This window comes from Euleptes europaea, chromosome 5 (genome assembly GCF_029931775.1).
Source record: "Euleptes europaea isolate rEulEur1 chromosome 5, rEulEur1.hap1, whole genome shotgun sequence".
NCBI lineage: Eukaryota > Metazoa > Chordata > Lepidosauria > Squamata > Sphaerodactylidae > Euleptes > Euleptes europaea.
Genome location: NC_079316.1, coordinates 24,734,107 through 25,022,464, shown reverse-complemented (window position 1 = coordinate 25,022,464; position 288,358 = coordinate 24,734,107). Strand labels below are relative to the sequence as shown.

Here is a 288,358-nt window from a genome sequence, read left to right as displayed (position 1 = left end):
GGAAGAATCAAACCAGCTTACAATTGCCTTCCCTTCCCCTCCCCACAACAGACACCCTGTGAGGTAGGTTGGGCTGAGAGTGTGTGACTAGCCCAAGGTCACCCAGCTGGCTTCATGTGTAGGTTGGGGACCCCTGCTATAACATCACTCCTTCTAACAGTAAACGTGACCCCATGCTGATTTGTAGGGCAGTGGAACAGGACTAGGGCTGTTGATTCGGTAAAAACCAAACCAAACCAGAAAAATACAGAATAAATGCAAATTCGGTAAATTTCTGGTTCGGGTTTACCAAGTCCACAAAATCCGAAAGGTTGGCAAAGCTGAATTTGCCATCCCCAAATATCTGGTTTCCGCGGCTCCTGCGGGGGCATTTTTACAGGCAGAGGTACCAAATTTTCAGGGTAGCTAGAAGGGGCTCTCCTTGCAAGAACCCCCAAGTTTGGTAAAGATTGGGTCAGGGGTCCGGAGTTATGGGGTCTGGAAGGGGTCGCCCCCATCCTCTATTCAAATGCATTGGCAAACTCTTTAATATGATCTTACCAATGTATCTGAATGGAGAAGCTGGGCTTTAAACGGTGGGTGGGAAAGTTCACCCGGTGCCTTCATAGAGATACAACGTGATACACTTTGGCTCTATGGAGGTGTGGGGTGAATTTACCCACCGTTTAAAGCCCAGCTTCTCCATTCAGATACATTGCAAACACCACATTAAAGAGTCTGAACAGCCACTTTGCCAATACATTTGAATGGAGGAGGATGGGGTGACCCCTTCCAGACCCCATAACTCTGGACCCCCTGACCCAATCTTTACCAGACTTGGGGGTTCTTGCAAGGAGAGTCCTTTCTAGCTACCCTGAAAATTTGGGACCTCTACCTGCAAAAATGCCCCCCGCAGGAGCAGCAAAATGCATTTAATGTGTTTAAATGGCTGAATTATTCGGGAATCCCGAATTTAAAGCCGAATTCCCACCTATACTGGTATAGGGGAATTCGGCATTCTAGTTTTCCCAAATTAAAAAAGGCCATTTAAACCCTAAACCGAATTAAACCAATTTTTTTTTGTTTTCAACAGGACCACCAATGGAGAAGGTAAAGACTTTGCAAACTCTCCACATTTGTAGAAAATATTAGGGTTTTAAAAACATTTGTAATATTTCCTTTCCCCACCCTTAATGAACTGATGAGGACTGAACATAATCCTACTCTTCAGAAGACATTAAATGTTTAACGTAGTCATTTTAGAGGAGAAAAGGAAATTGGCCTGCTCAAGCTCCTAGCTGCTTACAGTATCCTGGAAAATATAAAGCATGGCACCCCCCACCCTACTTTCACTGCCTTCTATACAGCATAGGAGAGGTAAAATTATCTTCCATCTCTTATCATATTACCTAATTTTGAAGCTTATTTGTTTCTAAATGTAGTTATTTAATACATTTTTATTGCAACACTCCTCCAAGGAGCTCAGGGCACCACAAGTGGTTCTCTTCCCTCCTCCATTTTATCCTCACACCAACCTGTGAGGTAAGTTAGGCTGAGAGCAAGTGTCTGGCCCAAGGTCACCCAGTGAGCTTCGTGGAAATTGGAGATTTGAACTTGGGTCATTCTAGTCCTACATAGAGATGTAAAATTTCTGGAATTTTGAAGCTGTGGGAAAAAATGTTTTCCCTGTTTTTTGTTTGTTTGTTTTTTGCCACTGAGGGAAAAATGGATATTTGGGGGGAAATTGAAAAATATGCAATACGGGGGCAGGCCAATCCTGTGGGCAGTTCTACGGCGGCCAGGAGCAGCGCAGCCATGCCGCCTCATCCAAGGCTTCCTGGCCACTGCAGAGGGAAAAAGAGACTCGAAAAACTAAAAAAAATAAAAAAGGTGGAAATCTCCCATTGCTAACAACGGGGCTGTGCCACCGAAAAAGGTGGTGCAGCCCTGCTGCCGCTCAAGGGGGCTTTCCGACGCGAAAGGGCTGTGGTAGCTGCCTAAAGGCAGCTCCACCTTTGGGAACGCCCCCCCCCCCCCACGCCGGCTTTCCCTTCCAGGAAAGCCCTGCTGGCATGGCTGCGCTGGCGGCAGGTGAACACCACGTTTGCCCCTGTGTGAGCATAGGTGCCACCTTATTCCGTGATAAGGTGGTACCTACACTGGCATGGGGTCATGCCGGCTCCAGAGGAGTTTCAGGCCCCCTTTAGGAATGGGCTTATAGTGTCCTATCAAAGCTAAACTAATTTTACTGCTTCAACAACATAAAATACAACATCTATAACTTAGCATATAAAATTGCAATGGTTGACATATTTATGGAATTTAAAAGTTGTAAATGCCTTAGTTTTGAACTAGCAAGTTTGAAAATATGCCCAGTACCTAGGCACATGTACCTTCATTTTTGCTATCTGGTTAGAGCTAAGTTTTGAACGAAACTTTCTGTTTTCCTCTGAGGCTTTCTGCCTTACCTCCTTGTGATGTTTTGTCTTCTTCCTGCAAGGAAGGCCAATAAGCACCTTTTTACCCAACCTGTGGGTGTATATGTCACAGTGGTTTAAGCGAGTGATGAAAATATCAACCACGAGTCACGTCAAAAGGACAGCAGAAGGTATGCAGCAGTTGAAAAGCAACGAGAGAACTGCATGCTCCCCTCATGAAGATTAGGTATCCTTGTCGATGCAGAAATGCATCTTGGATATATCTTACAGCAAACCCACCTTGTGTTTAAGAGGATTTCACTCATTCTAAAAGAGAAAATATTTCATAGGAGTTTAAAAATTTCCAATTTTTCCATTTGAAAAATTATTTTTAAAGCCATGAAAAAACCAGGGGGGAAAGTTTTGGTTTTTTTTTAATTCTTTGCCTAGTTTCCCTGTTTTGTGACTGAACTAGGTGGGAGTACATGGGCCAAAACCTTTTTTTCCGATGTCTCTCATGTCACCACTTCAAGACCTTCAGGCTCAGGTCCTGGCAACCGGGCCCAGTAATGTAGCTTAGATCTGCATATGAGATGCTTTGGGCCCAAATTGCACAAGAGACTGGGAGTTTAGGGTTGCCAGGTCCCCATCTGCCAGGGATGGGATAGAGGTGCCAGATACTAGTTGACAAACTAGAGATTTGGGAATGGAGCCTGGGATGGACAGGGACCTCAGTGGAGTACAATGCCATAGAGTCCACCCTCCAAAGCATCCCTTTTCTCCAGGGAAACTGATCTCTGGAGTCTGGAGATGAGCTGTAATTCCGGGGGATCCCCAGGTCCCACCTGGAAGCTGGCATCCCTATATATGAATGAACTCCCATGTAGTTGCCTTTGCAAAAGCAGATGCACAGCAACCAGATTCAGATTGGTATCATGACACTGCAGAAGTTAATTAATCCACACACACACGGCACCATTTCCTGAAGTGTCTTTGTGTACTGGCTATTTGCTGCAGTTGGATAAGCATGCATGTCCTGATTAGTAGGGTTGCCAACCTCCGGGTACTCGCTGGAGATCTCCTGCTATTACAATTGATCTCCAGCTGATATATATAAGTTCGCCTGGGGAAAATGGCCGCTTTGGCAATTGGACTCTATGACATTGAAGCCCCTTCCCAAACCCTGCCTTTCTCAGGCTCTGCACCAAAAAACCTCCCACTGGTGGCCAAGAGGGACCTGTTAACCCTACTGATCAGGATGACATGTATGTTTGTCCCGACAGGGCAAATTGCAGCTCCATAAGAGTTGTTTCAGGACAGGAATGTGACCTGAACTAGGACTTAAATGTTTCTCCCCATGTGCTGCAGTCTCAATCTGAATTGGGAGCCTGCAATTGCCTTTTAAAAGAAAAAGAAAAAAACCAGTGTTGGATCTCATTCATGGTACTCTTAGAGATTTACGTAGCTTGGCCCTTTTAAAAATTACCACTTAAACTTGGTTGTGCGGTCTTTTTATATTCTTTGGCTTGTTGATGACTTTGATTAGTACTTCGGGCACTCACCAAAGGGCAGAATAGGGTTTTACCTGGTAAAATAAACTAATAAACACCTTGTAGAAGGCTTTTTCTAAATACAGCCAATACAGCTTTCCACTTTTGTGCCACTGGTTTTGAACATGGCATAAACGATAGTAAGGTATTGCTTTGGTAACAAGCTGCTGTAGCACAGATAAGATTATTCTTTTTCTGGCAAAGCATGCTTGGACAGAGAAATATTGATACCAAATCTCTTTGTTGTATACATTTAATTTGCGCAGTAGAAGCAAGAACAACTAAAAGACAAAACTTCCGTAAAATAATGGTTAGTGTAAATGCTCTGCCCCTTTCAAGTTTGCCTTTGTTTTGGAAGTCTCTTTCAAAGTTAGAAGTCCTCAGTGTGGATTTATGGGTGTTCTTTTTATCTTTCAGAGAAATAACCCATATCTTCGTGGTGATGAATTGAACATGTTTTTCTGGAAATCCTCCAGCCTTACAACAGTACTCCGCTTAGTGATGAATGTGGGTGAAATGTTTCCCCAGAACTCCATAATAATTTGCTGGTACTCCTTGCATCCTTCCCACTTCTTCTGCTTCTTTCTTTTTATCCTTAGACAGCAAACTCCTTGATCTGCAAACTCCAGCTCTGCATGGGGCACTGTTTCTCATCATGTTCCCACTCACAAAAGCTCATACCCTACCAGAAAATATTTTTGTTAGTCTTTAAGGTGCTACTGGACTCTTGCCCTTTTCTACTACAATAAAAAACTGAAATAGTTATGGATCATTGACAACGGTGGCGGCGGAAAGTGCTGTCAAGTCACAGCTGACTTATGGTGACCCCCTTGGGGTTTTCAAGGCAAGAGATGTTCAGAGGAGGTTTGCCATTGCCTGCCTCCACGTGGGCTGAGAGAGTTCTGAGATAACTGTGACTGGCCCAAGGTCATCCAGCAGGCTTCGTGTGGAGGAGTGGGGAATCGAACCTGGTTTTCCACATCAGAGTCTGACGCTTTTAACTACTATGCCATGCTGGCTAGCTCCTGAAAAATGGCGAGCTGCTTTGCGCTGAACCCACTGCAATTTTCCAGTCTGTCTTAGAAGACATGACCGCTTGATGCGTTTTCCAGTAGTCCAGATTAGTGGTTACCAAAGTGCACAAGACATGGTCATATGTTTAACTCCCAGAAAGTGGCTTAGTATGCTGGCCCACCAGGGCGGGGTGCTGCTGAAGCAGCGCGGTGCTATGAAGAGGCCTGCAGCGGGTGGAGCAACAGGCTGGGGTTTCTGAAGCCGAGGCTTCTACAGCTGGCAGCTGTACTAATTGGGAATGGGTGTAGTAGACAAAGTCCAGTAACAGACCAAAGGTAAGTCAGGGTGAAAGGCAATACGTCAGAGCAAGAGGCAGAGTAGAGGTTGGCTGGTCCAAGGTCAGGCAGGGAGTCCAGAAGAATTCAAGGTTGAGAAAACAGTCCGAGTCGGTACACCGTCAGCCAGAGTGGGTTGTCGCAGGTTCGCCATGCGTTGCTTCCACAGCTTCTGCTTACTCAGCCCTCCTAAATACTTGCCGCTGTCTGGAGGATGCAGACTTCTGCAAAGACTCAATCACTATCTCCATTGCCGTCCCGGTTCCTTCTTTGTTGCTCCAGCCTGGCCGAACGCCGGCGTTGTTCTGCCAGGACCCGGCCCATTTTCCGACGAGTTCCAGGAGACATCTGTTCCTCGTGGTCTCTCAGTTCCCTTGACAGCTTCCTCGATGTTCCCGGGTCTGCCGGCGTCTGGTTTTCCTTAGGCTGCTCTTTAGCCGGTGACTTTAAGGTTTGTCTTGGCAATACATCCTCATCAGCTGTTTTCTCTGTCAGTGTGGGTAGGGAAGGAGGACTCTGCCCCTGGATCTGGTCTTCGTCAGAGTCTGAATCGGTTGTCAGGCAGCCTCTGACACTTAGGCTGCAATAATATTGAATACAATTTGAATATTTAATAAAAATTGTCTTACTTCTGAGTAGGCTTGCTTAGATTTCTCTTCTAGTGAGTCAGCTGGAAAAATGCCGTAGAAACTCTGAACCAATGTTTGACTGCTGTTGTGAACAACTTAAGAGGTGACTTTTATGAGGAAAGTTCTTTGTACACTGATGGTCTTGCTGCCTTAAACAGGCATGTTTGATTGCGTTATTCTAACACAGGGGTCCCCAGTCTTTGTGAGCTTGTGGGCACCTTTGGAAATCTGATACAGGGTGGTGAGTGCCACCATAAAATAGCTGCCGCAGGAGGCAGAGCCAACCGCTCAGAGGAAGCCTAAGTGCATAGGAGAAGGGAGGCTGATTTTAAAAATACACTAGGAAAGAGGAGAGAGAGAGAGCATTAGACCAACACTTTAGTGGCAGCTGGCACTGACACAATGGGGGTTAACGCATTATGTATTAAGAGTTTGAAAATGTTATAAAAAAAATACTGGTCGCACTTTCTATGTATTCCCACCGATGTATTAAGAGTTTGAAACTGTTATAAAAAATACTGTTCACACTTTGTTTGGCCCCTTTAGCTGTGAAGACGTCTTCCAACCATTTTTTAGCCGGGGCATCCAAAAACCCTTTTAAAGCGATGTTTTTAATAACATTTTCAAACTCTTAATACATTGCTGGGAATACATAATGCGGTAACCTGCCCAGCCAAGTGGGTTTCCAGTGGCCAATCAGAAGCCCCACCTGGCCTCACCCAGTTTCTAAAAAAAACCCTTGGTGGTCACCAGGAAAATTGTTGGCAGACGTCATGGCGCCCACAGGCACCACGCTGGAGACCCCTGCTCTAACAGAACAAGGTCTGTGACAACCCTGTTCACACTAATGAAACTTTCTTATTGAGCATGTAAACTCTTAGGAGGCAGACTAGGCACATAAATATTTGATTTGGGTCTCAGGTCACTTGTACCAGCCTACCACGCAGCCTACCTCAAAGTTTCAGTGGTATGTGAACTGCTTTGCTCTTAACACCACAATTTAAATGTAAAATTCATTATGTTAATTCAGTGCCCTTAAGCAAGAGGCCTCTATTTTTCAGAGCCAAAAAGGTACCAGAGTAACACCCTACAGTTGTTTTCTTTCAAGGAAAACATTTTACTAATGTCTGTTGACCTTGAAAAAACTCCACCACCTACACATGCCTAGTTTGCTTGGACCAATAGACCCCAATTTTTCATCACTGTTGGTATTGCAAGCTTTTAACTTCCCTAATCACTAAATAAATATTCTGCATGATTTTCAGTGTTTAAAACTTGCTCCCTCCCTTTTTTGTATGTAATTGCAATAATTTTAATAAGCCACCAGATGGCTCTCTTTTGAAAGCCTATAATTGCATACCCGTGCTTCGTAGGACTTTCCTTACTTTCCCAATGCCTATAGTTTTCATGTCAAATGAAAATGAAAGCAGGTGTTGATGCTCTATTTAAGGAAAGCATGCTTGCCTTTCTCCCACCCCAGTTTAAGAAAGGGGTGGGGCTGTCTGGAACATTCAACTTTGAATGGATTTAAAGCTAAATAAATAATATGTATATATGAATCTTAACTGCTGTATCTTATGAAAATATGGCACAATTCAATAAGTCGATCCTATTGCAATACTTCTAAGTTTTGTAGGGCTGTCTTATATATTAACTTTGTTATATATTGATTAGCTTCCTAAAATTAATAAAGTAGATACAATCAAATGAAGCAGAATAAAAAGAGCAACATGCAAGATGTGATAAGGACAACACAACACAAAGTAGTTAGTAAAAACTTTTAAAGCATTAAAATGAGGGCACAAACTTTACAAAACAATCACCTAAATGTCTAGGCATACAAAAGTAATCGTCTGATGCCCAAATGTTCGGACTAGGCGTCAGGCAGTCTGGCTGCAGGGAAGGCATTCTTCAACAAAGGCACCAACACAGAAAAGGCCCTGGCTAGTTGCCATGCATCTTCAGAAGTGGAGCCACATGCAACAACGCTAATACGGATTTCAACCAATGGACAGATTCATATGGAAATAGGCAGTCCTTTGGATAATCTTGTCCCAACCATTCAGAGGTTTAAAGATTTGAACCAGCTCTTTGAATTGTGGCCAAAAACAAACTGCAATTCTGTAAGAATTAGCAGGATATTCTGGGAGGCAATAGGTTGGTGTCAAGAGCAAGGGCTGTGTGGTCCATTAAAAGCAAGAAGATAGCTGTGTATGTAGGATATAGGCAAACCATTCCTGCTACAGGGTTCTGTCTGAATAGTATATGGGGCAGCCTCTAGTCAATAGCCTCAGGAGCAGGAGTTGACAAACAGGATTGTCGTCAGCCTGTGATTATGTAGAAATGCCTTTGGTATAAACTTGCATGTAGGTAGTATTCATGCAGCTGTCCATAATGGCAGCAGTACTTCTTCAAGCTGCAGCTACCACAGGAATTGTGATGCAAACTCATAAGAACAACATCTGCAGGCAACCCTGACCAGGCCACAAGCCTTCTGGTATCCCTCCATGATCTCAGAGTAGGCTTGCCAGCTCCAAGTTGGGAACTCACTGGAGATTTTGGGGTGGAACCTGGGGAAGGCAGAGTTTGGGGAGGGAAGGGACTTTAATGGGGTACAACTCCATAGAGTCCACCTTCCAAAGTGGCCATTTTCTTCAGGGGAACTGATCTCTGTCACCTGGAGATCAGTGTAAAAGCAGATCTCCAGCCACCACCTGGAGACTGGCAACCCTATCCCAGAGGCAAGTGTGTGGCAGTTGCAACATGGGTGAGAGCCCTCAAATCCTACTTGGTATGTGAAACTTCACAAGTTAAAACCAGGTAGGACCATCATGTGCATTTATCTTAAAGGAAAGGCTGAAATTCTAAGCCACCTAAGATTTGAACCAAATTACATGTTGTGTAAGCACATGATGTGCGCATGTAATGCAAGCAAATAATCACAATCCAGTCCGAAGAGGGTAAAGGGTATGTTTATTTACAATTGAAGTTTTATCATGCCATTCTACTAAAATAGCTTTGGAGGTGATGTACAGCAAATAGAAATACTTTTTAAAGTACAGTATGCAAAAAATTAAGGTCTAAAAACAGCAAAACCGGGAGGTAGCAGCACAATAGCAGTCCATCATTAAAATAGCAGTAAATATACTAATAAAATAATGAATTACTAATTGATGGAAGCAGCGGAATCCGGAACTGGAGGACTAACAGTGACTTCAAGATTTGTTCAAGGTATACTTGGAAACAAGCTGGTAAAAGCAGAATACTCAGACTTCTTACTGTCGTTCAAATTACATTCCCAAATCCTCACAGTCCCATTCTCTCATCTAGAAACTTTTTGCAGAGGTTTATATTCATTAAAATATTTTTGCAGTGATCAAACCATGGCTTGGCACTGCATTAATTCCTTTTGGAATGAGCTTTGTCCTCTCTCCTATTTCCTCATGTACATTTAGGGTTGCCAACCTCCAGGTGATGGCTGGAGATCTGGGATTACAACTGATCTCCAGGCAATAGAGAAAACAGCCACTTTGGAAGGTGGACTCTATGGCGTTATACCCGGCTGAGGTGCCTTCCCTCCCCAAACCCCGCCCTCTCCAAGCTCCACCCCTCCAAATCTCCAAGTATTTCCCAACCCAGAGCTGGCAACCCTATGTACATTGCAGGCCTCACCCTTACATGACATTTGCCGTTAGCAGAACCATAGTTTATTGGTTTGAGTCGAATAGCAAACTACAGTTTGCCACACACTAGGAGGGGGGGTGGCTGACCTGGATGGCCCAGGCTAGCCTGATCTCGTCAGATCTCAGAAGCTAAGCAGGGTCAGCCCTGGTTAGTATTTGGATGGGAGACCACCAAGGAAGTCAAGGGTTACTAAACAGAGGAAGGCACTGGCAAACCACCTCTGTTAGTCTCTTGCCTTGAAAACCCCATAAGGGGTCGCCATAAGTCGGCTGCGACTTGACGGCACTTTACACATACACACAGGAGGTGGGAATTGCAGTGTGCAAACCCCTTTTGGCCCTCCTTTCAGGATTGCACTGTTAGGCCATTTATGCAGGGTCGATTTTGACGCTCGCTCAAAGCTGCTTTTTTTAACCCGCCCTTTAAAATGACTATTCACGGTCCTGATGCAAGAGGACAAAGTCAAACAAATTCCACCCCCCACTTGTCTTCTCCTTCGTTTGCATAGCAATTAGCAATGATCGTTTGCATAGCTAAGCCACGGCTGTGATTTTTCATGGTTCCTTCAGTAAATGCTTTGATGCAGGGGCGGAACACATACAAAAGGTCGCGTTAAAGGGGCTCTTAAGAAATGCAAAGCAGGTATGTGCCGGCTTCGCAGTGATGGATGGAATGACAGTTCAGCATGAAGAAATCAAAAAATATGCGGGGCACTTCAGCCTGGAACGCACTGCTAATTACCAAGCATAAACGGCCTCAGTCACTGCTTTGACATAATAAAACATTGTACATATAATCCAGATTTTACAATTTCACACAGCATTGCATCATGCGTACGTCCCTTCCATGTGAGGAGACGTTCCAGTAGTAGCATTACTGGATTTTAGTTTCCGTGAACGAGAAAGCATTGGAAATGTACAGTCTTGGAAACATTTGCTTTATTTATAAGCATGCGACAGAGCAGGTGGGAGGCAAACAGGCACTCCTGCAGCAAGCAGCAGATTTCTGCAGCTTCTATAGACTGTGACCTTAGTTTCAGCTAACTCAAGCTATAAATGTTTAGACCCCTTTCACTGCATCTCATTGCATGCAATCCTATGCTGCCCCATTGAACATAGTAGAACTTATGTCTGAATAGTGATGCATAGGAAGGTATTGTTGGTTTTGTTTCTCACCTCCCCAAACACACGCAAACACTCCTCAGAGCCCTACTTTGAGACTCTACCCCTGCAGATGAATTGCTCATGCAGGAAACATTCACAGCCATTAAAAGTATATAATGATATTCCCATTCACAGTCATCAGGCAGCACAAAATAGTTATAATCCAGTTTTATGAATATGTGATCAAAGAACAGTTACTGATAAATGAAAGCAAATGTGGGTTTTTTTATGGGAGTTAAATTTTAATCTCATTAAATTGCTTTCACCAGAAGTCACCTCTTTTGAATTTTCAGAAAGGGTTCAATTGCTCCTAATTGAGCTTTGAAAGAAAAACCACCCAAAGTTAAGCCGTGTTTAATTGCTTTGTTCACTTGGGGATTTAGGCCTCAGTTTGGGGGGGAAAATTATGCGCATGTAGTCCCACAGGAGAGGACCCAGCAGAGGGTGAAATCAACAGACCTGCATATACAGAATGTTTTTTTATGAATATATGTGTTAATAGAGAACCTAATGTGAATTAAGAGGCAAACTGTAGCTTTTTATGGCTTAATGCACATGTTTCTGTAAATCATTTTTTCTTCCGAGTTTTTTCCTAATTCTGTTGTGACTCAGCTCCACTCATCCAACATGCTGGCTTTAATTGTGGTAAGATTTGACGCCACTAAGGGGTGTGGATGAGAACCCCTCATTCCTAGATGTCCGCTGGCTGGAGAAAAAAAAAATCCCCTTCCCTTTTGAAAGAGGCTTAATGGGATTTTAAGTTCAGCAGCTCATTTCCACACATTTAGTCTCTATTAAAAGGGATGGAACATTGACTTCCAGACCAGCTGGCAACCTTGATGAGAAAGGATTGGGCCGTACCCTCTTTCCTCAAAGTTAAAGACACCCCCCCATTTCCCCTTCAGCAGAGATAACACAATAGGAGCTGTAGAAGTAGTAGAAGAGTTGGTTTTTATATGCTGACTTTCTCTGCCACTTAAGGAAGACTCAAACCGGCTTACAATCACCTTCCCTTCCTCTCCCCACAACAGACACCCTGTGAGGTAGGTGGGGCTGAGAGAGTGTGACTAGTCCAAGGTCACCCAGCTGGCTTCGTGTTTAGGAGTGGGAAAACAAATCCAGTTCACCAGCTTAGCCTCCACCGCTCATGTGGAGGAGTGGGGAATCACACCTGGTTCTCCAGATCAGAGTCCACCTCTCCGAACCACCACTCTTAACCACTACACCATGCTGGTAGAATAGGAGACAGGCTTGCGTAGTGTTCCCATTTCTGCTGCAGCTGCCAATACAACACAGCGGCAACTGAGCTTCCACATTATAGGTTTCCCCTTAGTTTTTCTGCCCAATCCACTAGCAGTGGCCATTCCCCCCTTCCCCTCACTCCACCTGGGCTTTTTCAGTTTCTTAAAAACTGCCAGTGAATATTATTATAACAATCGGTGTATTGGGTTCTCTGAGTTTACAGCTTTCATGGCTTTTAAAAGTCTCTTGCCTCTTTTGTTGCAGAGACGTGCCTTTCCACTTATATCTCTGCAATGAAAGGGGTTAGAGACTCACTTTAGAAAATGAAAGCTGGAAATTCAGAGAACCAGATAATGAGAGACCATATATGAATCCTGGTCTCCCAGTTCAAACCACATTCTAACTACTACACCACAGTGCCCTTTAAACTGTGGCTTCCAGCCTTGATCAATACCAAACCCTAGTTAGAATAAACCATAAAAAAAGATCGCCAGCAGCCTACTGTAGGGCAAAGCAAGCTGTAAGCCTTGTGCATGAATAGTTTTGAGTAAACTCCGGTATCTTCGATCCTGTTTGGAATAATATATGTTGAAAGTACACTCTAGTTACTTAAGGAGTCTGATTTGATCTGTATTGCCACTGCTAAGGAATTAACAAATAATGAAAATGTTTTGCTGCTTCCTTTGCATACAAAAATATTCATTCTTCTGCACCACTGAAGCAGAATATGATTTTGTGTTGGCACTGAAAGGAGTCACATGGGATCTCAGTACTTGCATATTCATCTTCCTTCTTTTGAAAACAAGTGTATTTAATAGCATCTTTCTCATTGTTTGTAAAAATAGTTCCTCTCTGTGGTTGCACTGGGTGCCAAAATAGGCCTAGAAAGAGGGCAGAACTAGGTCCTAATCCTAGGGTGGCCAGGTCCCTCTTCACCACCAGCGGGAGGTTTTTGGGGTGGAGCCTGAGGAGGGCGGGGTTTGGGGAGGGACTTCAATGCCATAGAGTCAAATTGCCAAAGCAGACATTTTCTCCAGGGTTGCCAACTTCCAGGTAGTAGCTGGAGATCTGCTGTTACAACTGATCTCCAGTTGATAGAGATCAGTTCCCCTGGAGAAAATGGCCCCTTTGGCAATTGGACTCTATGGCATTGAAGTCCCTCCCCTCCCCAAACCCCGTCCTCCTGAGGCTCTGCCCCAAAAACCTCCCGCCGGTGGCGAAGAGAGACCTGGCAACCCTAGGGAATGCATTCTTGCAATTTAAAGGACTGTGGGAAGCTGAAGTCAGTCTCTGATAACATGCGCCTTCAGGCAGCATCCTCCAACTGCCTGCTGGTGAAGCAACAGAGTTTTGCTTTTGGCGTCAAAGATAACTCTTGCCTGTGCTGGAGACAGGGCAAAGGATGCTCTCTTTGGTCATTTCTAGTTTCCCCCCAAGCTTCCTGCTGACCCAGCTGCTTCAACTACTGCAGCTATTTCATTAACCCCGTGTAGCTATTGACAATTGGAAGACAGGCAGCTATGCTGTTGACTGCCAGCTGTAATCTCCTCTCAAGTCCTTCTTCTTCCTGGAAGCAGGAAGATGGCTTTGGTGCCAGGTTTGTGAAGGCCCTGGGTGCAGGAGTATATCCAGGCTTCATTTCCCCTTTGGTATGGCTCCTTCCTCCTCTAAGAACACCCTTCCCTTTGGCCTCTCCCGTTTATCACTGCCTTTTCATCTTCAACCACTTCCTTTTTCATTTTGGTTTGCTTACTCTGGTAAAGAGAAATCATACCAAGTTGTGCTTTTTTAGTTACTTTTATTACTCTGGTAAAGAGAAATCATACCAAGTTGTGCTTTCTTAGTTGCTTTTATTATTATTTTGTATGAAACCATAGAGAAGAAAATATTCTTTCTCTGTTTTTATTTGGTACTATATTCAATAGAATTGGCATCATTTCTGTAAAAGCAAGAAAAATATTTTTCTGGAGGAACTTTTCATCTCAAGGTCTGTGGAAAAGTATCTTTATTCTTGTAACTGAAAGTGAGGAGGCCGATCCACATCTATCCAAAGTGTTTAAGAAATTGAACAATCCCAATATACTAAACAGGTCCGTTTGGAACAATCAGGTGGAAAGAAGGAAACTTAATTTTATCTCTCAACACTGGAGCATAAATTAACTAATACAAGAAAAACTTATTTTTAACACTGAGAAATGAATCACTCAGTTTTTTAAACCAAGAGTTACATCTTTGATGGCCAAGTATATTTTTTGCATGTGTGTACCTATAATGATCAAGATGTGTACCATGAGAAAGCACCTCTAATGTATTGGTTGCGGCAACTGCAACAATACTGCTTTGACAGCATCTACTCCAACATGTAGGACTCCAAGATGTCCAAGGCCTTTTATGCAGGGACGTCCCTGCATAAAAGGCCTGAGACTTTCAAGGTCTGAGAGCTTTCGGGGTCAGTTTTGGCAAATGCTGTAAGGCCACTTCCCAGCATTTTGTGGCTCCAGAAAAATAAATGAACAAATGTGATGTGATATTACAAAGAATCCTTTGCTCAGCTAGAACTGTCTGCAGCATGTACAAACACAAGACTCCAATGGTGGAGAGAATAAAGCACAAATAATGCCTGGGGATTTTTTTTCTAAAACAATGTCGTGCACTCCTTGGGCACCAATATCGCAGTATTGGCCACAAATATTAGACACCACCAATCCATTCTTTTCTGTCGCCCTGCCTAACACAATGTTTGCAAGACTTCTTTTCTGTTGTATCTGTGTCATGGAGGAATGCCAAAAAAAAAAAAGTCTCCTTGTTGCCCGCTGATTTGCTGTTAACAAAAAGAGGAGGAATATTTGCCATTAGAGTGGGCATCTTGGGGAGAGCTTAGCATCCATCACCATAAAGTAATAAAGTAATAAAGTTGCCATCTTCCACTTCATTGTGATGTGAAGTTTGCAATGTGTGTGGGGGGGAGCCAATTATCTCACAGCAGGGGCAGGCCTTGACATCTGCCCCACCTTTCCCACTGCTGTCACCAGCTTCTGTTGAGCCAGCTACTGTAGTCTCATTGCTACCTGAGTGCAATGTGCTGGGATAGTGGGTGGCCACATTTTGATAGCCCATCAGACTGTAGTGTTTGGACATTGGTGAAACAAGATTGCTGGCAATGTGGAAATGTTCCATTAAAATCAACGTACCAGCTTTTAAACGCATGTTTGGAAACCAGGACTCTGACTTGAATAGTTTGTGAAAGAGATTATGCTATGATTATGTCAGTCTGTGTCCGGAAACAGACCCATGTCTGGATTCAAACCGCCACCCCCACGGAGTTGAAATACTTACCTTGCCTGCTGCTTCAGGAGAAAAGGAGATCCACCAAGGCAGCAATTAAAGCCATTTATGCTTGGTAATTAGCAGCGTGTTCCAGGCTGAAGGGCCCCGCATATTTTTTTGAGTGTTTCACTCTGAACCGTCATTCAGAAAGCGACTGCGAAGCCGGCGCACACCTGTTTTGCATTTCTTAAGAGCCCCTTTAATGCAACCTTTTGTGTTTGCTCCGCCCCTGCCTTGAAGAATCCCCTCAAGGAAGCATGCAAAATCACAGCAGTGTGTTAGCTATGCAAACGGAGGTTGCTAATGGCTATGGGAACGAAGGAACCAAGGAGCAGGCGAGTGGGTGGGTGTGGAATTTCTCCTTTTGCAATCAACGCTAGGGCAGGCCCAAACTATGAACCTAAAAAGGGAGTGCCGCCTCATCCAGTCAAGACTGAGACCCATTCACCAGGATCAGTCATGTTACCACTCAACAGCATCTCCATCGGGTCTGGATTAAGCTTCAGTGTGTTTGCCCCTCATTCAACCTGTCATTAGTTCCAGACCCTGTATAGTGGCTGCTATTTGAATTAAGCACTTTTAACGGAGTTGATTGTGGTAGATTATGTAATTAATGCATTTTTAAAGCACTAACCTTTATTGACATATCTAACTATACAGACAATCCATGCAGGTTTTATTGAATATTAGAAATGAACTTTTAACAAATGTATCTGGATTCCTGGCCAAAGAATGTTTTCTACCTTTATATGGGGTGGTAGGAAATCTGCACCATTTTCCCCCAAAGTTTGATTCTTTCTGTGGGAAGAGAGGGTTTGAAACTTCCAGATTTAGTTTGGTACTGACAGGCATTTTTTTTACAGCACAGTTTGGTGAAATACATTACTGCCTTGGTTTACTGCTTCCTTTAATGGGGGTGGCACATGCATTGGCGGGATATGCCTAGGTCGCCCCAGCTCAGGTCAGGGAAATGTTGGAGGGGGTAGATTTAAGACTTCTCCTGGGCCATCGTCCAAATCCGAATTGGACCCGTGTATGCCTGGGACAAGGTGCCAATGAATGTTTGATCATGAGGAACTGAGGAGGACCTGGGAAAAATGTAATGTGTAGTTAGGCCCCACCCCCAAGACAGCTACTTTAAAGCTGTTTGATTGGTATGTAACTCTAGCTAAACTAAAGAACATTTATGGTTCTAATACAGATGTGAGTTCAATATGCCTTTCAAATAAGGATATGCTCATCCCAACATTACAGGAATATAATATGATACATAGATTTGCCAGTAATTTTGGAGGGATTATACCAATAACAGCTTCTTCCGCATGGGAAACATTTGCAGTGACAGCAGGGGGTTCACACAGCAGTTTTCTCCACAATTTCCTTGCTTTAGCCCTCCATGCCTCCCATTTCCACCCTCCACTGAAGGACTTCTAAAAAAAATCAGAACTTGCAATAACAAAAGATTGTGGAAGGGCTGTAGCTCAGAAGTAGAGCTGACTTTGATGGACCAAGAGTCTGATTCAGTCTAAGGCAGCCTCATGTGTGCACAAGTTACTAGTTCCTAGATTTTGTCTGAACAAAAAGTAAGCCTCTAGAACTTTTCCATACAGAGTTACAAGGGGAAGATTTCAGCCTGCACCTTCCTCCTTATAACTCCACAGAGAAAAGGGCTGAGCAAAATAAAATAGTGCTGATGTTTGGGGAGGAGCTGTGGCTCAGTGGTGTACCTTCCCATTCATATTGTGTCCAAAGGGTCTTTGACATCATTCCAAAAACCAGGTTTGGAAAAGATAGCATCAAAGCAGAAAACACAGGAGCAGGATGAATAGAGCATGATGTTGTATAGATGTTGTATACCATTGCTATGGTAAGGAATGCTATGGTATGGTGGATCAAAATGGCTGGGAGGGAACAGCCTATGATAGAAACAAACATCCCATTTTACCAGAAGTGCCATTGCTGAGGCTATCGGTGATGAAGAAATAGTTAAGTACTCCTCCATTTTGCCTTGGTCCACACTCCCCAAGTTACATTTTGTAGTGTATTTTCAACTTGATCTGGGAGCGACATTATGGTTGAACAGCAGGATAAATATATAATAAAAATAACAATTTTATGTTTTACATAAAGCTCTTTCTGATTTAATGAAAAAGTCTAAACAAAATTGAGCTTTGACAAATATTATACAGGTTCTGTGATTATATGCAGACATACTAATATTGCACATTTTGGCATCATGTTGCTCTTTAGGCAGATCTGCTGGCATACATTTTCAGTCCAAATATAAGGCTAAATTAATTTCCGTGGATTTTATGCATACATTTACAGGAAACAGGACTACATCCAAACTATATCCAGGCAGTTGCTTATGAATTATGCTGTAAAGTTTTCTTTGGATGCTACAGTTACCCTTTTGAATATAAAATGGATCCCGGATGTATCTTAATTTAAGAACACAGGTGAATCTGTTCATAATGCAGCTTAGTAGGTATTCAAGTTCCAAATGCCCACAGTTCTATTGCATTTTTCAAATGCAGCAAAATAATATTTCTGAAGAGCAACACAAAGGAGTGGAACAGTATCTGGCCTGCTATAAATACATTCTATTTTACAACAAATCCTGAAAAGTCAGATGTTAAGTTTAAAGACCCTCCCCCATATACCTTGTTTAGAGAGAAATAAATTAATCTGGTCTGAAAATCTTAAAAGCTTCTTGCTTAGATTTCACATAGGATTTTGCAAACGATGTTAGTTTCTGGAGAGCTTCGGACACGCCATCCCCTGTTAGAGCACAGCAAGGCTGTACATACCAATTTCGGTCATGACAGTGCTTCTTCATGTTGAATCTCCTAGTGATTTCCTCAGCGTCCAAAGCTCCAGGGAGATCCTGTTTGTTTGCTAGGACAATCAGAGGCACGTTCTTTACTCTGTCGTTCTTCAAGATAAGCTCCAGCTCTTTCTTCGACTCGTCCAAGCGTTGTCTGTCGGTGCTGTCCACAATGTAGACCAGGCAGTCCGCATTTTCCAAGTAGTTGCTCCAAGCGGTCCTCATTTTGTGCTGTCCTCCAACATCCCAAACTGTCAAGGCGAGATTCTCTCCTGTTTCTATCATCTCTACGTTGAAACCAACTGTTGGAAAAGTTAGGAAGACGTCGTTGAACTTCATCTTGTACAAAAGCGTGGATTTCCCTGCTGAATCGAGTCCAAGCATTAGGATCTGGGCTTGTTTGGCTTTAGAGCTTGCGAGCCCCATCCTTACCACACACTTTGGTAGTTTTCTTCTTCTGCTTTTTTAAATATATATATTTTATTAAGCAGATTTTGTTTTTCTTGATCTTTCACATGAAAAATGGCAAGTAAAGGAGAAAGAAATGGAAGATCAGGCTTAGTGCGATGCAACAGGAATAAGAGCATGTATATGTTTGTTCTGTGACCTTATCAGGGCGGCAGTATGCAAACAGAGTGTTATTAAAATATAACCTTCATCACTGCCTACCTGCAGGGTGGAGCTGACTTGAATAATGTTTAGTTACCGCAGCCAAAGGTTGCTTTATGGTGCTGATCAATGCCAAGACTGAGCCTACTCTTGTACTCTAGAAGCTCCTTGTCTTTCTTAATTCATGAGATGCAGGTGGGTGTATTTTTGCAGCATGAGATGTTATACTACCATTAATTCCTAGGATTAGATTGCAGTGCTCCAACATTCCTAATAGGGATGTTAATATATATATATATATTCATCATGGGTTCCTGTTGTTCTGGACATGCTTTCGACAGCCATGCCTATTGGCTATGAGATAACCATATTCTCTAAGAAAACTGCGAGAAATTCGGATCGATAGTCAAGTTGTCATGGATCAAGAAGCTGCCAGGAAAGAAGGTGTTGCAGCTCGCAGCAGCTGTCCCGAGTGTTTCACTCTGAGAAGTTAGACCTCTCACATCTCTTAAAGCAAGCATGCAGGCAGAGACTGCGTTCAGGCACTGAACAACATGGGTGATGTCCTACAACACCCAGTTTCTAAACAATTAAGGACTAATAAACCTGACAGACTTTGGCCTTCTGTTGCAAACTTATTATTATCTAAAATAGTAAGCAGGACATCACCAGGAGCGTGTGAAGTGGCAACCCTTAAGGGTTTCCTGGTTCCTATGGGCTCAAACTTCTGTCTATAAAATGCAAATTGCAGGCTCATGCAGCCTTGGTTTGCTTTGGGGCCCTGAAAGGAGGACAGAGATGTTTAACCCTTCAGCTTCCAAAGTTTCAGTATTCATATCTGGGCTTTCAGGTTTAGTATTACTATTTCAGAGAAGAAAAGATACACTTTTCCATTTAAAATGTTAATAACAAAGCAGGGATCCTGGTTTTGAAGTGAAACCAAGTGAAGGTTGAAGGGTTAAATGCATAAGAAAAGAGCAGCAATCCTGGGTAAGACCAATGGTCCACCAAGTCCAATATCTTGTTCCCAACAGTGGCTAGTCAGATACTATAAGGATACCATCGGGAAGCCCACAAGCAGGGTCTACAGACTGGGTCAGACCTTACCTGACTTCCTCAGCATTTGCCAATCAGAGGCAGCATTCTACTTGAGAATCCGGACTCCTTTATCATGGCTAATAGTCAACATAGGCCTATCCAACATAAATCTGTCCAACTCTCCTATTAAATCTCTCTAAGCCTGTGGCCATCACCACATCTCATGGCAATGAGTTATACAAGACCGTTAACTGTTCAGTGAAGTTTCATAGCGTGGACTTGAGTTGAAATATTATGGAAGACAGAGAAAAATTTATTCACTTGCTCTGTGTGTGTGTGTGTGTAAAGTGCCATCAAGTCGCAGCCAACTTATGGCGACCCCTTATGGGGTTTTCATGGCAAGAGACTAACAGAGGTGGTTTGCCAGTGCCTTCCTCTGCATAGCAATCCTGGTATTTATTCCTTGGTGGTCTCCCATCCAAATACTAACCAGGGCTGACCCTGCTTAGCTTCCGAGATCTGACGAGATCGGGCTGTACCATGCTGCCTTCCCTTCTCACTTACTCTATACCATGCATAATTTTGTAGACTTCTATCATGTCACCAAAACGAAAATGCTCCACATGCTTTAGTGCCTTATAGGGAAGGCAATCCAACCCTGTGATAATGTTGACTTTCTCCAACTCTTTAATTCCTTTTTGAGATGCAGCAGCCAGAACTGGTTATAGTAACTCAAATGTGACCACACCAGGGACTTCTATAAGGGCATTACTATACTGGTAGGGTTTTTTTTCTCAGCCTTTTCCTGATAATCTCTAGCATGGAATTTTCTTTTTATTTGAAATCACCATGGTACACCAAGTCAACATTTTCAGTAAGCTGCCCACAATCTTGTTCTATGATCTCCAGATGAGTCCCCGTTAACACATACCTCAACACATAGGTTTTTTCCTCCCAACCATTAATAAGTTTGTATCAGATTTTATCTGCCAATCTGTTGCCCATTCACCCAGTTGGTAAAGGAACTTTTGAAGCTCCACACAGTTCCTATATGTTTTCATCATCATTTCCTTTCATGGCCCCAAAGCAAACTGAGGCTGCACTAGCCTGCACTTTGTATTTTATGGTCAGAACGAGATCTGTAATCTTTATCTCATCTGTTTGAACTCTTAGAAAGTTTGGGCAGTACAAATGCACATAAGTAAGCAGTGAGCCTGCTATGAAACTGCAAAAGTATTATCTTCTCTCCTGGGCTGAGTTCTGGGAAATTGATTCTGCAAGGATACTATAGAATTTGGTCTCATTGGTAAGGTCTCATTGGCAGGAACCTGTGACATCACAAATTGTCTTCCCCTTCCTGGAAATATATTCAAGTATTTTTGATTTATTGTGCTTTTCAGTTATGCATGAGCTCATGGTGTACGTTTAAGAGATGTACGTATAGCGCTTTAAAAATAAAAAGGCAGACAATTAACCTGTAGTATGGAGGGAAGGATTATTATTGTTTCATTAAGGGATAAGCATATCTGTCATTTACATACTGATTGAGGGAGGATGCTGGACTCATTGTGCTGGGATGAAATGCTCTAAGAGTTTTATTTTTAAAATGTATATCTGTTTCCACACATAACTAGGCAGTTTGTATTCTAATCTGCTGGTTCCTCAGTAAAAGACTGGCTCATTTCCTAGGTAAACTAGCTATAAAAGGGAATGAAAGAAATTAATGAGGATAGTTCTATCATGGTTATTATCTGTCAGGGGCACATTGGCCTTGAAGGCCACCAGGAAAAGGTCTCAATGGGCCAATGGCCCAGGGTCCACTCCCCTCTGGGACCACCAAAGCCCCAGGCAAGGGTTGGCCACCATGCCAGGCAGGCAGCAGCTACCACTGCAAGCCAGTGGCCCTTGCCCTGATCTAGTTGGAGGAGTCGTCATGTGGCCCCACAAAACCCTATGCCAGTCAGGGATGGAGGTGCACTACCCCACTGAGCTGCACAGGGCTGGCAGGGCAGGCTCTTCCTCCCTCCTTCCTTTGGGGGGCAGGGATGAAGCTAGAGTTGCCAACCTCCAGGTGATGGCTAGAGCTCTCCTGCTATTACAGCTCATCTCCAGGCAACAGAGATCCGTCCACTTGGAGAAAATGGCTGCTTTGGATGGTGAACTCTATGGCAGTATACCCCATTGGAAACCCCCCAAACCCCACCCTCCTCAGGCTCCACCCTTCAAATCTCCAGGTATTTCCCAGCTCAGAGTTGGCTACCCTAGATGGGATTCTTTTTCTGGGCTACCTTTTTCTCCCATTCCACCAAATTAGCTATGATGGCTAAATGGAATCTTTAGAGGTAGGAACCCCTTCCATACCAGTTGTTGAGAATTGTGGGGTATTTATTTATTGCATTTATAGCACACCTTTCTTTAAAAGACTCAAAACAAATAGTAAAATATTTAATGATCCTAAATAGCAATAAAATACCTATGAAATAAAAAAAAATAGGAACAACAAGCTAATTTACAAAAAGGCCTACTGAAAAAAATGTGTCTTATATGGTTTAAGGAATGACAGAAGCAATGGGGGCTTTCCTAACTTGCTATGGAAAGTTATTCCACCAGGAGGGGAACTCCAACCAAAAAAGACCTATTGAGACAGATTATATTTGTCAGATGATCAGTGATTCTGCTGCACAATGTAACAGAAGAGAGGCAGTCCTGTAGATATGCAAATCCCTGGCCATGAAGGGGTTTATAGATAATAACCAAAACCTTGAATTGATCCCATAAAAGCAACTGCAGCTGCCTCAACACGAAACCAAACAGTCTTTTGTAACTTCTCCTTTTGGCCGGCGCATAAGTTTTGTTTTGTCACAGACCAGCAGCTGACAAGAGATAATATTAGAATTGTACAGAAGGTAAATGATTTTAAAAGCTATGAAATGTAAAATTGGGTTTTTAGCAAAATATACACATAAGCTTTCATTGGATACTAGCCTGGAATAAGTTGTAATACATGGTAACGAGTGTTATGAGCTAAGCACCAGGAATCTGCAGACAAGAGAGTTTGTTCAACCTTCTCAAAACCTCCCAGAGGTTAAATAAATAAATTTTAAAAGGCCCATCCATGGAGACTATTAGAACTGGCAATCTTATGTCTGTTTGCAGGACCCCCATGCAAGATTTCAAGCTTTACTGAACTGGGGTCAGCAGAGTGGTGGTGGCTAAAATCAGGAAGAGGCTTGCCAGTTACACAACAAAGCAAAATCTCTTCAGATGCCACTGACCACTGACTCCAGACTCAGAGCAGAGAATTCAGCAAGGTCCCAGCATTGTATCAATACCAGATCAAGGAGTTGAGCACAGAGAGTGTCATTACACCAAGCAATGGAAAGGGCAGAGAAGGGTACCCATCAATAAACACAGCTGTTTGATTTTGGTGCTCCAACCGTGCATAGCAAGAGAGTCCACTACTACTGCACATGATCCTCTGGATATACATAGTCTAATTTGTGGAAATGGAGCAATGTTCATATATTCCATCTGTGTGCAGCTTTAGTACACGTGATGGGACACCAGAGTTTTAAGGTAACATAAGTTTGCACATACCAAAACCGTATGTGCATAGAAAATACATGTTGTCCCATGCACACATATAAAGAAAGGATCATGCATATTGTGCAGTCTTATTTTGGGTGGCTGAAGCACCAATATCGAACATCTTAAGAAGTGTTACATTTGGGAATGAAAGTGCTGTTTTAGGGGAAGGGCTGTGGCTCAATGGTAGAACATCTGCTTGGCATGCAGAAGGTCCCAGGTTCAATCTCTGGCATCTCCAGTTAACAAGACTAGGCAAGTAGGTGATGTCAAAGACCTCTGCCTGAGATCCTGGAGAGCCGCTGCTGGTCTGAGTAGACAATACTGACTTTGATGGACCAAGGGTCTGATTCAGTATAAGGCAGCTTCATGTGTTTGTTGTTCAAGTGCTCTTTTAGTATATGCCTGGGGGTTTAAATGCCTTAATCCCCTGCTGATGTTAATACTTAATACGTGTCAAATAGTAATGTGAATGGAAGGAGACACAGTGTTAAGTAAGTATACATTAAAACAAAATCTGTTATACAAAAGTGCTCTGTGCACCAACAAAATGGAACAAGTGGGAAATCTAATGAAGATGAATGTCCTTAGATGATGGTATGATTTATTACCCTTGAGGTTCAGGGTGGGTAGCAATATTTCTTCATCTCAGCAGGCTGTGACGTATGCCTCCGTTAAGGAACTTGAGACTGAAACTGTGGTTTGTTTTAAGGCTGCCTGGTAAATCAGCTGTAATCTGGGACCCTGTTGGTCCTGGGACCAAGTTCCGCATTCTGTTTCATAAACTACATTTGCTTTCTTTATGACCTGTTGCCTGCAATCTCTACCACTTACGATCCTTTCCAATAAACCTCCGGCATCAGGCGACCTTACAAAATCATCAGTCCAAAATGGTTCCCCAATAGGGTTGTCAACTTTGGGTTGGGAAATCCTGGAGATCTGGGGGTGAAGCCTGTGGAGGGCATGGTTTGGGGAGGGGAGAGACCTCAGCAGGTATAAAGGCATAGAGGTAACTTTCCAAGCAGTCATTTTCCCTAGGGGAACTGATATCTGTTATTTGGAGATCAGTTGTCATTCTGGGAAATCTCCAGGCCCCACCTGGAGGTAACAAAAATTCACTGATACTGTAAATAGAAGTACTTGCAAAATAACAGTAACAGGCTCACACAAAGTATAAAAAATGCAGTGTAATGGTGAAATACAAAACAAGTGCAAAAAATACTAGTGACAATGATACACAACAATACACAATGACAATATACAAACATCACTATTGATCAAAAGAAACAAGACAGGTCAAAATCAGTATTAAGACCATTAGGTACAAGAGTACTGAAAAGATATATGAAGCGCATTTCGTGCTGCAATAATATCTTCTGGACATCATTAGCATTGTGTGTTTGGTCTTTATACACCCATAGGACAAAGAATCTAAGTTCATTCTCTCCATACTTTTTTTTCAAGAAAATGACTTACGAGAGGAGCTTCCAAATTATGGGCACGTATACGAGATCTGTGTTCCCTGATACGGAGATGTATTTGCCGCATCGTGCTACCTATGTAAAGTTTCAAACAGCCGCAAGTAATGGCATAAATAATTCAGCTTGTAGCACAGTTCGAAAAATGCAGAAGTTTAAAACGAAAGTTAGAGGAGATGGAACTAAATTCTTTAACAGGGAGACTAAGAGTACAAATGGAGCAGGAACCACATTTGTGGTGTCCAATAGTAGATAGTCTCTGAGATGGTTGTAAATTGTCAGAGGACTAAAGGATCCCTGAGGGAACTTGTTCTCCTTAGTCCAATGGATTTAGAAGACAGTAATTCTGTTTAGTATTGCATTCTCCACTATTTAAAAATCAGGTATGGGGAATTCAGAGCACACTGTGTAAACATAATTAGCTGATTGTATTTATGTAATATTTTCAATGGATTTAGAAGGGTGTAACTCTGCTGAGCCCTGACCTGGATAGCCCAGGCCAGTCCAGTCTCATCAGATTTCAGAAGCTAAGCAGTGTCAACCCTGGTCAGTATTTGGATGGGAGACCACTCGGGTTGCCAACTTCCAGGTGCTAGCTGGAGATCTCCTGCTATTACAACTGATCTCCAGCTGATAGAGATCAGTTCCCCTGTAGAAAATGGCCGCTTTGGCAATTGGAATCTATGGCATTGAAGCCCCTCCCCTCCTCCAACCCCACCTTCCTCAGGCTTCACCCTAAAAACCTCCCGCCAGTTGCAAAGAGGGACCTGGTAACCCTAGAGACCACCAAGGACTACCAGAGTCTCTATGCAGAGGCAGGCAATCCACCTCTGAACGTCTCTTGCCTTGAAAACCTACTGGGGTCACCATGAATCAGTTGCGATTTGACAGCACTTTCCACACACATCTCTGCTTAGGACTGCACTATGAAAGAGCTCAACTCCTTTTAAAGTCAATAGATACTAAGAATATCTGTCTACGGGCCAATGTGGATGTTCTCTGAGGAGTTTTTCCCCTTTCTGTATTGTGCCCCATTATATAATCACTCAACTCATGATGTTCTGCCTCCCCCCCCATGTTTCCTATTTAGAGTGCTAAAGAGGGAACAATTAAAGGCATAATACCCTGCTTTGTATGATCTACACAATGAGAAGCACCACACAAAAGAAAAAAGTGAGTTATAGAACATCTAAATGGGCTGAAAATGATGACTGAAGAGCTGTAATTAAAAAAAAAAAAACCTGGTATATTTGGTCCATACAGTTTTACTGTGCATTACCAGATTAGATTCCCCACTCCTCCACATGAAGCCTGTTAGGTGACCTTGGGCCAGTCACAGTTCTCTCAGAACTCTTTCAACCTCACTTACCTCACTAGGTGCCTGTTGTAAGGAGAGGAAGGGATTGTGAGTGGCAGCCACTTTGAGACTCCTTACGGTAGAGGAAAGCAGGGTATAAAAACCAACTCTCCTCCTCCTCCTCCTCCTCCTCCTAATAACCCGATTGCACTATTTTAAATGCGGAAGTACATTAATTTAATTGTGCCTTGGTATTCAGTTCCAGCTAAACTCGTTCCTTCCTTAATACTGGAAGCAGTCCAGCTCCATTCAAATAGCTGGAGCTTTGCCATAGCCTTTAACGAAGTGAATCAGGCACCTATGATTTTTACAGTCAGTTAATCTGAATGGTATCAGTCTGTACTGGAAGCCTGTTTTAAAAGTGTTATGTTCTTCCAAGGGCTTAGTTCTGAATCATCTGCCCTTCCTCCTGGCTCATTGCCAAGAGATTTCGACATCAACCCTGGCTCTGGAAATAGTTTATCTTGCTTTCACACAAAAGCCCTGATCGTTGTTGTGTGGAGGCTTCAGTCAGCGGGACTTCCTTCTGAGCAAACAGGGATAAGATCGGGCTGTTTCAAGGAGGCATGGCGATTCAGAATGGAAGCATGTTACTTGGGAGGAGGGGAGCATCAATGAAGTGTCATTAAAAGTTGTCGCTTGTGGTTTGCTGTAGAATTTTGTTCCCTCGGCAACAGGCTCTTTGTGGCAAAACCAGAGGGTGTACAGAAGAGGAGGAGTGAATTCCACAATCTGCTCAGGTCCAAACAGTCGAACAGGGCAAGAAGAAAGCCGGATGACTCAGATTGCTTATCAGCAGAACAAACAGTATACCTGACCTGCTAAAAAAGAGTCTCAGGTCTTAACATTTTGGCTTCTTTGTTAATTACAAAACGTCCCTGGGAAGCTGTGAGTTTTAAATAGAAGGGGTTTTTGTGTGTGTGTGTGTATGTGGGGGGCTTGGTTTAAAGCCCTTTCGCCTCAGGCTGTTTCCCTGCTCATAATCTCTCCAAACTTCCACCCTACCTGGAAGCAAAATATACAAGATTAAAATAATCAACCAATGGGGTTGCCAGCTACAGGTTGGGAAATACCTGGAGATTTTTGGGGTGGAGCCTGACAAGGGCAGGATTTGGGGAGGGGAGAGACTTCATTGCCATAGAGTCCAATTACCAAAGCGGCCATTTTCTCCAGGGGAACTGATCGGCTGGAGATCAGGTGTAATAGCAGGAGATCTCCAGCTAGTACCTGGAGGTTGGCATCCCTATCAACCAACAATGCAATTGTATGCAATGTTATTCCAGTCTAAACAAATGGAGTAACTCTACATGTTCAAATGGCTGCTAAATGGGGGGAGGGCTACCAAATCCAGCAATTGGAACTATCAACACCATATATACACCATAGCAAGGACCATAAATGCTGCTGGATTTGACAGTTCCTGTCTCTGCTGGGGAAGGAAGGAATTCAGGTTCCACCTCTCCTTCAACAGGAGATCAGAGAGGTGACTACACTAACCATCTGTTGCAGTTGGGGAAATCCTTGAACGCAACACACCTTAGCATGCAAGTATATCACTGACCATGGAACCCATCAATGCCTTAATGTGAATATTTGGTAATATCTGTTACCCAAAATGGGTGTCAGGTTTTTTTTTTAATGGAAAATATCAGTCAGAGATGCATTTCTAGTTAACGTTTTTCAGCCAGGAGTACCAAAAACCATTTTTGCCATCAAGTCACAGCTGAATTGTGGTGACTCTGGAGGGTTTTCAAGGCAAGAGACATTCAGTGGTGGTTTGCCACTGCCTGCCTTTGCATCGTGACCCTAGACTTCCTTGGTGTTCTCCCATTCAAATACTAACCAGGGCTGACCCTGCTTAGCTTCCTGAGATCTGATGAGATCAGGCTAGTTTGAGCTATCCAGGTCAGGGCAGGAAGGACAACGGAAGGTCAAAAACTCCTGTGGAAGTCACTTAGGGTTGCCAGGTCCCTCTTCACCACTGGTGGGAGGTTTTGTGGGAAGAGCCTGAGGAGGGTGGGGTTTGGGGAGGGGAGGGACTTCAATGTCATGGAGTCCAATTGCCAAAGTGGCCATTTTCTCCAGGGGAACGGATCTCTATCAGCAGGAGATCAGTTGTAATAGCAGGAGATCTCGAGCTAGTACCTGGAGGTTAGGAAAACAGAAGCAGCAGAAAAATGCAGAAATTGTTGTGCTGTTGTAGAAAAGTAGTGATATTTAGTATTCATATCAAACTACATGTATGTAACATAAAACATATGATACATCAAATAAAGCACAGAATTAATCCTTAGTATATACACTGATATACATAAGTGAGTTCATATAAGAACAAGTGCTAATTGCACTGAATGCAATAATATAAAACATTTTATATGTTTTATAGGTCATATATATGTTTTATAGGTCATATATAAAACATTTGCCAACAAAAAATGCTACTCAGTGTCTTGTGGTTCCAAGGTTCATAGGGTGTGGTTTCTTGTTACAGAGGTCCGGTTATCACTCTGTTTTGGCTAATGAGCCTTCTTCAGGGACCACTATATGCATAATAATAAATAAACAATAAAAATAATAAGCATAATAAGCATGTAGGCATAAATTATGAAGAAGTTTGCTTATATAGGAAATAAGACATTTCTATATCATTATTATACTTACACGCTAGCTGTTAATAACCTGCTTACGCGTTGGCCACAGATCAATGTCTCCTTTACATTTTTAAACAGTATATTCACAAGCCTAATTGCTAATAGATTACACCTGAGCAACTCCCTTAAAGGTGCAGTAAGATGTCATAAATAACAAGCCAAGTCCAGTGTTGTATTAAGTCCATTAGGATACAGCGTATTAAAGAGGTGGATGTACTTAGATTCTTGACGTCGCAATAACAAATCAACATCAGTTTTTTCATTTCCTTGCTTCACAAACCGCCACAGTACAAAAAAGGACAAATCTTCATCAATGTGGTTGATGTCCAAGAAGTGTTGCATGAGAGGCGCTTCCAGCACGTGGGTCCTAATTCTCGAGCGATGCTCACTGATACGGTATTTTACTTGTCTATTCGTCTTACCAACGTACCAATATTGGCATGCACATTTTATAACATAAATAAGGTACTTAGAGTCACAATTATTGAAACTGTTGATAACAAAGTTACGACCTGTTACAGGGTTAGTAATTTCTCGAACTGGTAACATAAATTTACAGCTTTGACATGATCCACATTTAAAATTCCCTTTAGGTAGGGTGGAAATTATATTGGATTGTGTGACATTTCGTACCAATGCATCCCTGAATGAACGGGTGCGTTTATATGCAATACGGGGTTTTTTGGAGCAACCCGGTAGATGTTGAACTAAATGCCAATGCATATAAACAATTGGGATGTTCCTAATAAGAGGAGACATGGATGTATACTGAAGAACACAAGTAAGTTGTGTCGATGGTAATGTAGATGTAGATTTCTGTGTTAATAATTCAGTTCTAGATTGTAGAGTCTTTTTTAAGGACATCTGAATTATTTTCCTAGCATAGCCTCTATGTGCTAAGTCCTTTTTGCACCGTTGAGCTGCTTGTATAAAGTCTGGCTCATAGGTGGCATTATGCTTAAGCCTAAGTAGCTGGCTATAAGGAAGGTTGTTCCTCAAATGTAGTGGATGGAAAGAATTGTAATGTAGGAGAGTGTTGCAATCCATGCTCTTTCTATAAGGGCGGACCCCAAGGCTACCGCATTCCTTCTTATATATGGTAACATCCAAAAAAGGAATCTCAAAAGGATTCGATTCCCCAGTCAATTTAATATTAGGATCCCTTTGGAGACCAAGCCCTATGAGGAATGGCTGAGGGAGCTGGAATTGTTTAGTCTGGAGAAGAGGAGGTTGAGGAGGGACATGATTGCTCTCTTTAAGTATTTGAAGGGCTGTCACTTAGAGGAGGGCAGGGAGCTGTTCCTGTTGGCAGCAGAGGATAGGACTCCCAATACTGGGTTTAAATTGCTGTGAAGAAATGTGAAGGTGTGAAGAAATGCCCCACACTCTGGAACTTTAGTTAAAGTTTACTATAAATGGGCCTGTATTTTACCCATTCTCAAATGTTACTAAGTGCTTTTTCCTGGTTAACAGGACTTGAAGAGAAAAAGAGGGTGGGTCTGACTCATCTCCCAGCAAAAGAGCCTTCCAGCTCTTTAAAAAGGTAAAGGTAGTCCCCTGTGCAAGCACCGGGTCATTACTGACCCATGGGATTACTGACCCATGGGATTATGTCACATCTCAACATTTACTAGACAATGTTTATGGGGTGGTTTGCCATTGCCTTCCCCAGTTGTTTACACATTACCCCCAGCAAACTGGGTACTCATTTTACTGACCTTGGAAGGATGGAAGGCTGAGTCAACCTTGAGCCGGCTACCTGAAACTGACTTCTATTGGGCTCAAACTCTGGTCGTGAGCAGAGGCAGCTTACCACTGCGCCACGGGGAGTAAACCACAGGTCCTAACTAAATACATCATTTAACACGTGATCGCCACATGGACTTACAGTCAGACTGCTGAGCAAAAACCAACATGGCTTCTGCGGAGGTAGGTCCTGTCTCACTAACTTTTTAGAGTTTTTTGAAAGAGTCAGTAAGGATGTGGACAGGAATGAGAGGGTGAAGCATATTAAACAAATAAAGAAATGTTTAAAATAAAACATGAACACAGAGTCGTACAAACAGGGAGGAGGGACAATGAGATCTAATGAGGGAATGGCAACTGGAATCAGGTATGGTTGGTAGGCACATGACCCAGCAATCCTTGCAAAAGCTATGTAAATCTGGGTCCAGAAAATGCTTGAATGGGACACTGCAACCTTTCAAAAACCATAATCAATAAAGTTGTGTTTTGTTAGAGAGAGGGAATCTTTGGAAGGCCTGGAGCTGGGATCGCTGTTTCACACACTTTAAACAATAAAGAGGTATATTTACAAATACTTGCACACTTCCTGAGAAATCACACATAACATGGATGATCAAGATGCAAAGAACTAGATAGGGACCAAAATGTTGTTATGCTACACTGTTTGTTTTGATACAGATTACAACACATTTAGAATGAGAAGAGCACATCTAACCCTGGTTACTCAGAAGTAAGCCCCATTGCCTTCAGAAAGACTGATTCCCAAATAATTGTATTGGACTTCAGCCAAAGGATAAATGATGGGTACTCATTTTACTGACCTTGGAAGGATGGAAGGCTGAGTCAACCTTGAGCCGGCTACCTGAAACTGACTTCTATTGGGCTCGAACTCAGGTCATGAGCAGAGCTTGGACTGCAGTACTGCAGCTTACCACCGTGCGCCACGGGGCTCCACCTCTTTAGGTATGCAAATAAATAATTATTCTGATGAAGACTACTTCAAAATGGAGCAAGAGCCGCAACCCATCAGAAGACGTCTATCTGCTGTGAAGACAATTCACAGATGTAATTGCCAAGGATTTTCCTTTGAGAGAGATCACAGAATGGAGAAGAGAAAGGTTACAGAGTGGAGTAGGACTTTTGACTCCTTGCCAGGAAGTTTTCTGTGAACTGTTTATCTCAGAGAAGGAGTATAGTATGAAACAGGATTTTGAATTTCTTGTAATAGGGTTGCCAGCTCCGGGTTGGGAAATACCTGGAAGAGAAGGAGAAGAGTTGGTTTTTATACGCTGACTTTCTCTACCACTTAAGAAAGAATCTAACCGGCTTACAATCACCTTCCCTTCCCCTCCCCACAACAGACACCCTGTGAGGTAGGTGGGGCTGAGAGAATATGACTAGCCCAAGGTCACCCAGCTGGCTTCATGTGTAGAAGTGGGGAAACAAATCCAGTTCACCAGATTAGCCTCCGCCACTCATGTGGAAGAGTGTGGAATCTATTTTACGTATAGATTAAAGAGCATTGAGGATAAATGGATCCTTGGGTACCCTATACTGCAAGTCCCAACGAGCTGATTCTGACTATCTGACTCACAATAATGGGTTTAAATTGTGGGTGGAAAGGTACCGACTGGATATTAGGAATTTTTTTTTACAGTAAGAGTTGTTTGACAGTGGAATCAGCTACCTAGGTGGTGAGCTCCCCCTCACTGGCAGTCTTTAAGCAGAGGTTGGACAAGCACTTGTCAGGGATGCTCTAGGCTGATCCTGCATTGGGCAGGGGGTTGGACTAGATGGCCTGTATGGCCCCTTCCAACTCTATGATTCAATGATTCCTATGGCAATCCTTTGCTTCCTGCCAGCAAGAAATGAGTGAAACCAACAGAGCTAGCTAACCTTTCTACCCCAAACATTGATTGCCGTTGATCCACCATAATATTTATTTCATTTATACCCCACCTTTCTCCCCAGTGGGAACCAAAAGTGACTTACTTTTTTCTCCTGTCCTTGTGAATGGACCATAGTCATCCAGCAAGCTACCATGGCAAAGTGGGAGTTTGAACGTGGGTCTCCCAGATCCTGGTCCAGCATTCTAGCCACTATATCGCATTGGCCCTTGATGAGCTGTACCAGATGCTGCTGATATGTCTAGCAACATCAGCAGCAATGGATTGCTCTTACCCAACTGTAGCCAGAGATCACCTATCAAAACTAATAGCTCTGTTCTGAAACCTGGCTTGACGCCAGCTTAAAGGTAGATGCCTCATCCAGAAATACCTGCAGTTGTTCTGCCACAACTGCTCAGTGTCGTACATGATTAAAGATACAGGAAGTAAATGATTTAAAAAGTGCAAATTCCACCAACATGTGGATCCTCTGTTGTGATTCCACATGCTCATGATGTTGGAAGAGCGACACCTGGATTTCAGACCAAGGCTTCCGTGTGGACCCACTCAAGGTCTTTCTTCTTTCCTTCTAAAAAGTGGTGTCAGTGTTTTTCACGGTGAAACCTCTGTGCCGTTAAGACTAGCCAAAATATCATTAATAGCGAACAAGAATTTGAGTCCCCCAGAACCCTATCAGGCTGGATGGTCAGTACAAAAAACAAGAAAAAGATTAAGAGGAGAAATAGAACATCCACCTTGATAAACATCTAGTCTGATTGAAAGGCTTGGTTGCTGTTTTGTTATACTTTTGGTTGTTCCCAGTAAAAAGGGTATTTACGCTACTGTTGTTTCTGGCTTTTTTCTGTGCCTTTAAAAGCATCATAATAAACAGAACTTATCATCATCCCTGTTGGTAAACTGTGCCTGTTGAATTTTTGATGCTTACACAGCCGTTACACAGGAATAAGAAACAAAAGCTAGCTACCCCATCGGAAAGATGGAAGTTGTTCTTTAGATTTACTTTTGTTTAACTTCTCCCTTAGAGACAAAACAAAGCATTTAGTTTCCCTGTTTCAATCAGATATCGGTTTCACACCATTGGGTAAGAGCCCAAAACTTTGGGTTGGGAACTTTGGAGGCAACTTGACTACATTTACCTTTATTTGGGGGTATTTTGAGCTGCAGTGGAAGGAGGAGGCAAGAAAGTATTGCTCCATGGGTTGAAACCCTTTCATGTATGGACATGCTCTGTGGCAGGGGTCCTCAAACTACGGCCCGCGGGCCGGGGCCGGTCCCCGGAGGGCTTTTGTCTGGCCCGGGGACCGAGAAAGCCAGTCCCCCCTTGCCCTCCTCCCCAGAGCTTTTCTGGGCTTCCTGGCCGCTTGCACCCAGCCGGAAGCCTCTCTCCCGCCCCAGTCGCCCCCTTCCCTGCTCCCTCTCCAATCTAAAACCCCCTTTCCTGGGAGCACAAGGCGTCTTGCCACCTCATGCGCCGCCCAGTCGCCCCCTTCGCCCTTTCCCTCCCAGGCCCCAAACCCCCTTTCCTGGGCCTGGTCGCCCCTTCTCTTCCGCAGCACGCCCCACCGGGAGACTTCTCCCATTGCCTAGCTTTGTGGCCTGGCTGGGCCTGGCCTCCTCGAGCTCCATGCAGCTGTGCCTGGTCCTTCGGGCCCTCCACGATTCAGCCCAACATGGCCCTGGCATTCCTGTTTTGGCCGCAGTCGGCAGCGTTCTCACGGCTTGGGGCTCTCTCTCCTCCTGGAGGTATCCTTGTGGCCTGGAGGTAATTGTAGGGGCCACTGGGGGGGGGGGGTGGGCATATCTCCAGGGAGAAGAAGAAAAAGACTTGTGGCCATTTATGCACTGGAGGTTTTGCCTTGGATTTGCCGCTCTCCAGATGCACATTTTCCCCATCCGAATTCTCAGAACTCAAAAGTAAGCTCCCCCCAGCCCCGGGCAGAGTTTGGAGAATTCGGATGGGAAAAATGTGCATCTGGAGAGCGGCAAATCCAAGGCAAAACCTCCCGTGCATAAATGGCCTTGGTTTTTACATGCCGACTTTCTCTACCACTAAAGGGAGACTCAAATTACCATACAATCCCCTTCCCATACCCTCCCACAACAGACGCCCTGTGAGGCAGGTGGGGCAGCTGAGAGAGCTCTAACAGAGCTGTGACTTGCCCAAGGTCAGCCAGCTGGCTTCGTGTGTAGGGGTGGGGAAACCAACCCGGTTCACCAGATTAGCCTCCGCTTCTCACGTGGAGGAGTGGGGAATCAAACCCGGTTCTCTAGATCAGAGTCCCCGCTCCAAACCGCCACTCTTAACCACTACATTTGTAAGGCGCAGGCACTTGCCGCGGACTCCAGCCTCTTTATTCCCCATTAACTCGCCTCTGTGCATGCGTGCGGAGAGGGCAAGGGAGGCCGGGGCAGGGGCGAGGCCGTGTCTGCCGAGGGAAGGCCGAGCCCCAGTCACAGAGCGAAGGGGGAAGGTCCGGGCTCGGGAGGAGGATGCTTTTCAGGAGAGCCCCCTCGCACCGCCTCCTCCCCCCCCCCCCGCACACACGGGGAATTTGTTCATATTTTTTTCAAACTATAGTCGGGCCCCCAACAGTGTTTGAGGGACAGTGAACTAACTGGCCCCCTGTTTAAAAAGTTTGAGGACCCCTGCTCTGTGGGATCCAAGCCTTGATGTAGTATTTTCAACATGATAACACAATAATTTCAGATAATGGCAACAAGGATGAAGACATATTTTATGAGAAATACATTCCTGAACAAATTTTCAGAGGACTCATGCCCCCAGTGACAGAATTTTTTAAAGCTGGCTGTAGATACATTTAAACATGTACAATGCCTCTGCAAAATTTCAACAAAGTATGACTACAATCCAATACCTATTTGTTGCGCTGGCATGGAATGCCCCAATAAATGTGTATTTACCTGCATCTTGATAATATCCATGTATTGTGTAATGTTCTACACCTGCATTTCTAACATATTTTACCAATAATAATCGAGTAGGTGACCATATTTGCAGCCTGTATTAGCCATTTTCTAAATATAGGACTATACTATAATGGGACTCCTGTTATCTAAGGTATGAAACAGTGCTACATTATGCTACAGTGCTTCATTATCCTACATAATAATATATCTAACTGTGAACTTGGCCTGAGAATGAGGGTAAAGAAATCCTCACAATGGGGCCATATACCTATAAGAGAGACGTCTTTATAAACCAAAAGAAATCCCCAGGTTTTTTTGAATACACTTAAAATAAAATAGAAGGGGTGAACTACAGTTTTAAAATTAGTGATGCAGTAGTTTGATTTTGAAAATCAAGGTGAGTTATGGGAGAAAGGCCGGCCGGCCGGCCAAGAAGAAAGATGTGAGGGAGCAAAGCTGGAGCGGAAGGACAGAGGGAGACAGGAAAGAAAGAAAATGAAGCAAAAGGACTGGTGGGAGAGAAGGAATCAGGAAAAGGGGAGAAGATGAGGGAGCTGCAAAGGAGAGGGAAGGAAGGAAAGCAGAGACAGAATGGGGAAGAGGACCAGCGGAGGAGAAAAGATTCCCCCTAAGAGTGTTTGCAGTTCCTCTGCTTGTCCTTATCTAAATTTATATCACGGTAGAATTAAAAGAATACATCATTTTCCCTCCCTGTACCGTCAAAAAGAAAATACCTATCTTACTTTATGTTGATGACATGGTAATTTTGTCTCATTTGTAAAATGGGTTATAGCACCTTAAGTACCTATTGCTCTAAGAACATCTTAAGAATTGATTGTGCAAAAAAACTAAAGCTGTCCTTTAAAGGAATTTAAATGCAGTTGTCAAGTAAAGCAGATTGTCCTGTCAAGACTGAATAGGAACAGTCTTTTTGCTATTAGCTGTTGGAATAAACATTTTGAGTCAGCCAGGCTAAAAGCTTATCAGTCATTTTCAAGTATTGCAGAATTATGCAGGTTCCATTGAACCTACTATGGAACTTTAATATCGAATTTATCCCCCCAGTTATTATATGAATGTGAAATCTGTGGCTGTTACGGTGTTTCAGGAATGGAAGAATAGACCACTAAAAACCATTTTGGGTATATCGGAATCACTCCAGCCTACATATTAAGGGTTGAAATGGGGATTCAACCTACTGTAATGAAGAGTATTGGAATCCTCAACAGAAAAGGTTGCTGAAGATCTGCTTTACTTGATAACTTAATTTAAATCCCTCTAAATACACACTGTTTATTGAGAAAGCTGGCCAAATGATGTATAACTAAGAGGGCTTCCCTAGGCATATTTTCTAGGAACAAAGCCAGGCCTTTTAAATAAAGGATTTTGTCTCTATTATGTGGCTATTTTTCCTCAGCATAATTTGTCCTTGATTTCTAAACAATTTAATGGCATGCCATGGTAAAACATAAACATGCGTGTGACTCTTACCTTGTTCCTCTTTGTAAATTTCCTCTAGAAAAAAAGTTTTTCCATGGTTAAGAACTTTGTGGAATGGATGTCGTCATGTGTTTTAGATGGGCGTTGGAGTGATCTTTACACTTTTTTTTACTGTATTTTGTAGACTACAGAAACGAAAGGCATTGTGCGTTAGACATTATCTTATTTCTTATTTCGGAGGATCCAGCACTTAGTTATGGGTTGTATGTGTATGGGTCAAGGCTGTCTTGTCCTGTTTGAAAGAGTGAAGCTTCACAAAAGAGTAGAAGAAACAGAAGAACAACTTAATTAAAATATCTCTGTTGCCCCACACAATTTTTGGTCATCAGCCTTCTTCTGCTGGATCAGGAAGCCAGCTGTTTGGATCATAACTCTTGCTCTTGAAGAGGCCACGCTCCGGATAGTTTCAGAGGGTAGCCATGTTGGGCTGCAGTAGAACAGCTAGACTTGAGTCCAGAAGCACCTTAGAGACCAATAAGATAACCCCGGTATGAGCTTTTGAGAGTCAAAGCTCACTTTGTCAGATACTCCACATCGAGGGCTAATCCTGTCAACGTTATTGGCTCAATGGCTATACCTACAAAAAGAGGATGATCTGTCAACTGGAGCCGTATGAAAAGTATCTAATTTTAGCCTCATCCCCTGGCCATCTGTACAATGGAAGTAATCATGTTAGACAGTTTATTTCATAGGATCATAGAATCACAGAGTTGGAATGGACTGCCAGGGCCATCTAGTCCAACCCCCTACACAATGCAGGAAATTCACAACTACCTCCCCCCCACCAGTGACCCATACTCCATGCCCAGAATATGGCAAAAAAAACAAAAAACAAAAAACAGATCCTCCAGGATCCCTGGCCAATCTGGCCTGGAGGAAAATTGCTTCCTGAACCCAAAGTGACGATTAGCATTTCCCTGGGCATGTAAGGAAGGGCCACAAGAGCCAAACATTGATGCAACCTTCCTTCCCTCCCTCTCATGAACTGCCTGTGTTCAGAGAATCAGCATTGCTGACAGATGGCCATCTAGCCTCTGCTTAAAAACCTCCAAAGAAGGAAAGCCCCCCACCTCCCGAGGAAGACTGTTCCAGTGAGGAACCGCTCTGTCAGAAAGTTCTTCCTAATGTTTAGTTGGAAACTGTTTTGATTTAATTTCAACCCACTGGTTCTGGTCCAGCCTTCTGGGAGAAAACAACTCCGCAACGTCCTCTATATGACAACCCTTCAAGTACTTGAAGATGGTTATCATATCATCTCTCTGTCATCTCCTCTTCAGGCTAGACATACCCAGCTCCTTCAACCTTTCCTCATAGGACTTGGTCTCCAGACCCCTCACCATCTTTGTTGCCCTTCTCTGGACACGTTCCAGCTTGTCTACATCCTTCTTAAATTGTGGTGCCCAAAACTGAACACGATACTCTAGGTGAGGTCTAACCAGAGCAGAGTAAAGTGATACCATCACGTCTGTGATCTGGACACTATAGTTCTGTTGATACAGCCCAAAATCGCATTTGCCTTTTTAGCTTTTATTTCTCCCCTCCTAGCTCAGGACATTTTTGTTTTAACATTTTAATTTATTTTTAAATCATACTTTCTCCACACAAGAGCTGAGTTGGGAAAAAAAGGCCATCTGCCTTTGTTTTTACATTTTTTTTTCTTGCAGAATGGGAGGAAGGAGGAAATACACCCTCCCACTTCTTCACCGCAGCTTAAAGGCTTGGGTATTTTGACTCCCAGGAGGAGAGAGCAAAGTGTCGCGGGTAACTAGAACAGCTTGTTTACAGTCAAAGCAGTTGTCACTTGATCCCTCTCTTCCGTTCATGATTTCCCCTGTGTTTTATTTTGTGCTTTGCAGAGGAGGGGTTTACTGAGGTACCAAACAGGGGGAAAAAGTACCGAAGGGAGGCTAGTTTGCAGTCGATCACCTTTCATGCCGGAGCAGGTGGAATGAAAGAGACCTAGTGAAGGAGGCCGAAGAGCCCTTGGATGGGTATGTAAAAGACACAGAAGGGTTTTCAGTGGGGTGGGTCATAGGAAAAACAAGGAGTACAGGATGCGGGGAGACAGGGGAGGTGTGCTAACCCCCCTTGATCACTGAAAGCTTATCCTCTACACCTGCCTGTGTGCCTTATGCCGACAGTTTAGCGTCGATCTTGTTCTTTGTATTCTGCTTGATTTTTATGCCCCATGACTTCCTGCCCCGGTATCCTTTCTGAGATTGCTAAAGGCAAAGGATAATATCAGGCACAAATTGGGAGCATCCCAGCATTTGGGCTTATGTCTGGAACCAGAGGGCTGTTTTTAAACTGTTGACATGACAGTTTAAACGTGGATGGCTGGAACAGACCAAGGATGCCATCTTGTTTTATAATAAAAGGCTCCTGGAAATGATAGAAAGCACAAACCATAAGTCTTTTGGAATGTTGAAAAGGAATTTGTTTTGGTATCAACTTTGGTAGTTGCAAAACTGATCGACAGAGTAGATTGAGCCTTTCCCCCTTCACGGCCATTTCCCAGCGCAGAAGCTGATGCTAACTAGAGAGGCGTCCCAGAGGTATAGCTTTTCTCCCTTGTTGCAGCTAAAACAACGAAGAGGCTTGCGGCACCTGTAATAGATTTATTGTGGCATTGAAGCTTTCATAAACCAGAGTCTGCTTTGGCAGGTGTATATGCACAGAGTAACACAAAAGGGTGGAAAGGAAAAGTCTTAAAATCTAGACAATCTAGCAGTCAAAGACACATGGGTGTTTTGCAGAGTAATGTCTAAATGATAAGAGTGGGTGGAAGGAATCATTCCAAACTGCTGATGAGTTTGAAGAAGAAGAGTTGGTTTTTATATGCTGACTTTCTGTACCACTTAAGGAAGAATCAAACTGGCTTACAATCACCTTCCCTCCCCCTCCCAGCAGACACCCTGTGAGGTAGGTGGGGCTGAGAGAGCTGTGACTAGCCCAAGGTCACCCAGCTGGCCTCATGTGTAGGAGTGGGGAAACCAACCTGGTTCACCAGATTATCCTCCACCACTCATGTGGAGGAGTGGGGAATCAAACCCGGTTCTCCAGATTAGAGTCCGCTGCTCCAAACCACTCTTAACCACTACACCACACTGGTGTAAGAGGAACAGTGGACACTCTTTAGAGTAGTTTAAGGAGGGGCAACCTTTTTCTGTAGTAAACCAATCGCTCCCAGTCTGAGTCACCTCCTGATTTTTTAAATTTTTATTTTGCTAAGCCTGTAACTTCCAGGGAAAGTAGGGGTAGGGGTTATTATCATTTATCCTTTGGCTGAAGTCCAATACAATTATTTGGGAATCAGTCCTTCTGAAGGCAATGGGGCTTACTTCTGAGTAACCAGGGTTAGATGTGCTGTTCTCATTCTAAATGTGTTGTAATCTGTATCAAAACAAACAGTGTAGCATAACAACATTTTGGTCCCTATCTAGTTCTTTGCATCTTGATCATCCATGTTATGTGTGATTTCTCAGGAAGTGTGCAAGTATTTGTAAATATACCTCTTTATTGTTTAAAGTGTGTGAAACAGCGATCCCAGCTCCAGGCCTTCCAAAGATTCCCTCTCTCTAACAAAACACAACTTCATTGATTATTTTTTTTGAAAGGTTGCGGTGTCCCATTCAAGCATTTTCTGGACCCAGATTTACATAGCTTTTGCAAGGATTGCTGGGTCATGTGCCTGCCAACCATACCTGATTCCAGTTGCCATTCCCTCATTAGATCTCATTGTCCCTCCTCCCTGTTTGTACGACTCTGTGTTCATGTTTTATTTTAAACATTTCTTTATTTGTTTAATATGCTTCACCCTCTCATTCCTGTCCACATCCTTACTGACGCTTTCAAAAAATTCTAAAAAGTTAGTGAGACAGGACCTACCTCCGCAGAAGCCATGTTGGTTTTTGCTCAGCAGTCTGACTGTAAGTCCATGTGGCGATCACGTGTTAAATGATGTATTTAGTTAGGACCTGTGGTTTACTCCCCGTGGCGCAGTGGTAAGCTGCAGTACTGCAGTCCAAGCTCTGCTCACGACCTGAGTTCGATCCCAACGGAAGTTGGTTTCAGGTAGCGGGCTCAAGGTTGACTCAGCCTTCCAACCTTCTGAGGTCGGTGAAATGAGTACCCAGCTTGCTGGGGGTAAAGGGAAGATGACTGGGGAAGGCACTGGCAAACCACCCTGTAAACAAAAGTCTGCCTAGAAAACGTTGGGATGTGACATCACCCCATGGGTCAGGAATTACCTGGTGCTTGCACAGGGGACCTTTACCTTTTTAAAGTATGAATAGGATTACAATCGTCATATGTGTTAGTTGAAGCAGTTCTGTTTATGTTCTAATACTACTGACTGTACCTGACAAAACACATTTCTTGTTTTAAAACTAAAAACAAGTTCCTGCTGTGCTTGGAAGCGTTCTGCATCAATGAGAATCGTGCACCGTTCCTGAAGATGTTATCAGGAAAGGCCGAAATTGTTGATATGAGTATTTGCCACTTTTCAGGCTCATGTACGGAGAGAAGACTGAATCTTATCCCCAAAGAGCTTGGAATCTAACTTTTAACAGTGGGGCATTCGACAGAAGAAGAGAGGAGAAAATCAAGTGTCTCAAGGTGTGAATGTGAACGAAAGCATGAATGCATCCTTGGCCTTTGTTCCGGCAGGTATGAGAACTAAAAGGAGAGACCAAAGACCCATTCCTTTGTCATCCTTGCAATGATCCCACCTCTCACTTTCATGTCATTGCCTCTCACAGAAGGGATACCCCTCTATTTTGTCACGCCTAACCCCAAGTCTTTACTGCTTCAGTTTCTTACTTGGAAGGGGGTATCTCATCTACTTCTCCAGTCTTGCATTTCTCTCTTCCAATCACCTCCTCTCCATCTTTGTACCCATGTTGGCTTGACTTACAGCACCATCACTCTCAAGGACCTTTTGATTTAACATACAGAGGGGAAAGAGCTGAAAGTTTTTTGTTTGTTTTTTAAAATCTTGCTTTGAATTCTATTAATCATGGTGCAGTTGGAATATTCCCAGCACTTCCAGATAACTTTCATATCATGTCTGGAGTGTAGCAGTTGGTCTCATTTGCAGACAGGTGAAGACAGTGGATGGAATTCTCAAACCTAGATAGCCTTCCTTGCTTCTTACCAGTCATTCTGAAATCTTCTGTAAGGTGACACAGTGGCTGTTACCGCACCAAGTAATCACAATGTTTAAAGAAACATCTTATCTTTTTGTGTTTGCACCCAAAACCTTCCGTTTGGACTTGGAAATGATTTCAGAGCGTCAAATGTTGGTGCTTTCAACAAACGCTAATATGACGATGTGTTTCTTTACCCCATTTCCAAGACAACTTCCCCCGAGGTGCAGACAGGATTGAGACGGCATTCATTTCTCCGCCCATCTCACTCCCATTTCCCCTCCCCTTCCCTCCCTTGCCTCTCCTTCCATCAGCCATTTCCCAGCGATTCCCAGTACTTTTGTAATCCAATAAGGCTAATGATGTAACAAAATACCAAAGTAAAGAAATAGTGTTAGAGTTTGAATAACCCTCCCTGTTGATTTGCATGTTGATTTATGAATTTGTGTGTGTGTGTGTGGGGGGGGGGAGGCTAGAAAGGGAAGGGGGAGACAAATCACACTCACTGCCTTGTCCTGACTCTGTGGGGGTGGGGGGAGGGATCCCTGTAAGGCTCAGGGGAGCTTTTAAAAAAAATTACCATCTCCCCCCCCCAAAGACACACACACACAAGCCCGCTTTGCCGACACCGCTCATCCCCCTCCTTCTTTCTTCTCCTTCCTCTCAGTCCTCTCTCAGCCGTCAGCGCTGAGTTCGGGCACATGCAATGAACAAGGAATAATTGTGGATGGAGGCAGCGGTCCACCCAGGCATAGTGGCCCGGTTAGAAGAGAGTAGGGCTCAGTATGGCCGCTCTCACAGGGCCAGGAGGGGGCTGCTGCTCTTGGGAAAGGGGGGTGATAACAGCATTGGATCACCCACGGTCTCTCTTCTCTCCCCCCCCCCTTGCTTTGCCAGCCACTGCAGGGCTCTCTCCAGTTATGCCTTTTTTCCTTGCCACCCTGTATTTCTGAGGGGAAAACCCCCCACGAACATGCATCTTAGGCTTCAGGATGAGAAGCGTGCTTTCCTTTGCACAGGAAAATGGTTTTGGCTATCCCCCCCCCCTCCCGGTGTCGTTCCTGCCGGATTGTGACTCTGGGCCATTCTTGCTGGCCAGGGATGAAATGGAGGAAAAATGCAGCTGTTGCTCTCTCTCACTGCTGCAATTACTCTAAACGGAGCATCTCCCCCGCCCCGCTTTTCAAATTTTCTCCCCTCCCCAAGTGAGTGTTTTTAAATTCTTCCTTAGTGGATGGGTGAAATTTGAAGGAATAGTATTGTGCACTGCCAATCCTGATTTCTCTCCCCCCCTTTCTCTTTTAGCTTAAACGCAGGTAACAGAGAGAAGCAACCTTCCTACATGAAAATCCTGGTGGGTTGAGTAATATAATATTAACATGCCGTATCCTTAACGGACATCCTGTCCCAGAAAGGTGCCCTGAATCAGAGATCTGTAGATGTTTCAGCCATAATTTGTTTTTTAAAAAAAATCATTTTTGAAGGCATTTATGTAGATGCCATTGCCACATGCTGATGAATATGTAGTGTGCCTCTTCTGTGGACTGAGAACCTTTACCTTCTGAGTTTAAATTTTGTACTACTGACTCCTAATGTTCCCAGTAGACAATAGCAATAGCTAAAAACAAGACCAGTGTTGGGGATTGCAGAGAATCGTAGGAGTGAAATCAATTTAGAAATCCCATTCCATCCTCAAAAATCTCACCCTCCAGGATTCCCTAAATACTCAGGAGATTGAACAGGCTGATTTCTTGTCCTCTCTTCTCCCCCCGCCCCATAATTGCTGCTGAGGTGCTCTTAACATCCCATCCCTTCTGGAGCATATTCAGATTGGCTTTTGAAGGCTTACTTTCCCCCGTTCAGTTCATTTACAATTTTTATTTATTTAGTTATTCACTTCATGTATATCCCGCCTTTCTCACAATGGGGACCTAAGGCAGTTTACATCATTCTCCTCTCGTCCATTTTATCCTCATAACCATCTGTGTGACTGGCCCAAGGTCCCCCAGCAAGCTTGTATAGCAGATCGGGGATTCAAACCTGGGTCCCTCAAATCCTCACCTGACACTCTAACCACTATAGCATATGAGGTCATATTTTTCTGCATAACCCTAAATAGGTACAGCATCTTCCTCTGACATGTATGTGTGCGTGGCCCCACTGAATGGCTTTAATCATCCACACAGAATCCTGCAAATACAGATATTTGAACTTTGTATGGTTCAACTGTGCACAATTTCGAATACCGTTCCCGGATTTTTTTGCCTCCGTAAATTGAGGCACCTAAATTCTAGTTTGCCATAATTTCAACAGAGGGCAGCAAATTCCCTCTTCAGGAAACTGTAGTTTCTTTTAGGCATCTCTGACAGAGGTAAGATGTGAGCAGTGCTCGAAAGACAGCGCTTCTGAATATTTCATGTTCTTTGAAAAGTAACAAAGGAGCTCTGAAATGTTACAGGACACCAGGCCGTACAAGCATTACACTAGAATAGTTGTATAAGGTGGACTTGTTCCTGTGTCTCATTTGTATCATGCCTTACAATGTAACAATTCCTTGCTGAGTTAATTATTCAGTTTGATTTGAGACATTCCTCAGATAGTAAGATAAGAGACTTTAGGGCCTGATTTGGGGTTTAGTAAGATTATAAGAACCCTATGTTTGGGCTCATTCTGGATCAGTTTTCCTATGAAATTTAATTTCTAAGAAATGTAATTTTGTTATTACCCTTGAAGTGTTTCCGGGCATAAGTAAACAAGATGCTATCCCTGAGTTCACCCTATGGACACTCCTTCATTTTGTGCTGCTGGGGAAAGCCTCCTAAAAGCGTCACAGGGGCCCAATTCTGACCCAGCACATTCCTGGGGGTATGTGTTGGCAAATACACCCCCTGGCACCATTTCAAGTCAGGAAAAAGGTGCAGGAGCCTCCTTTCCCCCATGCCACGGTGGTCCCAATCAGAATTAGGCTCCTGCAGTGCTCTTAAATGGTTTTCCCTGGTGCTACAAAATGGAGGCATGTCCCCATGGCAAACCCAGGAACAAAACCTCGTGTAGTTGTGCCCTTAGTCTCTGAAGCTGAACAAAAAGATTAATTGTTAATTCCAGCATTGACTGAGGGCCGAACTAGACGAGCTGTTCGCATGTTTGCCCCAGGTGTGCGCCTTCCTTTTCTAGCACCAGGGAAAGCCATATATGGAAGGCCAATTCAGGTCGGCACCACCATGGCACAAGGGGAGGAGTGGTTCCTGCCATTTCCCCTTCCACCCTGCAATGGGTTTCAGACCCAAAGCAGCACAGAAGGGGCATATTTATTGACATGCCCTATAGGTGCTATTTCTGGTGGGGGAAAGGGCACGGGAGTCGGCAGCAGCCCTTTGCCCCCTGTGCCGTTGTGGTCTCTTGCCGGACTAGGACTGGGAAGACTGAGTTTGTAGCCCTACTCATCCATGGAAACTCATTGATTTACCTTGGGATAGCCTAACCTACCTCAAAATGTTATATATATTTATAGGGAATTGAGTCCTGGTCTAGGCAGCTTTCAAATATGAACAATACCTTAAAATTATAGAGTATCTCTGTCTCTGTCTCTGTCTCTGTCTCTGTCTCTGTCTCTATCTCTGCCTGCCTGCCTATCTATCTATCTATCTATCTATCTATCTATCTATCTATCTGTCTGTCTGTCTGTCTGTCTGTCTGTCTGTCTGTCTGTCTGTCTGTCTGTCTGTCTGTCTGCCTGCCTGCCTGCCTGCCTGCCTCTCTCTCTCTCTCTCTCTCTCTCTCTCTCTCTCTCTCTCTCTCTCTCTCTCTCTCTATCTATCTATCTATCTAATCTATCTATCTATCTATCTATCTATCTATCTATCTATCTCTAAACAAGCCATTCAATACAAGGTTTTTGTAAGGATGAAAGGGGGAATGGGAGAACAGCATATATTATGCATGAAGCTGCCTAGCATCAAACCATTAGTCTGTCTAGGTCAGTATTGCCTACTTAGATTGTCAAGGGCTTTCCAGGGTCTCAGGTGGAACTCTTTCATCACCCAGTATCTGATCCTTTTTAAACTAAATGCTTAGGAGGTGATCTACCACTGAGCCACTGCCACCCTGAGGATGGGGAAAATGCTGGATATACTAAGTATTACAAAGGTTGTTTATACATGGGTACTTTCACTCATGTTCACCCCCCCCCCCCGTCTCGGTTGTTCCTTGGAGTTATGCATGAGTTTTCCGTCCATTAGAGATGACCTTGCTGCCAGCCCTCACAAATCCTGGGACTTCCCGTTCCTCTGTTAACCCAATTCTTCCATCTCTCCTCAGCTCAGCCTGCTTGAAATCCCCATGCATAAAGCAAAGTGTGGGACACAGAAACTTGGTTTCTCTCACAGCAAGCGGTGTGTCAAGGGGTGCGGATTCAAATAATTCCTGTATCCTCGGAGTTCTTTCTGAGAAGAACAAAGGCTTTTAAAAACGAGGCTCGTCCCCCCCACCCCCCCGTTCCTTTCAAATAACTCAATTTTTTGTTTTTGTTCTTAAAATTCTTTTTTATGTGGCAATTGGGTTTTGGGGGGGACTTTTCGCTCACTACAGCCAATTACAAAGAAGCATTTCAAGGGACGGGGATTCAACTACTTCCTGATGTGAGCTAGGAGACTGCTGGTGCATAGATTCCCGACAGGAAAGTGGTTCCAGCGAGCAACAGACCTCAGGTAAAACTCCCATGCATAAATGACCAAAAACCCTGGGTTGGATAAACCAGGTTTGCTGCTGGTGGAAAAAGAGGGGATCCTATTGTCAGGTTCTGTTGCCATCAGGTCTGAGTCCAGGGCTGTCTCACCCTCCAACCCCAGGGTTGCTTTTAGTTGGGCAAGTGCCCCAGGACAGAGCAAGAGGAGGGGGTTCCTCTTCACCCAGTTTCCCTACGATACCCTGCCATTTGCCTATTCCTACCTGCCTTGGGCCCTGACTTGGATGGTCCAGGCTGGCCTGATAGGGTTGGCCCTGGTTAGTATTTGGATGGGAGACCACCAAGGAATACCAGGGTCTCTGTCTATGCAGAGGAAGGCAATGGCAAACCACCTCTGTTGGTCTCTTGCCTTGAAAACCCTACTGGGTCACTATAAATTGGCTGCAACTTGACAGCACTTTACACACATACACACCACAGTTGCCTTGGAATGGGACTGACTCTTCTTCCTTGGCTGCTCCTGGACATGCCCTTCAAATGCTTCCCTAAGGGAGGGCCAATCCTGGGCTCAGCCAATCCTCCCTTCCCAATCCAACCCTGAGGAGTGACAAGCCCCGGCCCAATGGATACTTGCCTTGGAGTGGTGCGCTCAATCGCCCTTCCCCCTGTACTTCTTTAAATAGCTGTGGTCCCCCTCTCCCCTAAGAAGATCAGTACTGCCGAGCATTCTGCTGAGAACTGGCTGTGCTCCTTCAAGCTGGCTGACTCCTGAGTAGACTCTGCCAAGGCCACTCCTAGCTGCAACCTGACAGGCAACTTCCCCAGCTGTGGGGCTTGCTGGCCCAGTGTGCCTTTGGCAGGGCTTGCTGTCCTCTGAGGTAAGTGCGGGGCGAAGGCATCGCCTCGGATACCTATCTGACCAGCAAAAAAAGGCTAAGCTGGAAATCATGGGAACTACACAGACAAAATCCATGTGGGAGCGGGGTTTTTGTAAGGTGGGGAACTGGGTGAGATCAAGGTAGAAAGCTGGCTGGATCCAGCCCACTGTTACTTAGATCGGTATTATTATTTCCCAAATTTCTGATTGAGGCTTAGAGGGGATGGCATGCTAAACCACCTAGTTGGAGACCTGCTGCCAGTCAGAGTAGACAATAGTGTAACTTTGGTAGAGAAATGGTCTGACCCAGTATAAGGCAGGTTCATACATGAAGATCTAAGGGTAGAATACATTCCTGAATTTACATGAAATCTTTTGTGTATATTGTATATACTAAGCGAAGTAATAAGAGTTCCCTCTAGTGGCAAAACTCCCCCCCCAACATCTCCTTATTTTGTGCGTGTAAAGATCTCAGAAGCTAAGCAGGGTCAGCCCTGGTTAGTATTTGGATGGGAGACCACCAAGGAAGTCCAGGGTTGCTGTGCAGAGGAAAGCACTGGCAAACCACCTCTGTTAGTCTCTTGCCATGAAAACCCCAAAAGGGGTCGCCATAAGTTGGCTGCGACTTGACGGCACTTTACACACACATTTGAAAGAAGACCCAACCACAAGTGTAATAATTCACTCATACTTGGGGGAACAATTCCCAGTTCCTTCCCACATGCTATTATGATCTTATCTGGGGGTCACTGAGTGTGGTTCTGAGCTTCTCTGGCTCTGCTCTCTATAGTGCACCACTTATTTTTCTTATTGGAAATTAATTCGTTTTATGAACTGCTTACTGCTGATGTTTTAATTATTATAGATTATTATGTATAGGTTTATTGCTGATGAAATTGTTGTTTTATGTTGTTAGCCGACCTGGGCCTAGCTTTGGCCGGGGATAGAGGGCAGGTTAGAAATTAAAGAATAACTAAATAAATAAATGTTGATGGATAGGTAAAATAGGGTTAACATCAGATCTAATCCAGGATAGTAAGTGGTGAGTCACAATAAGCGCAATAAGGTACAGCAACCAAGCAGATTAACATCTTTAAAGGATAGTTCATGCTAAAATATCTGTACCTCTGGTAAATGAGACCCCAAACCTTTCATTAAACCCTGGGGGTGGGCGATATTGCATTGAGCTTCATAATGAATGCTAATTTCAAACTTCTGTGTTGGATTCTCCCTTTGAACTTCTTTTGAAGGAGAGCAGTGACTTTTAGACTAGCAACAGAATGCCCTAGATGTACCAGACTGAAATATTAATACACTGGTTTTTGAATACTGTGAGTGTTAATATCAGATCTGTGTTTATTAATTAAAATAGCTGTGGTCCTTCATTATGGTTTTTCATTAACCCAATAGATAAGAGTGTGAAGTTTCAGTGTGGACAGCATTATTGACTTGGTAACACACACATGAGGCTGCCTTATACTGAATCAGACCCTTGGTCCATCAAAGTCAGTATTGTCTACTCAGGTCAGCAGCGGCTCTCCAGGGTCTCAGGCAGGGGTCTTTCACATCACCCACTTCCCTAGTCCCTTTAACTGGAGATGCCGGGGATTGAACCTGGGACCTTCTGCATGCCAAGCTCATGCTCTACAAACTGAGCTACAGCCCCTCCCCACCTTCCACACCAACACAGGAAATCTTCAGAGTTGAGTCTGTTATCACCAGCAGATTAATTCATCCCAGCATGTAGACAACATGTGCACCAGTGTATGGGCACAAATGTTGTACATATCCTCAGTATGTAAACATTGACATGTGACACAGGCCTTTGAATATATATCTTTACCCTTGTTTGCCTTTCCAGTCCCTCCACCCTATATTGGGTCTTGTGTCTCGGGACTACACATACATATATGATAATGCCCCAAGAGCAGTGCTTATGTCCCTGTCCATATCAGGCAGCAGAATATAGTGTACATTTTTTCCTTTTCCTTCTAGGCTGTATGCTCAACTCAACATGTTAGTTCCTTTTATGATGATTTCCCCTGTTCACTCTGCTGATTGCTATCTTTTAAACCTTCTGATGACTGATAAGAGGACTACAGAATGAGTAGTAAATTTTATTTCATTGGCACTAAAACTCCTTGATAAAGTCTTGAAGCTATCTTGACAGACTGGATCTTGTAGCGTGTGATTTTTAATTTTTATAGTAGATATATATGTAAGGTTATTTTAAAATTTAACTGAACCTTTCATTAGAGAGCCAGTGTGGTGTAGTGGTTAAGAGCAGTGGACTCTAATCTGGAGAACTGGGTTTGATTCCCCACTCCTCCTCATGAGCGGTGGACTCTAATCTGGTGAACCAGGTTGGTTTCCCTACTCCTACACATGAAGCCTACTGGGTGACCTTGGGCTAGTCATTGTTCTTTCTGAACTCTGTCAGCCCTCCTACCTCTCAAGGTGTCTGTTGTGGGGAGAGGAAGGGAAAGTGGTTGTAAGCCGGTTTGAGACTCCTTAAAGGTAGAGAAAATAGGGGTATAAAACTCTTCTTCGTTATGTGAATGTTCTGTGGTTTTGATTTGGGCTTGTATGTTATTGTTTACTCAGCCTTTGTGTTGAGTGAACAAGTTGGGAAAGACAAGTCAGACTGAAAATAAAGAAAGAATATACAAGTGATATTCTACAAGCTATGGGAGTGGACACGCAGGTGGAAACAGTGCATTGCTGTGCCTCACCACATGTAGATCTGCACACTGCAAAAAAGCGTGAACCAGCTTAAGCTGGTTCACACTTTTTTGCAGTGTGCAGATCTACACATGGTGAGGCACAGCAATGCGCTGTTTCCACCTGCGTGTCCACTCCCATAGTGGATCAGATGCAATATTTGCAATTACCTTGTGACATGAAACTGATTTTTTTGATTACAAGATTCCCTCCCCCACTTGCAAAATATATGGCCTTCGAGAAAGCTTACAAAATCCACAGAACATTACAACAAACAAAGACAGAACCAGAGCGAGCGAGCGAGAGAATTATTGCTAATGCTCTTCCTTCAGTCTAACCCAGTGGGCCAATTCCTGATGCTGGTGCTTCTTTGGAGATGACCCGCTGGTGGAAATGTACCACTTTTGTGGCAGATAAATGTTGAGTGGGGTGGGACTTCATTCTTACTGCTGCTGTCACACTGCCACAGAATCAAACTGCTCTTTCTTTGGTGGGAGCCAAGGACAGGTGAGATGTCTTCTCCCCAACTCTCAAGGATCTTCTTATCACCGTTGCTGTCTGGCTGATGTACTGTTTTCAGACAATGCAAACAAACGGATAGTAGCTATTGTGATAATCATGTCTTTAAGTAATCTCTTTCACAGAGATTTGGGTATTCTAAATTTGAAAGCTTGTATTTTACATATCAAATTTCAAATTTCAAAACTTTTATTGGCATGCCATCAAGCAGTCGATCAAATAAAACCAACCCTCTAAACATCATTTAACCTCCGCCTCTTTAACAATTTCATCAAAAAATTTAGCCACAGATTCAGTAGTCTCAGAATCTCAGGAGGATAACAACAATTTGATCCTACTATCATCAGCTTGATCTGTATTTTACATATGCTAACTTGGTTGATTTTTCTTTTCCAGCAAAGAATTTCTGGCTTAGCCCTGCTCTCTTTCCCATTAATTCTTTTGACACTTTTGCTGCCAGCATCATCTTCTCATTGTGGTTGTTTTGAAGACTGTTATGTCCGTGATACACTTGAAAAGGATTTTTTGGAGTGTGTCTCTTATCTCTGCCATATTAATGATATGGTATATGGCAATTCCCTCCCGCACTGTAATAGAATATATAAACTGGATATATTTCTATGAGTATGAACCTGTTTATAAGCAGAAATTTGTCTTCACGCTACGTGAGAGAATAAAATGTGAAGACAGCAACCCATTTTTGGTTATTTTGGTGACTTCAAGACCGGCAGATGTGAAGGCAAGACAAGCCATTAGGATAACGTGGGGCTTTGAGAAATCATGGTGGGGCAACCAGGTTCAGACAATGTTCTTACTGGGTCAAGGAGAAAAAGATGACAGTTCCACCTTATCAATAGAAGATGAAAGCATTCTCTATGGAGACATAATCCGTCAAGACTTCCTTGACACGTATGACAACCTTACCTTAAAAACGATAATGGCCTTCAGATGGGTGGCTGAGTTTTGTTCCAACACTCAGTATGTTATGAAAACTGATTCTGATGTCTTCATCCACACCGGCAACTTAGTGAAATTCCTTCTAAAGCAAAATGCTTCAGAAAACTTCATTACTGGATACCCCTTAATTAATAATCCCCCTCACAGAGGACTTTTCAAGAAAGTATATATTTCTTATGATGAATATCCATTTAATGTCTATCCTCTATACTGTAGTGGATTGGGTTATATCCTTAATTCCAGGCTGGCTTGCAGGGTTTATGAAATGATGCATCATGTCAAACCCATTAAGTTTGAAGATGTCTATGTTGGGATTTGTTTAAATATTCTCGGCGAGAGCGTCTATATTCCAGAAGATGCAGAACTCTTCTTTTTATATAGAATTAACTTTGATATCTGTAAATACAAGCACTTGATTGCAGTACATGGCATCTCTTCACATGAAATGATTAGGTATTGGCAAGAAATAATGAAAGAGACTTCAGTTCCTTGCCACTAATGCCCTCTCAAGTTTTAAAGCTCCGTTCAGTTCATCGAGACTGAACCCTGGTGTAATGGCTCTAAGGCTGGGCTGCTTTATCCTCTTCTGGCCTCTTTAATTTATACTGTAGGAATTCTATGGACATTTATGAAGATTTTAAAGGTATTTGAAAAGGGATATTTTGCAACTCTGTCTCCATGGTGACACCAGAAGTTCACTGTGACCTATTTTTTTACAAATGTATCAGTACTTATGTTGTATGCATCAACCTGGACATTTCTCGTTTTGCAGATTTTGTATTGCACAAATATATGTGACATGAAATTAATATATGTATCTATTATACTGCTTTCAGCACTATTAAAAACCCATCTGTCTCAAGCTTTCCTAGGATACACCTGGCCACCATGTTCCTTTTCCCAAGAGAGTCAAGGAACCCTTCCTATTAGTAGCACATGGTCTCTGTACAGGATTCTTTTTAAATGGACTGCTTCTCTTGTAATGTGAACTACAGGGAAAGAACATAACCAATGAATGGAATTTCTGTGTCAAATGATGATGTATATAATCCACTGGTCTATAAGAAAGCATGCACATTTTTAAACATAATAGATTGCTCTGTGTACAGCATGATCAATTACAAATATGAACTGGAAGACAACTTGATCAAAAGTGGTAAAGTGCCCTTGAGGAGAGCCTCTACTGTGGTCAGGTTTAGATTAGTTATTACGTCTGCATTGAATGGACTACCTTGAGCAGAGCTTCATTCACACAATGAATCTTTCCCTCTTCACATTGCAGCCCACTGAAAAGTTCACTGCAGCTCCCCTAAAGCTCAGGGGGTCCTTAGGAATGGCATGGGGGTAATGATGAAGGGAGAACTAGCAGAATTTACTTCCCCTATTACAAGTGGACATGTTCATGGAGTGGACATGTTCACGGAGGATAGATCTAACCATGGCTACTAGTCATAATGAATACTAGTCATGATGCATACCTATTCTCTCTAGTATCAGAGGAACAGGTCTATTATATTAGGTGCTGTGGAACACAGGAAGGATAATCCTGCTGCAGTCTTGCTTGTGGGCTTCCTAGAGGCACCTGGTTGGCCACTGTGTGAACAGACTGCTGGACTCGATGGGCCTTGGTCTGATCCAGCGTAGCTTTTCTTATGTTCTTAAGTAGAAGTGGCTGGTCTCTCACAAGAGGGAGTTTGGAGGCAACCCAATCAAACTGAAAATTAGTCACAATGCTTATTAGAGTGCCCTTTGTTTATATCATTTTATCTATTTAAAAAAATATTGATATTGATAATGGTCAAATTTGTAAAAGATAGATTCCCTGTGTACTATGGTAAATACTCCAAGTAGCTTCCTTGGCTCGGTTATGGTCAAAGCCAAAGAGGATTTCATTATATCAAATGTTACAAATTCTCCCCCAATACTGTATAGCTTAACTTGTTGACTGCTTAGAGTACCGTCATACATATAGGTTTTGTTCATATGTATCGGTCTGGCCAAAATTAAATGAAACTGAACAGAAATGCCGCTTTACAAAAAAAAAGGAAACCCGCAATTATTTATTTAAATATGCTCATTTTAAAGCTTTTATTTTTTTTAACCCATACAACCAAGTTTGTTTTTGTTTTTTTACTCAGTAGTTTACACTTCCTGTAGACGTTAATACAGAATCTGCAGTTGCATGAAACATATATTTTTCACCCAGCTTTAAAAAAAAGAAAGGAAAAAAAACCCAAGTTCATAACAATCTATCTCTAATGCACACACTGAAGATACCATAGTTACATACAGCAAAAAGTGACCAAGCACCGCCACTTTGGGGTTAAACTACTGCTAATGTTATAATATTTACATTAAACTTGACCCATGTTTCAAATTGTCTCTTAGAGACAGATGTAGAATTAGGTACAAAAGAAAACCTCTACAAGTCCCAAGAACAATGAGGCTTCACCAGTTCTTTCACTTGCTGTGCAGTATGGATAAAGCAGTGGACTTTGGTAGATTTAAGTTCCTAGATGTGACTTCAAGGTGTAACTGCAGATGACACAATCGGTTCACTTTTAAATTAGTAAGAGTTGCTTTCAGAACCCTTTCTGAAGTCCACAGGGTGCATGTCCATAGCTTAAGATGTTGGCAGGTGTTAACCCAACGTAAGATATATACCAAGCAAGGCACATGATTTCTGGCTTGGCTTCCAGGTTTTCCTTTGTTGATGCCTTGCTTGGAAAACAGATGTGCATGTTCCACTTCGTGTCTTTACACAGATTTTAAAGCACACCTGGGTGTGCTTGTGTTTTTTTTTTTAACAATTCTGGAAGATGAGCCAAGAGGAAAATGTCTTGGTGGCTCTTTCATATGCTTTCCCCCAATATTGTAGCCTGCATTAGAAAGGCTGGAGGTTCCTCTTGATAGGCTTTTGCTACCATGGCACAAATGGCTCTTCCCTTTCACTACAGCATCATAAAAACTTCAGAATTGTGTTCTGATAAGGTGTTGGTTAACGGTGTCTTACTGGGGGGGGGGGTGCAGAAGCACAGGCTGTTTCTAAAATGTAAGGGATCGTTCTCAGGTCCTACTGCACAGTGATAAATTTTCACTTCACAGTGCTGCAAGATATATTATATTTACATGAAGTTCCCAGACTCTCTCTCTCATCAAGGCATTGACCAAACCAAGAACGGCTGAGCTCCAGCAAGGTTGTGTTACCCATGAACCTTCAAACCACACCCTTCTGGTTTAGCACAGTATCTCTGAGATTCCAGCTGTATATTTAGCCAATACAATCTACGTCTCGGTTCTCCACAAACATGTTTCTATTTCAGTAGATTGGCCAGGGACTTTATCTGCAATCTCAGATATTTTTGTTAGTTAACACTGCTGGATTTTTTGAAGTGGTAAAGCAAAGGGTGATTAACTGTTCCAGCTGCGCATAACAGCCGTAATTCTCACCATAAACCTACAAAAAACTTTCCTTTAGTTTGCTTGGAATCTCATTTATTTCTATAGCAGTGGCCACTCTTACTGCAGAAGGAGTTGAGTGGCACCTAATAATGCTTTTAAGTGGGGTTCAACAGAGAGGGGAAATGCCTCTTCTAAGGCAATTATTTCAGGTGTTTATAGCTGGAAAACAAGAAAAGTGAAACAGCTCCCCCAGAATGCCAGTTTCCCTAGGCATCACACTCTTTGTTACATCCTGGGAAATGAAATGTTGGGCCAATAGCCGTCTGTTTAGTCAAACTGTCCTTAGTTAAAACATTTCTTTAGTGAATATAGCAACTAGTATAAACACTAGGACTGTCCCCAGTCAGCTAATTGTACAAGTTTTAATCATTACTTGATTATTTAATCTGCATGAATTTGGATGATTAATAGTGCTGAAGAAAATAGGATTTCCCCCCTTTGCATTCAGATGATGTATGCCTATGTTGTAGCAGGTAAATTTTTAATTGAGCAATCTAACCCATTTGCCAGCTAAACTTTGCATTGTAGTGCTAATAAACCCGCTTGGTTGGATCCTGCCAATAATTTCTGTTAATGGAAGTGACTGGAATTCCTCTGCCTCCCTCTTCCCACTGAAGCCAACGGACTGCTAGGGACAGTAAGATGGGCAAATTGGAAATCTGCAGTAGTAGACTTTTCACTAGTAGAAATGATGGCAGGAGCCAACCCAATATCTTGATTCTTTTTCTTTTGTTGCCTTCCTATGTTTTTGACCTAGGGGTTTTGTTCATTCACGGCATTCTCGTGATGAAAGATATCTTAAAATACAGAAATAGACTTCCTATGTTTGACTTAACTGGAAAGCCAATGATAATACAGGAGTTGTAACATCATATCCGTGATGGGCGAATATGGGCCATTTTAACGGATTTAAAAAATAATTATAGGACTTTTATTTTTAAACGAAGGAAATCTTTTCAAGATCTCTTTTTTGCACACTTATTAAAAATGCAGCAGTATAATGGCTTTTCATTAGAAGTAACCACATTGTCACAAAGCAATGAGAGAAAGATTTCGTGTTCCCTGATGCGTGCTCACGGATTTGTCACAATCTGGCTGATTCTAATAAAAAGGTATTATGCTGTTTCTGGGGGGAGTGCAACTTTTGACCTGAACCAGCCTTGCTATCTAAAATATCTGTCTTTTCAAAAGAATACAACTGCCTTTCAAAGGGCAAATCCATCTTGCGAGAAGATCATTAATGTTACCAGAGTGAATCAGTATTGAAAAATTGTCAAGTGCAAAAAACATGCCACGGAATGACAATGTAGCACTTTGATCTGTTCATTGCCGGACATAGGATATGTTTTGCATTCCAAAGGTATAATCTAGACCAAGTTAAGATCATTCACAAAACTGATTAAAAACCCATATGCACCCGCCCTCAGTCATGTATTCACCCAAGACTGCATGCAGGACACACATGGTAAAACAGTAAATTACACTGGAACATGCAACTGATATGATAAAAGAGAATAAAAATGTACTTCAATCTTCCAGTATGTTCTCTCCATGTGATTCAGGTGCTCATGCGTCCCAAAACCCACAAGATGGAGGTATTCATGTACTGATTACAACCAACAGTGAGAACTAATCCTTACTTTAAACTTATAAAGTGTGATTCTGTCAAAACGTAACTCATTTATTTTGATAGAAGAAATCTGAGCCCACAGTAACTTTCCCACTGAAATCAGTGGGGTTTAAAATGTTTTACTGTGGCTGGGTTATGGCGACATTGTAGATTATAATGAAACACATCTACAATTCTGTGGATTGTTCCCTAATTGTTACACAAGCAACGTTATGAACATTATGCTAACTGCTTTGGCAGCTTTCGTTGAGTATAAACGATCACAATAAATTGGTTCTTGTAGGTTATCCGGGCTGTGTGACCGTGGTCTTGGTATTTTCTTTCCTGACATTTCACCAGCAGCTGTGGCAGGCATCTTCAGAGGAGTAACACTGAAGGACAGTGTTTAACACTGAAAGACACTGTGTCTCACACTGTCTAACACTGAAAGTGTCTAACACTGAAAGTGTCTAACACTGTCCATCAGTGTTACTCCTCTGAAGATGCCTGCCACAGCTGCTGGCGAAACATCAGGAAAGAAAATACCAAGACCACGGTCACACAGCCCGGATAACCTACAAGAACCAATGAACTCTGACCGTGAAAGCCTTCGACAATCACAATAAATGTTCATGGGGAATGACATTCGCTTCATGGAAAGCATCATATACAATGCTCTGCACAAGGACATGCACATTCAACAAGCTTTGATACAGGAAATTGCAAACATTTGCAGCCAATGACCTAGACTGCTCAAAAACTGTATGTAACGTGATGCAATCCCTGTACGCATTAGGTGCATTTTCTTCAGAAAGCGCGTGCAACATTTTAGATTGAGCTCTGTGCAATGCACTGTATATGTTCACGATTGTAGGAAAATCACCGAATGCATGTATTATTTCCACGTAAACTGCAATTGGCCATGAATTCTTCCATTCTTTAATACAGTTTGAAAGCAAAATTGTAAAGTATACTAGCATTCATACAGATTTCCAATGTGTCCATCACCCAGTTGCCCTTATTTTTTAAAAGTAGCTGAAATTAATTTGTAAATTAATTTGTTATCCATATCATAGTTGCATTTTCTCCCCCTTCAAACATAAAGCTTAATCATGGTTGTTTTTCTGACCTATGTTTCAGCAGATGTCTGAATCGTTCACTATGGCCACAGCTCTTGGTATAAAGCAAGATGTGAAGCCACAATATGAACTGGTTTGCAAACTGTGACCTGTTAATCACAAGGGTAGACTTGGGAGGCTGAGTTGGCCCTGGAAAAAGCCATCTCCAGACCTCCCCGCTCCCCACAAGGAAAGGTAGGTAGGAAGAGTGCATGCTTGCCTCATGCAAAGAGCCACTGGCTTCCACTGCCTGCCTTGCTCAAATCGTTGGCTGTTGCATGCCTTGTGTGAAGTGTGGGCTACCAGCCTTGCACAGGGCCAGGGTGGCCATTTCTACCCTGGTTAATAATTTGCCCCAGGTAAACCATGGTTCAGGTGTTTACTTCTTCAGCCTATCTGCATGCAAGATGACAAGCACATCTCACTAGTATCCCCTGTCTTTCAGCAGGACTGTGAATGCTACACTACAGTGTCACAGTACGTTCGTCATATGAACCAGGGCTAAGGCAACAAGCCATGGTTAAGTGTTATGTCTGCATCAACCCAGAATGGAATTAGATACTGAGAGAGAAAAACAAGTGTAAGACACAACAGTATATTTCTCATAAGTGTTTTTCAATATGTGTTGCATAGGCTGCAGTAATAAAGCTGGATTTCTGGACCATAATGAGGCAGTACTCTTTTTGAACTTAGCATCAAAAGGAAGTTGCCGTTTGGCTAAGAATCTGATTTTCCTAACATCCTAAATTTGAGACTGTGACAAGAAACAGTTTTCAAGTATTTCTCTGCATATGATATGAATTCGTTTCAAATCCCCCAAAGAAGGTTTTGCGAGACGTGTTTGTATAGAAATATTATACGTTTCTCAAGTCAAACTATTATTTCTGCAATACCCTTACGCTGATATGCTCTGTTCTCTTGTTATATTTTTATTTCTTAGTGTTGGAGCCGATAGTACAAGCTGAAAACTGTAAACGAGTCTATAAATATGCATGTGAAGCTAGTAATTCCTAATGAACTCATATGCAGTATGAGACTGCTTTTCTTTTTGACTAGGTGGCTGGCCAAATGAGGCCCTTTATAACAGTTGACTGAATATAAACTGTATTCTATAATTGTTTGAGGCCTATTGCCTGTTACTAAAGGTTTTTTCCCCTCCTTAGATATTAAACACTACTTTTAATAGTATACAAATCAACACACTCGCTGGTTCTATTTTTGCATGATTCCTTGATCATTCTTTTCCGTGGTGTCAAATTCTCCGTTTTCATTTGCTCATTTCATCCTATGCTGTAAAATACTATCTTGTGGTCTAAAAAAAGAAATTATGCATAATAGCTTGGGTAAAGGTTTAACATTCTTTGAATTTAATCCTCCTGAGAATGAAGTGCATCTGCGTAAAGTATTTTTGCGGGCTTCTACTTCCTGATGCAAACCATCATGCCTCCCTGAAAAGCTGCTCCTGAGAATCATGGGACCCCCCTCCCCTTGCACTCTGGCATTAATTTCTACAGATGGGGGAGGGCAAGGAAGAAGAAATTTGCTGATTCCCCTCTTTTGCTGCAACGTCACATGCTGACACCCCTCAGGTGTGATATTTCTGAGAGTACGGTTGACTGTACTAGGAAGGATAAAGCAGACCTTGCTCCCTTTAACTTACTGAAGAAGTGAGCTGTGGCTCACGAAAGCTCATACCCTACCAGAAAATATTTTTGTTAGTCTTTAAGGTGCTACTGGACTCTTGCCCTTTTTAACTTACTGTTGAGGATGAGGATGGGGAAATAATTTTTTCAGTTGTTCTTGACTTTATCTAATACTTTGTATGGTTATTAAAGCTTATAACAATGAGCTAATTTTCTCACATTAATTCTTTAGTCATGGTTCTCAAGAACAATCGGTAGCATCTGTTCTGGAATTGGCCTTCACCCTTGCCCGAACCACCCTGAACTGCAACATGTCACCAATTTTACAAAAAAAAAAAAATCTTGCATATTATTTTCACCGTTACTACATCTGTGTATCTAGAGTTGTCCTCCTTTCTTTTCAGAATGATGGTTGTGGTGCCACTGGTGAGTTCCACCTTAGTCAAGTTATGCCCAACCAGTCAAAAACCAGTATTATCTAAGTGCCTCTTGATAAGAGACCCTATAAACTACTGTGACAAGAGTTTAGTGCTCCCACTTCAAACAATTCCGGAATTGCTTGCAGTTCTGGATCACAGGTCATACAGGCAAACGGTGCAGGTAAATACTCTTGTGCCTATGTCTAGGGATTTTGCAAGGGCCAGGGACCATCCATAACATATTTCAGGCAACAAAGGCACTGGTAATAAACACATGACAAAAAAGGATTGGCCATAGGTGGAAAAGAAAGAGAGGCAAATTGTGATACATGGGAAGGTTGAAAGGCTAAAAGTGAAATTCTTTATGGGTGGTCCCTTGCATCATTTGCCTATCAACATTTTCCACACTTGATCTTAGCCGATAGACTGAGAAGCAATATCAATCAACATTTATTTTACCATCCCCGCCCTCAAAAAAACAACAACCCAATAGCCTGTAATTTTGCTCCTGTACAGAATGAGAATTAGCCCAGGATTAAATGAGGTTATCATAAACAACTCTCACTACTTTACAGGTACTTAATACTGCTCCCAGTTTTTGATCCTACTCCCAAGAAAATTTAAGACTGACCTTGCAATGACCTCTGCTGGACCTTAATGCTTATATCCTTTATGTACGCTAACAAGAAATCCAATCCTTTCTCTGGCACCACAATGGCTACAGACAGTGTTTTCCGTTCAAATCAATGAGCAATCGTGGCTGTTAAAAATTATACGTGGGCCAGCAAGAGCTTTAAAACTCTTCCCAATCAAGCTCCGAATCTGTTTCGACTACTGGTGATCAGAATGGGGGTTGGCACCATGAACATGTGGATGGCACCTGACTAGGGCTCTAAAACAGAGTACCAATCCCTTTTGAATCACAACATTTAGAGCTGCTCCCTCTGGTTTGGATCCCATCTAAATTCCACACAAGGAAGCGCAGGTTCCCTGCCTCCCCTCTTCTACTGCAGTCCAAGTGTCCCACCCCAATGCCACTCCTGGGAGATGGTGGACCCCTACGAGTAGCATGGGGGGGAATTGGAGGGCTGCTGAGGAAGGGGAGGAGTCACAGAAAATCACCTCCCCCTTGTGCTCGGGGATCCAACCCACAATCTTCTACACCTATCCAACCTATTTCTTACAGTACTTAGCTCCTACGTTTGTACAGTAACCACACAATAAATTGCGGAATGGGTATGGCACTGACTGCGAAGCACTGCCTATGCAGCAGTTGGAGATTATATCCCCTACTAGCAGTTAGGCTTACCAGGTCCCGCCTCTCCTCCGGTGGGAGGTTTTTTGGGCAGTGGTGAGGTATGATTGTGCGAGTGCGCGGCTGCGCTGATGCGATTGCATCACTTCTGGTTTACACCTGGAAGTGCCGCATCACAAGGGGCCTTTACCACTCAAACTGGGAGTATGAGTGGTAAACGGCCCCTTGCGATGCGGCACTTCCAGGTGTTAAACACATTGCAAGGGGCCATTTACTACTCAAACTCCCAGTCTGAGTTGTAAAAGGCCCCTTGAGATGCATTTACAGCCCGAAGTGCTGCATCGCAAAGGGCCTTTTACCACTCAAACTGGGAGTTTAGTAAACGGCCCCTCGTGATGCGGTGCCTCCAGGTGTAAACCGGAAGTGACATGGCGCCATGGGTAGCCCACTGACCTTCAGCTGGTTGGCGGGCAGCCAGGTGGATTGGCGGGGGTTCACCCGCCACCACCTGGCACTTGGCAACCCTATTAGCAGTATACTACAGGGTTGAAAGGACAGTCCTGAAATTCTTACACAACACATCTTCTCACCCTGCTGTGAAACCACTGAAGAGGTTTGGAAACCTAAAACAGAAGCATTTAATTTTTGTTTTCAATTTAGTATTTCTTTCCTGTTGCGCTATTTTCATTGCCAGAAGAGACGGATCTTTTAATTAAATCTTTCAATTAAAAAAATCTATTTGGTATTAATATGAGGGTAGCAAATACGGACACTTGAAGGGACTTTGCACGTATACCCTACCTGAATGCCTGAATTTGGACATTACAAGTTTGTTTTGAAAACACATGCAATATAACTGGGAAGAGGTCACAGATGAGGGCAAGGAACAGAAATCAGAAGGCTGGGAAAACAGCTAATACACTTCAGTTAGCGAAATCTTCCTCTGTGCTATTTTCAAGTCTATCCTCTGATTCTGGGAAATTACAATACACTTTCCTTGCTGCCCCTGAGCACAGAACTATATACAATGAAAAGGGAAATGTAGTAGTGTGTCCCAAAGCATTAACCTAGAACACCTCCCCTCTCCTCATAGCAAATTAATTAAATTCATTAGTCATGGCCAATGACTAATGCTGAGCCCCATGAGTGCAGGGTCTTCTCTTCGGTGAGACGGGAAATGTTTTGTTAACAGGATGGATTGCGTGCCTTCAGGTTCCCCTCTTCATAGACTGGGAAGCTCCTGCACGTGTTGGGCTCTGAGTAACAATCTGTAGACTGTCATTCAAACCTCATGTGCCTATGGACTTCTGTTTCTCTCCACTTCCCCAAGGGAAGTGCTGAAGATGGACAGAGATTGCACCCGCACCACATTCTCCTGCCCACAGAAATATCCCGTCCGGATCTGTACACATGTCAGAGCTGCTGGCATAAAAGATCCATGTCTTTTAGGGTGCCCACTAGCTGCCACTAGTATTTTAGATGCTTAAGAGGACACCCGCAGGACAGATCCTTGGGGAAGGAAGGCCTTGACCACTGGCCCACTGCACTGTGTTTTGTGCAGTAGCCTAAAATTACCCAGAGGAGCAAATTTAACAAGCCCAAGTACTTCTCATGGTGCTCCACCGGAACATCCTGTCCATTCCTTTGACAATCTCATCAAATGGTGTGGGGTGGGAGATTATGCAGCCATAATCCTGAATTATGAATACTGAAATCTGAAAAATGTCAATTTTCTACAATGCAGCATACATTATGAATAGGCTCCTAAATATAATTCAATTTAACTGTATTTCCCACCCACCCCCATCTCTAATGGAAGCCTTGGATTGATGGCAACATGAACTACCTAGGCTGTCACAACCATTTTCCCCAAATCTTTTGAACAAAGCTTCTATGATACAGAAACACTGTTTTTTTTAAAGAAACCCAAAATAATTAGGCAGCTATTTTTCATTTCAGCTTGCTTACAACATCCTTGTCCCTGCCCCCCTTATTTGATCCTATGTCACTAATTGAAAACAAAATCTAAATCTTATCCACTTTTTGCCAAAAAGTGTTGACTTTCCTCATTGCTGCACACGTGGGTCCTGAGGACCATCTCTGATAATTACCGAGCAGTTACAGCCCTGCCCTGACAACCGGCACTTCTTGAAGTGAGAGTTAATGCTGTATGTGCAATTTCCTGACAAGCAAAGACCCCAGAAAGCCATCTGTGGGTTGGAGTTAGAAAGGCGCAAGGCATCATTAAAGGCATGCGTACAGACAGTAGGAACACACAGCTATGGAGAAGCTCAATAGAACATCCCTAATTATGTTTCAGAAAGGGTATGTTTAACTATGAAAAGAGGAAAGGAGGATTGCCTGTTTTGTGCCCAAAGGCTGCTCTTTTCCATTCGTCTAGGAAAAAGACAGATCAACAATTGCAAAGCCTTCTGCCGCCTGCCTTCCTATGTCTGCAGATCAGAAAAAGCAACAGCAACAACATAGCAGTTGCACTACAGAATGGAGATCGTGACACTGCTGAAAAGCCAATGTCGGGTCCATCGCTTGCTGACAAGTGACAGGTCCTTCCTGCCTTGCCGCTGTGATGCTCGTCCAAAGTGTGGATTTAAGATCTTAGGCGGAGACTAAGAGACAGCAAGTACTTGAAAGAGGAGAAATTGCAGGTATTCAAAGCAGGAGTCTGCAGCCTTTACAATGGAAGAATGCGCTAAGCTTACATCCTTACAGAACTGCAAGAAAGAAAATGGTGGCGGGAAGGAAGATTTGCTTCTTGAACATTGCTTCTCAATGGGTTTGCTGCATTGCTGTTTATCAAAAGAGTGATTTTCCTCATTCCATTTATTTTTTTGGGGGGAGGAGGTACAGTCTTAATGTGAATATATTTGCTACAGCTGTCTACTGTCTTGAAGTGTAAAGGTTTGTTGAAGACGTTCACCAAGAGAGAGGCAGGGAGAGACATGAGACATTTACTGGTCTTCTGTTTTACTACTCTTGAACTTTACCACCATGACAGTTATGTTGTCAGGGCATCCTCTGTAGAACGACTGGAGGACTATACTCTTGGCTCCGAAGTGGGGTTCATCCAAGCGTTCCTTGATGAACCGAACAGCCTCCTCATTGCTGAAAGCATCCCACAGCCCATCAGATGCCAGGATCATGAACTCTGGCTGGAGCTTGTCCAGATCAAAGGTCAGGATGTCAGGGTCAGGGATGACAACGTTCAGATTTTTCAGCGGATAATCTCCTAGGGAGCGGGACATGGCCAGGATCCCCTGAACACGCCAGGAACCATTGAAACTGATGAAGCCACCTGGAGAGGAAACAAACAAAATGTTGATGTTCTATTAAACGGTTTCTATACAAACTAGTTTTCTGATGATCCTGTGTGGTAGGTTGATAAAACTGCTCTTTGGTTTTCTTCATATACTTCCTTCCCCCCCAGACACTCTCAGCCACACACATTATGAACATAAGAAAAGCCCTGCTGGATCAGACCAAGGCCCATCAAGTCCAGCAGTCTGTTCACACAGTGGCCAACCAGGTGCCTCTAGGAAGCCCCCAAACAAGACGACTGCAGCATCACCATCCTGCCTGTGTTCCACAGCACCTAAGATAATAGGCATGCTCCTCTGATCATGGAGAGAATAGGTATGCATCATGACTATTATCCATTTTAACTAGTAGCCATGAATACCCCTTTCCTCTATGAACATGTCCACTCCTTTCTTAAAGCCTTCCAAGTTGGCAGCCATCACCACATTTTGGGGCAGGGAGTTCCGCAATTTAACTATGCGTTGTGTGAAAAAATACTTCCTTTTATCTGTTTTGAATCTCTCACCCTCCAGCTTCAGCAGATGACCCCGTGTTCTAGTATTATGGGAGAGGGAGAAAAACGTCTCCCTGTCCACTCTCTTCAAACCATGCATAATTTTATAGACCTCTATCATGTCTCCCTTCAGCCGGCTTTTTTCCAAGCTCAACAGCCCTAAGCGTTTTAACAGCTCCTCATAGGACATTCTGCATCTCATGTACTCAGGAAGTTAATGCACCAGAATGTCTGTTGAGGAGCTACAGGAAAGGAAAAACGTCACAAGGACACCATTTAGGAAAGGGGAAACTGAGAAGGAACTCCTCCTCTTTGGAGAACTATCCCATTGCAATCTGTACTTGATGGCACTCTAGTTTTATAAACTGACCTCCCCCCCACCCCAAGAAGTCTCACATATCGCAAGAGAGCCCAGCCTGAATTGTACCACATTGTCAGGCTGGAATTGCAACTTGATATGGGGATAACGCTCAAAATGGTACCTCGAAACCACATGCTCCCTTTTTTCCTCAGCAACATGTAGGAATGCTTACTTGACTTATAGCATAATCATGTTGTGCGTTTTCCCCTCCCTTGGCTCCATTTCATTGGCTGCCACTGAGAAACACACAGCAAATATTCCTACATGTTACCTGGGAACAAGAGAGATACCTTGACACACGGAGGCTATTTTCAGCAGGGTCCCAAAGTTGCAGGCGATGTAGAGTTCCATCCTAAATGTGCAATCCTCTGCACATTTCCATAGAAATATGTTCTGCTAAACTCAGCGTGACTTATTCTGAAGTAAATATGCATAGAAACAGACTCTCAAAACCTGTGCTGCAGGCAGAAAAAAGAGAGCATACTGGCAGGGCTGTCTTAACAGCATTATAGTCCCCACCCCCAGGCAAAGCAGTGCATTGGGGGCCCTACCTACACAACCACCCACAGGAATAAAAATGTAAATGGTCGATAAAATTAAAGATATATTTATTGGTGCTTCCATAATGATGAAGAAGAAGAGTTGGTTTTTATATGCCAACTTTCTCTACCACTTAAGGGAGACTCAAACTGGCTTACAAATCACCTTCCCTTCCCCTCCCCACAACAGACACCTTGTGAGGCAGGTGCCGCTGAGAGAGTGTGAATAGCCCAAGGTCACCCAGCTGGCTTCGTGCGTAGGAGTGGGGAAACAAATCCAGTTCACCAGATTAGCCTCCGCCGCTCATGTGGAGGTGTGGCGAAACAAACCTGGTTCTCCAGATCAGAGTCCACAGCTCCAAACCACCGCTCTTAACCACTACACCACGCTGGCTCCTTTCTTACATTACACTTCAGTATTTATTCTTAATCCAAACCCAAATTAACGTTAATATTGTTCATGCTAAATATGCATTTTCCAATAACAAATATTTGTCGTTTAGGATAGTATTTATTTGTTCGTTGACAGCAAGTCGCAACATACATAGATTAGCATGGGGCCCCTGTGCTCATAGGGCCCCGGGCAACTGCCCAGCATGCCCATGTGTTAAGACAGCCCTGAATATTGGGTAGTGAAAGGGACTTATGAAGCCACAGTCAATAGATTGTGAAGACCATCCCCTTACAGCTTTCTTCTAAAAAAAATAAATTCACTGGAAAACACATTTCATGTTATGAATCGTGAAATCCAAGCTATGCATGAACTAATGGAAATATCCAAACATGGTATGGAGTAGGACTGAATCAGTACGCCTGCCAATGCTACTCAAACGGTTGAGACACGGATTCCTAAAGGCAAGGCAAGTACATCCTTGTTTTTTTCCCCTCTCAGCTTGGCAAACAGATATGACAAACTGCTGAACAGGGAGAAAAACCCAGGCTTCTCTCAACAGTCTAACACACAGAAAACTATACTTCCCCCACTCCCTGCTCGGGCCATCTGCCCTCAAGTTCTCATCCAGACCTCCCATCTCCCCTCGGTGCCATTCAGAGACAGGTTCACGCTCATTTACAAAGATTTATGAAGGAGGTGGGACATCAGACACTCTTCTAAAGACAAAAATCTCACTCCAGGGCATACAAAAAAAAAGAAAGAAAGAGAGAAAACACACACACAAAGGAAGTTTATTCTCCTTTCCATCAAAAAGCCTTGGCTGAGCTGCAACGCTAATGACCCAGAAAAGTCTTGTGAAAATAACCACTCTGTGCTTTGAGTTTAGAGGAGAAAATGCAAGGGAAGGTGGGTGGTGGGTGGTGGAAGAGCCGGTGCAGCAAGAATCCTCTCCCTCAAAGCGATAACGACAGCACCTGAGGGAGGGCTAGCAAACTGCGGTCACATTAAAACCCATGAGCAAAAACTCCATCAGATTCCGTGAATCCCATCCAGCACAGCGTCTGTAGATCTGCGGGGTGTGGGGCGAGTGTGTGTGGGAGGTAAGGGATGCGCAGCGTTTTCAAAACAACCGGAACCCTGCCAAGGAGCAGTTTGGCAGGGAAAGGAAACAGAAAGCGCTGAACAGGCCCCGCTCCCCATCTCAAACAGCCATTTAACATGTTATACGTGCCAGACTCTGCTGTTGGCTCGAGCAGGGGAACAAGTAGGTATTTACACGTGCAGTTCCCCAGCCAGCATGTGGAAGGCTGAATTTATGCATGTTCATAAGCACATGGAGTTGTGGCCTGGTTCTCGAGATCTAAGTCGTTGAGATTGCAGGGACCCTGCAATATAAGGTGTTCAGCTAAAGGCTGCAAGCATTTTTAGCCTGTTCTGTTGGCTGACCGCTAACTAGTGAAAAGGCTGCCTTTAAAGAGAGGGCGTTTATTGAGTTGAACAAGGGCTGAAAGTCTGCCTCTTCACTCCGCCCTTTGCTAACTAACACACAAAAAGGTCTTCAGCTCACTTCTTCCTCCATGGTCAATATCAAAGAGGTTTTACCGGAAACTGATCCTGATCCTGCTTATGTCTTGGATCGCTCTCGAGACTGAAAGAATTATATTGTCGAAGGCTTTCCTGCCCTGAAAAACCTCCAGACAAAGACAACATTCAACAATAGCCATACAGATTAGTTTTGGATTACACACATTAACAGATCACTTCAGGATACAATGGTTCCATATTAACATACCATATCCTCATTAGCACATTATCTTGATACTTACAGGACAATACTTTTGCAGGACAATACTCAGCTCAAACCCAACCCCTTTCTGACTATATATTACTCTTTCTACACCCTTGACACTGAGAGACACTGTCCTTCAGTGTTACTACTCTGAAGATGCCTGCCACAGTTGCTGGCGAAACGTCAGGAAAGAAAATTCCAAGACCACGGTTACACAGCCCGGATAACCTACAAGAACCAATGAAAGAATTATAGTTATGTAGAACTCGGATAGTATTTCTTCTGTTAGCACTGAAGAGGAGATACTGGCTCCTTATATAAGGGACTCATTGCCTATCAGGCCTCCCTTTTGAGTGGGTGGTCATGAAGTCATGGGCAAGAGATCATTTACGATATAGATGAACACCTGCAACCCTGTGCATCGCAGTCTAGCCAAAAGCAAATAGCACTAGTTCTTATCTCTGTCTTTGGGCTTTGTGAGCGTGGATGTAAGCCTTAATTGGCTCTATTCATTCAGTTTCCAAAGACGGTTTCTATAACCTAGACAAACAGTGCAATCTTAAGGAGAGCTACTCCAGTCTAAACTTATTCATTTCAATGGGCTAGACCCATTCATTTCAATAGACTGGAGTAACTCTGCATAGGATTGCACTGAGAGAGTCTCAGCATTCAGTATTGTGTTTGAACAATGCATTCTTTCTTCAAAGTATAGATAGATATCTGCAGGAAGACAGGTAAAGAAATGTTTCACCAGGACTTGATAGAGCATAGTGGCTCAGAGAATGAGTTCTGATCTGGGAGGCACCTGGTTAAATTCATGTCCGCTGTGGATTCATTCCTTCATTCCTTCATTCATAAAAGGTTTGTGACACCTGTCCAGGAACTTGCCCCAGGTGACATACAAAATAAAAACAATAAAAACAAAACAGTCCAAGATAATTTATTTATTTAGAAACATAGTCAAGCCACTCTGCTTTAGCTTCAGCCCTCTTATCTGCCATGCGGGGATAAAAATTCTAGCCTACTCTACAGGTCTGTTGGATTACAACAAGACTCCCCTTGTGAAGTGATTTGAACACTGAGATCACTTAATAAATGCTGATCATATTAGCTTTTATAAGTGCATTTGGTTGAAATTCTATGAAAAATTGGAACTGCAATAGGCAAGAGTAAATGTTCAAGCTCAGCAACCACCTGCAGAATTTTTTTTTAAAAGGGTGATATTCATGAGATCTTTTTTTCATCTTCTTCAGAAAGGAGAGGGCTGATGGAACTGACTCGTGAGATCTGCTTATCGAAGCTTCCACAGCCAGCATTTATGCATAGAAAGTGACTTTTCACTGCCTCCGTAACGAAAATACTGAAATCTTTACATAGCACATGTGGTGTCGCCTGGGGATGGATAAGTGTTTTCTTAAAACTTTTTCTCATGGGTTTTTCTTTTCCTTTGAAAAAGCGCTTTAAAATTCTCATTACAAAACCAAACGCGGTGTGTTCCAAGCTGCGCTGAAAGAGGAAGGTTTGGAGCGCTTCCTTTTCTAAAAAAGAAAAATTATTGGCATTGCAACTATTCGTTGTTAGAAGGGCGCAAGTCGACAGGATCGAACAATGATTCAGTCAGGAACCTGCACGCACCTTGTGGCTCTTCAACTCATATATTTACTCTCCACTTGGAACTTGCGCATGGTGTGGCAAATGAGTAATTTGCACATGTTAATGTATACAGATCCTCCGCGGAAAAATCATCTCTAAATGTGAGCAGGTCTAAAAAGACAATCACAGAGCTTGGCGACTTGGAAAGATAAAGGAGCCACTAGAAAAACCAAAGGGTTGGAGCAACTTCTAAAGCAATGGCAACTTTTTAAGTTTACGGGGATAAAAAGATGCCTAAAAGAGCCCCGTGGTGCAGAGTGGTAAGCTGCAGTACTGCAGTCAAAAGCTCTGCTCACAACCTGAGTTTGATCCCAACGGAAGTCAGTTTCAGGTAGCCGGCTCAAAGTTCACTCAGCCTTCCATCCTTCTGAAGTCAGTAAAATGAGTACCCAGCTTTCTGGGGGTCAAGTGTAGATGACGGGGAAAGGCACTGGCAAACCACCCCGTAAACATAGTCTGCCTAGTACACATCGGGATGTGACGTCACCCCATGGGTCAGGAATGACCCGGTGCTTGAACAGGGGACTACTTTTACCTTTTTAAAAGGGGACATGATAAAGCAGGGGTATGCAACCATTTTCAGCTCGAGTGCCAAGAACCCCACGCTGTTTACCTGTGAAAGTGTAGTTATGCAGGAAAACAAATGGGAAGGGGGAGAGAAATGAGGGTCGTACTTGGTGAGTGAGTGGGAGAAAGCTGAGCTCCAGCTGGGTGGCCAACGGCTCAGGGGCTTATCTCGGTCTCTTGGGTGGAGAACCGGCCTGGCGTGCTAAGCAAAATGGTCTGGCAATGGTCCAGTAGGACTGGCTACCCCTGTGCTAGAGGTTTTGCAAATGATAAATGGCATGGAAAGAGCAGATGGAGAAATTTTTATCCTCTCATAATACTGGGTCATCCAATGAAGTGGATTGGCAGTAGGCTCACGTCTGACACAAGGAAGCTCTTTTTAACGTAACATGGAATTGACGTATGGAATTTATTACCACGCAATATGGTAACAGCCTCCAGTCTAGGTGGCTTTCTAGAAAATTGAACACATGAACACATATGAAGGTGTCTTATACTGAATCACTCCATCAGTGCATCAAGATCCGTACTGTCTACTCAGACTGGCAGCGGCGTTCCAGGGTTTCAGGTGGAGAGCTTCCTCACCAGCTATTGCCTGGTCTTTTTAACTTGGAGATGCTGGTGATTGAACCCAGCACCTTCTGTATACAAAGAAGAGGCTCTTCCACTGAGCCACTGTCCCTCCCTGAGTTTCTTTATCAATGACTATTAGCCATGATCAGTATATTATGAACACAGTATTGTCTACTCTGACAAGTAACAGCTGTCCAGGAATCAAAGAACGGACTTTCTTAACAAATGCTACCTGAACTCCTTTTTGCTGGAAATACTACAGACTGAACCTGGGACTTTTAGCATGTAATACACATGCTGTACTATCACGCTAGGTCTTATGATAACTAAATGGAACATCCACATATCACAATGGTATCCCTTTGAATATCAAATGCTGGAGACAAAGAAGGCCTTCTTCTGATGATTGTTATGTGGATACTCAGTTTAGAATCTGATCTGATACGGCAAGACAATTCATAGAATCATAGAATTGGAAGGGACTACCAGGAATATCTAGTCCAACCCCGTGCACAATGCAGGAAATTCACAACTACCTCCCCCCCACACCCCCAGTGACCCCTGCTCCATGCCCAGAAGATGGCCAAGATGCCCTCCCTCTCATCATCTGCTTAAGGTCGTAGAATCAGCATTACTGATAGATGGCCGTCTAACCTCTTCTTAAAAACCTGCAGGGAAGAAGAGCTTACCACCTCCCGAGGAAGCCTGTTCCACTGAGGAACTGCTCTGTTAGAAAATTCTTCCTAATGTCTAGACGGAAACTCTTTTGATTTAATTTCAACTTGTTGGTTCTGGTCCGACCTTCTGGGGCAACAGAAAACAACTCGGCACCCTCCTCTATATGGAACCCTTCAGGTACTTGAAGATGGTTATCGTATCACCTCTTACTCTTCTCCTCTTCAGGCTAAACATACCCAGCGCCTTCAACCTTTCCTTATCTTGTTATTAGAACCTCTAATAATAAGGTATCTTGTTATGGTCTTTCCAGTGGTGGAATGGTTCACTGAGGCCTGGGGAAACTATACCACAGCAATAATATACCTCAAGAATGTCAATATGTAGGCGTGTAGACAACCACATGTTTAGAAGACTCAAGGGCATTGATTTCTGCTGATTCCTCTCTCCCACTGCTGACCCCCACTGTTCCCAAAGGTGCCCTGACAGCCCCCCTCAATATTTTAGGGGAATCAGTGGACTACAGCGGGAGGAAGGAATATGTGCAATTTACTGCCTTAAGAAAAACCCCTTAAAGTCTTTGAAACTGTGTGGTTGGATATAGGCCACTAGCGTTACTGCTGGGTAGGCTCAAAGGGTTGTTTAAAAAGGTAAAGGTCCCCTGTGCAAGCACCAAGTCATTCCTGACCCATGGGGTGACGTCATATCCCGACATTTACTAGGCAGACTTTGTTTACGGGGTGGTTTGCCACTGCCTTCCCCAGTCATCTTCCCTTTACCCCCAGCAAGCTGGGTATTCATTTTACCGACCTCGGAAGGATGGAAGGCTGAGTCAACCTCGAGCCGGCTACCTGAAACCAACTTCCGTAGGGATCAAACTCAGGTTGTGAGCAGAGTTTGGACTGCAGTACCGCAGCTTTACCACTCTGCTCCATGGGGCTTGTTTACATGCTTGTTATACCCGAAATAGCATCTTGCTTCACGGGATTGGTTCAAGGCACCATGTGGCCCCAAACAGATGGCCCCACACGCTTCAAGAGCAGCATCCTTTGGATCCTTTGCAACATCTCAGAAGATGCTGGGGAGTGACACCCAGAAAGATGCAAATGCATGCTTAAAAATGTGTGTGCCAGCTGCTGGCTAGCATGCTCTGTTATCCTTTTCAGCTAGCCAATACAGATAAATCAGAGATAACAGATGTGAAGTACTTGGAAAATGACCCCACCCCTGCCAAAGCAACTAGAACACTTCCAATATAATTAAAAAAAACAAAACCCCGAGGCCAATATACCATTTAGAGACAAAATCACATAAAGCTGCATTCCCAGCCAGCGGGGGTGCTTTCTGCTGATTATTTAGTGAGAATTTTAAGAAGATTCATCTCTTTTAATGAGGCCTCCACTTCTGGATTACAATAATCAGGTTCAAATGTTAATTGCTAATAGGTGCTATGCTGTTAAAATACTATTTTACTCTCTAAGGGGGGGGGAGGAAGTCTACATTTCCCCCCCACTCCTTGATAAATAGAGCATTACTGTCTTATTTGACTAGCTCATTATTACAGGATATAAAGTAGCTTCAGCAAGCAGAGGTGTCAAGTTTGTTCTGAATCGAAGCTTCATTCTTTTCTATAAAGTTACCAGGCGTCTATGAGTTTAAACGAGGGACCTGGCAACCCTAAGGGCAACCCTTCTCTTTCATGCTGATTTCCCAACCTTTTTGAGGGGAGGGGTCATGGCTCAGTGGTAGAACAAATGCTTGGCATGCAGAGGTTCAGGTAGTAGGTGATGTGGAAGACCTCTGCCTGAGATACTGGAGAGATGCTGCAACTACATGGGTTCATGGGTTCAACCTGCCACAGAGCTGCTACTTGCCCAGCAGGGAGAAAGGTAGTTACCAGAACATGACTTGCATGTTTTACACCAGGGGTCCCCAACCTTTTTGAGCCTACGGGTACCTTTGGAATTCTGATACAAGGCTGTGTGTCCAATCACAATATGGCTGTCACAGAAGGCGGAGCCAACCACAAAATGTTAGGGTGCAAGGTTTTATATATATAACTCTAATAATATCTAATAATGAGAGCCAGTGTGGTATAGTGCTTAAGAGCAGTGGTTTGGAGCGGTGGACTCTGATCTGGAGAACTGGGTTTAATTCCCCACTCCTCCACATGAGGTACCATGGGGTACACAGCAGTTCCTGTGGTGGGGGTCAATGAGATCAGGAACATGGTACCCCAGAGCCTTAGTCCTGATCTGAATATCACCCCCATCCCCTTCCCACAACTTTAGACTTTTAAAAAATGTGGGAGATCCTAATAATGGATTTCCTGGGCTGCATCTAGTTTGTTCTGTAAATTCCTGAACCATTCTGATGCACTAGTCAACTCTGCTCACTCGACAGATTCTGTGGCCTTTTTTCTAATTAGCAATTAATGAAAAGAAACAAAATCTGGTGGCATAAGATGAACTGCATTGGCTGGAAGTCACAATCATCTCAGGACTGCAACAACGTAACATATTTGGACCTTCTCATTGATTATTTAATTTATTTATTTATGTTATTTATAGTCCACCTTTCTGAGACTCAAGGCAGATTACATAAAGAAAGTCAGTACAATCAATGTGATGGAGGAGATACCAAACAATGTAATAGGACTAGGATAGCAGAAACCTGAAACAAGGCATACTAAATATGCATACTGAGCAATGCAAGAAATGGTATTACATAAGCAGAAATATAATGAGAGAGAGCAAGATAAAACATACAGAAACAGATAGAATATATTAGTAGTACAACCCACAGTTCTGCTTCCTCTACTGAAATGTATTCCTTAATCATTCTCTTATGGCGCTTTCACACATGTTGAATAATGCACTTTCAGTCCACTTTCAATGCACTTTAACAATCGTTTGCAAATGGATTTTGCCATTTCACACAGTAAAAACCAGCTGCAAAGTGTGTTGAAAGTGCATTATTCGGCATGTGTGAAAGTGCCCTTTTAATGCAGCCCTATTCCTCTATAAAAGAGCCTCATGGCGCAGAGTGGTAGGCTGCAGTACTGCAGTCCTAGCTCTGCTCACGACCTGAGTTCGATCCTGACGGAAGTTGGTTTCAGGTAGCCGGCTCAAGGTTGACTCAGCCTTCCATCCTTCCGAGGTCAGTCAAATGAGGACCCAGCTTTCTGGGGGTAAAGGGAAGATGACTGGGGAAGCCACTGGCAAACCACCCCGTAAGAACAAAGTCTGCCTAGTAAACGTTGGGATGTGATGTCACCCCATGGGTCAGGAATGACCCGGTGCTTGCACAGGGGACCTTTACCTTTTATTCCTCTATAAAGATGCCATCCTGAACTGTTCTGTTTTAGCCAACAGTGTGAGAACCTTTCTGACCTCCTCAGGCAATGGCCTGATGGTGGGGGGCCACTACAGAGAATGCACATGTATGGGCAGTTGCAGATCTTGCCCATTTGCAGGGTGGCACCTGTAGAAGGCCCTGTTCAGATGAGGGAAGTTGCTGTGGTGGGACATAGGAGGAGAGGCACTCCTGCAGATATGAGGCTCAAAGACCAAGAAGGGCTTTGTATGTGATAGCCAGTTCCTTGAATTGAACCCGGTAACTAATAATCAGCCAATGGACTGATTTCAGAATGAACACATGAATCAGATCCTTAGTCCATCAAAGTCAGTATTGTCTACTCAGACCAGCAGCGGCTCTCCAAGGACTCAGGCAGAGGTCTTTCACATCATCTACTTGCCTTTAACTGGAGATGCTGGGGATTGAACCTGGGAACCTCTGCATGCCAAGCAGGCCATTTATGCATGAGAGGTTTTCCCTTGGATTTGTCGCTCTCTAGATGCACATTTTCCCCATCCAAATTCTCAAAACTCTGCATGGGGACTTATTGTTGAGTTTTTAGAATTTGGATGGGGAAAACGTGCATCTAGAGAGCAGCAAATCCAAGGCAAAACCCCCCGTGCACAAATGGCCGCAGATACTCTACCACTGAGTCACAGCCCCTCCCCAAATGGATGTAGTATGCAGGCATCACCTAGTTCCTGATACCTGAGCTGCAGCATTCCACAGTAACTGGAGTTTGTGAATTGATTTCTAGGGGAGACCTATATAGAGTGCATTACAGTAGTCTAGTCTTGCTGTTACTGTGGCAAGGATCCAGGTGGTCAGATTAGTTGAGTCATGAATTATCTAAGAAGGGCTCAAAATGGTCTGCCACGGTGGACCAATATGGTCCTTTACCAGCAAAAACTGCTATTAATGTAAACAGGTATTGTACTGATAGCAGGCATTACAGCTCTTGTCATTTAAACCTAAGCCTCAGTAGGGGGCTCTAGACTCTCTCATAGGCCCAGGCTATGGAAGTGACATCTGTACGGTGAGTTCTCTAAACCCACCCTGTACCCATAATGTCAATAATCACATATTTTGGCATTTAGAGCCACAGCATAGTATTGCTTCCCTGTCAGCAGCCACCAATATGGAGAATGGAAGCTAATTGTGTTATAGTTTCAATTCATATAGTGAGTGATGCTTGACATGACAGCTGGTGGGTGGGAATCACCCCTGGGGAATGCTGATCTCCATGGCAAACATACCCAGGCCAAATTAAAAGTTAATAATAAAGGACTGGAAGTGTGGAAAGGAATGGAATATAGTGTTGCTAGTTGTATATTAACAGGCTCTATAGAAGGCAAGGATTACAGTATTTTATTTAAATAGCTCGGATTAATTTTTCGGCACTTGGAAGAGTTTCTCTGTCCTTCAGATTAGTGGCTCAACCAGTTTTCTCTCATTTATTTTCTTTGTTTCTCTGGAGCCTTAATAGTCCTTGGGTCAAAAAAGATAAGACACCAGGATATCCATAATTGGCTGTCCTCAGCATTTTAAAAAAGGACGCCTTCCATGAAGATAGTTCCAGAGGGTAGCCATGCTGGCCTGCAGTAGAACAGTCAGGTTTCAGTCCAGTAGTGCCTTAAAGACCAACAGGAGTTTCTGTTCTCTAAGGTGATACGGGACTCATCTTTAACTGTTAAAAAAGGACATTTCACATCTGATTCAGGTCAGGGCTACCCAGGGAGAGGAGAGGAGGTTGAAGCCTGTTACTGCTGCGTAATTTCACCTATCACATGCAAACACACATGAAGCTGCCTTATATAGAATTGGTCCATCAAGGGACCTGTTGCCTCCTCTGATTGGCAGATTGATAGAAGCTCTCCAGGCTCTCAGGCAGAGGTCTTTCACAACACCTACTACCTGATCCTTTCAACTAATGGTAACATGCATTGACCTTGAGGTCTTCTGTGTGCCAAACAGATGCTCTACCACTTAGCCTTGGACTCTCTCATAGGCCCAGACTACCACTCAGCCATGGTCCCTCCCCTATCAAATCTGCACCCTCCAATGTTCCTATCGGTTTTAGAAGAACAAGAAGAGTTGGTTTTTATATGCCTATTTTCTCTACCTTTTCAAGGAGAATCAAACCGGCTCACAATCTCCTTCCCTTCCTCTCCCCACAACAGACACCTTGTGAGGTAGGTGAGGCTGAGAGAGTTTGAAGAGAACTGTGACCAGCCCAAGGTCACCCAGCTGGCTTCATGTGGAGGAGTGGGGAAATGAACCCAGTTCTCCAGATTAGAGTCCACCACTCTTAACCACTACACCACGCTGGTTCTCAAAAAAAAAAAAAAAAAAAAAAAAAAAAAAAAAGGGGCATCTCTTTTTTCTTTCCAAGATTAAAAGTGGCCACAGGGGTGATTGTGGTGGTCCTGATAGGGATGGAAGGCTTAACCTTCCCCCTTCCCAGGGCCGGATTTAGGGTTGATGAGGCCCTAAGCTATTGAAGGTAATGGGGCCCTTTATATGTCCAGCTGTCCTTTGTCAACAACAAATTATCACTGTTTTTTGTGTTGAATATATGCTATATGGTAATTTATGGACCTAACAGGTATCTAAAGCCATTTGCACATAACAAAATATGTATTTTATCAAAGTAATTGTTGAACTGAAATACAATTAAGAAGAAGTATATTAATATTTTTTTCCTTTAAATTTTTTTTGGGGGCCCAAGAGAGTGGGGCCCTAAGCTATAGCTTGTTTAGCTTATACATAAATCTGGCACTGCCCCTTCCCAGTCTGAACTGGGACTGCCCGTTTCTGAAATGTACTTGTGCAAGAATCTGGGAAATCCTGCTTTCTGTCTTGTCGGGTTTCATTCTTAGTAACATTAAATCCCTCTAGTCTCTCCCTTTCCTTGAGGTTCTCTGTTTACGTTCTGAGTTCTCAAAGATATAGAATGGCCTCCCTAAGGAGAGACTCAAGGCGATTATGTAACCAAAAAGGCAAACAAAACCCAAGACTACTGCATTATTCAATCAGAGTACCCAAGGAAGCAAACATCAAACTTTATAAGCTTACCAGCTCTTTTAATCCTCTTCCTCTCCTTAAGCTGATAGGGTTTGTGATCATGCGACAAAGGGATAGCATTTCCGTCCTTATCACATAAGACGCCCCTCGAATCCCCGACGTTGGCCACTGTGAGCTCCTTATCAGACAGTAATGCAATCAAACATGTTGTACCTGAAAAGGGGAATGGGGGGGGGGGCACAAGACAATGAATTGAAAATCGCTACTGCTCACACAACACTCTTCCTCCCGCCTTTGTTATCTTTGTCCAGCAGCTACTGGGAACAGCCATTGTGTTTGTATCAGAATGAAACATCTAGTGTTCTGATGACAGCATGTTCAAATGGCTCTGATCAAATCTGGCAGTCAATTTTCCCTCCCCGCAATATTTTTAGTCTATCAGATTTTAGGCAGGTATTACAGGGGTCAATCCTCCAGCACAGCATTTCTCACCCACCTTGTCATTTTAGGTATTAATTTTAATGCGTATTCTGGAAAAAACAACCTTAAAAAAAAGCATATACAGATTATCCATCTTTTCTGGAGTGTGTTAATTACATAAGTAATGAAGAAAATGCTTGATAAAACACACATGCACACACATAGACACACACACACAAAATATGCAGCAGGACACTAGAAAATGGGCTGCAAATTGCAAGAGGCAGAGGGAAATGCATTTCCAGAGATAACCTGACAGCTGTCTTCCCCCTTTGGGCAAGAAGACTAATAAAAGAGAAAATTCCTATTGACATATCGGCCTGTTCATAGGCCTGTGAGTGACAGCTACTTCCATTACAAGATGTAGTGGGGGGGGGGGGGAAACTAAACTACATCTGGGGCAGCTGCCACCTACAGCTTTACGGGGAAGTATGGACAGGCAGCTTCTGTGCATCAGAATACCCTGAGTTCTGTCATTCAGTGAAGCAGGTTGTATATTCTCTGTACATGTTCACCTGCCTTATGCTCACTCAGACCATTGGTCCATCAAGCCCAGTGCTGTCCATTCTAATTGGCAGCAGTTCTCCAAGGCCTCTCCGGCAGAACTCTACTCCCAGTCGTTTGAGATGCCATGCCCCCATACTCTGCTTAAGGTGTATGGTGATTGCTAAAGTTGGTGGATGGGAAGGACGGCAGCACGGTATAGCCTGATCTCGTCAGATCTCAGAAGCTAAGCAGGGTTGGTATTTGGAAGGGAGACCACCAAGGAGGATTCTGCAGAGGAAGGCAATGGCAAGCCACATTTGTTTCTCGTTTGCCTTGAAAGCCCCTTGCTAGGGTCGCCATAAGCCGGCTACGCCTTGACGGCACTTTACACACACACAAAGTTGGTGCTGGTGCAGGGGAAAACCTCTTGCTGCTTTGTGGTTCAAAAAACAAACAAACCAAAATGGGAATGTAGTTCTTAGAAGGAGGTACTGGTGTCCACAACTACTGACTTGGCTGCCACCAGTGAGCAACAGCATTGAGGTTCAGGGCAGGATTTGCATGCAGTGTACGGGCAAAAGATGGCCAATGTATGGGCCCCAAGAGCGGGGACAGGCAAACCCCACTGAATCTGACAAGCGAGCTCAGTCACATGTTGTAGAAGACAACGAAAGCATCCAAACAATCTTTCAGACCCGGGATAGAAAATCTAACTGAACAAGAGAGGATCTATGCATGGTTATGCTTTTCATGTGCACTTTACTCTTGGGCAATGGTTTTCATACTTTTGACTTTCAGGGAACTTTGGCAAGGACACTCCTGAACACCTGCCACAGGACATTTTGACATGCGCTTTGTAACACAGGCTTGCTGCGCAGGGTGCCTCTGGTGCTTCACAGTTATCTCTGTCTACTGAAGGCACGCTGTAGAATGCACCTAACACTTTACCATAGCATTGGGCGAACTGTTGCTGAAGACAGCTTTCTGCCATTACTGATTTTCTCACTGAAGAACCCTTGCGGACTTTTCAAAGAACTCACCACACTTCCGGGAACCTTTGTTCTAGAGCAGGGGTATCAAACTCAATTGTTATGAGGGACGGATATGACATAAAAGTCACTTGGTCAGGCCGGGAGGGGTGGCTGCCTTGGCTGGCTCATGGGCCGGATAAGAGCTCTCAAGGGTCTGGATATGGCCGGCGGGCAATATGTTTCACACCCCTGTTCTAGAGGGACCAAGGATGGCACCAGTACTATTGTTGGCACACCTTCCGGTGGATACATTGGTCGCCAGCCCTTCAGCTTTGAGTTTTGTGATATGATTCCCTTCTGCAACATGGGAACAACGCCACTGCATTGCCACAGTGTTATGTCCCATTCTAATTTATTTGTTGGTGTATCAGATCCTAGGACTAGGCTATGAAGGCTAAGATAAATCCTTAAAGAGAGGGATTTGAATTTACTGAGTTGGCGAGAAAACTCATAATTTATTTTGAGCCTTTTTATTTTTGAGTGACAGGACTCACAAACTTGGCTAAAATCTCCCTTCTTTAAAATTGATTTAAAGAGCTAGCCAAATGAAAGACCAACAACAAAAGTTCCAGGAACAAAAAAGATAATATAGAATGTAATTGGTTTACAGTAGAAGTCATCTTACAGTCCTTGCCCAAAACAACCTTTAATATCAAAGGAAGCTAGCTTACAAAAGGTGTGTTAATAAATATACAATGAATTGGCAGAACATTTGTCACATTCTGATAAATGATACAGAAAAGCACACAAAAAAAGACACTATAAGCTCTTGGTGACATACGATACGGAAGATGAACAAGTGAAGTCATGCCAGATCAAATGGATGGAAAATCTGAATGAAATTATAACAATCGATGAATGGGAACAACTATTTCGCAGAAATCTCAAGTTCACTCTATGCCAAGGGATTCATGAAAACTGGTTGAAAATGTTACATAGATGGTACCTGACGCCGAGTGATATTCAAAACATGAATAGCTCGACATCTGGTCTATGTTGGAAATGTTGCAAAGCCAGGGGCACTTTTTATCATTGCTGGTGGACTTGTAAATCAGTCCAGAAATTCTGGAAGAAAATACACAAGAACATAGAAGGCATTCTCGGTTACAAAATTATATATGACCCTAAACTATACCTACTGAATAAAACTCCAGACAGCATCGACAAGGACCAACAAGACATGTTAAAATACTTAGTTACAGCTGCAAGGATAGTTCTAGCATCGCTATGGAAAACTAATAGAATACACAAATCGAGACTTGGATTGATAAAGCATACGAATATATCACAATGGCACAATTAACTGAAACACTACAGAAAGAAACTCAAAAACAAAATAGAGATAAATGGAAATCCTTCTACGAATATATTAAAACCAAAAATTGATAACAAAACTTTATAAGACACAGCAGATTCATAATGGAGATCGAATATAACCTATCAACAAGTTAATGTATTATTACAACCTATCAGGGGGCGGTATTAGATATGCCAACGTTGTATAACATTAATACACGTATTTATCTCTCTTTCTATATATATATCTTTTCTTTTCTTTTAATTTTATTCCCCTGCCCCTTTTTCCTCCTGTATCCCATTTTCTATTAAAAACCAATAAAAATATTTATTAAAAAAAAAACACAATTGTTTGTGCTTTCCCCCTTTTCCCTCAGTAATATATCAAAACCACCCAAATTGTATCTATACTGAAACGAATCCTGATTGTGTGTAGTTTCAACTAGGCCTCATTTCCAAAATGATCACCTTCTGAGGATTTATTTTACAAGGGAGTAACAGAAGCAAGGAAACAAGTCCTTCAAAAAGTGGCACCGAAACATTTCCAGGGAACACAACTTGACATTTAACTTGACTTATTTGAGGACTGCTGAAAATTAATTTATTTTCACATCACTGCAATTCATGTTCCAGTTATCATTTTAATGGTAAATAAAATTAATTTCATGGTTGCTTTCGTTTCCTTTTATGTGGGCCAGAGGAGTGCAAGGTGAATTTTCACCTCAGTTAGTTAATTTACATCTGATTATTCATAAGACTGAGACATCTGTCTTTGCATATAATGGAGATTCAGAAAGGGGAAGAATGATCAACTAGGCAGGAGATTGGCTATGAAAATTGCTTGTTTATGTATGCATGAAAAGAAAGGAAACATAAAGGCTGAAATACACAACATTTTGTGTACCAAGCCTAAAAATTGTTATACCCATTCCAGTGCGGAAACAATATCATTGCAATGATAGTAGAACTGCAGTGTTTATGTAGCACCGTTATAGTGATGGATTTTAGGATTAAGCTGTTAAGGTCAAGATAGCCATTCCAAGGGAGCAACTGTCATCTACTGGATACCATGCCTAGGTGGACTACACTGCACTGCACTTTAATTAAAGTGTAACCAGGAGACATTCCAAAAATTAATTCCAGAACTAATTCTGGTATCAGTGCATATGTGGATTGATAGAACATTACAAAAAAGCAACTTCGATGTGATTGCACCAAGATCCTTTGTGTACAGTGGTTTACTGATATGCAGAGGTACTCTTGGCCATTGGTAAAAGACTACACCGAAAGAACCTTGTTACAACTAAAATGGCATCCAGAATGCTCTTCTGCAGTATTTTATCACTGTTTCAATGCACACTGGTTATGTAAAGAGGATCAAAGATGCACACAATCTACAGGAACTGAACGCTGTGAGAAACTGAACATATGCAGAGCTCTGTAAAAGGAAAGTTAGAAAGGGGGGAATGGAAAAATTGAGAGTTTGTTATTTTGTGGCTCCAGTTCAGAAATAACACTAAGTAATTTGGAACTCCAAAATCCAGACAATAAGAATTTCATAAGCATTCCTAACATGTCTACTATGTTTGCTATTGGGGAAGTATGCACTTTTTTCTTTCTTTCTAATCATGTGTATGAAAAGGGGGAAGGGAGGTATCTGCAGGATGGTAATTTTCAGTGTGATTTATGGAAGTCCATTTTCCATCTTCAGCTGCAGGGTTGATTGACAGCAGCGCTAGCACAAAGCCCTTGACCCTACGTGGAAGGCTGCTGTCGGGAGGAAACCCATTTCACTTTGTTTTCTTTTCCTCTATTGTTATTTCATTCGCTTAACCTTGTATACTATGACTTAGCTCTGTGCACTTCTCAGTTGCCTCCAGTTTTAATGTAATTGAGCAGCGGAAAATTCCTAACACAAAGGGTCCAAAATTGAGAACACATGTTGTGCATTAGCCCCCAGCCTGCTGTGCAGTTTGAAAGGAAAAAGAAGTCACTAGGAAATTTAAAAGCTCAGTTGAAGCGAAAGTGTAGCTTTCCCTACATGACCAAGAGCCTGAAAATAATAAAATTTAAAATGAAACACGGCAATGTTGTAGGTTAAGCAGGTGTCTTTTGAATTTGCATGGGTTTACAGAACCACTTATGCCCCCTCCCTTCCCTGATCATGCTGCACCACTCACTTCATATTCATCAGGCTTTATACAAGAAGTTTCAGTTCCGGTCCTATTGCTTTCAGATGAATATATGTAATAGGTATCAGTGCTGCCTCTGATTCTATCCCTCCTGTAGGGTTGTGAGATGAGCCACTGCCAAGTAGTGGGCGGCTAGAGTAGAATCTCGTAGAACACTACTGGAAATTACAAGGAAGGTATCGATCTGCAAACCGTGACTTGGATGGCCCAACCAAGCCTGATCTCGTCAGATGTCAGAAGCTAAGTAGGGTTGGCCCCGGTTAGTACTTGGATGGGAGGCCACCAGGGAAATCCAGGGTTGCTACGCAGAGGCAGGCAATGGCAAACCATCCCTGAACATTTCTTGCCTTGAAAACTCTACGGGTGCGCCCACCATAACTCGGCTGTGACTTGATGGCATTTTATACACATACACTTTACACACACCTACCCTCATAAAAAAATTGAGAAATTAGAAAATTACATAAAACAGATATTTTTAGGAGGGCATTTGAGGATCATTAAGGGCTGTGAAACAATAAAGTTCTTTTTAAATCTGCTTCTTTTTATTGTGTAAGATGTAATTTTTTTATTCTTTTGATTGTGCTTTCTACCTACACATTTTTTGCTAGCAAAGTCCCCATTTAGTGTACAAATGTCATAATAAATAAATACATAATAAATATTAAATATAATTCGGTCACCATTGGCTTGAGTATCAACAGCTGGATGATCTGTGGCCCTGTACACAGTTACATAATGTGAAGTTCTTTTCTGGTAAAAACAAACAAACAAACCTCAAAGCAACTAGCACGAGTGTGTTACATGTCCTATGTAATTTCTGCTACCAAATGGAGTCCTTAAGTTTACAGAAAGTACACTGATGTGCTTCCTCTACCCCTTCCCCTCTAGGAAAAAATCCCACTAAATTCACCTCACTTAGACCCTAAAAACTGTACTTCATCGTTATGGCAACGAATGCTCCATAAATTACGATGATCAAGAAAAAAGCGTTGGTCCCCAATTATGAGAAACACTTTGCCAGTTTGGGCGCTATTTTCTATACTGCTGCTCTGAACTGTCTTTAATTAACAAGAGTGTAAGATGAGGAAAAGAAAGAGGTGGTGGTGGTATATTACTCAGTGGAAACAAGAAGCAAAAAGAAGAAAACCAAAGCTGTACTACATAATGTGACCACTGCGGGGCAGTTCCATGGTGCACGATATCTACAACCTATTTTTTTTTAAAAAACTTTTCTTTTATATATAATGGGATGTTAAAGAACCATCTGGATGGATCTATCGTTCATCAGTTGGTCTAATCTCTTTTAAAAATAATCCATACTAGCGGCTATCAGTAGTAGCGAATTCCATAATTAGCGGCCACAAGAAGATGCCTTTAAAAGAGGATTAGACAGATTCATGGAAGACAGGCCCATCAGTGGCTACTAACCATGATGACTAAAGAGGAACCTCTATATTCACTGGTAGCAGACCTCTGAATATCAGTGCTGAGAGACAACATCAAGGGAAGGCCTTGCCCTCTATGCTCCTGGTTGGCCACTGTGTGAACAGACTGCTGAACTTGATGGGGCCTTGGTCTGATCCAGCAGGGCTTTTCTTATGTTCTCCTGTGGCTCTCCAGGGCAATGGTTGGCTACTGTGGGAAACAGGAGATTGGACTACATGGACTAGATGGTCTGATTCAGCAGGGTACCTCATGTTCTTATGACCCTAGCCATGTCTGTAGCTGAGATCCTGAGTTGACACAAAGAGAAGGCAAAGAGAAGCGGTAAGTCCATTACCGCTGCTGCCCGTTGCGGCCTGTGGGCGGTGGTTCCGCTCCGGAATGGTGCTGGGATGTTCTGTGGTGTTTGGAGCCACCTTGCCCGGGCAACCACATGGCCGGATGGTGGTTTTCCGGCCTCCCCGTTCCCTTTGGTTCTGCCTATAGCAGGCTCGGGGGCAGGCTGCCGCCCTTGCTGGCCAGCGAAGGCTGATGATGAGGGCACGCCTGCGTGGCCCACCTCCAAGGCCGATTTAAGACCTCGCTGCCCAGCAACCCAGCCTTGCTATTTCAGGATCTCAGTCTGTAGCTGAGATCCTGAGCTGACACAATTACTCACGCCAACCTCAGCATCTAAAGGTATGGCAAGGAGAAGGCTGATACTGCACAGGCTCCTCCCTTAATAATTTTTGTTAAAAGATTCAGCCTCTTACATATTGAGATGTGTTTGAATGCGAGATTTGCTTTGGTATATGCTGTATGGATAACTGACATATGAATAGCAAAGCAGAATTTATGTTGTATGATTATCATGACTGCCATTCACCAGGGACAGTCTCTACCATCCGGTACCTGTTTCTGAAAACAATCACTGTCACCATTCTTTTTCCCTTTGGAGAATGTCAAGATTTTTAGTGGGAATTGCTGGACTGTCATTCCTCAGGGTTCAACTCCCTTCTCAGGACCCTTAGAGGTTTGCCTTTCCCGCCTGTCAGAGGTCACCTCACTCTCCCCGCATGTTTTGCCTGTGTTTTGGACGCTGTTTTAGCCAGAATCTGGAAAATGCGGGCAAAATGTGCGGGGAGAGTGAGGCAGCCTCTGACTGGTGGAAAAGGCATGCATAATCAAAAGGAAGCCCTGAAGCAGTTGGCGGGGGTGACCACGGGAAACGTCCCTGCATAAAAAGCTGTTAAATCATGCATAATCACTAGGGCCACTGCAAGTACATGAACGCTAAGGTGCCACACAGAACAGAACTTGCCATGCTATACAGTGCAACTGCTCCAATATATTTTGAACTGCTTATGACCACTGTGTTTTCCCAGTATATCTTGGACCAACACAACAAACACCCTCCTGGCTTTTAAATCAACAGAAGACAGTTGACTGCAGAGCAAACGAACCTAGCATCCTTCAGAGTCAAACGTTCAGCAACATGTAACAATGTGTGGTTGGGAGAATCGGGGTGTTAGAAGCTGTGGTAAGAACATAAGAACATAAGAAAAGCCCTGCTGGATCAGACCAAGGCCCATCAGGTCCAGTAGTCTGCTCACACAGTGGCCAACCAGGTGCCCCCAGGAAGCCTCCAAACAAGACGACTGCAGCAGCACCATCCTGCCTGTGTTCCACAGCACCCAAGATAATAGGCATGCTCCTCTGATCCTGGAAAGAATAGGGAAGCATCATGACCAGTATCCATTTTAAAGGGTAAAGGGTATACAAAAGGATTATACGGTTCTGTATGTTTTATCTCTATTGATAGACTGTTTATTGAATGTTGTGAGCCTCCCCGAGCCCTGTGACCCAGGGGAGGAGAGGGGTATAAGTCTAAAATAAATAAATAACATTGTCAACATGTGGAGGAGACTTGAAATTATCTGACTAGATTGGCAAATAGCTCTAAACAGCACTGATTGGCACAGTGAGTCCACTGATCTTGCCATATATTCAATGACATGCACATAGAAAGAGCATTCAGGAGAGATTGCTGGAAGGTTGACATGCTCTTGTAAATCATGGCCATCAATAGATTCAATTCCTGTATGGCCATCAATTGATTCAGAAGCCTGGTGCAAGCTCATTTAGAACGTCTTTCTGTTGAGATTTTTGTTTTTTACACGTGAGTTGAGGGCAGCAGGAAAAGAGGAAGACCCAACAAGAGATGGATTGACTCAATAAAGGAAGCCACAGCCTTCAATTTGCAAGATCTGAGCAAGGCTGTCAAAGATAGGACATTTTGGAGGACTTTCATTCATAGGGTCACCATGAGTCGGAAGCGACTTGACGGCACTTAACACACACACACACCAAAGGAGTAAGTGCCGAAAACAGCTTGGCCGTAACCTGCTTTTAAATCAGTTTTCACCCAGATATAACTCAATGATGTACTACATAGCCCCAGCAGAATAGGATTATTCCATATGGACAAAGAGGAATTTAGGACTTGTGTAGCACCTTATGCTTTCAAGGCATTTATGCTTCGGTAAATTAACTTCATATCATTTGCTGAAGTTCCTGCTAGCAGTTTCTCATTGCGTTCTGGGGAACTACCTAAGTGTAAGAACAGCATAGTATCTTCTTGTTGTGTGTTGGTATATTTCCAAAGAATAAAATGTACCATGTGCATGGTAGATGGGAGCCCACTGAGTCCAGCTTGCCAGCAGGGAGTTGTTGGAATCCAACTCTCTGGCACGAGATGTAAAAGCTGTGAGAACTGACTCTAGTTCTTGGAGAGTGCCAGCTGAAAACTGCGATCTATCACAGTCACATTTTTTTTCTTGGGGCTGCAACCCAGCGTGACACTGTGTAACTACTAATACTAAAGTTGCACCTGTTGGCAGTGTAGATTGTGCTGTTCAGGTGTACATCTGATGAGCAGCCAACCCACAGGTAGTCAGCTGTGCACATTTAGCCCCAGGTTTATAATATGATTATTTTTTTCTGCAGCTTAGCCATTTCCCCCCACCCATGATAACCAACAGACACACATGCATTTACATGAATTAGTGTTTGGAGTGTCAGCTCTCTCTCTCTGTATCCTCTATGAGAGAGGTGGCACACGTAAGTCCTTGCCAGCGCAACCTGTTCCCCCCCCTTTCGTTTGAGCTGGCATAGCCTGTACCTAATCTTTCTTTAGCAGTTTTGTTTACGTAGATTGCTTTCCTTTTTATTGTTTCATGATTGCACAAAGAAGTTCCCGACTGTGTTTGCCAGCAGGCCTCTTCCTCCCCTCCCCCCCATTCCCATCCCTGATTTGGTTTATGGGGATTCTGCCTGGCTTGTAATAATCTTTTTGCCTCAGTATACTCCATATCGTTCAGGTAAGCATCTGTTTTTTCTCTCTAAAGCTGCCTCTTCAGCTAGTTTTTGCATACTGCTCAAACTTGATCGCTCCAGTCTTCTGGAGCTCTTTTTGTCTCCAAATCTATTTTAAAAAATTAAAACTGTACTTTGCTTTACCTGTCATTATACATGGTCCACAGCCAAAGCAAGGATAGAATCCAGATCTTTGGAAAAAAGCCCACAGAATCGTTATTTTGAAGGGATCGAAACAGTCCCACTGTCTGCACAAGGCAGCTGTATTTGTTCATAGCTCCTACTCCTCCACCCTCAGTGTATACACCCTAGTCCACAGTGTACAGAGAAAGGGTGTAGGTGCCCCCTACTGAAGAGCGCATGTCAAATATTAGGTTTGCTGTCTGTCTTTTACTGGTACACCAACCTTCGGGCTGGGGAGAGCGGGGTAGAAATGTAATAAATAAATTTCTGAAGAGTGTGCCTCGGATTTGCTTATTTTTCTTTGCAGCAAATTTTGTCAAATTTGTCAAATTAGTGGAGGATATGTTTATCAGAGATTATTAACTGCAGTAGCTCAGTGGAATCTCTGGGACGGTTTCACTCTGAATACCAGGTGTGGGGGGGTGCGGGGAGAAGAGAAAAGGTGGACTTTTGATGCCATGCGGGTTTCCCAGAAGAATCACTGTGAGCTACCAAATGTCGGATTATGTTACAGACCTTTAGACTGATCCAGAAAAATGGTTTGTATATTCTTTTGTTATCCCATTTGTGTTACAGTCTTACTATACTGATGAATAAAATTTGAGTATGGGGCTGGACTGAGATCAGGTGAAAAACACACACATTCTTTTCCTATCAAGGGGGTCAAGTTTGACAGACAACATTCAGGTATTTCCCCAAACATGAGCCAGCATGGTGTAGTGGATAAGAGCAGCCGACTCTCATCTGGAGAACTGGGTTCGATTCCCCACTCCTCCACGTGAAGCCTGCTGGGTGACCTTGGGATAGTCACAGCTCTCTCAGAACTCTCTCAGCCCACGCAGAGGCAGGCAATGGCAAACCACCTCTGAACGTCTCTTGGCTTGAAAATCCTTCCGGGTCACCATAAGTCGGCTGTGAATTGATGGCACTTTCCACCACCAAACAGAATCAGAGCCTCCTGCAGCTGAAATTTGCTTTTTTAAAACCCCGGGAAGATTCAATTGTGGATCTCCCAGCATCTTGCCCAGGTAGGCCTGTAGAGAAGCAGATAGGGAATTTAATGATGCACAGAACAGTGCGCCGTGAGGGAACAAGAGCCTAGAAATGACTCAACACAACAGTAAAGAACAAGATGAGGGATACAGAGGAGACTAACCAGGCTTGATTAATTAAAGACAATTTTGTTTCAAAGAACAGTTGGCTGACTCTTAGGACAGTCTAGATGTTATATTGGCAAACACTGCTGAGACAATGGAGAGGTAGGGTGGCATTTGCCAGATGGCAGGAGAGGGTGCCTAACTCCTTTTGCACCCAGCGGCGTAGTTAGGTAGACCTCCAGACTTGATGGTCTTATGACTCTCCATTTTCAATGGTATTGCATGTTACTTCACTTACTTCAAATACAGAACACAGAATGAACAGTCAACAATGACTTCTATGAGCTCTGAAGATGTCGACATAAAAGGAAAGGAGGCATCCACTGCTCTCACAAGAACATTTGGAGGACCAACAGGCAATCTGGCCAAGAGTTAAGGGGTCCTTCCCATGTAGTTTCCCCCCCAAAAAAACAAACAAACAAACATATAACATCTATTTCATGAGTCAGGAGTAATGTAGTGCTGGAAACCTAAGTTTAATTCCTAGTGAGCTGTAAAATGGTACTGGGTGACCTTGGGTCACTCACTGTGAAGCTCACTGTGCCTTTGAGTTAGCCGTCTAATTTACCTCACAGGATTGTTATGAGGATAAAAGAAGGTGGGCCTCCTCCAGCTTCTTTGTAGAAAGGCAGAATAAAGTACAATAAATAAATAAGATAAATTAAAGGATACCTTTGAGGCAATAGGGTAGGCTTCTGCTGCTGTCACCACAGAGTTAGGGGAAAAACAAAGCAGCATACACAGGCCCTGCTTTATTCATTGAAAACATGTCTATCCCACTCTAAAAAAAAACTCAGACAAAATGAATTACAAGTGGGGCCCCGCAAAACTCAGGGGGAATCCCATCTCCCCCTCCCCATCATAGCTCCAGGCCTCCTCCTGCTCCCCACTGCCTATGCACAGACACACTCTTTTAAAAATCGTGGGATTTAAACCCCTCCTTTTTAATTTCAGATTTTTCTGCAGACCCAGGGGGTCCCCTGAGTCTGCAGAAAACCCTTTTGGGGTTTAAATCCCTATCTGTGGATTTAAGTATCAGCAGGCAGGAGATACATGTTAGAATAGATCCCATTTTTCAGAGGAAAAACCTCAGAGCATTCAAAACAATAAATTAGTACCAACTAAAACCAGGTCACATGCTATAGAAGGGGGGGGGGACTGTACTTAAAATACCACTGTAGGAATACTCGTTTCTTACAAAACGTAAGTTGGATGTAAAGGTGGCTGAAAATTGTTTTAAATAAAATAAAATTTGTCAAAAAGCTTATGAACTTGGTGCTTATTCCTTACTACATCTTGTCTTGACTGATCATGTTAGCCATTATATTGTGTTGCTTTTGTCCTGGAAACTCATAATATTGGTCTACTCAACAATGCATCGCCTCTCTCCTTCAGCCCATTAATATCTTTGTGGCATCATAGCAAGCTTAATTATTTGTCCATCTTTGATATGGAGAATGACTTGACATGTCCAGTGGGACAGAGCCTAGAGGCTCTTCTGTAATACTGGATTTGTTCCTGCCATAATATCAGAGCCCTGTCAGACAATGGTTCCCTGACCGGGAACGTGTGCACCCCGTTTTCCACATCAGCCTCCTGAAACCCCATAATGCATCTCCGCAATGGCATCGGGAACTGCCTCCCGAACAGCCCATAATGGTGGGGGGAGAAGAACATTTCGAGGTCTCCAAAATCCTAGACTCCCGTATTCACCATGGGGTCTTGCAATACTTGGTCCGCTGGAAACACTTCCCCCCTGCCTATGACGAGTGGGTTCGCGCACGAGATGTCTCCGCCCCCAAACTCGTCAATGCCTTTCACATTGCCTACCCAGACAGACCAGTCCCCTTGCAGGATGGGAGGGGGCCTTAAGGGGAGCAGGATGTCAGGCTGTTATCTCGGTTTCTAAGTTGCCTCTGTTCCTTTGCTGAACCGTCCAGACTTCAAGGACGGCTCCACATACCAAAGCCTGGGAACGCTACCCCTAGGAAAGTGTGCTCTGTTTATGCTTTGTGTGCTTTGTAATCTCCCGCCGTTTTCAAGCTTTATATTGCCAACTAACGAGCAAGAACCTCATAGCTGTCATCTTATCCTCAATGCACTGTATTGCCTATTTGACCAGTAAAAGCCATCTGCTTGGATTCTAATTGTCTCTGTGGTGATTTCTGGTTCTTTGGGTCAAGAGCTTACAAGCCCAAAATGTCAAGGCTGATGAGTGTTTCTGTATGATTTCTACCACAAACATAAAAATTTCCATGATGATACCTTCAAAGGAACAGAATTAGAGCGTGATGCAGATTTACTTTTTATTAGCTTCAAATTTTCAGTGTTGGGTAGTCAAATGAGAAGGGGAAATGAATTATGCAATATCTCCATGGGTGTTTGGATACACCATAGCAATCGGGAAGCATATGAAGTGCTGCTCTCATTGTTAACAGTGGTAATTAATATTCAGATTTTGCAACCAATGGAGTAAAGTAATTACCATGCTACGTCTCTCGGCCTGCAGGCGCTCTTCAAATGAAGAGGCAATAAAGGGCAAGTGAGCAGAAAGCTCGCATTCAAAAAAAAAGATCTCATAAGGTGTGGGCCCAAGTTTTTCAAATGCCACAGGAGAATTGAGGGGTTTGTTCTTCTAAACACATTTGGAATTTGACTTCTGTGCCTCATAAGTTATCAGAGCCCAAAAATCTGAGCAGACTGACCATTTTTTAATGTAAAGAAATAAAATGCAAAGGGCACTTGCTGAGAGAGGATAGAGTCAGTACAGTCTATTCCTGTAAAAGTCACTGCCCTCTTCTGAAGCCCTTGACACTGATCTTTAAAAAAAAATATCAAAGAGCATACCCTTCAGTATTTCATAGACAAAAATAGGTACATGCATCTGCAGTAATGGGAACTTAGAAAGGTCTCACAAAAAAGGATCCCAACCTTCTTTTGAAGGAACTCAATATGTTTATTTACAACTTGGGCCTGTAGACCCTAACTGCAACCATTCCTGAAGCTATCTTACAACTCCTGGGTCTTCTTCTCAGAACACTCCCTGCCCTCACCTGAGTCAGATGGCCACTCATAAACACAGTAAAATCTTTATTAATCTTAAAATACAATCTGTAAAATAATTTCCTAGCTCAGGCATCAGAATAAAACATGACCATTTGGCACCAGACAACCAACATCCCAGGCTGCTGTTAAAAACAGGCGGCACTGCTGTTATAGATGGTAGAAAACTGGCCTCGACCACCCTCAATGGAACGCCTAGCGTTAACAGCTCCATTTTACAGGCCCTCCCGAATCTAGAAAGCTCCTGCGGGGCCTGGATGTCATCTGTCAGGAAGTTCCACCAGGCAGGGGCCACTACTGAAAAAGCTCTTGCCCTTTTTGAGGACAGTTGACCCACCTGTGGGCCGGGCACCACAGCCCTGCAATACAAAAACAAGACTGACCAAAGATATTTTGGTGCCAGGTTTGGCAACCCTTTCCCAGCACATCATGAAAATGCAATGGCGAATTCAGCACGTAAATTTGCCACCCCTTGGTGAAAAGTGCTGTCAAGTCACAGCCGACTTTTGGCAGCCCTGTCGAGTTTTCAAGGCAAGAGACAATCAGAGGAGGTTTGCCATTGCCTGCCTGGACTTCTCTGGTGGTCTCCCATCCAAGTACTAACCAGGGCCGACCCTGCTTAGCTTCTGAGATCTGATGCAGTTGGGCTACCCTGGGCCATCCAGGTGAGGGCTGTCACTAGGGTAGCCAGGCCTCTCTTTGCCACTGGTGGGAGGTTTTTGGGCGGAGCCTGGGGAGGGCGGGGTTTGGGGAGGGAAGGGACTTCAGTGCCATAGAGTCCAATTGCCAAAGCAGCCATTTTCTCCAGGGGAACAGATCCCTGTCGCCTGGAGATCAGTTGTAACAGCGGGAGATCTCCAGCTAGTACCTGGAGGTTTGCAACCCTAGCTGTCACTCTTTAGTGGCACAGCAAATCTGCTGCCTGAAGTGGCAGTCTACTTACGCTATAGTCCTGGTACAATGAAAGAAGGGGGAAAAGCCAGACCAAGACACCGAGGCCCACTTTTCACGGATGATTTTGATGCTCTCTTGCCGCGGAGCAAAAAAAAAAAAAGCGATTTAAATTTATTTTTCGTGGGCGCGATTTAAATTCATGTTTTCATATCCCCGTCAATCCAGAAGTAGTTTTGGTTTTTCATGGGAACAAAGCAAGCAGTATTCTACAACGGTTTGGTCTGTCCCCTTCTGAAAAACTCATGGTTTATGCCTGGCCCAACTCCGCCCCAACTCCGCCCAGCGGATTACCCAGTGCAGTTCACCTCTGTGAACACAGCCCCAGCCAAAAAAAACACCAGTCCCTCCAGTTTCTTTATATAACTTTTCTATTTACCATGCTCCCCGTTCCCCCCCCCCCCGTACTTGGCCACACACCCCTTTCCCAGACTTTGACAGACGGTCATCATTGTGCCCCCCCCATAGAGCTCCGGCCATCCATTGCCAGGAACTTCCATCCAGATAGAGAAGGGAGATCCAGAGCAGACTGGCTGCCCCTTTTCAGAAGGGTGATGGGAGTTTTGGCTTGGATTTGCAGGAGGGAGATCTGTCCTGCCTTGGAGGGAGGCTGTCTCCCGGGCTTGAAACTCTCCCAGCCAATTGCCGTTCACAGGGGAGGAGAAATTAGCCGACATGGGCGGGGACAGTTGGTCCGAACCCAGGAACGCTTTTCATGGAGCGAAAAAACACACATGCGTAGCAACCACAAAGAACGGACCAACACAGGTTTGAGAAGACTCGGAGTTGATACGGTTTTTCTGCTAAAACTCGAAGCGTTCATGAAAAATCAAAAATTTGCAGCGGGGCAGAACAAAGGCGAAACCGTGCCAAACCTCCCTGAAAAAATGACCTAAAGGTATTTGTAAACCTACCATTTATACAAGCATATATCATACTTTTCATTATTTTTGGGGGGGTTTACCTGGTTGGCAGTTCTTGGCACACCATTATGCCAAAACACACGACAAAAGGTGAGAAGCATATAATGCGGTGGTTATTCACTTTAGTGGACAACATAAATTACCCCCCCCCCAATTTCTCTTCCCACTGTTGTTCAAGCTTGAATTCACATCATAATTAAGCAAGACCTAATAGTTGCAAGCTTCAGTAATCTAAAGATCATGCAATTATTTGCAGCAACCCAAGGGAATAGAGGGTGTGTGAGTGTGTGGGGAGAGTCAAATGTATTAGCATTTATTAGTTGGTAATATCCATTCCAATTATGAGCCACACGTTTTCATTTTGGTGGAAGAAACTTTAGAAAGTTATTATAACGTATTACACCCATGTTCTAGATTCAGCTGCAGCCCAAGCTGAGAGCCAGGATGGTGTAGTGGTTAAGAGCAAAGGACTCTAATCTGGAGCACCAGGTTTGATTCCTCACTCCTCCATATGAGTGGCGGATGCTAATCTGCTGAACCAGGTTGGTTTCCCCACTCCTACACATGAAGCCAGCTGGGTGACCTTGGGTCAGTCACAGTTCTCTCTGAACTCTTCAGCCCCAACTACCTCACAGGGTGTTTGTTGTGGGGAGGGGAAGGGATTGTTAGCCGGTTTGATTCTCCCTTAAGTGGTAGAGAAAGTTGGCATAAAAACCAACTCTTCTTCTTCATCTTCTTCTATTGTACAACTTATCTCTGTCTGTCTTTATATTAGGTATTATGTCTGTATCCATGTAGCAGGCTGAAATGGTGACTGATAGAGGAAAGTGCGCACAAAACTCCTGTGTGGATGCTTGGTTGCCGGGATACATTCACAGTGCCAATGACAGGGAAATGGAAAATCCATTCCATTCATATGCTGCCTTGAAGGACCACTGGTATGATCTTGCACAGCTGCTTTTATGTTTGTGATGATGATGATGATGATGATGATGATGCTATGCTCCTTTGCATTCTTCTGCCACAAAATAGTGTTTCTCAAACTTTTGAACTGGACTCCCCTTCATAATTTGCACAACTTGCTGTGCTCTTCTTCCCAATCAAAATAACAGCACACACAATATTTTATAGCAAACACAGAATGTATTTATACAGAACTGACAAGAATATAAGGAATACCTAACTAATAACATGCAATCTGTGTACAAACACACAAGTGGTACTGAACAGAACGTTATTTACATAGAGAAAAGTTTCTCTATGTCTGAAGATCTTCTGACCTTTATTCAAGGCGGTTGGGAACTCTTTTAGAGACATGCAAGGCTGATGAAGCCTCTTTTGGTGAAACGCAAAAGAATACCTGGGATTTGCATACCTTTTATGCGGTCCTGAACAACATTCCGTTTGTGGGTCCCACCAGACGCTTGGCATTACCCTTTTAAGGGACTTATTTCGGCTCCAGTATTACGGGTGAAATTGTGGATACCTACTGTGTTTTCGAGGCTTGTTAAGTCCACATACGTGTTTTTCTCACTCCATACTTATAGGATCCATAAGATACATTATTGAATTTATATAAGCTTACTGTGGGACATAAGTGTTTATTGTATATATTTGTAAATAACGTTCTGATCAGTACCACTTGTGTGTTTGTACACGGATTGCATGTTATTAGTTAGTTAGGTATTCCTTATATTCTTGTCACTTCTGTATAAATACATTCTGTGTTTGCTATAAAATATTGTGTGTGCTGTTATTTTGATTGAGTATCTTTCAGAACAGCACCGGGTGATTATTATTGTGCTCTTCTTCCTGGCAGCATCTACACATTCAATACCTCCACCCCCAAAGCCCAGAAACTACCGTAAAAAGAAACCAACATCTCAAAGGAATTTGGGAAAGGCAATGAGAGCACAGATTCCTTCATAAATCTGGTATGGATCAGGGAGTGTCCTCTGCAAGAGGGTATTCAGTCTACCCACATCTTGGCTGAAGGGGAAATGAATGCTCTTCCTTTGCCTGAGGATTGAATTCCTTCCTGGAACTTCCTGCCCTTACCTTCCAAGTGCCTCATGCCCCCCAGAGGTCCCTTCCACAGGATGCCCCCCAAAACCTTGGTATCATTTCACTCCAGTTGTAATTTATCACATTCTATTTTCTGTAGTGCCAAAATGAAAAAATGTTCTGGAAATACTCCCTCCTAGTCACGGCTTGATGTCACATTGTGCTATGGTGCCAAGATCTTTATGTTCTGCACAGGAGCATATGAGACTGGCCAATAGCATTCTTAAAAGGATGTAACTGTTGTTAAGAAATGGATATCCAGCAGACAGAAAGCAGTGTAGTCGCTTATTCTTCATGCAGATTATTCGAATATTTTTTCCTGCACACATCAGGTACAATTCGCATTAATCCTTTTCCCCTTCTGTGTTATGAAAGAATTCTGGAAATGTTTAGACTGGAAGGATTTAGGGATGTGTTTCTATAGCTTAGAATCCGCTCTTCTGATAAAGGAAATATGGATGCTCCCCCACCGCACAGTAAGGCGGAGAGGAAAAACTAGCAACTAACAAATCTTTCGGGTGACATTAGGTTTTATGTACCAAAGCAGGGAAAGTTAATCACTGAAAAGTGGAACCACTTTCCAGCAGCCTTTCCATCTTCCGGACTGTTCACTACGCTGGCTCATGAATATAAGGCAGCTTTCGGCACGAAAATGGATGATGGTACAGCCCCAACATCTTCACACCAGACAAAAGGAAGGTGATTAATTACCTGTTCATTTCTCACTAAAAATAGAAGATAATACAAGAGAGAAACTGTAAATTCCGAGATGTTGATCTTTCCACTACATGGAGGGTGGAACTACATAACCCGATCTAGTTTTGTAACTACTCCCTCCTTTTCTTTTATCATGTAAATAGACTGTGAGAAGCTTGAGGTTCAACAAAGAAGCTGCAAGGAGGAACCTGTTTAATCCTTTCCCTTCCAGTCCTTTATCCACTCAAAATCTACCCCTTCCAGTTTCTTTTTTCCCAAGAGGCAAAAGATATGGGGGACTGTTATGTTTTACCTTCCATGAAGGAAAACAACTGTGGATGTTGACAACTGTGGGTGCCTACTCCATTCAGCACCTTAGCAGCTTTTCAAAGGAGGTAACGTCATTCTAGCCTGAAAGCTACATCAAGAGAAATGGATGAGAAATCTCCTTTGTTTGGAAGTCAGTCTTCAATAACTTACTACTTCTTACATAACTTCTGGGATCTCCTCAGGTTTTTCGTCTGGCATACACATTCAGTAGAACAAGGTGGGAATGAGGTGATACCTTAGACTGTTACTTCAGACTCCAGGAGAGGGATGACATTGTTTTCCCCAAAAAATTCCCAAAAACTTGGTTTTGCCACCAAGTACTAAGTCATCTTTTGCAAAGGGATCAAATACTTATTTCACTCATTATAATGTACATAAATCTCTGACTTTTGTCTTCTGGGTTTCTGGGGTTTTTCCTGTTGTTATTCTGTCTCTAACAGGTACAATAGACCTACCATTAAAATTATGGACTGGTCATTTCTTCGTCAGAGGACAAACGGGCAAATTCAGCAGGGGATCAAATACTTTTTCCCCTCACTGTAGCTGCTGGCTAAGACAACTTTTTTTTTTTTTTTTTGCAGATCTCCTGCCACAAGACCTTTTAAGGTAAAAGACTAGTGGAGGACCCGAAAATCTCCACAGCCCTCAAGAGGGTACATTTTAGGAATCTTTAACAAACTGATACAAATGAAAGGGAGTGAGGCTTGATACTGGCCAGGTATTGTTGTTTGAGATAATGATATACGAATTATGCTTTTTAAAAAGTTGCTGTAAATGGTTTACGTTGAAGGACATCCCTTCCCCTGTGTACCTTGATTTATTTCCAAATTAACTTTCCACTCAAACTTACAAGCACTCAGAGCAACATTTAACTAAAAAAGAAGAGACGACGAAAAAGGTTTTTATACCCTGCTTTTCTCTACCTTAAGGAGTCTCAGAGTGGCTTACAATCATATTCCCTTCCCCTCCCCACAACTGGCCCCTTGTGAGGTAGGTGGGGCTGAGAGAGTTCTGAGAGAACTGTGAGTGGCCCAAGGTCACCCAGCAGGCTTCATGTGGAGGAGTGGGGAATTGAACCCAGTTCAAACAATTAGGGCAAAAACGAATGGTCGCTTTATCCTCCTTTAATCCCTGTTTCAGCCAGGATTCAGCCAGGGTCGAACACATGCGTTTCGCCTAATGTGCGTTCAATCCTGGCTAAAGCAGGGATTAAAGGAGGATAAAGCGACCATGCGCTTTAGCCCTTAGAGTCCGACCCTCTTAATCAATACACCATGCTGTCGCCTTCTGGAATTTCAGCTGGTGCCAGAAGTCTTCTAAAGACGGAACCATTTACAGTGCTTATTTTTGTTTTTAACGGTATTCTAAAAATGGTCAAACTGAGCCACTGTGAAAATAGTTTCCAGATTTTCTTGATCATGAACTAATGGAGAATTTTCTAATGATTAAATACCGAAACCAAACTACTGGGACTCACTAAATCCGAAACATGTAATGGAAAGTGATTGATTCCAGTTTCCAGATAGTGTTGGAAGCAGATTTAGAAATAGGATTCAGGAATCTTACCACACTGCAGTTGGCTGTATAAATTTGAATGGGGTTAGCGGATTAAGCACACAACCAGAACTAGAAACTTTGCAAATAACAAATGTAGGATGTAACTAAAAATTTTAGGAAGTGAAAAAATGGTTAGAATCATAGAACGGAGAGGCTATCAGGGTTACCTGGTTAGATAAACTGGGCTCCATGTAAGACAACCATATGTGGCGGTGGAAAGTGCCATCAAGTCATAGCTGACTTATGATGACCCCTTGGGTTTTCAAGGCATGAGACATTCAGAGGTGGTTTTGCCATTGCCTGCCTCCGCGTGGGCTGGGAGAGTTCTGAGAGAACTGTGACTGGCCCAGGGTCACCCAGCAGACTTCACATGGAAGACTGGGGAATCAAACCCGGTTCTCCAGATTAGAGTCTGCCACTCTTAACCACTACACCATGCTGGCTCTCAAGACAATCATATACCATAACACAGCTCTAAACAATTACTCCCAAAAGAGCACAGTTGCACTACAAATCTATACCTAGATCAGTTTAATGATCATGGCTTCCTTCAAAGAATCTTGGAAATAGCAGTTTTAGGATGCTGTTACATATCACTACCACGTTCCCCTCCCTATGGCCTCACAGAAATACTGTTCTCAGATGTCCCGGGGGTGAAAAAATTATCTTCAAGCAGTTTATTACATGATATGTCTAAATGATACTCAGGGCTAGTTCATATGATCAGGTATGTTTTCCCACATTGTATTATTAATATTTCTACTTTTCTGACCATATGAACTTGCTCCAAGGTTTCTAAGTAAATGTCATGTGTACATATTCTCCTAACATTATTTTTTTTTAGTTTAGTTTTAGAGTTTCTGTTTTGCTTTGCTGAGTGGTTATCACTGCATAATTATGATAAACACAGCGAAAAAACCCAGACCTGGGCCTAAGATTTTACATTTCTCATGACACTTTTGCCAATCAGAAGTATTATTATACCATAAATGTTAGCTTGTTATATTACAGTCCTTTTATAGTACCCAAGGAGGTTTCAAATCATAAGACTAGCATAATATGGTCTTCGTTCGTGTCAGTGAATCTCCATAGCCTGTCACATAAAAATAAACATATGCTGGAGCTTATTTAATAATTATTCCAGTAAGGGAAACAAAACCTTTAGCTAGTATGCATATGTAGTAGCCATCAGGCATGCAATTTGTGGGAACCTCTGTTTGAACCCCAGTATTTGAATTGTACACTTAATGCATAAAAAAACACAAATACCGCTGAGTGACAATTGGACCTGTCCATGCAAAACTGAGAAAGTGGAAACCATAGAACATGTCCTGCTGCAATGCCCTTTCTACAACGATATAAGATCACAGTATATTCTCCCTGTATTGTCAGCCTTTCTGGGAGATCTGAAGAATCTAATGTTTTCCTTCTCCTAGCAGACTCCTCTCGGGAGATAACCACCCAAGTAGCCAAATTTTGTCTTCGGTCTTGTGGGATTCATAAACGGCTGATGAAAATCTTACCCCATAGATGATTTCTCCACCCCCTCTACAAACCATCTCTCCCAAAATCATCAACATGTTTTATTATTTTGACCTAACTTTTAAATCTTTATTCGGAGCTGATCTTGAATCGAAATAAAGATTTGATTTGATTTGACAATTGGACCAATGTTTATTGTTGTCACTTGGGAGGTCTGGACGCTTCAGCTTGAAAAGCCAAAATATTTCCCTTGTCCAAAATGATTTACAACAGTGTTTGTATGGTCTTTTAAAAGTAATATGGAAAAAACATTCTTGCTAATTGTTCTCAGTTCCTACAAGCTAGTGAAATATATCAGACTGAAGTGTGGAGTTAGTTACGCTGCTCTGATTACCAGAATACAAACCACAAGCTGATACAGCAGTTAACATGGTGGTAAAAAAGAGGGCCAGCATGGTGTAGTGGTTATGAAGGGTGGGCTCTAATCTGGAGAACCGGGTTCGATTCCCCACTCCTCCACATGAAGCCTGCTGGATGACCTTGGGCCAGACACAGTTCTCGCAGAACTCTCTCATCCCATGTGGAGGCAGGCAATGGCAAATCACCTCCAAACGTCTCTTACCTTGAAAACCCTACAGCAGGGGTGTCGAACTTATTTGTTACGAGGACAGGAAGGATATGACATAAATGTTACTTGGGCCAGGCCATCTGTACCATAAAATTTAATGCGAGCTACCGGAGATACAAACTTTATAGAAGACACAGGCAAAGCCAATTAATGACATTGTTCTTACTTTATTTTTTACTTAAAATACAAACAAGCTTAAAACAATAACACTCTTACAGTATTTTCTTTTATTTAACACTTTGATTATTGACACCTTGTCAGCCCAGATCAGGAATGGGGGGGCAGGTGGCCACCTGTGGGCTTGCTTGCCCAGATCGGGACTTGGGGGGAGGCTGCCTTGGCTGGCTCACAGTCCAGATAAGAGCTCTCAAGAGGCCGGATCCAGCCCACGGGCCATATGTTTGACACTCCTGCTGTACAGGGTCACCATAAGTCAGCTGTGACTTGACAGCACTTTCCACCAACAAACAAACACATCTGACACTATATGTACTTTTCACTTGACCAAAAGCCAAAACTTATGGTACCTTCCAAAATTCATGTTACCTGCCAAACAGAGTACATCTGAGTTCCAACCTCCCCAGTGATCCTCTAATAAAATATGATATTGCAAAAACTTGCTCTGTCTTAATGTGCTTATGTTAACTCTTCTATAGAAAAAAAACCCCCCCAAAATTCAGCGATAATTTTTAATTTTGAAATACAAAACATTCTTGAAATGGTTTCAAGTCAATATGACATATCTGTTCCTTGTTATTCACTATGGCTGCCAATTTTTAATTGCGCATCTGGATGATGCGTTTGTACTCAGTCTAATTCTGAAGCGGAATGAAAATCATAACAAATATATAACATTAACAACAAGAAAAAAATTCCATTATTCAAATTCTGCTGGTTATGGCAGAGAGTCTTCTGCCAGGGATATAAATCCCACTGAAGTCCATAATTAAGAAGTGCCTATATCTGGGTTTATCCTATCATACCCTTTTATGGCAGACAGTCAGGGGCTTCCTGAACACACATGAAGCTGCCTTATACTGAATCAGACCACTGATCCACCAAGGCCAGCACTGTCTACTCAGACTGGCAGTAGCTCTCCAGGGTTTCAGGTGGAGGTCTTTCACATTACCTACTACCTGATCCTTTTAACTGGCAATGCCAAGGATTAAACCTGGGTCCTTCTGCATGCCAAACAGATGCTGTACCACTGAGCCATGGCTAGAGTTGCCAACCTCCAGGTATGAGCTGGAGATCTCCTGCTATTACAGCTGATCTCCAGCCGAAAGACATCAGTTCACCTGGAGAAAATGGCCGCTTTGGCAATTGGACTCTATGGCACTGAAGTCCCTCCCCTCCCCCTTCTCAGGCTCCACCCCAAAAACCTCCCGCCAATGGTGAAGAGGGACCTGGCAACCCTAGCCATGGCCCCACCCCTATTACTGTCTGTAAGGGAGATATGTTCCAGATGCGAGTGGCAAATTTGTAACATGAGCACCGACTATCGCCCTCTCATCGGAGAAAATGTTAAGCGCTTGTGTGCACTGAAGTGTGAAGGGAGATCCTTGTCAACAGGATAGCTCCACATATGCCTCAGAGTTTTGAGATGCACTGAAAAGGAATCACCGGATCAGGTGGATACATCAGGAAAAAAGACATGAAGCGAAAAACATATGTTTTCTATAAGTTAAACTCACATATATACGCACGCATGCATAGAGTCTCGCGTTGCCTTGTAGTAAGCTAGCTAAAGCTAATCTTCTGAATCAACGGTTACATATTAGAAACAAGAAGCAAAAAATAATAATTACTAGAAATGGAATCTTTCCCATATTATTCTGGCATTGCCTGTGAATAGCCTGGAAGCAATCCCACAAAATTCCTGATGAAGAATATTTCAGAGGCCCTAAGCTAAACCTTAACAATTCATTAAACAAACAATTCTGTGATGGTAATAATTACTTAAAAAAAAAAGATTTGGGACATTGTGGGTGGAAAACATAGCATATGTATAGTCAAAAAACACTGTAAGGATTTTTAATAATAATAATAAGCCAAGTATGAAAGTATCCCAAATTTGAAAGGAGGGTTGGCAGAGTTCATAGCGATCCACTGGAATTTCCATTTGTGCTTTCAGACAAATAGCAGAGACCCTTAACCCTTGATGCCAAAAACATTTCATGATTTGTATCTGTAATACTATTTTGCTTTCAAGAAGCAAGCAAAATAATGACCTGCAACAAGAACATATTTGTGTTTTTGGCAGAAGTGATGAATGCCTAAGGAGATAGATAGATTTATTTATTTATTTATTTAAGATTTATATCTTGCCCTGCCCAACATGGCCGGGCTCAGGGCAGCTTCCAACATAATAAATTCAACATACAGTGCACATAAACATTAAAACATATAAATAAGAACTTTAAAACTATACACCTATTCTAAAACACAGGTGGTGTCTCAACTCCATAACTAGTTCCTATAACTAGTCGCCCCCAACAAGGAGGCTGGGCTAAGGATGGCACTCAGGAAGGCCAATGAAAACCAAGAAGACTACAGGCCCGGACTTCCGGTGGTGCTGCTGGGGAGAGCACTCCATTTCCCCAGGCTGTCCTGGGAGAAATCCAAGTTTGCGTTATTTCTGGGGTACATAGATACCCCAATCCGACCCTTGCAAGTGGGTTGGAAAGCAGGAATTCCCTGCAGCCCGCAAACGCGGTTTGACCTCCTAGGCACTCTGAGGGGGCTTTTTAAGCCCCTCGGAGTCCTGGACGCCGGTCCTGCGAGGGCACTAGGGAAGGACATCGCCAAAACGCAACTTAGGCATCAAGCTCTACCCTCCACCACCTTAATACCAACATAAGGACTACATAAAGAAAAGAACCTCACCTCTTGACACCCAAGTGAGTACAAAAGAACTCTTCGTCTACTTACTGGAAACTTGAACAGACGGGGGGCTGATAAGAATATTTCTGGGACCCCCATTCCTCCTTAATCTGAACTGAAAAAGTTTGATCTGAGTTAGCCATCGGGATTAGCGACAGGAGCCTTATCAATCCGATCAGCCTAAACCATAATAAAGAGTCGGAAGGATACCTTTTGATTGACAAGAACTATCACCAATGGGTCCAAGGGAAGGGGAGGGTGATTTTTCTTCCTGATTTTCCGGCGAAGAATATCCTGCCACGTTTGCAGTAAGGGAGCGCCTGGAACGGAAGACCCTCTATAACAACCTATCTATCATCGGAACTAAAATAACAGGAAGTAGTTGTAGGACCGATTACGCGTCGCACTCGAGTTACTTGGAAATCATTCCTGAAGGAACGACCATCGAGAAGAGGCGGTAGAAGGTCCACAGCACTAGCAACTTCCTGTATACTTCCTGATCAGCCCGACCTAGAGCGACCGAAAAAACTCACTGGTATTTCAAAACTTTAAAACGCAATTCTAGAGCCAATTTCGACTCTTTTCAACCCGAAAAAATTATAAGGCTGATGTTTGAATTATTATCTTTTAATTAGAACTTTAAAGGCCCTGTCTGTGGACATGTATTTTACCAGCTTCTTTTGGCTTAATACATAGCCCTGCTCCTATGAAATCAAAGGGAATTTTACAGAATTCAAACATGGAAAAAAAAATACAGGACATGCTTGCTAAACATTCTGAGGCGACAATTAAACAATTAAAACAGATTTCAACACAGATGGCTCAACTGATTTCAATGATGACGACTCTTGACCAATCATCACAGGTAGGCAATCAGAAGTTGGATCTGGTTATAGAAGACATAAAAGTCTTGAAAATTCAAACGATGACCACAAATACAGACATACAAGCAATGGACTCTTCTGCCCAAAAAGTCATGGAAGAATACAAGGATACAAAGAAGAAGACAGATGTTCAAGAAAGCAACCAGCCGGCGATAAAGAGATCAGACATACAAGAAATAGACTTTTCATTTAAAAAAGTCATGGAACGACGTGTGGATATAAGGAAGAAGAGAGCAGGTCAAGGAATACAGATTGAAGCCACGATGGAGATGAAGCCCAGAAAGAGTTATTTTTGGATACGTATCCTGTCTGAGGAAATGAGAGAGAACAAAGAAATCCTGTTCCCATACCTGACTGGTCTATTTCAGTTACAGAAGGAAGTATTAGACCAGGGTTAAAGGATTGATTTAAACATGATTGCTGGATCCAAAGGCTTTGATAGTGTGGACGGGTGGCATGGCTATTAATGATGTAGTGGAATTAAGATTAAGACATCATTTTGGGAATAAAGGGCTAGAAATTCTTGAGAAAAAAGACTGGATTGTTAAAATGTTTGAAGTGGCAGAAATGGCAAAACTCATAGCTATTCTAAATGAAGAAAATGACGTTCGGTTTCTGGGGGAATGGGAGGCGTGGATGCATTATTGTGAATATGAGTTAAAATAGGGAAGAATGGAAGAATATTTTCTAATCTGATCCAGAGGATTATTTTTGGTTTTTTTATAATGAATAAGCATAATTATATTTACTAACAGATTATGGTTTTTTTTTATACAGGATATTGATAGTTTATTAAGATTAGATTAACTACGACGAGATGAACTTTTTATTAAGAGGAAGATAGAGGTGAAGGGGAAGTCAAAATTTTTCATTTCTTTTTTTTTCTTTTTTTTCTTTATTATATGTTATGGAACTATAACAACTTTAGGTTAGAATTGAAATTTTATATTGTCATAGATGTTGTTTAATGCAATGGAAAATTTTTAGTATAAAATCCAATAAAATCTATTTAAAAAAAAAAGAAGACTACAGGCCCAAGACAAAGAGAATCAGGGGATGGAGAGGACTACGCACAGGAAAGGAAAGGGAGGAAGAATAGGGAAAGGAAGGGAAGCGAAGGGAAGAGGAGATGGGAGGCAAGCTAATCCACTTAACTTTCGCTGCCTCAACTATATGCTTGTGAACCTCTTCAGTTAGTGGTGATTCAGCCCAAAGAAATTATAACTTATTTCATAACATTTTAAATCCAGGTTTCCGTAACTACAACTGCTACACTGAATACCTCTTCTTGGCTTTTATCCTGGAACACCAGGGTGAGACTAGAGTTGAAAAAGCCCCTTTGGGAATGACTGATCCAGTGGAGAAGTGGCAGGGGAGGGGGGTGTTTAACTTTTTCTTTACTGCCACTTCCCCAGTCCGAATTACCCCCCAGGAGGCTTCACTCCATGAAATGTCCATGTATTAAGTCAAGCAGGTTGGGGAGCAGCTGTTGAGCTATTTGGAGCAGGGAAGTGGTGGTCCAAGAAAGGTTTAAGTGCTTTCCCTACTCTTTGCTCCTCCCTCAAGCAGCTTTTTAAGGGGGAAAGGATGCCCTGGGATACAGTTACCGAGGGTTGTGTTTGTGTTTCAGAGGATAGCCATGATGGTCTGCAATAGAACAGCTAGATTCAAGTCCATAGCACCTTAGAGACCAACAAGATTTTCAGGGTATACTATAAGCTTTCAAGAGTCAATGATGGGAGATTATACCCCCAAAATCCTGATGGTCTCTTAAGTGCTACTGGATTTGAATCTACCTAATTTGTCACATGTATTCCTCCTTTCTAAATATTATGGCTGCAATATTGCCCTTTCTGTTATGGGATGTGGGAAATCACTTTTGAAATTGAGGGGGATTCCAAAGTAGATTACAATACAGTGGGGTGGGGTGGGGTGGGGGCAGTATGCTTAAAAGAAAAAGAAAACAACAACAGCTGGGTTTACTTGAGCCACCTGATATCCCAAAAGTAGCTCTTTGGTCTGTCACTATGGGTGAAAACGCATGGTTGCTTTAGCCTCCTTTATTCCCTGATTCAGAAGCCAGGATCGAACGCATGTTCAACTAAAACGCATGCGTTCGATCCTGGCTGAATCCTGGTTGAAACAGGGAATAAAGAAGGCTAAAGCAACCATGCATTTTCGCCCTATGTTCTTAAGTAATACATCAGGTTATACCTGATACTGCAGTACACTGAAAGAAAGAAAAATGACTATAACACATGTTGAAGCAAATATTACATTACAAAAAGAAACAGTTTGGAATGTTTCAGTTCTGAAGCTTGTAATATGCAATAAACAGAGACCAATCTACTCAAACTTAAAATCGCTCCTGCATGGATACAGATGGTATCCATGGAACACAATATCACAATTTGCTACGTACTTGAGTCATTGGCTAATAAAGAGTCATGACCCCCTGCTAATAGAAGGCTGTGCCCATGTTTGCTATGATAATGAGGTTCATTTCCCCCCACAGATTGTCTGAAAAGCTGTCATCCAGGTAGCCTAACAAGAATTACTTCAGGGAGCGTTACTGATAAGATTTGTCCTATAACACTAATTACATTGAGCCAGATTTTTTAAAGGATTACACAAGCTAACCACACATGCAAAAATTCACACTGTCTGTACAAGTTCCCTAGCAGCGATGCTCATAGTTGATTACATTTTAAGTAAGTTTAATCTATTCATGAGGGAAGGCAGCATGGTATAGCCTGATCTCGTCAGATATCAGAAGCTAAGCAGGGTCAGCCCTGGTTAGTATTTGGATGGGAGACCACCAAGGAATACCAGGGTTGAGGTGAGGGGAAGACAATGGCAAACCACCTCTGTGAGACTCTTGCCTTGAAAACCCTACTGGGTTGCCATAATGCCTCGAAAACCCCATAAGGGGACACCATAAGTCAGCTACGACCATGGCACTTTACACACGCACAATCTATTCATCCATTTAAACTCGGTCTCCAACAAGGTAACACAAAGAGGGCTGTACTTTTTAACCCATATGAACTTCCCTTCACCTAGGGTTGGCTGGTCATTTGACGAGTCAAAAAATATATGTTCAGTGGACTGGTCAAATAATGTTGATTATCAGTCAAGTGCTTCCGCAGAACAATCTGGGGGCGGGGAGGGGAGCACACAGGGAAGCAACTAGGTGTTCTGCCGGCGTATCTCCGAGATGCGCAAGTGGAACACAGCAGCCGGGCACCAAAGTAGCAACATATCAGAGCAACACTAGTGCAAGCGTCTGTGCTTGCAAGGGAAGGGGCATGGCAGATGTTAGCCAGCTCCCTGAGTTGTCTCAGCCTGGGGACACCCCTCCAACCCCCCCCCCAGCAAAAAGTTAAGCTATTGAAAACCACAGGCAATCATACAATGGGGCAGGGCAAATACCCCCCCCACAGGTGTGGTCCTTCCCAAAGTCCCAGTGAAGCACATGGCACTGACTACAGCTGCAACCCCCTACATCCAGTCATAATTCCCTAAAAGGTAAAGGTAGTCCCCAGTGCAAGCACCAGGTCATTAGTGACCCATGGGGTGACGTCACATCCCAATGTTTACTAGGCAAACTATGTTTATGAGGTGGTTTGCCATTGCCTTTCCGGGTCATCTACACTTTACCCCCAGCAAGCTTCCGACCTCGGAAGGATGGAAGGCTGAGTAAACCTTGAGCTGGCTACCTGAAACCGACTTCTGTCGGGATCGAACTCAGGTAGTGAGGAGAGTTTTTGACTGCAGCTTACCACTCTGAGCCACGGGGCTCCTTGTCATAACCCCTAGCACTATACAAATCCCAAGGAGGACAGCCCATGGGTAGGGCACATGCCATGGGATTCAGAGGTCTCTGCCGTTAAGACTTAGAGTGTACAGCATTGGCACCAGTGGTAAGAGAGGCACAGAGAGGGTGATTAGCACCACTGAGGGTGCACTTAGAACTAACACCCAAGGGGGACAGCAAAGTTCATGCCATGTGGCTAATGGGTCTAATTTCAGAACCCTAGTAAGTACAACTTCTGTGGAAGCTCAACCCAAAGAGGCAACCATGCATTGATAGGTGAGCAGGGGCAGAAATCCAGCCGCCCCAGCCTGGCAGTCTGTACCTGCCTCCTCATTCCTGCCTCACCATCGAAGCAAGTGGTGCAGTGTTTGTACAGGGGAAACCTGGACCAAGGCCACCCAGCGTTATGACCCTTGTCATGTAATGGGCCATACTCCTAGAGGAATGTACCCAAGAGAACTGCCTATGATGTGTTGGGGAGCAGGGACACTGGCAGCCCCATACTGGACTGTTAGCATACTCTTCTGCCAGGGAGCCTCCTCTCTCTGGCAGAAGACAGAACACAACTGTGGTTTAGGGTGACTGGGAGCTGGCCCACGGTGCTCTGTGAATCAACTGGCCAGGCAACCATGGAATCTATTGCTTTGCAGGATCAGGGCCCTCTGCAGCAGCAGCAGTGGATGAAGCAGTTGCAGAACCCTTCCTCACATGATCAGTAACTGTTATTTGGATGGTTACCACATGCACATCTGGGGGTTTCCCTGGCAAACAGGAGCCCCCCCCCATGGGGGTGGAACCACAGACCCTGTCAGGGCCCCTTTTGCATGGCTGTGGTCGGCACAGCCTCTGTGCTGTTTGCCTTCTCTGCACATGTTTCTGTCTAGCATATGGGCAGGTATGGGTTTGGCAGTGAGACCTACGAGCATGACCAGTTTCCACCAGTCACGAGTTCCAGCTTGGCTCCTGGAGCATCCTGACTCAGGCAGTCTTTCACCCAGCAAGTCCACCTCACTCCTATGCATGCTGTCTTAGGACAGCTCTGCCTGTCTCCCCATGGCCTTTGGAGCAGCTCACAAAGGCACAGGGGCCATACTGGACAGAGGGAGTTGGCAATACCATTCGCCAGACCTCATAACGATTTGTTGTTCAAGTCTGGGGTGCTCTACAACTCTCTTGCTATCTGCATAACTGTGAGCAGATGAAACTAGCTACACAACCCTCCCCACCCCACTTCTTCCCCCCTAACTGTGACTTTCCTTTTAGGGCTGGCTCTTTACACATCCAGGAGGGTGGAGACTGTTGAAGTATTAACTCCTCCGGAATATCAGAGAGATAGGTTTGATAGCCATGCTAATTACAAAACCATATTAGTTGTTTTAATTATTACTGTGAGGAAATTAAATTAATTTTTGAGACAATTGACTTTAACTCAGAATGTCTGAGTGCTTCAGGGCTAGGGAGCAAGCAACCCTCACGGATATCCTTACTAACAAATGACTTCATAATGTAATAGAAAAAGTAAACTGACACCCACAGTGACTTCCTGGAATATTTTACAACATTTGACTGTATTAAAAGAATAGGTGGACAATATCTTCCTGGAATTTCATGGGTGTGCTAATTTTTCTATTCCATTTTTATCCTGCCTTTCTTCTAAAGAGTGGACATGAAATGCTTTTCTGCACTCTCATCTACACCTACTCTCTAGCTGACATGCATGGAGACCCGCTCTGGATGTCCAGGGTTGAGGCAATAGAAGAAGAAGAGTTGGTTTTTATATGCCAACTTTCTCTACCACTTAAGGGAGACTCAAACCGGCTTACAATCACCTTCCCTTCCCCACCCCACAACAGACACCCTGTGAGGTGGGTGAGGCTGAGTGACTTACCCAAGCCCACCCAGCCGGCTTCGTGTGTAGGAGTGGGGAAACAAATCCAGTTCACCGGATTAGCCTCCGCCGCTCATATGGAGGAGTGGGGAATCAAACCCGGTTCTCCAGATCAGACTCCACCGCTCCAAACCACTACACCACGCTGGCTCTCCAATAGCATGGTTCAAATGTAAGCTCCTCTCTATTTACTTCTCCTGTTCATGGGCTGAATCCTGATGCTAAATACAGTTTTGACTGAGCTCCACTTGAACCCGGGCTTAGTCTGAGGTCTTTATACAATCTGAAATGTTTGGAAATACTAAATGGGCCAGGAGAACTCTGAGATGTGCTCATGGTTTCCAGTAAGCATCAGTCTTAAGCAAAGTCCCAGCTGGTAAGTCCTTGAGTCAACTCAAGGGATTTAATTAGCAGATCCATCACAAGCCGTATAAATAATGGCTAGTTTTTAGATGCCACAGACATCCCGCTTAGTGAGAACCAACATTAACAGGACACATCTGCTGGAAAATCCCCTTCAGGATTGGATATTGTATTTGACAAATTGTTTCAACTACAGCCACATTATCCCTAGGCTCTGGCAATCAGGTTTTATGAAGGACTAACACACATCAGTAGCACGGCCATATATCAGATAAGCAGCTAATTTCATCAAGGCAGCCATAAATAACTGTCCACTCTCCGGCTGGCTTCACATACAAGGATGGCTTACATGGAGCCCTTAACAATAACAGCAAAGCAACCCAATAGCACATGTGTATTTAAAAGTTATTTATTTAGCACCCAAAGTGGTCTCTAGAGGAACTGAAGCAAATGTGGATTGTGCAGTCGTATTTAGAGAAAGAGCAGAAACAGGACAGGATAGGACAAGGGGAACCTGGGTAACGGTAAAAGCAACGTAATTGCTTTTTTATGATGCTCTTGGGCTATGCCTACACAGTTGGTTGTGCTTGGGTTGTTTCAGTATTGGCTCTCTGCCCATTTGCTGTTCATCCGCGAGCTCTACAGCATGCAACGAAGGCCTGAATACTTGTTTTGACCTACAGAAAAACCTAACCGGGTTTGGCCCTACCTAGTCTACCTTAAACATCCCGGATCTCCTACTGCAATACAGACGTTAATCAAGAGAGACTTCTTCGCTATAACCATCCATATGCAAAACCCATATAATGCAAATAGTACTAGCAACAGCTTCACTATTATGGAATTCCATTAACAGGACTGAGGCACATTTTCTGTAGGTGACTTTTCATTTGGCCTTTAGCAGATGACACCCGATATTTAATATTTCTAGCTTATTCCCACCCCCCATATGTACAGCCCACCATTCTGTCCCTAAGTAAGCCCTTAAATAACTAGAAATATATAATTTGAAATATTTATATCCCATTTTCTTCAACCTCCAAGCAATTTACCTTAATATTTTATATGTTAATGGGAATCTACTGTAATTTTTCCATGTTATATATTATTTGCTTTAGGCTCCTGGGACAAAGCTGGCTACCAACCTGAACAATAAATAAATATGAAGAAGAAATACGGAGCACATACTAAGCAGAAGCAGCCCACTCTTGGTCAATATACCTGCTGTCCTTGACCAGCTATTTTTCCAGTTTAGTTGCAAAAGAATCGTTTTGAAATTAGTTAAGTCACAATTGACACTCAAACCAAAAGTTAACTATTCCCTTGCTTTACTGAAATAAAAGCCAGAACAATAATTCTCCCAGTTTGAAGCAAAATTTCAAAGCTAATACATGTTATTTTGCAGATGTGCAGGAGCACCAAGCAGTGCATATTGCTTAGTGTTTTATCTTTTTGACACTCTCCCCAGGAAAATCACAGAACAATAAAACAGTGTGAAGTAACCCCCCCCAAAACACAATAATGCATTCAAAGAAAGAACAGAGGAAAATGTAATTCTGAGATGACGTGTCTAAAGTCTTTCAGCCATTTTATATACATTTACTGGTTAAACGGAGCAAAGCCCCAGTTCTTTAAAAAACATAAAACAGCAAATATTAACACTTTGATTCTATGGTTATGGACAGCTGGATGGTATGCAGAGTAGCTTACAAAGTCATAGCTGTAGGGACGACTTGAGTTTTGGCGGCAGGGCAAGCCTGTCCTTATGCTTCGTATCTCTCAAAATCTCAACAGGGTATCACAAACAATATTAGGCTTGGGAAGTTGTGTCAGCAGAGCTGGTGCTGTGGTGCACAAAAGGTCTTTCGGATGTCACGTATAACAGCCCATTCCTAAAAAGTCGGCGTGCGGAGTCAGCAGGGAAGAGGCGCAGCAGCGCCTCTTCCTAAGCCGATTCGCACACGCCACAGGAACAAAAAAAGCCGTTTTGCGGCTTTTTTGGTTTTCAATGGGGCCAAAAGCTTTTGGGGCCAAAAGCTAAATAGCAGGCACAGCACTGCCGTTCCCACCCCCAGCGTAACCAGCCAGACCAGGATAGGAAGCCGCCTAACCAGTGGCTCCTCCCCCCGCCCCCGGAATGCCCCCCTGCGCCGGCGCAACCTCTCTATGCCGTTGCCAGCGCCACGGCCTTACCGCCAGCATAAGTATGAGTAATCATGCGATTACACGCACTTACGCTGGCAGCGAGGTCACGCCTCCTCCTAAGGACTTTTGGCCCATTTTTTTCAGGAATGGGCTGTAAGAGTCAAAGCCTGTCTTCGGGTATTACCAAGCTTCACTGAATGACTGTCTGGATCAGCTTGCGACGCCAATGCTGTTCCACAGGTCATGACATTAAAGTTAGCTTTCCCCATTTCAAACACTTAATTGGACGGGACAGCAGCTCATAGGATTCGGCTACTAGGCTATTATTTTTTTATACTGTTTATCCTTTATAGGTTTCAGAATGAGCACATCAGCACATGACTGTCTGACTTGTACCATGACAGACCACTGAGTCATCTAACTTGGAACAGATTACTCTGACTGGCAGTAGCTCTCCAGGATGTCAGGTGGAGTAGGGTTTTCCCAACACCTGCTACATAACATCTAGGACTGGAAATGCCAAGGACTTTCTGTGCACAGAGTATGCACTCTGCTACCGAGCCACATGTGCCACTCCGTGTTGAACTCACAACACAAGGGCAACTCTGCAACACAGCTGGACAAAACACCGATGGTTTAATGGGACCATTTTATGACGAGCTTTAATCGACCGCATGTGGACAGCGCTTTATGAAGTGAGAACTGTCAGGCAGTTCCTCATTAGGCAGCAAATCACAAATTAAGGTTATCATCATATATGACTGGATAAAAGCAGTTACGCTTGTTAATATTTTTCTTCTAATATCTACATGAATATTTTAGTTCCCAGGCTCATTTGCAACTATTAATTTATGGGCTTTTTGATCTCATGAACAGATGTAGCAGAACTGAAGAATGTCATTTCATGCATGAACTTCAGGGAACGGTTTAATATTAAGTAACAGAATCTGTACTTTAAAAAAATCTTTATTTTCATCCCAGGGATTTTAATTACACACACACACACCATCATCCACTGTCTGTTCTTCATGCATGCACCCACACACACACAGAGAGGGGGGTGGGGGGGAGAGAGAGAGATGAATTTACTGACCTACACAACTGACATTTAATCTTGTTTTCGTCTCCAGTTATTTTAGCCACAATCTTGTAGTGGCTTCATAAATACCCAAGGGATGAGATCCAGCCAGCCAGTCATCAGTTTCCAAGGCTGCAGCCAGTAATATTTAGTCATTCTAAATTTGGGCTTGAATCACGTTTAAGGGTTCGAGATGCGAGGCAAGAAAGAGGCAACCATCTTTTGCAGATGGTTAAATGGACTTAACCAGGTCAACAAAACTGCTACGGAGCCAGCATGGTATTCGTTAAGAGTGTCACACAAGGACCTGAGAAACCTGTGCTTAAATCCTGACTCTCTCTAGTACTGCTGAGCAGAGCCAAGGAAGCTGTGTGCAGCCTGGAATGCCATCACGGAAGAAAAATACAAAACAAAAGCCTATGCTGAATACATATTTTTGAAACATCATGGAGGAAAAGTCAGAATATAGAAGTCAGAATGTAAAATATAAATTCTGTAATCCAGAAGGCGTGTAATCCCAACCCCCTCGCAAAGTCAAACAATAGTTTTGTTGTATGTAATGGCCCTTTGAGTCAAAATAATTTTTGATCCTTATTGGTCAGTTAAGAACACAGGAAGAGCCCTGCTGGATCAAACCAGTGGTCCATTTAGTCCAGCATCCTGGTTCACACCAACCAGTTGCCCTGGAGAGCCAACAAACAGGGCAGAGAGGTCAAGGCATTGGATTTCAGAGGTTTACTGCCTCTGAATATGGAGGTCCCCCCTTTACTAACCATGGCTAGGAGCCATTGATGATATCCATGAATCTGTCTTACCCCACCTTTTAAAGCCATCTATGTCAAGGCTATCACTATGTTCACTGGCAGTGAATCCCACAATTTAATTACTCAATGAACAAGGAAGTGTTTATTTTTATCTCTCTTGTATCTATTGCCCATCAATGTCATTGGGCGCCCCTGAGTTCTAGTATTAAGGGAGAGGGAGAAAAGCGTCCAATATTTCCCCTGTGTTTTTTCTTGTATTACTTTCTTTTCTTATAAAATCTCAAAATTGGATTTGAACCTGTAAGAGCTTGCAGGAATGCCACCATTTTTTAAAGTAGTACATTAAAAAATACCCCTTCCATTTTGGAGGGGGTGGTTCTTTTGGGCCTTCACATCTCTAACCCTACCGGGATCAAATCTCTTCTGAACATCTGAAATCACTCTAAGAGAAGCCCAGATAAAATGTGACTTATAATGGGACTGCGGGACTTGAAAATGCTATTGGAAGTGGACAAAATATTCTAACATTCAGATTAGACATATGGCTCAATATGTGCATGTAAAGTGCCTTCAAGTCTCAGCCGACTTATGGAGACTCCTTACGGGGTTTTCAAGGCAGCAGACTAACAGAGGTGGTTTGCCAGTGCCTTCTTCTGCATAGCAACTAGGGTTTCCAGCTCTGGGTTGGGAAATACCTGGAGATTTTTCGATGGAGCCGGAGAAGGGCGGGGTTTGGGGAGGGGAGGGACTTCAATGCCATAGAGTCCAATTGCCAAAGCGGCCACTTTATCCAGGTGAACTGATCTTGATTGGTGGGAGATCAGTTGTAATAGCAGGAGATCTCCAGCTAGTACCTGGAGGTTGGCAACCCTAATAGCAACCCTGGTATTCCTTGGTGGTCTCCCATCTAAATAGTAACCAGGGCTGACTCTGCTTAGCTTCAGAGATCTAACGGGATTGGGCTATACCATGCTGTCTTCCCTCCCTTTGGCTCAATATACATGCACAGTATAGGAGCCATTTTCCAGTGGCGTAAACATACACTGCTCTGGTATGTATGTGAACACTCGAACTACATGAATGAACAAAACTTCTGGAATCTTTCCTCCAACTGTTACATTCATTTTTGATACCATAAAATCAAATTATTGCTGCGTGTTTAGCATGCTTTAAAAATTAATAATATTTAAACACTGTGTGATGATTTGGACCCAGCTTGGTACATGTGAACTTGCTTTATTTTGCAAAGCTTTCTTAGTTAAACTGTACTGGAAGTCTCATAAACAAAAATATATTTGTCTGAGCTAATTTTGTTTGGTGTGCTAGCTTCCTAATAGGAAAAATTTACAAGGAAAGATTTTAACAATGTAGAGCCTGTTAAAGACATGGTACAGTTAGAAAGCCAAATTAACATTATAATGTAAGCCATTAAATTTTCAAAAATGGAAGAGAAGCAAAAATGACACTGAAAGATTTATTATTACACAAGTTTTAAATTATGTCTGAAGATTCTATTAGTTAATGGTGTCTGCCATCAAAGATTTTGGGCTTATCTATATATTAATAGCACCATGTGGAGAAAGTAGGCACAAACCTCTCTCCATTGCTCTTTGCACCATTTAGAAATGATCTCTGTCAGTGTCAGCTTCCTTCTGGTACATACATGCTGAACACTGGGTTGTATCCAGACAACTTATTCACTCAGTCTTGCCCAATGCGTTTCTTTGCTATGGTTCCTATTCCGCATGGATTTTGTCCATTAAGATCCAATATTTCCAGCATAGCCTTTTTTTTTTTTTTTGGTGCTCAAAGGGGACCTCCCTTACTTTTTCACAAAGTGAAAAGCTGGTTGGATCCATCTCATTGTGTGGAGAGTTCTTCATGTAAAACAGAAGTAGAATATGGAAAGCATTATGGCTCAGCGCTACGTCACCACGCATAGAACATTTCGAGTGGTCTGAACATGATGCCTGGCTACCTAAATGATCCAGTTTAAGTATTGCAATAATTAACAGCCCATTTCTGAGGTGGGGGGCTGAAAGTGGTCTGGAGGCACTGTAACCCAGTCACCAGCGTAAGTGGCCTCTTATCTCAGAATAAGAGGTACTTACACTGGCGGCGGGGGCAGTTCTGTTGGCGCCTGAACACCGTGGAACTGCACGCCACTGCTCCGACATTGTAGTCTCTCTGGGACTGAAATCCCAGAAGAGATATGTGGCACCGGCAAGGGGGGGCCTTCCCAGGGGCGAAGCTGACAGTAGTCAGCTTCCAAAGCCCCTCCAGCCCGGGAACACCCCCTTGAACAACAATTTTGCTGCGCCAGGTTTTTCCTTGCGCAGCACCACTGTTTTCTATGGGTGGGGGGAAGACCCATTTTCTTTTTAACTCTTTAAAAAAGGCTTTTTAAAGCCTTGTGACAGATGGGGAACCTCTTTGGAGGTGATACGGTGGCGCCTCGGCTATGTTGTCCCCAGCCACTGCAAGGTTCAGGAATGAGCTGCAATTATTTTAACTACCTTTACATGAATTGGGTAAATACACATTCAGATCATGATACATTTCTAGATGCAGCATTTGATTGCGCTTTGCAGCAGTAATCATGGAACAAATTAGAAGAGAGGAGACCGTCAGAGATGTGAGGTATGTGAAAGCGACTGACCAGACTGAATCCTGTGTCAAACACACATAAATAAAAAGTTCCCCAGAAATTTCTATATGGTCACACTTAATTTCAAAAGAAAAAATATTCTAAACAGTAATTTGATTAGTTAAAAGACACTTAAATGGGTGAGTCAAGACGGTCAAATGGTATACAATTTTTAAAATCATGATAATGGATGCTTGCCTACAAAATAGATCAGAGAAGGTTTGAATAAGTCCAAGAATGAAACTGTGGTTAAAGCATCATCAGAGCAGCTATAAAAGGCAAGAAGGATTCCTTTAAAAAGTGGAAGTATCGCCAAAATTATAAAAAAAAGAAACACAAATATTAGCAAACTTAAATTCAGAATAAAATTGGGGGGGGGGATTTGAGGAGCATATTGCTAAAAACCATAAAGCTAAAATGCAAACATTTCTCAAAGAGGAAATTAGGCAGGTTATTATTAAGGATATAATTATTAAGCATACAAGTTTTGATGAGGAGGGACCAAAAATGGTTTTTGTAGGCCATGCTTCCTCATAACCCTTATGAATTCCTATGAGAATATCTACAACTGAGTACTTCTTCACACAACACTACTGATTTATGGAATTCGCTGCCACAAGATGTGATGGCTACCACCTTAGGTGGTGTTAAAAGATGAATAAGAAAGTCTTAAACAATAGCTTTATAAATAGTTATTAGCCCTGGTAACTAAACGGAATATCCAAAGTAGTACTATTATGCACAATAAATTCTGGGAGGCAGCACAGCTTTTATTTTCATACCCTGTTTGTGAACTTCCCAGAGGCATCTGCCAAGCTTCTGTTGGAAACAGGAAACTGGAATAGAAGGACCTTGAGAATGATCTAGCAGCTGTCTTATATTCTTCTTATGTTATGGGGAGGGGCTGTGGTTCAGTGGGAGAGCATCTACTTGGCATGCAAAAGGTCCCAGGTTTCCAGCAACTCCAGTTAAAAGGACCAGGCAGTAGGCAATATGAAAGACCTCTGCCTCAGACACTGGAGAGCTCCTACCAGTCTGATTAAACAATACCAATGGTAGACCTATGGTCTGATTCAGTATAGGGCAGATTCATGTGTTCAATATCCTTTTTTTTAAATTGTTGTCATTGTATGTGCTAAAAATACACACAGAAATGCACATCTGTGTATTTTTGCTTTGTCTTATGATGTATTTCCAGTAGGCCAATTTTCAGTAGGCCAGTGTGATACAGTCCATCTTGATATCCTTCTGGACTACTTTTTTGAATTAGGACTGGGTGGTAGAAAGTGCCACCAACTCACAGCTAACTTCAGGAGCCCGCTTTGGGTGCCTTTGCCATCGGAGGCTACATGGGTAGCAACCCAGGAACAGACTGCTTGGTTGTGACACCAAAATTATGGAATTCCTTCCCAAGGGAGTTTTGTCTATCCCCCTCTTTCTGCCAATGGATGAAAAAAATTCAATTTTGTTTGGCATTCCTTCACTGACTCTCCTTCCTGTTTATAGCTTCATTAGTTGTTGTTTTAACTATTTTATGTATGTATGCATGTATATATGAATATATTTTCAAAGCTTGTTTTAATGTTTTGATTATTTGCTGCCTTGGGGGCCCTAAGTTGGTTAAAAATAAATAACTCCCAAATATAATTATTGATCAATTGAGCTAACGCAGAAAGTTTGGGCAGAATCCCCAAGTACAAACTTGAGATTGTTATTTAGACTGTGTTAGAAATTATAGCTGAGGCAACTTAGTGGCTGACTGTGTGAGCTGTGAGCCAGAAAGCATCTAGTTCAAATATCATCTCAACTACACATAATATCTGAAATGGACCTAAAAAGCCCCCAAAACTGTGCCAAACAGGGTGGCCAACTTCCAGGTGGTAGTTGGGAGATCTCCCTCTATTACAACTGATCTCCAGATGAAAGAGATCAGTTCACCTGGAGAAAATGGCTGCTTTGGAGGTTGGACTTTATGGCATCACATCCCTGCTGAGCTCCCTCCCTTCCCCAAACCCCACCCTCCTCAGGCTCCCCCCAAAATCTCCAGGTATTTCCCAGCCCACAGCGGGCAACCCTAGTGCAAAGAACTTTGGAAGCTGAACCTCTATTCTAAACGAACTGGCAGAAAAGTCTAACCGTATGCGTTTATTGAGCTAGATTCTAGTCCACTAGCACCTCAGAGATCAACAAGATTTTGGGGTGTCAACTTTCAAGAGTCAAAGCTTATACCCCCCCAAACCTTGTTGGTCTGCTAATGGCTCTTCTGCTGCAGAGCAACACAGCTACCCTCTGAAGCTCCCTTAAGTATTTACTGATTTCAAAGCTACCAAGAACTGGGCCCCACTGTAGGCGATGTCCACAGTAGAAGTGTCACAGTGTCACATGCCTCAGAGATTTAAAACCGTGCTAGAACTCCGACGGGCACTTAAGAGAACTCCAGCTGTTTGTGATTACAGAAGTTAAGCACTTGAGAGGAAGCCAGAGGAGACGCTTTTGTTGCCATCCTGCCGATGCATACAGAGGCAGTTATACTTCCGCCTGAAATGATTATAATTCGCTCCTCTTTCAAAGTACCCCCTCTTTCTCGCTTCCCCAAGAGCCTACCTACCGGCACACCACGTAGGAACTGGAAATAGTCTGACCTTCTCATTAAAATGAAAGGAGTTTGACAAAGCTCCGAAGTCTGCCATGACTGGAGAAAATGTTACCCTCAGAGTTGTCGTGCCACTTGAATGGCTGGAGGATTCAGAGCTGGGAACATCTGCGGCAATTTTTTTTTTTTTAAAAAGAGCACACATTTAGCACAGCAGTGGTAATCAGGCCTTGCTTCAGAACAGGTAGCAACATTACTCCTCTTGTACCAAACAAGAGACTTGATTAGAATGCGAAGGCAGTGTCTTTTCCTCATTATGGGCCTAAATACAGGACTTTTGTTTGCAGTACGCGCTGTTCTAAGGGTATATTCTTTTAAAAAAATTGTACCACACAAAAGACTTTTTCTTCTAGACTTGCTTATGCAGCTCTTCACTCAGGCATGATTGCTCGCTTTAACATTAAAATCCCCAAATATTTGCTTTGAGACCTGTCACATTTCATTTCCTTTGTGCAAGCATCTATTTTCCAACACAAAGGGGGGGTGTTTTTTTTCTTCATGCATCTATAATTTCCTTCCAATTACCTTTTCTCCCAAAGGAATATCCATGTATTGAAATGTCTAATACTGAACAGACATATACACTCACCCACCAACCCATCCTGCACAGGATTTTAAAAAGTGCCTTTCTCCCTTATTTTTTTAAATCTCAAGAGGGTATAAATGGAAATGCTTTTGCAAGCGTTTGCTATCTCAATGGTTTCTGTCCTGCTCTGTGCATTATATAAAACTGAATTCTAGCCCTTGATTTTGTTATATCTATAGGCCAGATGGATTTTTTTAAACGATGATTTAAGAAACAGATGTTACAAGTTTGATGGCTGGAAGAGAAAGGGGTCCAGCCATGTAAGTCAAGATAAACAGGAGAGAGGTTGCAGTATAAGGCCTAGATTTATACAGAAGGCGGGAAACAACCCTTACACTGATGGATAGCTGTGTGTGTGTGTGTGTGTGTGTGTTTAAGTGCCGTCAAGTCGCTTCCGACTCATGGCGACCCTATGAATGAAAGTCCTCCAAAATGTCCCATCTTTGACAGCCTTGCTCAGATCTTGCAAATTGAGGGCTGTGGCTTCCTTTATTGAGTCAGTCCATCTCTTGTTGGGTCTTCCTCTTTTCCTGCTGCCCTCAACTTTTCCTAGCATGACTGTCTTTTCCAGTGACTCTTGTCATCTCATGACGTGACCAAAATACGATAGCCTCAGTTTAGTCATTTTAGCTTCTAGGGTCAGTTCAGGCTTGATTTGATCTATAACCCACTGATTTGTTTTTTTGGCAGTCCACGGTATCCGTAAAGCTCTCCTCCAACACCACATTTCAAAGGAATCTATTTTCTTCCTATCAGCTTTCTTCACTGTCCAGCTTTTACACCCATACATAGCTACTCCTCTTAAAATTACAATTTTCAGAGAGATGTGTATATTGTTGTAAGTCTGGAATCTGGTTACTGTGAACTGGGCCTAGGGATTCCAGCCTCCAGGTGGGACCTGGGGATCCCCCGGAATTACAGCTCCTCTCCAGACTACAGAGATCAGTTCCCCTGGAGAAAATGGATGCTTTCGAGGGTTAGTTCTGTGGCACTGTACGCCACTGAGGTTCCTATCTTCTCCAGACTCCACCCCTAAATCTTTAGGAGCTTAACATGGATCTGGAAACTCTACTCTCCCATCCCCTGTAGTGATCAAGAGGGAACCTGGCTACCCTAACAGGGCCTATTACTTGAATTTGGCCTAAAGTGCCTGGGATGAGCCAGAGCCAGAGTTTTAATAAGAGAGACAATGCTTTTTAATGATTGTCGATATCTCCTCAATGGGACTTAGTTGTTCAGTAATGGCTCTGTCCATCCAGGTTTGCTGGACTCTTCAATTGCCCAGCTGAAGGGAGGGGGTAGATGTGTGTCTGTGCATGTGAAGGAAGGAGTTTAGATTCTAGATGAGACAAAGAAGGTGGGGGGGGGGAGCACACAAGACCCTTCTAGGAGCCAGCTGAAGCACCTTAGGGATATAGAATCTCTGGGATGTGATGCAACCCTTTGCCTCCACCACAGTTCTGCTTGTAAAATAAAGCAAGTACAGGCAGAGTATCTCTTATCTGGGCATCCCATATCCAGACTGATCCAAAAACTGGACCCTTTGAGCCGGCATGCTGCCTGCTTTTAATGTTTCCTCTCACTTAAAAATATATATAAAATAGTGTATACTGCATTGTAGGTGGAGACTGAAACCCTGCCGTTAGTTTATTTGTTGTTGCTCTTGTTTAACAGCTGATACAGGTATTCTGGTGAGATAGTCACACCTTTGCTTTCTGATGGTTCAGTGTACACAACATTATTACAAATATTTTTTAAAATTACATTCAGGCTATGTGTATAAAGTCTGTATAAACATAAATGAATTTGGGTCCCATCCCAAAGATATCTCATTATGTTTATGCAGATATTCCAAAATATTCCAATATAGGGAAAGATCTGAAATATGGACCACTTCTGGTCCCAAGCAGTCTAGATAAGGGATACTCAACCTGTACTACAAAAATGCATACGGTCTCCAGTTTTCTCTTCTGCAAAAGGAACCCCCACCCAGGTAAGCACTGCCCCTTGAACTTCTCACTGCTTAGAGAAGTGGAGATGCCATAAAAATATATCTAAATATAGTTGCTTGTAGAGCACTTGTAAGAAATGACAATTCTGAGCAGAAGGGAGTGTAACGTACACCTGGATATTCACAAGCTCAAAGATATCCTGCACCTTGTTGACTGGGCAGCCATGTTCTGAGTCTGTCAAAAATGTTTAGCTTGGAAAGTTAAGAAATGTAGAGGTCAGATGGTCAGCACTGTCTGTTCTGACAGGTAGCAGCTTTCCAGGATCTCACATATAAGTATTTCACATCACCGACTATCTGATACTTTTAACTGGAGATGCCAAGGACCAGGACCTTCTGCAGGCCAAGCAGATGCTCTGCCACCTGGGAGGGCTAGAGGCTCAGCCCCTTGGCCCTTGCTGATTGGGTAGTAAGGGGACTGGTGGTAGCGATACCCTGGGGTGCAAGAACTCGCACTTCAGCTTTTGGTTTGTCTTGCCCAACCCGTCACCCTTAAGAAGGACTTTAGGTTTTCCACAGCTCTACTTTATTTTTAGACGGAGAGGTAGATAAGTGACAGGAAACTTAAAAGAGCTTGAAAATTGTGGTCTGAATGTTTCCATGAATTTTTCACATACCTGCCTCATCATATGACAGAGTCAGCTTTTCCAGCATTTCTCTGTCAATTGACAGAATCTGTTGTTCTAAGATGGTCGGGTAGGACAATACACTATTCTCTTTATCTTTCTCGTAGTCTTGTAGGTGCTGCTTTAGGACTTCAGGTAAGCGGGACTTCACATATTCTGCTGCTGACTAAGGGAAAGAAAGAAAGAAAAAAGAGATGAGTTAGCTATTGCAATACATTACATTATTTTGGACATGTGGATGTGTACTTTTTCACATTTCAACTTACAAAGAAAGAATTATTTAAGAAAATACTAAGGTGACATTTTCACAAAATCCATTAGAAATGGGGGGGGGGATCAAGCCTTATATTTCAATTTTCCACCTTTCCATTATAGTACTCTTAATTTCTGAACTACATTTGTCTAGCGTCAGACTAAAGTGCTATCAGAACTTAGCATCAGACTAAAGTGCTATCAGAACTTAGCATCAGACTAAAGTGCTATCAGCATTTACGTACATTTCAAACAAAATCCAAAACATCAGAAGCTGGGGCAGGGGGGTATCAAGTATTGTCTATTTTTCCTCATTAGGTTGGCTAATTTAAACAAGAAATGGTTTCTTTGAACCTTGCCCAACCATTAGGCAAAGTTAGGTCACCCATCTCAGAGGACAGCTTTTGTGGCAACATTACAAAGAACAAATTGCTGTTTATTTATGCTGCCATCCTAAACAGAGTTACACCCTTCTAAGTCAATGGGCTTAGAAGGGTGTAACTCTGCTTAAGGGTGCAGTTAATGTATTATTATACTTTGACTATCACAGCAGTATCAAAGGGATTATCTGCTTCAGGCACCAAAATATCTTAGGCTATCTATTTTCAGATTTTCTTAGACTCTCATTGCATTAACTCTTTTAAACGTTTACGACTTTTTCATTGTATATAACTCTGTGGGTTGCACATCCTGTTTTTTAAACACACTGTATCCTAATCCAGGGGATATGGTAACAATAACATAAAATCATAAAAACAGCATCAATTATCACCATGAAAACAAACTAAGCCATCAAAAACAAGTTTGTAGCTGGAATCCTGGTTTACAGTTGGAGGCCCAGATCTTCTCTGTGGCACGTAATGCCTTTTATCATCTTTAACTGATAATGGCAGCTACGGCCATTCCCCAAAAAGTGTGATCTGGTCCCAGTGATCCATGCTCTGATCACATACTGGTTAGATTACAGTAATGTGCTTTATGTGGGGGCTGCCTTTGAAAATGGTCAGGAAACTTCTGGTTGTTCAAAATGCAGCACCCAGGCTATTGTCATGGGCAGGCTTCATATATTGGGGAAATGGTTCTCTTAATATTACTTCAATATTGTAAGAGCTGATTAACGTTTTACACAGCAGTTGTGTTTACCATCTATAAGCCAACATTTACAGTGGCTTATAACACTGTTCTGTACTCTTCCATTTTATCCTCACAACAACAGTCATGTGAGGTAAGTTTAAATTCCTACTGTGCCATGGAAACTTGATGGGTGACCTTGGGCCAGTCAGTCTCTCTCAGCCTGTGTCCCCCAAATCCTAGTTTAACAGACTCACCACTATACAACACTGGTTTCTCATAATATTCTGCTGCCTTTAAGTATGAAATTTAGATATGCACTGTGGAAACATAACCGGTACGTTTTGGCCAATCGCAACCGCCCAATGTGCATCCTTTATATCTTCCCTTAAAGTTTAATGACTGCATCTCCATTTCACACTTTTAGTGCAGAGATAGCATACGTGACTGTCACAAAAGCATGAACGGGTCCTAAACGAGAGCTTGAACTAAACAGAAGATGCCACTCGAAGTGCTATCGAGTGCTTTGCCATCACTCTGCCATGGTGTAAACAAGAATGTGCTTGCCATTTATATTGTCATATTCTATTGCTGTCATTGAGTCAGCATGTGGCAAACGAATCTCAAATGCCCACTGAATCAACAGAGTACTGGGCTGACCCCGAGGCTTCTCTAGGTTCAAACTTCTCGGTGGGGAGACTCCACAGTACTGCTTGGTTTTGATCATTTAGGCACAGTTCACCCAATTAGCTGTTGTTTGGTTCAGTTATTCAGAGCATCTGCAGCAAACTGGGTACTTCAACCACAAGCAAACTGTTGTTAAATCACCCTGGTTATTAGTCAGTAATACAAAGCAGCGCTGCTTGCATAAATGGTCTGGGAGGCATCCAGAATATGCAGATAATCAAAAGGCGATTACGACGGACGGGCCAAATTATCTAGGTTTTGTGACAAACAGAATGAGCAGGCATTAGAACGGTAAAATGCAGTTTAGCAAGCATGATCTGAACATGACGGGCTCAAAATATGATGCTCAGTTTTTATTTATATGTACAGGACATCTTTGGACATATTTGGCCAAACATATAGAAACACATATGCTTAAAAATAAAAGAAGAAATGAGGGCAGAGAATGAATAAGCTAAATGGTTAAAAGGTGAAACAAAACTGTTAATAAAGGTAAGGATCAGAATATCTAATGACCCAACAGAGCAATGACTCTTGAACATTTGGCACAGCGAATACCACGAGGCAGGAAAACAACAAGCGGAATCTTCTCCCGTCGCAGCAGAAGATGTTTTGCCATGTTAATTAAATACGAAAGTGGTACAACTGAAAATGAACCTTAACAGGGAAGGTTCATCAAAACGGGCACCAACGAAGCAGTAGAAGAGGTCTCATTTGTTTTTCTGAGATTAAGTAAAGTGATTAAATTGAGTTGTAACTGACTCATGGCGACCCAATCAAGTTCCACCTCATAGGGTTTTCAAGGCAAGAGATAACCAGATGTGGTTGAGAATTGCCTTCCTCAGCATCAGAGCCCTAGTCTTCCTCAGTGGTCTTGACCCTGCTTAGCTTTCAAGTTCTGACGAGATCAGGCTAATCTGGGCTATTAGAGCTGCTATCAGGGCTTCGGAAATCACACTTAATTACACTCAGTTAATGTTGGTTCATGTTAAACAGGAAAACCTTCAGTTAATCATAAACTTCACGTACCACATATGTGACATGGGTGCCGAGGATTGGGAAGGCGTGGATTTCTGGGTTCAGGGAGGTTCTCAATAAATTGTACAAAGGTCTAGAGCAAAACCAAAAACCCCCAAACCAACCAAAAGAGTACAACTGACAGCCCATTCCTGAGCCTTGCAGTGGCCAGGGGCGGCGTGGGAGGTTTCCCAGCCACTGCAAGGCAAAAAACCCCAACCTTTTAAAACTTAAATTTGTGAAAATGGAGAAAATAGCTCCACTGAAAACAGCGATGCGGTGCAAACAAAAAACTGGCACAGCACCACTGTTTCTGAAGGGGGCGTTCCTGGGCTGGAAGGGGTCAGGAAGCTAACTACAGTCAGCTCTGCCCCTGGGAACGCCCCGGGAATGCCCCCCTTCATGCCAGTACCGTAGTTCTCTTCCAGGATTTAGGTCCTGGAGAGGCTGTGGCGGCATAGGAGCCCTGTGCAGCTCAGTGGCACCAAGGCGCCAATGTGAATGCAGTGTAAATGCCTCTTATTCCGTGATAAGAGGGCACTTACGCTGGCGCTGGGGTCATGCAGCCACCACACCACTTTCAGCCCAAACTTCAGGAATGGGCTGATAGTGTGCAAACGTTCCAGTTCTTCAGAACTCATCAGGCTGGATGTTTTTAAAAATAAAGGGAAGATGGGAAGGGATCTCTCATCATGCCCTTCCAGTCTGTGTGTCAACATCCTGTGATGTCGGCATCTTGAGTATTCTTAAAGAGTTGTTCATCATGCTTCATGTATCATAGGAACAGCTTTGGAAAAAGACTGAAAAAATCTGATTTATAGGCATTCCAGATTATGAGTTCCAGTTTTTGGGGGTGTTTGTCATCAAGATATCTCATGCTGTGTGAATATCCTTTACCCAAACATAGAACATTTGACCTGAATCCCGCAAAGGAATCACTACACATAACGTGTCTCCTGGGAAAGCAAGGAATTCTTAAAATAGTATACACCAGTAGGACAGAGATTAGAACCAAAAGAGAGGACCAAAGCTGCGGCAGACACGAACACAAGGTGGCACAGCTGTGTGACGTTAGAGAGCCCCAGGCTAAAAGTAGGAGCCCTGCCACAATCTGCCACCTGCAAAGCATCCAGATCATTGAAGTCATTCTTTGGTATGAAACAAAGGACCACTTCCAACATCATGATGTGCAGAATGGCTTTATTTTTCTTGCCCGACAATTTGCACATCCCTAGTGAGTTTCACAGGTTTTTTTTTTTTTTTGGAAATAGCACTATGCAACCAAATTTTTCAGATCAACATGTGCCATTCAGGATATTCTCTGTGATTAGGCCAAGTTGGCAAGGCTCTTCATTACCATCTTTGGAGAATGGCAGCTCTGGCAATATTTGCTGCTGACACAGCTATGGACAAACATAAGCCATTCCTGACCCTGTCCTTCATGGCTTTTGTCCATGCAGGCTCCATAATTCCCGGCATAGCCTTTTTGGGTGGTCAGAGAGCATCCCTCTTTCCTTTTTCACCTGCTGAAAAGCTGGTTCGATCCAACTCCACATGTTCATGGGATGACATACAGTGAAACTGTGAGTATCTTTGGAGATTTAAATTTGTGGTGTAATGTTAGAGTATCTGACTAAGATCTGGTACACCCAGGTTTGAATGTCCACTCCAACCATGGGAACTTGCTGGGTGACCTTGGATTAGACACACATTCTCACCCTAACCAACCTCTTGAGGTTGTTGTGAGGGTAATACAGAAGAGAGGAGAATGATGCAGAAGAGAGGAGAATGATGTAAGTCCCATTGAAAGAAGGAAGCACAAAGAAAGGGGGTGACAAGAATCCCAAGTGATTAGTGCATCATTTCCGCACTTTTTTTGTGGCATCCACAACAAAGATTTAAGCATTCCCCCCCTGCGTGTGAAGGTGCATATCTCATGAGCTAGGGGCAATGGATGCATCTCTCCGTGACATCCCATTTTAGATATTATAAAGACCCCCAAACCAGAAGCAAAACATTCTATGCTTTCTACTGTCTTGGGAAATCCTTTAGGTTCCACCAACATGCAGAGGAGCCAGCACAGCAGAGAATACCCAATAGTTTAACAGCCATTTCACCAGACATGTTAAAGAATTGTGATGCTAATATTAATCCATTATTTTGTAAGCTGCTCTGAGAACTTTTCAAGTTGAAAAGCAACTAATAAGTGTACTAAATAAATAAATTTAAACAAATAACATTAAAAGGTCTGATTCGGCTCTTAGTCACAAGACAGAGCATGCTGATGAATGTATTTCAGGCTACATCTATGCATACCTGCATTGCACCTTTTATTTTTGAAGGAAATCATATGAGCTTTACTCAAAGGGAAGAATGAAATTCCCATTCCCTACATTTCAGAAGACATATCAGTGGATATGTTAATAGTCATTCACTGATTCATGTACTTAGAAATTAAGAAATTAATGCATTTGGGTATTGTCACTATCAGTCTTTTGAAGTTTTCATTTTGTTCTCCTTGATCTGTTTCTAGCAGGCCATCTTGCATCAGCTAAAATGTAAATTCTAAAAATCTATTACTTTTGCCTCTATAAAGCTTCCATCCCAACATCAAAAGCACTCCAGATCAGATATCTATTACTGCTCAGAGTTTACTTCCTTGCTGGTGATGAATCATCAAAAGTGCAGTATTACCTTTCCATATATGGCTGGGTATACATTTCTACCACTGCACCTGTCCTTGTGTTTACCTCTAACATTACACACCATATACACAGAAAATTAATCTCAGCCTTTATGCGGGTCTGACGAGAAAACTGACCACAGACTGCCAGACTATCTATCTATCTATCTATCTATCTATCTATCTATCTATCTATCTATCTATCTATCTATCTATCTATCGCGTGGTGTAGTGGTTAAGAGCGGTGGTTTGGAGTGGTGGACTCTGATCTGGAGAACTGGGCTCAATTCCCCACTCCTGCACATGTGTGGTGGACGCTAATCTGGTGAATTAGATTTGTTTCCCCACTCCTACACATGAAGCCAGCTGGGTGACCTTGGGCAAGTTACAGCTCTTGTTAGAGCTCTCTCAGCCCCACCTACCTCACAGGGTGTCTGTTGAGGGGAGGGGAAGGGAAGGTGATTGTAAGCCGGTTTGAGTCTCCCTTAAGTGGCAGAGAAAGTCGGCATATAAAAACCAACTCTTCCTCTTCCTCCTCCTTCTTCTTCATACCATTTTCTTTGAAGACACACCATGCGCTGTCTGAGCCCTCACAGCAATTTTTTAAAATAAGAATATGTCACTGTGTCCCTGTGTCATGCTCTCTCAGCCCCACCTACCTCACAGGGTGTCTGTTGTGGGGAGGGGAAGGGAAGGTGATTGTAAGCTGGTTTGAGTCTCCCTTAAGTGGTAGAGAAAGTCGGCATTTAAAAACCAACCCTTCATCTATCTATCTATCTATCTATCTATCTATCTATCTATCTATCTATCTATCTATCTATCTATCTATCTATCTATCTATCTATCTATCTATCTATCTATCTGTCTGTCTGTCTGTCTGTATCTGCCTGTCCACAGAGTAATACAAATAATATGTGTGTAGAGTGCTGCCAAGTCATAGCTGACCTAGTAAGGGGTTTCAAGGCAAGTGAGAAGCAGAGGTGGTCTCCCATTTCCTTCTTCTGCAGTCTTTCCTGGAGGCTGCCCATTCAAGTACTGACTGTGCTTAGCTTCCAAGATCTGATGAGATCAGGCCATACCATGTAAATACAAATAATATGTGTGGCAAGTGCTGTCAAGTCACTGCTGACATATGGCAACCCAGTAGGGTTTTTAAGGCAAGGGACTCAAAGAGATGGTTTGCCATTGCCTTTCTCTACATAGTGACCCTGGTATTTCTTGGTGGTCTCCCATCCAAGTATCAGCCAGTACCAACTCTGCTTAGCTTCTGAGATCTGACAAGATCAGGCTAGCCTGGACCATCTTAGGTCAGGGCAATACAAATAATACAGAATGATAAACACAAAAAACAACAATGTTACATTCCTATGCTCTACAAAATAATTATTAAAAATTCTAAAGGGTTTTTCTCCATATATGTCTTAATAACAAATAATAAAATGCTGACTATTATTCTGAATACTTGAATTCCAACGATCAACCAATAAAAAATAAATTTTCTATGAATTTGTCAATGATTCATTTTTTTACTGATTATTTAAAGCAGGGGTGGGGAACCTTTTTTCCGCCAAGGGCCATTTAGATACTTATAACATCATTCGTGGGCCATACAAAATTATCAACTTAAAAATTGGCCAGCCAACCCCCAAGCAGGCAGCTGCCCCAGGGACACCCCCCCGGTGCGGGCAAGTAGGCAGGCATCCAACCAGTGGTAGCTATGGAGCTGCTAGGACCACCCAAGATAACGACTCTTTTCCAAGGGGGGAAAAAGCTTCCTTTTCTCGACAAAACAAGCTCCCATCTGCCTTGAATAGAGGCTATTCTTGTCCTGGGAGGGGTGGATCACCAGCCTTAGATCCTTCTGAGCTAGAGATCTGCCAAGACCCACGAAGGGCTAGACCAAATGGTTTCGCGGGCCTTAAATGGCCCCTGGGCCTGACGTTCCCCACCCCTGATTTAAAGTATGTCAATTTAGACATCAAATTGACATGACCAAATCTTGCTAAGCCATGCTATCCGAGGAGAAGGATCTATTTTTTTCCCAAGAGAAGGTGATATAAAACACCTTAGCAGTAGGTAACAAATTCATCACTAATTCCCAATCAGAGATATTTACGACATTTTTCAGATAAACAAGCAAGATCACTTTGGGGTTAAAAGATAATCCATAGGTTGACTACATTTAAATATAGTCCCCTGCTTTGTCTTTAGAAGTACCTAACTGAATTACCACGAATTATCATGATGCTGGAAACTGGATACAGTAAGATAAGAACACAAAGCAGCCCTGGCCGGATCAGAATATGGGTCTGTGGAGTACAGCATTCTGCTCCTAAACTTGGCCAGCAAAATACAACCCTGAGGACTTAAATACGGATGATTTGGGTGATCTGTGATTAGGACCTCTTCACGTTTTTGATGCCTCCCCCGACCCCACTTCAAATTCAACTTGCCATTTGGTATCTGCACTGTAGCTGAATGGCCAATTTTCTTTCTGTCGCAGAAGAAAAACCCGTAGACGGAGTGTGGGTGGTAATGGAGCAATTACTTCAATTGGGTAATCATCCCTGCCGCAACCACAAGAAGGTGCGCAGCAATGTGCAGTCCTCACCTCTACACTTTCTCCCATGAATACAGGATGCTGCCATTGTTTTTGACTTTCACATCCACTGTATTGATTTAAATCAGAAACCTTGTGTCCTTCTCTCGTAGCACAGATCAGAAGTACTGGGAAAAGACCCAGGTTAACATTTGCACTTGTTTTCCTGTTCCCAAGGAAAATGAGCTAAATCCATCTGGTCCATTTGTGCAAGTCGGCCATAACTTATCTCCTGTAATGCAACACTCACAGGCTTTACAGATTTATATTTAGTCTCCCTAACTCTACAGATAATTGTATTAGGAAACCTAAAATATCACTGAAAGTCCCATTCACTTTGTCTGAAAGTCAGGCAGTGCAGATCAGATAAAATTATTCCATCAAACGCAAATTAACTTGCAACACAAGCACAAGACACTTAATGCTAGGTTTTTAACTAATCATTTGCTTCTAGCACTGGAAGGAAGAAGATAGACTAAAACAATTACTACATTGCCCACTATCAGCATGCCGCTTGTCAAGTTTCAGGGTTTCCTTGCAGAAGTACTTGCGATGTCCAAAGGCATTTTGTATTCTTTGGACCATATGGGATTTCCATCTAAACACCTTAGCGTCTTCAGCCTAGTGTGATATGCAGTGTTGAACAATACACTACTCTGCACTTTTGATAATTTTCATTTCTTGACCAGGCATATGATAAAGCAATGGATATGAATGCTAGCAGTTTATCAAATTAGAACTGAGCTAGACTAAAGTGGGAAGAAATAAACGGTTTTGTGTGAGACATTATAGGGAGAGTTACAGCTGAATCTCTTCTTGATGAGCCTACAGAGACCTTTGGAATTTTGAGAATGGGGAATTGGCACCACCATAAAGTGGCTGCCATGGGGGCTGGGGCTAATCATAAAATATCATCCATAGGGTACAGGGATCTAACACAAAATGCTGGAACGAATGGGTGCTCCTGGCAAAAACAGAGGCAGCATCTCCCGAGTTCTTCTGAAGTGCCTCCTGCTTCACTAGGGTAAAGAAAACACAGGATTGGCTATTTGCTTTAGGGAAGAGCTACTCTGAGGGAAAAGCAAAAGGAACCCCATGGATGCCATGTTGAGGATTAATGCATTATAAGATAGAAGAAACACAACAAATGCCATTGTTCTAGTCATGCTGATATTAACTTTCTTTAAGCCCTATTAAGATTGCATTTTAATGGTGACGTCTATGAGCATGATCCAGCCAAAGTAAATTATTTTTAAAGGTTCCTTTAAGGATGTCTAAATTTCTCCAACTAATATAAAATAGGATTTCAAAGTGCTTTCCCCCCCTCCCTCTTTTTTTCCTCTGGGTCTCCCAGCCTTTCATTTTTCCTATTTCTGTGGCATTTTAAGCATATGTTGAGAAGTCATTATCTACTAAAACTTTAAGAGGAATCCAAGTTGTTCTTTGGAATCCATGAAAGGCAGACAGATGGCAACCAGTTGTAAAAAATGTTGCCATGAACATATGGAACACATCTAACATGATTAAATTTAACATTTATAAGTTGCTTCCACGTGAGCCAGAATGGCAAGAACCCAGCAAAAGCCCCACAGGCTCCTGAGGTACTTCTGTAGGCCCTGCTTTATGATAAGCATTAGAATAGACTGTGACGTGTGGCAGCAATAGAGAGAGAGAACTCAAGGGAAACAGACTGTGTATGTTTAAAACCTGAGAATACCCCCCCCAAAAAAAACCCCTACTAGATCAGATCACGTCCATCTAGCTCAGCATCCTGCTTCCCACAGTGGCCAAAATAGTTGATCCCCACTAATGAGTGTTTAGAGGAATACCACCTCTGAAGATGGAGCATCCGTTTAGTCATCATGGCTAAACAGCCAATGATGGATCTATCTTTCATGTTGACCTCATAGCGTTTTCAAGGCAAGAGATGAACAAAGGTAGTTTGCCATTGCCTGCCTCCCCCTAGCAACCCTGGACTTCCTTGGTGGTGTCCCACCCAAGTAGTAACCAGTGCCAACCCTGCTTAGCCTCTGAGATTTGTCGATATCAGGATAGCCTGGGTCATCCAGCTCAGGGAACTCACTTCTTACAGCCACCTATACTAATAGCCATCACCATATCCCGTGACAATGAGTTTCAGAAGTTAATTAGACATCCTGAGAAGTACTTTTTTTTGTCAGTCCTAAACCTTCTGCCCAACAGCTTTATTGGTTGTTGGTTCAAGAATTCCACAGGGCCTGTAAGACGGAGCTATTCCGTCAGGCTTATGATTGAGGCCAGTGACGGTTCTCCCTTTAAATACTGGCCTCCCTAGTCCTCCCCCCCTTCCTGCTGCCGAGCCCTTTCCCCCCACTTTTCGGGGGAGGTCAGTTCCATCTATCGAACTGCAAACACCTATTATGTGATTTTAGCGCCATCAGGGGGAGTGTTACTCCCCTATTTATTTAAATGATTTGGGTTATTTTTAAATGTATTTAAATTATATCTTAAGGTTTTAGTTTTACTGTTCTGGACTTTGTAAGTTGCCCTGAGCCCGGCCTTTGGGCTGGGGGAAAAAATGTAACAAATAAATAAATAAATAGGTGGCCCCAAGTCCATATCATTATTGAAGGTATAAAGAAAGCCCATGAGAGCATAGGCAGTCTCCTTCTCTCCAAGCGTCCTCAAACTTTGGGTTGGTCATGCACAAGAGAAACATAGCACAGGTAATATGGGTTTCCTTTGCATATTTTTGTGTGTGCCGTCAAGTCACAGCTGACTTATGGCGAGCCTGTAGGGTTTTCAAGGCAAGAGACGTTTGGAGGTAGTTTGCTATTGCCTGCCTTCACATCACGACCCTGGTATTCCTTGGGGTTGCCCATCCAAATACTAATCAGGGATGAACCTGCTTAGCCTGGGGCTATCCCGGTCAGGGCTCCTTTCAAAAAGTTCAATTTATTTTATTGTACTATGTCATCAGTTATATTCCTAGCTATGCTCCTGTGTTATTATTAAATGTACTTCTGTACACTTCAGCATTACCTTTAAAAAAGACAGATCAGTAAAGCTCAAGAGTTCACTCAAGGTAAAAAGGCCTCTGCTAAACAAGAGTAGGAGAAAAAAAAACCTGCTGGAACAGTAAAGGCCTTTAAAAAAATAGAGACATACATAACATCTTGAAGTTTTTCTCATTTTTCCTCTAAGGAAGTTTGTGCTCTTCTCCTCAAACGCTCTCTCTAATTCTCTCATCCCCCATTGCTCCTTGCCTATACATGACAAGTATTCCAGAGGTTTCATTTTCCATTACGTCAGAGGACAGACAAACTTTGGTTATCCTTGCCGGTTGCTTGGCATTCATGTTAATTGGGCCATAATGATATAAACAGACACTAAAGCACATTTTAATTCACTTTGATCTACCTTTAAAATTCTTCTTCCTTACAGTTAACATATCATTGACTTCTGACATCTGGTCTTTGGCTTCAGACTTTGTGGAAAAACAATGTCAAGATGAACAAGATGGCCCAAAAGAGAGGAATGGTAAAGTATTCAAACTGAAGAACATTCAGATTTTTGGTACGGTTATTGTCTACGATTGACTGACCTGCATAATTAACTTGAACTGATTTGCATGTTTTAGGATTATGATGACTTTTCCTGATTTTAATCAGAATTGCGTTTCTAGTTTTCATAACTTCAGATTCCATAGTTACAGGAGGGAAAAAACATGGGCCAAATCCCACACTTTTTACAAGCCTGAGTCATTTTTTTTAGGCATAAAGTAATGGTTGACACATAATGTTTGAATCTGTTTAACTGGCAACCGAACCTTATTTAAAGAAGGATGGGCTATTTTATTGGCCCTTATGACTTTTAAAAGTGATATTGATGAGAAACAGAGAAAGAGTAAGAATACAGGCAGGAACTAGCTGAAATGTCATTAAGATTGTTCTGCAGAAATGCCATAAGATGGTTCAGCAGATGTGCTCAGTCTTAACCAGTGAAAACCATGATAATGAGTTATAATAGCAATAATTTTAAATCAATAAAAATTATACCCTGAGGGGGGAGGTAAATATTGTGGGAAACTCATACACTACAGAAAATCAGATGTGACCATGTAAACTGCCCAGTTATCAATTCTTACAGATAAGACATGAAATGGTATGTCTCATTTTAAAATGTGGATTTGTAAGAGAACCGTATGCATATGAAAATACTCTTAATACAAGACAGTACTAAGGCACTAGCTGTGAGGATAAAAATATTCAGTTTTTTAAACAAACAAGCAGAGTCCTGTGTTTTCCCATTCCTTTTCATATACAACAATGGGTTTGGCGGTATACATCATATTAATTAATACTTGTTAACTCAAAGGAGAGCTTTGTTAAGACCCATTATTATAACTTCACATAGGCTAAAACAGATCTATCATGTGGATCACAATGAAGAGGTAGGGGAAAATGGGTTGACTTTTCTGCATATATTTCGCAAACGCAACACAGTATTTTCTGGAATGTATTACTGTTCTATATTTAGTCAGGTAACTGGCTGCTCAATTCCAGCTAATAACTTATTAGGTTGTCTCAAAAATACTGTGGAGGAAAAATAACAGATGATACTCGGTTTGTTAACTTAAGCGATGATATTGCCTCGTGGGGAAAAATATTTTGTTTGCAATGTCAGCTGCAGAACATAGCTGTATTCACACATGTTTTGGAGTGATTTCAACAGTGATGCAAAGTCCTATGCTTTGTTTTCTTTCATCGCCCACAAGACTGTGTTTTACACTTGCCTTTCTTTGAGTTTGGTTATTCTTAAGTATAAAATATAACAAGCAGTTTTTTATAGGTTAGAAATATATACATTCCAGCATCTTACATGCACTCAATCTGTTCAAAACGCATACCACTACTTCTATTCTCAAACATTCACAAACTACTGACACTCCCAAACATGCATATATACACTACACACACACTTCCCCAGTCTCAAACCTGTATAGTTGATTGTAGCTGTCTCCTTACTCCTTTGCATGCCCTTCCATCCCTCAGAGCAGTTCTTTCTGTCCTTAGGATTCTGTGCTGACACTTTTATTCCTTAGTGGTTATAATGTTTGTGAGTAATCCATGACTCCACAGATTCTCAGTCAAGAGCTAGGGAGGTTTTAAAGATTGCAGCCTGCATTTATATTAGGGCTGCCAACCTCCAAGTACTAGCTGGAGTTCTCCTGCTATTACAACTAATCTCCAGCAGACAGGGATCAGTTCACCTGGAGAAAATGTCCACTTTGGCAATTGGACTCCATGGCATTGAAGTCCCTCCCCTCCCCAAACCCCACCCTCCTCAGGCTCCGCCCCAAAAATCTCCAGGTATTTCCCAACCCAGAGCTGGCAACCCTAATTTATTTGTTCATATTTATTTATTTATTTATTTCGATTTCTAGCCCTCCCTCCCCAGCCAAAGCCATTTTTAATGATAAAGTAGGCAAAACTACTGTTTTACAGGAAATCTACACACACACACGATTCTTGATTAAATCACATGAAATGGATTCCTGAATAACATTTAACTGTTTCATAAAGGCCTCTCTAGGGGGATATCAGTCCTGGCACCACTCATAACAATGCCTACAGCATGGATGGTCTGTGTTGGGTAATTACAATGATTCATGGCAGTCTTTTTCAAAGTCATTATGGATGCAAGTGCAGTTTGCAGATCAGAAATGTTCTTTCAGTTATTATATATAACATGGTCCAACTCTCATCACTAAATATGCTGGGGGTAAAGACAAAGGAAGACTGGTTTGGAAATACTAATGGTTTGGAAATACTAATGTACCTTTTCAAGGTTGAGATCTTGGGGTGGGGGGAGTTCTGCAAATCTGCAGCAAAGGCTGTCTGTCTTTTATTTTGATTGCATTCTTGATTTATGTATCTGTGACTTGTATAGCAAGATTTGTATGCCCTATTATTACAGTGACATTTTAAAGCTATATGCCAGGATACCAGCCAAAGTTTGGAGGATATCCATATCACCATGTCAATAACAGTAATAATAATAATAAGATGAAGAATGAAAGTATAAATGCATAAATACAAACTGGCCTTTTAAAAATTAAACAAAAGCAAGCTATCTTGCCTGAAGAATGGGGTGGAAGTGGGGGGAGTGAGAACCACTGACTCAATATTCAATCTGATAGACTGGTTGATTTGTCATGCAAATTGCTGTGTCAGGAGGAGGAAGCAAGACGAGCTCTCACCCCATTGTGATTTGTCTTTAAATGTTACTTTCTTGGGTGAAAGTAACTTGAATTTCTTAGTGGTGCTGTCTTTTGGGGGGGGGGGTGAAGTAGAAAACTGAGGTATCTCTTCAGGCCCTTTCTTAGTGGTACTTTGTACCAACTGTACGGGCTTACTTTTGCCCTGGGATCATTCTTCACCCTCCATCTCCTGATAATCGGAAGACTTTGGGTGTCTCATACATGAATGCAACTTCATGTAAACATATAACCTATTTTAGCCAAGTTTCTAATTATGTGAATGTCTGTTATGCCATCATCATATTCATGAGGTTTTACCATGTATCCTTAATCCCTGGGGTATTCATTACCAATCAGGACAAGGTAAGTCAGAAATAAAATCATCCAGAGATCCCACAAATATTAGTTTCTATGGTCCACATCTATGGTTTATACTGGAATGAACCTTCAACTAACTTTTTTGAAAATAAGTAGTCACTTGGGGGGTGAGAAACGGTCTTTCTACATTTGTACATGTCAAGCTGCAACTGACCTACAGCAACCCCAGCAAGGGGCTTTCAAGGCAAGTGAGGAGCAGATATGGTTTGCCATCGCCTTCCTCTGCAGAGCCTTCCTTGGCCATCTCTTAAATACCAACCCTGCTCAGCTTCTGAGATCTGATGAAATTGGGTTATACCATGTGGCCTTCCCTCCAATGTTCCTTCGAGCAAGAGACAATTCACTTAATGGAATTCACTACCACAAGATGTGCTCAATGGCAATTAACTTCAGTGACCTTTAAACAGGATTAGAAAATAAGCATTAAGAATGTTCATACAGAGGGCTATTAGTCATATTCAACAGTAGCATAGCATGTCTCTGGGTAATAGATGCTGGGGACAGGTAACAGGGAAAGCTATCATGCCCTACTTATGAGCATACTGAGACAGTTGGTTGCACCTTGTTGAGAAAAGAGAGTGCTGGGCTAGATGTCCCTTTAGTCTGCTCCAGAGCAATACTGATATTATTAGGACGGATAGCTCCTTCACATCAGCACCCACAGAGATAGCAACTGGATTCAAAGCTGCACAAATTAATAAAAGATGTATATATTCCAGATGTGTACGTCCTTACAGTTTTGTGACATATATTCCAGAGTAGCATTGTACCCTGTTACAGCAGAACTGGGGGGCGGGGGGAGGAAATCCTCTGTAAAAATGGTTCTGCTTTGGGAAATATTTGAAGCATGTGTGACATATCACTCTGGTTCACGGCTGCCTGTAAAACATTAACAGGTTTTTAAAGTGAAGCTGGAAAGCCACTGAGATTTTTACAGATGTGTATGATGATGTGTGAAGAAGACCTGCTTCTATTTTTCATTCCATTTTGCACTGCACAGTGATCCAGTGCTGATCGTTGAAGACGTTTCTCTTTATTACGGAGACAGGAAAACAGGGGAAGATGTGATTGGTTACTATAATAGTGCAATTCTGTTTGGGGAAAAACACAGCTGAAAACATGGCCAGTCAATCTTCTTCGAAGATGTGGCCCTGGAGAAACTCATACTCAGGTTTAATACTGTTCATGGAAATATATCTGTAGTTCAACCAAACAAAAACCACTTTAAACAGCCTTGACTCTTACAGCTATATCAATGTACCTTTACTATGGCTTCCCATTACATGGAAAAATCTATTTTATAACTTCAGTAAAATCAGGCACATCTTTTTAGAAATACAGGAACATAGAAACCAGAGCTGGAAGGGACCCCAAAGTTCAACCTCCTGCACAGCACAGGAAATTCAAAGCTACCTCCCCCCATCCAATGCCCCTAGCTCTATGCCCAGGGGAAGGCAAAAAACCTCCAGGATCCCTGGGCCAATCTGGTAGGGTTGCCAGGTCCCTCTTCGCAACCGGCGGGAGATTTTGGGGGCAGAGCCTGAAGAGGGTGGGGTTTGGGGAGGGGAGGGACTTCAATGCCAGAGTTCAATTGCCAAAGCGGCCATTTTTCTCCAGGTGATCTGATCTATATCGGCTGGAGATAAGTTGAATTAGCAGGAGATCTCCTGCTACTACCTGGCAGTTGGCAACCCTACAATCTGGCTTGAAGGAAAGTTCCTTCCTGACCCCACTTTCCTCTCCCCACAGTGGGCCTATCACTTCCTTGTTCTTTTTCTTGCTCTGAACAGAACCAAAGAACCCTTTTTTGTTGTGTTTAGCATCTCTCGCTAGCCTGAGCTCATACTGAGCTTTAGCTTTTCTAACACTCTCCCTACAAGGAAGGACTGGTTATTTGTTTATATTTATGCTTGGTTGTAAGGCCCTCCTTCCATTTCCTAAACGAGTCTTTTTTAATTCTCAGGTCTTTAGAAAATTGTATATGAAGCCACCCTGGCTCCTTTAGGTTCTTCTCATTTTTTCTTCTCACTAGAATTGTTTGTGCTTGTGCCTTCAATATCTTACTTTTAAGAAACTCCCATCCTTCTTGAACTCCATTCTCCTTGAATATTTCTGACCATGGGATTCTACCCAGCATAACTCTGAGTTTGTTAAAATTAACTTCTCTAAAGTCCAACCAATACGTCTGACTACGTACAGCTTTTCCTTTCCCCAAGATCTTAAATTCCAAAATTACATGGTCACTACTACCCAGGGTGCCTCATTAACCAACCTATATGCCTGACTACATACAGTTTTTCCTTTCCCCAAGATCTTAAATTCCAAAATTACATGGCCATTACTATCCAGGGTGCCTCATTCACCTCATCAACCAGTTCTTCCCTGTTGGTGAGAATCAAGTCCAAGTTAGCAAACCCCCTTGTTTCTTTCTCCACTGTCTGGAAAATGAAGTTGTCAGCGAGACAAGTAAGGAATTTATTAGACCTTTCATTTTTAGTGGAGTATGACTTCCAACAGATGTCAAAGTAATTGAAATCTTCCATGACCACTATGTCTTGTGTCTTTGAAAATTTTAAAATCTGGTCTAGTAGTGTATCATCACTCTGCCTGGCTAAATGGTGTATATTACACCCCACCATAATATCACTATTATTTCAGTAATGGCTATTAGGTCATAGCACCCTTCCCGTATTAATACCTTCTCCTGTTTGTTTTCCATACTCTGTTCATTAGTGTAGAGACACTGGAAACCATGGTTTATGTGCCTTCAGTGCTTCATTTCTGTTTTTACCAACAAATTAATGGGTCCCTGCATATGTGCCTCTCTCTGCACATCTTTAGTGTTCTTATGTCCAGCAATTGGCATCATCCAAGAAACCAAACCATTCTGTGGAATGGTCCAAGAAACCATCTGCGTAGCCAGTTTTTTCCAGCATCACACTCTCTCTTTCTAAGCCACAGCTTTTGACAGGAAGTGACAAAATAACCCAGGTCCTTTACCCTTTTATCTAGAACTTCATAGTCTCTTTTAATACATTCTGGTCTATGCTGGACAGTATCATTTGTTCCCACATGGATGAGCAAGAAGGGATAATAATCTGTAGGCTTGATGAGTCCTTCTAGTCTTTCTGTCACATTCTGGATGCATGCAACTGGTAGACAACAGTCCTCTCAAGATGATAAGTCTGGTCAGCACACTTTAGCCTCTATCCGTCTCAGTAGAGAGTCCCCAACTACCACCTCATGTCTCCGTCTATATCGTGTGTGTGTGTGTGTGTGTGTGTAGAAGCATGAGTCTTCTCACCCACAGGGGCCTGAGAAACTTCCTTTGAACTCTGTGGAGCCTGGGGCAGTAGTCCTTGTTCCAGGAGGCCACAGTCAGTATGTATGGGGAAACCCTGGAACCAATCACTTAGCAATAGAGCAGGGATGGGGAAAAATAGATGGGGATGGGGAACAATAGAGCAGGGATGGGGAACGTCCGGCCCGGGGGCCATATGCAGGCCTGCGTGTGCTGCCGTGTATGTGTGTGTTGGGGGAGGCGGGGAGCCTGGGGCCCGGTTGCGTGGGGCTGGCTTGTGTGTCACTCTTTCTGTCACTTTTTCTGTCACTCTTTCTCCCCCTCTCTCCCTCGTCTCTTTCTTTGTCTGTCTCCTTCCGTCCTTTTCTCCCCCTCCATTTCTCTGTTTTCCTTCCTTCCTCCCTCCCTTCCCTGAGGATCGGCTGTGGGCTGTGCCCCCCATGCGCCTTGTTTGCTCGGGGCCAACCGCTGGCTGCCCTCCCGCCTGGGAGGGGGGAGGTAGGGGGGAGCGGGGGTGCCCTCCAGACCTTCTCTGCATGGCCTCCCCTGTGGTTGCCAACCTCCAGGTGGTGGCTGGAGACCTGGCAACCCTAGCCTCTCTTCCCCAGCGCCGGGAGATCTACACCTGGTTATGGCCCCCGAATGATGTTATAAATGAGCAAATGGCAATAGAGGCTCAGAGTGTCTGTGGGTCACGCTCTTTAACATACTCTCTTCCTGTGTTTGGTGCCCCTTTTGGTTGTTCTGTGACAAAAGGAGTCTGATTGACTGTACCAAGTCAGACCAGTTTTGAATCTCAGCCCCAAAACATGCTCACAGAGATTTTAAATGTGTGATTGGGAATGAAACCTGAACCTAAAATCTGTTGCTTGCCATGACCATGTTCAAGATATTTTAGTTTTTTCGGGGGGGAAACCTCTCTAAACCATTTTTGGGCAAAGATTCAGGATCTGTTTGATTGGCATTCTGAAACCGTTTTTAATAAAAACATTTGCTACAGTAAATATTCAACAGTGGTAAATGGCAACTTAAACTAATAGAGAACATATGAGCCAACCCCACTGGGTAAAAGTGTAATTATAGGCTTAATATAGAAGTTGAAAAATGGAAACCAGATTATTTTAAGATTATTTTTGTAATCAAAGTCCATTAGCGTTCAAAGCACTAAACCGCAATTAACCAAAATACATTACAAATCACTGCAGCTCTAGCCAGAGACGGATCTCCTCTTGTGACTACAGTGTAGTCAGTCACTAAAGAATATTACAGCTATCCCTGAAGTTGGGGGATTGACTGGATGATATTGGTATCTGACCATTACACACGTCTGTTGCGACCTCAAGGAGGAACGGAGCCAAGAGGAAGCATTGCTCACTAAATCACACATTTCTACTTAGTCATTTCAAATGAACCTGTTATAAAAGCCTCACAGGGACATCCTGTAATACTTGCACTTTGTAATAGTCTCCATCTGAAAGGTAATTAAGTGTCCTTCAGCTACACTCTATTTTCCTTCATCATGTCTTTTTGCTTAATGAAAAATCTATAGTCAAACCAAAGGAGATTTAAAATCCATATTAATTCATTGCTGAGGACCAGTATGCTTTGTGAGGGGAAGCAACTGGAGGGCTTAGAGTGACTCACACCTCCCCCGTAAATCTATTCAGGAAGACTAATGGGGTGAGGGAAAGTGGAGTGTTCTAAAGTGGCAGCATGGATTGCAACAACAGTCTTTTAATATATTATTAGCAATAATTTATACAGGGCTCAGCAAATGCCCTAGAGCCCCACGGTGCAGAGTGGTAAGCTGCAGTAGTGCAGTCCAAGTGCAGTCCAAGCTCTGCTTACGACCTGAGTTCGATCCCGACGGAAGTCGGTTTCAGGTAGCCGGCTCAAGGTTGACTCAGCCTTCCATCCTTCCGAGGTCAGTCAAATGAGGACCCAGCTTGCTGGGGGTAAAGGGAAGATGACTGGGGAAGGCACTGGCAAACCACCCCATAAACAAAGTCTGCCTAGTAAACGTTGGGATGTGACGTCACCCCATGCGTCAGGAATGACCCAGTGCTCGCACAGGGGACCTTTACCTTCTTTTACAGCAAATGCCAAGTGTGTCTTCAAAGAAAATGGTATGAAGAAGAGTTGGTTTTTATATGTCGACTTTCTCTACCACTTCAGGGAGACTCAAACCGGCTTACAATCACCTTCCCTTCCCCTCCCCACAACAGACACCCTGTGAGGTAGGTGGGGCTGAGAGAGCTCTAACAAGAGCTGTAACTTGCCAAAGGTCACCCAGCTGGCTTCATGTGTAGGAGTGGGGAAACAAATCTAGTTCACCAGATTAGCGTCCGCCGCACATGTAGAGGAGTGGGGAATCAAACCCGGTTCTCCAGATCAGACTTCACCGCTCCAAAAGACCAACCCCGGTGCATAACATTATCATCAAGCACCTCCCCCTCCAAGACACAAGTAAAACTACGCTCCTGAGAAAGGAACTTAACTTATGTAGGCTTACTTGTGATATATGCATACGATTCACAAACCTCAGGCATCATTCAACAAGACCCTTGTGCTTGATGGGTACCAGCCAACTCCTTAATGTTAGGTTTGCTTCCTATTCACTGTGTGCTATTTATAAGGGCCTCAAGGAGAAATATAGGGGCTTTATCTTCAGGGCAGAGTAAGCAGTATAAAACAACTGTCCTCCACTGGCTGCCAGAAGTCGTTGCAGCTGGGGAGAAAGGGCTTTCTAAAATCCCAAATGCCGCCTATTTGCCCCCAAATGTTTTGTAGATCAACTGTCATGGGGATGTTTGGCTGCAGTTAAGAGTCATTGGTATAAGTTAGAACGATTAGATTCGAGTCCAGTAGCAGCTTAGAGAGAAACAAGATTTTCAGGGTATAAGCATCTGACAGTCAAAGCTCCCTTTGTTGGATACCACTGATGTAAGGCTGTTTGCTTGTCCATTTTCATCAAAGTACGCACAGCACGCAACGCTTTTTTGGATAACAATGGGGAATCACCAATCTGCTGAAATTCACTGACTTCTTTTGATTGGAGGAGGAAAGAGGAGAAAATGTTCCTGACACGGAGTACAGTTGGAAATGCTTTACCAGCAGCTTCTCTGTCTCATTAAAGCAGTAATATTCAAACTGTGTGCTAAGGCACAGAACCAAGCTATGAGGAAGCTGAAATAAATAAATACATAAAGGCTCCTGGGAGACCAGAGTACCACAGAGGAGGATGTTTACCTTGTCTCTACATAAATCACCATTCTTGTCCTGAAGGCCTTTCAATGAGCTTCTGTTTGGGATGGATAATTCTATTACACTTCCCCACTGGATATAATTGGACCATTCCATCAAATCCTGATGTAAAGGGATCAGTCAGTGCTGATGGAAAACCACTCCTTTCCCCAGCAGGATGTTACTTTTGTGACTCTGACTGAGTGGCTGTTCTGGCTTTAGATGGTTCTAGTCAACCTCTGCTGCTACATCTCTGCAGTGTGTAGTTGGACCATTCAATCAAGTGATAAAAAGGCACAGCAAAATTACTTGCCCCCAGTATCCTCCTTTGTGTCTTGCCTCTTGTCCAAATTCCAGTAAACCTCTGGTGGGAATGGGCAATTCTTCAGCATCACTGTATTTAATCAATCATGTTGCAAAGACACAGTAAGATTACTTGCCTCCAGAAGAGGCTGCCTTTGTGTCTCTGCTTGAGTGACGGCTTTCTCCTTGTCTCTTTCTAACCAAGGGCACACCAAGATTAGTGACTCATACAAATACATAGGAGTGTTTTAACTTCTGAGGACAAATACCTCTTATTATGTATGCTAAAAATAAACCCGGTTGGGTGAAAGAATGAAGAATGTCTCCAATTTTTAAATTAGAAAAAAGAAGTCAGCCCGCTATTGAAATTCTGGACAACCCTACACTAAATGGTGTATAACAGGATAGAAACTGACCTGTCATAAACCTTCATGAATTGAACACGGTACAAGGATCTAATCATAAAAAATATCCTTTTTAATCACTCCTCATTCCTACTGGGTAACAGCTGGTGAGTTACCATGAAGTGTAAATGCCGGCTACACAAAGTAATTAGGAAGGAAGGAGTATATTATTAATGTCACCTACAAAAATGTCTATTCATGGCTGACAGGGGCAGGAGAGCTAATTTTAGAGAAAACTGATGAATCCTAGTTCCCCTCTGATATAAACAACAGAAACAAATACATGTTCATAAGAAGGATTCTAAACTGCTTCAGTTTCCCAAACAGAACAAATATTCCCCCCAAAATGTCGATGTTATATAGGAATAAGAAAGTCTACCAAGACTGAAAAAAAGAATATATATTTATTTATATGCAGGTACATAATTTTTAAACTGCTGCAGGAAACCTTTATAATAAGATATGCATGATGCTACATAAGGCACCTGAAGGCACTATTTAGACGGAAGGTGGGTCAATTTTCTAAAACAGATTTTTCTGTATCAGAAATGGGCAATGCAATGATTCCCATCCCCAGAGCCATCAGAACAAATTCATGACTATTATTGTGATAGCCCCCCCCCCCAAAAAAAAGTGCTGGTACTCAGTAGCAGTGAGTACCAACACAAAACAACCTTGCTCTTAGAATAAAATATATATATTTTAAAAACAGACTTCAGAAATATATATACAATTTGAATCGCTTCAGAGGGAACTGAGCATTTGGATTCACAGCAGACTGTCAGGGGGCAGTTACGGGCTAGCTTTGCTCCCTCACAGGAAAAAGTCAACTGAAGTTAATGGAATTACACTGGAGCAAACCTCCTGTGAATTTGAAAGAAGGACAGGCTCTTGGTAATACTTTTGAAGGCAAACCCCTAAAATATTAAAAACAAAACAGCACATCCTTTGGAAGACAGTGAAATCACTAGGGAAGGCATTAAGGAGAGGTTGCAAGGAATGTTTGTGCTTCAAAGGAAAGGAATAGGTTTAAAAATAGTTATGTGGGAAACTCTTTCAGTAAGAGCACTCCCTTGATGAAACACATATTTAGCATATCTGGTATGCTGCTAACTGTTTAGAAAGGAGGACATACTTTCCACAGTCCAGCTACTGTCACTGCTTTTCCATAAACAAGTGAGTCCATTGGTCCAGTGTGTCATTTGAAATGCCCGTCTGAACAACCTCCGCAGCAAAAGACCATGACCTCAAGACAGAGCTCAGAAATTCCCTCTTCAGGCTTTCCCAAGATTTAAGGCCACTCGCTGTACTCTTTTCTGCAAACGCTGATCCTATAAGAGCCGAAATGCTGACCTCCCTAAAGTCTTCAATCTGATCACAAATTGTTTACTTAAGGGGAAAACGAATCTGGTTCCAATAAGATGTATGAAATTTGAATTAGTATTCATGCTGAAGTGTCAAGGATATATTAAATCCATAATTACAGTAATCCACAGCTGCTTTAGTTGTAGAAAATAATGAATTGCCCAGCGAGAACTGGTGTCCATGAAATGGAAAGAAAAGGCCATCTGGCATAGGATATTGCTCTGGCTTTATGCTTCGAACATGGAGGGCTTGATCCTCCTTGACACAGACCATTTGTGGATTTATAACTCTTAGCGTTTCCTAATAATAGCACAGCACAACTAGAAGGCAAAACAGAACAAAGTGGGGGAAACGCTGATGGTCATATGTCCAAAATCCACTCGTCAATCTTTCTTCTGAAACCGCTTGTTGGTTTAAAGGAGAAAGGCATCCGCATAATTAGAGCGATAAAGGTTAGCTATTCATATTTTTTTATCCTAATTGAGTCATAAAGATAGTAGCAGAAAATATGTGAAGATATTTGTGAACAGGATAATGGAATGGATACAACCAGGTTTTCCACTGGTGAAAACAGGAGGAGGGGGTCCTGTATGGATACCAAAAAGGCTGTGCCTGGACAAAAGCCATGTGGGACTGAGGCTGTAACTTGGTAAGATTTATGTCCAAACTAGACTAGACAAGATGTTAGTCCACATGGCGGCTTGTGGTTCATGTGACTTTCTTTATCTCGCCTTTCCCACAGTCAGAGGACAGCGATGATGAACTTATTTCCCCAAGTACGGGGCATAATTTGGATCAGGACCATGGTGTGTGTGTGTGTGGGGGGGGGGCCCCTCTGCCTTCCCTTATGTGCCATCTTCCTAAAATGAATCAGCCTCAGGGGCAACATTTGCCCCTCCCTTGGGGAGGGGGTCCTGTACACGCGCTAAAAAAGCTGACTGGACCCAACCCATTATGTACATCTCTTCCAGTAAAATTAAATCCCAACAACTTTCAACACAACCATGGGGGGGCCATCATGCTTGGATGACAGCCTCCCTCAGTCCAGCCTGTAACTGACATCCTTGAGGCTATCAGAAGATGGACCAGAAGACCCCTTCTACTGTGGATCCGGCTCAGCTGAGAACACCCCTCCACACAGAACACTCGTAGTTCATTTTAAACTCATTTGCACTGTTGTTGTTGTTGTTGTTTTATTCCTGTGAGCTACTCTGGGAGCCAGTTTTGGCTGAGAAGATGAATAAAATATAATAAATAATAAACACATCAATGGAAACACCATGCAAACATAATGGTGGAAGAATGCTTTGAATTTCGGGAGCACCCTTCATCTGAGTATCTAATAGCATATTGTTAGGAGATGCAAATTTTGTGTGAAGCAATTTATATTAAAACAGATAAGATCATTTGGGAGAAATAAAGGAAAGGGAAGTAAAGCAAATCACTGCAGAACTGCAGCATAACTAAGATCCAATCTGCTGCTAGTATATTCCAACGATCATGTATACATATTTCTGATCCCTGCCCCACCTCAAATACACAAAATGGATGCCACTTTTAGGCACTGTCTATGATTGCAGAAATAAATGAAGTGTCCAAACAGAGCCAATGAACATTAATTTACAGTGGAAATAGTTATTTTCCCCTGATATAAACCCATCACTGTAAAAGTCCTTTGTATTCTGATGGTTTGGAATAGCTGGTTGGCACTACTCCATTGAAATACACTAAAAGAATCAGGAAGGAGGTTTGAACCTTTCTCTGCAATTTTCTGCAGCCCCATCAAGAGGCCTGCTTCTCATCTCGAGAGTCTTTGGGTACTGATGAGTTTCCTAACAGGAGGCAGAAGGAATAAAAGGATACAACAGTTAACAGAGAACAGCTGCAGTGACTTCAGCAGACAATTACAGCAATAGGGTATAATTGTTTTGCAAAGTAATGAATTCACACGGTTGTTTACAATGGAATCTCTTATATGACAATGCTGTAAAGAATTTGTATAATGTTTTAATTGTGCCATCAGACAGACTCCGATGTGGAAATTAAGAAAATGCAAAAAAAAAAAAAATCCTCTGAAATCGTTAAGGAAGTGAGGGCTGAAATATTGTGACCTTCTCAATGTGCAAATCTAGAGAGAGAAAAATGCATCAATTAATGGTTATTTAGAATTCACATACACATAACATGATTTGATTTGTGAATCTGAAGATGTAATGGCACCACTGAGAATAGAATGAAGCCTGGACCACGCTGGCTCAGTGCATGATGAAAAAGAGGAGGACAGGAGAAGGAAACAGATAACATATGATTCCTTTTATCAGCATGAAATGGATAACAAACGTCTCCTTAATCCTTGTGATCCATACTTTGCAGCAGCTAAAATAGAGGCATTACTTAATGAAGATGAAACCAAAATGACTGTCAATAATACACATACATAATCAGTGTATTCTGAACGAGTCGTTGAGGCAAGACAGACAGCTTTTAAATAAAATGGGGGGGGGGTCTACAAAAGCTACATACATTGTGGCCACTGTAAAACAAATTACTAAATGGACCCACATATGTGAGGCAGAAGTATAACAAACATTTTCATGACTTGTGTAAAGTGCCGTCAAGTCGCAGCCGACTTCAATCAATCAATAAACCTTTAATGGTATAAGTCGCAGCCGACTTATGGCGACCTCTTATGGGGTTCTCAAGGCAAGAGACTAACAGAGGTGGTTTGCCAGTGCCTTCCTCTGCACAGCAAGCCTGGACTTCCTTGGTGGTCTCCCATCCAAATACTAACCAGAGCTGACCCTGCTTAGCTTCTGAGATCTGAGGAGATCAGGCTAGCCTGGGCCATTCATGACTTAGCAGATTGAAAAGCTTTCACTAACCTATAAAACAATTCTAGGAATACACTTTATCACTCGCAATGGAAAGACACTATTACTATCTTTTAAAAATTGTGATGATAGCAGGAAAAGAGGAGGACCCAACAAGAGATGGACTGACTCAATAAAGGAAGCCACAGCCTTCAATTTGCAAGATCTGAGCAAGGCTGTCAAAGATAGGACATTTTGGAGGACTTTCATTCATAGGGTCGCCATGAGTCGGAAGCGACTTGACGGCACTTAACACACACACACACACACACACACACACACACACACACACACACACAGGTGACTGGTACTATCCCTTACACATTACTAGAAGTGATAAAATCTGTTTGTTTAGTGCCTACAGTTTTGGCTTTTCAGACAAGAGAATGGTGTGGAAATTACACTTTGCGCTATAAACAGTTTTAAATTGTATGAACTAAGGGCATGATCTCCCAAAAAGTTGTCTTGTGGAAATCCTGCTATTTGAGTGGAAGTTCTGCCAAGTTCTACTGTGGTCATGTGGATGGAGCCCTTGAGATAGCCTCTGCATGTGAATTTTAGGAAAGGGATCAAGCATACTCATAGGACTAGATCTGGTCCTCTGAGTTCAGCTTGTACGAATTCTCAGGTGTCTACAAATGGACAATGAAAATGTAAGTTATGCGTTCTGCTGAAATACCTTATTATAATTTGTCCCATTAGATTCAAACTGGTGTACAGTGCTTCAAAAGTCATATCTATGGTGAGGCAGTTAGGTATATAAATCTAAAATAAATTAGAGGAAAGGTTCTTATGCTATAGGGTTGCCAGGACTCTCTTCGCCATCAACGAGAGATTTTTGGGGCAGAGCCAGAGGAGGGCGGAGTTTGGGGAGAGGAGGGACTTCAATGCCATAGAGTCCAATTGCCAAAGCGACCATTTTCTCCAGATGAACTGATCTCTATCGGCTGGAGATCAGTTGTAATAGCAGGAGATCTTCTGCTATTACCTGGTGGTTGGCACCCCTAGCTATAGGGTACACCAATTTACACTGCTTTCTAGTGCTTCTAGTTTAATAGAGACAATTTGTAACGACTGAAAAATCCCACATAGACATGCTGTGAAGATCATTCCAAGCACTGAATGTGAAGAAGAGGTACACAATGGCACCACAAAAAATGGAAGTCTAGCACACACACCCCAAGGAAAGTCACTACTGAAGGATAATTGGACAGATGAGGGCATGTGACTTTAAAATCTGCTGGTGGCTGGCTCTTAAGATCACTAATTTCAGACATTAGGAAATGATTTTACAGTTCCCCACAGCGTATACAGCTTGTTTTCATCTGTGTGCAAGATCTCTCCACCCTGATAAGATGGATGGGCCTAGGGCAAGGTTTGTAGCACCACCATTTTCGGAGAGCATTAGATACATTAATGAAGGATAAGCCTATTACTGGCTTGGAACTACAAGAGCTAGAAATGAAAGTTACCTATTCAGAGAAGTATGCTTCCAACTACCGGATACCAAGGACACAGAGACAGGGACAGAAAATAGTTAGCATCATCTCTCCTTGTTTGTGAGCTTCACAGGATCACCTGGTGGTCTACTGTCCAAACCAGAATGCTGAACTTGCTGGATCTTGAGTATGGACCAGCTCGGCAGTTATTACAATGCTCTCTTATCGACAAGTAAATTTTCTATAAGCTGTGCATTTTTATGCCCATGCTCCGGTTCCTCTACACTCCCCACCCCAAACGGGGCTAAATGTTATAATTATTTACTTTTGTGTTATATACATAAGCAGAGAGAGAGATGAGTAGAAAGTTAAAGAATTTGTGCCTATGACAAGATTACCATATGTTGCTACCTCTTAAAGAATGTTGGCTGATATTTGACAAACAGCTTATATCAGCAAAGCTTCTTGAACAGCAGATGTTGATAGCAATTAAGGCTTATATGGATTTGTCCAATAGACGGAGATAGGCAAATTTTGGACACGGATGCTTCTGAATGACGAATGACGCAAAGGGTTATGCGTGCTTGGAAAAAGAAGAAACAGTGACACTGGCGGCTTTTGCATTTTTTATTTCCATTTAGGAGAAAGAGTACTTATAGCCGGGGAAGCGGGAGAAAGTACAGCTATAAAGGACATTGTGCGCTGCCTTTTAGTTGACTCTGTTTTATTAATTTAAATAAGAAAGCTTCCCATTTCTATACTTCCCATTTCTATACTTTAAAATAAGAAAGGCCTTGAGCAATGTATTTAAAGTTGGCTATTATCAATCTTTTTATTAATTTTGTTACAAGAAAAACAAAACGAATGGACAAGGAACCTAAATAAAGGAGAGCAGGCTGTTTTTTCTTTGAGTAAGTATGCAGGCTCATGAAGCCAGGAAGATTAGAAGAATCTGGCTAGATCAACCCATTGGTCCCATTAGTCCAGCATCCTGTTTCCCATGGTCTCCAACCAGATGTCCCAGAAGGCCACAAACAGGAACACAAAGGCCAAAGCCTTTCATTTTATTGCTCACTACCACTTGGCATTCAGAGATATACTATTTCTGAACACAACGATTACATTTAGCCATCATTGTTAATAGCCATTGATGGATCTATCCTCCATAAATGTTGTCTAATCTCTTTGAAAGCCAGTTGTCATCACTATGTTGGAGCGTTGGACTCCAATCTGGAGAACCAGGTTTGATTCCCCACTCCTCCACATGAGCAGCGGACGCTAATCTGGTGAACTGAGTTGGTTTCCCCATTCCTACCCATGAAGCCAGCTGGGTGACCTTGGGCTTGTCACACTCTCTCAGCCCCACCTACCTCACAGGGTGTCTGTTGTGGGGAGGGAAAGGGAAAGTGAACTGGTTTGATTCTTCCTTAAGTGGAAGAGAAAGTCAGCATATAAAAACCAACTCTTCTTCTTCTTCTTGAAGCAGTAAGGTCCATAAGTCTGTCCTGTCTCTACTGCCCATCAATTTCATCGTGCGCTCATGATGATTTAACAACCAACTTAAGGGACCAAACGGAATCACTACAGGAATAGTACTTCTGGAGATGATCTAAGAACCATCTTCCTATGGCAAGAGGCCATCCTGAAACTTTTGCATTTAGCTGAGCTATCTCTGCTTTCCAAGTGTTCAGCGATGAGTAGCATTTAAAGATATGAGCAAGGTGAGATTTCGCAAACCAAAGAAATAAGCTTCAAATGCATTAAAATTGTAAATGCAAAATGCCAATCTCACTGACAGTTCCAAAAGGCATGGGGTGTACAAAAGGAGCAAAGAAAAACATACTGCTGAAATTTGTAACCAGCAAGAAAACACCATTTAAGAGCCAAAAAGATTAAATGTTTTTGCCATCACTTGATCTATGGTTGCCTGCAGACAAAAAATTATAAGAATATTTTTAGTTGGGAGTTTCATTTGTCTCTCAGAAAATGGTCTGGATTAAATCTAGGATAGGATTTCTTTCCTTTCCTGCAAACGTGGGTCACATGGCTACAAGATATGGTAAGAGTACAAAGAACTAGTATCAGATTGGTTGGCTTTTTGCTTTTAGAGGGAGGGCAGGAAGGTTTGCATCAGTGTTTGGTTCTTGTGACCCTTTCTTGCATGCCCAGGGTAGTGCCGATCGCCACTTTGGGGTCAGGAAGCAATTGTCGTCGAGGCCAGATTGGCCAGGGATCCTGGAGGGGTTTTTTTGCCATCTTCTGGGCGTGGAGTAGGGGTCACTGGGGGTGTGGATGGGACGTAGTTGTTAATTTCTTGCATTGTGCAGGGGGTTGGACTAGCTGACCCTGGTGGTCCCTTCCAATGCTATGATTCTATAATATAGCAATCGACTTGTCCAATAAAAAACTGGCATGTTTGAATTTTGTTCTTCATCTAGGGTGGTTTTTCATAATATAGCACAAATGGATAGACAGCACATGATTCTTACCCCTTCCCTGCCTAGCAGTACCATCCTAAGCAGTTGTGCTTAGAATACTACCCAGGTCTATTCACTGTGGCTTACTCCCAGGAAAGTATTCTTAGGATTGTAAAAGATTAAACTCGACAATATGCTGGGGATCTGTAATCAGGAGAAATATTGGATCAAAACTGGGTCATGTCACCGGGGAGATAAAAAGGGGGGATCTTTTCCTCATGTCATTTTCCTGATGCCAACCACCCTCCATCCTCCCAAGTGGCTATCTGTCCCCCTGGATAAAAATTGTGGGTATTTGAATTTTTTTTATCCAGTACAACAAATAGCAGTTTGTACAGCAGGATGGATTACATCGGAGGAAAAAGACACACCGGAAGTGCCAAGCATGATCCCGTGTCAATTCAATGTCCAATTCAGCCCCCTTGTCCAATGTCTTCTTCAGTTTGGCCCAATTCTGATTCAAACTGGATTCTCAAATTAGTTTAGGAGTATGTTTAGATTCACTTTGATTTAAATTAATAAAGCTGAACTCAGGAAGAAATAATTTTTCCCTGGGGGGGAGGGACATTTGCAAAAGAGAGCACCCCCAATTCTGTAGCCGTCTTCATATTTCTAAACTCTAGTTATCTGTACACTTTTGTTAGGACTTTTATGAAAACTGAAAGCAAAGACCAAACATTCAAATATTATCAACATTTTAAATGGAGAAGTAAGATGCATTATAACGACTGTTGTTGTTCTATATGGAATTACCAGATATTCTTTATTTTAAATAAATGTCTTTCACTCCAGAATTACACAGGTCATTTTTACGATAAAAGCACCGAAATGAAAACCAAGAAATTTCATTGTATTAGACTCGTGCTTCATAACTCCTCATTGTGTGTGTGTGTTTTTAAATTGAGAGGAGTTGTAAAATAAAGCACTGAAGTATGTTGTTCAAAGAGAAATTAAAAGTTGAAAATCCCTGTGGGTGAGAACAGACTGCTGAGAACTCACTTAAAGGAGCTCTTTCTCTTGCTATCTATAGGATATGGAAAACCTGCAGGTGAAATACAGAATCTGCAGTTATTATTATTATTTTTTGCTGTTCGTGTCCATTTCTAGAATGCATGAGATGTATAAATACGAGACAGCTGTTGGACAAAGTGCAGCTTGTACCGGTCTTCAGGCTTGAAGACCCCCTATGGTCTGCAGTAGCCGTGTCTATCGCTTGCCAAGAATGATTAAGGAAAAAAGTTCCAGCAACTGGGCTTTGAAAGGAATTTAGCACAGGGGCCAGATGACATTTTGCTTTAGTGGCGTACATGTAAATTAAATAATGTGCTGGTAATAACTTTTCTGATTCACTGCGTTCTGCTTCATTGTAATTATGGCTCCTTCTTTGATGCTCATATTTCCTTGCATATTTTCTCCCCCGAAGGCCAGGACATTGACCTGCTATGGAATTGAGAAGCTCTTTCAGAAAAAAAAAAAGCTTCTTTGGTAGGGTTGCCAACCTTCAGGTAATAGCACAAGATCTCCTGCTATTACAACTGATCTCCAGCCGATATAGATCAATTCACCTGGAGAAAATGCCCGCTTTGGAAATTGGACTCTATGGCATTGAAGATCCTCCCCTCCCCAAACCCTGCCCTCCTCAGGCTCCGCCCAAAAAACCTCCCACCAATGGCGAAGAGGGACCTGTAGCACGAACAAGCTTTTAGCCAAGGTCCGTCACAGTCTTGCCACACGCTGAGTGCAGTAACAGCCATATGCTGTGAACTCAGTGGTAACACCATTACAGCACGAGTTGTAACCACGACATTCCATAGTTTAGGTATCACTTTATCTCACAACTCCACAATGAACAATGAAATTTTATCCATGTCACACTGGCATGATCGCGTTTATTCACACTGATACCGAGGCAGAACACTCTAAATGTAAGATGGCTGAAATATTCTCCAGGATACGACTTCTGCAATTTTCGCTTCAGTTTGACAAATTTCTGGCTATTTCAAAAAGCAGTCATAATGTGCATTTAATATCCATGATATCGTTGCAGAGAACTTCAAAGACACGATGGGAAGTTATGCTGCCTTTTCCGCAAGAACCTCCTTGAAAGAGCTCCTGCTCTGACGAGATAACAGCGCCACTTTGATTTCCAGGCTTTTGTATCACTCACTGTGTTTGTGCATTTTAACCTGGCACAGCCGGAAGTTTTCATATTTCACAGCACGCCCTAAGATTACAGAATGCGTGTCCCTTTATCGGAAACATGTAACAAGGCAACTGTTGGCAAAGAAGATTAATATTTTGGAAAGTTACCAAAAATATTTCGCTTTCCCCTCTTCTCCAAGTTTGAAGAGGAATTTAAATAGGGTTGAGCCAACCTGAAAAACAGATAGATGTCGAGAGCTGCAGTGAAACACAAAGCCTAGCTGGTTGAGTACTCAAGTGGAGCAAAGGTGCACAACCTTTCCAATAGAACATTTGCAATAGAACATTTTCAAGACTATGGAGTCCAGGCTTACAAAACAGAAAAGAATGAGGAGGAGGAGGAGGAGGAGGAGAGTTGGTTTCTATATGCCGACTTTCACGACCACTTAAGGAAGAATCAAACCGGCTTACAATCACCTTCCCTTCCCCTCCCCACAACAGACACCCTGTGAGGTAGGTGGGGCTGAGTGTGTGTGACTAGCCCAAGGTCACCCAGCTGGCCTTATTTATGTGTACGAGTGGGGAAACCAACCCGGTTCACCAGATTAGCATCTGCCACTCATGTGGAGGAGTGGGGAAATCAAACCCAGTTCTCTAGATTAGAGTCCACTGCTCCAAACCACTGCTCTTAACCACTACACCACGCTGGGTCCCAATAAATAAATAAATAAATGGCACAGCTGTGATGAGAGCAAATTCCTAGTACTACTAAACATATAGTACTAGGGGTTTCAAACTGAAATGGGTTGCAGGGCCACATTCCCCACCAAACAGATGCACAAAGTGGCCTTGCCCATTATTTCTTTCAATTGCACCTGAATTCATAGACTCAAAGAATCATAGAGTTGGAAGGGACCACCAGGGTCATCTAGTCCAACCCCCTGCACAATGCAGGAAATTTCATACTACCTCCCCCCCACACCCCCAGTGACCCATACTCCATGCTCAGAAGATGGCCGAGATGCCCTCCCTCTCATCATATGCCTAAGGTCATAGAATCAGCATTGCTGACAGATGGCCATCTAGCCTCTTCTTAAAAACCTCCAGGGAAGGAGGTTTTTCAGCAGAGGCTAGATGGCCATCTGTCAGCAATGCTGATTCTATGACCCTAGGCAGATCATGAGAGGGAGGGCATCTTGGGCCTTGCCCATTATTTCTTTCAATTGCACCTGAATTAAACACCAAACCATCAGATCCTCCGCAATTAAGACATTATATTGGAAAATTTAGAATTTATTCTTGCAACTGTGTCAATACAACTGCTCTTAAAAGATGCATGCTGAGAAATCCATCCCTTTTTTTCATCAATGGCATTAGCCTCCTAGGCCTGAAGATGATTGTTTTAGTGAGGTATGATCAGAGGTGCTATGGGCTGCACTGTGTACTTCTAAGGAACCCAACGGAACCCATGGGTCTTCTATTTGACATCCCAAATATACACAATGTCTAGTGTGCAGAGAGATCACAAAGGAATGCACTCTCTGTTCAAAGGGATACCAGACCATTTTAGACTATTTTATTAATCTGGGATGGAAGGTAAGGGGGGATGGTCCAGGGATAAGGTAGGAACAGTAAAGGTGAGACAAAAAGTTAGGCTTTGCTTAAGAAAGGTACTTGAAGAAAGACATGAAGGAGGAGAGAGAAACTGCCTGATGTTCAGCTAGGAAGGCTGTTCGTGACATATGGAGTATCATGGGAGTAAGCAGAAGGAAAGAAATGAGAAAAGAAGACAAGGGTGGTAGATGAATGAGTGTATTTACAACTGCAACAGATGAAGGACAAGATCCTTAATCACTCTTGAGAGTACAAATGGACTCAAGCAAAGTAGCTTGCTCTGAATGCACAATGCAACAGCTGGAACAACTTAGTTGGCTTGCAGTTTCTCACCCCAGCATATCACAAGACTACACATCTCTCCAGAATACTGCAAATAGATGTAACAAAATGGGGACCCACAAGAAATCATGAGGGAGGAACAATTCAGAAATGCTTACTCTCAACATTACATCCCTTCTAGAGCATGTTTAGTTCTCATCAAGCTGATTTATGAAGGGGCTTTGTGTGTGTGCGGGGGAGGGGGGGAGTTAATTTACAAAATAATATTTTTCTGCATACCCAAGGATTCCCCCAAGTAGATAGAGACCACCATCTTGTCTGTTGGTAGCTTTGTTGTGTGACTTTCATCACAGAGGCCCAATATTTTACTATTAGATACAGTGATGTAGGGTTGCCGATTGCTCAGTGTGTAAATTGATTTATACAGATATAATACTGTTGTTCATTTAACCATAGGCTAGAAGCAGACTGTGGGCTCTAGTACTCCCTCCTCCACTCTACTCCAATGAACACTATCCCCTCCCTTTCAAGTCTTAACTATGGTTAAATATAACATCTCCATAGTTAAAGCCAGAAAGGAAAGGCTGTCCTTGAACACAGCCAAGGGGAGAATACGCAACAGTCTTCAGCCTGGTTCTGAGATTTTCTTTCTTTATTTTGTTTTTAGAATTTATCCCCCCCCCCTTCCTAGCCAAGGCTGGGCTCAGGGCGGGTGGCAACCTTTAAGACACATAAAACCATAAAATGATAATTTAAAACATCATATTAAAACCATAAACCAGGTGGCTTTAAAAACAACTCAGGTGCCACCATGTAACCAGGTTTCAGCAGGTTAACCCCCCACAGATGTCAATAGTGGGGGGGAAGGATGGGGAGGCCAGCAATGATGGATAAACTTGCAGCTGCCCTGTTCTACACATCCTTTATTTCAAAATTTATCAGTCGTTTATAATGCTACTTAAAAGAGAAATATGAATCTAATTCTTATATACTTTGGGAAGTGATGAAAACAAAAACAAAACTTCTTCCCAAATCATTCTTGACAAGGATCTTTCACAGAAGCGGTGACTGATCTGGTACTGCTAGTTCTACATTTTCTATTTTGAGGAAAGTACATGACTCCTACCTTCTTCTGTGCCCAGGCACAGGTGCACAAGGCACAAAAAGATACAACATTTCTCAGATTCCTATCAAATGCTGGAACAAAGGGCAATAAGATTCTTCCCTGTGAGTGAGATTAACGAAAGCACCAAGTAATTGAGCACACGGTTTCCATTTTCTAAAAGCTGATTGAACTAACAATCCCATATGAATGAATTACTGCTGTTTCTATGATCCCACCGACATAACACCAGTAAAAAATCTCTACTTTAAATATTCTCAAATACACAAAAGCAGTGGAGAATCTAAAAAGATCCCCTGAGCGGCAGAGATTAGAGACCTCCGTTTGGCCTATTTTTTCATTCGTACCCAAACGTGAATCTATGCGATAATACATTTACAGCACAATCCCAAAGAGATTGCATTGTTAATCTTGACTGTGAGCATAACCTCAATACATACATATTGAAGGCCAAACTACACAATATGTTTCATACTAGGTCGCCATGGGCACTTGCCGCTAACCTGCAGCTCCACGTTCCTGACAGCAACTCCATGCAAGAGTGCTACGTAGGTCTGATTCAGATGGGGCCAAAACAACCTGGGTAGTGCGATTTGCCCCACTGAGGGTTGCATGTGCACTGACTACTTTAGGTCAGGCAAATGGCATGGGGGAAAGACCGGAACCCCTCCCCTCTGCGCTGTAGTCCCAAAATGATTTTGCTCCTTCCTTTCCTCATTGAAGAAGAAGAGTTGGTTTTTATATGCTGACTTTCTCTACCACTTAAGGGAGACTCAAACCGGCTTACAATCACCTTCCCTTCCCCTCCCCACAACAGACACCCTGTGAGGTAGGTGAGGCTGAGAGAGCTCTAAGAGAGCTGTGAGTAGCCCAAGGTTACCCAGCTGGCTTCGTGTGGAGGAGTGGGGGAACAAATCCAGTTCACCAGATTAGCCTCTGCTGCTCATGTGGAGGAGTGGGGAATCAAACTCAGTTCTCCAGATCAGTCCACCGCTCCAAACCACTGCTCTTAACCACTACACCACGCTGGCTCATTGCAGCACCTGACCCATGTGGCTGTTAATCCACATGGGTCTCACAACACTGGGAATCAGCTTGCCCAAGATTGGGAGGGAGGGTTTGGGGGGTATGTAGCAAAAATCTGTGTTCTTTGTGCTATCAGAATACTGGAAACAACTGAAGTTACAGCAGCAAATAGTCAGTGAAGTGATAATTTGTCACTTCCCCATGTACCCCCCCCATACGTTATAGCTAAATCCAGGATCAAGAATCATGACACTTACCAAAAGTTAACTGAAATAAAAATGTCCTTTCCTGATGCCAAAATGATAGCCAGGAAAACCTCCCAGGGAAGACTGTTCATGGTGCCAGCATTGAGAAGGCCCTATCCAAAGGGACTGCTTGCTTCTGTTCAGTTGGTAGAGGCATCTAGAGCAAGACCTCTAATGAAGATCTTGGGGAAGAACTATAAGAAGACCTTGGGGAAGGACTATATGTATTCCTAAGGGTACTAGGGTACCAGTGTAGCTGTAGCAATGGAAATCACCATGAGCAGTCATTCCACACAATTATTCCAGAGACTGGAACTGTCAGAGAATCAGGGCATCCAACCTTTTAACAAGCTGAAATTGCATCCTAAGGGCCAATTCCCATAACGAAGTTGACATGATGAGGATGTAGGACTGAGCAGGCCTGTGCAGTTTGATATGAAATAGCTATGTGATGGCAGTTTAAATTTCAGCACATAGTGGCAAAGGCTTAGCACTTGGACTCTAAACTGGACTGAAATCAGTACAGTGCTGTACAGGGGCTTATACTGCAATAACTCAGTCTAGGTCTGCCTTGTAAAGGAATCTACATAGTTGCTCTCCAAGAATCTGAAGCAATGTCAATGGTTTTGTTGCTTGCTGCAAGAGCCAGTCTGCCTCCCCCTAAGCACTGCTTGCATATTTGTAAATATTCAGTTAGTACAGTGGTTCCCAAAGTGGGGCAGTACTACCGGATTACTTAGGGGGGCACTAAGAGGCAATGGGGCAGCAGGGGGTGCTAGAAGTGGGCCCCTTCAACTGTGTTGTTGGATAGGGTAGGGGGCGCTGGGGTTGAGTTTGTAGAACCAAGGGGGTGGGAATCACAATGAGTTAGTACAACCATGAGTCTACCATGCTCTCTCATGCAAAGGAAACTAAACTCTGAAGTACTATACCTAGATTTCTCACTGCTTGAGAGCTAACACTATTCAGGCATCTTCTCATCCGCAATGAGTTTGAAGATCAAACAGATCAGTTGTTAATAATGCTGAAAGCATAATTAACTTTCAAGTGGATAATTCACAGTGGGTAGCCGTGTTAGTCTGTCTGCAGTAGTAGAAAAGGGTAAGAGTCTTGTAGCACCTTAAAGACTAACAAAAATATTTTCTGGTAGGGTATGAGCTTTCGTGAGCCACAGCTCACTTCTTCAGATACCATTATCTGAAGAATCTGAAGTATCTGAAGAAGTGAGCTGTGGCTCACGAAAGCTCATACCCTACCAGAAAATATTTTTGTTAGTCTTTAAGGTGCTACTGGACTCTTACCCTTTTCTAACTTCCAAGTGGTTTTCTGCAGGCATATCTATGGATTTCTGGAATTATTCAGTGCCCTGTTACATATTAGGGCAGATAAGAGCTTAGTGACTCCTTTATAGCAGAGATTAACCGCTTTTGAGACAACCAGCTTTTGGGGGAATTGCTTCTTCGGTGGGTACAAGCAGTGGCAAGCAATGCAAAACTAGACTTTTGGAAGTAAACTAGCACTTCTAAACATGGGAACTAGCAATATAGTCATACATATTTGCTCACACACGCAACCTCCCCTACATAATCAGTGCTTACAACATACATGATAGCTCAGTACAGACTTGCCCTTCTAATCGAACCCTGCGTACTGTTAATCTATTCTGGTACAAAACAAACTCACTTGACATCCTGCCAAATAAATACTGAGCTTGCATGATTTTCATCTGCAGAGCTAGAAATGCATTTAAATTGTTGGGGGGGGCCAGAGAGAAAAATAAGAAAATTATTAACTAAACAAACTAGTGTGACGTACCGCATCTAATCAAAGCATTGCTTCCCACCTTCAAAAGTAGTTTTTTCAAGCAACATTTAATTTCATTTTCCACTTAACATGCTGCACAACAAATAAGAAGACAAGCTTGGGAAATTTTAATCAACTGCTTGCTTGTGAAGTTCTGATTTCAATTTATGTTCATCCGCAGAGACTGCTTGTTAAAGCATGGACATGTGACCAGGAAGAACAGAGAATTTTGGAAACGGAAAAGCCAAATTTACCAAAGAATGGTTGTAGAAATGGTGATTTAAAACACAAAAACACCCTCCCAAGTTATACCTTTAGGCAATGAAAACTATTTCACACAAGTTTTAATGGCAAAGACTTTGATTGTCTTTATAAGAAATTGTATTTTGTTGAAATTGCTAGGATGTATGTTGTAAATCATAAAAAGTGACTGAACAGGATCAAGGTTTCAGCCAATAAAATTATGGCGATAAAAGAGAAAATACAAAAAGAACAAGAGATCTGATTTTATGCTACCAGACAATCGTTCATAAAGTTTCCATCGTTTTTAGCACCCATCATAGCTGGATTTATTCCTATACAAGGATCGTTATTTCCAATGCTTACTCCTTATTTCCCACTTTCACCTAATAAACCAAGACAGCATCACATTTTCTAGCTATATCACAATCTTTGCGTTTATATTGCCATCTCTTAATGTCATCATTCAACCTTCACCCTATTCTTTAGAAATCATTTGTCTTAAATAGAAACAACCCTCAGTTTCATACTAAATTCCCACCTCTGGCGCCTGTCTTTTAAATGCTATCTCTACCACTGAATTACTTTGCAGTGAATGTATGAAGTTGTCTCGCACTGAAGTTGCCTCATTGCCCCAAGTGGCTCAGTTCTCCGAGAGGCAGTGGCACGTCAAGGTCTCAGGTCTCCCTTGGTCCTACTACTTGTAGGGTTGCCAACCTCCAGGTGGGGCATAGAGATCTCCCAGAATTACAACTGATCTCCAGACTACAGTTCCCCCTGGGAAAAAAATGACATTATATCCTGCTGATGTCCCTCCCTCCCCCGAACCCTGCCCTCCCCAGGCTCCACCCCCCAAATCTGGATACCCAAGGTTGGGTGGAGAAAGGTAAAAAAATGTTATGTAGAAATATATTTATTTTAAGGAGCTTAAATCAGGGTTAAAAACATTGTAAATGATAAAACAAAGCACAATAGCAACTAATAAGGTTGATAAACTTAAACTACACACCATATACATTTCGGCCAACTGGCCTTCATCAGTGGTCAGATAAAAACCCATATAATGCACACACAAACAATATACAATGGTATCACAATATATGAACAGAATTATAAATGTCCAGGTATGTATGCAGGGATGTATATCAATTTTCAAATTTGAAAGTCCACTAGGTGGAACACCTGCAAGTTGTTCTAATCAGGGCTATATTAGTCTCCCATTCAGAGTGTGCATGATGGTATCAACCTGATCAAATGGTCATGTTGGGTCTCCCTCTCCTTTTTGTGTTTTCTACCCCCCAAATCTCTAGGTATTCGCCAACCTGGAGTTGGCAACCCTAGTGACTTGTGATCCTTTTAATGTAAAATGCTGAGGACTGAACCTCAGATTTCTGCATACATAACACGTGCTCCATGGACTGCCAAAAAAACAAATCAGTGGGTTATAGATCAAATCAAGCCTGAACTGACCCCAGAAGCTAAAATGACTAAACTGAGGTTATCGTATTTTGGTCACATCATGAGACGACAAGAGTCACTGGAAAAGACAGTCATGCTAGGGAAAGTTGAGGGCAGCAGGAAAAGAGGAAGACCCAACAAGAGATGGATTGACTCAATAAAGGAAGCCACAGCCTTCAATTTGCAAGATCTCAGCAAGGCTGTCAACGATAGGACATTTTGGAGGACTTTCATTCATAGGGTCGCCATGAGTCGGAAGCGACTTGACGGCACTTAACACACACACACACACACACAACATGTGCTGCTAATTGTATGGTATATTGGCTGAGAGGGTGAGCTGTAAACCAGGAAGACCTGATACAAATCCCCACCGACAGCCAAACTAACATTATCTAGCCCTTGTGTCTACACCATTCCTCCTGACCAGACCTGCTGGAGGGGTTTAGTGCTTGGAACTTAATTCCTAGGGTTACAGACTTGATGTGGACCAGTATAGTGGGGAAAGGGGGCTTAAGCTCCCCTCCATGGAGTTTCCAGAACAGGAACAGCCTCCAGGAGCTGGTTTTTGCTCTGCTGGGGAAATATGAGGGTACTGATAGTGTCTTCTTCAATCATTTCATTTAGGAAACCAGTGTATGTGATGGGGGAAGGTCTAGGTAGTAGGTGATGTGAAAGACCTCCATCTGAAACCCTGGAGAGCTGTTGCCAGTCTGAGAAGACAATACTGACATTGATGGATATCAAAGGTCTGATTCGGTATAAGGCAGCTTCATATGTACATATATAATGTTTCCAGATAAAGTTAGAACCAATGCTGATCTGGCTCATTACCTACCTTTTTTCCTTCACAGTTCTGCAACAACAGCAAGAAAAAAAAATCATGCCATTGGGAGGGGAACTGAGGTGTGTTTTTCTAACACTTAAGTATTACTCCATTTATGTGCTATTTGATTAAATGTGCACGCCCATCTTTCTTCCCAGGGGAGTATCACATTTTTCCTATAACAAATTTGTGTTGTCATAGGCAAGTAGGTTACTGGCAGTGCCATCCTCAGAGAGGTTATGCCTTTCTAACCCCATTGATTCCAATGGACTTACAGGGCGTATGTCCGCTGAGAATGGCACTGTAGGATTGCAAGGTCATCCAATGCTCCTCATGGCTGGAGGGGGATTTGAATCCAAACCTTCCTAATGTCCTACATCCTGTTCCTTTCCGTACGCTGGGTCTCTGTAGCATTACAGGCTTTAGCTTGCAGATATCAAGTCTTAAGGATGAAACAGACCAATACACAACACTTTCCCAAGTAATAAATATTCATTTAGTAATATATCTTCAAAGTGGAAATGTGGCTTGGAACTTCGGATACGTTGTTTTCCATAATGGCTGGTTTTCAGCAGCTGGTTTTCCTTTTCACTCATTTTAAGTGTATTATTTTAAAAGTTTTTGTGGCAATTTACATTTCCACAAAACACCCATTTTGTTGTCAAGGAGAAGGCAACTAAAACCCTCTCTCAGTAATTATTCTGTTTAATGTCCCTGTGTTCCAAAGACACCTACCGATTTCAGCCCTTCAATCAACTTTGTTTAAATAGAAAATTATGAATTAATGTATGCAAAAACTCTTCCAGGCTGGGCCAAGTTTCCTGGGGCTTTACAGCTAAGCTAAAGATTGGTTGCTATAATGAATAGAAATGGTAGAACAGAATACTTCAGCCCTTAAGAATGGTAATGAGGTGCCTTTCCACTGACTTCAGGCAGGGAGATCTAAATAAATCTACCAACATTACAACAATGAGGAATTTCAATACGTTGATTTATAGAAGCCATTTAGTATACCAAGCAGGTGATTAGTCTGCAGTACTGACTTGCCCTTTAATTAAAAAGCAATCCCAAAGTGGCTATTTTCCCCACTCTCTAAGGACAAGCAAAGGTCTTCACAGAGCTGATTGTAGCAGTTGGTTCTGTTGTAAACTCTTTACAGGGTTCCCAATCCCTCCATTACAGTCAAAAGAAAGATTTGAAAAGTCTGCAGATCTGGAACATCTAAAGGAAATATGCTGTTGACCTTATTATTTCCATTAAGACTGCGATATTTCCTTTCCAGAACTGAAAGAGTGTTTGCCCAGACCAGGGAATATTTGGAAATATTCTGTGTGGTACAGTAGAAGAGAACACTCTTGGGTCTAGCCCTTCTGCAATGAAACCCAATCTTACCAGGAAGATGCATTGAAGTTGTATCAGGATTCAGTAGGAATGGCCTATCGATTTTTTGTTGTTGTCGTCAAGTCACAGCTGACTTATGGCAACCCCGCAGGGTTTTCAAGGCAAGAGGTGTTCAGAGGTGGTTTGCCATTGCCTGTCTCTGCATCACAACCCCAGTATTTCTTTGAGGTCTCCTATCCAAACACTAGCCATGGCTGACCTATCTACACAATACTAATAACTCCTTGATTATACTTTGTTTTGGTTGCCATTTTGGTTCAGTAGCATAGTAATGGTCATGAATGAAGTAGAAGAAGAAGAAGAAGAAGAAGAAGAAGAGTTGGTTTTTATATGCCGACTTTCTCCACCACTTAAGGGAGACTCAAACCGGCTTACAATCACCTTCCCTTCCCCTCCCCACAACAGACATCCTGTGAGGTAGGTGGGGCTGAGAGAACTCTAAGAGAGCTGTGAGTAGCCCAAGGTCACCCAGCTGGACTCGTGTGTAGGAGTGGGGAAACAAATCTAGTTCACCAGATTAGGATCCGCCGCTCATGTGGAGGAGTGGGGAATTGAACCCGGTTCTCCAGATCAGACTCCACCGCTCCAAACCACCGCCCTTAACCACTACACCATGCTGGCTTTAGATGGCTTTAAGGAGGGTGGGATTAGACAGATTTATGGAGGAAGACAGATTAGACAGATTTACTACCCTTGGTGAGTAAAGGAAACCTCCACACATGGAGGCGGCAAACCTATGACTACCCGTGCTAGGAGGCAGGATTAGGGAATGGCCTTGGCCTCTATGCACTGTTTGTTGGCCCTCCAGGGCGACTGGTTGGCTGCTTTGTGAAACAGTATGTTGGACCAGATGGAGCACTGGTCTCGTCCAGCAGCGTCTACTTTATGTTCTTATGCAATATTAAGAGTGCAATCCTAAATAAAGTTACATTTATCAAAACCCAGTAACGTAAATGGGCTTAGAAGGGTGTAACTCTCCTCAAGATGGCATTGGAAATTTCTTACAAGGATCAGATACGCTTGATTCTTTGTAGTTTGAAAGTTCAGAGTTCACAGAAGTGCAACTGTTTTTTCTAGAGAATGTTCTATAACTACTTCGTGATCACATTAAACAATAACTGAAGATTGCCAATAGATCTTCAATTTGTCATGATTATCTCCCCTGCCTTGTTTTGAATGAAGTATCATGAAAACTGATTTTAAGACTACATTTATTGTTTTCTTGTATGTGTCCAACTACAAAATTCAAATTTATCATCAAGCGATTTTCAGTTTCAACAAATATGAATCTATGGGCGAACATGGAAATTCATAATTGTCTACTCAGACAGAAATCCCCATGTGCTCAATAAGATGGTCTCCCAAGTAAATATGCAAGGGACTGCAGCATTAATGTGCTGTAAAAGAGGGAAAAGTTTAATTTTGGCATGTAAAGTCCAACATCTTTTCAAACCGCATAACAGACATAAAATAAAGGATTCTCATTACATTGAGTTTGTTGGCTCATGAATATTGCTTGCTCCAGAAAATGGAACATTATATATTATTTTAGGAAATCAGGTCAGGAATCTACACAATTTGCCTGCTCAAAAACAGGCAAACGCTTCATGCACCTGTTATGTTTTCTTTGCCAACACTGCATTATGGGATGTGTACATAAACTAGAATCCAATTATTTACAGAGACAGCACACACAGTATCTTACCATCAGACAACTCAAAGCGTGTCAATAAAATACCTCCTATGCCACAATACTCTCTCTGTGTGTGTTCTCTGTACAAGTTTTTATGGATAAGCTTGTACTGTTATAATTGAACCTTAGCAAATCCTATCCATATTTCTGTTTGGAAGCTTGTTCATTTTAGCAAAAAATTGCCCGATGGAATTATTTTCTAGGACATTTCAAGCCATTTTCTACAAACAGGAATCCTTCCTCTGAATTTTTAATCAAGAATCAGGCCAATCTACAGTACAGTCAATAATGGCTAAATAATGGGGGGGGGGGGAGCATTAAACAGCAGTCAAGCTAAGCATTCAAGAGATAACAGTACCTAGGATCTCAACCTGTTCTTCTTTCAGAATGCAAAACACAAAACACATATGTGGGGGGGGGGGTTCAGATTGCTGGTTGATGGATACATACACACCACTAGGGAATTAACTGCCAAAATCAGATATAATTTATTAACATACAATTTTATGTGTAAGCATGGGCATCATGGAACAAGATTCATGATCTTAATAATGTCACCATTTGGCCACACAGAATAAAATGTGCAAGGATCAATCAACACCTGTTTTGGCTTATTATACCAACAATTGTTCTTGGTGTGTGTGTGAATTTATGTATTAGTGACCACTGAAGAAGGCCCATTGGGCCAAACATGTTTGGTCCTGTTTACTGTGATTGTGGTCTTATTCATATGACACCAACCCGTGGATATTTATTTGTATCATTTAATACACTCCGAGGACCGTTTAGTCCGGTGGTTTCAATCTAGAGGCTAAATTCAAGGCCTATGTTTTCAATTTGTATTTTAAATGCACTGTACAATAAAAGGATTTATTTTGTTTAATTCATTTTTAACACTGTTCCTGCTCAACCATCGTGGTACCTACAGCAAAACATAACTGACGTAATTTCAACCACACTGGATCGTCAAAGTAGAAGAGGGCCAATTCAAAAGAATTTGTAGAGTGAAAATCATAAACTAAAAGAGGAACACTTGTTTAGAAGATTAGAACAGAAGCACTGCAGAGAACAGAACGTGCCAAACTGTGGACTTCCTGTGATGAAAAGAGAACATTTATAATTCATGGCCAACCAGCTTTGAAGCATCCACCAGTCATATAAATTACAAAAAAATAATCATTTCCTTTAGTCCACTGGGAAAGGAGATAATGAAAAATCTATTGACAGCTTTGGTTTAAAATAAGGACACTTCTGGTCAGTGGGACGCCAAAGCAACATTCTGGGCTCCTGTGAAGAAAATGCTCATGTGGTCTTCCAGATTTGAACAGTGGTCCTCTGTGTGATTCTTTCTAGTTGCTATTTTGCAACAGTATTACAGATTGGATGACCCAGACTAGCCTGACCTCGTCAGATCTCATAAGCTAAGCAGGATCGGCCCTGGTTAGTATTTGGATGGGAGACCACCAAGGAATACCAGGATTGCTATGCGGAGGAAGGCAATGGCAAACCACCTCTGTGAGTCTCTTGCCTTGAAAACCCTACTGGGTTGCCATAAATCGGCTGCAACTTGATGGCACTTTACACACACAGTAGAGATTATGCCATTCTAGCTACACAGGGTTAGATCCAGTGGATCCATTCTGCTAATGGGGTGCTTTGTTCTGGCTCAAGGAGCCTTTCCGTGATACGTGAAGATCTTCTGCTTGTGGAAGAGCCTCTTGCGTTAGGAGGTGGCTCCACATTTGGGAAGGAAGTGGCACTGTTAGTGGAATGGACTTGTGGAATCAACTGCAGAGTTATCCTTCTCTAGCTGCTGGGAGCAAATGTGCTCTTTTATTCCAAGGATATGGAAAGAAAGTTACACTCACACCTGTACATAGACAGGGGTGGGCAGCTTTGTTTTTACTGCTTTTACAGCCCATTTATTACCTCCAAGGACAAAAGTCCCTTGGAAGCCAGGAAGGGGGCTGTGCCAGTGTTTGGGGCCCCTGCATTGGTATTACTTACGCCGTCCAGGATGGGCACTCCACCAACAGGGAGGCCCAGACACCGGTCTCCTGGCGCTGCCATGGCAGCGCCACTCAGGGACGCCAGCTGGGCCTTCCGCTGGGCGTCCCGCCGGCGTCCCACCAGCGCAAAGGCTCACGCCAGCATCCCATGGGGGGCTTCCTGTCCCCTTTTGGCCTGGCACACTGGCAGGGAGAACGGTGTTGTCCCATTTTTAAAAAAAAAAAGCTGGCAAAAGGCTTTTTAAAGCCTTTTGGCAGCTGAGAAATGGGTTTGGAGGCACCTTGGTGGCGCCTCGACCACGCCCACCCTAGCTGCCGAAAGGTTAGGAATGGGCTGCTCCTGTCATTCTGTGGTTCCTTTCAGCGTGAACTTGACTAATTTCAAGTTCTGCATTATCGGGCATTTCTACAACACCACTTCTTTGCACACTCTACACAGTCTTCTGTCTCTAATTCATGAATCTTCTGCATGTCTTAAGGAGCTTAATTTCCCCTCTCATCAGATCAAAGGAAGAAAAAAAGCATTAGTCAAGACTTTTTTTCTAATAAAATTAATATATACAAGGTAAACCACGTGCCAACTTTTAGAAGAGTGCTTGGCATTCCCGAGCCTGACTGTCAAGTGATTTATAACACTTTAAACCTTTTAACATCCTCATCACTATCACAAACCAATCACAGGAAGAGTGTATTACTTTGACACTGCTGCTCATTAAAAATTAGACAGACAGGAAATTAGGCTTGGTTTTTTTTAGCACCCTTCCAAGATATTGCTTCCAACCCATCCAATTTTCAGCGATTTTTTTTTAATGCTCTCCAGGAATTGCTATTCAGCGGTGCTCTGCAGATCTGAAACGAGACGACGGGAATAGAAGGTGCCCAGATCCCAAACAAACTGGACCCTGCCCTGTACTGTGGAAATAGGCAAGTGCCACTGATTGTATAGGAGTGATAAAAGCTGTGGCACACTGGAATGCCATTTTCTGTAGAAAGGAGCCCCTGTGTTTGCTCAGATCTGGCTGTCCTTACTCCCTATCCTAAAAAAAAGGAGCAGCTGGCTAAAATATTTTGCTCAAAGCACTTATAAATGTCCCACATCTAGTCAGACCTTGTTCACTATTATCTATTTCCCAACATCTGCTGTCTCTTTTGACTGGAGATACCAGGAATGAAAATGGGAACTGAACCCTGCCAGCAATGTCGTCTTCCACAGAAAAATGGCCTCAGTTCTTGCTTGTACCCAATATTTTTTTTAAAAAAAAAATTATATCCTGCACTACGTTGATTTCCGGCCACCTGAAATTGCATGATTTGGCCATTTTTCTGGTTTCCTCTGAACCCTCCAAGAACTTTTCCTTTTAGCATGCTGCCTGCCCGGACGTTCTACCTGCTTATTTTCCCTGGTATTGTGCAAATGCTGTTCCAACCCAGCCTTAACCCAACACATTGATTTTTGTAAGCAAATGCCCCTTCCAGCTCCCGCACTAGCATTACAAAGAAAATATAGGGCAGATGACCTTGTGTTTCTCCTCTGACATCAAGTTCCACCCCTTTTTTCTCAAATTGCTCAAGAACATCACTTTTACAAGTTAGAATATGATGTTACACAATGTCAAACTACTCTGCAGGGATAAAAGACTCCTTCAAAACAGTGAGCATGCAAACATACACAACAAAGTTTCCAATTGGACATGGGGGAAAGTGAGAAATCTGCAGTTTAAGAACTCATCAGAGCAGGAAAAAAAACTCTGCTCTATGCCAGAACTGTGAAAATGTGTCCAGAATGGTCAGAAGTCTGGAATCCATGCCCCAAGAGGAGAGACTTAAGGAGCTGAGTTTGTTTAGTCAGGAGAAGAGAAGGTTAAGGGGTGACATGATAGCCATGTTTAAATATTTGAAGGGATGCCATGTTAATGAGGGAACTAGCTTGTTCTCTGTTGCTTCAGAGACTAGGACACGGAGTAATGGATTTAAACTAAGAGAAAAGCAATTCCACCTAAACATTAGGAAGAACTTTCTGACGGTGAGGGCGGTTCAACAGTGGTGGTGGAGTCCCCATCTTTGGAGGTCTTTAAGCAGAGGTTGGATGGCTATCTGTCGGGAGCGCTTTGATTGTGGGATCCTGCATGGCAGGGGGTTGGACTCGATGGCCCTTGTGGTCTCTTCCAACCTTTTGTGATTTTGTGTTCTGCAGCATTTAAATTAATTTAGCTGTATGTCAAAGAACAGAAAAATGTGACTGAGGTATAACCACTACTGTTCATTCCAGATGATCCAATTAACATAAAGGGGCTTTACTATATCAGAATTTGCTCCGTATGCCAACCATTTGTGATGAACTTCCATATGCTAAAAAGCTAATTTTGATAGAAACACCAAGTGTCGGGCAGAACTTCCCCAAGTGCTGTGATTTTGTTTTAAACACAGCCAGAAATTTAACTAACCATGCTGGAAGCTAGAAGGATTTTTTTATATATATATAAAAAAGCAAAGAACACACAATAAAGAACTACCTTATTACTTTACGCAGAGAGCTGAAGTTAACACACATGCTAAGTAATACACTTTCAATGCACTTTGCAACTGGATTTTACTGCGCGAAACAGCAAAATCCACTTGCAAACGATCGCTAAAGTGCATTGAAAGTGGACTGAAAGTGCATTCGTGAGTGAAAGCAGGTGAAAGTGATTCTACCCGCACGCATCTTGTGTCATCTTTGGGTCTTCACCAATAATGGAAAAAATGGGTACAAAGTGCAGCCATAAGCAAACAGGCTGGAAAACCACTGAAAATGACATTGGCACAATGACATTTGTACATTTTTGGCACTACTGAATGACATTTGTTCATTGTTGACATTACTGGATATTGTGGGAGTGACATTGTCAAATGTAGACATGCTAGGACTCGGGTATGCTACCAAAGTAGTGCTCAGAACCACAGCCAACCCACTGTTCAGTCCAGTCCAATTCTCCAGTACCTCACGACTTCATTAAAGCCAAAGGAGTTCCTGTCTCTCCGACAGGAATTAAATAGCACCATACAAAGCCCCCAGTTGCCCCAATGAAATATTGTCTCTGCCATTTACCCCTGTAAGAGCATCTGTTTACAACTGTTATCTCCCATTATCACCAGTAAGGCACTGGTTACAGTCTTCTGTTTGTCTGCCAGTATTATAACTACCTTGATTTTTTTTCCTTTAGCAGCATCCTCGTGAACAGCAGTGCTAATTAACCACAGCAGCCGAGAGGTTTCACATAAGATCAGGCATCTTTCCTCTCCCCATCAAAACAATCTGCAGGGGTCAAGGAGGTGTTTGGAAAGTGAAACACACAACTACCTCTGACTCATGCACACCAACTTTCACTCCAATATCTCAACCTTCATGTGAGATCTCATGTGATGATGCATTTCATGTCTTTCCCGCCCTTCTTAGAAAGTAGGACAAGTGCCTGAAGAAGAAAAGAAGGGGTGGACAGTTGGAAAGGGGGACACAGAAGAAGGATTAGGAGGATGGTTGACTGGGGAGCTCTAGTATGGGGGGGAGGAAGGAAGCAGAAGTGGAGTGGAAGGCCAGCAGGTAAGCAGATTCATAGAGGTGGGGCAAGCAGGAGAGAGTCCTCCCATGGAAAGGCCTTAGCCTTTATGCCCTGTTTCCTTGGTCATCCACAGCAATTGTTTGGCTGCTGTGGGGAACAGTATGCTGGACTAGATAGATCAATGTTCTGACCTAGCAAGTTCTGCTTATGTTCTTAAAGGTAAAGGTCCCCTGTGCAAGCACCGGGCCATTCCTGATCCATGGGGTGACGTCACACATCCCGACGTTTACTAGGCAGACTTTGTTTACAGGGTGGTTTGCCAGTGCCTTCCCCAGTCATCTTCCCTTTACCCCCAGCAAGCTGGGTCCTCATTTCACTGACCTCGGAAGGATGGAAGGCTGAGTCAACCTTGAAACCAACTTCCGTTGGGATCGAACTCAGGTCATGAGCAGAGCTTTTGACTGCGGTACTGCAGCTTACCACGCTGCACCACGGGGCTCTTATGTTTTTATCTTGCTACAATATATTTTCTCCTGACTTCCACAATCAGGGAGATGAGGATCAAGCTCATGTTTGAAACAAGAGCACTGGATTGCGTCCTGAACACACACACCACATTTCATTGGAATGTACAGTATCAATATTTAAAGGAGATATTGTGTATTACAAGCAAACATCAACAGAAATGGGGAATACCAAGAAGGGTGAGCTGAGCCAAAGGCCTCACTTTGCTGTTACTTTGCTACTGTTTGGCTGTTTACATCAAAAGTCCACAATGCAAATGTCTGCCTGGATGTGGCTGGAAAAATGCAAACTATTTCTGCTTCTGTTTGAAGTATACCACCCAGGCACGAGAAGAATGTCCTCTTTCTAAATCTCCACCTTATCATGAACTAGGTCACTGCAGGGGCAAAGTCTGTTCTGATATTTGAATTTAAGGGCTTGCTAACAAATGGCTTGATTGTATCTTGAACTTGCCAAGGGAGGTTCTTTCACGCCAACCAGGCTCCATAAAAGGAAAAATATGAGAATGCGGTTGTTTGTGTGTTGACAATACAGATCCTGTTTATGCGACTGTGATCTCCATCTCTCTGGTGTAGCTCCAAGTCAAGCACAGAAGGCTTTTTCAGATTTATTTGTGGCGGTTGTTGTTGGACACAATCAAGGACAAGCATTGTTATATAGGTAAGAATAGAACAGTTGACAAATGATAAAAGTGAAGAAAAACGGAGGAGATATATATATATATATATATATATATATATATATATATATATATATATATATATGTACGAATACAGAGAGCATCCCAAAAAGCTTCTTCTGAGAGCCTAGATGCAAAGCAGCTGCTCAGAGGTCCCCTCCCTTTCTCTTCCAGAAAGAACTGAGCAGCAAAGGTCAACTCAGGCGCAACTCAGGCGCAAAGATGTTATATTTTATACCTGATCACCACGGGGACTTGCAGCCATATGGCAGCTGCGAGTTCCCTGTTGTGACCCAATTTAGCAGCTCTGCAAGGGCTTGATTCTGGTTGCGACTGCACCACAAGGGGAGGAGAGGTATCCGGTTTCCCCTTTGCCATTCTCCTGACCCGAAACAGACCCAGGTAGCACACGCAACCATTCACAGCTCTGCAAGACCTCCTTAGGCATATGAAACCTAATGTGTAACTTGGCCCTCGGGTACCTTTGTGGTCAGAGGATTTATTTATTTAATAGATTTATACCTCGCCCTCCCTGGCACAGTGAGGGTCCCTGTCACCAAAAGACCTACTCCCTGCCAGCAAGAGAAGATCAGTGGAGCCTCAGACGCTGGATGGAGCCCAACAGCTGCTGCCAGGAGACAACCGAAGTGTAGAAAGGGAGAAAAGGGAATGCAGGCCTGAGGCACAGCCCTAGGGATGAATCATGATGTCTGATATAGGTCAATACGTCAGCCAGTGCACTTTCACCAAAATGTACATAAAAAAACTTTTCTAGGATTTGGGGAGGGGCCGTGGCTCAGAGGTAGAGGCATGCACAAGGTCCCAGGTTCAATCCACAGCATCTCCAATTAAAGGGACCAGGCAAGTAGGTGATGTGAAAGACCTCTTCCTGAGACCCAGGAGAGCCACTGCCAGTCAGGGCAGACAGTGCTGACTTTGATGGACCAAGGGTCTGATTCAGTATAAGGCAGCTTCATGGGTTCATGTGTCTACATTACCTCCCATTAAGATGCAGGGAGTGAGATTTTGCAGTTTTATTTAGCCTTCCTTCCTTCCTTCCTTCCTTCCTTCCTTCCTTCCTTCCTTCCTTCCTTCCTTCCTTCCTTCCTTCCTTCCTTCCTTCCTTCCTTCCTTCAAGGCCAGAATCGTTCAAGCTACTCATCTTCTCACCATGCCAGAACACCACTGCCTCCAGTAAATACTGCCTTACTATGTACCAACCGCACATGCAGGCTATAATACTGTAACATTATCACAGGCAGCTTTAATAAATAGCGAGTGGGACTGATCTTTAAAGTTGCGGGAGACTGCTGTTTTCTAAATGCCTATTCTAGGGACGAACAGGGCCAAACCAGAAGGGATCCTGAGTCAGCCTTATGGATTCCTATTCAAGATGCTGCATCCGGACGCTCTGATCTATTGATGCAATCTACACAGTGTCCTTGGAAGGGTTCTTTATATAGCATGCAAGGCCGCTGCCTTGATGAATATAAAAGGTTTGCTGGTCATTTTTTCCACAGTACTGGGAAACTAGCTTTAGTTCGGAGCCCAGGTTCCTGATTCTGGGCAACGGTTCAGTCAGTGCTGCCGATTCTGACATCCATTTGGAATACAATCAACCTGCAGTTAAACAGTGATACGTTTCACAGACTTTACCCCTTTAAGCTGCAGGTGAGATTGTATGAACAAGCTTCGTTCATATGAGCAGGTGCCATCATACAAATGGGCAACATCAAAAACTGTCCATATATGTGTACTTTCTGTTGGGGCCCCCATCTTGTGAAATGAACTGCCTGGGGGGGCCAGGAAGGTTCCCTCACTTGTCTTGCCACCAACTGTATAAACCAGAATTGCTCAGGAGGGCATTTCTATAAAGCTAAAAGGGCTATGTTACAACAAAATGGTTCAGAAAGGTGCTTTTTACAAAGGGGGTTACCGCACTTGTATTCCCAGTGATGTATTGAGTTTGAAAATGTTATAAAAAATACTGTTCGCACTTTCTATGTATTCCCACCGATGTATTAAGAGTTTGAAAACGTTATAAAAAATACTGCTTGCACTGTGTTTGGCCCCTTTAGCTGTGAAGACGTCTTCCAACCATTTATAAGTCGTGGTATCCAAAAACCCTTTTAAAGCCATGTTTTTTATAACATTTTCAAACTCTTAATACATCGCTGGGAATACAAAGTGCGGTAATCCCCGAAGTATGAAACGGTGAGCTAAAACACTGTGTATAGTATGTATTATGTACTATCCTTCTTCCACCACATTGTTTTCTACTGAGAGCCAGCATGGTGTAGTGGTTAAGAGCAGTGGTTTGGAGCGGTGGACTCTGATCTGGAGAACCGAGTTTGATTCCCCACTCCTCCACATGAGCGGTGGAGGCTAATCTGGTGAACTGGATTTGTTTCCCCACTTTTCCACATGAAGCCAGCTGGGTGACCTTGGGCTAGTCACACTCTCTCAGTCCCACCTACTTCACAGAGTGTCTGTTGTGGGGAGGGGAAGGTGATTGTAAGCCGGTTTGATTTTTCCTTAAGTGGTAGAGAAAGTCAGCATATAAAAACCAACTCTTCTTCTACTATTTATGTAATACTATTTTCTGCACTGTGAAGATAACATGTTTAATACTGAGTTAAAAGGACCAGGGCATAAGTGATGTGAAAGGTCTCTGCCTGAGATGCTGGAGAGCTGCTGCCAGTCAGAGTAGATGACACTGAATTTGATAGACCAAAATAGAAAGCAGCATCATGACTTTATGTGGTGGGTGGTCTTTGAATGTGATGGTTCTGAAAATGTTTTGCAATGGCTGGAAGTTAATGATTTATTTTATTTTAATTTATTTTTACTATTCCAAGCTGCTCTGAGGGCCCCTGTGACTGAAAAGCAGGTACAAATATGTTAATAAAGTTCAGCACAAAAAAAATCCTACTTAATTCTGCAGACAATATAAACTGTCTTGAAAGGTATGCCTGTTACTGAAGTAAATAAATAAAACTCAAGTAGCGAAGAAGCTGATTCCCCACAATCACATAGCAGGCCATTAAATAAGTGAATGAATAATAATAATAAAAAAACTTACAAGTACTAACATAGAAAATTTAAAGTTATTACTGCTGCAGTTCTAAGAACCCTGGGAGTAAGCCCTATTGAATAAAATGGGACTTTATATGAATGGGGGTTACCCTGATGCTAAAATAATACAAGTTTATTTGCTGGAAACTAGGTCATCAGATCCCTAGCTGTCCTAAAGGGAAAGATGTGGCAAGTAATGCATGACTTGGGGAATCTGGGCAGGATCTGCTAAGCCAGGCATCCCCAAAGTGGTGCCATGGGAGTCATGGCGCCTGCCGACACCTTTTCTGGTGCCCACCAAGTGTTTTTAGGAAGTGGGTGTGGCCAGGTAGGGCTTTCGCCCTGCAAGGCTTCTGACAGTCTGTGCATTTTTTTAAAAATAAAATGTTGCTTTGGCAGCAGCTGCCACCATAGCACAAGGATCTGCACTGCGTCACCGAAGTCGAACTGTGGCGATCATTTTGTGGCTGGCTCCACCTCTGATCTATAACTGGGAATACTATGGGGGAATTGGTTTGTGGCAGGAAATGGCGAGTGAGCCCCCAAATTGCCATTGGTCTAAAACAAGGGGGAGGCTCCAAGTTGCAATCCAAGATATAAGAGAAGCACGGGCATGTGCCCCTGTGTCAGCCAGCCAGTTTTTGCTTGTGTCCCGTCCTGGAATCTTCGGGGCAGCCCTAGTAAGCGTTTTCAGAGGTCGGGCAGAGACTGACCCATCCTTTAACACAAGAAAGATGGGGGATATTCAGTGGAACGAAAGTTAACTCTAGCTAAGGAGAAGGTTGTCACACCCGACTCATGGTGACCCCAACCAGGGGATGTTCAATGCAGGAAATGAGCAAAGGTGGTTTTGTCATTGACTTCCTCTGCATAGCAACCCCAGGGCTTAGCCCCCAACTTCTGACTAGCTCGGGCTAAGCTAGGCTATTCAGGCTGCCCAACTCTAGCTAGCACTGTTTTATGTTTGTTTTTCTCTAGCCAACCCCTTTATGTTTTCATAGAGAGCCAGTGTAGTGTAGTAGTTAAAATGGCGGTCTCTGATCTGGAGAACCAGGTCTGATTCCCCACTCCTACACATGAAGCCTGCTGGGTGACCTTCGGCTAGTCATAGTTATCTCTGAACTCTGTCAGCCCCACCTACCTCACAAGATGTGTGCTGTGGGGATAGGAAGGGAAGGCAATTACAAGCCGCTTTGAGAGTCCTTAAATGTAGAGAAAAGCAGGGTATAAAAACCAACTCTTCTTCTATATTTTATTTTGCTGTAACACATTTCCTAACCATCTGTACTTCCTGCTTCATTAGACATTTAGTAGAATAAAACTCAGAAAGAAAACACACATGAATTTGGGGAGAGAGGGAATTCTTTGCAAAAACAATTCCAGCCCACCAAAGCCCACAGGCTGCTAAGGCTACACAAAAAACACACATCTTGATAGACAGCCCATCTCTAGTGAGACAGACACCTAAAAGGGAGGGGGAGAGAATGAAAGCTGGGAAGGGCGAGTTCAACAGTATCTCTGTCTGATACACACACAGACAGCCAAATGGACCAGAGACCATCTCTTCCACACTTATGGTAGAAAAGATTCCAGTAACTGGAACCTCTTGGGTTGTGGCCCTATCCAGGTTGTCATCCAGTTGGGTGGGGAGACCCATCCAAATCCCATCGTCTTGGTGATTTAGCTCAGGTGCCAAGACAAGGTGGCAGATGGAAGGGAGTTAGCCAGTGGAGACTGAGATTGAGACAGAACTTACTTCCAAGTAGACCCGCCTAAGATTGCTCCCTATAGCTACTGAGGAATATCAATCCACCTAAATCCAATATCCTAGCTTTAAAAAAAAAGCTGTCAAATAGAAATGCTATTAAGGAACTGCTGAAGAATCTGTGGGAGTGATTATGGCATATTAAAGGCCCTGAGTGATCTTTGCATTTTAACTAATCACTGATCCAGTGATCTATTCTGGGCATGGGAGTTCCAACGCTCCTTTGCCTGTCATAGCTTTGGCATTAATTTCATAGCTTTGGCATTACGTTCAGCAGGGCCTGTAAGACAGAGCTATTCCACCAGGCCTACAACTGAGGACAGCCGCAGGTAGGGTTGCCAGGTCCGGGTTGGGAAATACCTGGAGATTTTGGGGGTGGAGTCTGAGGAGGGCGGGGTTTGGAGAGGGGAGGGACTTCAATGCTATAGAGTCCAATTGCCAAAGCAGCCATTTTCTCCAGTGGAACTGATCTCTATCGGCTGGAGATCAGTTGTAATAGCAGGAGATTTCCAGCTAGTACCTGGAGGTTGGCAACCCTAGCGGCAGGTAATATCAGTGGTGGCCTCCCTACTCCCTCCCCCATTCTTTACTATACAACTGATGTTATTGGGGGGGGGATAGCTGACTGGTTGCTTTGTTCGGCATTTCTTGCTGCTGCGGGTTAGAAATGTGGTAAACAAACAAACCTTGGCGGGTTAGAAATGTGGTAATCAAACAAAGCATATTACATTTGAATACACGGATATGCTCCTTCAACTTTAATTAACGGGGGCCTGTGCATGCACACCAATCCATGCACACATCTATAAGTACGTAATCCTTTAAACAGAGTGATACACTGTAATGTGTCTAGTCACCCTACAGTTTGAGCAAACATAACATTACAAAGTTAAGGTTATTTACTGTTTCAATAACAGCCACATGTGAGCTGTATGCCATGAAGCTGGGGCTTCAATAGTTGCTGTGAAGCAGGAAGATTTGCTTAAACTCATCTCAGATTTATCAGAAACCGCTCATGCCTTCAGATGGCGCTCAGCCAGGAAATGTAGTTGGCCTACAGCTGTTGTCTACTGGACTTCCATCTGTAGGGAGGCACAACAAGATCTCTGAGAAACTTACAAGGAATGTGCTAGAAGTGCTTGATTTGTGTCCTTGAAGACGTCACAGTAGTCAGGTTACTATATATTTTAGCTTAGGCCTCTCAGTGTCCTCATGTCTGCCCTTTCAGAAACCATCAATTCTGTTAGATTGCATGTCAAGAGAGAGTCTGTTTTGCGAGTAACAAATGGACCTGGCGGGGAAAGAAATTGATGGGAGAATCTGCCCCTGCTTTGTACCACTAAAGGGATTGCACAAAGAAATCTGACTATCATTTCTTTCTCAAGGGGGGAAGGGAATTCTAGCTTTAAAAAAATACTGCCATAAATAATGTAACCGAAGAATCAACAGGCGTGACCTCGCCCAGTATTCTGCAAGTGATTAACGGTTGGTTCAAATGTTATTTTCTTTAAAGATGCTGCAACTGTTCTTGCGTCTAGAGTCCAAAGCTCCCCAAGGCGCTGTGTAGGAACTATGCTCCTATGAGCTTGAAACAAAGAATCCTCTTGTATGAACACAAACAGGTCCTGATTTCTAAGCAAGAATGGAACAACCATTATGGATGTGACACTCTCCATACTATTCAGAGCAATACAATGCACACCAGAGTGGCCAGATCATAATGAACATGCAACAGTTAGGTTTGGTGATGTAATTAAGAGGCGAGGTAAAATGGTGTACAGTGGCTAGGTTTACTCTTTTTGATTGTCCTTGGTATGTCAATAAAGGTACTGAAACTGAAACAGTTAGGTTGAGCTTATAAGAGAGACCCGAGTGGGTTTTGGTGAGGTCTTTAGGTGGAGCCCAGTGCAAAAACTCTACCATCAGGGTTGTCAATTTTTGAACTGGTTCTTCTAGTTTTCCCTTTAATATCTGCAAGTCATTATGGAGAGCTTTATTTAACTTCATGCCTTAAAAATCTTTTTTTTTCTTTTAGTTTTCACTCATTAAACTTCTATTAAAGGGACAGGGCACTTTGACCACCAAATGGTCAGAAATGGTCAAAAGGGTGAAAAACGGCTTTGCTACTTGCGCTTCTGATAACTGGTCTGTAAATGAAATAAAAATAGACACGGAATTATTTCCTCACTATTTAAGAGCATAAGAAGTGCCCAGTTGGTTCCTATTTCCCACAGCAGCCAATCAGTTTCCTTAGAGGGTCAACAAACAGGGCACAGAGGCCCACAACAGGAAACTCTAGTTTCCAGAACAATTAGAAGGAATTGTTGTGGGTATTTTCAACTAATGGCAGACACTCCTGCACCTCCAACACAACATGAAGTCTACAGAATCTAAGGAACGTGAGTCGTACTTATTCTGCTTCTTAGTACCTTGAAGAGATCCATATTGAACTTTTGTTTCAAAGGCAGCTGTCAATAGGAATCACACTCACACACTTCCGCTCTCTTCTTTTTCATTCATCTCAGTACTTGACCTCCTATGCAGTCTTTGCTCTAGGTGTGTTCAGCCTTCCAGAGAGCAGAGATGGATTTTGGAGACTGTTCAAACGAGATGTACATTAAAAAAAAGAACGATATCTTGCCTTCTGCTCTGGAAGCAATATGCCCCTCATATTATTTTATTTATACAATCTCAAATGAAAAATTCATGTCAGGCACTTTACACAGAATGAGTTATCTGTACCCTTCTCTTCATCAACTTCAGACTGCATCAACTTCAGACTAGCAATGGAAGTAATGGCCCTGGCTTGCAAAAAGCTGCACTCATTCAGTGCATCCTGGGAGTGAGCCTAAGCAGGTCTCCTCATAAGTAAGTCCCATTTTCTTCAATGACACTTCCTCCTAAAAAAGCATCCACAGGATTGCAGCCTCATCCCTCTAAACAGCTCATCTGCTTAATTGGACATACAAGTCATCAGTGTGGAAACTGAAAATAAGTGAAGAACAACTCAGAGCATTTTTTGGGGGAAGCACGGAATACATTTCTGCCCTTCCCAAACAATCATAGCCAGCCCAAATACTGCTGGAACGAGGAGATAAGGACTAGACTAGATAAATAAGAAAAGCAAACATAACTGAATACCAACACACCTCTCTTGAGAAACTGGCCACACATGAAGCTTATACTGACTCATGATAATTGGTCTATCAAATTCAGTACTGTCTACTCTAGCTTACAGTAGCTCTCCAGGGTCTCAGAGGTCTTTTGCATCTTCTACTACTTGCTCCTTCTATAACTGGGGATGCCATGGATTGCAACTAGCATCTTCTGCATTCCGGGAACATGATCTACCATCCGCCGCTCGTTAACCACTACACCACGCTGGAAGGATGTTCCAGAGATGTTCCAGAGATGCAGCACCACAACTGGAAGGTCCTATCTTTGGTCACTGCCTGCCCCACTTCTGTTGGTAGAAGTACCCAGATGATCTTAGTAAACAACCAGATTCATAGATAAGGAGGCTGTCCTTCAGATAACCTACGGCCAGACCATTTAGTAGAGAAGTCAAAATCAATGCTTTGAATTGCATCCAGAAACAGAGTGAGAGCCAAAGAAAATCTTGTCGCACAATGGTAGTATGCCCATCAGAGATTGTTTCTGATGACACGCCTGCGACAGCATTTTGGACAATTTCAAGTTTCCGATAAGACTTCAAAGACCCCAGAGAGTGCATTACAGTAATCTCACCTTGACATGACCTGCGCATGGATACTATTGCAACATAAATAACCATAAAGGGACAATTTGGGGTAGAAAATAGAGTACAATCATGTAAATGTAAACCACAAGATGCAGATGTAGGCAGAGATACAGATTTAGCAATATAATCCCTCCAGAGATACAGATTTAGCAATATAATTCCATGCTGGCATTCTTGTATACATTTCCTTTCACACACATTGAAACTCATATATTGTTACTGCAGTGAAAGAAACATTACAAAAAAAGAAAACCAAAGAAATGAAAGTGCAAAATGGAAGACATTCCAATGAAAGCACACCCATAACTTGAAAAAACAATCACTTATTTATCTCTAACATTATTTTTAAACAACCAGAAAGGTTACAACTTAATCTAATAAGGGCACAAGAATTTTTTAGCTTCAGAAACCATGCAACATTTCCCTTAAATAAACTACAAGCCCACATCATCTACACAGAAATCTAATTTATATTAATGAAGGAAGTAACATGCCAAAGGCATTTCTAGAGAATGCTCTGGTAGCAATTTTAATGATCTGACTGCACGGAGAGGGTTTTGAACATATTAGCGGTTCAGGATGCTTAAATGAAATAGCTTTTTAATTGTAAGGAAACAACTGAGAACCACACAGCAGAATTACATGTTAAAGCTGGCGTGCAGTTCTGGCCACATGGAACTGATAAGAAGAATGTCAGCTAAAGGCTTAGCACAAGCACAATCACACTGTGTCAGCGTCATCTGATGATCTTTGTGCTAAGTTTTACTAAATCTGGAAACAAACATATCCACTTTCTACCTCAGAAAGAACTTGCTCCAGGCCTCCCTGGTCTTCTTGAGGAAGCCATTTGAGATTGCTTTGCTCCCTGTGATGATTGCTGCCATGATGCTTGCTTCCAGTCATTTATCATGTGGGTTGGGGGATCAGATTACTGCAATATGCTCTATGTGGGGCTGCCCGTGAAGACTGTCCAGAAATGACAGTTGGCACCGAATGCTGTGACCATAATGTTGACTGGAGTGGATCATAGGGACCATATCAGTACAGTCTTGTTTAATCTGCACTGGCTCCCAATTTGCTTCCAGGCTCAATTCAATGAGGGAGCATCACCTTGGTGTCTGCAGGGAGCATCTGTTGAGAAACTGGTGTCGTCATCATAGAAGGATAACTGCTTTGCAATCTCCTAATTTTTTTTGTGTGCAACTTTCCCAACTACTTATGGCTGAATCTAGTTCCCATGGCAACCATTTTGTGATTGTTCCTACGCTTCTGTGGCAGCCATTTTGTTGTGCGCCCACTGCCTGTTATTAAGATCCCAAAGCACCCACAGGCTCAACAAGATTGGGGACCTTTGTGATAACATGCAGAACTAGAGATGTTGCTGAAGTTTGACATTCCTTGGCTAGAAATACGGTATCACTGACTCATGCGCATACAATACATGGGTGAGCATTATAGGCCAGAATTATTATCTGGCTTGGATATTAAACCGAGAAAGACAAGGACTTTCTTTCTCAGTTCTTCAGCCACCTCCTCCTCAATGTCAATGCATGTAGCTCCAGCTATCTCCTCTTCCTCCTTTTCCTTCTGTCTAGAATACTTGCAGTAACAGTATCAGGCACCCTGTGAAAAAAACATACTCTATGACTCCTAGAACCTGGAATATTAACATAGCAGCATTGCAGGAATGAGAGAGAGCCGCATCTCCTGGATTTTCTTGGTGGGAGGATGGAGAATGACTGAGAACCTGAAGTATGTTGAGGCCGGAACAACGGTCCAGGGGTATAATCATGTGTCGTCTGAAAGATGCAGCAAGCAACACTATACCACCTCTTGCACACCCTAAATCAGGGGTGGGGAACGTCAGGCCCGGGGGCCGTTTAAGGCCCGCAAAATCATTTGGTCTGGCCCTTCGTGGGTCCTGGCAGATCTCTAGCTCAGAAGGATCTAAGACTGGCGATCCGCCCCCTCCCGTGGACGGGAATAGCCTCTATTCAAGGCAGATGTGAGTTTGTTTTGCCAAGAAAAGGAACATTTTCCCCCCTTGCAGAAGAGTCGTTAGCTATGGAGCTGCTAGGACCGCCCAAGAAACTAATTTTTAAGTTGAAAATTTTGTATGGCCCGCGAATAATGTTATAAATATCCAAATGGCCCTTGGCGGAAAAAAGGTTCCCCACCCCTGCCCTAAATGGTACCCATGAGTGAAACAAAAGAAACAGGTTTGGACCCCAGCAACCACCTGCGAGGGACTCAGAGAACCTCAATATTTAAACCAAGGCTTGCTTTTTCTGCAATAAAAATAAAAGCAATGCATAAGAAATGTTTTGTGGTATCAGACCACAAAACAGACCAGAAAAAAGTGGCCACCCAGCCAGTTCTGGAAAGCTGACAAAGTATTTTTAACTGCAACAGAAGAAAACCCCTGAAGTCCTGGGAACTACTACTCCGTTTTAAAAAGTAAATTCTAGAGTTTGAATGAGGCCATGTTCTCCTGGTATTCATTTTTTTTTCTAGGTCTCTTACTCAAGACATAACTAGCATCCAAATTATCTTTCTGATTCAAGCAGTGGCAATTTTTTAATGTGTGTCCAAAAACAACAGTCATATAATACCTTTCATTAGGACCCATGATACTTTCACAAAACCATGTGTTGGGTCCAAGGAGTCACATCCACAGGTGTAATGAAACTTCCACCGGTGGCAGGACATTACCATTGTGTGTGTGCCTTTGTGTGTGTGTGAGAGAGATTTTTCCTGTTCCTTTCTCCTTTCTTTTGCCTCTTCATCTTGTTCATGAGGGTCCCAATCCCTAGGAGCAGAATTTCAGGGGCCTCTCTAGAAGGCAGGAAAATCCCATTACACAAGCTTTGCTCCATTCACATTGAAATTTCTAGGACTCTTCATTAGGACAGATATCCAGTACACAAAAGCAGTGGAGGAAAAACAATGTTTCAGGGCATAATGGTAAGTCCCCAAGACTGCAGCTTGGAGAACCTTAAAATGGAATATAGGCCATTGCAGTGCCGGGGATGCAAAGGAGGGTTCAAGTTGCACCAAAGGCTACTGGGACAAAGAATATAAATGCCGGCGGTTAATCAGTCATTAGAGGCTAATTTCTAAAATAGGAGACCTAGTTCAAATTCTGACATGAAACCTCTACTTTTCTTAATTCAGGGCTCATGGGGGTTATGTAGCATGTAGAAAAACAAAGAGGCTCAAAGGCACCCCCATCTTTGTTATTCCTTCACCAGACTAGAGCCATATTCCATTCTGACTCTAGTCAAATCTCCCCCCAACCCCCCCCCGAAAAAGCAACCACTGCAAGTCCAGACACAAGTAATATATGAGACCTTCATTACAAAAATGTAATACAACCTTTGAATTCCAATAACTCCAAACTGTGATTAAGCTCTGCACATAAGCAAGAAGTTCCGATAATGAATACAGCACATTTCAGAGGTTACCTTGCCCTGGCTGTCATTATTTCCCACGACACATGTTTTATTTTTAGGATGCAATCTGTCATGTACGACTGCTGTGCAACCTCCATTCATCAGAGGGCTACCGTGGCATGGTGGCTTACACGCTGGAGCTCTGAACCAGGAAGTGTTTGGTTCAAAGCTTACTTCTGTTGTGAACTCGGTAAACATCCTTAAGAAAAATGCTCTTTCAGGCATAAACCCTCCTACTTCATTTGAATTATGGGCATAAATTGACCTAATTTGCAGATTGTAATGATCTTCTGAGGCCAGGAATATATCTTATACTTTGTAATAGACAGGAAAGGTGGAGTGGTGTAGCCCGATCTCATCAGATCTCGGAAGCTAAGCAGGGTCGCCACTTGGATGGGAAACCACCAAAGAAGGCTCTGCAGTGGAAGGCGATGGCAAACCACCTCTGCTTCTCAATAGCCTGGAAAGCCCCTTGTTTGGGTCGCCATAAGTTGGTTGTGAGTATAATCTGTGATCTTTTTAGAGTGGCATTTTTCAAAATTTTACCAAATGCAGCCACTAGGGCTATGATTTAAAGGGAAGAGACTAGCTTACAGGGAGAAGGTTTTTAAACCACCAACAACCCCATTAAAATGGAAGTCATTTCAAGGGAGAGAATGACATCCCAAGCTGAGGGGCTTCCCCACTGTTTCCTCCACGCTAAAATTTGCTCCTCTTTTTTGGGGGCCACTGAGGAAAAAGTACAAATTGCCAGCTTGGGGCATGACAATTTTTGTGAGGGAAAAAAATATATCCTGTGTCCCTGCATACCAGTTTTCCCACTAAAATTATGGCAGCTGTGGCTCAGTGGTAGGGCATCTGCTTGGCATGCAGAAAGTCCCAGATTCAATCTCTGGAATCTCCAGCGAAAAGGATCAGGTAGTTAGTGATGTGACCTCTGCCAGAGACTCTGGAGAGCCACTGCCAGTCTGAGTAGACAATACTGACCTTCATGGACCAACAATCTAATTCAGTATAAGGTAGCTTCATGTATTCAAAGCCTCAGCAGATGTGTTTGGCTAAAAAGCAAGTGTCTGTTAAAAGAAACATGGAACTACCTGCAGCATATTATTCCACCCTCAGATTATGAATTACCGGTAATCCAAATGTCATGAAAAATTGTGTTTACATCAAACCCTAGTTAGTTGAGAAGTCTGAATGTAGAATGTAGCAAACTAGGGTTTGCTGATTAGCAACAAACTGGATTCAAATTTGGGATTGTCACTGGTTTGTTACCATAATTTGTACTAATTCTGGTTTTCTGTGATTTCTTAATTCACTAACCAGGGTTTGTTGAACAGTGCTACCCCTTGCAGCAGCCTGCCACAGACATAAATTTGGAGCATGTCATTTCTGCTGGGAGAGACCGTTTATTTGCAAACTGAGATTTCTTAGTTAAACCTGGTAGACTAAGTTGTTGCATCAACCACAGTTTAAACAATCATAGTTAACCATGACATCTGAATCTACTCAATGCACAAGAAGTCCCCTGAATGGTAAATAATGCTGTAAATATTGAATGTTAGCTTTCTGTATGCCCAGTTCACTTTCTAAGGCATATTCTAGAATCTTAGAAAGCAAAATTGCAAAAGTGGAGAAAAATCTGATGTAGTACAAGATTTCCCATGCCAGCATGGCTGGCTACATGTACCTGTATCTGTCATGCAGGAAAACAAAGGAACGGGCGGGGGGAGGGAACTCAACAGTGTCCACACATCCAGTGGCTCTTGGATATGCTGAACATACCACAAAAGCTCACAGAAACAGATGTATGTTGCTGATAAGCCAGAACAACTAGACCAAGCTCAAGACCAGATCTAATGTGTGATTTTTTTAAAAGATAAAACAGCAGCAAATACCACCAAATATAAATTCTAAATTAAAAGAAACACATAACCGATGTTTCACCGCTGACTGATTCAATATAGCAGAGATAAGTAAATAAAACCCTGACTCCCAAGCAATTACCACAGATCCAAAATCCATTAATTTCCTGTCCTTCTCTTCTTACGGCAAAACACACTTCAGTGACATTTACACAGTGCTAGAAGAAATAAACCTGGCATGCACCTTTTCTTTCCCGGGCACTGAATGAAAACCACATATTTGAAATCTCTTGCATACATGCTGCCGAGAATTTAAACAATTGTCCTCTTCTTTACCTTTTTAGAAGGCATAAAATCAAATGACTTTGGGTCTACAAGAAAACAACGTGCAGAAGGAAAAATGTACGCTCCAAAGGTAATGCAAGGTAACATAAATACTGCTGCCAGCTACATTGCTGTTCTGCTCGAAGTGTTTGAGCTAAAAATTTGGAAACCCCTTAAAATACCCTGCATATTATTTGGCAAAAGAAGGGAGATTTGGAGCCTTAAACTGTGTAAACAGGCCACCTGAACAGTAACAACCACTGAGGTGAGGAACAATCAAAATATTTAGCCTGCTTACATATATAATTATTTTTTAAAAAGAAATTCAAAACAATTTGTTTCTCCTTTAGAAATTCTTCATGCCAAAAAATTCCAATTACTTCACAATCACAAGGTCACCCTTTGTTAGTTCCAGTTAAATTGATTTCAATGCCAGAGTAAAGGGTAAAATTGTATGCCGGCTCTCTGCAGCTCGTGCCGGAAAGGTTTCATTACAGCACAAGTACACAGGACCCCAAAGGCATGGAAGATGTGGGGAAAAAATATGCAGGCAGTGGTCGTGAGCGACTGGGAAAATGTGACTTAGAAGTCACAGGTGTGCATGAAACTCGGTGTGGCAGCAGCAAAGACCTGGTTGAGGTCAATTATACATCAGTGGACTGAAAGCTGCCACAAACCAGTGGTTCCCATCAACCCCTTCCAGCATCCAGTTTTTCCTTCTCACCAACATAGACCTGGGTTTTAGCTACCCTTTCCTATCGTTCAGGTTTTATTGCAAAAGGATAAACTTTCTTATTGCCTTTAGCAACGGATGTTGGAATAATGTGTACCGCTAGTCATCTCATGATTTTTCCAAACACAAACCCTGCCCATTCCTGGTGCCAAAGGCTGCATTAGCCCTACCAGAGCATTGCATGCATAAGGTCTCAGGTTCCATCCCCAGCATCTCCAATTAGAAGAAGAAGAGTTGGTTTTTATACCCCACTTTTTCTCTATCTTTTAAGAAGTCTCAAAGAGGCTTACAATCGTCTTCCCTTCCTCTCCCCTCAATAGACACGGTGTGAGGTAGGTGGGGCTGAGAGCGTTTGAAGAGAACTGTGACTAGCCCAAGGTCACGCAGCAGGCTTCATGCGGAGGAGTGGGGAATCAACCCCGGGGGTTACCGCACTTTGTATTCCCAGCAATGTATTAAGAATTTTAAAATGTTGTAAAAAACATCTGCTTTAAAAGGGTTTTTGGATACCACGGCTTATAAATGGTTGGAAGACGTCTTCACAGCTAAAGGGGCCAAACAAAGTGCGAACAGTATTTTTTATAACATTTTCAAACTCTTAATACATTGGTGGGAATACATACAAAGTGCGAACAGTATTTTTTATAAAATTTTCAAACTCTTAAGAACATCAGAAAGGCCCTGCTGGATCAGACCAAGGCCCATCAAGTCCAGCAGTCTGTTCACACAGTGGCCAACCAGGTGCCTTAATGATGTCTTAATACATCGCTGGGAATACAAGTGCAGTAACAGCCCCCAGTTCACCAGATTAGAATCCGTCGCTCATGTGGAAGACTGGGGAATCAAACCCAGTTCACCAGATTATAGTCTGCTGCTTTTAACCACTACACCATGGCGGCTCTCTGAATTAAAAGAATCAGATGGTCGATGATGTGAAAGGCCTCTACCAGAGACCTTCAAGAGCTACTGCTAGTCAGAGTAGACTGTACTGGCCCTGATAGACCAACAATCTGAGTCAGCTTAAGGCTGCCTCATGCGTTCAAGACTAATGGAAGGGAATGGTGAAAATATTACATGGAGGTCATTGCTAGCTTTTTTTGTATGAAAAAGCTGATGTGTATACAGGCCCTAAGTATGCAGGCATAAAATCTCCTGGAATCTAGAGAATAAAACTGCTGCTATCTGCTGCTATCATACTGCCCTTGTACAAATCTATGGTGAGACCACACTTGGAATACTGTGTACAGTTCTGGTCAACTCACCTAAAAAGGGATATTACAGAGCTTGAGAAGGTGCAGAAAAAAGCAACCAAAATGATCAGGAGACTAGAGCAACTGTTCTATGGGGAGCGGTTAAAACGCTTACAGCTGTTTATATTGGAAAGAAGGTGGTCAAGGGCAGACATAATAGAAGTCTATAAAATTATGCATGGCTTGGAGAGAGTGGACAGGGAGAAGCTTCCACCCCTCTCTCATAATACTAGAACATGGGGTCATCTGCTGAAGCTGGAGGGTGAGAGATTCAAAACAGATAAAAGGAAGTATTTCTTCACACAACGCATAGTTAAATTGTGGAACTCCCTGCCCCAGGATGTGGTGATGGCTGCCAGCTTGGAAGGCTTTAAGAAGGGAGTGGTCATGTTCATGGAGGATAGGGCTATCCATGGCTACTAGTAAAAATGGATAATAGTCATGATGCATTCCTATTCCAGGATCAGAGGAGTATGCCTGTTATATCAGGTGCTGTGGAACACAGGGAATCCTGGCAGGATAATGCTGCTGCAGTCATCTTGTTTTTGGGCTTCCTAGAGGCACCTGGTTGGTCACTGTGTGAACAGAGTGCTGGACTGGACTTGATGGGCCTTGGTCGGATCCAGCATGGCTTTTCTTATGTTCTAACCTTGGGGCTAACTCATACAACTGACTGGTACTTGAGGAGGAAGAGTAAGAAGAATCAATAAAACTTGAATCCAGCATAGAAGCATCATTGCTCTCAGCCTATTATTGTGCACATGGGCAAGGGGAAGGAAAAGATCTTTTAAAAAAAATGCATTCATGCAGTCAGGCTAGTGAAGTTCTCATTCAGTCATGCACAGATTAGACATGAAGGCATTTTTAGCGATCAAAAGACCACCAAGGCGAAAAGGACAGCCAGCTTCACTTGAATTTCTGCTGACCTGCTAAATGCTATTTTTATGCTGTTGCACTTGATCCTTGATGGGTGTCACCTGAAAGTGAAACACACATCGCTCCTGCCGATCTAGAAGAGCTGAACGTAGGGCTAAGATAGCAAGATGGAAATTATTTGCAGCCCTGCTACAAATGTGTACTAAAAAATGCCGCTTCAATCAGGACAGGTTGGTGGAGATACCGGATGCAACTAAAGAGACCTGCATTTTCAATGTTGTTTATGTATGGACTGCAGCTCTATACTCCACATCCTGCTTTGATCAAGCTGACAATACCTCCCAAAATTGAGGGTATGGAAAAGGATGAATCTTTAGCCTCCTTTATTCCCTGTTTCAGCCAGGATTCAGCCAGGATCGAGGGCATGCGTTTTCACTGAATGTGCGTTCGATCCTGGCTAAATCCTGGCTGAAACAGGGAATAAAGGAGGCTAAAGCGACCGTGCGTTTTCGGCCATTGTGAAAGCTCTTTAAGGATCAACGGTACAATCCTAAGGAGAGCGACACTCTTCCAAGCCCTTTGACTTCAAGGCTTAGAAGAGTGTAACTCTGCTTAGGAATGCACTGTAATATTACTTCTGAGCCTCTTCCAAGACCCCAGCATTTGACCACTCCAAAAAGATCCTCTGACTTGACTGCCAGGGGGCTGGATAAAATATCCAGTTTGATCTCAAGACGGGGGGCCCTGAAACTGACAGGAATTTCCCTAGAACACCCCCAGATGGAAGTGGTCCAACTGCTGGAACACGCCAAAGAGCACACTGATGAAAGCTTTGGAGGGCAAGCAGAACCTGTTAAGGTGCCACTTGGGATGTAAACAGAAAACTATGGCCATGTATGCAGGGCTGTTTCCCTGTGGTCACCCCTGCTGACTGCTCTGGTGTTTCGTTTTGATTGTGCATGCCTTTCCCAACCGTCAAAGGTCGCCTCGCTCTCTCTGTGCGTTTCTGCGCGTTTTGCCCACGGTTTCAGGATTCTCACTATAACAGCATCCAGAAAACATTGGCAAAACATGCGGAAATGCACAGGGAGAGCGAGGCGACCTCTGACGGTCAGGAAAGGCATGCAAAATCAAAATGAGGTACCAGAGCAGTTGACGGGGTGACCACGAGGGGAAAAGCCCTGCATAAATGGCCTATGATTTGTAACGAAGCAGGAGCTACCAGTCTATTTATTTACAGGCAGACCTTGGAGATATTGCGGGTTTGGTTCCAGATCACTGCAATAAAGCAAATATCTCAATAAAGTGAGCCACACAAATTTTTAGGTTTCCCATTGCATATAAAAGTTATGGTTATACTATACTGTAGTCTATTGAGTGTCCAATAGCCTTATGTCTTTAAAAAACCAATATACATACCTTAATTAAAAACACTTTATTGCTAAAAATGTGACACAGAGACATGAAGGGAGCATACGCTGTTGGAAAAATGGCACTGATATACTTGCTTGAAGTAGGGCTGCCACAAACCTTCAATTTGTAAAAAAAAGGCAATATCTGAGAAGCGCAATAAAGCGAGATGTGCCTGTAATATGTTTTTATCCTGTCCCTTGCTCCAAGGAACTCAGGATAGTGCAAGGGAATAATTCTCCCTCCCTCCATTTTCTTACTGTTAATAACCCCTGAGAGTGAACTGCCCACTAATGGCCCAGCAAGCTTCATGGCAAGTGGGATCTGAACCTGGGAGGGGCAGTGGCCCAGTGGTAGAGCATCTACTTGGCATGCAGAAGGTCCCAGGTTCAGTCCCCGGCATCTCCAGTTAAAGGGACCTGGCAGTAGGTGATGTGAAAGACCTCTGCCTGAGACCCTGGAGAGCTGCTGCCGGTCTGAGTAGACAATACTGACTTTGATGGACCAAGGGTCTGATTCAGTATAAGGCAGCTTCATGTGTTCACGTGGGCCCCCAAAGACCATAGCCTGACAATCATTATAAGCACTACACCACACTAATCAAAAATGGGATGAAATGTGCTGCAACTGGAAGGGGGATTTGGTAGAAAGTGCCCATTCTTGTGCAAATGGAGTTTGCTGAAGCATGGGGAGGGAGGGTGATTTTTTTTTTATTTCCTCCCCTTCCCAATGCAGTTTCCTTTGTCACATTCAATGGTGCCCAACCCTCAGGAATGGCTTTTCATGGAGAATGCAGAGGCTGCAGAAAGATGAGGCGATGGCAAAGATCCCTTTCCCAAGCCAGGATCGGTTTGCAGTCGCCCATATCCAACCCAATATAATATTATTGATATCAATTTCCATTTGTAATTTCTAATGGGATAGAAGGAGCCCCGTGGCGCAGAGTGGTAAGCTGCAGTATTGCAGTCCAAGCTTTGCTCACGACCTGAGTTCGATCCCGATGGAAGTTGGTTTCAGGTAGCCGTCTCAAGGTTGACTCAGCCTTCCATCCTTCTGAGGTCGGTAAAATGAGTACCCAGCTTGCTGGGGGTAAAGTGTAGACAACTGGGGAAGGCACTGGCAAACCACCCCGAAACAAAGTCTGCCTAGTAAATGTCGGGATGTGACATCACCCCATGGGTCAGGAATGACCTGGCGCTTGCACAGGGGACCTTTATCTTTTTAACAGGATAGAAGGATGAAAAACCAGAAAGACATTCCGACTATTTTAAACTAAATGGTGACTGGCTATCCACAGAGGCCCATGCACTGCTCAGTTTTTCTTCAACTGTTTTCTGTGCTAGCCTCTCCAGTCATACTTGTGGTTTGGCAAATGAGGCTGCAATAGTTAAGAAATGCTCGGGAAAACTAGGATGTGCTTGGATGTGCACAGGAGATCATTTATGCACTTCACCTCTGCCGGTATTCTATTTTCATTCCTTCCCTCACTCTGAAAAACTAATGTTTAGCATTATACTTGAACTCTACCTGAAGTCAGCATTCATTACTAGTTCTTTTCAGACGAAACAAAGACTTTTGCTTCTCCCTAACTATATTGCACTTGGGTCAAGGAAGCATCTTGATTTCAGTGTATTTCCCATTATGCAGCTGTAAACATTTCATAATCAATCCAGTGTTAATTCTTTTCATACGCCTCTGCATGTGGCCACAAAATGTGCTGTTCAGTTATACCTGCAATTTCAAAGAGGGTGGAATGAGATGCAGGATTCAGCACCCTAACTTGTTTATCCTTTCGGTAGCACAAATCACAGTGTAGCATCCATTCGTTCAACCGATTGAGGCAGACCTGTATTTAAAAATGTGGGTCTCTTGCTTCCGTTTCCTCTGCTTCTTTTGTTTTTTGGTCTAGTATATGATGTGCCAGAGCTGTGATGCTCCTAGGTAAATCTATACAGCTTCTTTCAGATTAAGCGCTCTAATAATTTTGAAGATATTGTACTCTATATGCAATCCTTGACAGTTCTGCTCATCCAAGGGTAACTTTAGCCAGGTCAGTATCATGGAAGGCTGACTGGATTCACTGCAATTCACGTTGCCTACAAAGCAGTCCACCTCAGCGGTCACAGCACAGTTTCCCAGAACTCTCTACGGACAGACTAGTTAATGACCCTTACATCAATGGTTCATTGAAGGAGGACTCCCTAGAAAATAGAGGTGGAGAAGTTCCTTTGCTGCGTTAATAATGCTGAAACGGTAAATAACAAGTTGTACATGATGTGAAACACAGATCTATTCAGGCCTAAGGGGCTGATGACCGCTTCTCAGTGTTGCTATATTCACCGTGCATGGGGATTTTTTAAAAATCCCAATTTATTCTACTGAGCAAACAACAGGGGCCGTGGCTTAACACTAGAGCATCTGCTTCACATTCAGAAGGTTATAGGTTCAATCCCTGATATCTCCAATTAAAAGGATCTCAGGCAACAGATGGGGGGGGGGGAGGTTTTTCAGGCAGAGGGCCCAGAGAAGTGATATGTCAGAGAAGACAATATTGAGTGAGATAGCGAAATGGTCTGGTCCAGTATAAGGCAGCTTCACATGTACCAGAACTGTGTCTATTAGAAAGAATGTGACGTGTGCAGGCATAATGCTTTAGTAGAATTACTGAAATACAAACGTTCCTGCACTTGGCATAAGTGGGTTTATTTTTAAAACATTCACCTGACATCTTTAGCATGTTAAATTCATAAATGCTCACCTGCTTGACTGAAACCTGTGGCTCTTCTCTGATGTAAATATAGCAAGTGTTCAGTGTGTTTCTCACTTGGAAGAAATATTCCGCTTGAGTTCAAACTATAATTTATGTCCGTGTGGAGGGGGAGAATCAGCACCGAGCAGTTAAGAGCGGTGGTTTGGAGCGATGGAGTCTGATCTAGAGAACTGGGTTTGATTCCCCACTCCTCCATATGAGCGACGGAGACTAATCCGGTGAACTGGATTTGTTTCCCCACTCCTACACATGAAGCCAGCTGGGTGGGCTTGGGTAAGTCACTCTCAGCCTCACCCACCTCACAGGGTGTCTGTTGTGGGGTGGGGAAGGGAAGGTGATTGTAAGCCAGTTTGAGTCTCCCTTAAGTGGTAGAGAAAGTCGGCATATAAAAACCAACTCTTCTTCTTCTAATGTTATGTCAAAGTCGGTTCTAACTAAACCATATCATGGGTAAAGGCTTGCAAAAGAGAAAAGCAGGTTCACATAATAATAAATGGCATTTAAAACTGTTTAGTTATGCATCAAAGGAATCCTAATTGTCTTATGTGCCTAATTTTGGATGTGAGATGCAAGCACGAATAGATTCACATTAATTATTTCTGCATCACTGTGGAAAAGGTTAACCAGGCCAGTAGAGACGGCAGCTCTTTCTAGCCTGTCTGATGCTCAATATTTCAGCCATTAGCAAGAAATGTAAGGGTCATCTTTGTGAAAGATTGCTGAAGAACGCTGGACATCTAGGAAACAGATGCATTATTTTTTGGAAAAAAGAAAAGACTGTATTCGTAATTTTGCTTTTCCTCATCATGGGATAATGACAGACTTTACAAGCTACTTTCACTTTGTTCGTGCCAACTTCCTGAAAGCTACAATCACACAACAATCTACCATCCATTGTGCAAGCTATTTGTTGGAAGAAAGCTAAAAACGATGCTCATCAGGTTAAGCAAATTAAAACACTATGTTGACAGTTTTGATTTTGTAAAGGAAAAGAGCTTGTGTGACCGAAAGCAATGATAAATATAAAATTGCATCCACCCCAAAAAAGCAGACCATTTAAAAATTTTGTTTTCCTCTTACAACCATTACAAGCTATTTGATATTGATGTTGCTTAGATCATCTTTGGAGGCCCTTCACCAAGTGTCTGTGTCCTTGGAGAGAGGGTTTTTGTGGAACTCCTGTCCAAGACAACTTTACCTGAGGTAGCTCTGTTCTCTGCTTTCCTATGTGCCAGGCAAACCTGTCCTGTTAACTGGAATTCTCTGATAAAAGCTTTTGGATAGTTTTCTACCTTTTTTCCTTTCCTGTTGTTGCCCAGATTGCAGGACCTTCTGGGCCTCCTTCATAAGAATATTCCACCCATTCTCATGCCAGATGAGGATAATATGACCAACGGGGTAGGCTCTGGAAAGCTCTTGCCACAATAAATGCATCAAATCTTTAAGGTGACTCAAAACTGTTATTTTTGGAGCAAGGGAGACTAACATGCCATCTGGAATTATAACTGTGGAAGCCAAGAACTAAATTTTACAACACAGTGCAACTTAATGAGTTTGGGAAATATTTTGTTAAAAAAGAAGTCTATTCCTACTCAGCAAACAGCAAGCAAGAGCTCCTGGACAAAAAAAATCCAATTGTTAAAACATAAATACTTTTTGTTAGACCTAATCAATATAACTGCAATGCCTAAACTTCTCATCTTTTTAAAAAAATCTAATATGGTAGTTTGTAATAATAATATCCTTTTCCTACCAGCATAGCAATGGCACTCATAAAAATTTTGTAATTCATATATGAGAAATGTATATCAAATATTTAGAATCCTGTTAGTGCATAAATGCAATATGTTTTAAGATATGTATTGCTATAAACTAAATTCACAGTCAAACGTTGTGCAAAATAAATGTAACCTCCTAAAATGGTTCTATCTGGCAGAGTATTTTCCATTTCTGTAGCACCAACTTTTGTAGATTAATGTCCTTCATTACATATGTACCATCCTGCAAGGTGCTCAGAGCTGCTTATATATGAGTTCCAGGCAGTCTCTCATCCAGATGTCTTCAGACTATTCCCAGAGACATGTCTTTGAAGCCCAAGACAGAAATCAGAAAAAAATGTATTTAAACAGATTTTCAGCCCTGCTGCAATCAGTCTTAACAGATTTAATCCAAGTACTTAATTATAACCGAACATTGGATTGGACTGGTTGTTTTAAGCACTTTTCGAGCTTGTGAAGCTGGTTTCTTTTTATAGCCTGTGTTTAGAAATTGACAAGTGTTCCAGATAAAATATCCAGTACTTTCAAGTTCAAGTTGTTTTGCCAGAATAATGACCAATCCTCCCACTGCTTGGAGGCAGTATGTCAAGACAATAAAGTAAATTCCTGTCTCAGCCTGGGAGTTAGAGAGTATTTGGATAAACTTCACAACGACCTCAGTGGAACTATATTTTACAGAATGAGCAAATTTCTTAAATAAAAAAACCCTTTTAAATGAGGTGCGTACATGCAAAAGCTGTGTTGCCTGGGGAAGGGGTGGCTGAAGTCCTATACAGAGTTTTGAATGCGGAAATGTTACTTATGAAACCATCTGTGAGCTCCTAAACTAATGGAAACTGTGGAGGCCTATATAAATTGCCTGTTCTTTAACTCTCACAACACTGTTATAAACCTGACTTGGAAGTAAGGCACAGTGCTTCAACAGAACTTAATTCTGAATAAAAAAGCACTTGATTTTAACGAATCGTACAAGGGGGAGGGGGAAATACACCCAAGATGTCCCACTACGAGCTCTGTCTGAAAAGGCATTAACCAGTTATTGGGGGGAAATCAGCTTGTGTGTCTTGACAGTTTTTAAATACTTTTCGTTTGCTATTGCTGTCAACACCACCTTTAGCATTTGGTCCTTACGGTCCTAATTGGGAGGGCCGCTTGCGCCGACACCCAAGCCACTTGCGCGGGCAAGAGTGGCACGGATGCCAGCACTGGGGAGCTCACTCCAGCTTTTTTGCACTGCCGCGGCGGCGCAGTCCCGGGAAGCTAGCTGGCTTGCCCCCCTGCCAGCGTCCTGACAGCGCACCTCCGTGTCCCATCGTCCCACAGGGCGTTCCCGGGGCGTACTGGGGGCGGAGCCGCCTTTAGGTGGCTTCCTAACCTCCCTTCAGGTCGGGAACACCCCCTTTGTCCTTATCTGGAGTTACGCCACCTTTTTAGGTGGCATAGCCCTGTGGAACGCTATGGAGTGGTTCCACAGGGCTCGCAGGTAAGGGCAAAGTGCTGGCTTCGGGTGGGGGGAGGAATCCTCCTTTGGAGGCAGTGCGGCTGCGCCACCTCCAGCCACCAGCTCAGCCCTCCCCCCCAGGAATTGGCTGCCAAGCACACACATCGCTCCCATCAAAATAAATGGAACTTAAGGTGCTTAACTTAGGTTGGATCGTGCTCCAATTCTAACTAAATTAAGCAGAACTACTGGGGTGTAAGCAAATGTATCTGATCTTTTGTTAAGCACTCACTCTTTTCTAACGATTTATTTATAAAATATGACAGAATCCCTCTGTATTGTTACAGACCCCTATTCTACTACTTAAACTAGTTTTGTTTCTTTTCATCCTAGTTTGGAGACTGAGTCCACAAGTCCCCTCCATTTTTAATTCCTGGAAGCAGCAGTAATATTCCTAAAAAACCCTGGACCCAAGTCTATAATTAAACTGTATGCATCAGACAAAGGCCTGGTTTAGTTCATGGAAGGAGAATGTCGTTTGCGTCTATATACAACTAGACTGGAACACTGTACCTACATTTAAGAGGACAAAAATCACCCAAACCACTGAAATATCTTTGCATGGCTGAACACTTACTCCTGTTAAAGGAATCTTAGAACGAGTTGTATCCAACAAACCATAAAATTTCCTGCTTTCCTCTCCCACGGCATCCCACTATACCCCCCCCCCCAGGGATCCTCAAGAACAGTGCAGAGCACTATTCAGGGGTCTGCAAGGGAGGTGGGTAGGGTTGCCAGGTCCGTCTTTGCCATCGGTGGGAGGTTTTTGAGGCGGAGCCTGAGGAGGGTGGGGTTTGGGATGGGGAGGGACTTCAATGCCATAGAGTCCACCTGCCAAAGAGATCAGGGGAACTGATCTCTATCGGCTGGAGATCAGTTGCAATAGCAGGAGATCTCCAGTTAGTACCTGGAGGTTGGCAACCCTAGGGGCGGGAGCTCGTGAAAATTGTCCCTTTCCACTGGCACTTGTCCTTTCCCCCAAAAACACCAGTATTAGATCCACCCCAACGTTGGCTTTCATTTGCTGTCCAAAATACAATTCCATCAAACCAGATACTGAGGGCTTTATTTTTTCTTTTCTTTTGGAACTTACTGTATCCTGTATCACTAACACTTCACAGAACCATCTTTCCTCTGAGGCTTTAAATGGAGCAATGAGGCAAAGGGTCTCTTAGGACTCCGGCTGAAATCAGTGAACAGCATTAAAGTGCATGGTGCTGCTTCATCTTTAACATTAGAGTAAAAGGAGGCTTTCATTTTATTTTACATAGCTTTAAAGAACACTCTGGTTAAAGGCACATACTCTAAACTTAGCCTAAAACAGAATGTGTCACACGCTGCTGCATCAGCCAGAAATTGGCCAAGGATGAATGATGGGGGGGGGGGAGAATAACTGCCAAATGAAACATCTCATATGCATTATGAAAGCATATACAGCACATTTATTCATTTGTTCAGTTTATACATTCATAAAGGAACATAACGCGACTGAAATACTTCACACGCAATGATAGATCTGTATTAAATATGCATCAACTGTAGCAGAGATAAGAGTCAAACCTTTGGAATGAATGCACACGGATACAAGGGGGTGCAATATACCATTTTGAAAAGTGCTAACGTCTGAACGTACTGCTCTAGGAAGAATGAATAACAACACCTTTAATAGTCGTAACAAAGACAGAACATACATTATTTGCCCTTGAAAGATTTTCCCCTCCATGTAATCCATTGGTCACAGAGGTGACAGTATATTACAATAGAAAGCCTCAGAAAAGACCATTACTTCTAGGAATAATAAATAACATTAGGAAAGTGTTCATTAAGGAAGCATGGACTTCAGAGTGAGGAACAATCTCTCTGGAGTGTTACCTCTTTTCTGGAATAAAACTTATGGATTGGAAGGGAGGAGGCGATAATATCTGTGGGCCATAGACAAAAGTGTTCTTTAAATTATAAGATGCTTCTAGTTCCTCTCTGTTTGTATCCTCTCAGGAAGGAATTAACAAAACCTTCCATTTCCCATTCTGAGATATCAAAAAGGTCAACCAATTGTAAATAATAATCCAAATAATACCACTTGCTTTAGTTACGGGGATAACGACAGGGCGGAGTCTAAACAGCAGGCAGAAATAATTGCCTTAATACACTTACAGCGTAATCCTAACACCACTTTCCTGGGGGTAAGCTCAATTAAATACATCTAGGTAGTATTCTGAGTAGACCTGTTTAGGATTGTTCTCTTAACGCAAACTGAAACACACAGATGGTTCCTGGGGGAAGAAAAGATGGTGGGACAATCACCACACAGAATAAAAAATAAAACGTCATCTGCTGGAATTGTCCAGTTTAAACAGTGGCTGTGGGTCGGGCTTGTAAATTTTTCTGTTCACCTGTGGTGAGTGACACTTGGTTCCAGGTGACTAGTCCAGACTATATTCAAAAGAGCATTTATAACAACAGCTAGGGAATCACTGTAAATTACATATTAATTTGTAGAGCCCCACAGAGGTATCTATCTATGCTGTTGGCCACATCTGTACCCCTTACAGTCCATTCAGAAAATGAGGGGATCATACTTGTATCCTTGCCCAACAGCCATGTGATGTAGGTTAAGCTGAAAAACATACTTGGTGAGCTTCATGGTGGACAGGGGACTCAACTAAATCCAACACTCCAGTCATTAGATTGGCTTTCAATGTGCAAACTGTGGGTTGCAAGTGATACTCAATTTGGATTCAACCACACTGTGTTCATGTCTCTACAACATGGCTGACCAACTAGCAGTACAGTGTTTCCAAAAGTTAGATGGATCATTGGGGGTTTGTAGCCCATCTTGACAGGAAGACCCCAGGACTGAATCGTTATTTGAGCCCAGATCTACCCAACCCTAACCACTTGACCACAATGGCATCACAGCCATGCATATTTGAGTGCCTTTTGTGCACTGTGAGCTGAACCTGTTCCCTGGCTCAGAAGATGCAGGCAACGCCAGCCCAGCATGGACTATTTCACACATAAAGTGCAATCAAATTGCATCCCCTCATAATTAGGAGTTCCAGTATGTTCCAGTCTACATCATCTCACAGCTTCTAGCCAATGTGTTTATTTATTAAATACTACCGTATATACTCGCGTATAAGCCGAGTTTTTCAGCCCCAAAAATGGGCTGAAAAAGCCGGCCTCGGCTTATACGCGGGTCAATACGGGGGGAGGGAGGGAGGAGGGAGGAGGGAGGGGGGAAACTTACCGCCGCCGCCAGGCCCGTGCCGCTTCCTGCCGCCGGGAGCGGCCTGGGGCAGCCTCCTGCAGCCGCAGGAAGGCTGCCCCGGCCCCCCCGGCCCCCGCCGCCATTTTTCCCGGGCGGGAGGGGCCTTGGGCAGCCTCCTGCAGCCGCAGGATGGCTGCCCAAGGCCCCCCCCGCCGCCATTTTTTTCGGGTGGGAGGGGCCTTGGGCAGCCTCCTGCAGCCGCAGGAAGGCTGCCCCGGCCCTTCCTGGTCCCCGCCGCCATTTTTCCTGGGCGGGAGGGGCCTTGGGCAGCCTCCTGCAGCCGCAGGAAGGCTGCTCCGGGTCCCCCTGGGCCTCGCCGCCGCTTCCTCCCGCCGGGAGCGGCTTGGGGCAGACTCCTGCAGCCGCAGGAAGGCTGCCCAGGCCCCCCCGGGCCGTGCCGCCGCCGGACCCTCGCCGCTGGAGAGCCCTGTCAGGTAAGCCTGCGGGGGGGGAGGGGTTATAAGCCGACCCTCGGCTTATACGCGGGTGCCTAATTTTTCCCCATTTTTGGGGAGAAATTAGGCACCTCGGCTTATACGCGGGTCGGCTTATACATGGGTATATACGGTAAGCCTCTTTTAAATACAGTAACAACAATAAGAAAAAACGGAAGTATTATGTAAAGGTAAATTATTACATGGTTTAGTGCTACACGATCATCTTGCCAACTTCAGATACAAGCTTATTAAATACAACCGACACCTCTCTCTCATTATTTCTCTGCAACCTCTCAGAAGTGTCTATTTGTGCTGAATTGTCTGATTGTTCCGAGGAAGAAGCAACCTCCAAACCACTAAAAAGTCAGAACAAATTAATTTCACTTGAACTGTGCATGCCACGATTCAAGCCAACTCTGTAAAGGTGCAAATCAAAAACACAAATCAAGAGCTTTCCAGAAATAATGCGCGTATGGCTTAACATTTGTGTTGCCATTAATTTTCATTATGGAATATAGTCGTCACTTTTCTGTACATGATGAAAGTAAACAACAACAACAACAACCACCCCAAACTGTTACTTAGATCTCACAAGGTATTTCCATGCTCATTGAAGGAAAAGCAATAGGCTGAATCAGTGAAAGTGAATTTCTGCTCTTTTTACAACAAACAAAACACAACTCCAGTATATCCAAAGGGCTACTAAGTCAACAGAGGAAAAAGGAAACCTCATTTTCTTCTCTCCTTAAATGCACGTGCTCAGACTTCTATTTCACAGTAATTACTTGTGGAAGCTCAGAGTGAATTCTTTAAAAATGTATTTACTACCGTCAAATTAGAACGCAGCAACACTTGGTGCTAAATCTGACGGATGGCACAGAGAGGATTGCCTGCATCCTCTTGAACAGTAAGCAGTGCTTCAGAACTGTACGTGGCTCTGCCAATACACTATTCTCGGAACAGCTAATTTCAGAATTCAGCTTCTTAAAAATTTGTACTAGAATATATTCCATTTTCGATACTAATGAGTGTGGGGCTGGGGAGGACGGTACATGGAAATCACGAAAAATAGAGAAATCCCCCCCTACACACACACACACACACACACACACACACACAGACTTCATAGGACAAGCCCTGGTTTCCTCAAGCAGCAAAATGAGGCGGAAAAATCTTGAGAGCCACTTCAGACTGCACGTGAGTACAGCCACATCTATAATGCTCCCCACTACGTTGTGTAGTGGTTAAGAGAGGTGGACTCTCATCTGGAGAACTGGATTCGATTCCCCACTCCTCCACATGAAGCCTGCTGGGTGACCTTGGGCCAGTCACAGTTCACTCCGAACTCTCTCAGCCCCATCTACCTCACAAAGTGCCGGTTGTGGGAAGACGAAGAGAATGTGATTGGAAGCCGTTTGGAGAAATGCAGGGTATAAAAACCGATTCTTCTTCTTTTCTAAAAACTCCCAAGGACTCTTTTAGCTATTTGGGGGGGGGGGGGGGGGACAGCCCTTGAAATTTTATAATGTTCTTGATTCTGAAATTAAGTGAGGGGAAGCGCTCCGGATAGCACACATCCTCCCCACCCTGCTTTCTCCCCTGCCCTTCCAGGTACCATAAACCATTATAAGATTCTCTCATTTTTGCTCTATCACTCAGGGTACTGTTAGCTTCCCCTCCACAGCAAAAAAAATTAATACGGTGCAGAAGGAAGACTGCTTGCCTCTGATCCCTGCCAAAGCACTATTTTAAGTTGCAAACGTTGCACAGTTTTGTACGTTGTGCAGAAGTTGCCAAGGACAATTTAAGTTGCGAAAAGTTAATTTAAATAAAGGTGGCAGCTCCCCTACCAGCTTGAAGGATTAGGAGGAGGAAATTTGGAGCAAGTGATGCAAGTCTGAAGGTGCGCATAGCCTATCAGGTTCTATCACTTCTGATCCTGCCCTTCCCCGGAAGAGGGTACATCATGTCTCCACATTTTATCCCCACAATGTGAGGTAGGTGAGACTGAAAGAGAATGACTCGTCCAAGCTTATTCAGTAAACTGCATGGCTGAATGAGGATATCCCAAACACAGTTTGTCTTCACTCATCCTTAAGCCTGGGAGAGGGATAACCCCCCCACCCCAAAACTAACATTTTGATTCACATCTAAGAATTGTTCCAAGTACGTATGAACATATGCTCCCTTCCTGTTTTGCTGCCTGACTGGCCAGCCCAGTAGAGGCACCCACTCCTCTATAAAAAAAATGATCAGGATAGTCAATAAACTAGAAGCATTGTTAGGGAAGAAAAAGCATTATTTATTTCTCTCAGTCTTTGTCCTTGGTACCAATCTCTGTTTAGGGAACTGCTCAGTCTAGCCACCAAGGATTGGTAAAAGACAGCCTTGTCAAACGTTGTCATCATGGGATCTTAAGTGAACGCAAAATGACATGTCTGCATACAGGATTTATATCATTACACCACACACACACTCAGAGCCTATCTAACAAACAGACCTTTATTTAGACTCTATCTGTTAGGCTTGCAGACATTACATGTAAACATGAAAGGGAAGCATCACTCCTTAAGATGACATATAAATTAAGTGTAAGGGCTTTCTGGTAGCCCCCTCCCCTCATTATCTTAAATTCTCTTTCTCCAACATTCAGCAGTCATGTATTTCAGGAGCTCACTAGTAGAGGCCATGTTGTTCTAAACTGTGGCTGCCTAGACATTTAAAGTGGAAGAATTGCATACTCACAGAAAGCTTCTTGAGCAAAAATAGAAATGGAAACTCATGCCATTATGGATTTACTGGGCAAAGGGGGGAGTAAGCTTAGTCTCTGCAATCATCTTCTTTGTGCTTGCAAGCCATTGTTTCTGTTACTGACTCACCAGAAGCTATTCAGACCTCTTACATTTCAGCTAATAAACACAAGCATGGCAAATAAGAGCCTGACCCAAGAGGATGAGTGCTCTTAACCTGCATTGGTCAAATATAAGTACTCACACAACCCACAACACAGGGATGTAGTGGTTAAAAGCGGTGGGTTCTAATATGGAGAACTGGGTTTGATTCCCCACTCCTCCACTTGAAGCCTGCTGGGTGACTTTGGACCAGTCACAGTTCTCTCTGAACTCTCTCAGCCCCACCTACCTCATAAGGTGTCTGTTGTGGGAAGGGAAGGAGATCGTAAGCCAGTTTGATTCTCCTTAAAAGGTAGAGAAAGTCGGCATATAAAACCAACTCCTTTTCCTTATGTTTTCCATTTGTGAACCAAGTCAAGACTGAAAGGTGTGAAAAGGCATTCTTGGCAGCTCTTCAGGGAGGTCCAGGTGATTAACCTTTTGCTGATTAACTACAAACTGCATATTTGGTTGCCAAGGACAAATGAGGTTGCATAATAAGTTGGTATATTCATAGGGTCGCCATGAGTCGGAAGCGACTTGACGGCACTTAACACACACACACACACACACACACAATTAGGGATGTATTACTGTACCAGCTCATAACCCCTGGGATGGTAGAGGCTATAAATTAGATATTTTCCACTGTTATCCTCTCTGAGCACTGTAGCAAATACATACAACAGTGTCCAAGGTCTTAAGTCCTCCTGCAGTGTCCTGCTAGAGCTTTTCCCTGTGTATCTGTATGCAATGAAAATAGAATAACTCATTGCATTCTTTGGGGGGGGGGAGTTGAGAAAGTCTTAGAACAGCAAAATGTGTTGGTGAATGCCAGACATGAATTATCTCTTGCCCTTTAAACAGAAGCCAAGAAAGTGGGTCTTGCTATTCCACAAAAGAATGTCAATACAAAATCCTTGAATGAAACAATTACTTTCTTCAATGGAAGCTTTGCTAAAGGGATTTATTTAATTTGGGGCGGTGGTGGTTGGGCTGCATACAAAATCTATCATTGTTGTATAGCATTGTCTTTTCTCCTCCTGCCCACAACTCTTGTCTCCAGAGTTTAAAGGAGAGATGGAGGCTATGCATAGTTTGGGAACAGTGATATATTTGTTCAATTATCCACAGACCTACAGCCTCTTCATCAAATTAGCTGATCTCTATTTATAGCTGATTATTCTGTAGGGGTGAGCTAATGAGATACCCATGGAGTGATAAAGCATTGCCAGGGTCTTCCCTTCTTTTCTTTCTTCCTCCCTCCTGAGCATTTGCTCCACATTAAACAGCCCAACGGTTGGTAGGAGGAGTGTGCAACTATAAAGCAGAAGTGTTTGGTTTAACAGCCTGTAAACAAGGAATTTGAGAAGAAATGTAGCCCCATTCTGCAAGGTGAGTGACAAATTTAACAACACTTCTCTCTCATAAGACTGTGCTGCACATCAGCATTGCTTAAGTGATAAAGCAATACTGTAAATCTCATTAGGCACCAAGTAATTACTCCAGCAGTAAAGAAACAAATCAGGGATAAGAAGCATAGTCATGCAAAGGGTGTTGCTGTAGACGTGTATAGCTAATATGTAAAAAGTAGACCAAGAAATTAGAACACTTGAACATTATTTTTTCGGGTTTTTTAATTAGTCCGAGGAAATAACCTCATCCATCATGGTTTGCAATTGACTAGGTGCTCATTACGGCCAAATCCTTATGCTATGACTTCGTGACCTTCCCCCACAGCTCTGTATGGACAATGCATGTATCTTCCCTCAGAGCCAGTGTGGTGCAATGGTTAAGAGCTGTGGACTCTAATCTGGAGAAGTGGGTTTGATTCCCCACTCCTCCACATGAGCAGAGGACTCTAACCTGGTGAAGAGGGTTTCTTTCCCTGCTCCTCCACAGGAAGCCTGCTGGGTGACTTTGGCCTACTCACAATTCTCCCAGAACTCTCTCAGCCCCACCTACCTCACAAGGTGTCTGTTGTGGGGAGGGGCAGGAAAGTCAACTGTAAGCTGCTTTGAGACGATTTAAAAGTAAAGAAAAGCATGGTATAAAAACCAACTCTTCTTCTTCTCCTTCCCAAAGGCAGCTGCAGTCTTGAGCAAAAGACAGCAATGCACTTTTTTTAAGGTCAACATGTTTTAGATGTGCTTTAACATTGCTCCTCAGTGTAAAAAATGGAATTAGTAAATGAAGTTTAACTGTACAGGTGCCCAAAATAATTGCCCAGGAAACCAGTACCAAAGGATGGGCCCTTCCTTTCCCTCCTCAGTGTCTGTCATGGGGATCATGGATGTTTGCTTGAACTATGTACCTTGTTTCTGACTGTAGACAACTCAGGTTTTCAGATACTTACATAACAATTTGCTGAAGGATTTCTAATTTGCTGAAGGATTACTATCTACCACTGCAGAGTACAATTGACTAAGGGCTGCATCCTGAACCCTCAACAGAATATGTAAAAAGGCAATAAAGAGGCTGCTACTTCAGCACCATGCAGGTGCACAGCTGTTCAAGGAGCAGGACCTACTGCTTCACTGAGCACATGAAACTGTAGGATACAGAGTCAGACCACTGATCTATCAAGCTTAGTACTGTCCACTCTGATTGGCAATGGCTCTCTGGGGTCTCTTTGAATGTGAGATGCAAGAAATTGGGATCTTCTGCATGCAAAACAAGATGCTCTAACACTAAACCATTCAGCAGTGGGGGTTGATAGCTCTCTAGTCAAAAGGATGTCTCAGTCTAGAAAAATCTCTTAACTGTTGTAGAATAAAACAGGGGAAATTGAAAGAATCGAAAAGGACACAAAATGCGAGTAGCTGCACTAGTCTGTCTGGAGCAGTAGAAAAGAGCAAGAGTCCAGTAGCACCTTAAAGACTAACAAAATTTCTGGCAGGGTATGAGCTTTCATGAGCCACAGCTCACTTCTTCAGATACAAACTGTGAGAATGCTCCAGAATCTCTTACACTTTTACATAGGATTTCTGGGGCAAATGGTGAAGTGCCTGTTTAGGATCGGAACAAAATATACCCCTTTCTTGGCCAGACTAAACAACTGGAGTAGCCAAGATGGTTATACTTAGCAATACACTCCCAATTGGCCCAGGCCCTAAAAATTATCCAATTCCATAAACATCTCATGGCAGACATGGAGTTGTCAGAATAATTCTGAAAATAATTAAAAAACTTTAATCACACTGAAAACACATGCTCACTGAAGCATGCCTACATTTATCTGGATTGAGCCTTCAGTCTGCCATCCACACATTTCCTATGGATTGAAAAAATAATAATTCTGGTATATAAACCTCATAAAAAGAGAAACTGATTATTACAGAGTGGCAAATGTAGACATCAACAGAAAATTGTTCTAGTCAACGAAAAGGAGATCCATACTGAAAAATCACCTTATTCATGCACCTTCATCAGTTCTCTGAAATCACATCTTCACTTCATCTGACTTCTCCTAAAGCTTCTTTGTATGACTAAAAATGAACACACTCTTCTTCTGCTTAAATAATTAGTGAATTGCTAGAAATGGTTGCAGTCTTACTGAACCTGATAATTTGCTGCCTGACCTTAGAAGCTTGCAATTTTACTATTTTATAAAATTACTTTGCAAAATTTACTTCTGTGCATTAAAATTTTGTTTTAAAGATTTTATACACTGCTAGGTTGTAAAATTGTATATTGTTCTCACAGACTGTATGCTCCAAGGAGGAAGTTCACAGCAGCATAACAATTATGCTATCTGTTCATATAGCTAGTTAATTCTTGCCAAAATTATATTTTAGTTCTGTTTGTGTGTGTGTGTTAAGTGTCGTCAAGTTGCTTCCGACTTATGGCAACCCTATGAATTAATGTCCTCCAACACGTCCTATCGTTAACAGCCTTGCTCAGGTTTTGCAGACTGAGGGCTGTGGCTGCCTTAATAGAGTCAATCCATCTCATGTTGGGTCTTCCTCAGCTGCCTTCAACTTTTCTTAACATGATTGCCTTTTCCAGTGAGTCTCATCTTCTCATAATGTGACCAAAGTATGATAGCCTCAGTTTAGTCATTTTAGCTTCTAGGGAGAGTTCCGATTTGATCTAGAATCTGCAAAACTCTCCTCCAACACCACATTTCAAATGAATCAACTTTCTTCCTGTCAGCTTCCTTCATTGTCCAACATTCACACCCATACATAGTAATGGGCAATAGGATGGCATGAATTAACTTGATCTTGGTTGCTAGTGACGCAGCCTTACATTTAACAATCTTTTTTAGCTCTTTCATGGCTGTCCTTCCCAATATCAAGTTCCTTCTGATTTCTTGGTTGCAGTATCCCTTTTGGTTGATGATGGAGCAGAAAATCTTGAACGCTTTCAATTTCTTCATCAACCTTAAAGTTGAGTAATTCCCCAGTAGTCTCCTTGATGTTCAGCTGTAATCCTGCTTTGGCACTTTCTGTTTTAACCTTCAGCAATAGTCATTCCAAGTGTTCACTATTTCACTAGTGTGGTGTCATCTGCATATCTCAAATTGTTATTGGTGCTTCCACCAATTTTCACTCTACCTTTATCTAAATCTAATCCAACTTTCCTTATGATACATTCTGCATACATATTGAAGAGACAGGGAGATAAAATACATCCTTGTCTGATACCTTTGCCAATTGGAAACCATTCTATTTCTCCATATCCTGTCCTAACAGTAGCCTCTTGTTCGGAGTACAGTAGTTCTCCCTGACCTGAACCAGGATTCTAAACCATTATTTAATCCTCTCCCTACAACAGACACCTTGTGAGGTAGGTTGGGCTGAGAGAATTCAGAGAGAACAGTGACTAGCCCAAGCTCACAAGCATGCTTCATGTGTAGGAGTGGGGAATCAACCCCAGTTCACCAGATTAGAGTCTGCTGCTCATGTGGAGGAGTGGGGAAATCAAACCCAGTCCTCCAGATTAGAGTCCATTGCTCTTAACCACTACACCACACTGGCTCTCTACACCATGCTGGTTCTCTCCAATATGCCTAGATGCCTGCATTAGAAGAACAAGACAAATGGGAGAGAAATCTTTCCAAACCAAGGAGCATTTAATCAGGCTCCATGCAGAAGGGTTGAAAAGAAGGAGGAAGATACATGCAGGCAAGGCCACAAATCATCCAGTCATGAGCAAACAGCAGTTTGACATCATCTCTGATTTGGACAGAACTTCCTGGAGTAAAATTTGGAATGTAGTGATACAGCACCAGATGGCCATGTTGAGAAACAGTGTAGTATAACTGTTAAAGTGCCGGACAAGGTCCTGGCAGTCCCAGATTGAAATCCCTACTCTGCCATGGAAGATTGTTGGCTAAGACAGTGATAAGGTGGAAAACTATCGGAAGACACCTGGCAATGAAAATGAAGGCAGGTATGTTCTGGCAATGGAAAAAAAGAGAAGGCAAGGAAAAGGAACAGTGGGGTTATGTGTGGTTACAGATGGTGCAATTTTGGAAAACTTTTGTCTCGCTTCTGACTTGCATTTGTAGTGCTATGGATAAGCCTGTAAACATTTTATCACATTAGAAATGGCCCTCTTAATACCACTTTCGAGTACAACACACGGACTGGCTGGAAAGCAAGATTAATTCCAATGACTTCAAAAATTTCCCATCTCTCCCCCACCCCAACCTCGTAACAATATGTTCTACTCCTTCAGACTCCAAGTGGCCCCCTTCTTTAGTTTCAAGGTCACAGTCGATCCAGAATTATACGTGAAATGCAGGATATGCATGGAACTCCTGCAATGGGCAAGCTTGCCTGCTCGCTTCAGTAGACCTGCTTGTTCTTGCGGATTACCCTTGGAGGGCTTACATATCACAGCATCTGCAAACGAGTCATTTTCTTCTTTTTTTAAATCATGTGCTGTGAGGGCATCTGTTAACTTTCAAAAAGATATTGCTGAAGGCCAGCAGGTGATTAGACAATTAACCTGTTAACTGTATTGTGTGACAACCGTATGTATCAGAAAATATTAAGAGGTAAAGAAGAATTATGGTATGAGACAAAATCAATGAAGGATAGCTAATCAACTGGAAATATTTCAGATCTTAGCCAAAGGGCTATTACCCCATTTAAGGAAGGAAAATGTAGCAACTGGCATGTTCCATCCTTAATTCATTCTTCCGTTCGTAGCCAAAGGGGACAAAAAAATAAACTTTATTGACTCTTTCATCAAAGTGATAGACTTCACTGTTGAGAAGTAATATACAGAGATCGCATGTGGTTATTAAAACAGATTACAGAAGAGACTCAGGTATCATGAAATATGCTGTTCTTTTATTTCACACTTCATTTGTTACTCACTGCCTGATCTGTTGGCTGGATTTTTCTTGGATCTTGTTCCTTCTCGCTCACCCAATGTTCTGTCAAGCAAGTGTTTGGCATTCTTCCCCAAACAAGAAAGGGTTCTCAAGTAATCTCAGATGGCCACTTTGGATGGAACCTGTCTACATGGGCCTATTCAAACGCGATGCCTACAAGGGCAGCTCTGCTGGAGCATGCCAGAGGGTTTGTCTACTCCAGCATTCTGTGGTCATCCCAACAAGCAGGTCATTCTCACAAGCAACACTTAACTGCCCTCAAACAGAAGTCCCGTTTAAGCCAACAGACCTACACAAAATGCATGCAACTACTTTTAAGAGCCAGTGGCCGTCACCACATCCTGCAGTAGTGAAGACCCCGTGCTCATCGTGAAGAGGTACTTACATCTGTCCCGAATCTGCCAATCGATTCCATTGGGTAAAATGGAATTTGACAAGCTTTTTGTTTGTCAAAAACAACTATCAGCAAATGCAAAATTATGAACTAATTATGAACTATTTCTCTAACATATGCAATTGCTCTCCTTCCCTTTTGTTCCATATTTTTAAGTAGACTGAACTTGCTAGCAGGGACCCTGTTTACTTTCTACTATGTGCAGCTATTAGTATGTTTTGGGGGTTTAAATAAACACTAAGTGCTAGAGATGACCATGACAAAATAGCCATGCCCAAGAAGGTGAATAAATTAATTATAATGTTGATCATCACACTGGCTTTGAAAGACCAATGAACTAATTCTACAGCTTGGCTCAGATCGGCTTGTAGTCTTGGTCTGAAGGGAAAGTGCAAACCACGGGCTGTGACCCAACACTGTTTTCTGCAGATATTGTGGTTAAGAGCGGTGGTTTGGAGCAGTGGACTCTGATCTGGAGAACAGGGTTTGATTCCCCAGTCCTACACATGAGCGGCGGAGGGTAATTGGGTGAACTGGATTTGTTTCCCCACTCCTACACATGAAGCCAGCTGGGTGACCTTGGGTTAGTCACACTCTCTCAGCCCCACCTACCTCACAGGGTGTCTGTTGTGGGGAGGGGAAGGGAAGGTGACCTAGAGGCACCTGGTTGGCCACTGTGTGAACAGACTACTGGACTTGATGGGCCTTGGTCTGATCCAGTAGGGCCTTTCTTATGTTCTTATGAAGGTGATTGTAAGCCAGTTTGAGTCTCCCTTAGGTGGTAGAGAATGTTGGCGTATAAAAACCAACTCTTCTTCTAACCATGCAGCATGACTTTCTCACCTTCCCCCTCTGGCTGCTGCTCAAAATACACCCCCACACAAAAATGCCACTCTTGGGGAACAGGGGACACCTAGAAACACATTTCTGGGGGGTATTTTGGGCTGCGGGGTTGGGGGGTAAGAAATTCAGGCTTTGCAGTAAAAATAATTCTGTCCATAAAAACACACTCACTGGATCCAAGTAACGGCTTACCGGTTTAGATATAGTTGGCAAACAACTCCAGACTGTAATGTCTGAACCAACTTAATATAAAATAGAACATCTTCCTTTAATCTAGATACGTAGTTCCATATTACAATCACATTCAGGCAAGCGGAGCATATTAATTTCTGACCATTCTGCTTCGGGCAGTCAGACATTTGGGTATACACTTCGGGATTGCTATACATTAACCTAATTCCTCACTTGAAACAAAACCCACATGTTTCCAATACAATGAGCGTGTGCCATAAACCCATGAAGGGAAGAAAACCAAAAGAAACAACATAAATGTAATGAATTAATGCATTCAAAGTGGAAAATAAAAAAGCTTATTCGTATAACAGCCAAAACTGCAGCATGAGCTGATTCAGTTTCCTTGGCCAACCGGGAGCACGAAACAGCACATGCCCAAGTAAAAAATTAGCTAATAGCAAGTTGTAAAAGCTGAAATTTATGACTGAGCTTCTATAGGGAGGGGTTTGTTTCTTCCTCCCCCTCATCCCAATTTTATTAATCTACTATTCTTCCTCTTGCCTTGGTCGAAAATTTTAGGCAGGCCATTTCATGGAATAAGCAAGTCCCAAGCTTATAACCACAAATGTTGTGTGGGTGGGTGGGAATACAAGTTTATAGGAAAGGCAATGTAAGGCCAATGGTAAATAGGAAAACCTAAGTGCAAAGGACTGAATCCAATGGAAGGCAGTGGCAGTCACTGATTTTCCTCCCCTCGCTCCTGACCCCTCCCAGAGAAGCATCTTAGGGAGCTCAAGCAGCTGCAGAAACATGGTGGAAATTCCATTTTGCTGGTTGAAGTGCCTTCTAGCGGAAAATGGCCTCTGAATCCAGGTAGCCTAGTTTTAATGTTTTATCTGATTAGTGTTAATTAAAATTAAAGTGCTTGTAAATCATCCCAGTGCCTGTTTTCCTTGTTTGCTGAATGGCAGGTAGAAATACTGCTTGTACATCTCCCACCCCCAAATCTCCCCAAAGGGCGCTTAAAAAAAAAAAAAAAGGCTGAAAACTCAAAAAGGGGACCTGGAGTGTTCCTGCCAAAGGTGAGACTTTTCCTTCTCCACTGTGACTATGATGCTCTCAAGAACCCATTTAACCAACAGGTATGTTGGAGTTACACAAAAGAAAAGCCCACATATTCAGCATCTCTAATATGAAATTCATACATCTATTACCAAGCTCTTTATTTTGCTCACTAGTCACCACTGGTATGGGGAGATTCTGCCACAACCCTTGACGGTATTGTTGTGTATTGTACATGCGCACAAGGCAGGTATTCCTATGCGTGCAGATGCAATTAGTAAGGCTGTACAAACAGCTTCGGGTAAGACCTGAGGCTGCTTGCAAGCTTCCTCTGGCCTCTCTCTCCAAGCGACTTATCAGAGAGCCAGTTACTCCCTGACAGCCTTCCCCCAGGCGATGCATTTGAATACATTTCACGAACTCTAGAAAGGGGGAAAGGAGAATTTGTGCTGCGTTTCAGGAAGAGGAATATTTTGCAATGTAACAAAAGAAAAGGAGTTTTTCAGAACATTAGAAAAGTGGGGTTTTTTTTTTTTATAAACAGGCTTAGAGTGTAGTCCCAAAGTTGCCTGCAATTTATAATGCTTCTAGGTGAGAAAGTGATCATTTTTACACAGCATCCAATTTGTAATACAAAAAGCTGCTTTGTACGACATTCATTGTTCACTCACATGGTCAGAAGTTTCTACCAAGGCTTTGGAACGTTCAACAATAATTCTGTCCCTCACAGACTAATTCAGACTCAAAGTTTAATTCAATTTAGCGACTAGGTTAGTTGTTTTAAACAGAAAGAATACTTGAGCGAGGTCATCTTCCTGTGATCTCCAGGATCAGCCTCTTGAATATGCTACCCATAAGGGATTCAATCTCATTGACCGTTCTATTGGGAAGATCCTGCCCATGAAAACAAGCAAAGCGTAAAAGATTTGAATACCTTCCTGAAGCACTTCCGGAGCTGCTTCTCTGGATTGGCTTTCGCTGGATAAAGTTAAAGGTGGACTTTTAATGGATGTTTTTATTCACTCTAACTTTAATGGCTGCTCTCTCTGTGAGTACGCATTAGCTACCTTGAACCCACAATGGATGGGGCAAACTACACACTCAAATGAATAATTTTCTGCACTACAGAAACCATTAAGATACCTGCAAACAACAGGCAGTGTCATTCGCAAAACGCCATTTTCTCTCTCAGTGAATGATAGGTCACAAAGCTTCTGCTTACCAAAAGCACTTGGTATCAGAATGCACAGCACAGCTTTATTATACCAGAGTGCAAAAATCACCAAGCGATGCTTTAAAAAAGGCATTTATCTGAATCCAGAGCTGTTCTATTTTTGCCATTCTTATTTAGTTTTAGACTTACCTACCCCATCTGCATGGCACCCAGGGCACCGTACAAAGCTAAAAAAAACACCCAACCTATACTTGCAAAACTATATAATAAATATATTTTTATTGATACCCTTCCTTTCTCCCATCATGAAACTCATATGAGACTCATATAAGGCAGCTTATATGAGTCTCCCCGGAAGCCTCTGAACAGTTGACTGTTTAACCTCAGCAGTGTGGTTGTCTTGTATAGGCCTTCCATCTACCCACCGAGGCAGGGAATTACCCACCCCCAGCTTCAGTGTCACACCCCTGAGGAATTGAGCAGGTGGAAAAACTCATAGAATTGGAAGGGGCCTTACAGGCCATCTAGTCCAACCCCCTGCTTAATGCAGGATCAACCTAGAGCATCCCTGACAAGTGCTTGTCCAGCCTCTGTTTAAAGACTGCCATTGAGGGGGAGCTCACCACCTCCCGAGGTAGCTGATTCCACTGTCAAACAACTCTTACTGTAAAAAAAGTTTTCCTAATATCCAGCCGGTACCTTTCCATCTGCAATTCGAACCCATTATTGCGAGTCCTATCTTCTGCTGCCAACAGGAACAGCTCCCTGCCCTCCTCTAAGGGACAGCCGTTCAAATACTTAAAGAGAGCAACCATGTTCCCCCTCAACTGCCTCTTCTTCAGACTAAACATTTCCAACTCCCTCAGCCTTTCCTCGTAGGGCTTGGTATGGCCTTCACATACCGATACTCTAGGAGTTCCCCCTAGTCTCCATGATAAAGAGCATGGGGAGGACTTTTCTCCTGCTTCTCTATAGTAAAGACCAAAGGGACTTGCAGAGGAGCCTAGAGTGTCATCCAGATGTGACACTACATCCTCCCCAGGCGCCACCCTTCAAATCTCCCAGCCTTTGCTGAGGCAGTTTCTGGAACCCTAATCTTATGCCTTCCCATATACTTTAGTACAGGGGTCCCCAACCTTTTTGATCCTGCAGGCACCTTTAGAAATTCTGACATAGGGTGGTGGGCACAAACACAAAATGGCTGCCGCAGGAGGTGCAGCCAATCACAAAATGGCTGCTGCAGGAGACAGAGTGAACCACAAAATGTCAGGGAGTCAGGTTGTATATAACTGTAATAGTACCCCTTCAATACTTTCGGCTGAAGCTGTGTTTAACAGGATACCTTTTATTCTACATAGCCAATTAGAAGGCCAGCTGTGCAAAAGCCCCACACACTTCCTAAAAACACTTGGAGGGCACCAGGAAGGGTGTCCCCAGTTGCCATGCTGCCCATGGGCACCACACTGGGGACCACTGCTCTAGTATTTGGGTTTGGTAAGCAGTCCTAAACAGAAGAGCCAGGTACCACAGAATCTTTGTACTGTTCCCTTCCAAGAGTTTAAGAGGAAGGATCAAAGTTCAAAGGAGATATTTTTATAGAATGTTTCATACGCCAGTGTTGAATTTCAAAACCAATTTTACACTTAACCTGTGTGCAATTTCTTATATTATGGTTCCAAAAGACAAGCGCACTCTGGAAAGTATAACATCCATGTGAAAATAATAGATGAAGGAAAATATACGCACCTCAGCCTGCAATCATAGGGAATAAATGCTATTGAATAGGACTTCTCAGCAAACATGCATAGGACTATGCTAAAACTTCAACAGAAAATCTATAGATGATTGGGACTCTGGCTATGACCTTGTGGTCGATGCCGATGCTTTTTGTCGTAACTATGGAAACTTATCTCTGTCTCTTCATCGAATGAGGAACACTTGAATAGGTAGTGTCAATTTAAAAGTACCAGCCACAAGCAAGCTCTGAGGAAGGTTCCAGTGCACTTTTAAAGAGTTGTTCTCCTCAGCACCAAAAGAATGGATGTAATGAATGTTGCACTGGAACAAATGGAACAACAAAGTTCCACTGACTTCAGGTTCACATCTCTTTTCAGAACTGAGCATATTCATTCCATTGGTTGATTCCATTTTCCCCCATATTTTTTTTTTTTTACAAAACTTGATTCTCAGTGAGTCAAGCAAATTATAAACAAATTAATCTACAAATCCTTAGTACAATTCAATGACATAAGAATGACTATAAATAACACTATACATTGCACTTAAGAGTCAATGAGATAAGCTGACTGTAAATACATACTGAATAATAACCAATATAAATAAGCTCTCAAGTTCATTAACACTCTGAATCATACTGAAGAAATGATTCTCAGAAAAGGACCTACAACATCACCATCACCATAATTCATACATTGCAAAAAAAATTATCACAAACATTATCATTCCAGAACATAATTAGCAATAGCCACTGTTCATTACATTTATCTGAATTTTGCCAATTGTTTTTTTTTTATAGATCTCCAATGTCAATTTTGTCATCAGTGCAATCTGCCATACACAATTAAACTAATAATTATTAGATGGGAGTTTCTTCTTTTTCCAGTTAGGAGCTATACCCATAATTGTTGTGGTAGCCAAATTTAAGGCTAGTTCTATATCCAAGGAAAATCTGTGTTCTCTAAGAAAACCTAACAAAATCACTTTTGGATCTAGGGGAATCTGACTTCCTAGCATTTAATTAATAAAATAAACAATATATTGACACAGAGGATGATTTTAAAATAGGTTCAAAAAAGTGCATCAGATCTGAATTAAACACGCCCCATCAACAATGATCCTGAACATTCTTATATATCATTGCTAACTGGAATAACACCTTTAAAACATTTTCGTTCATATTTACTGAGATCAATTTAGAGAGAACATCATTCCATATTTATTTGTTTGTTATTTACAGTTTGCCTTTCTCATTTGGACTCAGGCGGATTACACAGAATGAGTCAAAACAACAGTAGGATAGGACATTCAATATACAATGCAATAGGATTAGGGTTGTAGAACCAACCAGAAGTCTAAAAACAGGTACAAACCAAGGTGTAAGTATTAACATGACACATTAAATGATGTAAAATTCCATAGTAGGGTCCTAGTTTCAGCAAACTATACACAGTAGTACAGATCACAGTCCCTAATAATTTTTCCAAGTAACTTTGCGAATCATATAGCACAGTATAACTATTGCCTGCATAGAAAAGCCCTTTTGAAAAATTCCATTTTGCATAGCTTGTGGAAAGCCACGAGAGCGGGAGCGTTCCTGACCTCCTCGGGCAAACTGTTCCACAAGGTGGGAGCCATAACAGAGAAAGTACGTGTACCGACAGTTGTTGATTTTGCCCATGTGCAGGCTGGTGCCTGCAGAAGATTCTACTCCAATAAGTGAAGATGTCACAGTGGAGCATATCACAGTGGAGATATGACGGTCCAAGGCCATGAAGGGCTTTGTATATGATAGCTAATACTTTAAATTGAGCCCAGTAACTGATGGGCAGACAGTGAAGTGACTGCAGGACGGGACATATGCTGCATCTAGCACCCCATAACAGCCAAGCCACAGCATTCTGCACCAACTGGAGTTTCCAAATTGGTTTTGAGGACAAACCAATGTACAGTGCATTGTGGTAGTCTAGTCTTGATGTTACTGTGGCATGGGTCCAGGTGGCCGGATCAACTGTATCAAGGTAAGGAGGCATCATTTGGGCTAGGCTGAGTTGGAAGAAAGCCTTTTTTGCCACTAACTTCCTTCTTCAATAATAAAGTTGGGTGCAGTATAATCCCCATGGTTCTTAACTGAGTCAGCAAGGGTCGGCTGAACTCCATCTAAAGTAGGGAGAGCAAAATCTTCAAAATCTCCGCCTTTCCAATCAGCATTATCTCTGAATTTTCAGGCTTTTGTTTCAATTTGAGCACTTTTAAATAATTTACCACAGCAGCCAGGCAGTGATTCAGGACCAGGGGATTTGGATAAGGATAGATACACCTGGGTATCATCTACATATTAATGATCACTAATCATTGGTCAAGTCTTAAGACAAAGGTGGTAACACTGGATTTAACACATATTTTATTTTATACCCTTCTGACAATATGCTATTTACCATAGGATTATCTTTTGCTAAAAAATTGTTTAAACAAAATCAAATCTTTTAGCTGTATACTATAAGGTAAATATGGCTGCAGAATAAGTGTCTCTGTCACAAAGATACTTTTCTTTCAGCTCTGCTGATTTCACTGCTTTGTAGTACATTTTTATGTTTAGAACCTGACCTGGATAGTCCAGGCTAGCCTGATCTCATTAGAAGCTAAGCAGGGGCAGCCTTGTTTCGTATTTGGATGGGCAACCTCCAACGAATACCAGGGTCATGACATGGAGGCAGGCAATGGCAAACCACCTCCGAACGTCTCTTGCTATGAAAACCCTACAGGGACGCCATAAGTCAGCTGTGGCTTGATGGCACAAAAAATTAAGTTTATTACTTCTTCAATGAAAACATTGGTCTAGTTAATGTGAAAGCTATATTATCTGCAGAGCCCCATGGCACAGAGTGGTAAGCTGCAGTACTGCAGGACAAGCTCTGCTTATGACCTGAGTTCGATCCCAACGGAAGTTGGTTTCAGGTAGCCAGCTCAAGGTTGACTCAGCCTTCCATCCTTCCGAGGTCGGTAAAATGAATACCCAGCTTGTTGGGGGTAAAGGGAAGATGACTGGGGAAGGCACTGGCAAACCACCCTGTAAAACAAAGTCTGCCTAGAAAACGTCGGGATGTGACATCACCCCATGGGTCAAGAATGACCTGATGCTTGCACAGGGGACCTTTACCTTTAATATCATCTGCATATAAACTGATTTCCCAAACATAACACTCTGAATAGCAATTGCAAAGAGTTCGAGAACAAAAACAAATAGTAACAGGAAGGGTGCACATATCTGATGTGTACCAAGAGAGAGAGGGAATGATTCTGAAATATCACCATTCACAGAGTCTGGCCAATGGTTGATCATATATTAATGATACCCAAGGAAGTGTTATATTCTGATAAGGAAAAAGGAGAAGTGAAATCTGTGATGTGGCTGAAGATGAACTTAAAAAGCATTATTGGTAAACAACCTGACAAATGGAGCTATCTTTTTTCAGTAGGCATTTTATCAGTGCATCTGGTTAGAATCTCTTTTCTCAGCATACAGTAGCAGCACATTTACGAAATGAAAACAGCATTGCCCACAGCAAATTCAATTTACAGGAACATTATTTAGGAAGGGACTATGTGTGCCTATCAGTGTGAAAGACTGGACATTTCCAAGGAGAGGGGTTATTTTATCTTGCTGTATGGCATGTCTTAAAAACAGATCTCCCCCACATCCCCCCCAATATTATTTTATATTAGCCATATGCCAAATAAAGCAAAAATGTTTTTCGTAAGGTTGCAGCCAAGACACACTAACAGAATTGAAACTGGGAAACTTTCTTTTTTCCTGATACAGAAAGTGATTTCAAGCTTATGACAAATACACATTTCACCTCAACAGTATACACATTAAGATCATCAATATCTTTGAAGGAGTCTTTTTCTACAAAAATCTTCCAATAACTTTGTCAGAAAAAGATTCTGAGGAAGCAGAAAAGGTGCCTGAAAGTAAAATACCAGATAAGAGGAGAAAATAGCACAAAATACAGTAAATATAATTTATGATGTTATCTATCAAAACAGTGCCTACCAGAAGACTTTTAGGAAAGAGGAAACCACAGATTCTGAAAAAAAGCAGCTCACATCTAAGCAGTGCTAATAAAAAGTTTGATAAACATTCTAAACATGTGCCTGATTTTTTTTCCTTTTGGAGAGAGTGTTTTGCTGGTGCTTTAGCCGGAAACATGATGACTAGACCACCCCATGTCTTTCTGTCTGTTTCATACACCAAACAGAACATTATGTCCCACTTTACATATGCACGTCTCTGAGAGGAGGTGTGGACTATGCAGACTGGGAAGGCCAGAAGTGAATGTTTTAAACCCCTTCAAATAGCTGACCCACACATTCTCTGACAGAAAAATCAAAATAGTGATAATTTGCTGCCTGTTTTGGTACCCCAAATATACCCTCGCCATTCCAGCCCTGCTCTGATACATCAGATCTTGGAAGCTAAGCAGGGTTGGCTCTGGTTAGTATTTGGATGGGAAACCAGCAAGCAATATCAGGGTTGTTACACAGAGGCAGGCAATGGCAAACCACTTCTGAATGTCTCTCGCTTGGAAAAACCTATGGGGTTGCCATAAGTTGGCTGCAACTTGATGGCAAAAAACGCTCCCTCCAATCGGCACCCTGAAAGAAATGCCAGGACAGAAACAGGCACCTAAAAGATTATCCAGCATTAAAATATTTTGATTTCTCTTCCCAGGACGAATGGCTTGGCTAAAAAGCTCCTTTATGCCTGTCTGATGTCACTAATGGTTATTTCTACAATAGACACTGCGGAGCATCTTTCACAAAACCTAATGGAGTAAATGGCCTGTTGTAATTTATTTCTGGAAATCATGTGATTAATTGAATGAAAGCTCTAATTTTTTTAAGATACTGAATAAAAGCCCCAGCTAAGAATTCAGTCCTTCACAAAAGAGTGCTTAATCTCGACAAGTGTGCCCTGATGTAAGACTCAGCCTTTCACAACCCACTCTGCGTGCCAGAGTCAACATGGACTTTCTGCCCCTGATCGATTTCATTGTACTGAAATGATCTTGTAATGCTTCAGCAAGTCACGCTTTCCTTTGGATGTAACATGATCAAGCTTTCACAAAACAACTTTGTTTTAAAGCTTCACAAAGGTAATTTCCCCCTCCCCCAAAACTATTATTTTGAGATGCGTCAGAACTGCTCCGGGTCTGAAATAAATACTTTTACGAGGAATAGGAGAAGATTTCCTAAACATCAATAACAACTGGAAAAAAGTGATTCCCTTACAAGGTCTCAAGTTGTCTCCAACTGTGGACTTTAGCAGCAGAGTCTGTGTTGCTGGAAGAGAGAGTCAATGGGCAAAAACGCATGGTCGCTTTAGCCTCCTTTATTCCTTGTTTCAGCCAGTATTCAGCCGGGAACGAATGCGCGTTTGATCCTGGCTCAATCCTGGCTGAAACAGGGAATAAAGGAGGCTAAAGCGACCATGCGTTTTCGCCCAATGGCTTCCTTTAGGCTGAGCTGCAGCGCCACCAGAGCAGATGGCCAGCAAGCACTACTGCAGCTACCAATGTAGCTGCAATAAGATAATGATGCAGTGGTCTGGTTAGATTCCCCCCCTCTCCGGCTCGGCTCCCCAGTATGAGCAATTTACTGCCGAGCTGCTGTCAGACTGCTCATCCCTGATTACCACTAGACCACAAATCCTGAAGTGGCAACAGAAAATTTATCACCTGAGCATACACCTGTTTCCACAGCTAGCATTTCTAACATCCTCTGTGCAGCCAACAGCATACAGTTACATGCCAGCCATGTACTGCAGCCCTATTATGAACCTGATAAAGCCAAGGGGTTTCCAAGGCTTGCTTGCAGCCACAATCATAGGATGATAATCAAGCGCCTGGCAGGCTGCATACACCAACAAACCACAAGTTTGATAGGTCTGCAATCTCTGAAACATTAGAACCACAGGGAGCTCTCGGCTAACAAGAAACAGTAGCCTGCCTTTAAAACCAGTCAGTATCTATCTTTAAAATATAATAAAGGCTAACCTCTGTTTGTCCAAGGCTTTCTCGCCAACCACAGCAGGCTCTCCGAGTATGAGCCGTGCCTGCCCTATTGATCCAGGGAGTTTCATGTAGACTGCTCAGACAAAAACAAACAACAACACAACAAGAAAACAAGTCTGATAATGTTAAAGGTTTGTAAAGCCTGGAAACTACTTTCTGTTCCCTTCCCCTCCTGTTCGTGCATGTCTTGGATCAGATTGGTGCTTGGACTTATAATTCTGATTTATGTTGAGTATTCACAGAGAGGACAATTTTCCAAAAAGGATATCACTCCTACGTGAGGAAAGCTGCCTGTACAACACCATGTACTACGATGATCTGGTGCAAGTGTAACCCTCGTTCCCTGCAAACCGTGGCTTGTAAAGGGGGAGCCCAACTTACATCTGGTGAGACCTCCCCGCCACTTCCTTTGCCTGCCTGTCTATAGCACTTCCAGATGAATGGTGAGTGTGCTTTAACATTAACCAGGCTTCTCATCTTTACCAGAACTTGAAATCAGGATCTGGGAGATGTTTCGTAAGTCTTGTTAGATGGGAACGTGATTGGCATCAGCACCAGCGCAAATGTTACAGTCCTTTTTAAAAAATAAAAGAAGGAAAGGAGGGGAGAAGGGAAATTGTGTTGGGAGGGACAGGGTTTAGCCTCCAAGGTTGGCTCCTAAATTGCAGTCCATGGTTTTCAGGCAACCAGGGTTACATCTACGCTTGATCAAAAGTATTACTATCTTTTCTTGTTCCATGTACCCTGGGAAGAAACCTAGGTTGAGTTATATGGCTTGAGTACATGGCAAAAATAGGGTCGCCATGAGTCGGAAGTGACTTGACGGCACTTAACACACACACACACACGGAAAAACACAAAAAGAACACTCCTTTGTTACACATTATGGTATGCACATACTACCTTGCAATACAGAAGGAATCATCTATGCATGATGAAGTCTTCTGAAAAGTGTCCCTCAGATTCTTTCGAGCCCCAAACTTTAACATTTAATTGATAGAGGGCAGAGGTCACTGCAGGGTTTAAGCCAGAAGGGAAAAATGAATTATTCAGCCAGCACACATCTGTTTTTCTTCGAGTATAGGTGGTTTAAAATATTTATACATTCCACTTTAGAGGCCAGCTCTCAGCAACCTTCCTAGCATGGGATCAAGAAACTATTCTAATGCCCTGCCCATTTTTCTCTTTTTGCCAAGTAAAATCTATATAGATGAGGGGAAATGAATTTAGATTGCTTCTAAAAGACTAAGCCATCAGTACATAAATGATAGAGAAATGAATGATGCAGCAGTTCCATTGATTTAAGATCCATGTGTAAGCAAGAATAGTTTTGATGCCACAGACTCCTGTGTCAACCTTTCATGAAATATTTTAGTAAATATATTTCTAGGTATAAAACACACATAACAACTGGATCTCAATGCAAGCCAGAGTGCCTCTAGGTTACTCCTAGCTTAGGGGCAGAGTTTCTCCCTAATTCATTTTGGCCTTTGCTTTCAGCATGGATGAAGAGACTGGCCGGACTGTTTTGTTTTGTTTTTTTGTTACCAAATTACAGCTGACTTCTGGCGATCCCATAGGGTTTTCAAGGCAAGAGATGTTCAGAGGTGGTTTGCCATCGCCTGCCTCCGCGTCGTGCTCCTGGCATTCCCTGGAGGTCTCCCATCCAAATGCTTGCCAGGGTCAAGGCTGAGAGTGTGTGACTGGCCCAAGGTCACCCAGCAAGTTTCCATGGCAGAACGGGGATTTGAACCTCATGGAAGCTTTGGAAGCTAAGCAGGGTCGGCCATGGTTAGTATTTGGAAGGAAGACCACCAAGAAAGACTGGGATTGCTATGTAAAAGAAGGCACTGGCAAACCACCACGGCTCATCTCTAGCCTTAAAAACACATCTAGGGGTTGCCATAAGTTAGTTGCAACTTGATGACAGTTATTATCTTGGGTGCGTTCTTCTGAATATGATGGGGGTACACAGAAAATCTGAGTTTGGGGATGACTCCTAGCACCCCAAGGCTACATTTCAGCCCTCCTTACCCTCACATGAGTATGCCCCTCACCCACACACTAATGACAGTTGGTCAACAGGCCAATGTCCTCTCCTACTCCTTATGCTACTAGGAGAAACTGTGAAAGGCTAAATCTAAAGGCAGCAAAAGGCTACAACTTCTGGTGCTGTACCAACAAAGGAAGCTTTACATGTCCATTTTAGTGGTTCCAGAAGAAACTGTGAAAGGCTAAATCTAAAGGCAGCAAAAGGCTACAACTTCTGGTGCTGTACCAACAAAGGAAGCTTTACATGTCCATTTTAGTGGTTCCAGAAGAGCACTGCCAATGGTTAGGACCAAGAGCTGAGACTGTGGCTCTAAGCAATTTTAACCTGAAAGGAAAGGGATGTATTCCACGCAAATGCATTTAGAACTAAGGTACTGACTGCCCTCGAGATAACCTATACAAAAAATTTAAGAGTAGCTGTGTTAGTCAGTAGTATTGATGGGCGGGGGAGAGACAAGATGACACCGTGGCACTTTAGAAACTGATTTATTGTGGCATGAACATTTGCTGGACTGACAAAGGAAGCAAAAAATAATCACTGAATTTAAAGGTCTCTAGTGTTAAGACAAGTGGGCAGTCTAAGGCGAGGTAGAGAAATGCATTAAATCAAGAGCACAGGCAAATTGGACTGATTTTCCAACAAGCAAAGGAAAAAAAAGGAAAATGAATGCTTTCAGAGCATTCTAGAAAGAAGAATAGTAAATTGACGAGCGAAGGTGACAATATCCCCACTCCACTTTTCAGAGATACAAGACTCCGCCTACAAGCAGAATGCGTACAGCATGAAGAATCAAAGCCAGTATAAGGAAGGGTTCAGGTGCAAATAAGTAAAATACCCAAGCAGGTAGCCAAAACAGGTTCAAGTAGCGTCAATAACTGGGTGCAAGAACAGATCAGGCAAGGTCAAGAGACCCACAGATGGTCTAAGCAACAACAGCACAGCCAGGGTCTGATGGAGGAATAAATAGAATGGTTAATTAAAGCTCAGGTTGTACTTGGCCAGACAGCGAGATGTGAGCAGTTAACAGGGTCAAAGAAGGCTATGTCATCCAACAAGCCAACACACCGCCATGGTGACCAGTCTTCTGATTCCTGAAACTTACTTCACTCTCACACTTAACTTCTATTGGGTGAAGGATTAACAACTATTCTTCCTTAGAGGAGACCTCCCTATGTTGCTGAATGAATCACCAGTCTGGGCTGGAGACAAGCCCAGATCAGGGAATGATGCATGCAGGTAATGGGCAGCCTACTTTGAAGCTACAGTAATTCCGCTGTTTGTCAGCATCAGGCGTGAAGGAGGGAACCAATCGCAGCCAATGCAGAAATAGGGTAGAATATCCCATTCCTGATGGAAGTCAATTGACCAGGGCAATGAAGTATTTAGAGGTAAACTAGCACCTTTCTCTGTCTATTGCTACTCTGAGCTCACAGGAATCTTGAATTATTTCTTGCAGAGCATTAGCGGTTCTCTGGCAACACATTAGCACACTCCAGCACAGTTTGGGAATTACAGCTCTAAAGAAAGCAGCTACCCTCATGCCAATCTGGTGATGCATCAAACCCTTCTACTGCTTAACAACTGAGATCCGCTTCCCACATTACTTTTTCTTGTGTGTGTGTGTGTGTGTGTGTGTGTGTGTGTAATGTGCCTTCAAGTCGCAGCCGACTTACGGCAACCCCTTTTTTTGGGGGGGGGGTTTATGGCAAGAGACTAACAGAGGTGGTTTGCCAGTGCCTTCCTCTGCACAGCAGCCCTAGTGTTCCTTGGTGGTCTCCCATCCAAATACTAACCAGGGCCGAGATCTGACAGGATCTCTTCTGAGATCTGACAGGATCAGGCTAGCCTGGGCCATCCATGCATAAAAAAAGACTCCCACAGGGAAGCAACTGGAATCCACCTATGCCTTAGTAAAGGGGGAATAGTCAGCCGTATTATATTTCACTAATGGTCAAACACAGGTCTCAGTGTTAGGAAGTTCCAACACTGTATTTTTATTAGCTTCCACATACACCCTTTAAGAATGAACACAAGGTGAAATAAACATATGAAGCATCTTTGCAAGCAGCCACAGAGTACTCCATTGGCCCCATCCAGGATTCACTGAATTCTAAATCTATCCCATTTTCTGGTTTGTAAAATGTAGTCTAATGATAACACTATTTACACATCAGGAAAAACATGTAAAAGCACTGGGATTGCACCTACCTGCCCTTGAGACACATGTCATCCCAAGCCTGCCTTTTCCATCCATATGCATTGGACATAGTGTGTTGCTGAAGGTGCTAGAGATCCTGAATCACACACTCCGGCAGCACAGCCAAAATGCCTTACTCACTGTGCCACTGGGAACAGCTCACAGAGGGAGAACTTTCAGCCTCTGCTGTACTGCAGGGTTACTTCTGCAGGTAGCCGGATGGTCTTCTGCAGAAGAACTGGATGACCTGAGTTGTCAATAAGGTCTCATCTGGACTCAGAGAACTGTTAACACTGCCTAGCTCTGCAGATGGAGAAATTCCTTGCTCATTGCAAGTCAAATCCCCTAGGAAGGGAAGCACGCAACAACAGTCTGCCTGAACTACAGTTTAGGGAGAATGTCAATAAGCTGGAAGGCGACCAGCACAGGACAACGAAGCTAGTGAAGGACTTGAAGACCATGTCCTATGAGGAGAAGCTGAAGAAGCTGGGAATCTCTGCACTGGAGAAGAGATGCTTGCAAGGTGATATGATTGACACCTTCTGATACCTAAAGGGATGCTACGTAGAGGATGGGGTGGATATATTTTCAGTTGTGTTGAATGACAGGATTAGTATGAATGAATATCAACTACAGCAAAGGAGGTTTCATCTAAATTTGAGGAAGAACTTCCTGATAGTGAGGTGTGTTCGACACTGGAACAGTCTCCCTTGAGAGGAGGGAGATTCTTCATTGCTGGAGGTTTTAAAGTATCAACCGGATACCTACTTGTTGGGGATATTCCTGCATTGGTGGGTGGTTGGAGTAGATAACCCTGGTGGTCCCTTCCAACTCTGAAATTAAATAAACTGCCAGCTTGCTTTTAGTTCTGGCAATGTGTGCACACACAGCCTCAAACCGTGTTTATTTGTTTTAAAGATTTACATGCCACCTCTTCAGAGGCCTCTTCAGTGCCGCTTGCAAAGTAAAATGAAACAAAAATCAGGAAAATCATTACAATTAACAAACCATTAAAAACCCAGCCGCAACCAACCAGGAGTATTGGGCCATAGATCTCCTGGAATTACAACTGATCCTCAGACTGCAGAAATCAGTTCCCCTGGAGGAAATGGCAGTTTTGAAGGGTGGGCCTTATGGCATTATGCCCACCGAGGTCCCTCCCCAGGATCCGGAGGGCAGGCTGTATGGTATTGCATTCCTGCTGAGCTCCTTCCTCTCCTCAGACTAGGGTTGCCAGGTTCCTCTTTGCGGGAGGTTTTTGGGGTGGAGCCTGAGGGCGGGGTTTGGGGGAGGGACTTCAATGCCATAGAGTCCAATTGCCAAAGCAGCCATTTTCTCCAGGTGAACTGACCTCTATCAGCTAGAAATCAGTTGTAATAGCAGGAGATCTCCTGCCACCACCTGAAGGTTGAGCAAACCAAAATCAACACCTCTGCACTAATATCAAGGATAAGGAAAGTAGTGCAGGAATCTTAGGCTATAGTTACTACAACACAAATGAGTGAGACATCAAAGTGTAATCAATGCATACAATAGTGGAAAGGGACAAACATACAACTATATACAATGGTATTTCAATAATCCACAAAGGTATGTATAAATGTGTTTTTTTCAATAGTCCATAAGGGTACATAGATCCAAGAAGATTCCAATAGTTGGTCACAAGACCTCAGCAGATGTGTAAAAGACTATTATGAAAGGAAGACGATCGTTTCATTCTTCATCAGTTCCATTCCTATGTCAAAAATCATTCTATTAAAATATTGCTACTAGGCATAATGGATCAATAAATATCAATAAATATCAATAAATATCAAAATGTCCATGTACTTACAATTCATGCAATTCAAAAGGTATACAAGGTTCAAAAATTCATTTCTTCCCCTTAGGGATAAATTTTATAACTATATCCATTGGCAAATGTAATAGTCCATATGGCTTAAAATCTATAGAGGATATAGTTGGAATAAACAGAAGTCATTGCAAATGTAACAGTTCCACAAGGGATACACAAGGTAAATGCTCAGCCGCTGGTTACAAAAGCTTAAATGAAGTACAGGTGTGTCAGGCTGCTATCTCGGTTTCAGTATTGTTTCTGTGTCGGTACTGTACTGTCTAGCCTCAAGGCCGACCACACATACCAAGGCCTGGGAATACTGCTCCTGGGAAAGTTGACTGTCTGTGTATGCTGTTGTTGTATAATCTCCTGCCATTTACTGCCTTATATTATCGTTCGGCTAGTGAGACTCTCATAGCTGCCATAGTTCCCTGTATGCACTGTATTGCCTTTTTGACCAGTAAAAGCCATCTGCTTGGATTCTATATGACTCTGTGGTGATTTCTGGTTCGAAGGGTCAGGAGCTTACATTATGGCAGCTATCTCTCACCTTCTTCATTGTACTACTAGTCAGGCTGGAGCCCAGGGGGGTTCGCCTGTCGCTTGGATGGGAGCTGAGAAGCTCTCCGAGTGACCTACTATCCTGGATTCCTCTCGGAAGGATCCCACCCTGTTACAGGACATAGTCGCTGAACTCTTCAGAACCACCCTAGAGGTTTGCCGCTTGAGGGGACTGGTACAGGAACAGTGGCAATCTCTTAAAGGGACTCTCTGGATGTTGACGTCGGAGGATACTGATACTCGTTTAGATCTTCAAGACTTGGATCAATTACTGGACGATGCCCGGTTGGCAACTGAGGATTTACAAGTACTAACTGGACTTTTGGATAATCTTATTTCTCGAGAGACTCTTTCCTCTAGTTCTACCATGGCAGGAGCCCCGCCGGAGGGTTTTTCCCTGATCCCGGATGCGGCCAGCTGTCAGGCTGAAGCCAAGCGAGTCGCTATTCGCACTGCTCTTCTCCTTGTGGAATGTACAAAGGACACCCCGGTAGCCACCTTGGCTCAAGCTTTGACCTCGACTTTTGGAGCCGATGCACCCGCACTGGCGGTCCGAATACAACCCTTGCTGGGCGGGGAACCCGACCCCATACTCTCACTCCTGGAAACAGAACTTTTACCGCGCATTACGGCGGAGGCTGCCCTAAGACTTGAGAACGCCAAAGTTCTTGCGGATAAGGATGCCGCCGAAGCGGCTAAGGTCGCAAGAGAGAGGCTGCTGAAGCAGCCAAGGCGGCAGCAGCAAGGGTTAGGGATCGGGCGAAAATGGATACGCGCCCCAAGGACACTGTACAAGGGCTATCAGGTCTGTCTTTTTCCCCGGCGTTCGTCCCGGCGCACGCCGTTTGGCTGACCGACGTCGAGACTCAGGAGAGTCTGAAGACGAGGATCTTTATGGAGATAGCTCTCAATGGGCCACGAGCTTCCGGACCAGTAAACCTCATCTTACTGGTGGCCCAAGTGAGGAGGTTCACCTCTTACGAGCCCAGAATCGGGAGCTCTCCGACCGTGTAGATCAACTCCAAGAACTAATGGAACGTATGCTTCAGGATAACAGGCAATTACAACAAACCCTGATAGCCCAGGCACAGCCCGTTCCGATACCGGGTCAGGGGGTGCCCATCCAGCCACCCCAACCACCCGCTAATGTGCCTGCTCCACCCTTGCCTCCCGGAGCTCCCGTTGTTCCTCCGCCCGGACCACCCGTGCAACCGGGCCAACCTGCGCCCGGCCCTTGGAAGCAACTTAAATTGAGGACTACGTACGACGGATCTCTCGAGACTTTGCCTTGTTTCTTGCATCAAGTGGACAGTTATATGCGAGAACAAGGACAACTTTTCCCCACGGAAGATAGCCGGGTGCGTTATGTAGCTTCCCTTCTGACAGGTAAAGCAGCTGACTGGATGGTCCTCCAGTTTGACACCCGCTCTCGGGCTATTCGTTCCCTCAACAACTTCATGACTGCTCTGAGAAGGAGGTTTGAAGACCCCTTCCTGGGGGAAAGAGCCAAAACGGAACTCTTACAACTAAAACAAGGCTCTGCTACAGTTCGAGAATTTGCCGATGAATTTCAACGACTGGCAAGTAAAATTGTAGGTTGGCCCGAGACCACCCTAATTCATCATTTCAGGGAAGCCTTGCACCCTGACGTTCTGAACTGGTCATACATGCGGGGCGATCCCGATACCCTTGAAGACTGGATTCTATTGGCCGAGGAAGTGGAAAGCCGCCGACGCTTTATTTCTCTAGTCCGTCAAAAGCACAAGGAAAAAGGCACCCAAAAGCCTCAATCCAAGGCACCACCGCCCGTCCCACGAAATCCTCCACGTCCGCCCCAGGAACGTGAAGCCCGATTTCAGAGAGGTGCCTGTCTTACTTGCGGAGAAATGGGCCACTTTGCAGCTGTTTGCCCGCACCGCCATGAATTATTTCGTCCCAGCACGACAACCCGCGCCAGAGGTCGTCCACCACGCAGAGGCACCGCGGCCACCCGCAGCGCAGCTCCGGGAAGACCCACACCCTCTGCACTCCATGCCGGAGACCCAGCCTCCCTGCCTACTACCAACGACCCCGCCGGGTCTCGGATTACAAGTGCCCCATTGGGGGACAACTTTCCCTCTTCGGATGAGGAAAATCCTTGGAATTCTCCAGCCTTAAACCTGGAATCTCCCCTCGACTTGTCAAAAAACGGCTCCGGTCTGTGGTGAATGGAGCGTCTCCACAGACCTCTCAGGATCCTCCTGCTAAACCGAATGCTCCTACCAAAATCAAAGAAGTGGACTCCACCGTCTACGTGGATGCAGTTTTACAACACCTTAACGGTGGCCCACAACTACCCGTCAAAGCACTAATCGACTCCGGTTGCTGTCGCACTCTCATAAGCGAAGCCACTTTTGCTGCACTCAGAGCCGAATCTGAGGCTTTACCCGCCCCTGTCCAATTTGCCCAAATGGACGGGAGCCATTTCCAGGGGGGTCCAGTTGATCACCGCACCATAGGGGTGGCAATGGGAATTGGCTCCCACTGGGAGCAAATAGACTTCACTATAGCCCCTATCCGTTTTGAAGTGGTCTTGGGTATTAACTGGATTAAAGGACATAGTCCCAGTATTAACTGGGAAACAAACACTATCTCCTTCGCCAGCCCCATGTGCGATCAGCACCGACAGAACTTTGCGCTGTTATATCCGCCCGTCCCTGCATTGGCCTCCTATGTCCCAGCACTTCCAGTCCTACCTAACGTATATCGAGACTTTGCGGATGTCTTCGACCTTAAAGAATGTGACACCTTACCCCCCCACCGGGCCTCGGACTGTACAATTGAGGTGGTCAAGGACTGCACATTAACCAAAAGTAAAATTTACCCTATGAGCGCTTCCGAGCGCACTGTTCTCCGGGACTTCCTTGACAAAAACCTCGCCAGAGGGTTCATTCGCCCATCGAATGCCCCGAACTCGGCCCCCGCGTTTTTTGTCCGAAAAAAGGAGGGCGACCTTCGTTTATGCATTGACTTCAGGAAACTCAATGCGGTTACCCAAACCAACGCCTATCCTATCCCATTAATATCTGATATTTTGGGACAGTTACAGGAGGGCCGGGTATTCTCCAAGTTAGACTTGGTAGAAGCCTACTACCGAGTCCGCATCCGCGAAGGAGATGAGCACCTCACTGCCTTCTCTAGCTGTTTCGGTATGTATGAATTCCTCGTGATGCCGTTCGGATTAAAAGGGGCCCCAGGGGTCTTTATGCAACTCATCAACGAAATCCTTCATGACTTGCTGTATCGCGGGGTGGTGGTTTACTTAGACGACATTCTTATTTATTCAAAAACCATGGAAGAGCATGTAACTCTAGTCCGAGAAGTTCTGCAGCGCCTGCGCGACCACCAACTCTTTGCAAAACTGGCTAAATGCGAGTTTCATCAAAGCCAGCTCACATTTTTAGGATACATAATCTCCCACCAAGGTCTTCGCATGGACCCTGTCAAAGTCCAAGCCGTTCTCGATTGGACTCCCCCCACCAACCGCAAGCAAGTGCAACAGTTTTTGGGATTTGCGAACTTTTATCGAGGGTTCATTCCTAACTTCGCCCAAGTGGCCCTACCCATTACTGATCTACTAAAAACCAAAGGGAAAGCAAACACAGCTACCTTACCCTCCGCAAAAATCCTGTGGACTGATCAATGCCAAGCCGCGTTTGTGGCTCTCAAACGCCTCTTCACATCCGAACCCGTACTACAGCACCCGGACCCAAACCAAATGTTTATTGTGCAAGTCGATGCCTCCGATGTAGCTATGGGAGGGGCCCTCCTCCAGAAAGGTCCGGATGGCCTTCTTCACCCGTGCGCTTACTTTTCGAGGAAATTTGCGCACGCACAATTAAACTGGCCCATTTGGGAGAAAGAGGCAGCGGCCGTTCACCATGCCCTGACTCTATGGAGACAATTCTTAGAGGGGTCCAATATCCCCTTCGAGGTTTGGACCGATCACAAGAATCTAGCTGCCCTCACGGGGTCCCATAAACTATCAGCAAAACAACAACGTTGGGCTGAATTCTTCGCTCAGTTTCGTTTCGTCCTAAAGCATGTTCCTGGGAAGCAAAACGTTCTCGCAGATGCCCTCTCCCGGTTGCCACAATACCCGGTAAAACTCGAGAGACCAACTGACTCTCTGTTCACCCCTACGCAAAGGGGAGCCCTTCCTGTACTGGCCGTGCAAACCCGCTCTCAGCAACAGCATCCCAGATCCAGTTCTCCAGCACCTCCAACCCGAGCGGCTACCCAACCACCCTCGCAACAACAACGAACCGACGATTGCACTCCTCCAACCCCACCGGCTGCCCTACCGCCTACAATCTGCGCGCCACCGCACGTAAGCACTACCCCCATAGCTGGTCCTAAGACTACTATAGCCGGGGGGGGGTTCCCGCCAAGGTTCCCATCTCCGAATCCTTTTTAAATACCCTTCGGGACCACTGCCTTTCTGAACGCTCCACTCACACCCTACCCCCTGGGGTAATGGAACAGGGAGGCTCATGGTACAAAGACTCTAAATTGTATGTACCCAAGGCACTTCGAAAAGACGTTTTACACTTAGCTCATGGAGTAAAAACAGCTGGACACTTTGGATTCCTAAAAACTCTCCACTTATTGCGCAGACAATTTTGGTGGGGGGGAATGCGTTCCGACGTTGACTCTTTTATTCGCGGCTGCCCTGTTTGCGCCACAGTGAAACGATCACAAGGCAAACCCCCGGGGCTACTGCAACCTCTAGAAACACCCAACAGACCATGGGAAGTGATTGCTATGGACTTTATGACTGATCTCCCTCTCAGCGGGGGAAAAACTGTATTATGGGTTGTTACTGATTTGTTTTCCAAGCAAATCCATTTAGTTCCATGCGCAGGGATCCCCTCTGCTCAAAAAATGGCCCGCCTCTTCGTGACACATATCATTCGTTTCCGCGCAAAATAATCTGTGACCGCGGCAGTGGCTTTGTTTCCAAGTTTTGGAAAGCATTTCTCAAGTTGGTAGGGGTTGAACAAGGATTGTCTACTGCATACCATCCTCAAACCGATGGTCAAACTGAACGTGTAAATGCTGTCCTTGAATGTTATTTACACTGTTATGTAAACTAGCACCAAGATAACTGGGTAGAACTGTTACCTTTTGCAGAATATGCCTACAATAACGCTGTACATCAATCTACAGGTTTTAGCCCATTCTATGCAGTGTATGGACAGGATTTTGGTCCTGTTACGCCCAAAAATAATGTGGAGGGGGAGGGAGATCCTGACGTTGCTTCCTGGGCACACACCCTCCGTACCACTTGGCCTTGGCTCGTTAACAATCTCGACCGAGCCAAGCGCAAATACAAAGCACAAGCTGATAAACATCGTTCCCCCGGGGGCGAACTGCGAGTGGGTAAATTGGTCTATCTTTCCACCAAAAACCTACGTTCCACCCGTCCGTGCCTTAAACTCAATGCTAAATTCATTGGCCCGTTCCCGATCACACGGGTCATTAATCCTGTCACAGTGGAACTAGCTCTCCCGAAAACCCTGAGGCGTGTGCATCCCGTTTTCCACATTAGCCTCCTGAAGCCCCATACGGCCTCTCCACAATGGCATCCCGTTCCGCCCCCCGAACAGCCCATTATGGTGGGGGGGGGGGGAAGAGCACTTCGAGGTCTCCAAAATCCTTGACTCTCGTGTTCACCATGGAAACCTACAGTATTTGGTCCGTTGGAAACACTTCCCCCCTGCCTACGACGAATGGGTTCGCGCACGAGATGTCTCCGCCCCCAAACTAATCGATGCCTTTCACACTGCCTACCCGGACAGACCATCCCCCTTACGGACTGGGAGGGGGCCTTAAGGGGAGCAGGATGTCAGGCTGCTATCTCGGTTTCAGTATTGTTTCTGTGTCGGTACTGTACTGTCTAGCCTCAAGGCCGACCACACATACCAAGGCCTGGGAATACTGCTCCTGGGAAAGTTGACTCTGTCTGTGTATGCTGTTGTTGTATAATCTCCCGCCATTTACTGCCTTATATTATCGTTCGGCTAGTGAGACTCTCATAGCTGCCATAGTTCCCTGTATGCACTGTATTGCCTTTTTGACCAGTAAAAGCCATCTGCTTGGATTCTATATGACTCTGTGGTGATTTCTGGTTCGAAGGGTCAGGAGCTTACAAGGTGGCACATGTACTATGCTGTTTCTTAAAGGGGCAATCAAATAAAGCAAGATAGGTCATTTTCAGCATTTAGTCCTTGGGGTTCTAGAGATTGAAATAAATTAATGAAATATGCCTCTTTCTGCCTTAAAAGTCGTTCATTATTCCTTTTGTCAAAGAGTTTACCCTTGAGTCGCCAAACTACAAAAAAACGAAGTTCATTTTCATTGTGGCGAGCTTTAAGGAAGTGCTCTACAATGGGTGCAGAGCGAATTCCTGCCCTAATTCTGGATTTATGTTCCAAAATCCTGGTTTTTATGGGCCGAATACTGGAACCAACATAAATCAATTGGCAAGGGCAAAGTAAACAATAAACACAGAATGTCGTGTTGCAATTAGAAAAGCTGTTAAGTTTAAAAGTAAAATTGCTGTCAGCACGTGTAAATTCTTTGACTTCTAAAGCCAGGTTACATGCAAGACATTTATTACAGCAAAAGTGGCCCTTAATATTAGTACTCTCATTATGATCACAAATTAAGTCGGCATGGACCAATTTGTCTCTAATAGACATGGTTCTGCTATAGCCGATTTTGGGGATTTGTTGACAGCCAGGGACATTGGAGAGGAGGTGCCAGTGTTTGTGGATAATTGCTGTAATATGACTGGAAAGGTGGTTGAAACGGAAGGCAAAGGTGAGTGGTTTATTAGTGGCATGTTCTTTCTGTTCATTACAATACAGGACTTCTTCCCTATTTTTCATATTGGCTCTAGTTCTAGCTTGTTGTACAGTATGAATGGGATAGCCCCGGTCCCTTAAAGATGACGTTAGTGCCTGTGCTGCTATGGAATAATCCTTGTCAGTGGTATTATTTCTTTTTAATCTAATGAATTGACTGTACGGCAGGTTGTCTCGAAGATGTTTGGGATGATATGAATTATAATGCAATAGAGCATTGCGATCAGAGGGTTTATTGTACGATTTGACTCTCAGTTTGTTAAAGGAGTCACGATACACTGTGGTGTCTAAAAAAGGTAATTGAAATGGATCACAAGAACCTGTGAATCGCAAGGAGGTTTGTGTATTTAACCACCCAATAAACTCATCTACGTTGAAATCTAAAGTTACAAAATAGATCATGTCGTCGATATAACGTCTGTACCCAAGTATCTGATTAAAGTATGGGTTATTGTGATATATATATGATCTTTCAAATTCAGCCATATAAATATTGGCTATAGTTGGCGCGACGGCAGATCCCATCGCAATCCCATATTTTTGTAAGTAAATGTTGTCTTCAAACCTGAAAAAATTATTAAAGAAAATCAAATCAATGAGTTGTAAAAGAAAATCTGTGGGAGGGTTTTTTTCAAGTCTCGAGTTGAGTAGGGAATGAATTATATTGAAAGTTTCTTTTTTGGCACATTGGTGTATAGTGAGGTGACATCTATAGTCACTAGCTTGCAATCTTGATTGATTTCCAAATTCTCAATGTATCTGATAAAATCCCTGGTATCCTGCAAATAGGATGGGGTGTCAACTGAAAATTGTCAGAGAAAATGATCCAAATATTTAGCTACCGGTTCTAAAAGGCTACTGGATGCTGATACAATGGGACGACCAGGTGGAATGCGTCCAGGTTTGTGAATTTTAGGGAGTAGGTATAAGATGGGCATGCGTGGAAATCTATTCACAAGAAACTCTGCTGTAGGTTTGTCAATTATGCTCTTTTCAGATGCTTCTGAAACAATCTTTTCTAAAGCCTGCATAACTCGTTGGGTGGGATCATGAGTTAGTAATTCATAATAAGCAGTCTGACTCAATTGCCGCAAGGCTTCATGTATATAATGTTCACGGTCTTGTAGGACCGTGGCTCCGCCCTTGTCAGCTGGCTTGATAATTAAGGAGGGGTCACTGGCTAAACGATCGTCTTCCTTTCATAATAGTCTTTTACACATCTGCTGAGGTCTTGTGACCAACTATTGGAATCTTCTTGGATCTATGTACCCTTATGGACTATTGAAAAAAACACATTTATACATACCTTTGTGGATTATTGAAATACCATTGTATATAGTTGTATGTTTGTCCCTTTCCACTATTGTATGCATTGATTACACTTTGATGTACCACCTGAAGGTTGGCAGCCCTACACTGCTCATCGTGCATCACTCCCAGATTTCCAGGAATTTCCCACTAGCCATAGGACCAATAACTTACACTCTTTACCACTATCACTGGTTTTGCCCTGGAAGTATTGCATACAGTTGGCCTACGTGCACAGATGAGGCAGGCATGGAGCCAGGACTGGTGTGACTGGGCCTTCGCTAGTTTTCAAATTCAGTCCATAAAGTCTGGCTCTTGTTCCAAGCCCACAAAACAGAAGCAGCATATGCCTTGCCCTCTCTAAAAGGCTTCCCTTTTCAAAGGCAGCATCTTTGTCTTTTTCTTAAGCAGAACGTACTTACCAATGCAGGAAGCATTTCCCAAGTCCCATAATAACCATTTCATTATGTAAATGTGCCCGGAGGCTCAGCCAAAGGTTGCAAGCTTTTTATAAATAAGGGTAATAGGTGCATTACTTGATTACCATGCCCTCTGAAGAGAGACACTTGTGGCAGGTATAAATTAGAATAAAAGGGTCGGAGCCATGAAAGCTGAGGAGAAAAAATCCATTTTTATGAATATGCAAAGGGCAGCAAAAAGGGCTTAAAGGTCTAGCGACACAGGTTTGGGGGGACTGAAGAGCGAAGCCCTGTTTTTTAAACAAGCTCCTTTGCATGCACGCGGGAACACAAGAGCTCTTCACATCCACAATTCATGCATAAATAATGCCAAGCATTTGAAAATGTGATAGCAATAGCTCCCAAAAATGGTTAACTAATCACACTGGATCGCGTGACATCAAAATCCATGTACCATATTTGTCCTTTTTAATTTTTTTAAAAAATTATGAATAATTTTTATTGTATTGATTGACTTCTGTATGTGTATGTATTGTGTTTTATGATCGTTAGCCGCTCTGAGCCCGGATCCAGCCGAGATATAGAGCAGTATATAAGACTAATAAATGAATAAAATGTCTTGATTTATCCTGATGGGTAGCTGTGTTTGTCTGTAGCAGTAGAAAAGAGCAAGAGTCCAATAGCACCTAACAAAATTTCTGGCAGGGTATGAGCTTTCATGAGTTGCAGCTTCTTCAGATACAGCTAGAATGTGAGCCCATCTGTCCTGAAGTAGAGAAGAGTGAATTCAGACACCCAATAGCAATAGCATGTAAATGTCAGTAGCAGATAAATTACAATAGCAGGCATGATTGGATTAGGTGTAATGTGCAGAGAGGTAGTAGGCGTGGAGAAATCAGCATTGGTAGTGAGACAGGAATTCTAGGTCTCTATTCAATCCATGGAAATGCATTGTCTTGAGCCTCATTAGTAGTTGTAATTCAGCAGTCTCTCCTTCTAATCTCCCTTTGAAATCCCTTTGTAAGAGAATTGCTACACTTAAGGTGTGCTCCTTAACTGAAAAGTCTGCCCTCCCTTCTGACCAGCTACAGTGATGAACGAGGCAATCACACAACTGGCCGATGGCTGAATAGGAGCTACATTTTAAGGTTATCAGATGCAAGGTCCCACTCTAACGGTCTTCTGATCTGCACACTTTGCAGGTTTAATTTGCATATAATTTACACGCTGTCAATAATTTATTGAATCTTGATTTTATTTTTTATTGCTAGAGTAAGAGAATGGGGGGGGGGGGAAATTAGTTCATCAATTCCCAAACACATCATGTTTTAATAATGCTTGTTTAGGGGCTAATGATCATCTCTCATAGCAAAGACGGCACACAACCTACTCCCTGGCATATTCCATTCATATCTTTAAAATAATTACCTCTCCGGCCACTGCTTAAAGGTAGGCCTCAGTGCCAAAAAGATAATACTGTACATAAAAGATATAAGACAACTAAGCAATTTCTGCTACCCATATCTTAAAAACTGTATTTATCTGAAATTACGTATTTCCTTCTATGAGGCAATGGAAAAAGACAGCTAACTTCTTAAGCGCCAGAAGCTGGATGCTATTGTGCAAATATTTATTATTTGAAGAGCCATTTAGATAAACAGTAGCCAATGGCCATTTAAGCTTCAAGGTAATGTACAAAATACCCTCCTGATGATTCAGTATTCACATAGGATAGGCTCTCCACCAGCATTAAACATTATCAGTTTCAAGGTAAATTGCAATTAGCGTGCAACTGATTTGACTCCAGTTAAACGTTTACAGTATTCCAAGTGTCATACACTTCACAGTCACAATCATTCATCCTTTCCAGCTCCAATTTTGCATTCAACACCCACCTGGTTTTAGAACTTTGTCTATTGGCATAACTGGAGAACATCATTAAAATCATGAAAACCCATAATACCTCAAAGCACATGTAGCTGGTCAAGCTTTTTTGTCCACAATGCTATGCCCTCAGGCAACAAACAAACAACTGTTTTAACCATCAGCTGAACTCCATTGGCAACCCCCCCCCAAAAAAAGAAAAATAATGAAAGATATTGGGTTGGATCTTGTGATCTGTCAGCAAAAGGTGCCGGCAGTCCTAGACCTATCCCACATTTTCCTCCACACTCCCACACATACAATCCTGCCCCAGGAAAGTTTACTCCCAGGATCACAGGACCCATATGGGTGAGGAGGTTGCAATGGGGTGGGGGGAGAGGACAAAATTGCCTGGTCTTTTCCATTGGCAAGGGATCCAACCCATCAATCTGGATATCCAAAAAGGCTACATATAGAAACATCCTCAGGGACAACTGTTGCTATTGGGATATCTGAATATACACACTTTCCACAAGCACAACCTAATATCTTAACACTATTAATTAATTATAATAAACACACACTACTTTTGAAAAAGTCTAAGACACTCTGCATCTCAGTAACTGTCCATACCCCCTTGCAGTCCCACCTCAAGGTCCAAAATTTAAAGGAAGAAAGAAAATATATGTTCTTTTTTGTATTGCAGGATTAAAAAACCCCACCACTTCAGCTTTTACTGTTTAGGAGAGAAGAAAGAGTCTTAGACACTCTGTGTCTCAGTAATTGTTTGCACCCCCTTGTATTCCCAGTACCACAAGGTCCAAATTTTTAAAGGAAGAAAGAAAAGACATGTTCTATTCGTACTGTAGCATTAAAAAACCCAACACCACTTCAGCTTTTACTGCTTAGAAGAGAAGAAAGAGAAAGGTTGGGGGGAAGAGGTAGTTTTAAAAGACAGGAAGGATGAAGGAAGACCCAAATGGGCCTCTGACCTTGTGTTGATCAAGGAATATTTGCAGGTCTTCTTCAAGAGTTTGCGGGTGGGGGTAATCAATTTCACCTTTCCTCATACAAATAGATGCTGTAGGAAAGGTAGATTCTAGGTCAGATTCAGCTCTGCATGTTTTTGAATCCTGGGATATAACTACCTCCCAAAAACACAGATGCCGCAAGCGACAGAGTTAGTTACTCACTGTTTTGGGGCAAAATCTCTCTCCACCAGAAGCTCTGGTTCACTCCCTAAGCGTAGGCCTGCAAAGCTTGTGACCAAACAAGCTAAAGTCAACCCACCAGCCTTACGCAGCAAGCCTATCTAGCAAGCATAAACATAATTTATGATAAGCATAAACAAGGGAGTTATCAGGCAAGCTGGTGGGATGTATTTGGCTTGTCCAATCCTAGATCACGCAGGCCTGCAAAAGGGAAAAGGGTTATTCCCGTGATCAAGGACTCTGGCATACACTGTGGCAAATACCATGAAGGGGAAATATAATTGGCTATGGCACCTTAGAATGAGTTCACTTCACAGGGTTGCCAGCGTTTGGGGAGGGGAGGGACTTCAATGCCATAGAATCCAATTGCCAAAGCAGACATTGTCTGCAGGTGAACTGATCTCTATCGGCTGGAGATCAGTTGTAATAGCGGGAGATTTCCAGTTAGTACCTGGAGGTTGGCAACCCCATCATTTCACGTTTACAAACATTAACATCCACTTTGCAAATCTGCCACTTTGCAAATCTGCCACTTCAAACACTGGCATAACACCTTTGTTGTGTAAAACGTGAACTGGCTCTGAGATTGTTCTGCGCCCACCAGCAACACTGGAAAGCTGTCATCCCCTAGAACTGGAAAATGGCCATGATCCTTGAGAATTAGTAATCCATTGCCAAGGCTAGGACTCGTCCTCTATCTTATAGCTTACAGGAGGATGTAGAGCAAGGGTCCCCAACACTGCACCCACCTTTTCTGGTACCTGCCAATTGTTTTTAGAAAGTGGGCAGGGCCAAGTGGAGCTTTTGCCCACGTGGGCTTTTAAGCCCAGCCTTGCTGGGGGAAAGCGGGGTATAAACTGAATACAATGACAGCTTGTATTCTATAACTCTGTGCAGCCAAGTCGGCAGGTTTACTCCGTACCAATGATCCATGTCTATCAGAGAAAGAGCCTCTTTTGCTGGAGAAAGGCTTCAAGCTTGGCTGAGCGGCAGGGCACAACACAAGCCAAGACAGTCCATCAAATTCTGAGCACAAGACAATTTCCCAAAATAAACATAGAGCAATTAAAACAGCCCTAATTAAAAAGAACCACAGCAGCCACTTAAAAACAAACAACAGAGAATAATAGGGGGGAGAACAGACCAAACAACCATCTGTTCGCTAAGATGAAATTAAATCCACCTTGGCCCAACACCAAAAGTTAGAAAACTCTAGTGGCAGGGAGAGGGGGTGGGCATTCCAAAGCCGGTGAGGCCACCACCGAAAAGACCTTCTGCCTCTCCTCAGGAGACATGAAGGAAACCGTAAAAAGAAGAATGCAGCGTTCAGGATCAGGCAATCCCTTAATAAGGGCAGGCAGTCCTTTAAATACACAAGCCCAGGGCTGTATATGGCTTTAGCAATCAAAACCAGCTCCCTGAATTAGGACCAAAGTAAACAAGCAGACAAAGACGAAGGAGGAATTGGTTCTTGTAGGTTATCCGGGCTGTGTGACCGTGGTCTTGGTATTTTTGGTCACACAGCCCGGATAACCTACAAGAACCAATGAACTCTGACCGTGAAAGCCTTCGACAATATTTTGAAGGAGGAATTGGTTTTTATATGCTGACTTTCTCTACCACTTAAGGAAGAATCAAACCGGCTTCCCTTCCCCTCCCCACAACAGACACCCTGTGAGATAGGTGAGGCTAAGAGAGCTCTAAGAGAACTGTGACTAGCCCAAGGTCACCCAGCAGGCTTCATGCATAGGAGTGGGGGGAAACCAACCCGGTTCATCAGATTAGAGTCTGCCGCTCATGTGGAGGAGTGGGGAATCAAACCCAGTTCTCCAGATTACAGTCCACCACTCCTAACCACCGCTCTTAACCACTACACCACGCTGACAACAAACATCTTCCAACAATGCTTGCAGCCCATGCCAGCTAGCAGTCTTGCTACAGCATTCAGAACTAACTGAAGCTTTCCAACTGTCTTCAAAGGAAAGGCCAGGGTTTGGGGGGTAAGGGTAGCTGAACCCAGATTTGGAATGAGTACTCTCCCACCCAAAGTGCCCTTGGGCTGGCAACTTGAGCTGGATACAGGCAGAAGGCACTGCTCTGATGACCAGGAAGGGACAAAAAGGACAGATTCCTAATAACTATACCAGACCTAGCCAATCCAATGGCTTCATACTAGTTGCCAATTATACAGGCTAATGTTGAAACACCTTTACAATCTCCTGTGCCTGAAGACAGCGCTAAAGTCTGAGTATTCATCACCCCCCAACAACTCAGCCAGCTACATCCTAGCCTCAGGTTCTCAACTCAAGGTCCGAATCCCTGAACATCCTCCTCCTTTCCCCAACAAAGTACAGCTGTCTAGCACTGAAATGCATCCTGCAGTACCACCCTCAGCTCTCACACGACCATTTGTAGCCATAGTTATCGCTCTGTGACATTAATTCCTGTTGGAAGAACTTCATTTAAGGCCATTCTGAGAACGTTGATCTCTATAAACTCCAATCAGAACACAGACACTTATTGTAAAACTTTATGTTGACAGTTTGCATGCTCTTCTTAAAAAATAATTATTATTATTATTAATCACCATGTGTGTGTGTTAAGGGCTGTCAAGTCGCTTCCGACTCATGGTGACCCTATGAATCAAAGTCCTCCAAAATGTCCTATCTTTGACAGCCTTGCTTAGATCTTGCAAACTGAGGGCCATGGCTTCCTTTATTGAGTCAATCCATCTTTTGCTGATCTTCCTCTTTTCCTGCTGCCCTCAACTTTTCCTAGCAATTAATCACCACAGAACAGCTTATTATTATAAAACAACGTAAAATGCATTTTTTAAAAACCCCACATATGGGCAAACTCTATCTTGGAATTTAGTCTTCCAATACATTCTAAAAACAGACCACCTTGCTACGAATTTATCTGTCACCTAGGTAGATGTATGATCCCCTTGACTCGATTCACCAAAACAGACTGCAACGCCCACAAATCTGGCAGAGCTTCGACCTGCACAGAATTTCAAGCATACACCTGTGTTTCCACTTCTCTTTCAGTAAAGGCGGTCTCAGCTCAGGTGCTATTTTTGTTACTGTGCCATTGCCTCACTTTTGGAAAGTTGGCCATCCTTCCTTCTAAGGCTCTGAATAGGTAATGTCACCTAAGCCTGTAACCGGAGCCCCTGAACGTGGAGGACAACGGATACTGATTAGATTGTCCAAGGATCATTAGCTCCGCTTGGCCTTTCGCTTAGAGAGGGAAGTGAATACAGGTCAGATTACAATATTGTGTGACATTTCAGATTTAGGCCCATCAGAAAACCTGTATTTTTACTGGCCCCCCATTCAGCCTACAAAGGGAGTCAGACCAGTCTCCAAGACACAAGCAAAATGAGAGCGTCCTTGAGTCGTCGTCTTCTTTTTTGCCACAATAATAAACTTCTGCGGGTAACTTTTTCATGCTGATGTATTTTTACACGCTGTGACTATTCCCTTGGAAATGAAGGGCAGGCATTTCTTCCCAGAGAGGCCCCTGGAGAAAAAATCCCCAACGTTATTGCAAGCTCAGCCACTGACATCTTTGCGGGCATTTGGCCCTCTGTCGTGAGCAAACAAACCCTCCGACTGCTGGCAAAACTGCTCCCGGTTAAGCTAGAACACGGTCAAGGCAGCCACGTACTTCGATACTTCCGTTAAGGACTCCGCAAAGCCCCTCTCAATAGCAATTAAGCTGTTTTGCTTCGCCGGTCAGATTCAACGCAAACAGAGGAATCCTAATCCAGAAGACCATTTCAGCACACCTGCCTTCTGAAGGCACATTATGTAGAGCAGGAGTCCCCACCCTTGCTGAGTCCCCGGGGGCTTTTGGAACTGAGAACGGACAGTAGCTGCCACCAGACAGAGACAATCACAAAGAATCTGGAGGTTCCACGCTAATTGTTCTCCTACAACAGAAGCGGCTGTTTTGCACTGGCTCACTATGTGTAATCCCCCTGGAGTCCCTGCGAGAAGGGCAGACTATAAATAATGTTAATAAATAAAATGTTGTAAGCCACTTTGTATTCACACTGGGGAGAAAAGTGGGGTATAAATATCTGAATAAAACCTTGGACAAGACACTTGTTTTCAGCTTTGGAGGATAAATTAAAATTATTCTGTTTGACTCTTTGGGGAAAAGTTGGTATATTTGTATCAGATAAGTGGTCCCAATCTGAAGACTTTGGGTGTGTGTGTGTTATGATTTAGACTCTTAGGCTAAGGATGTTGGATATGTACACTCATCTCAATTTGGTTTCAGATTTTGCAAAAATCTGCAAGCCCTTTTGTCCCAAGGAGAAAGTCAGGAAATAGGGAGAAAAAAAGAAATACATGTAGACCATAAAAATTCAAAATTCTCCTCTTTCTCCACCATTATCTTCACAGAAATGTTCATTCCTACAATGTATGATATCGCCTTTAACTCTGAATGGAAAAAAGACCTCCTCTCCACTGGCTTAACATGAACTTTGCAGAATCTGGACAGGCAGACTGTCTTCCAACTGTACGACAACATTCACTCTACACCCTACATATTTTTGACTCCCTCATTCCATTACTCTTCCCCTTTCCTACTCCATGAAATACTGCTGTATGCCTTGCATCCAATTTCCAATTGTCAACACTGCCCAGAAGTCCTACACTTCATTAAGTTCTTAGCATACAAGGCATAGTAAGTTAATCAAATCTGCAGCAGCTGCTATTCCTGCTGTGGTCATGCAAGGTCATTCTCACCGGCACCTATGGGTAGTATAGCACATCAAAAAAGCATGTACAGTATGCCAAGAGGCCCTCTCAAAATATAAGAGGTTAACATAAGGATCCCAGACACTTGCGCAAGGGGGTCCAATTGTTATTTTCTCCCCGCACAGGGGCATGACTCCCACTCCCTGCGGCGGCAAAACAGCCAGAAGAGTCCGCTGGGGTCCCCTGTGCAGGACTGAGCTAACAAACTGCTGCAGCAAGAAGAAGGCAGCATGGCATCAGTCTTGCAATGCTAAGTAGAGCATAGCCATGCACCTAGCGCAGGATCCTCCCTCAATTTAGAACAGCACAAGCCTCTGGCAGATGAAAACACCACAGGACGATGGTGCCTAGCTTTGTTCTTGAGAGAAGATTCAATGCTTGCCCTTGGTTCATCTTTTATTCTGGACAGCGGACTGTCATTCCCTCGGACTTTTACTTGGTTTCTTTGGACAGGTATTGGAGCTGTAACTGCATCTGAGAATGGCAAAGGCTTTGGAATATAAATATCTGCAGCTTAGTTCCTAACCGAACTGCCAACCACAAAGGTTTTTGCCATTTTCCAAATGGTTTTGCAGCCTTCTTCATAAAACTGCGAACAGGGCTTGGTTCTCCCATTTGTCCATGCTGAACAGATTGTGTGAAGGGGCCACCCTGCCAATGAGTTAAGACTGGTGGGTTTTCTTACAGTTTGTACCTGTACTACATTTTTTTAAACCAAAGACTTGACAGTTTTTGTCCTAATACGTCACTTATTAAAATATGTATATCCTACCTCACCTCCTTGGACCCAACCAACGCTTGAACTCACAAAGTTGCCTTAGACCACTGGTCTACCAGGGACCGTATTGTCTCCTCTGACTGGTATCAGCTCTCCAGGCCAGGGTGGTGTAGTGGTTAAAAGCGGTGGACTCTAATCTGGTGAACCGGGTTTGATTCCCCACTCCTCCGCATGAGCGGCAGAGGCTAATCTGGTGAACTGGGTTGGTTTCCCAGCTACTACGCATGAAGCCAGCTGGGTGACCTTGGGCTAGTCACAGTTCTTGCCAAGCTCACTCAGCTCCACCTATCTAACAGAATGTCTTTTGTCGGGAGAGGAAGGGAAGGAGATTGTAAGCCAGTTTGATTCTCCTTAAAAGGTAGAGAAAAATCAGCAAAAAAAAAGTAACTCCTCTTTTTCTTCTCAGGTAGAAGACCTTCCTGGTCTCTTTACCTAGAGATGCAGAGGACTGAACCAAAGACTTTTTACATTTAAAGCACATAACCCTACCACTGAGCCACGGGCTCCCACCTGGGGGGATCCTTTGGCTTCTGCTTCCTCCCCCATCACACATAGCACTTAAAGAGTTCTGAAGCCAACAACAGCTTGTTATTACATTAAACCACGAAGTACAACTTATTCTCTCGTCTCCAAACCAGAATCCCATACCAAATGAATGAAGAGGACAAACCATAATTTGTAGTTTGGACATAATGACCAACTGTGCTTTGCCATGAAAGAGGAAGTCTTTTATTAAACTGCTGTTCACAAGGGGAGAAAGGAGCAGCATGCAAGGCCCAGGGTCCTTCACATTGTTCATATGACAAACCATGGTTTGTCAGCAGTCCCCAACTGAGGAAGCAGCTCTAGAAAACACAGGCTAGAGAAGCCATTCTCTCCCCCCCCCCCCAGTAAAATGCTAGCATTTTCCTCACACTGAGAAAGAATATACAGAGGGACAATACTATTGGAACTGCTGGAGGAAAATCTATACACATTCCAGAGAAATGGCAGCCACGTTAGTCTGCTGAGGCCTAAATATCCAAAGTCTTGCAGCGCCCTGAAGCTGAATTTTGTGGCACCTTGAAGACTAACGTTTATTATGGTATTGTTTTCACAGGCCAGATCCCATTTTGTCAGACGCATGAAGTGTTACCCTTGGCAGAGAGGTACAACTTTCTGCCAACTGGTAACATTTCATGCAGCTGGAGAAGTGGGCTCTGGCTCCCAAAAGCTAATGCCACGAAAAGTTTGTTCTTCCAGTAAGCGACAGACAGCTAGAGCACACTAGGAAAAGCTGCAAGTTATTAGCATCGAAATATTTTATTGGCTCTTCCCTAAAGTAACATTATTTGAATGTACAAGAAAAAGAAGAGTAGGTTTTTATATCCCATTTTTCTCTACCTTAAGGCGTTTCAAAGCAGCTTATAATCACCTTCTTCTCCCCACAAAAGGCACCTTGTGAGGTAGGTGAGGCTGAGAGAGTCTTAAGAGAACTGTGACTGGCTCAAGGTCACCCAGCAGGCTTCATGGGGAGGAGTGGGGAATCGAACCCGGTTCTTCAGATCAGAGTCCTGCCGCTCTTAACCACTACACCATGCTGGCTCTCAAGGAACGTCTGGGTTTAAGGATCACACACACAATTCTCCCACACTGTCTCTCTTGTGCATGAACACCCCCACCCCAGTCTTTAGTCCATACATGTTTAGCATTACATAGCCATAGCTAACCTTGGTTTAAACCGACCCCTGTATGTTCCTCAGGTCCTTTTGAGAATCTTAGTTAATTATCAAAATGAGGTTAGGAACATCTCCAAGGAGATGCGGACACAGTGGACATTCACATACAAGAATGGACCAGTGAAGGAACAAGTGAGTGAACTCTGGTGGCCCAGGTCTGATCCCGAACCTCCAAATCTGAACCAGGAGTCAAGAGTAATTCAGAATCCGTTTGAAGGGGCCTATGTCACAGCAGACTCCATCCACCCACAATGCAAAGCAGTTTGAAACACCTTGTGACCAACGTTAGAGTAAATGAGCCACTCACTGTAGATGTAATCCTTCTAAATTATATATATATTTTAAATCTCGGAATGAACACAGCCTCAAACGTTAGCTTTTCTGGAAGCAGGCCGCACCAAAGCAATGGTAGAGCCACACAAAGAACAACAAAGACAGAGGCAGATGGGCTCTTAATAGACTGTATTTGTGTGTCAAAGGCAAAGACCACTTCTGCAGACAAGATCACAGCCAAAGCAATGGGCAAGTTGAAACCACAAGGCAGGCACTGGATCCCACAAATACCCCTCTGAATTTGGATATCTGAAAAGACATACTTTTTTTCAGTGTCAGATTGTTTCCTTATATACCCAGTGTTGGCTCTTATCTTGATAGACCCAGGCTAGATGGATCTTTTCAGACCTCAGAAGCTAAGCAGGGTCGGCCTTGGTTAGAATGTGGATGGGAGACCTCCAAGGAATACCAGGGTTGTGACATGGAGGCAGGCAATGGAAAAACCACCTTTGAAAATCTCTTGCCTTGAAAACCCTACCGGGTCGCCATAATTCAGCTGTGATTTGACGGCATACACACACACACACAGTGTTGACTACATAAATTGAGAAAGATTTACTACAGGCTCATACAACTGGATTTTTGCTGTGTCCACACCAGGGCAGAAAAGGAAAACTTTTTCAAAATCACTCATTTATGCACACCACTGCATAAACGTTAAACATTTGTGCTGAAACGGCAATCAAAATATGGACGAGGTAAGTACATCAGCCAGAGCATTCCTGACAAATCCAGGGCCCCCACTGAAAATATTCTACCCTTGCTCAACACTGAACAGCTGTTCAATGGCAACTGGGGTAGACAAGTTGTAACTCACGATTAATTCAGTTTTGATAATTCCCCATCTTGCCACTTGCCAGGATCACGGAAGCTGGGTTAACCAGTGGTTATAACTCCATATCCATCAACAAATGCAAGCACATGCAAGATTCTGCATAAGTCTCTAAAATATTGTTATTAAGGGACACCGGACACTGAATAATACTGCATGGGAAAGAAATATTGGGGACCCAACAGTATGCAAGAAAGGAAAGGCAGCATATTCAGGAAGGGCCCCCGATTTTCTAAACTATGATCATCATAGCAGGATTTTGTGTCTTTTTTTTGTCTCATAGGGTCTCATTAAGATACACTGATCTCCAGGCGAGGAACCAGCTCTTCACGGAAGCTGAGGGACTAGAAGGAACCAAAATGGGAAAGGGCAAAAGGGCCAGATCTTCAAGCAAGGCTGAATGACAGCTGCAGAGCACATGTGGAAGATCTAAGATTCAATCCCTGCTACCTTCATTTAAAAGATCTCAGGTGACAAGGCTGGGAAAGGTCTCCGCCGCAAACCATACAGAGCTACTGCTGATCAGAAAAGAAAGAACTGGACTAGTGGTCTGACTGTGCTGAATATATATATGCTGAATATATATGCTGAAACTTGCCCGTATTTGCTTTTGACTTGACTAAAGTGACAGTGTTGAGCACACTGGCCCTGTGTAATAGACAGACAGGAAAGAGAAAGCAAAACGCCCAGGCCCACGGCCAGAAACATCACAGTGGTGTGGAGTAACCATCACATTCTTCTAATTAGGCAGCTTAGAAAAGCTACAGAAGGTACTCTGCCAGCTCGCCACAAGTAGAAACTGTGCAAAGATGCTGTGCAATAGAAATAAGGGTGCAGCTTTCTCAGGAACAACACACTTGCTGCCAATGGCTACGGAAATCTACCTCTTGACCTCCCAAGAGATTAGTCAGCTTCTCGACGTGAACTAACACAATATTTGTAGGCTCTTGCAGCCCTGGATCTACAGTCAACAAGGAAGTACGAAGCTAGGACACATTTTCTGGCAAGCTTATGGAAAGCAACTCAGGGTTCCTAAATTCTTAAGCCCTTTTGAAGCACAAACTCTAAAACACACAAGCATCAAACCAGATGAGATTCTGGAACATCTGTATTCATGGATCTCCAGCAAATATTTTTTATTCCTAAATAACAACCATAGGAGCCCTAATTTGGACAGAGGTTGTGATTCAAGTCCACTCTTCGCTTGGTGGTAGAGCATGCTGTCAAGTCACAGCTGAATTCAAGTGACCCCATAGGGCTTTCAAGGCCAGAGACAAACAGAGGTGGTTTGCCATTGCTTCCCTACATGTAGAAACCCTGTACTTCTTCAGTGGTCTCTCAACCAAATACTAACCAGGGTCGACCCTGCTTAGCTTTTGTGAACTGACAAGACTGGGCTAGCCTGGGCCATCCAGGTCAGGGCATCCCTTCCCCTATAGCTGCCATTTTTGTCAAACTAAAACAACCCTAGGAGCCCCGTGGCACAGAGTGTTAATCTGCAGTACTGCAGTTAAAAGCTCTGCTCACAACCTGAGTTCGATCCCGACAGAAATCGGTTTCAGGCAGCCGGCTCAAGGTTGACTCCGCCTTCCATCCTTCCGAGGTCGGTCAAATGAGTACCCAGATTGCTGGGGGTAAAGGGAAGATGACTGGGGAAGGCCCTGGCAAACCACCCCGCAAACAAAGTCTGCCTTGGAAAAGTCGGGATGTGACAACACCCCATGGGCCAGGAATGACCCGGTGCTTGCACAGGGGACCTTTATCTTGTTAAAACAACCCTCCAGAGCTATTTTTAGCCCCACCTGGAAAAATGTAAGTATGTTCCCTTCCCTGAGGAAGTGCCAGGTTGTGCCGTGAGGACAGGCAAGCAGCATCTGGGACAGTCATGTCCAAAGTCCGGCCCAGGGGCCGAAATTGGCCGCTCTGGTATTCCTTGGTGGTCTCCCATCCAAATACTAACCAGGGCTAACCCTGCTTAGCTTCTGAGATCTGACGAGATCAGGCTAGCCTGGGCCATCCAGGTTTGTTGATACTGCCATCTAATTAACCGTTTGGCGGGCTTTTAAAACAAACTTTAAAAACTGTGCCACTGTCTCTAATAAATGGGGCGAACGGTTATTCAATAAACAGGAAACGTTAAAAAAATCTGAGACTTTCCGTCTATTAACCAACAGGGGGCTTAAAAGGAATACCAGGGTTGCTGTGCAGAGGAAGGCCCTGGCAAACCACCTCTGTTAGTCTCTTGCCGTGAAAACCCCCCAAAAGGGGTCGCCATAGGTCGGCTGCGACTTGACGGCATTTTACACACGCACAAGATATAATGGACCAACAAGCAAATAACGGCACAGATTTTCAGGCTCTGAACCTCTGCAAAGGCATAGACGCTGGGCAACTGGTCATTGGGAATAAGATTCTTTGATCATGGCAGTTCTCCCTACTTCATGGTGGAACAAAATGTTTGCAGAGCTGGCCTGCTGTTTGTTTATTATTTTCGGAACATTACTACGCCGCCTCTCCAGGAAACCTGCTCAAGGCAGCTTCTGCTATACGGTTTTAAAAAGTACTGTCTGGAGAGGCCTATGAAGGATAAATATAGACAGTTGAATTAACTGGGAGGCTTTCCTAATCCATATTCAGATACAACGCATTTTAAGGCACATGCTTTACATATAGGTCCATAAAAGATAAATGGAGTCCTGAATTCGGGGTTACTCCAAACCACTAACCCTGCAATTGTTTACAGGGCAGGAAGCATTTAATTTAGACCGAAACTGCCTGAACTACCCGCAGATAACCAAATACTTGTTTAAATACAAGCTTTTATCCCCCTTCCTCTTTCCCTTAACACAACAACTACGGCTGATCAGAGAAATACACTGCGGGTCGTGCACTTCCCCTTATCAGTAGAAATATTCAGCGCCCTGCAGCAGTTTTATAACTGCTTGGGAATGAAAAAGTAGAGATTTACTAAACGAAACTTTATTGGTTGAATGAATTCAGCCCTGCATGACGGTCCTCGCTATTAAAAATGGAAGCACAGTATAATTAATGTTTACCCCTGAAGGCATTTTTTTAAAAAGTATTTGCCAGTTTATTTATGATGACTGGAAAACGTGTAAAGGGTAAGAGAAACTTGAACAGTGGAAATAAATTAAAATATAAGTTTGTTTCTCCTGAGGAGCCTTGAGGTTTGCCTGCACAACGTGTGAACAATAATTGTACTATGGTTTAGCGGTTAATGCACGTCCTTTGATTGTCTGGCTGAAGATGTCAACTGCTCGCACAGCTGCGAATCAGGCAAGGTCGGAAATGATGAGAGCCGGCAATGTTTCAGCATCATAATCAATTTGCACCATCAACAGCATGAATGATGTACAGCGCTGCCACTCAGCTCTCTTGCAGAAGTCCATTAGAAGTTCCTGCCACAAAGAATTATGCCCTTCCAGCGTGGTGTAGCAGTTAAGAGCAGTGGTTTGGAGCGGTGGACTCTGATCTGGAGAATCAGGTTTGATTCCTCGCTCCTCCACATGAGCGGCGGAGGCTAATCTGGTGAATCGGATTTGTTTCCCCACTCCCACACACGAAGCAAGCTGGATGGCCTTGGACCAGTCACACTCTCAGCCTCATTTACCCCACAGGGTGTCTGTTGTGGGGAGGGGAAGGAAAGGTGATTGTAAGCCAGTTTGATTCTCCCTTAAGTAGCAGAGAAAGTCGGCATATAAAAAACCAATTCTTCTTCTTCCTTTCTCCTCTCCTCCCTGCCCCATTTTATGGCATCATCCAATCATCTTTACCTGGCAACTCTTTATCCTTGGCCCGCCTTGTTGGAACAAATTTTCTATGAAATAATGCATTTCCAATCAGAATATCTTGTGGCTTTTGTAACATTCTGAATGCTATTATTCTATTCTATTATTAAAGCAGCTGTGTCTAACTCCAGGCTTGCAAAAAACAAAGCACACACATAACACACACACCCTTCTCTCCTGGTGTGACTAAGCATTCCTGCTGGTTAACCAAGGTAGAACCCTGGAGATTCCTCCTTTAAAAAGAAAAACAAGAATGCTGCCAATCCTCAGATGAATGTATGAAGTCACCTTGTGCAGAATCACACCATTCATCTATCTAACCCAGTAGCGCCTACTCTACTTGGCAGTAACTCTTCAGGTTCTTTCCAACCTCTGCTCACTAACTGGAGATGCCAGAGCCAGAACTTGGGACCATTTGCATGCAGAGCACAGATTCTACCATAACCAAGCCATGCCTCTCCCGCCCCTTGGCTGTGTAGAAAATCAGATGTGTGCCCTTGCAATTTGTGTCCTAAAAATATAGTAATCAAGTCACTGGGGTAACTGTTGCACACTTTTTTTTAATTGGTCTGCAGAGGCCAAGGAAAGTTCCTATCGTGGGGGGAAAGGCAGCACACGGTATAAATTGCCAGAGAAAAGTTTGTGACAGTGATGTTTGATGGGAACAGCAGATATTTTGCAGGGGAGCTAAGGAGGATTTTATTTAAAAACACTTTTAACCCACCCTTAAGAACATAAGAACATAAGAAAGGCCCTGCTGGATCAGACCAAAGCCCATCAAGTCCAGCAGTCTGTTCACACATTGGCCAACCAGGTGCCTCTAGGAAGCCACAAACAAGACGACTGCAGCAGCACCATCCTGCCTGTGTTCCACCGCACCCAAAATAATACGCATGCTCCTCCGATACCAGAGAGAACAGGTATGCAGCATGACCAGTATCCATCCTAATTACCGTAATAACCATGAACACCCCTCTCCTCCATGAATATGTCCACTCCCCTCTTAAAGCCCTCCAAGCTGGCAGCCATCACCACATCCTGGGGCAGGGAGTTCCACAATTTAACTATGCGTTGTGTGAAAAAATATTTCCTTTTATCTGTTTTGAATCTCTCGCTCTCCAGCTTTAGCAGATGACCCAGTATTCTAGTATTATGGGAGAGGGAGAAAAACGTCTCCCTATCCACTCTCTCCAAACCATGCATAATTTTATAGACCTCTATCATGTCTCCCCTTAGCCGCCTTCTTTCCAAGCTAAACAACCCTTCTCCCAAAAGGAATCCAAGACAAGTTTACAAAAATGCTAAACACAAGTTACAGCATAGTATATGAGCAGACAAGAAAACAGGATGTAAAACAACAAACAGTTCGCAAACAGTGTGAAATACTGCAGAAAACCGCACACAAAGATCAACCATCTGATTGACAAGTCAGACATCCTTTAACCTTTAAGTACCATCAAAAGTTCTTTAGAAGTTCCGCTTTGCAGGGTTTTCTAGAAACCAGAACATACTCTGGCAGGCAATTCCGCAATGACAGATCAGTCGCTCAAAATACCTCAGATCGGTAAATGTTAGTCAAACCACCTAGAAAGAAAGGCCAAGCCAAAGGCTCCACGGGGCTGCACAAGTTCACATGGTGAGAGACGGCCCTTCAAGCTCCATTTCTTTTTCTTAAAGATAAAGAATCAACTGTTCTTCAAATGGGCATGGCCGTACTGTGGAAAAAGGACCCGCCTGGTATTTAAAGGATTACATGAGAAAACACTGTTCATTGTTCACCTTTTCAACACAACTTTTAATTTTCAAACCCAAAGAGCCACAAACTTTGTTTAATTAAGAGACTGAGCCTAACACTAGTATGGTGGTCTGGGTTATTTTGGATAGTCCTAATAAAAGGTGTTATGTGGCTTTTGGTTTCAGCTTCGGACCAACACAGCTATGTCCTGGAACCACTGTAGGTTAAAAAGCATTTTTAGACATATTCTAAAAACAGATTCCAAACTGTACACATGGGGGGAGGGATTGGTAAGGGAGTCTTACCTAACAGGTACCTATGACAGTTGTGCAAAAATCCATATTTGGGGGGGGGGGTAGATCTACAGAACAGCATAGCCCATAACACATAAATGCAAAGGCCACATTTCTGCAGCTGGAACTCCTCCCATCCCCCAACCCCAATCTTCCTCCTTGTTTCTGGAGGAGCTTCAGATCACTGGATAATCATGAAACGACAGCAGCCAGGAAGGAAAGCAAGTGCATACAACGCATAGATAAACTGTGGAAACCCCTGTTCCAGGATGAGGGGATGGTTGCCAACTCGGAAGACTTTAAGTGGGGAATGGATATGTTCATGGAGGATAGGGCTATCCATAGCTACTAGTCAAAATGAATACTAATCATGACACATACCTATTCTCTCCAGAATCAGAGGAACATGCCTATTATATTAGGTGCTGTGGAACGCAGGCAGGATAATGCTGCTGCAGTCGTCTTGTTTGGGGGCTTCCTAGAGGCACCTGGTTGGCCACTGTGTGAACAGACTGCCGGACTTGATGGACCTTGGTCTGACCCAGCATGGCTTTTCTTATGTTCTTATGTTCAATGGCCAGCTACAAGCCCTTGGAACACCTCCTCTGCTTCTCCTAGCCCCCACCTACCTCATAGAAGCCACACAGGCAGATACCACCTAGAAGGGGCTGCACATGTAGTCTCACAAAGAAAAGATCAGGGCCAAACCAGCAACTGGCGTAACCGGCAGGATGCCAGAGGTACATGAACAGCTGTGCCCACCATTAGTTCCTGGCTGCTACTGCCGTTGTTACAGGGGTGGCCAAGAACTGCTGGGACTACGCTAAAGCAGGCAATTAACAATTTTTTACATCTATGATGTATGTTATGGTCAGAGTCTAAATACATGGTTACAATCCTTACTGTAAAAGGAATCCCTGTGGTGCAATCAAACTCCATTTTATGTACAATGACAATACTCAGGTTTCCTATCCAAACTAAAAAAAAAAAAGCTCAGTCCATCGGTTAAAGTTATACTTGTCAGCTTTTTGAAGACTGGTATAGATGTTAGTGACAAAAACTGGAGGATTTTATATAACTGAGATATCAACATAAATATTTACTCTCAGTGCTAGCACCAGGAACAGATTGTGCCAGCAAAGACCGGAAAACACTATAAATTGGAAACCTTGAGAAGATCTAGGAAATATTGTTTGTATGACTTGTGAACATATTTGCTGGGGACCGTGATGTTATCTAGCAAAATTTCAAGCCCACGTTTCCGGTTTTAAGTGCTTGAAGCACACAGCCTCCAAAGCAATTTTAAAAACCCTAAAAAATTAAATGTAAAATTAAGAAATATACTTTTTTTTTAAACGGTTCGGAATGGCACGGCATACTTAAGCAGCTAATGGAATCTGACAGAATTGGGTGGAAAGAGTATCCCTTGCTACTAATTATGTCACAAATGATATCGAGTAGATACCTGATAGAACAAGACAAGCAACTGCATGGGGAAAAAACCCACCTTATTCCCAAAGGCTTACTGGGATGCACAATCCTTGCAGAGGCTTCAGAAGAAGAAGAGTCGGTTTTTATACCACCAACATGACACCTGCCAGAATTTAACACTAAGCGATCAATTCCACCTCAATTTTCTAAGCCTCTTCTTGGGCCAAACGGCAGGAAAAGTCTGGGTAGAAAGTTGAAATAAATGTAGCTAGACACTAAAAATTGAGGGAGGAGGGGAATGAGGAATCGGGAAGTGTTCTCTAGAGCTCTGGGAAATTATGTTACCAACATGAGCCCTGCCATGTAAGCTTTCTTCCCACCTGTCACTGCTTGCTTGCCAAGATCTCCTGCTCACCAAAAGAGCAACACCTGCCATACCTCTAACCTTGTCACGTCAACCTGTCTCCTTATTGACCTTCTCCCCTACCCAACACACAACCATTCTGCCTAGTGATGGGCAAACTCTGCAGTGGATCAGAAGAAGAAGAAGAGTTGGTTTTTATCTGCTGACTTTCTCTACCACTTAAGGGAGACTCAAACCAGCTTACAATCACCTTCCCTTCCCCTCCCCACAACAGACACCCTGTGAAGTAGGTGGGGCTGAGAGAGCTCTAACAGAGCTGTGACTTACCCAAGGTCACCTAGCTGGCTTCCTGTGTAGGAGTGGAGAAACAAATCCAGTTCACTAGATTAGTCTTCGCCGCTCGTCTGGAGGAGTGGGGAATCAAACCCAGTTCTCCAGATTAGAGTCCACCACTCCAAACCACTGCTCTTAACCACTACACCACGCTGGCTGGTTCAGAACTGGGCCCAGGAAACCGTGCTTTTCTCCCCTTCCCCCTCTAACAACAACAAAAAAATAAATAGAGAAAATTGTCCCTTCCCTGAGACAAGCCCAACAATAGGATCCAAGACATTGAGGCTGGTGGGTCACATGTTCAGCAGGCCTAATCCAGGCACTGAATGCTAACATCTCTTTGCATGAACCATGGAGTAGTACAGGGAAGTAGCTTGTTAAAAAACGCACACGTACATATGCATACACAAAAAGCAACTCTAAAGCTCCCCTTGGGCTCTCTGAACTAGTTTCATTATTCTTACAACGCCGGCCGGTAGATTCATTGAGAACGAGTCGGAATCAAAACACAGCAATGCTGTCGCGTCCATCATTTATTCATAGCGATTTTATCAAACGGCCAACTACCCAGCGCAGCAGAAAAATACACCGGCGGATTGCTACCAACACTTACAGTGATCAGATATCACAGAGCAGCACTTCCCAACCTGTGGGTCCTGACCCAAAAGCGGGTCGCCAAACCTTGAAATATGGGTCCCAGGCTTTTTGCGGTTTGAGTTATTCGCTCAGGAGCGCGCGCGCACACACACACATGATCATTGAACAATGACCAAGAAAAACATTTTCCTCTTTACAAAAGAATTTGTGGGGCTGTTTTTCTTTCCAGATTGTTCAAATAAAGAAAGCTTCTGCTGAGAAAAACAACTCTTACCCAGATGGAAAGATTTTAAATGTCAACTGCACGTACCTGGTACTTTGTTCTGATAATGCCACTTATTTGCTTTTATACAGACATCGTTTTCCACCTGTAAAGCACCTCGAAGAAGCCCCTCAGTCCCATAAAAATCATTGCCTGCCATTCCCTTCACTTACTAGTTATTCCAGCATCCCAGCTGACCTGCTACCTCCTTCAGCATACCTTAACTAACGGACTTCATTTTCTTTTTCCCCCAAAAGACATATTTGGTTCCACACTGAGCCAACAAGTACCATAGGTTGCAGACTCGCGCTCTCCATGGTGTTGCCAGCATGGTCAGGAGAGGCAGTGGGAATTCCTCCCACGTGACCACAGACTTCGGCCATAAACGAACAGCACAGATCTGAACCAATCTGCAGTTGCGCCTGAAAAGGGTCCCTTGGAAATGCTGACCTGAAGTACTAATCAACAAGGAGCAGCTTTTCTGGGTATGTTGGTGTGAAAGCTGGTCAGATGTCACAGACATATGGGAAGATTACTGCACTTCCTGGAACCCTTTTGATGGCCTAATAGTGCCAACACAGAGAAGCAGTTCTCAATGGTTTCTATCTACAGAGCCACCAACAAGGAGGGACTGGAGATACAAAATTCCCGGTGCAGAAGCCAGCTTGAGGGGCCACTGAAGCTAGAATCATCCGTTTATTTTACTGTTGCTGCAGTGCAGAACTGCACTCACTATGGGAGAAGGCAAGGCAGAGCAGAGCAAACAAATACTCTTCCTGGTTGGTCCTGTTTGCCACCATTTTTTAGCAGTAATTTTTAAAGTAAGCTCTCCATGGCTACAAACATTTTTTAACTAGGAGGCTGAGGAAAACATCTGCTATCATCAGTGTTGCTACACCCCTCAACCAACCCAGTATTCCTTCATTTTTCTCTCCCCCCACCATCTATGTCTGTGTCCCCCACCTTCCCAGCCTCACTCCTTCTCATCCCTATCCTGGCTGGGGAGTTAAAACATAGTTAATAGCAGAACAGAAAACCTCTGTGTCAAGTTAATATGTCTCAAGAATCAAAGTCGTGAAAGAGTGCCCCCCTGAGTTTGCATCCATTGTGACCTGTACTAATCTGTATTAGAGGTTATAAAAGTGGAATAGTGGGTGCCTTACATGTAAGTGAATGCCTCCGTTTCAGTTGATATCACATGCAGCAGAATTAATTCACTGAACATACTATGAAGAACATCCGAAGGTTTAGAAGATTTTCAAAGGGGATTAAACTGATTCATGGAGGTAGAAAGGTACCTATGATGACCAGATAGAACCTCCATATTCAGGGGCAGTATACTCTTGAAGGCCAATGTTGGGGGGCAACTGTTTGGGGTAGCTGTTGCCTTTGTTCCCTGCTGGTGGGATTCCCAGAAGCAGCTGCGTGGCTAGTGTGAGAAATAGGACATTGCACTCTGGTGTGATCCAGCAAGCCTCCTATTTTATTCTTATGAAAGGTACAAGGCATGTAGTTACCCTATCCTCGTTTTTTACAGGGGGGTTTAAAAATAATACTCAGTGATCCCACCGCTTCCTCTGCATCTTGAAGTATGCTACTGAATTATTAAAGTGTGTGGGAAGAAAGGAGACTTTTTAATGTTGAGGGAAAGGCATTTTGTGCATGCCCAGAGGCATTTTTCTTCCAGAACTCAGCCCAAGTCTGCCTAGTAAACATCCGGGATGTGACGTCACCCCATGGGTCAGTAATGACCCAGTGCTTGAACAGGGGACTACCTGCACCTTTACTTTTAAGGAGTTAGTAGCAGGAGAGGAGGGGATGGGAACAGAGAGCTGGAACTAGTTGGATTTCAGCATCCAGGGACCAGAATAACTTTCAGAAGTGATCAAAAAGGGCAAGAGTCCAGTAGCACCTTAAAGACTAACAAAAATATTTTCTGGTAGGGTATGAGCTTTTGTGAGCCACATGAAGAAGAAGATCTGAAGAAGTGAGCTGTGGCTCACGAAAGCTCATACCCTACCAGAAAATATTTTTGTTAGTCTTTAAGGTGCTACTGGACTCTTGCCCTTTTTGACTACTGCAAACAGACTAACACGGCTACCCACTGTGAATTTTCAGAAGTGAGTGGCGGTGCAGGAATACAACACCACCTGGACACCTGGCCCCCCTGCCTCCTCTCCCTGGATGATGAAACCAAATTCTCACATCTCCTCAATGTTCCTTCCCCCATTATGCATCATGTGAGTCTACTTTTTTTGTTTTTGTTTCAGGTTTGTAGACATATTTTTACAGTCTTTTTGCAGTTTAGTACTGTCTGAGAGCGACTGGTATCCCATTTAATTCAATGGTATCCCACTTAATTCAATGGGGCTTATTCCCAGGTAACAATGATTATTCTACTCACAGTAGCAGAAAGCCAAGTCGTTTGTTTTGTTATGATATTTGTTTTGGAACAGGGTCATGGGGTGGCCCAAATGGATTTTTTGCCCGGGTGCCCACGGTGGTTCTTGGCAGCCCTGGCTACAGCTGCTGTGAATGCGAGTCAAAAAATGGTCCAGTGTCACCTCATTGCTCACCTGTGATGCATCAAAGAATATTCCCACAAATGGTTAAAAAAAATCCTCCCCATCTTTCTCTCCCACCACATCAGCTGTTCACCAAAGTTCACCCATGAGAATCACATAACCTTGTGACTTTCAAATACATCTGCTTACTAATGACTGTGCAATACTTGACAGAGAAAGAAGGATGCTGGAAGCCAAAATCCACAGCTGTATGTTCAAGGGGACAACCCAGCTGCTGCCAATTAACAGCATTTATTGCGAACACTACAACTAGTAGTAAACCATGTGAACAACAACAACACCCAACCCAAGAGAAATCAACCCATCTGCTATGTAAATATGACTCTGAGTACTGGACATTTAAATTAGAGCATGCTTTATCTTGTGTCAGAGGGGGTTATTATAAACACCAATTTTAAACCAACATTGGAGTGATCCACCTTTAGGAACTGAAACTGAGTAGTTCTCTTAGATACCTGAACCCTCTTCCCACACCAGGATCAATTCTGATGGCTCACTCTGTGTACTCTGTGTACATTGCTTTAAGCAGCAAACAAGCAGGCTCAATTTTCTCCAACCTATCTCCAACCCTGACACTTCCCCCTTCTTCTCCAAGGAGGGCTGACATTCCGGTTTGAGAAAATCCCATTTTAAGGCCACATAAACACAAGTGCACCTTTCTTCCCATTCAAGATTAGTAAGTCTAGACTAACTACCATTATTTAATCGAGCATTCAGAATGTAAGAAGTCACAGAATCCCCATTCTGCCAACATGCATGCATGATTTCAAAAAGAAGAAACAGGCATCTCAATTTCAATTCTTAAACCAAGTTAAGGAAAATAGACTGCATAAAAGGTAATTAATGCACATTAAGCGGTTTGGGATATTTTTGTTCAGTATTAACAACGGATCAATAGTGCGCATTATACTTACACAAAACACTTCCTGGCAATCTTACATAATTTTTAAATAATGATTTCTGAGGTCAAATACACTCAACATTAACCAACACAGTTTACTCCTACGAATCAAGTCTAATCCAATTGCTGTTATGTACCGGGCCAAAGTCAAAATACTAGTATTAGGCTTCTATCTACAACAGGTTTTCAATTACGTTTTTCAAACGGAGCTCAGATACTATTCCATACATGGCTTGGCTAGCCAATGACGGTAGGAAGAAAATAATTCTCAAAAACACTGGGCAGAAGCGAGTGTTTGGTTAGTGGTTGTATTTCTGCCACAAATTTTTAGCTGTAGTTCAAAACAGGATGAACGCAGACTTCAAGGGGAGGGAGTCTCCAAAAGAGCATCCGAGGCATAGAAATTAATTCAAGAGGCAGAATTCACAAGAACTCCTCCTGAGGAAAGACTTAGGAGAAATGCTATTAATGTGTTTCTATCTTGCATTCTTAGCATTTCTACTCTTGAGGCAACTCCCAACATTAGTGTTAAAAAAAAAAGATAATGCACAAAATGGGGGGGGATTATCAGCAGTAAATTCAACAATAAAACCAGTATCAATGAATACCATGAACACATGAAGCTGCCTTATACTGAATCAGCCCCTTGGTCCATCAAAGTCAGTATTGTCTGCTCAGACCGGCAGCGGCTCTCCAGGGTGGCAGGCCGAGGTCTTTCATATTACCTACTTGCCTAGTCCCTTTAACTGGAGATTCCGGGGATTGAATCTGGGACCGTCTGCATGCCAAGCAGATGCTCTCCCGAGGCATACCGTAACGGCCCTATGTTCTAAGTTTATTGAGCCCCTCTTATTGAGAATGGGACCTGACAGGGCAAGAGAAAACATTGAGTTGCTCCTACAAGGGGATAATCCTTCAATCATTTTATAGGTTGCGAAATTTTGCTCAGCAGCAATGAAAATTTGATGCCATAGAACAGTCTCTTAGCCCAATTGGCAGAAGTGTCTTGGTTGTAATTTCTTTTTTTAAGTGTTATAAGACTCGGACTGTAATTCTTTGTTTGTAAGAATATTTTATTCCATGTTGCTGGTTTTATCTGGCTAAGGGCCGTAAATAAACAATCTAATCTAATGGCCCTATGCTGATAAAGGATGTCTGTGTCCATGGTTGTGAAGGGAAACGGGATGGTTACGTGTTTTATGTATCATTGTATTTTATATTTCCTTTCATTGTTCATTTGCTTTAATAAAGATAAACAAAAGACAAAAAAACCCCAATACCATTAGAGATCAGGACTCTCATTAACAGAACTTAGCACTAGAACACTCATACGAAGAACGGCACGGACACACTGATGTGCTCTGCCACTGCACCAACCCCCTTCAGTGGAACCTGCACAAGAGAACTTGGGGAAGCTAAGGCAGCACGTGACTCCACACACATACTTGCGTGCTTCGGTGGAGAGGGGAGAGGTCTGTCCAACAGAAGATCACCTGGCAAACGTGTTTACTATCAACTGATTTGAAATGCAATTGCTATTTGCAAGGCTTAGTGGAGCCCTACCCTCAGTCCTATATTCCCTGAAGAATTCGGATGCGACTCCACGCACATAGTTTGGAATAAGCACCACTGAATTCAACGGTATTTGCTTCCCAGCAGGCATGCCCTGGGTCGGGCAGCCTCAGAGGCCATTTCCCGCTATGTGACTCTGTGCACAGAAGGGTGGTGGAAGACACTGCGCATCAGGAGTTATAGGAACAGCTGCTATCCTTGGGCAGCTCAGTCGGTGCCTGCTCACCATCAGAGCTTCCCTTGTAAGTTTGACTCAGCAGAGCAGCTGCAGGAAACCCGAAGACCCTCGTCTCTGAGCACAGAGGCAAATAAAAACAAACAGCATGCCAAGTGCTTCAGCTGGTACAAAGTCTGCCGTTTAACTTTAGCATCATGCCTCTCCCTTCCCCAACATGCCCCGGCTGGCCCTTCCAACCAAAACAAACACTTCTCTCCTCATCATCTTGCTGAAAAGCCTACGCGGGTTGCAGAGCGGTACTAAGAACGTCTTCAACATATCTGGGTTTCCTTTTCCTTGTTAAGAATTGCAAAAGCAACCAGCAAAATAGCCTTTCCACATATGCACTGCAAAGAGAAGGCAAGCTAGAGATGCCATTCGAACTGCTACCCAAGACCAAAGAGACTGCCTTGTCCAGCAATAGAGGCTACAGAAAGTAGTATGAAGAAAACTTCTACAGCAGGAGGGGGAAGGTGGTGGAATAAAGGGGCAATACAAGAATGTGGATCTTCCAGAAAGAAGGAAGAACATTTTTCAGGCTTGTTTTGTTTTCCCCAGAAAAGAACATTAGGCTCTCTGAAATGTTTTCTTTCGTAGTTGTTCTTGTTTTGCAATCAAACGTGCCTTATGCCAATAAAGTTGCTACTTTACTGACATAACCAAAATCATTAATGCACCCACAGAAGTCACTCCTCAATAGATAACATCATGCAAACACCCACTGCTTAGTTCTAAGGGCTTACTTCAAGCAAAAGCTGGTGTTTGTTATCTGTTTTTACAACAGAAGACATTAGGTCTAAGTCCTCCCCACTTACTTCAGATGCAGCCTTTAATACCAAAGCCAGAGATGCTAACAGACACACAACATTAAGCTTGTTTCCCCATTTCCACCCAAACATTTGCTGCTCCTTCCCCACAAACATTTACAAATTGTAAGGGCGGGGGGAAGGTTACAGCCAAGCCCATTCACCCAACATGGACAGCTGGAAACTTGCCTCTCCTCCATGCCCATCGAATATCCCAAATATGGAAGGATGGGTCTTGTTCACCAGGTCCGTGATCACTTCAAACCTGTCCTCCATGTGGTCTCTCCGGCCTTGGATAGAGTAGACAGCCACATTGTGGTTCTTAAACTCCCACGTCTTGGAGAACTCCGCGTCCAGCACATCCAGGCCCCCCAGCCGGTCGTTCTGCATGATCTCGGCCACCTTGCCCTGCACCATCTTCACCGCATCCCTGCTGGACTTGACGATGGTCTTGACCTCATCCGTGTGGAAGAAGTAGCTCCACAGGGCCAGGCTGATGCATAGCAGGAAGAGGGTCTCTGGTCTCAGCAAGAAGTAACGCATGATCCGACCCAGCAGAGAGAGCAAAGTCATGGTATCCTCTATCATTTATTACAGAAAGAGTGGATCCCCCCCCCCACGCACCATGCACCACGCACCCCGGCGACTGGGATGGGTCTAAAGACCAGGCAGCAAATCAGTGCATGCTCCAGTAATACAAACCCACGGAGGGCAGGGTTATCCACTGCTGCTAAAGCTGCCTCCTCCTCCTCCCAGTCCACCTCGGTTTCAGGGAGCTCAGTCACAGATGGCTGGGGTGGCTCGGATGGAGAGATCAACACATTCTCCCGCGCAGCAGCCAAGGGCAGGCTTAGCCGTCTCCCGTTCTCGCCCCTTCTGTTCCCGGCGAGCGTACGGCTCCCAGATGGAAGATCAGCTGGAAGACAGCAAGGATCAGCGCCTGAGGATACCGGGGCTACCAAGCTGGCAAAGGAAGACAGGCACAAAGCTGTCGGCCCTCTGGGTGCTACCGCGGAGCTTTTCAGCCAGCCGGGCTGGAAGAGAGGAGGGGAAGGAAAACAAAGTCTGTCCCAGCCAGCTATAAGCACACAAAAGAATTCTTCCACCTCCCTCCTAGCGGGGCTGTTTCCCGGGGTGCTCGCTCCCAGCTGCCCAGGGATGGCTCGGAAGGAGGACAGTAAATCAATCTGCACTCTGCTAATGCAAACCTGGCTGGAACATTTGGCTCCTCTGCGGTCCAGAAGGGCTGGCAGCAAAGGGTCTGGGAGAGGCGACCGGCCAGTCGAGAAACAGGGGGACAATGAAAACCCCAGTGGAAAGGCCAGGGGGGCTGTATCGGCTCCAAGCGGAAAGGAGCACGCCTTGAAGCCCTTCTCCCGGGAGGGTAAGAGGCAGAGGAGGGAGCTGAAAGGAATCAAAGAGGGACGCCAGTCACTTTCAGGGGGTGACTGGCAGCGGGGCACTTTAAACTGACAGCGGCATAAAAGCAAAGGAGCTCATCCCCCATTTCCCGCAAATAAAAAACAGCCTTTAGAGTCTCCCAGAGCTAAAACAAACCCTCACAAATGTAGATCTGCAGTAGTAGAAAAGGGCAAGAGTCCAGTCGCACCTTAAAGACTAACAAAAATATTTTCTGGCAGGGTATGAGCTTTCGTGAGCCACAGCTCACTTCTTCAGATCTGCAGTAGTAGAAAAGGGCAAGAGTCCAGGAGCACCTTAAAGACTAAAACAAATATTTTCTGGCAGGGTAGGAGCTTTTGTGAGCCACAGCTCACATCTTCAGAAAGCTCACACCCTGCCAGAAAATATTTGTGTTAGTCTTTAAGGTGCTACTTTAAGGTGCAAAGCGCACACCCTGCCAGAAAATATTTGTGTTAGTCTTTAAGGTGCTACTTTAAGGTGCAAAGCGCACACCCTGCCAGAAAATATTTGTGTTAGTCTTTAAGGTGCTACTTTAAGGTGCAAAGCGCACACCCTGCCAGAAAATATTTGTGTTAGTCTTTAAGGTGCTACTTTAAGGTGCAAAGCGCACACCCTGCCAGAAAATATTTGTGTTAGTCTTTAAGGTGTTACTTTAAGGTGCAAAGCTCACACCCTGCCAGAAAATATTTGTGTTAGTCTTTAAGGTGCTACTTTAAGGTGCAAAGCGCACACCCTGCCAGAAAATATTTGTGTTAGTCTTTAAGGTGCTCCTGCACTCTTGCCCTTTTCTACTTCTGCAGACAGACCAACACGGCGACCCACTGCGAAATGTAGATCTAGCAGAAAATGGACCCAAATCTCCCCTCGCAAAGGAATTGCCACCTCTCCCTTAAGACTGGGCATCCGATCAGGGTTCCCTGCAGCCCCCTCTCCACCGCCCCACTGGAACTTGCGAAGACCCCCCCCCCAAGTCTTTCACCGGGGGAAGGGAGGGGGCGCGCGCCCTTGCCGGGTCGGGCTCGCCACCTGGGACGTGTGAAAGGGGGGGGCGGTCCGGGAGAGCAAACTGGCAGGTGGCAATGTCCCCTTGGAACCAGCCCCCCCTCCCACCTCCCCTTCCTAATGGAACTGGTGCAGAGATTTACATGCAAAGACTCCCAGGGAAAGCGCGCCTCGTGCCTCTTCCCTGCTGCTGCTGCAAAGAAGCAGGCGGCCAAATAGCTGCAATCCCGGGCCTCCCTCGTCCCCCCCCCCAGCCTCCGCCCGCTACCCCCTCCCCAGCTGCTGCCCCCCGCGAGGTACCTGTCTCCCCTTTTCTCTTTCGCCTGTTCCCTCCCACTGGGCTGGGCTCGACCGCCGCCGCGCCGCCTCTTCGGGCCGCCGTGGCCTACAAATCCCGGGAGCCTTCGCGCCGAGGCGCGTTCGGGCGATGGGCAGGAAGTCGGGCGGAAGGATTCTGGGGCTTGTGGTCCTTCCGGAGCGGGGTGGCTCTCGGGCGCCCTCTGCCGACCGGTGGGGGAAGGGAGAAGTCGACTTGGGAGCTGCGAAATGAAATAGGGGGCAGGAAGCAGAGTACCAGCGTTGTAGGTTGACTCTACAGCAAAATATTCCTAAAACACCTGAAATGATACTCTTGAGTATGATCCCGGATACTATTTTTGCTCAGAGAACTTTTTTGATTGATTTATGCCACCACGGCTGCTTGATTGATATATGCAGCTAAATCAGTGGTTCCCAACCTTTTTTTGACCAGGGACCACTAGGACTTTTTTGTTCAGTGCAGGGATCCCAAGGTTCAAAATAAAAATTCAGAGAATTTGAAAATAAACTTTAATCGTAACTGTTAGTTAAACTTTAAGCTTAGAATAATATTTGAATATATATTTTTATAATAGAGAACTTTTAATTGAAAATAGTAATTTATTATGGGTTTATAACTTTGTTTCGCGGACCTTAATTTAGTTCTCGCGGACCCCTGGGGGTCCACGGACCCCTGTTTGGGAACCAGTGAGCTAAATGGAAGACAGTTGAGATACCAGATAAAAAAGACTGGATGAAAAAAGATGCTGGAATGGACCGAGATGGCGAAGCTTACATAAATGAAGCTTTGATAAATCCAAATGATAATGAACAATTTTGGGGGGGAATGGGAGGCTTGGAGAATGTACTGTGAACATTATTTTTTAACGGGACCATTTAAAGGATTTTCATTGATCTAATCTCTTATTCATACTTTGTGTTAATTTTTATATTAGGCATTGATTTCATAATGTTGGATACGGCAAGAACAGATTAATTAAAATAATATTGGGATTAGTCCCTTTAGCAAAAGATTATACAATTTAATTTTAGACGGAAGAGGGAGAGGGGGAAGTCATTTGATTGTTAAATTAGAATACTATTTGTTCCTCTCTTTAGTATTATTATTATATTGTTTTTATGGATATATTAAATGAAGAAAAATAAAAAAATATTTTTAAAAAAGAAAAGAGTATCAGCATTTATTCTAGATTTTATTTATTTTTTTTACGAGCCAGGACGCACTTAATCTAATATGTCAGGCGCACTTCCTCAGTGAGCTTGGACTCACAAAACCTCACACTGGAATAAATGTTGGTAGGCTTTAACGTGCCACTGAAGTCCGGCTTTATTTTGCTTTTACATGCTTTACGGTGCTACCCATCTGGAAGAAGAAGAGTTGGTTTTTATATGCCGACTTTCTCTACCACTTAAGGGAGACTCAAACCAGCTTACAATCACCTTCCCTTCCCCACAACAGACACCCTGTGAGGTAAGTGGGGCTGAGAGAGTGTGACTTGCCCAAGGTCACCCAGCTGGCTTCATGTGTAGGAGTGGGGAAGCCAAACCTGTTCACCAGATTAGCCTCCGCCGCTCATGTGGAGGAGTGGGGAATCAAACCCCGTTCTCCCGATCAGAATCCACTGAGGGAGCCAGCGTGGTGTAGTGGTTAAGAGCGGTGGTTTGGAGCTGTGGACTCTGATCTGGGAACCGGGTTCAATTCCCCACTCCTCCACATGAGCGGCGGAGGAGGCTAATCTGGTGAACTGGATTTGTTCCCCCACTCCCACACACGAAGCCAGCTGGGTGACCTTGGGCTACCCACAGCTCTCTTAGAGCTCTTCTTCTTCTTGACAGCTACACCACGCTGGCTCTCAAGTACGTTTAAACACACATACTATGGGGTAAGCACCACTGGATCCCGTTTGTCTTAATTCTGAGTAAATATCCATGGATCATAGGCTTCCCAACTCCAGGCTGGGAAATTCCTGGAGATTTGGGGGTGGAGTCTGGGGAGAGCAGGGACCCCAGTGGGGTATAATGAGGGTTGCCAGATCCCTCCTGGCAACTGGTGAAAGCTTCACAGAGACAGACTTGGGGTCAGCGATCTGTGTGCGTGGTGTGATGACATCACTTCTGGGTTTATGCAGAAGCGTTGTACTGGGGATGCTCTAGCACTCTCTCTCAAAACTATGGTTTCCATTTTGTCCGGGTTTTCTGGATGCTGGCTAAACACTAGGGGCATTTATGCACGGGAGTTTTTGCCTTGGATTTGCTGCTCTCTGGATGCACATTTCCCCCATCTGAATTCTCAGAATTCAACAATAAGCCCCCATGCAGAGTTTTAAGAATTTGGATGGGGAAAATATGCATCTAGAGAGCGGCAAATCCAAGGCAAAACCTCCCGTGCATAAATGGCCTAGGGTTGCCAGGTCCCTCTTCACCACCAGTGGGAGGTTTTGGGGGCAGAGCCTGAGGAGGGCGGGGTTTGGGGAGGGGAGGGATTTCAATGCCATAGAGTTAGGGTTGCCAACCTCCAGGGACTAGTTGGAGATCTCTTGCTATTACAACTGATCTCCAGCTGATAGAGATCAGTTCACCTGGAGAAAATGGCCGCTTTGGCCATTGGACTCTATGGCATTGAAGTCCCTCCCCTCCCCAAACCCCGCCCTCCTCAGGCTCCACCCCAAAAACCTCCCACCAGTGGCAAAGAGGGACCTGGCAACCCTACATAGAGTTCTGTTGGCAAAGCGGCCATTTTCTCCAGGTGAACTGATCTCTATCGGCTGGATATCAGTTGTAATAGCAGGAGATCTCCAGCTACTACCTGGAAGTTGGCAACTCTACTAAACATGAATCCAGAAAACGTGGGCAAAATGCATGGAAACGGGAGGGGAGAACGAGGCAACCTCTGATGGACGGAAAATACATGCATAATCAAGGCAAAGCCCCGAAGTAGTCAGCTGGGTGACCGCAAGGAAACAGCCATGCATAAATGGCCAAGGAATCAGCCATAATGCTAAACTCCAAGTTTATTTATACCATACAAGATAATGTGACAATCCCTGGCAGTTTTCTCAGAACCCTTTTTGGTTCTACATGCAGCTCTTCAGAGGAAAATGTCATGGAAAATGTCGTATTTAGCAATGGCAGCAGATTGCAGCAAAAAGCACACATATAAAAACAACCAGAGCTATTTTAAGGATGCTTGTTAAGTTCACCGGTTCTTGCACTCAGAACTTCCCCCATCAAATGTATCGCTATTTATTTGAGCAGGTCAGTCAGAGCTACATGGTTATTTAGAGAAAATGACTCTGCTAACTGCACTGGCTTCTAGTTCATGAACAGCCTGCATCTGAAAGATAATTTGGTGGTTTTTCTAAATAGGGGCTGCTCTCTTGTTATCGCAAAGGAATAATTTACCTCGTGTTCTTTTTATTCTCCTAAATGTACGGGCATTCTTATGCTCAATCATTTTCTTTCAGTAGAGCTGACGCAAACCAGTTTCTCAGAGCAGCAGCATGGACAGAGCCCACAAAGCAGAAACCTATTGCAATAATTTTGCACCAATTGCAGTAAAAAAAGCACAGAATACTATGACTGTTTTATCCCCAACCCTTCTATCACCATTACTACGCTGGTTACTGCAAAAGGCAAAGTCTCTTCCAGCTGCAATCTTAAGTCAGTGCAAAGTTGCAGAGGTACCAGCAAGACAGTCCCCAAAAGGTACTAGTCATAATTTGTTTTTGAAGTACTAACCTGAACATCTATACTTTGGCTAGGTGTCTGGAGGCCGTGGTGAACACGTTTGGAACAAAGCTGGCTGAAATGAAATCCATCAAAGATGGAGGCCCTGTGGCTGGGCCGAGGGGGGTCGGAGATGGGGCGTCTGCTCCCAACTCTTGACGGGGCGCAACTAACACCTGTGCCAATCGTCAGGAGTCTGGGTGTGACACTGGATGCCTCCCTTTCAATGGAGGCACGGGTCACCAATGTAGCCAAGAATGGCATTTTTCCACCTTCGCCAGGCTAAGCGGCTGGTGCCCTGTCTGTCCCCCCCCAGATCTAGCTACAGTGACCCATGCAACGGTCACCTCCAGGCGGGACTACTGCAACTTGCTCTACACAGGGCTTCCCTTAAGGCTGCTCCGGAAACTTTAACTGGTCCAGAATGCAGCAGCGAGGGTCCTTACGAGGACCCCATGGAGAGCACATATTCAACCAGTGCTCCGGGTTAAATATCAGATCAGGTTTAAGGTTTTGGTACTGACCTATAAAGCTCTAAACAATTTGGGACCGTTGTACCTATGGACCGCCTCTCCCGATAGACCCCTCAAAGAGCTTTACGATCCTCTAAACTTATTAATGGTCTTTTAATCATAGTTAATGTATTGGTATGTTGTATTTATTTGAAATGAATATGATTAATTGCTGTTGAATGTTAGCCGCTCTGAGCCTGGCCTTGGTCAGGAAATGCTGGGAGGGGGAGGAGGAGGAGGAGAAGAAGAAGAAAGAGTTGGTTTTTATATGCCGACTTTCTCTACCTTTTAAGGAGAACCAAACCGGCTTACAATCTCCTTCTCTTCCTCTCCCCACAACAGACACCTTGTGAGATAGGTGAGGCTTAGAGAGCTCTAAGAGAACTGTGACTGGCCCAAGGCCACCCAGCTGGCTTCATATGTAGGAGTGGGGAAGCCAACCCAATTCACTAGATTAGAGTCCGCCACTCATGTGGAGGAGTGGGGAATCAAACCCGGTTCTCCAGATTAGAGTCCACCACTCTTAACCACTGCACCAACGCTGGCAAATAAATAAATAAATAAATAAATAAATAAAATTTTCATTTAGTCATTAGCTTACAAGGATGAAAAAGAACACAGCATTTCTAAAAGCTTCTGTGCCTGCCACCGATTCCGACAAACAGGCGCATGCAAGAGGGTGCTCGGGTCTGCTCCAACTGAGTGAGGCTCAGGGACTTCACAGTAGCTGCCTGGGCTGGAACCAAGAGATTGTGTGCCTTTGCTCTTGGAGAGGATAACACAACACATAGTTAAATTGTGGAACTCCCTGCCCCAGGATGTGGTGATGGCTGCCAACTTGGAAGGCTTTAAGAGGGGAGTGGACATGTTCATGGAGGAGAGGGCTATCCATGGCTACTAATCAAAATGGATGCTAGTCATGATGCATACCTGTTCTCTACAGTATCAGAGGAGCATGGCTATTATATTAGGTGCTGTGGAACACAGCCAGGACAATGCTGCTGCAGTCGTCTTCTTTGTGGGCTTCCTAGAGGCACCCGGTTGGCCACTGTGTGAACAGACTGCTGGACTTGATGGGACCTTGGTCTGATCCAGCATGGTCGTTCTTATGTAGGATGGTCCCACTCAGCTCCATAGACTCAAGACAACACAAGCTCCTCTACGATATTGGATACTGAAAGGGAATTCTTGTTATTTTTTGAGTGGTAAGTCTCTCACAAGATTAGGAGTATTATGGGTTAGGTCAACCTTGATATAATTCATAAGGAACTCAGATGGGCTGCATCCTGTCATAGAATCATAGAGTTGGAAGGGACCACCACGGTCCTCTAGGGCAAAATGCAGGAAATTCACAACTACTTCCATCCCACACCCCCAGTGACTCCTACTCCATGCCCAGAAGATGGCCAAGATGCTCTCCCTCTCATGATCGGTCTAAGTTCATAAACTAAGGGATTAAATATTGAGAAAACTGAAAGTGTCTTGGTTGGCCAGTATTCCATTCTGCTTTCCTTCAGCTCATTCCTTGGCCTGAATCAATAAGATTGACACCTCCGGGTTTGAGGAAAGGAGGGACCGTATCATACAGTCCATCCTTCAAAGCAGCCATTTTCTCCATGGCAACCAGTCTGGAGATCAGTTGTAATTCTGGGAGATCTCTAAGCTTCACCTTGAGGTTGGCAACCATATGGAACAATGAGATGCAATTATGCTAGTCCGGATGAAGCTGCGGCAGGCTGATTCTTGGAATACTCCAAGGACGAGCACAGCATGACTGTCCAAGAAGAAAGTGTCCCAGAACAATGGTTGCCTCAAGCCATTCAGAAGAAGAACCCACAACAATCAAAAAGTTCTTGCTGTAAAAAATACAGCAAAGGCAATTTCCTTTGGCGATTTTGATGAACTGTAGCAGGCAGCCTGGCAAGTGTCAGACTCTCTCATGACCTTTCTCAGTCATTATCCATTTTTGGAGACCACAGTTAGCTTCTGGTTAGGGCTGCCATTCACATCGTGTTTTGCATGCAGTGTTGACAGTATGATCTGGCGTTCTTCTTCAGGAATTACTGCATGATCTCCCTGTAGGAGTCAGTCATTTTGTCTAAACAATTCCTGCTGAGGCAAGGAGTAGTGCAATTAGGCGTCTAAAACGGCAGGCAGGGTTTCCTGTAATTTGCCCAAGGTGGTAGATATGTATGCGGTCATAAGTATGAAGTCTGATACTCCAGTTGGGATTTCTTTGGTGAAAAAAAAAAAAGGCTTGTTTCAGTTCAAAGTGCTACTGTAGAAGTAACTATGAATTTTTTTTCACTCCTACATCGATAGCCAATGCTTCGGTATCGTTTTGTCCCTAGTTTTTCTCAGCTGAAGTTACTTAGTGAAAAGCAATAGGTGCATCAGTATACCGTTAGGTCATATGTGACTGAGTATAGCTCCAATGGAAGGGAAAGGATTGGTATAGCCCAATCTTGTCAGATTTTGGAATGTAATCTGGGTCGGTACTTGGAAGGGAGACCTCCAAGGAAGACTCTGCAGAGGAAGGCAACAGCAAACCACCTCTGCTTCTCACTTGCCTTGACAGCCCCTTGCTGAGGTTGCCATAAGTCGGCTGCAACTTGACGGCACTTTACACACACATACCGGTAGCTTCAGTGCCGAGTAGTGAGGCATCTCAGTCACTGGCTCCAGCATAGTGAGCAAGAGCAAGGTCAGTGGCCATCAGCTTCTTGATATTTTGAAAGACTTCATCATGCTTCTAAATCAATTTCCACCAAACTCCTGTATCCAGCAAAAAAACAACAACAAGTGGCTTCCTTCTAAAGTGGTTTTGCTTTTCAAGACGTGGTAACAACCATAGAGTAGATCTAGGAATGCTTGAAGTTCTTGTTTGTGGTTTGGTAGAGTGGTAGCTTGGGTTGGATCCCACACAAAACCTCTGCTGATGGAAGGGGTTTCCGTCAGAAGAACAGGACTTCTCCACTTCCCTGTTCTAGCTCCTGCCCAAAATGTCCTCTGAAATGCTGCACCTGTGGAATAGAAGACTCCCAGGAACAGCATGCAGGGGGAGTCAGAGGTCTGGTGAAATTGGCTCCCCCTTCCATCAGCAGAGCAACCCAAATAGCCCAGCTTAGCCTGAGCTCATTGGGGCCTGGGAGCTAGGCAGGGTTGGCTACGGTCAGTACCTCTATGCAGAGGAAGGCAAGGGCAAGCTACCCCCATCTGTCTCTTGCCTGCAATGCCCTATGGATGCGATCACTATGAATTAGTTGCAACTTGAGAGCATGTTCTTCTTCTTCCATCAACAGAAAGTTCCACCGGCTCCAACTCCTTATATTGCTCTTGTGTTGTCTTTAAATGAATAGATGGTACATGCATCTGTATAGTATCATAAAGACATATTGAAAGCTCTAAGCTGACATTTCTCTTCCTTGACCAGCTCTTGTTTGCTTGATGGTAGCACAGCTCTGATAGCAGTCCACGAAACATTTCTTTCCCAGTTGCCCACCAAAGTCTTTTGAATGTGGCCCAGGGGTTGTACTGGAACAATCCCCGAATGCAGGCAGTAAGACCCTCAGACTGGATCATCTGCTCCATTGACAATGTTCAGTGTTATACAAATGATAAACAGCAGTTCCTCTTAAATGGGAAGCATTTGAGTAATAGTTCAGATTGCATTATGTTAAAAACTGCAATCTAGGGTACAGTCTGTTTGTCAGAGTAGAAACAGCTCATTGCCTCTCTCTGGCTTTATGCTGTGCATTTTCAAAGTAAATCCAATTTGAATTGTTTATTGTATTAGTGTCCTATTTAGTCCATCTGCTCGAGCAAGATTTGCTCCAAAATGATTGCCCTTGGGTTTTTGTTTTTTTTAAAACTACTACATTGTGGCTTCTCTTGGTGATATGTAACTAAGTTAAATGCTAAGTTTCATGAAAGCTTTAATAAAATACTTTCCAAAATGTAGAGAATAACGTTCACCATTGCTGAACAATTCATTGCTCATATAGAAATGCAAATGGTGCCCTGTGGATATTTCTAATTACATGAAAGTTGGTTCTCGGGTTTTTTCTCTACTTTGAAACTACATATGTCCATAAAAATCCAATGGCAACTCTATGAACCGTACAGTTTTGTAACAGAATTGTAGCCTGGAGCTAGCCCATTTTGGTTATACTAGTGGTACTGATAACTAATATTTGAGAAAGTACAAAGTACACAATGTTTTCGTATATCTGTGATCTTTCAGGACCTGATGGTTTGCTGCTGGTGTTATCCTAAGCAAAGGTATATACTCCTTAGTCCATTAGAGACAATGGCTTAGATGAGGGTGCATGCCAAACAAGAATCTCAAATGCTGGCTTGAAGCTGGTTAGCACACCACAATATGCACCAACTATGGTTTGCTGTTGCTCACATATTACCAACTGCAAGAGGTCCACCCAGTCAGTCAGTCTGACTTGCATCAGGAGAGAGAAGGCCTAGTGCTGAACTGAGGGAACGGCTAATTTTCAGGTATGTGAAGGGTCCAGGCAAGGAAAAATTGCATATTAGAATTTTCCTTTTAGGTGATATTATAAAGGAAGAGTTTGTCAAACTGTTAGATATTGTTTAAACCTCTTTCCCATGAGTCAGTCTGGCCTGCATCAGAAGAGAGAGGGGCGAGAGCTGAATTTCTCTCCAGGCCCAAGCCAGAGGGGGGAAAAGCATCCAGAGCAGCAGCAAGAGCCATTGAAAGATAGGGTTGCCAGGTCCCTCTTCACCACCGGCGGGAGGTTTTTGGGGCGGAGCCTGAGGAGGGCGGGGTTTGGGGAGGGGAGGGACTTCAATGCCATAGAGCCCAATTGCCAAAGCGGCCATTCTCTCCAGGTGAACTGATCTTTATCGGCTGGAGATCAGTTGTAATAGCAGGAGATCTCCAGCTACTACCTGGAGGTTGGCACCCCTCTTGAAAGAGCATATGGGGAAGAACCAGCCCTGCACTTCTGTAAGTTAACATTTTGGACTTTCTCTTTCCATTTGTTACTGGGCACTGTCTGCTAGGATTTGCTTTTGTTCCAAGTGTCCTTTCTGAAGGGCACTGAAGATCCTGTCTCTACAAATATTACTGTGTTCATTGCCATTTTGATTCAGTTGATTTACAACTTCTGGTTGCAAAGTTGTTGGGATAACTAAGTGGGTACCTGCAAGGATTTCCCCCTTTCCCACTATTTCCTCTTTCTGAAATCCACCATACCCTCACCCCTTTTCCTGCTTCCTTTTTCTCCTTCTAGGGTTTCCAGCCTCCAGGTGAATCGTGGAGAAGTACTGGAATCACGCCAGATCTCCCAACTATGGAGATCAGTTCCCCCAAAGGCTAAAATAGGCCTAGAAAGGACCCTGTCCCTCCCCTTACCTGTTACTCACAAAAACTGAAGCCTGTAATGCTGTGGTTGCCTAGCAACAGCCACTGAGGGAATCTGCTGCATAAAGCTACAGGCACTCCTTTTATAATTATTGGGTTTTTAAACCCCTCAATGTTTTTTTTTTTAATTTCACTTTTTTTTGCAAACCCGGGGCTCTTTTCAGGTTTGTAGAAAGATCTGTCTTGCTTGTTCACAGCTCAAGACACTGAATTTAAGTATCCTCAGATTTGGCTGACTTCACTATTAGAATATATTTGTTATAGGGTTGCCAGGTTTCCCCAGGCCACTGGTGGGGGGTAGGGTTGCCAGATCCAGGTTGGAAAACTCCTGGAGATTTGGGGATAGAGCTTGGGGAGGACAGGGACCTCAACAGGGTACAAAGCCATAGAGTCTACCCTTCAAAGTATCCATGTTCTCCAGGGGAACTGATCTCTGTTGTCTGGAGATGAACTGCAATTCCAGGGGATCCCCAGGTCCCACCTGGATGCTGACATCCCTAGTTTGTTACCTTGAAAACCAAACTACCTTGAACTTTTTTTCTATTTGAAGCATCTTCACATTTGTTTGTTACGCCACAAGGGTGCTGTCATTTATTGATTTGAATCTCTTCCTCCTCCCCCCGCCCCAACTCTCCAATTAAAAAAGGTAATTTATGAGAGGGATCTATGTAGCCAGGATTCTACTGTGTTACAAAACCACAGTTTGTCTTGTATGTTTTGTACACACTCGCTCATGTAGGGAGCCACATCATGACAGAGAAACAGAACTCTGTTTTAGTGTTTGAAATGATCAGATCCTTTTTCATCCAAGGCAGCAACACTGTAATATGTACATCTAGTTGTGGCATTAATTTCAGTATTATGGGTTTGTCCCCTGCTCGATTTACTGGTCCATTGACTTCACAGGAGGATCAGCTCTCATTTTCCTGTTGATTGACTTGCAAAGAGAATCAACATTTAGCCCATTTACTCCTTTCCTCCTCCTCTTCCCCCACACATCAGACAAGGCGAGAGAACTAATGCTCAGACAAATATTTATTGTCTCAGCCCAAATTCCTGAAAGGCAGTGCTGCTGGCTACTTTTCAGAATCCTACTAACTTGGGGTCCAAAGGTCCCTGAATACTGTCTGGGAGGATCCCATTTGCCAAAGGAGTGTTGAACTGTGCAAGTACATCTAACATTTTTTTTCCTTTCAAAGAAAGTTGCAATATATTGCTGTATTAAATTCTTATTTTTCTTTCACAGACCATAAATATCTAACATGGGTATATGTGGTAAGGCAAGCCAATAAAAATGTTGCACATTAGTAGTTTTGGTGAGTTGAAATGTGCTATAAATGTAAGGTTGCCGGGTCGCTCCCCAATTGCCTGCAAATCCAGTGCCCAGCTTGGAAGTAGGGATAGCGTGCCAGCACAGCCGCACTGACACGATCGCATCACTTCCAATTCACACCCGGAAGCGCTGCATTTCAACGAGCCTTTTACTGCTCAATCTCCCAGTTGAGTGGTAACAGGCCCGTTGCAATGTGGCTCTTCAGCATGTCAGCACAGCCCGGCACATGCGATCCCTGCCTCTGCTCCGCCCCAAAAACCTCCTGCAGGAGCTGAGGGGGGACCTGCCAACCCTATATAAATGGTTTGCTTGCCAGCTTTATCCCAGATGATCCTGAGAAAGTGGTTTCTGGTGGCCTTGGCCCTAATGAGTCCTCACTCAAAAGCCAAAACCACCATGGAAAGGGCTCTTCCTCTACATGCCTGTAGAAACCAAGTCTTGAAAGCTAGCAATATCGTTGTGGTTGCTTAGCAACAGCCACTGATAACATATGTTTCTTAAAGCTACAGGTGCTCCTGTTATCATTTTGGAGTTTTAGCCCCCCTCCCCAAATGTTTGTTTGTTTTTAGATTTCAGATTGTTCTGCAAACCTGGGGCACTTTTCAGGTTTATAGAAAGATGTGCCTGTGCAGAGGGCTATATTTCCAACTCCCCCTCCTCTGTGTGTTTGTGTGCATGCTGCGAGCAGGTTGGTGCGTGGGGAGGTATTTCAACATAGTCTGCTGTCTTAAACAAGAAATGGCTTTATTTTACTACAGCTTAACAAACTGGCTCCTACACATAAAGCCAGCTGGGTGACCTTAGGCTACTCACACTCTCTCAGCCTCATCTACCTCACAGGGTGTCTGTTGTAGGGAGGGGAAGATGATTGTAAGCCAGTTTAGGCTATAGATCCAGGAAAAGGAAAGGAACATCACAGAGTCCAGCCTAACCTTAAAGTTACAGTCATTTACCTCCACATCCCTGCTTTGGAAGCTTCATGGAACAAGCACTGATCATGATCTCTGGCATTTGAACAACGTTAATGAGTTGTTCAGACCTTTAACCCTTCCTGCCCTAGCTGGCTGGAAGTTCCTTACCCATTCCGAAGTTGGGGAGTCTTTTCCCCTTGTGGAACCATAGGCTCCTATTTCCAGTCACCACAGAGTTCGTGTAGTACATGTTTCGTTGCCCAGCTCATGTTTTGGCAATAGCTATCCACTTTGCCCTTCTTGGCAGTTTGGGCAAACGGTTATCTCCTCATGGAAACTCATCTCTGATTTTCTGACACTTTGTGCATTTTATGGCCCTTTTCCCTGGGAAAGAGTGGTGTTCCCAGAGTATTGGGGACTCCATAGTGAGCTTCAAAGCACCTCACATCTCTTGGGTATGACAATAATAATTATATTAAAAAATAATTTTTTCACTTTGGCTTTTGAGTTAATAACTGATTCATCTCCCTCATAAGTCCAAGGATGCATACTAATATATAGTATAGCTATAGTAATAGATAAATAAAGCACTCTAGCACCAAGGCTGTTAACAATAGGACGTTTTGGAGGACATTGATTCATAGGGTCGCCATGAGTCAGAAGTGACTTGTCGGCACCATACACACACACACACAGACACAACACAGCACCTCTCAGATTTATCTTCTAACTAGCAAGCTGACACCTGGTGGTATATGTGTAGAATTAGGGCTTGTTTATGTGCAAGGACATGAGCAGCTTGCAGAGCAGCATACAGGGGAATATTAAACCTTTCAACGGGAATCCTGTCAATACAGCCTGCATCATTGTGAGTCACAGCAGAAGAGAGGCAGAAGATCCACAATCAGGAGCCCGTGTGTGTGTGTGTGTGTGTGTGTGTGTAAAGTGCAGTAAAATCACAGCCAACAGGGTTTTCCAGGCAAGAGATGTTTGGAGGTGATTTGCCATCGTCTTCCTCTGCATAGCAAACCTGGGCTTCCTTGGTGGTCTCCCATCCAAATACTAACCAGGGCTGACCCTGTTTGGTTTCCAAAATCTGATGAGATCAGGTTAGCCTGGGCCATCCAGGTCAGGGCCAGGATCCCCTACCACCTTTTTAAACTTCTAAGTGTGGGGTTGCTAATGTGACTGGAAACGTAGAATTGGGGTAGGAGCTATTCTGCCTTTCTGCCTGTGCCATTTTCCCAATCTAAACACCACCACCCTCCATAAGGTTGCCATCTTCCCGGTAATGGCGGGCAATTGCCCGGAAATTACCAGGCTGCCCACTGACCTTCAGCTGGTCGGCAGGCGGAAGCAGGCCAGCTGAAGGGGAAGCGATCCATGCACCCAGCATGATGACATCACTTCCGGGTTTACCCAAAGCACCGGCATCATATTGGGGATGCTCTAGCACTCTCCCCCAAACCATAGAGTTTTTGGAGGAGAGTGCTGGAGTGCCCTGGTGCAATCAGTGATTCCAGGTAAACCTGGAAGGGATGTCATTGTGCCCCACCCCTATTAAGCTCCCATAGTTGCCAGGAGCGACCTGGCAATCCTAACCATAACTGCTATTACCTCCACAGTGACAAGCACTGGGGATACTTGGATTGGGGAAATTACATAGGAAGGAAAGATTAAACTCCTTCCTTCTCTGTTTTCCCTTTTTTGATCAAGTTTGCAGCCCCATGTGGTTGGCTTTGAAATCTTTTTCACTTACAGTAAAGCCCCACAATTTCCTGTACTGGTTGACTCCTGGTAAAAGACTGAATACTGTCATGTGTGTATAAAAACTAGAAAGTGTCTGAAGGTTCACCTGATGAAAACCTAAGATCATTTCATTATTCCAGAAATTAATCTCCTCTTTTGGATTAACATATTCACTGCAGTGCAAACAGATGTTGTGAAACATTAAACAGACATTTCTCAACAACTCTTTCTAATAATTATATGCCCAAGAAAATAATAGGGCTGTGTTTCAATTAACTGGAGATGCTAGTTTTAATTCCAAATTGGATATGGATAAATAAGACATCCAGACACTGTGGTGACTCATCGAGTTAACAACACAAAGAGGGTGCTGTTCCCCCCTTTTCTCGTTTGAATGACAGAAAATATTGAAATAAAATCCTCTTTACACTCTTTGAAGTTTCATTTCACCACATTTTAATGCTGGATAATGATTTACATTCATCATTAATGTTCAAGATCATCAAAATTCCACAACCGCCTAAAAGAGAGGGAAAGCAATTTGCCGTTTAGCATTTAATACAAACCCAATAATGTTATAATTTCCTACATGCTCTGCTGAGATGTAAATTTGGGTTTCTCAAATATGAATTAAAGCACGTGTAAAGCTAATTTGAATAATAATCATAATAAAAATGCAACTTCATTTCATTTACTCGTGTACTCACTGAGGACATCATCATTTTGCCCTGGGGAAAGCTCATAAAAATGGAATTTGTATGCTTTGTACATTACAACTTAGCTTTCAAAACTGATGGAAGGAGAATGAGTCTTTCCAGTGCGGTGCATTGGGCAGAGTGAGGGCCTTAAACGTGGAAGACCTGGGTCACAGTGGGAATTGTGACTGACATCAGAAAATCTTTCTGTTCACAACTGAGATGAAGGCTGAGATGCAGTGATGGATCCCTTGGATGAAGAAGCAGAAGAAGCACCAGCAGCATTGGTTATTAAATACCGACTTTCTCTACCACTTAAGGAAGAATCAAACCGGCTTACAATCACCTTCCTTTCCCCTCCCCACAACAGATGCCCTGTGAGGTGGGTGTGGCCGAGAGAGTTCTGAGAGAACCGTGACTGGCCCAAGGTCACCCAGCTGGCTTCATGTGGAGGAGTGGGGAAACCCTGGTTCACCAGATTAGCATCCTCCGCTCATGTGGAGGAGTGGGAAGTCAAACCCGGTTCTCCAGATCAGAGTCCACCGCTCCAAACCACCGCTCTTAACCACTACACCATGCTGGCTCAAGGAGTGGGGACCTCTTCCACTGATGGTCAGGTATGGAAGGGAAAGCTACTTTGTGCATTTGTGGAACATCACATGCTATAGGTAACAATGAGAGCCCTATGAGAGGGCCTGGGACCAGGTGAAACCCTAACCTGAAGACCCTGGTAGCACTTTTCAGTTGTTATGCTTGCCTGAAAGTATGGGACACATGTGCTACACACCAGAAGTGCAATAAAATATAATCACAATATGTTCTATAACATCAGTTACACAATTTTATTGAGATTTTCATCCCCTGTCTGGATTACATTCAGAGTTTACCCTTATTATTTAGCCTCATTTCAATATAGTGCACAATTAGTCGTTATAGAAGAATCGAGAACATTAAGCTGTTCTTTGCCCATGATGAAAATAGATATTCCAGGAATTACAACATTTTCAAAATATCCAGTTGTTGTCCCCAATCTCTTGCACCACATGATGCTTATGTGATATTCTCAAGACATTTTATCTTTTCTTGGAGTTTCTGATTAAAAATCAGCAAAACTTTTATAATTTTTATAAATTTTAGGGAGCTGATTGTAAAGGCTCGTTTTACTCAAAATTAAATACTCGTCACAGTGTCAAATGGCAAAATTAGAAATCTTAAATGGTCAGTATAATTTACACTAGGGAAAGGGAGGAAGTCTAATATGAAGTTGCTCAGTTTATAAATTCTGAAGCTGGGCAGGCACAAGGATATAATGGGAATTCACTACTTTGATGCTGCATTTGGGCAAGAATTCAGTCTTCTGATGCAATGTTGAATGAATTTCACAGCAACATGCAGGACTGCACTAAATGCAAAAGGGGGGCGCAATTCCTACCCTTAGAGTTATCAGAGGCTGTGGCAGTGATCTCCAATATGGCCTCTCAGAGGTCCCATATTATCTACCAATGTGTTTCTGTTTGCTTCTTCCTCAAATGTCTCTTTTCCAAATTAAAGAAAATATATCAATTCTACCTCTTTGTCACGTCACTTGAATAGGATATGCTCTGGAAAACTCCCAAGAGGCATCACTTTTGGGTCTGCAGGAAGCATCCATTTAGAAATACCTGCTGTTACCATAGAATAATGCACAGCTTGGAACCTCCCAATATTTTGTCATTGTCCCCATATCAACCATTTCTAGGGTTGCCAACTGCCAGGTAGTAGCAGGAGATCTCCTGCTAATACAACTGTTCTCCAGTCGATAGAGATCAGATCACCTGGAGAAAAATGGCAGCTTTGGCAATTGAACTCTATGGCATTGAAGTCCCTCCCCTCCCCAAACCCCACCCTCCTCAGGCTCTGCCCTAAAAATCTCCCGCCGTTGGCGAAGAGGGACCCGGCAACCCTAAGCATTTGGTGATTGGCCCTGTCTCTGATGGCAGCCATTTTGTGGTCGTTTCTACTGTTTGTGTGTGTGTAAAGTGCCGTCAAGTCGCAGCTGATTTATGGTGTGACGTATCTTATTCCTCAAAACCACATTCACTCCAGAGACTTATGAACATAAGAACATAAGAAAAGCTGTGCTGGATCAGACCAAAGGCCCATCAAGTCCAGCAGTCTGTTCACATGGTGGCCAACCAGGTGCCTCTTGCTGTTTTTCTCACCCACACTTAGGACGATGAGGAATCCGCCAAAAACCCTCAGTTTGTTTAAGTCAGAATATGGCCCTGGAGAGGCTGAATGAATTAAGAAGTCTAAACGTTTCTCTTTCTGTCCTGAAAGAGAAAAGCAGAAGAGGGAGAAGAAAGAAAGATGGAGAAAACAACAGAGCAGAGGCTCTAAGGACAGAAGGATCAAACCTTGGACATTTCTGCACAAAAATGCAGTTGAGGATTTTCTCTGTTGCCAAAGTGCTTTAAGCTGAAGCACCCCTTCAGTTGTGCTTCCTGATGGTTAGCTTCCTTCACTTTTTCTAAGTTTCTGTATCATGTGTTCCCAATCAAATGCAACAGCTGGCAAATTATACCGTGCGCAATATTCAGGAAAAAACCAATGTAGCTAAGAAGCCAAGCTGCAGCAATGTCCTGCCTTGTGTTGTCTCCTTGCATGCACCAAGCTACAAAACCTGCATTTCATACTGCTGCCATGTGAACCCGCTGTCCTCTAAAACAGCTTCTGCTGCAGAGGAATACAGAAAGGGGGGGGAAGGGAACACCCCTCTCCTCTCATACGCACACAAACCTGACCAGGGGCTTTTCCATATGGCTTCCCCTCCCCACCTTTTCTGACCCCATACTGCTTTGGTGTAAGGGTTGCCAGGTCCCTCTTTGCCACCAGCAGGAGATTTTGGGGGTGGAGCCTGGGGAGGGCGGGGTTTGGGCAGGGGAGGGACTTCAATGCCATAGAGTCCAATTGCCAAAGCAGCCATTTTCTCCTGGTGAACTGATCTCTATCGGCTGGAGATCAGTTGTAATAGCAGAATATCTTCTGCTATTACCTGGAGGCTGGAATACAATAAACAGCATGCAAGCTCACATTGAAAGATCAAATTGAAAGATCAATTTCCAATAGTCAATTACCAAGACAAATTGTCATTTGTAAGAGTTTACTACTTGTACTAATACAATCACTATTTGTTCCTAAACTACTTTGATGCTTCAATCTTATAACTATATAACTGGCATGAACATAATGCTTTGTATAGTTATATAGTTATAAGATTGGAATGAATGTAATGTCTTATTAGAAATATTTCTGTTTTTCTGTTGGGTAATGTGTTTGACTTCTTTAGTAGTTTAGGAACAAATATTGATTGTATTAGTATAAGTAGTAAACTCTTACAAATGACAATTTGTCTTGGTAATTGACTATTGGAAATTGATCTTTCAATTTGATCTTTCAATTTGAGCTTGCGTGCTGTTTATTGTATTCCAGCTGTATCTGTTTTACAGCATAGGTTTGTTGTTTAGACAATTACCTGGAGGTTGGCAACCCTATTTGATGTACCCCCTGCTTTCCGCATACATTTTTGTGCTTTTTGTTTTCACTTGTTTGTTTGTTGGTTTCCCTGGGATTGTTTTTTCCAGTTCTTTCGACTCCAATTTTATCCCCATATTTTTCTGGAAGCTGATTTGAGTGAGCTTTTTCCTCGTGTGCAATGTTTCTGTTAGGTTTTTGTTTGTTTTTTGTCCTGCCCACACTTGCCCACCTTCAGCCCGCTTTTTGATGATTGGACTGTCATCATCGTCAAACTACTCCATCTCCCCTCCCCTGCCCTGAAGATGAGCAGTTTTTTTAAAATGGCACTAAAATATAGTTATAGTGTTGTAATATAGATATAGTGCTGTAAGTAGGTTCTCTGAATTCCCAGCGTTCATTTTTAAAAAGTATCTAGCCTCTGTCCTTGTGGAGATATAGGGGGAAAGGCATATCTCCATGAGGGAAAGGACTAGAGGCTTCTTTTTTAAAATGAAAGCTCGAAATTCAGAGAATCTGCATAAGCTATGATTACAACACTCTCAATATATCAATATTTTACTACTTTTTTAAAAAAATGCAGCCATTACATTGATATAGCAATATAAGCATGGCAAAAATAAAAAGGGTGTGCTGTGATGTCACTGGTGATGACAGCACCCTCTAGGGTTGCCAACCTCCAGGTGGTGGCAGGACATCTCCTGCTATTACAGCTGATCTCTAGCCGATAGACTTCAGTTCCCCTGGAGAAAATGGCCGCTTTGGCAATTAGACTCTATGGCATTGAAGTTCCTCCCCTCCCCAAACCTTGCCCTCCTCAGCCTCCATCCCCAAAAACCTCCCACCGGTAGCAAAGAGGGACCTGGCAACCCTAGAACCCTCCCTTGAAAAGCCTAATTATTTAAGGCATATGTGGAAGAAAATAACCTGACTACAACTGTGAAAATGCAGAGGGAGAGCAGATGTGCAAAAGAACTGTGCTTAAACTGATCCCAATGCTTTTGGATCAAGAAAATCAGGAGTAAGTTGAGAGTGTGGAAAAGCCCAAAGTCTATAAACCTGTTGTTTAAAACAATTTTTTTCTCCCCCTCCCTATGGCTAGCAAACCTCATGCCTAGCAAACCTGAAAGGGTCCTAAACGAAATATAAAATTTCCTGATTAATCCACTGTCTAATTAATCTATGAATCTACTGTTCCCAACTCTTATTCCTTATTACCTAACGATATACACTAAGAGGTAGTGGAGGCAAACGTAAGGTCAGATGCTTGCAAAGGGGCACAGGAACACCATTTCATCATGCACAGCATTAATTAACCTCAGACAGTCAGGGGACTGCTAGAGGATTAGAAGAACTCATTGTGTGAGCCCAGAACTATCTCACAGTGAGTTTCTCTGCCCCCAGGAGCAATTAGATTGAGGGAAGAAAAACTTATAACACAATGGCCCCAACTCACAGTAAAAAAAGGGAGATGCCTAATCCCCTGGCTAGTTCTAGAGTACCTGTAGGCAGGAGAAAGGTGAAAAAGGACCTCATGTTTGGGATTGACAGGAGAGAGATAAGCAAGGGTAAAGATGCAGTATTTTAAATATGGCAGCAAGCAGGAATCAGAGCAGTTGGAGAGGAAATCTTGCACATTGTAGAGAATGAAGCAAAAACACCTGTGGCTGTGGCATGTGATAGAAGAAAGGAGTCAAGCAGGAGTTATCATGTTCTGTGGGTAGAACTGAACTGAGTCAGCTGGGCTGGGGGGAAGAAGCAAGGGGGTGAGCTGCAGAGATTGCAAACTGGATGCCAAATCTGATCAGACCTACATGCTATTACCCATTTGCGATGGTCCATGTGGGAATGAACAACACAACCATGAACACCATTATGCATCATGTGCATTAAGGCTGACTATGAAGTACTCAGGATAAAGCTGAAGCATTCTCTTCAGTCCTTCCCATCAGAGGAAGAGGAATGCAATGGGAACAGAAGATAATGGAGGTGAACTACGATACGCATTGGTGGTGCTGGCAGGACTGATTTGGATTATGGGACCCCGGGCTAGGTTTTCCAGAAGACAGCCTAATAGCACACAATGGACTTCACCTATCAAGGTTGGGAAGAATGTGTTCAGCAGGAACCTGTGGAGATTCATCAAGAGGGCTTTAAACTGACATAACAAGAAGATGACCTACATAGAGGCTCACCTACAAAGGCCAGGTCAAATGGAGCCGAAGGTTCAAGGCTTCAGCTGCCTATGTACCAATGCCCAAAACTTGGGCAATAAGAAGAGCTTCAGCTTCTAATGCAGACAGAGGGATTAAGTAGGCATTACAGAGAATTGGAGGGATGATTCCAGTGACTGGAATGTAATAGTGGATGGATATG

The 288,358-nt window shown here is 43.3% G+C and overlaps 3 protein-coding genes across 3 annotated transcripts; 1 reads left to right on the top strand and 2 right to left on the bottom strand.

The window, feature by feature from the left end:
* Nucleotides 1-18,023: 18,023 nt before the first annotated feature.
* On the bottom strand, nucleotides 18,024-18,593 carry ARL14 (ADP ribosylation factor like GTPase 14). The gene has a single exon (XM_056850229.1). The coding sequence runs from the start codon at nucleotides 18,591-18,593 to the stop codon at nucleotides 18,024-18,026; it is 570 nt and encodes a 189-aa protein (XP_056706207.1).
* Nucleotides 18,594-51,389: 32,796 nt separating this feature from the next.
* On the top strand, nucleotides 51,390-52,370 carry B3GALNT1 (beta-1,3-N-acetylgalactosaminyltransferase 1 (globoside blood group)). The gene has a single exon (XM_056850203.1). It carries the CDS (start codon nucleotides 51,411-51,413, stop codon nucleotides 52,368-52,370), a length of 960 nt encoding a protein of 319 aa, XP_056706181.1. The 5' UTR covers nucleotides 51,390-51,410.
* An 11,871-nt stretch (nucleotides 52,371-64,241) lies between these two features.
* PPM1L (protein phosphatase, Mg2+/Mn2+ dependent 1L) lies at nucleotides 64,242-268,151 on the bottom strand. The gene is made up of 5 exons (XM_056849945.1): nucleotides 268,128-268,151; nucleotides 265,589-266,319; nucleotides 123,794-123,964; nucleotides 78,190-78,351; nucleotides 64,242-64,690 (listed from the first exon to the last, which is right to left on the bottom strand). Exons 2-5 carry the CDS (start codon nucleotides 265,989-265,991, stop codon nucleotides 64,347-64,349), a joined length of 1,080 nt encoding a protein of 359 aa, XP_056705923.1. The 5' UTR covers nucleotides 265,992-266,319; nucleotides 268,128-268,151; the 3' UTR covers nucleotides 64,242-64,346.
* Between the last annotated feature and the right edge of the window lie 20,207 nt (nucleotides 268,152-288,358).

Bases quoted from the DNA above. Each gene is read 5' to 3' on its own strand.
- PPM1L (XM_056849945.1), bottom strand. From the start codon at position 265,991: ATGATAGAGGATACCATGACTTTGCTCTCTCTGCTGGGTCGGATCATG. The intron at 78,352-123,793 runs GTATGTGAAAAA...TCCCCTTTTCAG, and splicing joins TCTGTCATATGATGAGGCAG to GTACAACATGTTTGATTGCA. The intron at 64,691-78,189 runs GTAAGCTTATAA...TTTCCTCTCCAG, and splicing joins GAAGAGGATTAAAAGAGCTG to GTGGCTTCATCAGTTTCAAT.
- ARL14 (XM_056850229.1), bottom strand. From the start codon at position 18,593: ATGGGGCTCGCAAGCTCTAAAGCCAAACAAGCCCAGATCCTAATGCTT.
- B3GALNT1 (XM_056850203.1), top strand. From the start codon at position 51,411: ATGTCCGTGATACACTTGAAAAGGATTTTTTGGAGTGTGTCTCTTATC.